The sequence below is a fragment of the Simochromis diagramma genome, unplaced genomic scaffold (assembly GCF_900408965.1).
Source record: "Simochromis diagramma unplaced genomic scaffold, fSimDia1.1 OVJJ01000321.1, whole genome shotgun sequence".
In the NCBI taxonomy this organism is placed as follows: Eukaryota; Metazoa; Chordata; class Actinopteri; order Cichliformes; family Cichlidae; genus Simochromis; species Simochromis diagramma.
This window is the reverse complement of record NW_024386772.1, coordinates 3,567,227-3,849,209: the sequence shown is the minus strand read 5'-3', so window position 1 is coordinate 3,849,209 and position 281,983 is coordinate 3,567,227. Positions and strand designations below refer to the sequence as shown.

General features: G+C 41.3%; 20 protein-coding genes and 2 non-coding genes across 45 annotated transcripts; 15 read left to right on the top strand and 7 right to left on the bottom strand.

The window, feature by feature from the left end:
* Nucleotides 1–4,713: 4,713 nt before the first annotated feature.
* Nucleotides 4,714–11,214, top strand: emc10 (ER membrane protein complex subunit 10). Of its 2 annotated transcripts, XM_040043484.1 has the most exons (8): nt 4,714–4,845; nt 4,981–5,047; nt 5,820–5,932; nt 6,610–6,723; nt 8,330–8,514; nt 8,754–8,847; nt 9,686–9,783; nt 10,905–11,019. In XM_040043484.1, exons 1-7 carry the CDS (start codon nt 4,756–4,758, stop codon nt 9,770–9,772), a joined length of 750 nt encoding a protein of 249 aa, XP_039899418.1. In that variant the 5' UTR covers nt 4,714–4,755; the 3' UTR covers nt 9,773–9,783; nt 10,905–11,019. The 2 variants fall into 2 exon arrangements, with proteins under 2 accessions (XP_039899418.1, XP_039899409.1); XM_040043475.1 differs by lacking the exon at nt 9,686–9,783 and having other exon boundaries at nt 10,905–11,214.
* A 6,445-nt stretch (nt 11,215–17,659) lies between these two features.
* Nucleotides 17,660–27,464, top strand: zgc:195001 (uncharacterized protein LOC567531 homolog). Its single transcript, XM_040043455.1, is given in 6 exon segments — nt 17,660–17,972; nt 22,889–22,915; nt 23,026–23,088; nt 26,155–26,294; nt 26,709–26,741; nt 26,743–27,464. Coding segments are annotated over 6 exon segments (921 nt in total). The 5' UTR covers nt 17,660–17,686; the 3' UTR covers nt 27,115–27,464.
* Nucleotides 27,465–27,570: 106 nt separating this feature from the next.
* On the bottom strand, nt 27,571–35,798 carry akt1s1 (AKT1 substrate 1 (proline-rich)). Its single transcript, XM_040043443.1, has 6 exons — nt 35,654–35,798; nt 33,351–34,092; nt 32,991–33,258; nt 31,604–31,687; nt 31,343–31,518; nt 27,571–29,724 (listed from the first exon to the last, which is right to left on the bottom strand). Exons 2-6 carry the CDS (start codon nt 33,741–33,743, stop codon nt 29,587–29,589), a joined length of 1,059 nt encoding a protein of 352 aa, XP_039899377.1. The 5' UTR covers nt 33,744–34,092; nt 35,654–35,798; the 3' UTR covers nt 27,571–29,586.
* Nucleotides 35,799–39,468: 3,670 nt separating this feature from the next.
* On the top strand, nt 39,469–49,190 carry tbc1d17 (TBC1 domain family, member 17). 2 transcript variants are annotated; one of them, XM_040043417.1, is made up of 17 exons: nt 39,469–39,600; nt 41,248–41,343; nt 41,434–41,511; nt 41,612–41,723; nt 41,802–41,985; nt 42,141–42,252; nt 43,167–43,337; nt 43,428–43,553; nt 44,366–44,469; nt 44,898–44,992; nt 45,079–45,195; nt 46,205–46,305; nt 46,935–47,034; nt 47,683–47,780; nt 47,941–48,057; nt 48,145–48,231; nt 48,429–49,190. In XM_040043417.1, exons 1-17 carry the CDS (start codon nt 39,574–39,576, stop codon nt 48,588–48,590), a joined length of 1,887 nt encoding a protein of 628 aa, XP_039899351.1. In that variant the 5' UTR covers nt 39,469–39,573; the 3' UTR covers nt 48,591–49,190. The 2 variants fall into 2 exon arrangements, with proteins under 2 accessions (XP_039899351.1, XP_039899341.1); XM_040043407.1 differs by lacking the exon at nt 39,469–39,600 and adding an exon at nt 40,456–41,061.
* Nucleotides 49,191–53,572: 4,382 nt separating this feature from the next.
* On the top strand, nt 53,573–55,732 carry ccndx (cyclin Dx). The gene is made up of 4 exons (XM_040043467.1): nt 53,573–54,262; nt 54,377–54,592; nt 54,767–55,087; nt 55,311–55,732. The coding sequence occupies exons 1-4, from the start codon at nt 53,996–53,998 to the stop codon at nt 55,458–55,460; spliced, it is 954 nt and encodes a 317-aa protein (XP_039899401.1). The 5' UTR covers nt 53,573–53,995; the 3' UTR covers nt 55,461–55,732.
* Nucleotides 55,733–56,082: 350 nt separating this feature from the next.
* Nucleotides 56,083–61,622, top strand: nucb1 (nucleobindin 1). Its single transcript, XM_040043429.1, has 13 exons — nt 56,083–56,211; nt 57,390–57,513; nt 57,612–57,719; nt 57,858–57,990; nt 58,301–58,404; nt 58,612–58,797; nt 58,893–58,983; nt 59,099–59,157; nt 59,377–59,469; nt 59,556–59,645; nt 60,740–60,910; nt 60,997–61,114; nt 61,203–61,622. The coding sequence occupies exons 2-13, from the start codon at nt 57,394–57,396 to the stop codon at nt 61,286–61,288; spliced, it is 1,359 nt and encodes a 452-aa protein (XP_039899363.1). The 5' UTR covers nt 56,083–56,211; nt 57,390–57,393; the 3' UTR covers nt 61,289–61,622.
* Nucleotides 61,623–61,742: 120 nt separating this feature from the next.
* On the top strand, nt 61,743–69,619 carry LOC120740878. Its single transcript, XM_040043400.1, has 9 exons — nt 61,743–62,523; nt 63,815–63,871; nt 64,916–64,969; nt 65,079–65,162; nt 65,255–65,299; nt 65,556–65,627; nt 65,719–65,757; nt 66,762–66,821; nt 66,934–69,619. Exons 1-9 carry the CDS (start codon nt 62,308–62,310, stop codon nt 69,172–69,174), a joined length of 2,868 nt encoding a protein of 955 aa, XP_039899334.1. The 5' UTR covers nt 61,743–62,307; the 3' UTR covers nt 69,175–69,619.
* A 1,094-nt stretch (nt 69,620–70,713) lies between these two features.
* On the top strand, nt 70,714–95,079 carry LOC120740849. Of its 6 annotated transcripts, XM_040043353.1 has the most exons (12): nt 70,714–70,984; nt 74,531–74,584; nt 74,660–74,755; nt 74,861–74,920; nt 76,802–76,852; nt 76,965–77,048; nt 77,122–77,166; nt 77,629–77,706; nt 77,799–77,858; nt 79,902–79,961; nt 90,078–92,319; nt 94,553–95,079. In XM_040043353.1, the coding sequence occupies exons 1-11, from the start codon at nt 70,769–70,771 to the stop codon at nt 92,316–92,318; spliced, it is 3,045 nt and encodes a 1,014-aa protein (XP_039899287.1). In that variant the 5' UTR covers nt 70,714–70,768; the 3' UTR covers nt 92,319; nt 94,553–95,079. The 6 variants fall into 6 exon arrangements, with proteins under 6 accessions (XP_039899287.1, XP_039899280.1, XP_039899323.1 ...); XM_040043346.1 differs by lacking the exons at nt 90,078–92,319; nt 94,553–95,079 and adding an exon at nt 80,068–82,696; XM_040043389.1 differs by lacking the exons at nt 70,714–70,984; nt 74,531–74,584; nt 74,660–74,755; ... (1 more) ...; nt 90,078–92,319; nt 94,553–95,079 and adding exons at nt 76,169–76,488; nt 80,068–82,696.
* Nucleotides 95,080–102,283: 7,204 nt separating this feature from the next.
* ppfia3 (PTPRF interacting protein alpha 3) lies at nt 102,284–138,993 on the top strand. Of its 3 annotated transcripts, XM_040043292.1 has the most exons (31): nt 102,286–102,450; nt 103,477–104,253; nt 115,071–115,172; nt 115,337–115,576; nt 115,679–115,738; nt 117,519–117,647; nt 117,777–117,869; nt 118,353–118,405; nt 119,013–119,106; nt 119,319–119,453; nt 120,261–120,344; nt 120,621–120,752; nt 122,023–122,085; nt 122,173–122,252; nt 122,508–122,673; nt 123,063–123,253; nt 125,200–125,437; nt 126,953–127,086; nt 127,172–127,326; nt 127,484–127,583; nt 127,674–127,755; nt 127,828–128,028; nt 129,898–129,963; nt 130,423–130,449; nt 130,607–130,782; nt 131,084–131,181; nt 133,446–133,621; nt 135,011–135,079; nt 135,192–135,354; nt 136,482–136,543; nt 136,816–138,993. In XM_040043292.1, the coding sequence occupies exons 2-30, from the start codon at nt 103,906–103,908 to the stop codon at nt 136,532–136,534; spliced, it is 3,708 nt and encodes a 1,235-aa protein (XP_039899226.1). In that variant the 5' UTR covers nt 102,286–102,450; nt 103,477–103,905; the 3' UTR covers nt 136,535–136,543; nt 136,816–138,993. The 3 variants fall into 3 exon arrangements, with proteins under 3 accessions (XP_039899241.1, XP_039899226.1, XP_039899232.1); XM_040043298.1 differs by lacking the exons at nt 102,286–102,450; nt 103,477–104,253 and adding an exon at nt 112,832–112,874; XM_040043307.1 differs by lacking the exons at nt 131,084–131,181; nt 133,446–133,621; nt 135,011–135,079; ... (1 more) ...; nt 136,482–136,543; nt 136,816–138,993 and having other exon boundaries at nt 102,284–102,450; nt 130,154–130,449; nt 130,607–130,704.
* A 3,597-nt stretch (nt 138,994–142,590) lies between these two features.
* LOC120740830 lies at nt 142,591–150,899 on the bottom strand. Of its 3 annotated transcripts, XM_040043325.1 has the most exons (3): nt 150,652–150,899; nt 150,417–150,491; nt 142,591–144,861 (listed from the first exon to the last, which is right to left on the bottom strand). In XM_040043325.1, exon 3 carries the CDS (start codon nt 144,840–144,842, stop codon nt 143,385–143,387), a length of 1,458 nt encoding a protein of 485 aa, XP_039899259.1. In that variant the 5' UTR covers nt 144,843–144,861; nt 150,417–150,491; nt 150,652–150,899; the 3' UTR covers nt 142,591–143,384. The 3 variants fall into 3 exon arrangements, with proteins under 3 accessions (XP_039899259.1, XP_039899251.1, XP_039899268.1); XM_040043317.1 differs by having other exon boundaries at nt 150,417–150,899; XM_040043334.1 differs by lacking the exon at nt 150,417–150,491.
* Nucleotides 150,900–158,050: 7,151 nt separating this feature from the next.
* On the top strand, nt 158,051–181,424 carry slc1a9 (solute carrier family 1 member 9). 3 transcript variants are annotated; one of them, XM_040043161.1, is made up of 11 exons: nt 158,051–159,210; nt 166,253–166,408; nt 167,246–167,398; nt 169,222–169,478; nt 171,269–171,374; nt 171,485–171,611; nt 173,472–173,705; nt 174,465–174,659; nt 177,859–177,993; nt 178,148–178,586; nt 179,197–179,403. In XM_040043161.1, exons 2-11 carry the CDS (start codon nt 166,258–166,260, stop codon nt 179,401–179,403), a joined length of 2,004 nt encoding a protein of 667 aa, XP_039899095.1. In that variant the 5' UTR covers nt 158,051–159,210; nt 166,253–166,257. The 3 variants fall into 3 exon arrangements, with proteins under 3 accessions (XP_039899095.1, XP_039899101.1, XP_039899086.1); XM_040043167.1 differs by lacking the exon at nt 158,051–159,210 and adding an exon at nt 159,221–164,103; XM_040043152.1 differs by lacking the exon at nt 158,051–159,210 and having other exon boundaries at nt 165,513–166,408; nt 179,197–181,424.
* A 9,596-nt stretch (nt 181,425–191,020) lies between these two features.
* On the bottom strand, nt 191,021–198,917 carry LOC120740697 (potassium voltage-gated channel subfamily A member 1). The gene is made up of 3 exons (XM_040043193.1): nt 197,920–198,917; nt 196,746–197,495; nt 191,021–193,185 (listed from the first exon to the last, which is right to left on the bottom strand). Exons 2-3 carry the CDS (start codon nt 197,427–197,429, stop codon nt 192,250–192,252), a joined length of 1,620 nt encoding a protein of 539 aa, XP_039899127.1. The 5' UTR covers nt 197,430–197,495; nt 197,920–198,917; the 3' UTR covers nt 191,021–192,249.
* A 1,456-nt stretch (nt 198,918–200,373) lies between these two features.
* hsd17b14 (hydroxysteroid (17-beta) dehydrogenase 14) lies at nt 200,374–204,864 on the top strand. 5 transcript variants are annotated; one of them, XM_040043280.1, is made up of 9 exons: nt 200,374–200,463; nt 200,722–200,760; nt 200,887–200,984; nt 201,138–201,204; nt 201,311–201,402; nt 201,824–201,928; nt 202,009–202,076; nt 202,797–202,893; nt 204,358–204,864. In XM_040043280.1, the coding sequence occupies exons 1-9, from the start codon at nt 200,394–200,396 to the stop codon at nt 204,502–204,504; spliced, it is 783 nt and encodes a 260-aa protein (XP_039899214.1). In that variant the 5' UTR covers nt 200,374–200,393; the 3' UTR covers nt 204,505–204,864. The 5 variants fall into 5 exon arrangements, with proteins under 5 accessions (XP_039899214.1, XP_039899191.1, XP_039899217.1 ...); XM_040043257.1 differs by having other exon boundaries at nt 200,378–200,624; nt 200,722–200,764; nt 200,855–200,984; XM_040043265.1 differs by having other exon boundaries at nt 200,379–200,463; nt 200,722–200,764; nt 200,855–200,984.
* On the top strand, nt 204,608–218,288 carry bcat2 (branched chain amino-acid transaminase 2, mitochondrial). Its single transcript, XM_040043216.1, has 11 exons — nt 204,608–205,161; nt 207,244–207,315; nt 207,766–207,966; nt 208,274–208,384; nt 211,632–211,751; nt 211,881–212,044; nt 214,850–214,992; nt 215,100–215,185; nt 215,581–215,721; nt 215,967–216,041; nt 217,002–218,288. The coding sequence occupies exons 1-11, from the start codon at nt 205,144–205,146 to the stop codon at nt 217,041–217,043; spliced, it is 1,173 nt and encodes a 390-aa protein (XP_039899150.1). The 5' UTR covers nt 204,608–205,143; the 3' UTR covers nt 217,044–218,288.
* A 1,360-nt stretch (nt 218,289–219,648) lies between these two features.
* On the bottom strand, nt 219,649–224,865 carry ifi35 (interferon-induced protein 35). Its single transcript, XM_040043226.1, has 10 exons — nt 224,758–224,865; nt 224,395–224,421; nt 224,120–224,194; nt 222,706–222,864; nt 222,096–222,212; nt 221,866–222,010; nt 221,110–221,219; nt 220,842–221,025; nt 220,555–220,661; nt 219,649–220,436 (listed from the first exon to the last, which is right to left on the bottom strand). Exons 2-10 carry the CDS (start codon nt 224,407–224,409, stop codon nt 220,224–220,226), a joined length of 1,125 nt encoding a protein of 374 aa, XP_039899160.1. The 5' UTR covers nt 224,410–224,421; nt 224,758–224,865; the 3' UTR covers nt 219,649–220,223.
* A 1,689-nt stretch (nt 224,866–226,554) lies between these two features.
* rpl27 (ribosomal protein L27) lies at nt 226,555–230,141 on the bottom strand. The gene is made up of 5 exons (XM_040043287.1): nt 230,090–230,141; nt 229,513–229,595; nt 228,469–228,638; nt 226,962–227,072; nt 226,555–226,644 (listed from the first exon to the last, which is right to left on the bottom strand). Exons 2-5 carry the CDS (start codon nt 229,591–229,593, stop codon nt 226,596–226,598), a joined length of 411 nt encoding a protein of 136 aa, XP_039899221.1. The 5' UTR covers nt 229,594–229,595; nt 230,090–230,141; the 3' UTR covers nt 226,555–226,595.
* Nucleotides 230,142–233,543: 3,402 nt separating this feature from the next.
* On the bottom strand, nt 233,544–238,290 carry rundc1 (RUN domain containing 1). Of its 2 annotated transcripts, XM_040043175.1 has the most exons (7): nt 238,275–238,290; nt 237,532–238,060; nt 236,819–236,827; nt 236,376–236,534; nt 234,965–235,163; nt 234,782–234,874; nt 233,544–234,623 (listed from the first exon to the last, which is right to left on the bottom strand). In XM_040043175.1, the coding sequence occupies exons 2-7, from the start codon at nt 237,931–237,933 to the stop codon at nt 233,761–233,763; spliced, it is 1,725 nt and encodes a 574-aa protein (XP_039899109.1). In that variant the 5' UTR covers nt 237,934–238,060; nt 238,275–238,290; the 3' UTR covers nt 233,544–233,760. The 2 variants fall into 2 exon arrangements, with proteins under 2 accessions (XP_039899109.1, XP_039899113.1); XM_040043179.1 differs by lacking the exon at nt 236,819–236,827.
* An 801-nt stretch (nt 238,291–239,091) lies between these two features.
* On the bottom strand, nt 239,092–257,816 carry grna (granulin a). Its single transcript, XM_040043140.1, is given in 22 exon segments — nt 239,092–239,839; nt 240,573–240,830; nt 240,934–241,170; nt 242,481–242,786; nt 243,576–243,812; nt 244,006–244,242; nt 244,495–244,731; nt 244,925–245,161; nt 246,778–246,868; nt 246,870–247,015; nt 247,269–247,505; nt 247,706–247,942; nt 248,196–248,432; nt 248,633–248,730; nt 252,890–252,973; nt 253,119–253,272; nt 253,404–253,510; nt 253,602–253,683; nt 255,713–255,841; nt 255,950–256,087; nt 256,930–257,070; nt 257,701–257,816. Coding segments are annotated over 21 exon segments (3,774 nt in total). The 5' UTR covers nt 257,701–257,816; the 3' UTR covers nt 239,092–239,695.
* On the top strand, nt 249,715–271,877 carry rpl3 (ribosomal protein L3). Of its 5 annotated transcripts, XM_040043202.1 has the most exons (11): nt 251,908–251,912; nt 265,777–265,783; nt 267,991–267,998; nt 268,526–268,718; nt 269,488–269,656; nt 270,012–270,147; nt 270,351–270,537; nt 270,624–270,886; nt 270,968–271,063; nt 271,198–271,317; nt 271,742–271,877. In XM_040043202.1, exons 3-11 carry the CDS (start codon nt 267,996–267,998, stop codon nt 271,784–271,786), a joined length of 1,212 nt encoding a protein of 403 aa, XP_039899136.1. In that variant the 5' UTR covers nt 251,908–251,912; nt 265,777–265,783; nt 267,991–267,995; the 3' UTR covers nt 271,787–271,877. The 5 variants fall into 5 exon arrangements, with proteins under 5 accessions (XP_039899134.1, XP_039899136.1, XP_039899144.1 ...); XM_040043200.1 differs by lacking the exons at nt 251,908–251,912; nt 265,777–265,783; nt 267,991–267,998 and adding exons at nt 249,715–249,747; nt 261,037–261,045; XM_040043204.1 differs by lacking the exons at nt 251,908–251,912; nt 265,777–265,783 and adding an exon at nt 263,787–263,791.
* Nucleotides 258,793–266,807, top strand: slc25a39 (solute carrier family 25 member 39). Of its 2 annotated transcripts, XM_040043238.1 has the most exons (12): nt 258,793–258,978; nt 260,653–260,758; nt 260,873–260,932; nt 261,063–261,113; nt 261,579–261,688; nt 261,785–261,852; nt 262,285–262,409; nt 262,506–262,679; nt 264,426–264,535; nt 265,256–265,337; nt 265,420–265,500; nt 265,581–266,807. In XM_040043238.1, the coding sequence occupies exons 2-12, from the start codon at nt 260,662–260,664 to the stop codon at nt 265,697–265,699; spliced, it is 1,077 nt and encodes a 358-aa protein (XP_039899172.1). In that variant the 5' UTR covers nt 258,793–258,978; nt 260,653–260,661; the 3' UTR covers nt 265,700–266,807. The 2 variants fall into 2 exon arrangements, with proteins under 2 accessions (XP_039899172.1, XP_039899180.1); XM_040043246.1 differs by lacking the exon at nt 261,063–261,113.
* Nucleotides 270,188–270,280, top strand: LOC120714220. The gene has a single exon (XR_005691371.1). It is a non-coding gene; the product is annotated as a small nucleolar RNA U83B (small nucleolar RNA).
* On the top strand, nt 271,538–271,670 carry LOC120714252. The gene has a single exon (XR_005691386.1). It is a non-coding gene; the product is annotated as a small nucleolar RNA SNORA54 (small nucleolar RNA).
* Nucleotides 271,878–281,983: the final 10,106 nt, after the last annotated feature.

Below are 281,983 nucleotides of genomic sequence, written 5' to 3'. Positions count from 1 at the left end.
AGGCTAGATTAAATTGTTCATATCATGTTCGAGTGAAGTAAGTCAATAATATAGCAATGTTAAATCCCGCGACACTGCACGGGGTTTCAGTCTTGCGCGCTTTGGATCGTGGTTTGAGGAAGGCATCCATCTCAGTCAAGTCGAGCAGCCGCCTCTGCTTTTTTTGGTATACCGAAAAAAGTAAATTGGGTGGTTGTTACATTAAAAAAGTCTAACTTATAATTTGAACACAATAATTTCATGTTTCTATGAACGTAATTAAATGAGGATCTGTACAAAATTCAACAACTTAATTTGTTCTTGTTGAGATGACATGATACAAGCTAGTAAGAGTGGTTAGTTGCTGGACTCATGAAATTCACAAGATCGCAGGAGATGTCAAAATCACTGGGGATATAAGAGGCAGACAACTACACACACACCACGTGTATGCTATTGCTATTTATTGTGGTTCAACCTGTCAAGGACAAAAACAAAAAAATTCTGCATCAAGCCTTGAAATCATAGCTTTCCTGGATTTCCTGGTATGGTGGTTAGTGCTGTTGCTTCACCGTAAGAAGGTCCTGGGTTCAAATCTGTAATCTGGCTAGTTTGTGGTGGTTTCTTTCTGGGTATTCCTCCCACAGTTAAAAGTCATGCAGTTATTAGAGTCAGGTTTATTGGTGATTCTAAATTACCCGAGAATGTGAGTGCAAATGGTTGTTTGTCTCTATGTGATAGACTGGTGAGCTGTCCAGGGTGTACCCTGCCTCATAACCTATCACTTCAGGGTTATGCCCCAGCCCCCCTGCAACCAGGATAAAGATAGGAGGATGGTAGTTGCTGTAGATCCATTCACTTTTTATGTTAGCCAGACTCTAGACTTTGTTGAACATTATGTAATATGAAGACAACATGTAGTATTTAAGTGACCAAGTAGTATTGGGGTAAAAGTTATTGAATAGTGTTGAAACAAAATGACAAAATTGTGAAGGATTCAAACATTCCAAGAGCTCAACTTACTTCATCTAAACATGTTTCAATCACGTTTATTGAACACAAATTGCACAGGTTTATTAAATATGAAAAAGTTGTGTTGATTTAACTCAGTTGTTTAAGTTTCTGCCAAAGCAAAACATTTGTGTGCAACCAATGTCCACTATTGAATTAAGTAAATCCAACATGGCCTTTTTTCAGTGTAGACAGAGCAGTGTTCATAAGTTTTAGACTGCTGTAGATTGCTGTAATATGTTTAATTTGCTATGTAGCCATGGGATGGATGGATGGTTGCATAAAATTCAGTTCTTTACCCTAGAATATTAGAATGAAAACCCCAACAATCAGTTGGCTCTCTATGAGAAACACTTGGCAACAGTGGGAACGAAAAACTTCCTCTTAGAACAAAGAGCCTCAGGCAGAACCAGCATAAAGGAAAATCTCACATGATCCTCGTGGTGTAACTCTACATGGAAGTCATACCTGCGCTGCACCACCCCGATGTAGGATCAGCTTGACAGCCTCTAAAAAATTGTCTAGCGCAGCCACACTCAGTAAACGGAGGAAAGAGGGATTCTTAGCACGGCGGTAAAAAACTGAAAACAATTCAATTTTAATTTCTATAATTATCTGATTTGTCTGATCAGTTGTAAACACTGCAGTATGAAAAATTTATTCACAAAGACTACACTGCTGAGGCTTGGGAGAAAATGTTTTCTTTAGTGAAACTGTGGTAACATATTTACAACTTTGGATGTTTTTTTCTTTTTCCTCACATCGTGTTCGCTTTCTCTCTCATTTGTCACCCTGCTCCATTTTTAACAGCCCGGAGGCAGACAGGACATGACAGGGTCTTCCTTCAAAGTGGAAGTCCTGTTGTCATTTCACATAAATATACATGCTTTCATATTTGACTAAGAATAGTAAGGTGACACCGTTGTTTAGGGCTGTGACAGAGAGTAATGGGCTCTCCCACTGGGGGGGAGATACTGTATAGGGCTGCATGGTTTCAAAGGCAAAGCCGGGGGCAGGGGGGGGGGAATCACATGCCACAGTCACCATATGTTCCATACTGAGCTCTGGCTCCTTTAAGCTGAAGACGAAGCCCAGAGAGACAGACCGTTTCCATCAACAGAAATGTAATAGCAGTATGTGCACATCTATAATTTATGATCAAATAACCCGTTTGAATACCTCATAAATACAGTTCATACAATATATTAATATATTAATGTTGGCATATAAGATGTGGAAGGAATTTGTGTGTAAACTAAAGCAGATTTCAAGCGAACTTCTAAGGAGATCCACACAACTGTTTTAGGACAGCAGGAAAATATCAATTTTGTAAATGTAGTAATTATTTAGCCATTTTTGCACATCATTTCCTCGTTTCAGCTTAATTGTAACTCTTATAAATGTCTGGAATAATAAAGGAATAGGCTTTTTTTAAACAAAAAAAAAGAGTTCTGTTTCAAAGAGTTATATGAATAAATAAATAAGTTAAGATAAGTTGGATGTCCAAAAGTAACCTTGACTTCTTGGTATTCCAAACTTTAATGGATTAACAATGAATTCAAAACTCCTTTTCAGCACTTTGATGCTGAAATGTGAAGTTTAAAATGATTGATGCCTTTCACTTGTATCCACAGAGGGTTTATTGCATGTCAGCAGAACTCTTCAGCCAAGAATAAGCATTGAGAAATAAATCGCATCAATCACATTTGGCAGAAACGTGCAGCTGTTTTCTCTTCTCTCTGGTTTGATACTTTTATATTTGGCGGGTACCTCTAATCAGTCAAGTCACAGTACCTGACCCTTGGATTGTCCAACAGCATTTCAGCACCTTCAAGCCTAGTTAAATTAGCAGCTGGAGCCAGGATCCAGTGCTCACAGGCACAGAAAAGAGCAGCAACGATCCATAAATTCTGACTTGGAGGTGCCACATTTTGCAGCCTTTACTCACTGAGCCTATTGAGCGGAAGGAACGCTGCTATGTGCTAACAAACTGAGGCAGGACCTCTGAGTTTATAGAGCACTCACAGAAAGCTGAGCCCTTCATAAAAGTCCCATTCAAAATTAAATCTAAATAAATGATTAAAATACTTCTAAATCTTATCATACGCAAGCAGCTCTAAATGTAGATGTCCAAACACCACCAAGAAAACCCTAGGATTGAATACTTCATTCTGGGGAAAGAAATGTGCATTCCTCCACCGAAAAAAAGAAAGTCAATATATGCATATTTTAAGTATTCATGTAGCCCCCTCTCTGTATTTGGTTTCTTTTAATTTAGCAGGAGCACAAGGGAAATAATTTGAAATGAGAGAAACACCCCTAAACAGAAACACTGTAACTGAATTGTCAGGCACTCAAACCCCTACATCAGAGGGCTACACTTAATCCATAAGCTTCCCTGGCACTGGGCAAAGTACATACTACCAACTTTAATATGATTGAGAAGGTACTGGAGCCAGACCTAAGTCTTCAAATAGCCACTGCAATCCTCATTTCCAGTTTTTTTTGGTGAGTTCTAATTGCAGTAGTCACAGTTTTGCAAAGATTAAAAAAAGAAAAAAAAAGTCTAGCAGGGAAAAGAAATCTGATGATAAGAGGTCACTTGAGACACATTCCAGTGCCAGATGTGAACTGCTGCCAGTTATGACTTGATGTAAAACCCTGATCTAGCTCTTTAGATTAGTGCAGGAGCGGATCTAAAGAGCTTTATTTGTTTCATCAAAGACTTACCCCTTAGCAGGGCATTTACCTAAATAAAACTCTGGCTGAGGTAGAGCATGAAATGCTGACTAAAAGATGTAACACATGAATTACCCCTTAAATATTTATTATTCAGCTGATAAAAATTGCACTTTTCGGGGCACTTCTGTGGAAGTAATGGGGGTGAGAGGAAGGTCGAGGCAGTGTTTTATGATCTGTTAGCAGCCTCTGCTGGCGTTGGATGTGTCAGTACATGTTAATCTCACTCACAAGAGATCTCTATCATGTTTGTTTCAGTATTTCTGTTTTGGAATGCAAAGGAGAGTAAATTGGCATGTTTGGCATATTGTGACAGATATTAAACGTATATAAAATTGTTATTCCAATACTAATTATACCCTAAATAATGTCAGACGTATACTCTGACATTAAATTAATATCTTAATTTAAATAGAAAAGATTTTTGGGGGTTGTTGGCTCATCTCTAAAGTAAATTTTCCATCTCTCATTGCACATGACAAAATATAAAGCAATACTAATTTAAAATGTTTACAGCACCAAATAGAAATTAAAACTCGTTTATGTGGTAAGAGGAATTCATTATTGCTGACACATTACAAGGCATCACCAGAAATACAGACAGATTATTAGAAGCATTCTGTCAACAGTTGTGTGTGTGTGTGTGTGTGTGTGTGTGTGTGTGTGTGTGTGTGTGTGTGTGTGTGTGTGCAAACTGTTAGTGTGCAAGCAATGACGTTACCTACATGTAGAGCACATGAAGGTCTCCAATCATTATTAGGAATGATGCAGACAATGTAGGATTACTTGTTAATGATTAATTGATGGTAAGTAATTAAGCTGTCTAACAGCTTAAAGAAAAAAGCGGAAAAAAAACACTTGCATGTGATTTAATTTTATGTTGTTTGTTAACCCTTCGTTTGAAATCGTAATTACTTTTTGAAAAAGAAAAGAAAAGAAAAGAAAAGGAGCCTTTGTTATGAAAATCGCCGGAAGTTAATGTGTTATGCCACTTGAGGCGTTCTTCCGGTGTCTGTTTCTGTCAAAATGGCTCGTGTGGTACAATCTAAGGTTGCTATTGTTTCCACTGTTTTCTTCGTATGTTTACATTTCGCATGTTGTAATAACGGAAGAAGGGTAAGTGTGAAGTGTTATAACATAGACGACATCAATTTAAATGCAGTGAAGTGGATGCTGTACCTGTTAGCTATTTAGCATTAGCTGTGTATGACCGACTGAAAGGCTAACAGTGGATTTCATGTTCATTCTCAGGTTGGTGATGCCTTGGAGACTGAGTTCAGTGGTTTCTCTGTGCCTCTTGAACACTCATTTGAAGTTGGTGAGAAACATATTTAATTCTTTTCTTACTGTAACGTTGTATGATACGACATTGATTATGTTGGTAAGCTAACTAAGCTTAACGCAACAAGAAAATGGTCATGGTAAACGCCAGACTCCATTTAAAAATGTCTGTATAATATGTTTTTGCATTTATTAATGAATGTACCTGATTTGCTACAAATGTACATATTTTTCAGAATTGTTTTTTTGCGTTTATAACAACCTATGAACGCCTACACTTCACACCTACAGGAGCTTTAATGACATCCTATTCTAAATCCATTGGCATTAATAAGGAGTTGGTTCCCCCGTTAGCAGCTATAACAGTTTCCATTCTTCTCGGAAGGCTTTCTACGACATTTCTGTCTGTTTAAAATTAAATTATTCTCAATAATGCGTGCAGCTGGGATAAAGTCAGCTGTAACAATACAAACAGTTAAAAGTCATTTCACAGCCCAGAATTAAACACCCTTTGAAATCATAGCATTTGGATGGGCAAATTCAGTATTTATTATACTCTCAAAATGCAAAATCAAAACATGCTGTCAATCAAATAAAAAAACAGGCAGTTACAGTTTATTCCTTCATTTAACAATAATAAAACACTCTGCTTTGATGACAGACTTCTACCTTCAGTTTATGGTTAACTATGAACTATGTAGAGGTACAATGTGTTGGCTTTTTTTTTTTTTTTACCCAGATTTTTAAAAGTCTCCAAGCAGGGAAGGTTTGTTATCATTTGTAATCTATTTTTTTTTTTTTTTTTTCAGATGATGTAGCAAAGTTTCAAGTGCGTGGAGCTCTGCTGTTAAAGCCTGGAAGAGAGCCGAGTGTCTCACTAAGTCAGAACCCGCTGTCAGATGAGGACAGGACCAAATTGAAGGTGAACCATGTTAACCATTGATTCAGTGATGTTTTCTACACATTTCCAAGATGGCCCAGTGATGGAGAGATTTCCCCTGTTTCAAATAAATATTTAATTGGGGGGTTTTTTTGTTTTTGTTTTTTGGGTGCCGGGGGGGGGGCATCCATGACCAGGACATAAAAACTGTATTTAAATAGCAAGGGCTGTTTCTACTCTTGCCGTGCACTGCAAGTACTTGTCGGTAAGTACTTGCAGTGCACACTGCAGTCACCTATTCTCACGCTCACTCATGCATTCTGTTAGCTTCAGACATTTTTTACCTGTCACTTGATCACATATGAATCGAGGCAATTTGGGGTTCAGCATTTTTCCTGAAGAGCTGTAAATCAAATAAGCAGTCTTCAGATAAGTAGACAACCTTCTTCTTGAGCCACCACCTCCTCATCTGTAGAATTACCGGTGACTGAAAGTCACCCAAAATGTTGGTACCAACGTGGGTAACATCACTCACTTGTTCCACTGGTGTAGGATGTGTTTGGATGTTTAGCCAAGTAAAACAATAGGTGAACTTTCCTAGATTTATACTACATTAACCATAGTATCAGTTCAGGATGTGTTAATGTATCCTCCTTATAATGTTTCTGTATGAACATGCGTTTCTAAATTACTTGTTTTTAACTTGGCTATCCCCACAGGAAGTGGCTGCAGTGGACGGTCTATACAGGATCAGAGTGCCTCGTGTTTTCCTGCAGGCTGACAGACAGACAGAGCGGCAGATGGAAGGCTACCTCACAGCATTCGTCAGAGCTGTATGTATTTCCCTCAAATTCTCCAGAAATTACAGATAAGATTAAAAAACAACACCACCTGTAAAATTGAGCACATGTTCATTGACGGCTTTTGAGGGTAGTTTTCACTGCATGGTTAAACTTAGCTTTTAGATGGAGACAGGAAAAAGGTAATGACTTGGAGAAAAGTGAGTAAAATCATAGGATGTAATGATTGGTTCTTAAAATATATTACTGTAACTTGATTCCAGCTCCTATTTCTCCTCGTTCTTTTGGCTGTTATTGGCAAATGTTCATGGGTGTTTAAAGCAAATTAATTCACATGATTATTGTGAGGCAAGATTTTGCTTTACTCACGAATCATGAAAATTACTCTAGAACGGCTCACCACAAAATATAGAAACTTTTTTGTTAATACAAAATTATATTAAACATTTTCTTCCAGCTATGAAAGAGCAGCTTTGAGCAAACATTTTGGCTCTGAATGAGGTTTTTTTATGATGTGGTTAATCTGATGTGTTTTCCCCAAATAATTTACAGTCTAGTTGTTGCTTTTTTTGCTCTTCTCTGCTGGAAAAAATACAGTTGGTTTAGAAATGTTATGTTTTTCCACAAAGGATAGAACAGAATATTTATACAGTTATATGTTATACATATTCTAATGTGAGTTCCTCGACCAATTTGACTTGATAAACTCGTCATAGTGGCCTTATCAAAGGCAGTAAAGTTAATGGAAGTTAACTTACTTGTGTTAAAGAACAAATTTCTCACAGCAGGAGGTCGGCCGTTGGAAGAAAAGAATTGAAATAAAATAAGATGAACCGACACAAGGAGTGGGCGAAGTAGCCTCAAAGTTATATCACCGTATTTCAAGGAATATGTGTAATGATATTTGACAATGACGTTTTATTGATGATTGCAGCGGGCAGCATTTATTAGTGCAAACAAAATAAATGGATTTTTCATGTTTGTGTACAATGAGCAATGATGATAGACTACCTAATTCCAAGTTTGAAGTTGTCAGCAGCAGCAATATAATACTACAGTAATGGCACAGCAAGCACAAAAGTCACCTGGTTAGTGTTTTAAGTATAACAAAACTACTTAAAACTTAGCCTTGTAAGTTTTCATTAAACAAGTTTATTGTTTCCATCTTTAGCTATTTTTTACATTTTGCAAAGTATTGCACATGTTGGAGGTCTGACTTCTTGTAGCCCAACTACTATTTGCATACCATTGAAGTAGCCTCTTTTATAATTGCCACATGTTCATCTGAGGCTGGCGCGCTGCTCTCACTCTTAGACAGGAAAGGCGTGGTTCTTTTTAACATGTAAACATTTATACACAGATTATGTGATGTATCATATATGAATGTATGAAGTAGAGTCCCTCTATCAGTGGAAAGGTATTATGATAGTATAATATCATGAGTTACTTTGTGATCCTGTCAATAGAAATTAAGAAACAAAAACACATTCACACTTTGGAATAATATTGAGAAGCAATATTTGATCAGTGCTAGTTTTGACCTAAAGCTTCTCAAACGGTGTGTAATTAGTGTAAATTGTAAATATTTCTAAGCAATAAGCTGTTATATATTGTTTTAACATTCGCCTGTGATCCTCAGTGTGCCATGGTTGAGTCCCATCTGAGCGATGTGATCGCGCTCCACACTGACGTCTCCGGGTACCTCATCGGTGTCTCCATAGTGACGTTACCTGGGGCCTGCAGGGGCACTGAGGTCGAGGATGAGGTCGACCTTGAGATTTTCAACACCACGCTCAGCATAATGGCTCCAGTCAATGCACCTGGGTCAGTCACACTGCTTTTACCTGTGATTTTGTCCTTTTCTCCTTTACAGCTTCTTTACAATCTGACATTGTTTCCATCTCTACTTGTGGTTGTCTCTGCATAAGTCAAGGCCTCCTGCAGGTTTTTTCCACATCCTTTGGTTTAGCTTTTGCCTTGGCTTAGCAGCTCTATGTCAGTTGTCCTGGGTGGCACAAGTCTTTCTATACCTTTCACAACACTAATTGTCACCTTTCTTCCAGACCTGAGACGGCTTTCTTCCTTGAACGGATGGAACAGGAATCTGAGAAGAAAGGGAAGAACCCACAAGAGCAGAAATCTTTCATCGCTAAATATGTAAGTACTTACACAGAAAACTGCTGATAGGCTAGAAGGGCCTAAAGATGTACAGGTAATACATAAATGAAAATGACTGTTAAGCTCGTATTTTCTGTTCTCAGACGCATCACATCTTTTCAAATACGTCTAGTATGTTTTAATATACACTGGAGACATCAGTGCTGTACTGCACTTTTGCTTCTATTTCATTTGCCAGTATTTATGGCAGAAAAGTGAAAATATCTCCCAAAAAGTCAAAATGATTCCTATTGTCCTGTTGAAAGGCTCTTTTCTACCTGCAGTTTGTGTCAAACTACTTTTCAGTTTGTTTCTCTTACTCCACTGAAAGCAGCGATGCGAGTCCTCCTCCTTTCCTTCTTCTTTGCAATGCAACTCTGTTAAAGACACTAGTAAAAAGAACTGGACTTGGTGGTCAAATGTAGATGGACAGTGTAATCAAACCCTTAATTCTGGAACAGATAGTGTTTATCTTTATGGGGCATATGAGTATGCAGACTTGTTTTTCGTCTGATTTGTTTTCTTACCAAAAACTGCTCCAGCCAGCTGGTCGCTTGCTAGAGGTCCCAGTTTCACGAATCCATGTGTTGCTAGTCGTCCAATATTAGTTTTCCCACAAAGTGCATAAGAACATAAAAAGTAATCCCTTAAACCCAGTGGTAAGGTTTTGTGTGTCTTCAGACTTTCTTAGCTTCGAGCTGTTTTTCCAGGCAGAATCCAGCCCTGTATCCTGTCTTAGTTTGCCTGAGCGCTGTTAAATCTGTCTTGTTTTGCTGTTCTGTGTGTTTCTTGCTGTGTTCACTGATCTGTGTTGACCTGATGCTGTACTGTGTTCCAGTGGTATTTGATTCTGGGTGGTGCAATCTTCCTCATGGTCACCAATTCAGCACAGCCCCCAGCAGGGGGAGGCAGAGAGCAGAGCTGAGTCCCACTGAAGTACAGTTTCCTTACTTGTCCCCTTCTTCAGTTTGTATTTAACCTTTAGTCAGCGTGACTAAATGAAACCCCGTCTCCTTTCTGTGTCCACTCATTCTGTCCTTCTGTCTTTTCATGGTCTCTTCAGGTCCAATGCCAAATACTTGCAATGGTGCTCCCTTTAGGGGTTGCCACAGTGGATCTTTAGCACCAACCCCCTGCATTTCCTCCTTGACTACATCCGTCAGCCTCCTCTGAGATCTTCCTATTTTCCTCTATCTTCAATATCCAGTGTTCCTCTTCTGCACATGCTCAAACCATCTCAGCCTTGCCTCTCTGACTTTGTCCCTCCTATACTCTTTTCTAATCTTGTTTGTGCTTGTCACTTCCAATGAAAATCTGAACACTTCCAGCTCCACCTTCTGTCTTTTTGTCAGTGTAATTGTCTCCAAACTGTACATCATAGCAGGTCTTAAAACCTTCTCTTTCACTCTTGCTGTTATCCATTCTGCATTTCTCTCGTGCACTGTCTGTCATTTGGGTTGGCCCAGGTATTTAAAGTAATTTTCTTTCCCTATCTCGACTACTTGCATTTTTAACATTCCACCTGCGTTTCTCTCATACATGTGTGATTGGGAGGAAAGGTGAAAATGCCAAAAACATGAATTACAGAGATCAAATTTGTTTTTACTCGTCAGCTGTAAAAGGCTGATTGTGTATTGTCGTCACTACGCTGGGCTGGCAGGCGACATCGACACCCAAGTTTGTGAATGTGATAACTCAGAACAAGGCGACATAGAATTTTGAAATTCATAGCATAGGGGTATCTACTAGGAGGCTTAGGGATACCACTGGCATCCACCAGTATGTATTATTGGGAGTCTACGGGATAAACCACCAGTATATCTGAAATTATTATTCTGATTATATTTAGCATGTGTTTGGTGTTTGACCCCTGAGATCGTCACTCTATGGCCCTGTCACCCACTTATGCCTTTTCTTCTCTTCTGTTGTGAAAATGAACTGAAGCTAATCTGGGATGACCAATCAGGAGCCACTGATGCTAGATGATCACAGTTGATTTGTATGTTGAAACCAAAAATATTGCAGTATTTAGTTGCCCTTTTCTTCTTCTCTTCCAGTGGATGTACATTGTGCCTCTCGTTCTCTTCTTGATGATGTCTGGCGCTCAGGATCAGTCGGGAGCAGGAGCTGGCGGTGGAGCAGGCAATGGCGGTGGCCGATGATCAACAACACAACAATTTTTGTTTTGTTTTTGTTTTTTGTGAACTAAACAATACTTCTTGGGCAGTTTTTCATTGCTGTACATAATGCTGTTAATGGAAGATACATGTCGGTCACACACAACTTACCTCTTGTAGAAGAGATATAGTGCCCTGCAGATGACGGCGTTTTTAATTCTAATGTGAAAATAAAGTATTTATTACTTGAGCTGTCTTTGTTTTTTTGAGGAAGAGTTACTCAAGCTTATATTATTGCTCCTCTATTATACTATACTATAGGTCCTCTTTACTCAGATTTGTATTTAGTTGCACTAGTAGTATGCTTCCAAAACTTCATAGTCAGTGGAGGTAAAAAAATAAAAAAAAAAACTACTGTAGTGAAAGAAAACACGGGGAGAACATGCAAACTCCACACAGAAAGACCCCAGCCTGATGGTGGAATTGAACTCAGGACCTTCTTGCTGTGCAGCAACAGCGCTAACCGCTGTGCCACCGTGCTGCCCTGTTTATCCATCTAAATAATAATGTTTTTTTATTTTAGTTGCCTCATTTTGGAGGGTATGTGTTTTCTTAATGGAACTGAATGGCAGTTCATGTAGGAACTGTTGCTAAAACTGGACAACCTGCATTCAAACAGTCCAAATGGAAACTTGCACTTCAGGCTAGGAAATAAATCAATCAGTTTGACTCAATGTGTGCAAAAGTCCTCTCTTCTTGACAAAAACAGCAAATGGAAGAAGTATAAATTAAAATAAACTGCAGACAAGAAGTATAATAAGATCTAGAAAATGGGGTAACCAAATCTAATGTATGAGTGACATATACTTATTTTAAGACCTGGCCTTATTTTTCAAAACTGTTACTTTAAATCTAGTTCTATCTGCTCTTGTATATTCTGGCTTTCTTCCTGTTTTCTTTCACTAATGGGTGAAGCAAGAATTGCCTCTGTGTCACTCCACCACATGTGAACTGGAAATCCTCCATTCAGCAGTTTAATCTTTTATAATACACCCAAGGGTTAACCCCGTGGGATTAGAGCAGCTGCTGCTTTCCCCCAGCAAGTGTCAACTGTTGTGACAGTTTATTCAGTAAGTGCTGCTTAAAAAAACTGCACACACAGAAGGATATTTAAGGATATCCCTTAAAAAATATTTCACTGCATTTTATGATTTCTTATGTATGCAAGAAAATGGATGTTTGGGGAAACACTAAAAGTGCAAGAGAAGAATGCAACACACTGAACATCAAAATGTAAAAAGCAAAAAGGCTCTGCAACCTGCTTGGTTGGGGCCTTTTTCTATAGAGTTTACATGTTCCTCCAACCTGGCCTGGATTATCCAGTTGGCATTCTCATTCTAGGCATTTGCTCAAGGATCCACACACCTGCCTGTCTGTTAGCCCTGTGATGAACTGGTGATCTGTCCAGCTTGTATCACATCTTTTTCTCCATCACAGCTGGATAGGCTCCAGAATAAATTACAGTCCTCATCAGAATCACATCACAGAGTCTCTTTAAATCAGTCAGATTCAGACTTGGCTCATCATAGAGGGTTTCAAGAAGCTAAGATAGCGACAGCAAAATGCTCAGGCTTAAGGCTTTACTAACCATGATTGAAAGCAAGGTGGCTATCACCATCCTTTATTTACAGTCTATGGTAGCCATACATTAATCAGCTGCAGCTGTGTGTGATCAATATAGATCACAGCTATGATAATTAATGAAAGGAAGAAAAAACTGTTATTCACTGAAGAGATTTTGTTAATGCTACTGATTTCAAAGGCATAATCCTAGAATAGCAAGCTATTACTTGCTTGGACAGCAGCCCAATCCAAATGAAAGCGGGACAACCCCTCTACCACGGATCCTCCAATCTGTGTATTTATAATTATGAGTCAAGGAGAGAGACCACAGCTTCGTGGCTTTAGTAACAGAATGTCCCAGAATCCCTGAGTCAACATTCATCAGCATATGTCAGTCACACTGGCTGTTTTGAGTCCGCATGTCCAACTGTGAGGGACATCCTCTTCTTTTGGGAGGTTAAATGTTGCGCCTCAAGACTTTGGTCCCCTTTGCCCTCTTCCACTCACCAACCAGGCCTTTCTCAGAATCACACACACACACACAGTCCTACTCTGTGACTGTTTTCAGCCACTGCCTGCGCTATCTTGATGAATAACATGAGGGATAAGGTGATAACAACAGCTGAGAGAAAGATGAGAGCTGGAATGAAATAAGCCATATGACAAAAGTCATCTATTTGTAAAGAGATCTGCTTCTGTCAGACAGCAGCAGAGCTTAGACAAGAGATGGTGATCAATCTGGGTTTTCGTGTAACATCAGCTAAATGAGCCGAGACTAAACTTGTTTTGAAATGTTTCCTGCCACACAGTTTAAAAACCAGAACTACAGCTACACACTTACGTAACTCACACACTAATAAATCCAGAGGGTCAGCAGGGGGTGTGATGTATGTCCCTGTACCAGGGAGCGGGGAGGGGGACCCTGACAGTGACACATTATTGTTGTGCTGATGTTTAGGAATGGAATCCAGTGTATTTGTGGTTACACTGAGAGTACAGTCTCAGAAAATGGGAACAGAGACATTACAAGAGAGTTCTGAAATTAAATCTAAAGAGAGTTCAGCAAAAGCAAGTCTGGGTTGGAAAAAAAACACTGTTTTTGGGGGGGAAATGAGCAAACCTTTTAAGTAGTTTTTAATCACATTTGGCTGGTGATCTAAGATATGATGGTTGTTATTTTTAAATGTTGCTATGATGACTGAAATTAAACTCAGCAGACACTGATTTAAAATAAGTATCCAAAGGCCACGAGTCTGCATCTTATTGAGAACAATTTAAACTGTGGTAAAGATTTTGAGTTTAAGTTAATGTAACATACAAAAATTACCCTTTTAGAAAAGTTGCAATTTTTTTTCATTTTATATAAATTCATTAACATTTTTAATGCAGTTTGTCTCTTTACCAACCACTCAGAAGAAACGTGCACATATTTATCCCAAAGTCCAGAAATTAGCACGTGTATGTTTCAATACCATGAGACGCTAAAAGATGAATGACAGAAGCATTACAGTAGATAATACGATGGGAGAAAGCAGCAGGGTGAGGAGAACAGAGGAGATCTCAAACAGGCTGCTTGTACTGCAGCATGTTGCTCACAAATGCCTCTGTGTTTGGAGAGCACCAATGTCAGCACGTCACTATGTGAGGAAGGACGCTCCAGCCTTCTTTCACCATGTGATTTATGAGCAGTTATGAGTTTCATGTTGTGCTCAAACTTTGACGACCCAGTTGATTTTGGCCTGTCATTTTCACACTGTAAATCTGGGCACTCTAAACATGCAAGCGTGGAAGCCCGGCAGAAGCTCTGTGCCATGCTGCCATGTTATTTTTAACCTCCTTTTCTCTTGTTTTGAAAACCGATGTCCAGCAGACGACTTGTCTTTCTTTTTATAGTTATATTATTGTATAGTTTTTAAAAAGGGGCTAAGTACGTGTGCACTTTTATTGAGCTGTTTTTAGTCTCATTATACTGTGTATAATGACAATAAAGGCTTTAATTCTCTCAGCTACAGCTACAGTGGTGTTTGATGATCTAAGAGTACAGATTAAATATAAAAACTTCTAAAAAATTCAAACATAGACTCATAAGCTGTGCTTCTTGTTTTGGCCTTGAAGACCCTGTCCACCCTATCTGTTCCCTCCTTTTGGTTGTTTGGCCTCTTTATTTATTTTTTGGTAATTATCACTCTCTAAATAAATGTTGAGTTCAGGAAGTTGTAATTTTTAATCCCCCCAAAAAAAATACTTTTGATATGATTTATTTGAATGAATATTTCATAAATTGATTGTATATGTGTCATGACCCTGAAGAAGGTTCCTGATCCCCTTGTTGGGTCTAAAATTACAGTATATGAAGTAAAATAGTCAAATCCTATAGACACATTAATGCTCTGCTGTCTTTGTTCTTTCTCGCATCTTTCACTTTTGCTATATTTAATTAAATATATTCAATAACAGATTTAGATTGTGTACCTTTTGCATAAAAATGCGACTATGTTATTTATTTCTTCTCATTAAGTAGATTTAAATTGTTGCTTTGATCGTTTTCATGAAATATTTCTTTTTGTCACTTCTGTCAGTCTGGGATAAACACTCTTCATAGCATACATACTTAGAGCCAAATACTGTAAATGTGGACAAAACACTGAGAGGCCAGCACCTGCCTTGTCAATCAGAGAAAAGCTAAGAAAACTACAAGGGGAAGTTTTCACAGTCCCGGAAAAGCATCCCAGCAGGCCTCCGCAGATTACGGTCTCACACTCAATGAATCCCCAGCGACCAATTCTGCTATACATTTCACCACAGCCCCATCATGTTAACATGCAATGAAGTAACATGATCAGACACTTAACAGCCAGGTCGGGACTGGAATATTACATAGTGATTGCTGAGTGTATAATGTAGTACCCCTAAACACACATAGACCAAAGGTCATGGTACAATACTGGTTAGACCGCTCACTGGCAGCAGTAAGCAGCAGGTGCTGAAATTTGCTTTCATGGCTTACAGTGTGTATGTAGTATTACAGGAACCATCACTAAGCTGCAACTTGCGCCTCATTAAAATTCCTCTTGTAATAACAGTGAGACGGAGTTATTTCCTCTTTGACTGTAATTATCAGGATGTGCCAATAAATTCAATACTAAAGTGTCGCTTACAATTATATGTAAAAGAAAAAAAAAAGGAAAAAAAAGTTCCTTTTACCAAACATTATTTCCCCAAAATTGTATATTTAAAAAAAAAAACAAAAAAAAACCTTTTGGATTGTTAACGTTGTTTTCCACATAAAGTGAAATATTTCATGCTTTTGTCATTTTAATTTGAGAAATTATAATAAAATCAGATCTCTTGAGTCGGTGAGATCAGGTCCAGCTTCTAAAACTCCGTCACCATGTGGTCGGGGCTCCGTCACCATGGATTGTTGCATTGCTTTGAATGTTTTCCGTCCACTGAATGTGTGTTATCGTTGGTAATCAGGCCCATAGACAGAAGTCCAGGTTGCTTTGATAGCAACCCTCAGCTCATGTGTATTTTTGGGTCGGGTGTTCCTCATCTTCCTGTTGACAGTAGCCCATAGATTCCATGTCAGGTCAGGCATGTGTGCTGGCCAGTCAAGCTACAGTAATAACATGGTCAGCAAGCCATTTGGTAGTAGCTGTGGCATTGTGTGCTAAGTCTTGCTAGAAAAAGAAATTGGCATCTCCATAAAGCTTGTCAGCACATGGAAAGCTGAAGGGCTCTAAAACTGGTTGCATTGATTTTGGACTTGATAAAACCACCAACCAACCACCACCAACACCAGCTGATGATATGGCTGCAGATGTTGCAGAGCCTTCACAGATGGTGGAAACTTCACCCTGGACTTCAGACATCATGGATTCAAGGCCTCCCTACTTTCAATCTGTTTCTTTGGACCGATGATTAAGGTCCAGTTCTTTTTCTCCTTCCCCCAGGTAAGATGCTTCTGGATCAGGAGTGGGTTGATATTAGGACAGAACCTTTAAAAGGATGCCTGTGTATGGTGTTTACAACAGTATTAACATATAACTCCACAACACTGTAAAAATGTATCTTATCTTCAAACACAAAACAGTACACTCACTATACTAACTATAAATGTATGCTAATGTTATATTTAATTATTTAATATAACTGACAGTAAATGTGAGTAAAATCTGGACAAACAGACTAATTAGAAATTAGAAATTGCTATTTACAAGCTTGAAGTGCAGCAGCATTTTTGATAAACTTTGCTCCAAGTTCTTTGCCACGTGCGCTCAAAGCAACTGCAGATAGATGAGATTTTTGGGTTGACGACAGCTCCCCGGTGGGTAGACATCTCCCACTCGCTGTACAGAAAATAACCCCCTATAGCTTGTGTCAGTCAGTTTAAGCTGCAGTTTAAAAAGTCAGTCAAAGTTCATCGGGTTGCTGAGGTGACAGGACGAGTCCTTATTTGCAAAGGGTCACCACAGTGTATGGATCTACACATGTGACTTGGCACAGATTTTTACACCAGATGCTTCCTGATGCAGCCTGATGCAGCCCTTACAGGGATTTGTGTCTCCTCCTGGTCTTTCATGTATTAAGCAGATATGCTAATGACTCCTCTATGATGCCACTACAAGGCTAAGCACTGATATGCCCTGTGGATGTGAGCATATGCCAATTAGCCAAAACATTAAAACCGCTGACAGGTTGCATGAATAGCACTGAGTTTCATGTTGAAATGCAATGTTCTGGCAGAAAATTTGCACGTTTCCAAATTCATCTTGATGTCATTTTGACATGTTGACCTCACCGCCGCCCTCCTACCATGGCAATGACACTCCCCAAAGGCAGTGGCTTCTACCAGAAAACAAACACAACAAAGTAGCAAAGATTTTGAGTTCCAGACCTGCCAAATCCAATAGATTGACAGAAGCCACATGAGGCAATCCACAGAACACAAAGTATCTGCTGCCAACGTCCCTGTTTGTCTACATCCATGACACAAAGAGGTTTGGGCACATTGCTATATTTTTTCCCCCGTTCTTTAAACTAGATACTTAAATTTCTCAGTGCTAAACGCTATGTAAGCTCTGGGGTTTACCTCGTGCATGTGCTCAGTCCATGTGTACGCAGATAAGTTTGCATACTTGGGATGTATTTGCTCATCTCCATCAAGCGATCCCAAGAAAGGATCAGGAGTTTCAAGTAACAGGACCATCCCTTTGGATGGCCGGTACATCCAACCCAAACTCGTGCACCTCCCCTCTCTACTGATTTGGAAGTTAATAAGAGTGACACTCCGGAGATGCACAGGCACTTTCACAGGACGTCCCCGATTGATGCCAAACTGCGCCGTGAGAAACACGAGAATCATGCCCGTACCCGGGAAAGCAGGTAAGAAATCAATCTCACCTGAGTCTTTATGAGCATCGTGTCTTCAATATGTCTTTCATGACATTTGAACTGTCGTAGTCAATATTCTAAAGCTCGAGTACATTATACTGTGATGCATTTAAGGACAAATACGGCAGTTCAAATGTTTGACTTTCAAATGTAATGTGACCCAAATGTTTTTGTTTGATTGTTTTTTTGTATGTTTTAAATTAAGGTGGCTCAGGAGGTAGAGCAGATCATCTGCTAATTGTAAAGTTGGCGGTCTGATCTTTGGCTGCAGCAGTCTGCATGCCAAATTATCCTTGATACTGAAGCCTGCGCTGCTCAGTGTGATTGTTATATAGAATGCACTTAGGCAAAGAAAAAAGTGCTTTTGTGAATGAGTAAAAATGCATTATCTAAGAGGCAGTTCATTTACCATTCCTTATGGACTTTAAAAATTTTAATTACAGTCTGTCACAGTGTGTTATTACTGATTTATTATGTGTTTTATATGTTGTTTATTTGACGTTGTTAAGTTACCTCACGCTGACCATCCCTGGACGTTAGCTGGGAGCCAGATATCCTTCCTCACCTTGGATTGTGCCAGTTTGTTGTGGTCCATTAATCATGTCAACAAAGAGCCTCTCGCCGGGTGGTGATCGTTTCGTCAATGTCACAGCCTCGCCTGCAGTTTCAGTGCTCATATTTCTGTCTGTCTTTCTTGTTTCTGTCCCTAAGCAACATGATACACCTGTCCAAACACGCCCACGTTGCTTCATTCTCTGTCTCCAGCTAGAGGAAGATATTTCATATATCCATATCCTACCTGCTTCTTATGGATTTTTTCAGTGTTTCCAATTCCATAATAGCTTACATAACCCAAGTCACCCGCTCTCCCTCCGTCTCCATCCTCAATTGTTGCTAATCCGTCCTCTGCTGCCACAGTAATGAAGTGTGAAATGCTGCACAGTAATTCAGGGACCAAAATGCAAACGCTCATCTTGGTGTTATTTATGGCTGTTTGATTTTGCCTTTATGTAACATATAGCACCCGCGGCTTCTGCAGCTTGTCGTCTCCTGGAGGAATAAGTGCCATTAAAAGTTTAATTTGTCACCATAATGTACATGAATGCAAGCGTAATGTGGCAAATCTAACTAACTAATGTGATTAGCTAATCTTTGATGCATAAAAATACTCTAAACATAATTAAATAATTCAAAATGGAAATTTGTTATGGGAGCCTACATACTTGTATTAGCCCTTCAAAAAGGCCTTTTCCTTCTGAGTGTACTTTATGTCCTTCCAATCTCCATCTCACATGTGCGCTCGTCACCCATAGGGCTTCCAGCCAGGAAGTTTTGACACTTGACAGGAACTAGAGGGATGATCCTGGATCTCCCTCCACCTCATCTCACTATCTTCTGATCTTGCTGTCTCAGTGGGATGCTCTGAACCCGATCTGTGCAGATAGCTCTGTCCCACTGAGAGAGGAATCTGGGGAGGGGGTGAAAAAAGAGGTTTACCTCGTGACACTCCAAAACAAACACTTCTTGTGAAACACTGTGAGAGTCGCCGTTGACCTTTCCAGCTGGACTGAGCTGAGTTCGAGCGCTCTTGGGGAGGGCACCAGAGTTTTAAGTAAAATCTTTCAGGGAATCTTTCTCGTTTTAAAACGGTCAACTTGCTGAAACTCCTCCTGAGAAATGGCTTCCTCCAGATATCCATCCATTACAACCTGCAGCTTAATCATTAGCCGTCCCTTTTATGGCCTCACTGCCCTTAAATATTTTTATGCCAGACACCTCACTCTGTTCCCTCCATGTCTCTATTGCTGTTGTGTCAAGTCATCAATCTTCTGGGGAATCTGTTTATCCCAGCGGGGCTTTCTTGTTTATCCTGCTGAGTGTAGACAGGAATCCAGAGATGTTTAACCTTCACGGTGCAGCCAGAGATCTGGAATATTTCCAGTAACCCAACTTACTTACTGATGGCTTGATATCTTGATATCCAAGATTATCGGAGATGTTCAATTTATTCCCTTCGGACAGTTGCCAGGGACATCATATTTGGAGATGAATTTAATGACTGTTGGTCCCTTTTTAATCTGTCCAATAGCAATTCCAGTAAAAATCAGAATGAAGGCTTTTCTTGTATTGTGTCCCCATCCCACCTGCTGTGTTCCTTTCTGAAAGAGCTCAAAGGACGAGGGAGAGAAAGACCGATGAAGTGATCTGTCACCAGCGACTTTCTGCTCCCACCGTTTCCAATGATGACTTCATGACCTTCACGATACCCTGCTTCATCCTGCCAAATCTCTGTCTGCCCCATCCATCAAGGGTGCAGCATTATGCGAACGCATCAGTCTATTAAAACGTTTGAGCTTGTGCATTGTAAACTGGCAAGCTTGCTGTTGAAGTCAATCATGACATGTGGACAATATCCAAACTCAAACCTCGTCTGTAACTGAATCCTACTACTCAGTAGGGTTTAATTAATATGTCTGCATGCCCAGCCAATTATCAAATTCTCTGGCCTTAGTGATGTTGATCAGGTAATTGTTCTTGGCGTAATGAGCTCCTGCAAAACAATACCTCAGCATATATTTAGGTTTTAATTGAAGCACCCAGTGACACACATTACTTTACCTATTGAGGAAAAGCCAACACATTTAAAGTTGGCCCACTCCTCTTCTGGAAACCCTACCTCGGTGCATTAGCCACAGTAAAGAGAATTGCAAGCCAACACATTTCAGAGAAAGCAATGCCACCCCTTCAATTATATCTGATGTTTGCAGATGTTATGCCAGGCCATCATTTGTCCTTCTGGTTGTCACGCTGCTGGCATCCTCCCCAGTGGAGGGTCACACAGGCCGTAGAGGTAAAGTTTCCCCAGGCTCAGATACGTGTCGGATTCTCCTCTTCAGACATAGGGAAACCCCTATGGGCTCAGAAGTCACCTTTCTAAAGACACGGGATCCAGTGCATTTGCATTCCTGTTAATAATCTAAACTACACACAGGATAACCATTATAATCAAAAACAGCTTTAAAGAGTTTGTAGTTCATCCCATTAAATAATCTATACAACAAAAGAGGGAAAAAAATAAAAACATAAGGACAATGATTAAAAAATAATAATAAATATAAAAATCAACTAAACCTGGAGATATATAAACTCAAAGTGAACATGTATCAAGCTGAAGCATGAATTTATCCGATTTATCCTGTCAAGTTTATGTCCTTCCTCTGTTTAGGCTTCCAAAATGAGCTAATGCTATTAAAGAAGAAATTACCACTACAAATTCATGTTCAAAACATCTTTGTATTGTGTTTAAGAGATAGTAACTGACTGAAGGTTAACTCAGCCAAGCTGTACTTTCATATGATAGCAGTTTGTACCACAAGATGATGCAGCAAGTCAGTATCACCTTTATTTAAACAGGCAAAAGAACAAATGGTGGTGTGGGAAAACGCTGCCCCCTGTTGGTAAAACCTTTAGTTAAAATTGGCAGACGGGAACTACAAACAGTACCTTTAACAAATAAAGTTTACAGGTATATGAGGATTTTTATAAAACAGGATGCACTGTCGCTGCGTAAAACACCCAACAAATATTTAAAGGAGTTAAAATCAACTAATCAAATTACGTCATAATACTGAAGTTAAAAATACTCCTGCACTGGATGCTTTTATTTTCTTACATTATTTTTAATTCAAGACTTTTTATGAAGCCTGCAACTGGGACTGAATAAGTATACAACAAAGTAAAAGTAATGTAATTCTGGCCATTCAACAGATATTATACAGCTTTAATAAAAGCACAACTTTCAAATTAAGTTTTTATGTACTGACCCATACAAAGCCTCCACTCTGCAGGAAGTACTAGATCACTAAAAGCAACGACTTATACAATTATAATTGAACAATCAACCCTTAATCTACATGTCCTCACCAAATGGCCAAGCCTTAAATCTTTACTATCATTTTTAGTGGAGATGAATGACAATCAGGGATTCGGTCATAATACTGCCATAAAACTATATTTCAGTCTGTTACAGCCTCTTATGGTATAAAAATGAGGGGAGGGAGAGCAGAGTTTAAGTAGGGTGAGGTTTAGTTTAATTAAATTGTCTTGATTTTTTCTTAAAAAGTGAAAGAAAGCATGTTTTATGACTTCTCATTAAATGTTCATAGCTTTGAACAAAGTTATACCCTCCATATAGGACGTCAGAAAAACGAGCCTGTTCTGTCTTATTTTGTTAGACAAATCAGATAAATACCGGGATGTAACAGTCTGTTAAATGAGCGTGAATCATAAAATAATCGAATCGTTTTCTGTGTGAAATCTGAGAGACTGTAACTTGACATACGCAGAGGCACGATTGATGACCGGACGGGTGAGGGATCACAGTTTTCTCCGAACGTCAGAAGACGCAGTGACTCACAAACTGGAGGAAGAACAAACGGAGAGCCTGTGACACGATAAACACGCCCACAGCGGTGGGAAGGAAAAGCATCCCACAGAAAGTCTATTCTTAGAATCAGCTTCCTGTCATCAGTGGCCATGAACGGTGTTCCCAGCAAATGTATGCGGAGTCCCATACGTTGAAACCAGAACCTCGAAAAGCATGAGGGAACTCCATGAATCAGTGCTGAGCCGACATTTCACGCATACCCCTATGTGATCTACAATGTGTTGAGAGCAGCAGGTGATTAACTGCAGCTGCAGTGCTGGCAGACACTATGAAGAAGGTGCAGCCTGTAGAGGAAGATGAAAAGGTTTAAAGTAACCGCCGCTGCCACCCTGGGCATCGAGCTTTCAGCTTTTTGTCATATAAGCTCATGTGAGGAATCATGTCTGAGGACAGGCTGTAATTCCATATACAGTGTCTGTAGTAGACAGCAGTGAAATGATGCTCTCGTTTTCTTTTCCAGGGAGAAAAAACAGTAGTGCTACAGAAGGTAAAAACCAGCATGGAGTCCCGCTGTTGTGAAGGCTTTGCATGTGGATATTAATGCATTAAATTAAATCAATGTGTCATTATTTATCCACTCTTTCCTCCTCTTTTCAGTAACACTGCCACCATATGAGCCCAATATCCCCGAACCAACCACCAGGGCCGACTTCATGAAATGTAAGGCTTTTTATTTTAATATGAAGCTCCTGAGTAAAGAAAAAAAGATGAATAATTAATAATTAAGTAATGTCACGCCATGCTATTTTTTTTTTTTTAATTCAAAAGAATTATGGAGCAAACTTATTAAGATGATCAAAGATTAAAATAATAATGGTCAAAGTTTGTTCCACATAAAATGGTTAATGAATAAAAATTTAGAAAGTAATCGTGGTGTAAGACTTAGATACCAGATCACTTAATACCAAATTCAATTAGTCTATTACACTTTTTAATATGTATTTAAAAGGTTATTACATGTGTCCCAGAACCAGTCACTAACCACATTATTAAATAAATATGTAACAGCATACTCACAAATGTTATATCCCACAGAAACAGCGCACCACTTAAACGTCAAATGATTCAAAGTTGCCTCGTCACTTGCCAATAGTTGCTTCTAATGTTTATTATTATGCCTGTTTTTTTTGGCTGTTGTTGTTTGGGGGGGGGGGGGGGGGTTTAGACCAGGCTGACTGTTAAAATAGGGTCAGTAAATATTATTTACCCTGCTATACTCACTGCTCACACAGTAAGCAGCTGATTCTGAGAAAGACTGTAGGGGAGCACTCTGCAGGGGGCTGACTCTCATATAGCCCAACTTTTTTTTTTAGGCTTTTCCAACCCTGAGATTCATTCACTCACATTGCTGAGTTAGATTACATCATCAGGTTACTGATGTTGTCAGCAAACATGTACTATAACATGATCCACATTGGAATAAATTATAAGTATAATACTGTATTTGCGCAGGTGTGTCCTCAAAGTGGGTGTCAGTCATACAGTGGGCCCACAGCATGCCTTAGTTTATCCTTTTTTCATTTTTCTTTTACTCAAATGGGACAATAATTTACAAAATAACTGCTGAATGAAATAAGACTTTAAAAAAAATAGCGACTGAGACATTAAACTTTTCCCAGACATTTCTACACAAACCTCTTTCTGCAACCTTAGACGATGCCCCCTGCTGTCTGTTAGACAGAATAAAGGTTTATAGCACTGACTTTCTTTTTCAGACCCAGGAGTTAATCTTTACCAAACAAAGCTAGTAATGAGAAGCAATAATGAACGAAGGAAGGATGTTAAGGGTCATGAGGAGTTCAGAGAATCTGACGGCACTGGCACTTCATGTTTGCTTGCTTGTTAAAGCATCAGCCTCAGCTTTAGCTGCTCTTCCTTGGGTCCGACCTACACACACAAACACGAACAAGCTGGTTCTACTGGTTCACCTCCACCTGTTTAACTTACCATATCATTGATCATCTAATGCACAGCTAATGTGGGTGATTTTACTCTGCAGGGTTGAAACTACAATGTCCCAAAAATGGATCCCAAAAACTGCCTCTTGAGTTCTTACCATGTTGTTTCATGCAGGCTGTATAAATGAGAACCACCCTCTGAAAAATATCACTTTAATACTAAGGAAATTAAAGGAATGCCTGTCACACTGTCCACACATACTTGGGATGATCCAGTGTATCCACCTTCTTTTTTTTTTTTAAAGGCATTTTGTGGATAAAGTTAAATTAATTATGCTAAAAGGGTAAGGTGGGGTGGGTGGATAGGCAAGTAGGTAAACCTAAGTTTGCAGTGTTCGTAGTTCACCTGCCAGTTTAACGTAGCCCGTCTTTGAAGGGTCACTTGTCACATTAATCAAGTCTTTCCTCAACTCTCACTCCGAGTATCCCCAAAGTGAGAGAATTTTCCACATTTACCCAGGTGCTATTCATTAATATAAACTACTAATACTCCCAATAACACACTGGATTTGACAGAGCTACATGGTAATTCACAATATTTTCCAAATCCTAATCACTCCAGGAGCACTAAAACGAAGATTTTTCTCTTATAAACAATCAAAAAACAGCTAAGTCAGCTATAAAAGCTTGTATGTAGAAACTCAACACAACAAAAACTTACACATGTTAGAAAATCTGTAATCACAGAAACAAAAAGAAAAGTGAAAAAGCAGTGGAGGAAGTAAACTGCGCAGCAGGGGTTGTGCTCCTAAATTGACATCATGGTCAATGCGCTGCTTGTACAGTTTAACTCTGAAAAATAGACTTACAAGTATTGCACAGGGGTGGTACTGGGCTTTTCACTGAAACTGGGATGGAAGATCTTATGTGGCAGTTCAGGGAGTGTAAGAGACACTGCAAAACATCAGTGACAGAAAACTCTCGCTGGCTGCTCGGTACAAAACAGCAGGAAGCACATTCTTCTGTCAGATGAAACCAAGATAAAGTTATTCGGCTCAGAAGGGGTCCGGCGTGTTTGGCAAGAACCTAGCCACGACTTTCACAATGAATGCATCACAGTGCTGACAGTGAAGCATCGAGGTGGTAGAGTGCCAAAGGTTCTGGGGACATAGCATTTCTAGATACCCTTGGATAAGATTCCAGGAGCCTGTCAGAAGAGGAACGGTCCAAAACAAAACAGTTTCTATGTCATAAAAATATGACATTTAACATCTTTGGGTTACTTAACAGAAAAGTAAAACAAAGAGAAGCTGAACACAGCTGTCTATGAATAATGACGAACACCTGTCCAGATGTTTGGTGAGAAGGCCTGAATCTGTTTTAATAAAGGCAAAAGTAGTATTCAAGTATTCATGCAAGTACATGCACAAGGATGTACTTACGATGACAAAATAATGTTTATGTAGTGGAGGAGGGAAAATTACAATAATGTGGAATAAATGCAAAAATAGTTAATTAATATTACTATTTTAGGTTCGTGCCCCCAATTAAATCCAAAGATATCAGTTAAACATAATTTAAGCCAAAAATCAAACAGAAAAGTTGCACATTAATACTCTGAAAACTGCAACAACAGAAATTTAAGATCAAGGTTTTCGTTTTCTTTCTCAAAAATCTAATTTCTGAGTTGGATTCAGTAGATCTCGAAACTTAGACGTGCAATTTTAAAGTTGAAAGTCTTTAATTTTGGGTTACTCTGAAAGACAGCCACCAGTCCATCACCAGCCTCCCGGTCTCAGTTTGTATTTTTGCCCTCCCCTTTCCTCAGATTGGATCCCCCTCTCTTTCGATGACAGAACTGCAGAGAAACTGTTGTGGATTTCAGAGGGCGGCTCTAAGGTGGCTCGTACATCAGATGCAGTGTGCCCTTATCCCCAGAGACCTGAGAGATACGACCACTCACCACAGGTAAGCTTGGAGTTAATCATCGTTCTGGGCATTATGGGAACAGGCTCGGGGGCCCATCAAAAGAGGCAGGAAGTAAAACTAACAGGAACCAGAACTTTATTTAAACTTTTGGTCTTGGAACCAGCATGTTGGTGTTTTTTTTCCTGTATGTTAAAATCAAAAATGACTAGAGTCTTCCAAGTTAATATCTTGATCTGACAACAACAATTAAGAATCCAGAGACAGTTTACCATAATTAAAGACAAGCAAATTTAAAGGTTCAGAAGTGCATCTACTGGGGAAAAAAATGTATTAGGAACATTACTTCATCAAATTGCCTGCAAATCAAATCAATAATTCTGCTCATCATTTAATTCTTGAAGCCATTTTTTTGTTGCTAGCTTAATTTCCTACTATGGCTCGTCTAACCTTTAGGTGCTGTGCAAGGAAGGGCTGCTGGGCCATCGAGGGCTACTGGGAGGTGGAATACGACGGCTGGGTGGTGATCGGGGTGGTCAGCGAGAGCTCACCCCGGAAGATGCAGGACGGACCCTGCGGCATCGGAGAGAACAAAACCTCCTGGGGTGCCGGCTGGTCTGGCTCCTGCTGTCAGATCTGGCACAATGCGGAGAACGTGGACATCCAGATGCCCCTGTCCTCCACCATGGGCGTCTACGTCGACCAGCCCGCAGGCATCATAAAGTTCCTCTTGGTGGAGGGAGAGGCTGAGAAGGAGGTGCGGCTGATTCACAAATTCAAAGAAAACCTCCAGGAGAAGGTCTTCCCTGGATTCTGGGTTGGCACCAATTCATTCTGCCTTATTCGGAAAAAGGATCAGTGATACAGTAGAATAAGCAAATCGGGGGAAAGGGAGGGAGGGTCGCGTATCAATTTAAAAAGCAGGGGGAGATGGGGATCTTGTGATGTTTGGGGAACACGTGCTGTAACCATTTCTGCTTTCTCTAGTGCATGAAGAAAGCTTATTGGTTTCAGACAGTCCCCAGAGATGCCCAAATGTTGTACTAACAGGCATTTATCTGTGTTATTTAAACTTAGAAGAATGGGCATTTAATGGTATATTTCAATCCAGCTGGGACTTTTCATGAGCTAGACTGCCTGTTTTATTCAGTCTGGATGTTTTGTATGTGCCAAATGTAGTCAATAAACTCTCATATTGTGTAATAACACTGAGCTCTTCTATTATATCTGTGTGACTGCTGCCTAGCAGACTTAAACACAGAGCGCTGGTACACTCTAGAGGCCTTTTATAAGAATACATCTATAATGATACAGGAAGTCTTTTCTCTTGGTGTTGCTCCTTTATTTGAAACATAAAAGTAGTTAACGGAACATTTGTTTGTTTTTCGAAATGTCACACGTGGACATTTATCTTTTCAGATCCACTCTACCTCTCTTTCACCCTCTCTCACACAGTCTTCTCATTCATTCAATCTTTTCAACAACATATCAGGAGCAGAAAAAAAAAAAGAAAAAAAAAGAAAAAACCCATCTCCTACAAATCAGTTTTGATTTACAATCATTCTATCAGTCAGTCATTCATTGGCAAAAGTAAAAGTAAAAGTAGGCATGTTACGACGAGGTGCTGGTGTCCTCTGCTCTCTGCTCACATTATCTAAAGCCACAAGCTTCATATCAAAGCAACCACTGGTTTCTACCCCTTAGAAGGAATAGACTGGTTTCTATTGGGGGCAACAGCAGGCCTCTTGGTCATCTTACCAGGTAAATGATGGGAGTATACAGAAAGGAAAAAAAAAAACAAATGTGGCAACTTTAGCATGTTGAGCTAAATGACGGCGAGGCCCTGCAGTTAAATCTGACCTCGTCAATGATTAATGACCAACAGATGCAAACGTTTTCTGTGTTTAAACCCACAGATCTGTGCGGATCTTATAGGATTTTTTTCAGGGGAATGTTGGATTTATTTTTTCTCCATAAAAGTTGAGACTCTCCCTGCTATTTTTAAACTTTAAAAAGGACCAATTTGCCTATTTACCTTCTTTGAAACACGAATGCCTTTGCAGGTGTGAACTGAGAACCAGAGGTTAAATAGCACAGGGGCTGGCTCGCTCTTAAAAGTCACTGATTAACATGCATCTAATTTGTTTACAGCAACGATTTAAAGACAGTTTTGTGTGCATAGTAAAGTTACTAAGCACCACTACCTATTGCAAATCATTTAGACCCATGTTAGTTTCCTCCTGTAATTCTGAGGTGGAGGTAGGAACCATTTTTAGCACCATACGCTGGCGAATTTGTGTAAAGAACTACAGAACCTCTTATAAAATTTACACAATATGTAAGGGTACAGTTTCACAGTACAACTTCAAACAGTTTCACTGTAATGCTGACAGTGAAAAGAAACACCCCTGAACACTCCTAAGCTGAAATTATGGCCAATGTATCCATTTTTCCTTGTTTGTTGACATTTGTAAAGCTAGAAATGCTGCACAGCCGGGTGCTGCTGTGAAGGGCTGGATAAACTAGTTACAGGCCTAGATCCCTCTGTTGGTAAAGACGCAGGTTATAACATGTTAATTTTTAGCTTTGGTGGGGCTGATAGGTTGAACTGAGTCCATCTAGTTTGCGGTTTGCTTTCAGCTTTTCTGGTGTGCAAAGCTTTGCCAAACTGAGACGAGCTAAGCTAACAGTCTCCGGATTATGCCTCAACATTTAACAGACTTGAGAGTGGCATCGATCAAAAAAAAAAAAAAAGTTTAACTGTTAACTACCACATATTGCCTCATCTTCATAATAAAGCTAATACAACTCAAAGTTGGAACTTAAGCACAAAGAAGCAGCATCTATGATGAAGCGGGTACAGGCAGCTCTTCCCCAAAGTCTCATCACTTCACAGGTAACCTGACCAAAAGGCAAACGTCCAAAAAACACCAGGTACATGTTTACACACCCTGTTTTAGTGACTTTTAGTTCAGTGCAGTGGGTCACTACACAAACATCTCGAGGTCCAATTGTAATGTAGTGTCGTGGAAGCTAGTATTGACGAAGTGGGAGGGGCAGGGGTAGTGTTGAAACGTTATTAGTGTTCATAACCACATTTCTTTAGGAAAGTTACTCCACAAAGCATGTGCCGTTAATTTTGGTTAGTGAGAAATAAATGGAGGTATTAGCTTTTACACTGTGTCACATACTGTACGTCACATTTGCCAGAAAATCCAGGGTTCCTCCTCTCACTCCTCTCCACATTTCCTCCTATCCCTTTACCACTCTCCCTCTTTGTACTTGCCTCACTCCCTTTCCTTCCCTCCCTACACCCTCTCCTTCCCCCCTTCACTCAATGCTTGAGAGAGAAGTCCCCTGTGTTGAGACGGGGTCGAGGCAGGGCCCCAAACATTTCCGTCCCATCAGTGGCTCCAGGGGCCAGCAGAGCCTTCATACTGGCAGCGATGTGCTCCAGGTCAGCACAGCCCGACTAAGAGACAAACACAGGGAAAACGAGGGGTTAACAAGGGATATGGACTGAAACTGACCAGTATCGAATATTGCCTTTTCATGTTCATTTCCTGTACATTTCTGGTGTTCGACATTCCCAGCTCGACCGTAAACACTCTTTCTGTCAGTTGTGTTCGACAGTGCCGTCATGGCCATTAATGGGTGCAAATGAATAGCGTCTTTGTTTTAGTCTTCAGACAGCATGAAATATGTCAGGATGGACTGACACCAACGGGCATGAACGCTAAAAACAAAAGCCTGCTTAATTATCAAAATGTCATGACCCATTTCTTTTCAGGAGGTCCGTTTATCTATGCCCATCAAGCTGTTGGATCAGAGCATCTGAATTCTGTTTGCACATTTTTTTCCAGAATTTATTTTCATGACTAAAAAAAAAATCCTTAAACTGCCTGTTCTTAAACAGATTATAACATCTGTGTTTAAACTACCAGCCAGGCATTATGTCTGCATTCATTCTGAATCAGAAAACCTCATAATGACATTCTAACATTTAATACCACTGAAATTTGTTAGCTACAGATAGTACCACCAGATAAACCTCAGCTCAGCACTGAGTTTAACTCATGGTAAGTTATCCAACAATTCATTAAAATAATTCATTAATTCTAATTTGTTCCCCCTCCTTTCATTTATGGCAATGAACAGGGGTTGTAAAACACGACGCTCTCCGTGCAGCTCCTATCCACCATTTTTCGATGCATTATGCATTTACTTATGCAAACTATGCCTGAGTTTGGCCCAGCAGAAACTCCACTTTTTCCTGGACTTGCTCTCCCAGTTGCCGTTCTGTACTACATAACTTAGATTATCTAGTAAGTTAAAGGTATCAGCCTCCAATGCATGATCCATCACACTAACTTTACATTACATGAGTGCAGGCCATAGAGCTACAGTAGCAGACACCATCTGGCAAATTAAATTGTGGGGTGGCCTAGCATGTTATCTGTGATCGACACAGACGCACTACAAATAAATTCATGAGAGCTGCTGAACGTTGTTGTGATGCGATTTGATAACATTAGCACACAGATTAGTTTGATAAGAGCAGATGTGAGGTCACTGACGGGCAATCAAAAGGAAATGCATTATTAGATTTAATAAAATTGAATTCTCTTTGGAGTCGAATGTTATTGGACTGTTATTCAGGATTATGTAAGTATATTAGTGGGTCTACTGCATATTTTTTAAACTGTATAATGCTGAAATGCTTAAAAAAAAAAAAAAACATTCAAAATGGTTGAAAATGAAACGCTGCAAAAGGCACCACTAATTCAACCTACAATCCAAAGTTTCTGCTGGTTTATACTCTGAACTATCACTTTGCATTTTATGTAATGTTTTGGTCCCAGTAAGGATTCTAACAATTTTTCCAGTTACCCGACTGCTCAGTAGTCAGTGCTGCTGGCCCCTTTTGACCTGAGTCTGTATGTAACCAACCATGGTGATCAACACTTAGGAGAAGTTAAGAGTTAAAACTAGTTAGTCTGAGCTGTAAACGACTGACTGGCTGCCCACAGATCTCCATGTGTGACACAGAAGGTCAGATCATTTGGCCTCAGTGTCCGAGATGCACTCACCCGTTCTCCACTGTTGCTGTCTCCCTGAGCAGCTCTGCCTCCTCTGCAGCCCCACACAGGCACAGATACAGGCAGGGAGCGGGCCAACGCCATGGGATGGGACTGACGGGATGAATACGCACCCTGACCCACAGCCATACCGCGCGATGGCGGAGGGGCATCCTCGCTCAAGGAGCCTGAAACAAATTTAAAAATAAAGAAATTCAGCTCATGCACATATGTGTATGTGTACATATGATGCTCGGCATATTGAACGCTCACCATCCGTGCTCTCTTCCTCTCCATCAGATTCAAAGAACGGCTCACAGTCCCGAGAAACAGAGTCCTCATCCATAGAGAACACACCTGAAGCAGAAGGCATACTTTGAATTGGAATAAACACAACACGTGCATTACAAATTGATTTCTCGCTTTCTTTTCCTAAATGTTTTTGCACCCATTTCAACACCATCGAAATGTTTTAAAACTCTTTGTTTTAACATTTCTGTTTCAGAAAGTGAAAACGGAACGAATGAAGCGTTTTAATGATCAAAACACTGAAACAACCTGAATAATGAGCAACCTCCTCATTATCTAAAGTGTGTGTGGCTGGAAAATATGGCCAGCTCATAAAAGCTCATAAAACTAACAATTAAATAGTCCGAGGATGGAGAGTAATGGTGCCAGAGAGCCTGCAGGACTAAATGAGCAAATCACTACCAAGTCCCATGAAGATATTTTGGGTTTTCCCAGAGATTTTCCTTTTTTGGATGACAATTAGAGACGGATTGTAAAAATTAAAAAATTAATAATAATAATTATTATTATTATTATTAGACAAATGTCAAAGACCTCTCACACTGAAAGATTATCATGCATTATATCTGAGCATGGTTATGAAACTTTGATAAATACTGGAAAGGATGCACTGAGTTTACCAAAACACAGGATATCAACAAAAACACCTCACACCAACTGAGCACGGTGGTGGAGGAATGATGAATGATGCTTGTTTTGCACCATCATTTGCGGGACATGGGCACCGTGCAATCATTGAATCAAGCATGAACTCCTCTGTCTACCCAAGTATTCTACAGTCAAATGTGGGTCCATCTGTCCAGCAGCTAAAAATAGCTGAAACTGGATCGTGCAACAGGACAGTGATCTTAAGCACAACAGAAAATCTCCAACAGAATAGCTTGAAAAAACAAACAAACAAAAAAACAAACAAAAAAAAGAACCAAGATTTCACAACGGCTCAGTCCAGCCCTCAACCTCACTGAAATGCTGTGGAGGGATCTTAAGAGAGCTGTGCATAAATGAATGGCCACAAACACCATCTTTAGGCCTACAAAACAGACTAGGTAAAGGCAACGTGTTGAATTTTTATTAAAATAATTCAGCAAACATAAAGTCAAACTACAACTGAATAAGTGTGGACGCTGACGTGGTTTTCATGTGTCCTTTTGTGAAACCGATTGTAGTTTAATAGAACTTATATGTGGGCATATGTATTATAATAATTAAGTTTTTTTTTCTTAAATTAAAAAAAAAAAAAAAAAAAAAAAAAAAAAACAGAATACTTCAAGTCATCACGTTTCCAGTGAGAACACAGTAAGAATCTGCATGGATCAGGGACACAGCAACAGATTACGGTGTCGTTCCTCACCTGCACTTTCATTCCCATAGGGTCTCCTCTCATCCATGTCCTCTTCCTCTTCTTCATCCTCACCCTCTTCTTCTAAATCCTCAATCCCAGACCTCTGTCGACCTCGCTCGGCCTCCAACGCGCTCTTCTCATGTTCCCTCTCTCCGGTACCGTTCTGCCCGCCGCCCTGCCCGGTCACGGCTCCTGAGCTGTAGATCGACGGGTAGTTTTGGGAGTACAGTCTTCCGCTAGGACTGACTCCTCCCACTACAACGTCACTTGTTAAGCTCTGCACCAACAACAGAGAATCAAACACATTACAGATGTGAACTTTCTGAATCAATACCGCAGTTTGCTATCTAAAGCAAACAGTTCACTCACCCCCCTGTTTCCAGGGTCAGAGGTCAAGTCAACCACTAGCTTGGTTCCTCCCTCTCCTCCAGCTTGGCGTGTGTGCTTTTGGGCTGTTAGCATGGTTGTGGAGTGCAGCACACCGATGTCATCCATGTAGCGACGCGCCGACTCAGCCAGAAATCCCTGACCCCATACATTATAAGAGAAATCGCACTCCCTGGAAAAGGCACTGCCGCTCTCCCGCTTCCTCCCCACTTCTCCTTCTCCAGTCACCGACCGGAACTTCTTACAGGCTGTGAGTATGGCCAGGTCGCAGCCAGACTTTTGGCAATACACTTCTGCTGCAGAAAGTAGTGCCAGCCAGCTCTCTTTGTGGTTGTCTGGGATTTCGAGCTCGGATGACTGCGTGATGGAGGCCATAATGGTGCTAAATGCTGTTTACAGATTTCTTTGATGAGCTGATTTGATGAGACAACTGAGTAATACTAAGAAGTGATGAAGAGCTTTGAGGACTTGGGGGCACCAAACTTAACAAAATACTGACTTTGGTAGCTGTGGCGTGTCTGACTTTGCTCAAATGGCTGAAAACTTACAGTTACTCACTTGCTGGTGTATGGATAGTTTTTGCACTGATGAAGATGAAGGGGAAGGGTAGGACCTATTAGGCAGAGAGGCACTGGGTGACTTTGAGATATGACATACAAGGTGGTGTCCTTACACACTGGAGAGCCAGGGGAGAGAAGAGGTGTTGTCAAGTTGCTGGTGATACCTAAAAAAAATAGAAATAAATAGAGTTCGGTTAAATCACTACTGTTTTTTTTTTTTTTCATGTGAACAATAAACACAAAAAGGTTGGAAGAACTTAAAAAAAATGCAGACAACTGATTGGCTCAATTTGTGAATTTGTGACTTCTCAAAGAACATTACAAAAAGACTTAAAAGTTCTTCAAGCACAATCCAAGACTGAGATCATAGTGGAATTGCCTCTAATTACATTGAACATCTGATGTTTAAAGACAATTAAAGGATTCCAATTATACTTTAACCCCTTTAACAGCCACCATCAAATAACGTAGGGGTTGAAAGAGTTGCATATTAGGCAACAGCCACCTAACACAGGACCCTGGAAAGATTACCTAAAATTCAACTTCCACTGGATTGTAAGAAAATACATAAATCATACAGAGTACCAGTGCTTGTTCCTGTTACTGCATGTCACAGACATTAAAAACAGACTGATTTTGCAGGGGTTAGATGGGAACATTTCTCACGATTCACTAATTTTATATGGGTTTAGCTCCATAGTGTAGTGATTAACACATTCACTTGGCAAGCAAACGGTCAGTGGTTTCACTCTAGCCCGAAATACAAATCCCTTTGAGATATCAGCAGGTAAGGAAAACTCCATTGCCATTTACAAGTACCTGTAAACTCCATAAAAAGGGAAAGATGACAACCTAACCCTACCCCAACTCACTAGGTGGACGTGAAGAGGTTAACTGGGGTTTAGTCAACCTAGAAAACACTCCCAAGTCAATCACAGAAAGTTGATTCTGGACGTAGTTTTTTCAGACTGAAAAACTGGGGGGGGGGGGGGGGGGGGGAGTCTGGTGTACACAAGTCAACATGTGAGTCTCACAAGGAATGTAGCAACAAAAAAACAACAAAAAAAAGTGTTGATCTATGGATGTACCCCTACTGGCACCCAAAGATACCTTAGCTTCCCTTTATGCTTACACGCAGTTGTAACAATTGCATTCAAATAAACTGTTGTATATTTATTCTTCGTGTGATCAACCCCAAACCTTCAACCTGCGTAGTTTATTTTATTAAGTTAAATATAATAAAATGCCATCCTAATGCCTTCCACACTGTTGCATGCAAACACGCTCTCTGACCCACATTTGGTTTTATGGGACCTGGTCTAATTTAGGTGTGTGCAGGTTAACGTGTAAACCTGCATGAATTAGTCTGACTGTCGCAGCCCCCACCAGTTCTGTGGGCTGCATGACACCTACCGATGCTAACTACTGTAGCTACTGCACCGCTTTCAAACCACTCTGCTCGCTCCTGCTTCCATTTGCTGCCACATCTGCACTGATCTATGTCTCATTTCTGAACTGCACGCTGTGGGCATTACTGCACGGTTGCCACCACTGCTGCTGTTGTTGTTGTTGCTGTTGTTGTTGTTGTCGCTGATCTTGTTGTTTAATCAGTGTTGTGTGCAACCTCCTCATGATGGAAGCACACTTCACCTCCATTTTCGGGCTTTAGTAGGAGTCAAGATTTGGAAAGATAAATTACAAAAACGAGGTGAGACCTTCACCTACCTTGTCAGTTTCTTTCTTCCACGCTGCCAGATGTTTATCGACCTTAAAGTTGTTTGAATCTTTCGTACTGTGCCTTCTACCACGGTTTCTCTCCCCTTGCTAGGCTCGACACCAGCGAGAGCAAGCTAGCAAGGATTAATAAGGCCTTTTCCGGTCAGGAATTTCGCAATAAAAGTCTGTTTCGTCAACATAACACGGCGTGCATTTTTTTTTTTAAATTAAGTAAAATACAATTATTTAAAGTAAAATAATCTTGAACTCAAAGCTGTTGGTAAAAAATATTACTTTCGGAGAAAAAGTATTTTTTAAACTCTTACTTTACAGGAGAAAAATCAGTATACAGTTACCCATTGTTTTTTAAGGGGTTTTTAATAAATAAATTTAATACCTGCAATTTTTTAATCTCTCAGTGTGCATTTAAAGTGAATTTAGATTAAGTTTCAACATAACTTATCAAATAAGCGTCCTAGTGTTTCAAAGGCCAGACTTGCTTTAAATGATTTTTGTGTAAACTTGGATAACTTGTTTATTTACTTCCTAATAACTTCCAAAACTTGAAATTAATTAATTATAGGTAGTTACATACATTACTTGAGTTTATTGCCAGAGAGTCGCGTGGACATGTGTGGTCCTCAAAAGGAAATGTAAATCAGTTAATAAAATGTTAAAAAAATAATAATAATAATAAAAATCCACTGGTCCTACTAAAGATTAAGTTGGGGTACTATTAAAATGACCTCACCCTGACTACATGATCACACTCCCATATCACTACACTCAACTTTTCTAGAAAGCTACAAAGCCATCGTAGTCCACTGGCCTAAGTGTGCGCACTAGCCGCCGGAAGTCCTAAAGAACACAGAAGAACTGAGGTCAATTAAAAATCCTAAACACAAACAGAACAAAGCAAGCCCTATACTGAAAGTACAACTCAATGAATGACAGAAATTCAACACTACGGAGCCCAGGTATATGGGTATATGACTCCTGAGGAAATACTTTAAAACGAGTCTCTCTGGAGGAAAACCGATCCCCAGTTATTACTCAATCAGCTACAGTAACTCATTAAGGGAACAGTAGCTCTACTGCACACATACAGATTAGAATACTGTGTTGAATCAGCTTCCTTCTCTGAGCAAGACAAAGCGGCCTATTACACCTGGTCCTGTGCTACCTTAGCATCTCCCACAAACACAGTTCTTACAACTGCTGAATCTCCTAAGCACCAAAGGAATCCCTACACTACATATGCACTACATATTTACTAACTAAATGACAAAAAGATAAGCACTTGGGTTTAAGTTAGGTTTAGGTTAATAGCAATAATTTATTTATTTAATTTAAAAAAAATTATAAACCATTTTATAATGCCAGGGTTTGTGTTATATATAGCATTTTACATTCACTTAATACGGCAAATGTCAAGGTGATGCTAATGTATTTAAATGAATCAGTAAAGCCAGCTTGGATTCTGACCCGGTTTTTTATTTTATTTTATTTGTTTATTTATTTATTTTGTCAAGAAAAGAAATTGAGACGTATATGTAAGAAAGCCGTCCTAGAAACAAGTCTTTCCACTTCATCTAAATTAGTTTAAATTTTAATTGGAGAAAAGAAAGAAAGAAAAATACATGTATAGAAACACAAGTCAAATCCCTGGGTAAAAAAAAAAGTTTTAATATTTTTAAAATATGCTTTCACACATTTTTTTTTTACCACTATCTCTGCTCTTTGAACTCAGGACTCTCTCTCTCTGGCTCTTATCCGTTTTTTAACTCTGCCTAACTTGACGCCTCTCTGACGTCACCTGTTTACTGCCTTCCATTCGAGAGCACGTTTCACACGTGACAGACGTTTGGGGCCGGGCTCGTGCTCGCTCTGTTCTCGTGCACATGGAGCTGTCCCCCCTAGCCTCATCAAAGCCCACCTGCCCTACCAGCTACTCGGAAGTTATGGGCCTGCGTTGTTTCTGCAGTAAAAGCTGGATAGCTCCAGCAGCTGCCGTCCCTCCCTTTAAAGTGTCGTTAATGACGCAGCCCTCGGTGAACCAGCAGCCTGAGTGATTTTGGAGTTGTGTGTTTTCTGCCACCTGGCGGTCACAATGAGAGCTTGCAACAGCACACTTGGGTGCCGAATAAACATCTATCCAATGATCAGTATGAGCCGCTCGTATTGCTGTGATTATTACACTGCTATTTGGAAACACCTGAGAGTAGTGTAATTATGTTAGCTGTAGTCTAGCAGTTATATTGAGAAAAAGTGCAACATCACTGTCTGAAATTGCACAATAGTAAAAAAAAAAAAAAAAATGTGGGTCAGCAGCTCTAAATGTGGCATTTCTTCCTTTCTTTCTTGCGAGGCCAGAAGAAACTAATTGTCAGCAGAGCCCTGATATCATTATCACGTTCAGTAGCTATAGATCAGCATGAATTTGGAGTCATGTTTCTCTCAGCTGGCGCTCGGCAGGGAGATGTGGTCCTTTTGTAGCTAGATGCTCTTTTGCACTCTCCTCAGGATCTTCCTTGAGCTTTATAAATCTGTGTTTATATATTTCCCAAATAGACATTAACGTTGACATTTATCCTTTTAATAAGTTGCAATCAAATAAATATTGATCATAGCAGCTCTTGGTCACAATACATTTTTTCTAAACACATAAAACGGTTGTAAATCGATGAATTATTTAAACCCCAATCAGCCACACTATTTTAGCAGCAGATATAGGGCTATCATACAAAAACTCTATTATTTCTCTGTGATGGATATCCTCTGTTCTAATGTAATTATCTTGCTGGTGTAGAGGGGATGTAGGGATGCCTGAAACTGCGACTGCATCTGAAAGGTACCATCTGTTCATCCCCACCGAGATCAGTGCCAGAAATATTGTTTTTGAAATATCCCTGAAAGCAGCGAGTTTGTCTAAGGCCTGCCGATCTGCTCTGGTTATTCAGCTGCAATTTGACAGCCGAGTAACCCATTATGTTCAGAATATCTAAATTTAAATATTTTCATCTTTCCAGTAACTGTAGAGTTTTAGTATTAGTATTAGTGTGTAGTATTGTATTGATCATTCTGGTCATGTCAAGGCAAGATGATCAGATCCCACAAAGTTTGAGGCAAAGAGTGTTATATTTTGATGTAACTGTGAACAATATTTTATTTAAATGAAACTTTCCTAAAGCATAAATGGAAGCTTGGGAATATTTTTATGGTCTTATGTGATATTCTTGAGCCACATTCACATTAAAATGCTGTGCATGCCCACATTTTTCTGTCTTTGAAACCAGTACATTTTGTAACATCCTTTCTTCTTCCTTTAAGTGAGCTGAGTCATTGGTTTGTTTAAAAAAGAAAGTGCTGAAACCTAATTTTGAGTAGTCTAGAGTAGCTCTCATGTAATCATTTCCTCATTATTTTAGCTAAAGTTTACATCAAGTACTTAACACATGCACTGTGTGTTGGGATGTGCACAGTCTTTTGATGTAGGTGTTCATCCTAACTGTGAGGCACTTTGTAACTGTGTTTGTTGTTGTCGTTGTTGTTGTTTTAGACTACAACTAAAGTTATTCTTTTTTCTTTTTCTAATCCATTGCTGTTTAGAGTCAGCGTTGTTTGCTGCCCTCTAGTGGTTGTCATGTGCATTACATAAAAATTTATATTAAGGTATTCAGACATAAATAGGTCACTGCTTGTAGCTGACATTAAAATCAAATCAAATCAAATAATACCATAAACTCTTACATAAATATCGGCCTCTGTAATAATATTAAAGCGTTTAAAATATAATTTAAAAACAAAGCAGTACAAATTACGTTCTGATTGGGTGTTTTCTGACATGACGTTGCCATGGGCGGGGTTTTGCATTAGCAGGAAGCTTGACGTCACGTTTGTTTTGGGAGAACGACGGAGACGACAGGAAAATGGAGCAAAGCGCTGAGGATTATAAGGTACTCCTGAATTAAATGTTTAACACGTTTTCACTGGCTGTTTCTGTGAATGTTCGTAACTGTGCTGTTGAATATTGGGCAGAACTTCTGATAGCTGACTAATGGTAGCATCTAAAGCTAGCTGTGGATCTCCAGTAACGTTCGTTAAGCTCGAGCTGGGCTACGTGGTGCTTTAGCTCGATATAAGAGCTGGATATATTTTTTTGTATAGTTGTGTGTATAACCACACAGACATGAAAGCTTAAAGTGTGTTCAGAAAGTCGCGAACTTAATTCAACTTTTCCTGTTTGGCTGTCTCGCTTTCACCCACTGACCTGAGCAGAGCAGTGACTTTATAGTCATGTGATGTGAATGTGTCATTTACCAGCTCTTTGTTATGATTTACCTGCCGGGGCAGCTGTTTGACTGGTCACGTGGTGCACGGGCTCGTTAATCACATTTGGGCACTGGGTGGGCTACATTTGCATTTATTTATTTTTTATTAGTAGCATTTAGTTTTTAATTTTAGTTTGCTGTCCAGTTTTCCAAAAAGTTTTAGCCATCGTCAATCATTTTTCAAATGAGGTTTAAAAATAACAGGAAAATACGTTAATCTTTTAAATAAGGTCTCGACGACCTCGTTTGCCATAACTATATGCTATTAAGGCGTTTGAGCTATTTCCTAGGAAATACCGAGCTGTCATTTAGCTTCCTGAGTTGAACCCACCATGGTTTTTGTGGGTTAATGCTTGTGGTGTTGACTGACAAAGACTGAAACTAAATGAGCTAATTTTATAGGTAGAGTGTTATCATGTAAGTATTTCAGTTAGTTCCCATGATTTCTAAAGTTTACGTTATTTTTACAATGATCACGTTTTGGTTTTCTCACTTGACCTCAGATAACTACGAGTTAGTTTGTATCAGCTGTGTTTGACGTTAATTCTTGTTTCCATCTGCCATGTGATGAGTTTATTCCACGTGGATGTTTGTTTGTTTTTTAACTGCAAGACAGTAAACTTTCTTTGTTTACAACCAACCTGCTGTCAGTGTGGTACCACCAATTAGCCCGAAGTCAGGAACACAGACCTGTTTGGCGACCACTGGTTCCTAAGGCAAAGTGGCTGCTGGAGGATTTTGGGTTGCCAGGAGGTCACTGACCAGTTTGTGTGTGTGACTGGGGCTGAAAAGACACGTTGGGCTATGGGAGGACGCCAGAGTACCTGGAGAGAACCCAATCAGGTGTATTGAGAACATGCAAATTCCACAATGATTGGGCAAAAACAGGGCTGGGCTAGCCTGAAATGCTGCTTAGATGTCACACAGAGTGCCTAGCCTTTGTGAAGAGGTGTGGACAACCTCTTTACCTTGAGAACACCAGTAGCGATAGGAATTCTGAGTATGCACAGGTCATTAAATCCCTGCTCTTTGTATATGGTTCAAGTTCAACTTCTGAGAGAAACAAGTGGTGTTCAACCACACAAGGTATCAGTTATACTGTAGTTATTGATGACTGATTAAAATAATCTTTAGGCTAATTCTTATTATCTGCCTGTTTGAGTGACTGAAATTTGACACCAATCAAAAAAAAACAAAACACCTTTAACTGCAAATACATTTTACACTTAATTTCTGCCACTTCATATTTATGTGGGGCTTTTTTCTCCTCAGCTGATATTTGAGAAGGAGGGGGTATACCTCCACACAAATGCCAAGAGGAGTAACCAGGACACTAGTATCCCAGGGTTCATCCGCATTGTGGAGCGGGTAAGAAAGTGTGTGTGAGCTAAGACTGTTTAGGTCAAAGGTATGATCAGGAAAGCACGGGGGTAACCTATCATGTCTTTATTTTTTCAGGCTGGGCTGCCAGCTCTAGAGTGGAGTCCACTGGAGGATGACGGTCGCAACGCTCCTGCTGTACTCTACAGCAAAAAGGTTGGGAACCATCTATTTGCTACATGCTGAAAAATAAAAAGTATTTGTATTTGTTATTAGCTCGACTAGGATTCTCATCCAATAATCTCCACCTGATCAGGATGGTGATGGAGGGGAAGAGGATACAAACTTTGACCCGGGCTATGAGCCAGACTGGGCAGTTATAAGCACCGTGAAGAAAGAACGAGAACACGTCCCAGTCAAAAGTTCAGGTGCAGTCTGCTTTTCTGGTGATCCTAGCAAAGGCTCGTGCTCAGAAAACTAAAAACTCCTCTTTTTTTTTTTCACAGGTCAGTGGGCGTTCTCGCTGCCTCTCTCAGAGCTGTACTCTCTTCGGAGGTCTCGGTTCTCCTTGGGTCGAAACTTTCTCGTGCTGACTAGTAGAGGTGGCCACCCACTGCCTCCTTTGCACTTCCACAGAGGAGGAACCCGGGAACTGCTGAGGGGACTTCAGCGCTACATTATTCTGGACCCGTAAGCATCACTGCAATCATTTTAGCAGCAGATTTCTAATTACAGTGGAATGCCAGCATTGTTTACATGCTGGAGAAACCCAGATTAGTACCTCAGTTTCAGATGCCCTTTGCTTCTTTGTCAGCGTGTCATGTGGTTTCTGTTCTTGTTATCAGGTCACCACTTGACGGGCGGCTCTTCCTTGCCTACCCCCAGGACTCAGGCACGCTCCCTCAGTCCTTTGATAGGCTGCAGTTTCTTGATGATGGAGGCAATGATCTTGTCTCAGTAAGTAGATTTTTTTTGTTGTTATTTTTTTAGAGGATAGTGCATGTTGCATTTCTAGTGAGTAATTTTTTTTAAGTAATCTCGCACTTAATCGTTTTAAAATCTATGAATTACTAGCTTGTCCATTAACACCAGTGACCCAGTGATGAGGTCATCTTCCACCGAAGCAGCATCAGAACTTGAAAACAAAAGCTAATGTGGAAGTGCCAAAATCTCAATTTCCTCTAAAAGCAGCTTGAGCTATATAGATCCCCGATGTTAACACCTCCAACTGCAGAGTAGTAATAAACATGTTCATAGCATTTTTGCAGTTCAGAGTTTTTGGCCTCCAGAGCCAGTCTCCCCTCGGATGACAACTAAATTCCGAAACCAATTTCAGATGTTTTTATGTTTAAAGTAGGTTGCATTATTTGGGCATGGTCACATTGACAGTTGGATGCCATCACAGGCAGATTTGTCCAGTAGCTGTTTACCAGCCTTCACCTCAATTACCTGCACTAAATGTGCAGGTAATTGTACTAATAGATCACACAAAACAGAAATTATTAGCAGGTTTCTGTATCTGTGCACTGCTCTCATACAGATTATGCATACAGAAAGCAAGATGGGATCGGCCAAAAACGAAACCATCAGAGCTTCAAACAGGTTCCACCAAGTCAAGTGGCATTTCATTTCAATCATATGCAGTGGTACAGTACACAGTGAAGCGAGACAATGGTCCTCCAAGACCTTGGTGCTACATATAACAGACAATCAACACAGGACTACATGCGGTGGCAGCGACACAGTGGTTTCATCTGTCTTTTTTTAATCATAGCCTTTGGTACCAGCTAACATTAGTGAAGGAAACATCATACTTAAAACGACAGGCCTTCATTTACATAAACATTCTTTTTTTTTTTCACCTATAACAGAGGTTTATCCATGACCCCTATGCCACTACATTTGGTGGATTCTCCAAAGTCACAAATTTCTTCAGGGCAGCACTTCGGCCTCCAGAGTCCCCCATCCACACACGTACTCCTCAGGATCCCAGTTTGCCTCCACAGCCTGATGAAGAGCCCGGATTCGAACTCATCACCTGCGTAAGAGAAAGATACAAAAAGATAATTTGAGCGCGGATAGATGGAATAAAAAATAAGTTATTAATGTTTGCTTTTATTTCTTTCATCAAGGGTGTGGAACTTGGTCCCAAACCAGATGTAACAAGGGGACAGCCTCTGGATAAGTGGGAGGAGTTTTTGGACTCTGAGGGGCGAGTGACTTGCAAAGAAAAAATCAAAGAACTTGTGTTCAGAGGGGTAGGACAGTAAATAGAGTTAGGTTACGTTCACACTGCAGGTCTTGATGCTCAATTCCAATTTTTCGATCAAATCCGATTTTTTTTGTCTGCTTGTTCACACTACAAATAAAATGCGACAGCAAACGCGCTCTAGTGTGAACCCTCAAAGCGGCCCGCATGCGCAAAAGAAGACGTCACACACAACGCGCTCTGTTTAGACCCAGAGCAAACAGTATTGTTTGACTGATGGCCCTTAATATAAAGACTTCGGACTTTACGTTTCCCAATTTTTGCTTTAAGTTATTTTGTTATTTACATAATAATGTAAATAACCTAATAATGATCCTTATTGCTGTTTTAGAGAGGAGCGGTGCTTCAAAGGATAGTTGCAGATTTCTGTCAGAATCTGCAGATTATACAGTACAAATAAAATGTTCACGTTTCTCCAACGTTGTCTTCCCAACAGTTTCACTGGATGGCCAGGAAGCGTTCGCGATGTCTTCTCAGGATAATTGGCATCTGTCTTGTGTCACTGACGTAAAAGATGGATTTCATGCGACTTGACCGTTCAAACAGCAGTCGCTTTCTAAAACATCGGATATGTATCGGATTCAGTACCACATACGAAAGTGACCCAGATCGGATTTGAAAATATCGGATTTGTGCCGTTCACACTGTCATACCATGATCGGATATGGGTCGCATAGGGTCAAAGAAATCGGATTTGATGCGCTTTCGCCTGCAGTGTGAACGTAGCCTTAGAGACAAACATGTGTTTCTCATGTTTAACCAGGTGTGCATTCTTTGATGGGGTTTTTGTGTATCTTGCAGGGCATCACACACTCACTGAGGAAGGAGATATGGAAATTCCTGCTGGGGTTTTATCCGTGGAACAGCACTGCCAAGGAAAGAGAGGACATTCTTCGGGTCAAAACGTTAGTAGAATTTTTTTTTCCTGTCATATCTTTATGATAATTTATTGAAGCTTTGGGAAACACTCTCATTGCCTTGCTTGGTAAATGGTAAATGGACTGGTTCTTATATAGCGCTTTTCTACTCCACCTGAGCGCTCAAAACACTTTATACAACTTGCCCTGTTCACACACATTTCCTACAAAAGTGCTTTCATAGCTAATATTCAAACACACATACACACACTCCGTTGGGTACATCAGAGAGTAACTTTGGGTTAGTAGCCAGGGTTCGAACCACCAACCTTCCAATTAGTAGATGACCTGCTCTCCCTCCCTCCTGAGCTAGCTGCAGACACTTTTTTTCTTTTTTAATGCTTAGCAGCGAGCCAGTGTATTTCCTAAAATCTTGAACTATTCACTTGCTTTAACAAGCCCTTCTGCGTGTGCAGGGATGAGTACTTCAGGATGAAGGTGCAGTGGAAGTCTGTCAGTGAAGAGCAGGAGATGAGAAACTCCCTCCTCAGAGGATACAGAAGCCTGATAGGTCAGTGCGTCTAATAACAGAAGATCTGTTCAGCGTTTAGTCAGCTGCCCGTCAGAAGTTAAACTGTCTTTGTTCTGTTGTGACAGAGAGAGACGTCAACAGGACAGACAGACACAACACTTTCTTCTCTGGGAATGACAATCCGGGACTGACCCTGCTTCACGACGTGCTGATGACTTACTGCATGTACAACTTCGATCTGGGTGTGTATTTATGAACCGCTGGTAAACAGATGTGCACTTCATAAATTGATCACCGGTACATGTGACTGCCAAAAAGACCACCTTTGGTAGTTTCCTGGTCTGGATCTTTCAGGTGTAATGCCACAATCTTCCCAGAAGTGGACGACCCAACAAATTCGCCCCAAGGTCACACCGTGCAAGGCGCATAGAAATAGCAGAAAACCCATGGGCTAAGTTCATGACAAGTATGGCTTGTTTGTAAAAGTTGCCAGGAGAAAGCCCGTTTTCTCTAAAAAGAACATGGCGCAGGTTTAGAAAGAGCAAACTACAAGACTTCAGGAACAATGAAACCAAAGTAGACGTGTTGGGCCATGAAGAACAGTGCCACGGCTTTGCAGTCACTGACTAGACCATGAACTCTTCTGTATACAAAAGTATTCCACAGTCAAATCTAAGGCTGCACAAGAGCTAAAGCTTGGCCCAAATTGGGTCATCTAACAGGACATCCTCTCCCAAGCACAACAGCAAATCTACAACAGAATGTTTTAAGAGAGTAATCCCTTCAAAGCCCAATTAACTGAAGCAATGCTGTAAAGAAGAGTGGACCAAAACTCCTCCAGATACTGATGAAGTCATATAGAAACCCATCACGTCAACCTATTGCTGCTAAAATTGGTTCTCTAAGTACACCACGTGATTCAGTAGCTTACTTTCACATGACTTCATATTGTTTGTATATGAAAATAAAAGTTGAACAAGCATTACGGTGCCAGTACAAGTGGCGTCTGGTGACCAGAAAGATTTGTAACAACAGGGAGGAAACGTATTCTACGACTTCCTGTTACTTAACTGGCTAATTTTCTCCACTTCATTGTGTTCAGCAAACAACAAAATAAACAGTGAAACAACAGAGATGTCCATGATGTTTTAAGACCAATCAACAAAGGGTTTGGCAGCGATTCAAAGCGGTTTGAGTAAAGTATGTATGTAAATATGTTTGTAACACAGGTCTCCTTTTTCATCGGTGCAGGTTATGTGCAGGGGATGAGTGATCTTCTTTCTCCTATCCTGTTCGTCACCCAGAATGAGGTGGAGTCATTCTGGTGTCTGACAGGATTCATGGAGCTGGTGGTTAGTAAAAATATCTGTTCTCTTTTTTGTTATCGTCTGTCACAAACCCGTGATCTTCTGTTGAGACACACAAGAGCTTTTAAAGCTGTTACTCTATATTTGAGTCGATTTCTGCTCCGAATGGAGAATTATTAACTCGGCAGCAGCACAAACATAACCTTTGAAAGTTTAAATGCACTTGGGCCAGTGAAGTGATTTTTGTGCAGTGACTTGAGACCTCATCAACATTTGATTTGAATGAATATAAAAAGCCCACACTTAAAACTGCTTTGGATGTCTCTCAGTGTACTCTTCTGCTAACTCGCCGCTGTCTCCAGTTGTGAAGCAACCACAAAAACACTCACTGGATTTTGGTTTGTAGCCTGAGGCTGTTTGCCAACAATCACAAGCATTACACCTTATTAAATGTTAAATAAATGCACATTCTCTCTCTTAAAAAAAAAAAAAGTCATCTGGTTCAATGTTGTGCTGAAATGTGATATTAATCATTGAGATCTGAGGAAGCAGTGAAAGAAAAACAATAATGAAATTAGCGGAGTGTCAAAGCAGAAACATCCTAAAGATTGATGTATTTGTAAGAAGCCGTAGACTCCAGCTGAAGAACAGGTCTTTGTTTTTCTGTCCTGCAGCACCAGAACTTTGAAGAGTCTCAGGAGGCCATGAAGCAGCAGCTTCTTCAGCTCAGTATCCTGCTGAAGGCGCTGGACCCAGAGCTCTGTGACTTCCTGGGTAAGTGAGCTCCTATTTAGCCAGGCACATTAACAGTAGAAGTGAGAGTGTAAAATGAAACGTGCAAAGTAAAGCTGGGCAAGATAAAGAAGTTTTAAAGCTACCTCCTTCATTCTTGTGTTGATTTGCACCTCAGCACTAATTTCAGTTCCTATCTAACTTGTATACATGTGCTTCTGTCTAAAAGGAGCAACTTGTCAATTTGCATGGCATTTGGGGAAGAAGATAAAGTCACAGGGAGGGAAAATCTGGCAGCTAGGGCAGGTAGTGACCAAAGATTGTCATGTCACCACAGTTCCACTCATCCCAACTGATTGTTCTTACTCAGATGTTATAGTAGAACTCGGTTTGGAGAGGTTGTTCCTGGCGGATGAATTTACGGTTTGAGGTTGGGTCAGTTTGACACCGAAGGCAAAGTCGAACCTTAAATATAGCAGCAATGCAGAAAGATGACCAGAGGTGCACAAAAGGAAGACATTACCGTGTTTTCTGTTGAATCTGACCTCTCACATATAAGTTTAGATATGCTGAAGGTGACATACATGCCACGCATATGTATGAAACTGAGAAAACTCTGGATGTGCAATAATAATTTCTTTTTTGTAAAGAGATAAAATTCCAGTTCTCCCTTCCTTGCATGTCCTTCAGACTCTCAGGACAGCGGCTCGCTTTGCTTCTGTTTCCGCTGGCTGCTCATCTGGTTCAAGAGAGAGTTTTCCTTTGAGGATATCCTCACACTGTGGGAGGTGAGTGCTTGACTGTACCAATTTAACATATTTGTGTCTTGAATTGATTTTTGTTATGAAACCGAATCCCACATTATTATTTTTTTTTACAGTCTACAGTAAGGATTGTTTGGGCTGCATCTTGACATCGCATTTTATGGCATCGTGTTTTCTTCCTCAGGTCCTCTGGACTCGTCTTCCATGTGAAAACTTCCACCTGCTGATCGCCTGTTCGATCCTCGAGTCCCAGCGAGAAGAGCTGATAGGCTCGAACCATGACTTCAACACTATTCTGAAGGTGTGTGTCTGGATTAAAGATGACAGTTTGTTTTTTTTTTCTGTAATCATACAGATTTTCATCTTCTATAATGTTTTTCATCTGCAGCACATTAACGAGTTGACAATGAAGTTGGACCTGCAGAGCGTTCTGCGTGGAGCCGAGGCCATCTACCTACAGCTGTTTCTGTGCAAGGTAAGACACAGGGCCACTTCATACCTCATGATTCGACATACAGCCAGTAAAATATCTGTTGGTCCAAATCTGAGATTATTTTTTTTTTATTAGTATTATCAGAATATAATAGGAAAACAATTTATCTTGTGCTATATTATGTTAACTGATAAATTAATAACTTGCTTCCCCTTTTTCCTCTTCCCTTTCCACCCCAGGAGCTTCCTGTTATGGTTAAGCAGGTCCTGGGCCTCTACGTCCCACCCAGCTCAGAGGAAGAGAGCCCAGACTCACAGGCCAGCGAGACACAGCGCCTCCTCAGCCAATCACAGCAAGGAGCTGCAGCTTCTAATTCAGCATGTGGCCCCAGCTGCTCTTAAATCTGATTATCAGCTGGTGGACTGACACTCACTAAGAGATGTGTGAAAGACATTTATATATGAAATATGTACTAAATATTATCCCATGGTATGGAGTGAAGACTGTTGTTACCGATGGTCAGAGGCAGGGGGCACTGTGGAGGCTCTTTTCTCTCACTGTGTGTTCATGAAAGTTACAATCCAATGTGTTTAAACACTATAGCCGTACTTGCAGTGCTGTTTTTGTGTGTATGCTGTCCTCCTCTGTTTCCTTGTCACTTGTTTACATCTCCTGTTTTCATGACACTTTTGCTTCTGCTTTTACTTATTATTCAACTATATTAATTCGTTTATCCCTTGCTTACGTTTCAGTTTATTTTGTGTTTTCTTACGGTCCTCTCACCACTCCTCCTGTAAAGGGAAATAGACGAAGCATAAACTCACTGGCAGTATTTTGCTAGTACTGTAAGATGCCATTCCAGCCCTATGCAAAGGTTGTGCATGCCTTATAGGTTCCACATGCCACTTTGGTAATATTAAGCCTTGTAACTATATGTATGATGTTCTAGCATTTTCATCTCATTATTACCAAATAAATGGTTGAATCATAACAAAACAGGGTATTTAAACTCTACTTTATCCATTTGTAAAAACTTAAGCAGAAGAAGTTCAAGATAACTGAACTTGATCCCCCTGTGGATAAGAATCAGGTGAGGAAGGAACAGACGATAACATCCTCCCCAAGACTTGAAAAGGATTCATTTATCAAATGGTGGAGGTGAGCCTCAGTGTGCAGGTCTGAGTTTACCTGCAGATCCACAGCAACAATAATACACGAGCCGACCGTGGGTCAGGGGGTTGGAAGCTCATCTTGTAAACCGGAAGGTTGCCGGTTCGATCCCCAGCTCTGTCTTGCTCGTTGTGTCCTTGGGCAAGACACTTCACCTAACGCCTACTGGTGATAGCCAGAGGGGCCGTTGGCGCAATATGTCAGTCTGCCCCAGGGCAGCTGTGGTTACAACTGTAGCTGCCTCCACCAGTGTGTGAATGTGAGAGTGAATGAATAGTGGAATTGTAAAGTGCTTTGAGGGTCTCGAAAAGCGCTATATAAATGCAATCCATTATTAATACACATATCAGTGAGGAGTAACTTCACACCGGTCCTTGTCCTATAAAGTTACTTCTCATGCATAAACTCACCATAACAGGCGAGGTGTGTGGGTGTTCCTCGCCCTGTGGTAGCTGGGATAGACTGGGATAGGCTCCAGTGTATATCAGTGTAAATATGTAAATATCTGTATATTTACATATTTAAAATATCTCTAGTTATATATCTTAAACTATCCAGATGCAAATGTTTTAGATGTAGTTTAAAAACTGAAAAAATGGGAAATAGTTGTTTGAATTTTACATGTAAATACATAAAGACAGAAATTGAAATGAAAAGCTGCAGAATGCAGGAATCTATAAGAAAGATTCCAGCTCAATCAATGAGCTGTTTTAACTCCTTCCTTTATTCTGATTGGTTGCCCCTTGCAAACAGCAGTTTTGAACAGCAGATGCATCTCAGGTCCAGCAGCCAACGCTGTGTACCTGAGATGACTACTTTAGGGATATCAGCTTTCACTGACATCATATAGAGCCAGAAGTAGAAAAGAAATACCTAAACTGAGTGTTTAGAGCACTCTGAGCTTTTTCCTCACAGGGATTAGCTGCACACCCTGTCATTTCATTATTTGAAACTTTGGCCATATTTAATACGACCATTAAACATCGTAACTGTTTATAACAGAGGTAATAGCTCCCCTTTAGTGTAACAGCCAAATGCTGTCAAAAACTCAACTGATAGTCTCAAAATTGTGATAAATACATTGATTTAGTGAAGATGTTTCGCTACTCTGCGTCTGTGTAAAAATGATTCCAACGACTCGTTTACATTCGTCCGATAAATCTGAGGTCAAAGACTGACAGACTGTTACAGTAAACTGCACTTGTTTATGTCTTAACTTGTGAACTGGTTAAACTTTGCCCTCCCTCCCCTCTCCTCCCCCACTGGCCAGCAGGTGTCTGTGTGAGGTGAATAGCTCAAGGGGAAAATAGGGCCTCTGTTCTCCACTGTCCTGGGAAATGAGCTGGAAAATGAGGGGCGGGCAGCCACACCCCCTTCTCAGGACCTGCTGCACTCCTCCTGTGGCTGGTGGCTGTCTTCGAGCCCCTCGATCCATGTTGTTTGAATACAGCTGCGGTGTATGAATTTAGCAGGGTGCTTAAACAGCCCAACGATCTGTCACTCTCGCCCTCTCGCCCTCCCACCGTCCCACCCCATCCTGACCTCACTTGACTGGCAGAGCCAAACTTACTCAGTCCTTCATTCAAACTCAATCTGCTTTCAGCCCTTTTCAAAGCCTGTTTTATAGGCGAAGGCCTTGTCGACCGCTTTAAACCTAATATTCTCTCACTAATGCTACAATCGACTAAGAATTGCAGGATCATGTCTCTTCGTGTTGTCATTATGCAGAGTGTCTAAGAATAACCATCTCAGTTAGATAATGTGGCTGCTGATCTACTCCCTGTGCCTGAGATTCTCATCTATGATTTGTTTATTATGAATTCAGTTACTCAGGAAAATTGAATGAATCTGGTCTAGGCTTGGAACACTGGACACAGGATGCATTGGCATTGTTTTGTACAGGTTTAAACTTTAACCTTGCATGAATATTTTAAAGGGAAAACATTGTGCTCTTGTGTTAATTAGTTGTAAACGTTGAGTAAGTTCATGTACAAGCCCTGAAATACCCTAAAAGAACTCAGAATTTCAGTATAGATTCAATGCCTGCGTGTAGTACATTCAAACATGTGTTATAATATGCTTTTAACCACTGATTCTGATTTGGAGGGGGGGGGTATTAATTTTAAGTTTCAGTCTTTTTAATCACTATTGTGTGGATGCCATATGTTAGACACAAGACTTGGGAAAATTACATCATGCATCACGTTAAAAACACAGAACTTTTGAAAGCCTTCTTGTAATCATCCAAAGTCTCAATAAATACGTCCATGTCAGAGTGTAGTTTCTATTTTTATTTTAGTTAATTAAAATGTTTTTAAACATCCAGTGTTAATTTTTTTTAGTTTAGCTTCAGTAACAACCATCATATGAAGAAGGAAAATGTTATGCATTTTCACAGAAAGTGGGACTGTTTAATCAGGTCTGCATTCTTGGGGATTTTAGCTTTAGCTTGTTATGATATGGGTTTCAGGTTTTGGAATATTTTATGAGATTATGTTAAGTGGTTGTGATTATTTTTTATTTTCATGACTTTCATCAAAGTAGCTCGTGCTTACGTTTACAATAGCGAAATTTAATCAAGTGCTTTATCGGAACATTACTCACAGTATAAGTACAGATTTCAGGTGCATGTTCTCCCATTGTGTATTTCCATCTTTTAAATCTTTCTTATGTTTGTTCAGTTTACCATTTTAGGACTATTGTTTTGTCATATTCTGTCTTACTGAGTTTTTTATTTATAGTCCTTTGGTTGCTGTAATACAGAACCTGCCCAACTTTGGAGATAAATGAAGTGTTCTTTTTTTTCCCTCCATAAAAATACTGTTTTGGGTTACATATGAAACTGAATCACTTCTTTGTCACAGCAGGTATGAATTATTGATGCTCAGCTGAAATCAAGTCGTGGTGATCCACAGCATGGTGTTCGTATCTCTGTCCATTTAACTCCCATTTGAAACCTTAGCTGCCATTGACGCCTTAAATGTGTGAAGAGCCACCTGTAATGAGTGTGTCAAATACAATCTGTATTCTCCACTGGGGAGTGCGACCCCATTGTGACCATCAGTGGGCTCCCCGGGGAGTGCGTGAAAAGTGTGTCTACCCCATGAATGTGTGAAGTGTGTGTGTGCGAAGAGCCAGCAGCAGGCAGAAGGCCAGGAGCTGTTGTCTGACACTGATTTGTAAAGGGAGACAATACGGCTCATTGACCTGCCCGGCTCCACTGTCTGTTGCACATACCTCGCCCGGCCCTCCCCGCTGGCCTCGCCGCTCTTTAAACAAGAGCAGCAGATTGCCACAGGGAGGGGAGACCGAAGGGGACGCAGGTTGCTTTGACAATGACAATCTGTGACGACAGAGAAGCTCAGAGCCAAAAGTTTGACGAACACATTTATAACTACTTTTGAAATCCCTTCCTCTCCCCCGATAAATGGTGAGAAACGCAAGATGTGTGCAGTATTCAAGGTATTTTAATGTTTCCATCTAAAGAGTGCAAAAGCTTCCAAAAAAGAAATCTGTTTGCAACCCCACTGTCAAATATTATTTTTCTTTATTGATTAATTTGTAATTGTTTCAAAAATTGTTTAGTATGTTTGCACGCAGCTGTTATATTGTTTCCTTACAAAAGAATATAGAATCTATCTAGAATTACCTCATCAAATATCTTTGTTAAAAAACATGTGTAAAAACAAAGAACCTTTGGGGTATTCTCGCTTGAATGAAATGTGAGATTTTACTCTCATTTTATCTATCTTTAATTTTTAATCACTTAATCACAGTTCTCCAAATGCATCCTGGGACATAAGCAACATTTTAGGATTGCAAACCTGCAAACCACCGACTCAAATCATTATACGACACAAAAATCCCTGAAACTGCACAGACAGAAATAATGGGACTGTATGTATGAATGTTTGGGAAGCTAAAAAAATATCAGAACTTCAGGATCTTTCTCTGACAGCAGGACAAGACTGAACATCAGCGTTTAACATCTCTCCTCCCGTGCTCACGTTGTAAACAAACACCCTCATCCTTTTGTCATCCATGCCCATTGTCACAGTCTGGAGGTGCTTCTCTCTCTCTCTCTCTCTCTCTCTCTCTCTCTCTGTCTCTCTCTCTGTCTCTCTCTCACCCCTCGTTGCCTTCTCTTTTCGTCCTTCTCTTTTTTCACTGTCGGTGACAAGCTGTTGCTCTGTCCCTGCGGGCCACACCCTCTCTTGTCTGTTCCTCTTTTCCCCTCCCCTGCCTCCCTCTCTCCCCTTGCTCTCCTTCTTTCTCCCTCTCCCCACCTGTTGAGGCAATTGTTGCACAGATCGCATTGTTTGTTAACTTATTATTTTATGTCGCTCATGAGGGTCTCTGCCCCTTCCTATGGCATTTCCCACCCCTCTGGACCACTCCCCCTCTCTCCCCGACTGCTGGGTATAAAACTTTGAGCATCTGGTGAGGGGGGATATTCAGCAGGGCCACCTCAGGAAGACTGATTTCAGCAAAAGCCAAGAAGGCTCTACAGTGATTTACCAACTTCCATTTACCTGCAAACTATTCAGCTTCCTCGTGTGGCAGAAGGACGTTGGTTTTTCTTTTAATTCCCTCCTGGACATAAACAAGTTCATATTTTAGCCAGCAGGCTGTGCAGATGGACAGAGACATGTCTGTGTCTCTGTGGTGTGAGGAAGTGGAGGATGACCAGACTCAGGATCAGAGCCAGAGGGAGGCACAAGCCCAGGGCCACAACAGTGGCTCGCCTCAGCTGCGAGCCGCCTGGGACCCAACAGTGTCGGGGCATCGAGTGATCCAGAGGCTGCTTCACGTGGAGGAGAGATACATGCCCTCCATGCTCTACATCACCCTCATCCACAGGGATCCGGAGCGCAGGGAGGAGCTTGCCAAATGGGCCCTGGAGGTATTCAGTTCTCTCATGCTCCAGTTTTTCGATTTGCCTCAAAGTGCTGGGTGAGTTATGTCATCGGGACAGCTGTGATCCTGACATCTTTCATCCTTTTTCCCTCCTCTCCAGGTGTGCTGTGAGTGTGGTTGTGATGAGACAGTCTTCCCCCTGTCTGTCTCTCTGATGGACAGGTTCCTGTCTGCGTCTCTGTCTGTACCGGTCTCATTGTACTGCCTGGCTGCTGGCTGCATGCTTATAGCCTCGAAGCTCACAGAGTGTGACAGCGTGACCGCTGACACCCTGTGTGCGGCAGCTGAATACAGCTTCCTGCCATCGAACCTGTTGGTGAGTTTATCTCATACTCCGAATAACCTAATCCCATTTGGGAGTCTTTCCCAGCTGTGGCCCTCTAATACCTAACAGTGATTTGTCTCCACTGGATGCCAAAGTCTTTCAAATGTAGCCCATAAAGTTGGGCTTCAGCTAAAATTTTCCTGTTTTCATGCTCCCTTCCATTAGGAAATGGAGCGTGTTATCCTCGCCACCCTCCGATGGGACACAGCAGCAGTGACTCCGCAGGATTTTCTCCCACATTTTCTCGCCTGTGTAGAGGAGAGAGGAGACAGTGGTGAATCTGCAGAGGAGCAGCTTTCCACCCTGCGGCGGCACAGCGACACGCTGGCCGCCATGTGTGTCTGCGACTCCCGGTTTCTGGGAGCCCCGCCATCGCTTGTTGCTGCAGCATCACTGAACTGTGCCCTACGAGGTCTGGGCAACAAGGGCCTCACTCAGCTGGCCCTTATGAGTGAAGCATTGGCTGAACTGTGCCAGACCGACCTGGTGAGAATGCCTGTCTTGTTTGCAAGTGGACTCAATTATTAGATTAGATTTGATTTAAATGAGGTTTTCAGTTGGAATTTTAATTTTGCAAAGGGACAGAATCAACAAGAAGCATTTTTTTGTTTTGTTTTGAAGGGCCTCCTTGTTTCAAAGCTTTGTCAAATGCAGTGAAATACACATATCTTACACAAAAGACTTCATTTTTCTCTTTCTTGCTTTCCAGGCTGTCCTGCAGTGCTACAGTGAGATGATTGAATATGCCCTCCACCAGCGTCTGAGGAGTGGGCTTCAGCAGGGCCCCACAGAAAAAGACGAGGAGGTGGAGAACGAAAGGCCTGGAACACCAACTGACATGAGAGAGATTGACTTGTGAACACTGAATGAAGTATTGCATTGAAAGTGTCAACCAATCAAAACCCTTTAAGCTCATCAGTCAAACTGATATAAATTCAATATGACCTCAGAATGCGCTGACATTTTTTCCTCATATAATTTAGCTATTTTTGTGTGTGGTTGTTAATTTATTTTTGTTAATTTATTTGTGGAAAGGCGTTTTTTCCACGTGCCATATTTAATACTTCTATCAATTTTATATTAGGCCTAGATTTTTTTAAAGAATCATATTTATACCTTTTATTTATTATTCATGCGCAATTGTTGATTCATTTTATGTTAATTTATTTCAATTTACCATAACTTTGTGTTTTTGTCCTGAGTTCAATACACAGAAAATCTATTTTTAAAGCTATTAAAAATGTTTGTACATATTTTGTGTCTATTTTTTTTAACCTAATATCCGTTGATGCCTTCATGTGCAAAGCCACGCGCCTCCAAAAGCAATCTTTTATATCTGATGTTATCTCACTAAAGGGGGATTTTGTTTCATTAATTATGTGGCACATTTATCACGGTGAGCTTGCATTATGTTCACTATAATACAAAATTGTGATCACAATTCCAAAGCTCCTTACCCGTAAAAAAAAAAAAGGATGCGTATGATATTTCCGACGTTACCTGAAGGGAGCACACAGGAGGAGATCCGCATTCCCATGACGTCAGTTTTATCCGACGCAAATACAGCTCGTGCTTGAAGCATTGGGTCAGATATCCAAAACAAACTTGCGGTAAGATACTGCCTATGTAAGGATGTTTTTCAGTGTTGTGACAAGTTTTATGTGTCAGTATAACGCCGACCAAAGAGTGTAAGAGAAATTAAGAGAAAACTGTGTCGTAGAAAGAAATGTGCTACGCGTTTCTTGCTTACATGTTCGGCGATGTGAAAACACGGAGCTCTAACATCATCTGTAAAATCAATTAATAACGAAAGAGGCCTGAAATAAGCCATAAGCGAATCATTAATTTAGGTTTGCGTTGGGTTTACAGTGACAGGGGTTCGCTGTTAACGAATAGATTATTTTTGGGGGGCTAAATCGTCATCACTCCGTATCCATTTTCCGCATCCGTAGTGTTCTTACTTAAGCTAGTTAGCTTCCTAGCAATAGCTAAACAATACCATTAATTAACAAATGCCTTATTAATAAATAATAATATAGATGGTATCATTACAAATGGCACATGAAACCTCATCTCAGAATGCCGGTATAGCTCCTATTTGTAACACTTCTTCCCTCTTGGATTACATCTATTGCGTTAATTCTTATCAAAATGTCATATTACTGTTTTTTATATATCCAAGGATACATCGAAATCTACGAAGAACTACAGTTTTAGACTTTGTATAGATCCTTGCAGTCGTCTGGTGAATTCGGCATTCATCGGTCATCAACCAATCACATTAAAAGCTAAAAATGATTAGCTCACTTTCCTGCTGTAACCGCTGCGTATAATTTGTTGACTGAGATTAAGGTTGTATAGGAGTTAAATTATATAGTATTGAAAAAAATAGAAAAAAGATGATAAACTATGTCCAGAGCACTACCTGAGGTTTGTTATTGGTGAAGATCATTCAGATTCTCACACTTCCTAAACTACAACTACAGATACCAGAAGACACACCACTCCTGGAAATCTACATAATGTATACACCAAGTATTATGAAGTAAATTTAATGTAATCAAAACAATAGGAAACATGACCTATTTGCACATGAGTATCCTTACAGGGTCTTTTGTTTGAAAATGTCATAATTGAGTTGTGTGTTGTGAGATTTTAGGGGAAGGAGGTTCTCTGTGAGTTAAATGCATCATACAGATGTTTTTAATGTACCAAGTTACATATAAATGTAGGTATGTAGGAGAACTGACACTGGAAGATATTTTTGTTATTGATATTCATATTAAAGGAGGATGAAGTGGATATCTGGCTGGCTCCTGCTGCTGTCCATCTCTGTCGAGGTCTGGTCAGTGCCTATAGATCGCAATGCAGCCCAGCAGGTCCCTAAAGAGGAAGTGCAGGAAGAGAACATGGTAATGGCTCATTATTCTGTCATTTGTTTTTTCTTCTACCTCGTGACCTGTTTTTATGACCAGAGACTTGTTGTGGATAACATTTCCTTACAAAATAGGACACTGGCCTGTACTACGACCGGTACCTCAGAGAGGTGATTGAGGTTTTAGAGACAGACCCGCACTTCAGAGAGAAACTGCAGACAGCAAACACAGAGGACATTAAGGTTGGTTTCCACCTCTGCCTCTGTTTCACGTTCTTCCTTCTCAGTCGGTAGGCTTCCCTGTGTACTGTTTACATTCTAGCAGCTGGCGTTGTGTCCAAACTGTTTAAACTCACCTGGATTTCTCATGTTTGCCGTCAGAACGGGCGTCTCAGTAAAGAGCTGGACCTGGTCAGTCATCATGTCAGAACTCGCTTGGATGAGCTGAAGCGTCAGGAGGTTTCTCGTCTCAGGATGCTGCTAAAGGCCAAACTGGACAGCACCAACACACAGAGTGAGTGGGATTCCTTTGATCCACATCACTGAAAAGTTTGCAGTTAACTGTATACTAAAGTTCTTATTAGATTTAATAATCTTTTTTTAAAAGATGAAAAAGATTTTTAACACCTTCACAGAAATTTGTGAACCATCGACTTTTTCTTATCTTAACTGATTATGGAAATTTTGTATGTCAGTCCATTTTTATCAGTCTGTTATTTACAAAAAAAAAATCTCTGTACAAATCTGTGTGTTTATTCAGTAATATATATAGAACCAAATGGTAGTCCAGTATGAGATTGGTTATTCACATATGATCCATACAGGTCTTCAGATGGACCATGCCTCCCTTCTGAAGCAGTTTGAACATCTGGATCCGCACAATCAAAACACCTTTGAGGCCAAAGATCTCGAGCTTCTAATCTCAACGGTAAGTTGCTGCATCGATAAATGAAGAAGAATTTTAGGAGTTTTTAAAGAAATTTTTGTCCATTTGAGTGTGACAGATCTCGAGAATCATAACAACACTGATCAGACTGTCTATTTTGTGCTATACCTCACCTACTTTTAAAAAAAATATTATTAACAGCAATAGTAGCAGCAATAATATCTTTTATCTCTCTGGCTTCTCATCTAGGCCACTAAGGACCTGGAGAACTACGACGCAGAGAGACACGAGGAGTTCAAGCGCTACGAGATGCTGAAGGAGCACGAGAGGCGGGAGTACCTGAAGAGCCTGGATCAGGAGAAGAGAGAAAAGGAGGAGAAGAGAATGCAGGAGCTGAAGGAGAAACACCGCCAGCATCCTAAAGTTAACGCTCCGGTGGGCGACTGATAGACCGTGTTCGTTTTTATCAGAAACCATTAGAAATGACTCAGGTTTTCAGTCTGTTTTTAAAAAATATTTTTCCCACTCAGGGTAGCGTTGATCAGCTGCGGGAAGTTTGGGAGGAGACAGATGGACTGGACCCTCAGGAGTTCAACCCCAAGACCTTTTTTAAACTGCATGGTGGGTGACAGCAACTCGCTTTTAGACATTCTCTTTTTTTCATGTTAATGGGTTATATGTTTTTTTTTTTAAAACAAAGAAAGAAGGGTTCTCATTTATTCTCTGTTTCATTTAGATACAAATGAAGACGGTGTTTTGGATGAGCAGGAACTGGAGGCTCTCTTTACAAAGGAGGTGTACAATCCTGCTTACATCCACATCATGACTGCTTCAATTAAACTTTGATTTAGTTTTATCCTGAGACTGCTTAAAATCCTGGTTTGATTTCTATTTCCTTCAAAATGCAGCTCCTCTCTGTGTTCCTAAGCTCCTGCAGGCTTTTTTACAAGCTGACAGCAGACATATGCACAGCATCAGAGTAGCGGCTAACATCTGTTTATTTCCCTCCTCCAGCTGGAGAAGGTCTACGACCCAAAGAATGAGGAAGATGATATGATGGAGATGGAGGAAGAAAGGCTGAGGATGAGGGAGCATGTCATGAAAAATGTAAATTGTTAATTATTTATCTCACCATTTCCCACCTTTACTGGGTTTTTCTTTAACTGACGCAGCCACCCTTCCTGTGTTAAAAGGTGGACGCAAACAAAGACCGGCTCGTCAGCCTGGAGGAATTCCTCAAGTCCACAGAGAAGAAAGAGTTCAGTAATCCCAAAGAGTGGGAGGTAAGGAGCTCAGAGGTGGCCTGAAGGTTGGGGAAGTGGGTGGATGCTTTGCACTGGGTGTGTGGTTCAAGTTCCCAGGATGAGCCTGGAAAGCGTGGGTGCTGAAGTTGAACAGTTAATAAGTCTCTCACAAGTTGACCCAATGAAAAGTCTTTGATGTACTTTTTATTTTTTAATTCCTGTTTACCAATGGACATTTGGAAAATCAGACTGGGTGTGACAGTGGTGTTCTTTTCAATAATGAGGTAATGCATGCATAATGCTTTAACTAATTTCATCGATTGGGGATCAGATCGCGAAGGTCTCTGCCTTACCCTAGGCAAGGTATTACATTCCTTTGGTGTGTTTTTTTTTGTTGGGGGGGTTCCCCATAGGAATCACACTTAATCTGACCCCTCACCTAGAACTAATTTATCTAGGGAGGCTTTGGGATCACTGTGGCCTTCCATGGCTAGGGTGAGAATTGATATTTCCAGCTCTGAGCCCATGTTTCTCTACCATAAGAGGGTGGAGTATCCACTGCAGGTTAGGGCAGAGTTTTTGGATGAATTGGAATTCTCAGAGTCTTTTTCACCAGTGTTTTCACAGTGCGGAGCAGGAGATTGAGATACAGATTGGTGCAGCGTTTGTTGTGATGCAGACGCTGTATTAGTCCGATATGGTAAAGAGAAAGCTGAGCATGAAAGCAAAACTGTTGGATCTCCAGTCGATCTACATTCCTATCCTCACCTATGGCTCCAAGGTAGTGACTAAAAAATAAGCTAAAGGTTAAAAGCATTACAAGTAAGCTTATGCATAGGGTGGGAATCTTGGCCATTTGGGAGGCAACTCCTTCGTGTCTAAAGGAGCCTGTTGAGGTGCTTGAGGCACCTAAACAGGATGCCTCCTGTGAGGCTCATAAGTGAGGTGCTGGTGTTGGACATGTGCTACCAGTAGGAGGCTCTGCGGCAGACACTGAACATGATGGAGAAGTTATAGGCCCCAGCTGGTTTGGAAACATCTCGATGTCCCTCCCCGGGAAGAGGGAGGGACATGTTTTCTTTTTTAAATGGATGGATGTGTGCGTTACCTGCATCCCGCTGTTGTCGCTGCAGACTCTGGAAAACAAGCCAGTGTATACAGAGGAAGAGCTCCAGCGATTTGAGGCTGAACTCAGGGACAAGGAGGAAGAGCTGAAGAGGAGGGCTGAGACTCTGCTTCAGGAGCAGGAGCTGCTGAGGGAGAGAGGCAAAGCCTTGGAGGCCCAGAGAAGAGAGTACCAGCAGGTAACGATCCTACCCTGGCGGTCACTTTCTTACATCATCTGAAACTTAAAAAATAGTTAATTGTTTTTTCTTTTTTTAAATGGCAGGCTGTATTAGAAATGTCTCAGCGACAGAAAGAACAGCAGGCAGTGGATGGGCAGCCTCCTGCGGGTCCTAATGGAGAACTACAGTTTCAGCCACAGACACAGAAACCTGAAGATAAAGGTAAACTGATTGTGACATATCCAGCATTGTTGTTACATTCTTTGACTTGTGTTTTAATTCATTAATTTTTTTCATATTTCTCCCACAGAGGCAAAAGCTCCAGCTGAGCCCGAAGCTGAAGCCCAAAATAATCTGCCTGCAGAACCCCCACAGAATCTGCCTTTGCACACCTAATGTGCTCAGGCAGCTTACACACACACACACACACACACACCTAAACATACGCACATTTGGTTTGATTTACCCTGACACAGATATCCAGATGGGTTCTGCAAAATGCATTATGTGATCTGTGTGCATAGGTTCAGACAGACCGGCTTGTTTCTTGTGACATACTGAGTGTACTGAGTGTTCATGTCTGTGGTCTACATTAGATTAAAGATATCAAAGCACACGGTATTAGTACACGTATTCTCAGAAATCTTCAGTTTCAGTGAAGCTGTCAATCCTGCAGAATCGCATGTGTAAAATCACAAACGTTGCCGAATAAAATCTTAATTTAAAAGTATTTTGGGGAGCACTGTGTGGGGTTTTTTTTTGCAACACTAAATCGCACAGCTTCAGACATGATCGATTGTCATTATTTTTATGTGGGTGCTGAAGTTGAACAGTTAATGAGTCTCTCACGAGACGGAAGAATTTCAAAGTTTGTTATTTATATAACAAAATTTGCAACTATACATGCCAAGGTCAAGAATTTCCAGAGAGTAATGCAACACTTGGCTTTGTGGATAAGGAGGAAAACAACAGAAATATTCGCTTGTTGCTGAAATTCAGTTTTTCTCAGAAAGATCTGAACAAGATCTTTTTGTGTGAGCTATTTATTAATGTCAAATATGCAAGGACAGTTTAACGAAGAAACAGTCAGCAGGTATTTTACACTCTTGAACTATTGTGGAAAGAGATTAACAGTAAGTAAAAAGAGCCCGTGCTTAGATAAACTGGTCCAGTTTTTTGGGAGGTGCTGCAGGAGCCACATTCTTTGGTAGAAGTTTAAATTAATTAAAAAAAAAAAAAAACTATAATAATCCGACTACTGAGGTTTTTTTCAACATTTCCAGGTTTTATATTTTGTTATTATAAAACCCCATAAAATAAAATATATATATATAAAAAAATAAATATCCATTCACACTTCCGGTGCAGGGGGAAGCGCTTCCTGGTAGCTGAAACCCGTAATGAATACGTGAATCATGCCTCGCAAAAACGAGCTTTCGGAAGCTTTACGATCGCAAATTGTTGATCTGCACAAAGCTGGAAAAGGTTATAAAATAATCTCACGCACTTTGGATATTCATCGCAACACAGTTAGGGACATTGTGCTTAAATGGAAGCGATTCAGTACTGTGGCTACTCTGCCGAGAAGTGGGCGCCCTAGAAAGACGTCTGCAAAGACAAAGATCAGCGAGGTAACCCTTAATTACTCTGCAAACAGCAAATCAAGCAGCCGTGTGTACAAAACTAGACGCCTGCAGCATCCAGACGAGCTTCTTAGCTCTGAACCCTGATGAAAACAAATGTGGAAGTTATTATTTAGCGGCCAGTGGCCACATTGGAGCTTCAGCGGTCATGCCAAAGCGCATCAGTTGGATTTCAGACTAGACTAGGCTTGTTTTTCTTTAGAAGGTGTTTTAAACCATTTGTGGATAATATCTCTCACTGTGGTTCGCTGATGTCCCAAAGCCTAAGAAATGGCTTTGTAATCCTTTCCAGGTCGGTGGATGTCAGACAGGTTCTATTCAAGTGATTTCTGTAATTAAATAATAGGAGTATGGCTACTGAAATTGAACTCGGCTTTCCAAAAAATGTCGATTAATCACAGTTAAGTCATCATTTAACAAGGGAGGAAATTACTTTTTCACATAGGGCCAGGTAGGTTTGGATAGATTATTCCCTTAATAAATTTTAAAACGTATTTAAAAAGTTGGATTTTTTATTTACGCAGGTTAAATTTGTCTAATATTAAAATTACTTTGATGATATGAAACATGTAAGTGTAATAAATCAGGAAGCAGAAAACGAATAACTTTTTCATGGTACCATATATTGGTCCAGCTCACAGTATGAGAGCATGTGATCATACATGAGACACAGATCAAGTGACCCCCCCCCCCCCCCCCCAACACACACACACACACACACACACACACACACACACACTTTGCATTACTAAACATTCTCCGTTAATAAAAGCATTTTTGTCATTTTTCATATTTACATTTTCTAACCGCTAAAATGTCTTTTTAGAGAGTGTGAATATATAATATACTAATCTGAATGTCATTTCAGTTTATTTCTTGAAATGTAGCAAATGAAATTTGCTACAAATTTTTAATTATTTAATTTTGGCAATTCATTTCCTGCAATTTACCCCAAAGATTCGCACAATATCGTTTGAGTAACTCTTGTGAAATGCACTCAAAGAAGTAATGAGATGAACAGGATATAACATGGGTGACATCCCACCAGTGAATACTTGCCCCACCTACCTATTCCAGTCCACACCAATAAGAGCATGTTGCTTTTCCACTCCCCAAAAATCCAGAATTTAATTTTTATTTGTATAAAATTATTTTGGTAATGGGTTCACTTAAAGAAATGTTAATCACTCTACTGAAATCCATGACAGTTTGATCTCTGAGGTGCAGCCGCACATTAATGTTTACCATATGACTTGATGCATCTTTTCCTGTCTCTTAGGTTGGTAACGGCTCTAGTGAGCCAAAAGACAGAGGAGAAGATTTGCATCACAAAAAGGTAAATTTTATTAATTCAAGAGTTGAATTGACCACTTGAGGAACTGCAGTTTTTGGCACTTCTGTGTTTGGTTTTGATTTTTAGCCCTGCAGATTGCCACTTGGTTCATCTCCATGGAACCCCATGCTCTCCATTGTTAGTTTTCTATTCACAACAACTGTACTGGTGATCTGTGGTTTACTGCTCTTTGTAATCTGAATTCAACCACTTAATTCAACCAGATGTGAGCAGATGTTTTATGAGTTGTCCAGGCTGATCTCCATCGTCTACACTGACAGTTAGACTTGTAGTCAAGACCGCCTAAATCAAGACCGAGACAATACCAAGACCAGAGGGTGTCGAAACCAAGACAGACCGAGTAAAGACCAAGAGAAAGTCGAGACGAGACTGGACTTTTCTTTGTAAGCTCCTTTGACTACGATGACCTGGATGACTGAGAACCTTCACAGAACATAGCTGAGCCACTGTGTGAGAGCTGAGGAGCGGGTCTCACTCAAGGGGAGTCGACTCTTCTGATTCACTACAAAGCACTCTCTAAGCACGGCTCTTAGAGCTGATGCTTTTGCACATGACACATTATCGAACGCTACGTTGTGTGTCATGGATACTGTTGACTCCAAATCTCCCGACCACTATGTCGATCTGAGACAGCAAGACCGAGACAGCAAGGCCAAGACGGGACCGAGACCAAGACAAGACCATGACCACGTAAAAGTGGTCTCGAGACCAAGACCGGTCTTGAGACATCCACCTCTACTGACAATATACTGTTTATGCTGTCTTTATACTAGACAGTAAATGTAAAATTTACAGTGACTTCTGATTTAAAATAATGAGGGCTTACATGTAAGCTTTAAATTTAAATGAACTTCTTTAAAGTTTATAATATAATGGTATTAATTTTAGTGCTTGACTGAGGTTTTAGTTATTTATTTTGGAGTCATGTATCTCTCGGCATATGTCGTGTAAAAGTGTGCTTGACTGTGAGGATGCTTGGGTCTTTTTCTTCTGGCTCACATCTATATTCTGTCTCTTTCTCTATAGCAGCGAGGAAAGGCTACTGCTGTTTCATCTAAAGATGAGACTACAGAACAAGACGTTAGTGCTTATGTATTTGTTAAAATTGTTTAAATGATTGTTTAAAATATCTGATTTTTAAAGTAATCTAATAAAACCTATCATTCTATATATTTCTCTTTAAATCCAGAGAGACTTTAGCACCACCCACAAGGATGGAAAGATCATACATTCCGACTCATCTCGTACTCAAGCAGCAGATGAAGAGAATATGGTGTGTTAGCTACTGTATATATATATTTATAAATGATATACAATAAATTATCACATGAAGATGTTTGTAGCTCATCACTTCCTGTCTCCTAGGCTGGACCGTCAGATATCAGAGGAGGAAGTTCAGCCCATAAAATGGTAAAGCATCTTCAGTTTGAGCATTGTTTGGAAAGACAAGAACCCCTCATTCTGTTTACCTTTTAAAATCCAGAGACGATTAGTCGACATAGAAAACTGAAAAATACCATCTCAATATTATTAACATGCCTGATCTAAATTTGGCCACATTTACATTCAAATTGACCTCTCCAGTCCTTTTAGGGAGGAACCAAAAATAGCAGATAGCATGGTTTCAAGTGCAGGTCCTCATTCTGTTTTCCTGTTAAATTTTTAGAGCGATAACACCATCTGCAGTGATGGAAACACAGATTCTTACTCATCTGATGAAGATGAAGAAGACCCTATTGTATGTGAAGTAACAATAAGTGAAAATGATTTTAAGGATATCAAAATGATGACATCAAGATGTTCATCAGCCATCCTTTTCTGACTTGCAGGCCAGTCATCTGTCAGCTGGAGATCCGGACCATGAAATGGTAAATATGCACATGCAGTAAGAAGTGCAATAATTACTTAGTTAAAACTAAAGCAAACCATCCAAATAATGAATTTAAAGAAGGAACCCACACCACAAACGCAATCAAGACGCCCAACTTAGGCTACGTTCACGCTGCAGACGAAAGCGCATCAAATCCGACTTTTTGACCCTATGCGACCCATATCCGATCATGGTATGACAGTGTGAACGGCACAAATCCGATATTTTCAAATCCGATCTGGGTCACTTTCGTATGTGGTACTGAATCCGATACATATCTGATGTTTTAGAAAACGACTGCTGTTTGAACGGTCATGTCGCATTAAATCCGTCTTTTACGTCAGTGACACAAGACAGACGCCAATTTTCAGCGCCGGAGAAGACATCGCAAACGCTTCCTGGCCATCCAGTGAAACTGTTGGGAAGACAACGTTGGAGAAACGTGAACATTTTATTTGTACTGTATAATCTGCAGATTCTGTCCGAAATCTGCAGCTATCGTTTAAAGCATCCCAAAAAACCAGTCTGTGATGAAGGAGTAAACATATCCAGGAAACCAAATTTGACCAAATTTGATTTAAGTTTGAAGTTGTGAATTATTAGGCGCACGGATACTTCAAGATACTAACACAGGCAGCTGTAACCACTAAGTTCCTACTAGACTTCACCTCTTGAACCTCAGCCATTTAGGATACATCCTAAGCAAACATTGGTAACTTCTCTGTTACAATATTATATAGTTTTAGTAGTGCTGTTTGGCGTTAATCTCATTAAAATGACGTTAATGTCATGTTAGTGAGTTAGTGCAGATCACCCTGTGTGTGGGGCTGCACAGTGCACAGATTTTGGATCAACTTTTAATCAATTATTTAATTAATGCTTGATACACTGAATTATTTTGGAGACTGTATGTGTAGGTGAAGAGGAGCTTAAATGTGAGCATGACAGCAGGGTTTTTCATATAATATACCTGCTTATATCTCTTTCTCTTTTATGTTATAGCACCAAGGAGCAACCAACTCTGCTTCATCTGATGATGAAACTACAGAAGAAGATCCAACAGTTAGTATTTTTCATTTGTTATTTTTTTTACATATGGAAATGATGACATTTTGGTTCATTTCAACTACATTTAGCTTTTAAAGCATATTTCTGGCCTGTCATGTGTTACTAGGAGCAGTTTTTCTGTGGAGAGAAGAAGATATATGCTGGTTCCTCAGTCACAATGGGAGCCCTCCTCCTGCTCCTCCTGGCGTTCATTGTGAAGCACGGCTTGTCAAAAGCAGCAGCCAGAGATCTCCTGCACCTCCTAAACTTGGTGGTACCCGGATGTGTTCCAAAGTCGCTTCGCTTTTTAAAAAAGCATTCGACTGATTACAATGGAAAGACTGAGATTCACTTTTATTGCCCCAGGTGTACAAGCTACCTTGGTGTGGATCCCGGTAATGAGTGTAGTGTGTGCCAGCAGAGCTTGAGCAGAAAATATCTGATCTTGAAGGCTTACTACTTCCTTGTAATGCCGCTAGAAATTCAGCTAAGAAACCTCCTTGCGCGCGTCCACTCAAAGCTTGGGAAGCATTTCACGAGGGATGATTCCTTTTCTGATGTCCACACTGGAAACGAATACAAGAGTGAAAGACAAGACGGCAGTATTACACTCACCTTCAACTGCGATGGCTCGCCCGTGTTCAGCTCCTCAAAATACTCCATCTGGCCCATCCTGTGTACCATCAATGAACTACCGTATGTGGAACGGTGCAAAAACGTTCTGTTGCACACTTTATGGTTTGGCAAAGGAAAACCACAAGTTCAGAGTTTTTTGACTCCGTTCATTAACGAGCTTCAGAAACTGTCTGCTGCAGGGTTCTGTTGGAAAGATGAGATCGGCTCGGAGCATCACACCACGGTAACAGTTAAAATATGCACATGTGATGCGATAGCAAGAGCAATGGTGCAGAACTTTGAGCCGTTCAACAAAGAATTTGGTTGTGGTTTTTGCTACCACAAAGGTGAGATGGTTATAAAGGGCAGAGGTTTTACCAGAGTTTACCCGATACAGATGGACGGCTGTGATCTGAGACACATGCCTGAAACGGTGCAACTTGCTGAGTTAGTGATGGGAAATAGTTACGACCAGAGTCAAATGGGGGTTAAAGGTCCAAGTCTCCTGTTTCTTTTGCCATCATTTGACATTATCAAAGGCTTTGTTCCAGATTACATGCACTGTTTTTGTCTGGGCGTTGTCCGTCAGTTCGTCAATCTATGGTTCGACCCGCTTTATGCCAGCAAGGACTTCCATTTGACAGATGAGCATTTAAACGACCTGGACAGAGCCTTGTGTGAGATCCAGCCACCAAATGAAATCAGCCGAAGTCCCAGGAGCCTCAGTGAGAGGATGCATTGGACAGCTTGTGAGTGGAGAGCATTTGCTCTCCTCTATTCTCCTGTAATACTGAGGAATGTTTTGCCAGCAGTGTACTACAAGCACTGGATGCTTCTTCCTTGTGCCCTTCACGTCCTCCTCTCCCACTTTGCCACTCAGGATGAGCTCAACTGTGCAGAGTTGTGTCTGGTTCAGTTTGTAGCACAGATACCGTCTCTCTATGGACTCGAGCATTGTTCGTACGACTGCCATGTGTTGACGCATCTTACAGAAGGTGTCCGGAACTGGGGGCTTTTGTGGGCCAATTCAGTCTTTGTTTTTCAAGACATGAACAGCAGACTGTTGCAGATGTACTCTGGTACGCAGTCAATTTCATTACAGATTTTCAAGAATATCTTTTCATATGAGAAAATAATAAGACAAGGAAGTGCTACCCTTCAGGACGCCAGCACAGAAATCAAAGACTTCTTCTGTTCCATGACAAGTTGTGATCGTTTTACAAAGTCATTAAATTACATTGGAGAAGAGTTAGTGACTCTGGGAAGTGGCTCTCAGAGAGTTTTGACACCAAGAGAAATTGCAGCGTTGCAGAAGAATGAAACACTTTCGTGGTGCCAGCCACATCGTGACAGTGTAACCGAATATAAGCGTTGTGTTTATAAGAACATGCTGGTTACTAGTTTGGAGTGCAGTGGCACATTAAAAAGAAACAATTCAGTAATAGAAACGAGCAGTTGCTTTGCTGTGGTGGAGTCCTTGGTCGTTGTACCGAAACCCTGCAGCTGTGAAGGAAAGCCCGACTGCTCCTGCAGAGAACTGGTCTTTTTCTGCAAGCAGCTGCAGCGACTAACCAGACAGCCAACTATCCAGGACACACAGATCAACACAAACATCGCCAAATTCCTTGTAAAAGTGAGGAACTCAAATGAACTGTGTGCAATAACATGCCAGGACATTGTTTCCAAATGCTTCATGATTGAGCATGTGGGTCAGTTATATGTCATGAGAATGCCTGTGTTTGAGACACATTAAAGTCTGTCATTTATGATTCATGTCAGACCTCTCTGAGCTTGGGTGGGAATGTTGGAAATGCTCCAACCAACCTTCGTCACTTTGACAACCCCTGATTAAATCAGATAACTCAAATAAGAAAACATGCTGTCTATTTTCCAACAGGTGATACATCCAACACAACCCTACCATGGGCAGTACCGAAACATGCAATAAGCACAACCTCTGTATTGCATTACTTTATGCTCTTATTGCACCAGCCGGACAAAGTGCATTAAAAATACTATTTTATTATTATCTTTTTCAGTTGTGCAATTTTCTTGTTGTACATTAAAGTGCACCTGTACATATGTTTGGTATGTAGCAGAAACTACCAGTGAAGGTCCTTCAATTTCATGTTTGTTTTATTCAACATCAAATTGTTAATATCAGCTTTGATTAAAAACTTGAATCTTTGAAAAATTGCCTTAAGTTTCAGAATATCTTCGTTTGTTTCTCTCATTTAGCTGTAATGACAGACACACACATAAGCCTTTAAAATCACCATCATTATCGTTGTCATTAGATGGATCTGCACTGGTCCATGGGGAGTTGGGGCTGTTTCCCCATGGACTAATGTAGAATGTGACTTCTTTCTACAATCACAGGAGTCACCCCCCTGGAACCCCTAAAGAAATCATATTTTGGAGAGTTCAGAATATCAGAGTACAACCCATGTAAAAAAGTTGTAGACTGATCTCAACAGAGCCATTCACTGAGAGAGTTTGAGAATCAAAGTGTACCAAAGCTGTTCGGGCAAATCTGTAGCTGAATTAAAACAATTCTGCGAAGAAAAGTGGGCCAGAATTACTACACAACAAAGTGACAGACTCATTGCCAGTTATCACAAACACTTTATTGCAGGTCTTTAAAGTTGGCAAAACCAGTTATTAGCTTTGGGGGGTAATTACTGTGTCACACAGGGCCAGGCAGGTTTGGATAGCTTTTTTACCTTGTCTGACATATTGTGTTTGTCTTGTGACTAAGATGAATGTCACATGTATGACCAGTTGAGTCATTCCACAGGCTGTTTTTTCACTGTGTAGCACGTTTGTATCCTGTGTATAACACACTGTGGTTTCTCCCTGTTTACATATGCTTTTCATGAACCCAGCCTCCCCCTCCTTAAAATGATCATTATCTGATAGAAGCAAAGTATTAAGGATTAAAACAAAGTCATATCCCACTGCTGTTTTCACTTTTCATCTCATTTATTATAGAAAAAAATGTATGGGGTTCCATGAAAAACCTGACTTTTTTTTTTCTTGATTCCTTTAAATGACATGAGCAGAGACTACAGGTCAATAATTAAATTACTGGCCTGTCTTGGTTAATCTTTGCCAGTCAAGAAGAAAGGTCAAAGAGACTATAATAATAGTGGCTACAGCTTTTACTTTGTTGTTTTTAACACATTATTACGTTATTATAAAGCCTTCCCCTCCAAAAAAGAAAAACATTTTTTGCCTTTTTTTTAGTTTTGTTTTTTTTTTTCAAGAAAAAAACTATATCCATTCACACTTCCGGTGCAGGGGGAAGCGCTTCCTGATAGCTGAAACCCGTAATGAATACGTGAATCATGCCTCGCAAAAACGAGCTTTCGGAAGCTTTACGATCGCAAATTGTTGATCTGCACAAAGCTGGAAAAGGTTATAAAATAATCGCACGCACTTTGGATATTCATCGCTCCACAGTTAGGAAAATTGTGTATAAATGGAAGCGATTCAGTACTGTGGCTACTCTGCCGAGAAGTGGGCGCCCTACAAAGACGTCTGCAAAGACAAAGATCAGCGAGGTAACCCTTAATTACTCTGCAAACAGCAAATCAAGCAGCCGTGTGTACAAAACTAGACGCCTGCAGCATCCAGACGAGCTTCTTAGCTCTGAACCCTGATGAAAATAACGCTGCTTCACAGCTTTCGGATAACTGGTGTCAACTGGAAAGAAAAAAAAATATGGAAGTTATTATTTAGCGGCCAGTGGTGCCAGCTGTGTATAAGTGGGAGGTACGTGTCAAAGTAAGATCCGATTAGCCGGGAGTCTTCCTGCATTACACTGTAACAAATGATCGGCGCTATTCACCTACTCTGATGTTTCAATGTGGTAACATTGTATCAAAAAACAAACCCGCAAAACCTTCTGTCATTAAATGATTTCTACCGAAAGAAGCTTTGTTTAACTATTTGCTAGATACACTGAAAAAAATGTCTTTTTTAGTCATTATTACTATTATTTGCATACTTGTCATACGTTTAAGAACAAAAAACAGATTTGAATATTAGGCAAAGATAAATTGAGTAAAAACAAAGTGCAGTTTTTAAATGATGATTTCATTTATTGAGGGAAAAAAGCTTTTAAGACCTACCCGGCCCTGTGTGGAAAAATAATTGCCCCCTAAACCAAAGGAGGTATATGATTGTGCCACCCTTGGCAGCGAGAACTGCATCCAAGCATTTGCAATAACTGGAAATGAGTCTTTCACTGTGGAGGAATTTTGGCCCACTCTTTGCAGAATTGTTTTCATTCAGCAACACTGGAGGGTTTTGGAGCATCAACGGCCTGTTAAAGGCCATGCCAAAGCATCTCAGTTGGAATTAAGTCCAGACTTAGACTAGGTTGTTTTTTCTTTCTTTTTTTTTGCCCATGTAGCCCCAGACCATCACATTATCACCATCACGTTTGACTGTTGGTATGAAATTCTTTGTTAGTTTTACGCCAGATGTAAAGGAAATCAAACTTGTCAAAAAGTTCATCTTTTGTCTCATTAGTCCACAGAATCTTTTTTTGGTCAGGAATGGTTTTCTCTTTGGAACTCTCCCATGGATGCCTTTTTTGCCCCATCTCTTTCTTATTGTTGAATCATGAATGCTAGCATTAAGTGAGACAAGTGAGGCCTGCAGTTCTTTAGAAGTTGTTGTTTTGTGTGTGTGTGTTTCTTTTTAGTCTTTTTGAGTCATTTTGGTAGGACAAGAGAACAGTGAGAAGGTTTACCACTGTTCAAAGTTTCTCCATTTGTGGATGATGTCTCTCACTGTGGTTCACTGATGTCGCAAAGCCTAATAAATGGCTTTGTAATCCTTTCTCATGGTTGTCAGAAATATTAAAATTACCTTGATATGTGAAACATATAAGTGTGACAAATCAGGAAGCCTTCTTTCTGATTTGTCACACTTACATGTTGGGAAGCATTTCACGAGGGATTTTTTATATTTACATTTTCTAAGAGCCGGAATATCTCTGAATGTTGTTTGCAAATGTGTTTTTAAAGAGTGTGAATATATAATTATACCCTAAAAAAGGCATAAACTATTCTGAAAGTCATTTCAGTTCATTTCTTTTAGATTAAAAAGGAATTTTAATTAGATTAGCTACAAAATTTGAGTTATTTATTTTTGTCAGTTCACCCCCTGTAATTAACCACAAAGACTTGCACAAGAGGTCGTGGGGTCTTGTTCCCGAGTGATGGGAGAAGGGAGCCGGAGATCGACAGACGGATTGGTGCTGCGGCCGCAGTGATGCGGACGCTGCACCGGTCCGTCGTGGTGAAGAGGGAGCTGAGTGTAAAAGCGAAGCTCTCAATTTACCGGTCGATCTACGTCCCTACCCTCACCTATGGCCACGAGCTGTGGGTAGTGACCGAAAGAACGAGATCACGGATACAAGCGACGGAAATGGCCTTCCTCCGATGGGTGGCTGGCCTCTCCCTTAGAGATAGGGTGAGAAGTTCAGCCATCCGGGAGGGGCTCAGAGTAGAGCCGCTGCTCCTCCACATTGAAAGGAGCCAGCTGAGGTGGTTCGGGCATCTGACAAGGATGCCTCCTGAGCGCCTCCTGAATGAGGTGTTCCGGGCATGCCCCACCGGGAGGAGGCCCCGGGGCAGACCCAGGACACGCTGGAGAGATTATATCTCTTGGCTGGCCTGGGAACGCCTTGGTGTTCCCCCAGATAAGCTTGAGGAGGTGGCTGGGGAGAGGGAGGTCTGGGCTTCTCTGCTTAGGCTGCTGCCCCCGCTGCAGCCTAAGAAGATGGATGGATGGACTTGCACTATATTGTTTCAGTAGTTATTGTGAAACACATGCACACAGAGAAACAACGATGTGAACAGGATATCCTCGAAGCTCAACTCTTCCACTCCAGCTTGTTAATCAACCAGGGACCCAGGCGGAGTTTGAATTCATTTGAAAGCCTGATGCTTCGCCTTGTCCTCCCTGGCTTAAAAACTCAAAAAACACTTTTATTTGCTGTTATCGATTGTCCACCTGGGCCTTACTCAGAGTTTCTGTCTGAATTCTCAGACAGTAGTGGGGAATAGATTTCATCACAGTAGATTTCTTTCTACAAGTGCTGCAACTAAGTATAAGGATCTAATTCACCCACTGTTATCTTCTTCAACGCCTTGTGCCAACACAGTGCAGAGCAGGTACCTGAATGCTCCTCCCACAAAGGTCGATTATCTTGTTAATAGTTGTACTTCTTAACTGCGTACAACTTTAGATACTGTAGCTCCACTGAAAAAGAAAGTACTTGCCTTCCTGGTATAACTCTCAAACGTGGACTTTAAAGCAGATAACTCATAAGCTGGAGAGGAAATGACGTCTCACTAATCTGGAAGATTTATTGTAGAAGACCTGAAAAAATAGTTTGCTGCTTTATGAAAAGCTAGAACACCTTATTATTCATCACCGATTGAAGAAAATAAGAACAACCCTTGGCTTCTCTTCAGCGCTGTAGCCAGGCTGACAAAAAGTCAGAGCGCTGTTGAGCCAACCGTCCCTTTAACGTCAACTAGTAATGACTTCATGAACTTCTTCATGAATTAAATTTTAACCATTAGAGAAAAAAAAATACTCAATCATCTCACAGATTTAACATGATCTACAGCTACAATTGATCTTTCTGAGCTAACTTCAGTAAATAATTCCTCCAAACCATCAACATGTCTTTTAAACCCTGTTGTTGGGGTTTTCTCTGTTTTCTTTGTATTATTTTTCTTATAGAGCACCTCGAGGCAACTGTTGTGGTGATTTGGCACTATATAAATAAAATTGAGTTGAATTAAATTAAATAACATGGGTGACATCATATTTCATGCAACAACAAAGAGGGCACGTTACTTTTCCAGTCTCTAAAAATGCAGTATTGCCCAGGATTTCATTTTTATTTGTATGAAATTATTTTTTAATGTTTGATGCCTCCAAAGGTCTGGCTGTTCACGTAATGGCTTCGTTTAATTAAAGAAATGTTAATCACGCTGCTGAAATCAATGACAGGTTGATATCTGAGGTGCAGCCAGACATTAATGTTTACCATATGTCTTGATGCATCTTTTTCTGTTTCTTAGGTTGGTCATGGCCCTAGTGAGCCAAAAGACAGAGGAGATTCACACACTAAAAAGGTAAAAATTCATTAATGCAAGGACTGATGAACTTTGGGAGGAAAAATAGAAAGACGATATCATTCTATTTTTCAGTTAAAAAGCGAGAGAGACTCTACCGCTGTCCGCAGTGATGCACAGATTATATATTCCTGCTCATCTGATACTGAAGCTACAGATGATGATCCTGTGGTGTGTGAGCTCAGAATAAATTAAGCGTTTTCTGCTTTGTTTTTTTTCACAATATTAATATGATCATATGAAGACATTTATAGGTCATCCATTCCTGTCATCTAGGCTGGACGTGCGTCTGCTGGACCATCAAATAATAGAGGACAAGGTGTAGGCCTTAAAACGGTAAAACATCTTCATTTTTAAAGTTTGAAAACAAAAGAACCCTCTAATTTTGTTTACTTGTTCAGAGAGATTATAACCCTTAATGGAGAGAATATGAGGTCTGGTTAAAATGTGCAAAGACTCTATTGGGGAAACTATGAAATAAAAACATATCTGATCTAAATTTGACTCCAGGCTTATTCAGGCTGGTATCTTTGTCCAGTCCACTTTGTCTGCCTGGAAATTTCAGGTTAATACTGCTAGGAGTAGAACTAACATTTCCAGCCAAATTTAAATGTTCAACTTTTTATATATGCACTCATTGCATGGGAAAAAAGAAGCCTTTCCAGAAAGCTGCAGTACCTCAAATGGCGACTGAGTTATACATATAGATTGTATATGAAGGATGGACTTAACCATGGTCATATCATCTGTGGGTATGTGGAGAACCATGAAGCCTTATCATTGGTATTTTGGCCACAGCCATGTTGGCCTTTCAGCGCAAGACCACATTTGGACGGGAGAATTGAATGAAGTTATCAGCAACCAGTATTCATACACGTTATGGCTGTAGTACACCCAAATACCTGCTAGAGTAAAAAGAAGATATCACTAATAAAACAGTTTTTTGTACCAGGATGTGAACATGTCTAGGGCTGTGCGATATGACCAAAATCTCATATCCCGATAAAAGACCTCTACCGTCCGATAACGATATAAATCATGAAAATTTTAAATTTTTTGTAAATTCTGTGAATCTCGGGCAGCTCGACTTGCGTGAAGTGTTTCTAGCTGGGCGTTGTGTACCTGGAGTCCAGTGTTTTAACCGATGCATGAAACTATATATTTTTAGACATAAGTTGTAACGGCCGCCGTTTTCTTTGTGAGTATTTATTACACGGCGTGCTGCGGGGAAAAGCCTGTTTTAACGTTTGAGTCTAAGGTCTATTTTTTAGCACCTTTTTTGTTCCTCATATGTAAACACTCTGCATACCCTTTCACATGATTCAGTTTATTTTGAAAAGTCTCAACAGGATCTTGAGCTTTATTCTGAAAAGTTTATGTGGAAAATAAACAAGCGGACACGTGATGGTTTTACCGTCGTTGTTGCTAACGACAACGCATAAAAACAGTCGCTTGTCCGTCAGTAGTGTGGTTATATTAAATATTAGAGAAAGAGAGAACTTTAAGAAATGAATATAGCCACTACAGTGACCATCAGAACGGTGAAAAAATATTGCCGTAAACAGTTTATTTTGCAACACCATGAAACAAACGATAGCGTAAAATGAAACGATAGACGTTTTTATATCGTCATCCGATATATATCGTTATATCGAACAGCCCTAAACATGTCTACTTCTAAAGTTGGACAGTTTAACATGACACTCTGTGGGTTTGACTCATTTTTGAAGCCAGTTTCAAGTGACCACTTGAGGAACTGCAGTTTTTGGCACTTCTGTGCTTGGTTTTGATTTTTAGCCCTGCAGATTGCCACTTGGATAATCTCCATGGAACTCCACGCTCTTCATTGTTAATTTCCCATTTACAACAAGTGTACTGGGGTAAAAGGTTTTTACAACTCACAGGTTTGGATTGTATTCAAGTTTTAAGCGATGTATTATTGGATGGATGCTTTGGATGACATGTGGGTATCGCTATAGCTGTGATAACCACTAACTCTACTGTGTTCACCTTTTGCTTAAGAAACATTCTAAATGAACATAATGTCTCATTCTAGGTTACTACATGGCTGTAGTTATTTTAGTGCTTGACTGAGGTTTTGGTTATTTATTTTGTCGTGTCTCTGGGCACATGAAGGCAAAAGTGTGCTTGAGTGACAGGATACTTGTGTTTTTTTTTCTTCTGGCTCACATCTATATTCTGTCTCTTTCTCTATAGCAGCGAAAGGCTACTGCTGTTTCATCTAATGACGAGACTACAGAACAAGACGTTAGTGTTTATGTATTTGTTAAAATTGTTTAAATGTTTGTATAAAATAAATATCTGATTTTTAAAAGTAATCCCATAAAACACGTCATTCTATATTTCTCTTTAAATCCAGAGAGACTTTAACACCACCCACAAGGATGTAGAGATTAAACATTCCTACTCATCTGATACTGAAGCAACAGATGAAGAGAATATGGTGTGTTAGCTACCATACAGTATTAAAATTATCACATGGAGACGTTTGTAGCTCATCATTTCCTGTCTTCTAGGCTGGACCGTCAGATATCAGAGGAGGAAGTTCAGACCATAAAATGGTAAAGTTCCTTCAGTTTAAGCATTGTTTGGAAAGAGAAGAACCCCTCATTCTGTTTACCTTTTAAAATCTAGAGAGACACTGAATGGACATAGTCCGCATAGGAAAAACAGAAAAATACCATCTCATTATTATTAACATGCCTGATCTAGATTTGACTGCAGTTACATTCAAGCTGACCTCTCTAGTCCTTTTGGGGAGGGATCAAAAAATAGCAGATAGTGTAGATTGCACCTTTACATAGGTGATGTTGCAGAACTTCATATATGATCACCAGCCACTTTGTGAACCACCCTAATTCATTATAGAATGTAATAACATCACACAGTTGCTGCAAATCTGTTGGCTGCACATCCACAATCCAAAACTCCTATCTCATCAGATTCCACCAAAGTGCTTTATTGAATTGAAATTTGGGGCAGTTAGCATCTTCATTCTGTTTTCTTGTTAAAATCCTCAATAGGTTATTGTGAAAGAAAACACCATCTGTAGTGATGGCAACACAGATTCCTACTCATCTGATGAAGATGAAGAGCCTATGGTATGTGAAGCAACAATAAGTAACGATAAGTATTAACGATATCAAAATGATGACATCAAGATGCTCCTCAGCCATCCTTTTCTGACTCTTAGGCCAGTCATCTGTCAGCTGGAATAGCAGAGAGCAGAGGAGGAGATCCGGACCATGAAATGGTAAATATGCACACCCATACGGGTGTAATATGATGTGATATGGGAAACAGTTTTTTGTACCAGACTGTAAATATGATAATTTCTGGACATTTTGCCAGAAATCTGTGGGGATTGACTCTATTCTGGTGTGTGTGTGTGTGTGTGGGGGGGGGGGGGGGGGGGGTTAAACCCAGTCTCAAGTGGCCACTGGAGGAAGGACAGTGTTTTTTCCACTTCTTCATTTGCTTTGGTTTTTGTTCCTGGAGCTTTCTCTTTTTGACACAAAGGACCAGAGGTTCTATTCCAAGCTCCTCATCCTATCTCTGAGGCTTAGGTCAGCCACCCTATGAAGGAAAATCATTTTGGCCACTTGTATTCGCAACCTTTCCTTACCTTTTCACCAGTCCAGCAGTCGAGTCCATTTTCTACCTTCTGATCAGTTGTGAATAAGATCCCAAGTTTCTTGAATACCCTCACCTTTAGTAATCTTTCCCCCAACCAGAAGGCAGAATTCTAACATTTTCCAGCAGAGAGTCGTGGCCTTAGATTTAGAGTCCTAAATTTCATCTTGGACATTTCAGACTCAGCTACAGGCTGCTGCAATGCATGTTGAAGGTCATGCTCCATGAAGCTAACAGAACCACCTCAACTGCAAGAAATGTGGATTATATTCTTAAGTTCTCAAAGGGGATACCTTCCTCATCCCAGGAAAGTATGAGAACCTTTCCATACTTGTCCCAAATATGATTGGATACAGGAGCAAACCTGATGGAGTCCAACACAGACTGAAAATGTACCTGAATTTGTGCCAAAGACTCTGACACAGCTTGGATTTAGAGGTTAGGAGTTTGCTCTTTACACTGCCCCAGTCCTGGTTATCAGTTCCTCTCTGAACATACAAGGCCTGAACCAAGGCCTGCTTTCCTTTTCAGAGAGGACTTCATTGAGCCCAGCCAAAAGTCCATCTCCATGGCTACCCTGAGCTCCTCACACACTCAAGTTTTTGCTTCTGCTATAGAAGCCTCAGCTCTTGTGATCCTTTGATACCCATCTGCTGCTTCAGGAGACCCCCGGGTAAAACCAACCCCAGAAAGCCTCCTCCTTCAGCCTCATGGCCTCACTGACCTCCATTGTCTGCCATTGGGTCTGTGGTGACTAACATGGCAGGAACCAATGTCCTTATGACCACAGCTCCAGCTCCCTCTATCATGCAGGTTCATGAACGTGGCCCACTGAAGCACCTATCTAGAGGAATTTGATGCAAGACCAATCCCTCTAGACATAAACATTAAAGATCCTATGGACAGGGGCATGCACCAGATATTCACAGTTCTTCTTCAATAAGTGTTTACATTTACTAGGTCTGTCAAACACCCTTCCACACTATCTGATCCAACCAGGTGGTGATATGGTGGCATCTCTGGTCCCTTAACCCAGATGTCCAAGGCATAGGACTTCTGATCAGATGATATTTCAGCACAGTCATTTATTGAAGATTGCCCTCAGGTGCTGGTACCAAGTGCACTAATGGCTAACACAGAAGTACAATAACAAAACACCACTCTTGGATTGTATTTAGGTTTAAAGTTATGAATTACTAGGCGCATGGGTGCATCAAAGTTACTGACACAGGCAGCTGTAACCACTAAGTGTCTACTAGGCTTCACCTCTTGAACCGTTGTTGGTGACCTCTGAGTTACAGTATTGTATAGAAGTGTTTGTAGTAGTACTGTTCATCTTACCGTGAAGTTTTAGGAGAGGTTTTTGTTCAACTTTTATTTAAATACCTTTCCTTAGTTTCCTACAATGTAGCTTGCCATTGCCAGTGTGTGAATGTGTGTGTGAATGGGTGAATGACTGAATGTAGTGTAAAGCGCTTTGGGGTCCTTAGGGACTGAGTAAAGCGCTTATACAAATGCAGGCCATTTACCATTTTACCATTTTAGTTCAGTCACTTATTTTGGAGACTGTATGTGTAGGTGAAGAGGAGCTTAAATGTGAGCATGACAGCAGGGTTTTTCGTATAATATACCTGCTTATATCTCTTTCTCTTTTATGTTATAGCACCAAGGAGCGACCAACTCTGCTTCATCTGATGATGAAACTACAGAAGAAGATCCAACAGTTAGTATTTTTCATTTGTTATTTTTTTACATATGGAAATGATGACATTTTGGTTTATTTCAACTACATTTAGCTTTTAAAGCATATTTCTGGCCTGTGTTACTAGGAGCAGTTTTTCTGTGAAGAGAAGAAGATATATGCTGGTTCCTCAGTCACAATGGGAGCCCTCCTCCTGCTCCTCCTGGCGTTCATTGTGAAGCATGGCTTGTCAAAAGCAGCATCCAGAGATCTCCTGCACCTCCTAAACTTGGTGGTACCCGGATGTGTTCCAAAGTCGCTTCGCTTTTTAAAAAAACATTCGACTGATTACAATGGAAAGACTGAGATTCACTTTTATTGCCCCAGGTGTACAAGCTACCTTGGTGTGGATCCCGGTAATGAGTGTAGTGTGTGCCAGCAGAGCTTGAGCAGAAAATATCTGATCTTGAAGGCTTACTACTTCCTTGTAATGCCGCTAGAAATTCAGCTAAGAAACCTCCTTGCGCGCGTCCACTCAAAGCTTGGGAAGCATTTCACGAGGGATGATTCCTTTTCTGATGTCCACACTGGAAACGAATACAAGAGTGAAAGACAAGATGGCAGTATTACACTCACCTTCAACTGCGATGGCTCGTCCGTGTTCAGCTCCTCAAAATACTCCATCTGGCCCATCCTGTGTACCATCAATGAACTACCGTATGTGGAACGGTGCAAAAACGTTCTGTTGCACACTTTATGGTTTGGCAAAGGAAAACCACAAGTTCAGAGTTTTTTGACTCCGTTCATTAACGAGCTTCAGAAACTGTCTGCTGCAGGGTTCTGTTGGAAAGATGAGATCGGCTCGGAGCATCACACCACGGTAACGGTTAAAATATGCACATGTGATGCGATAGCAAGAGCAATGGTGCAGAACTTTGAGCCGTTCAACAAAGAATTTGGTTGTGGTTTTTGCTACCACAAAGGTGAGATGGTTATAAAGGGCAGGGGTTTTACCAGAGTTTACCCGATACAGATGGATGGCTGTGATCTGAGACACATGCCTGAAACGGTGCAACTTGCTGAGTTAGTGATGGGAAATAGTTATGACCAGAGTCAAATGGGGGTTAAAGGTCCAAGTCTCCTGTTTCTTTTGCCGTCATTTGACATCATCAAAGGCTTTGTTCCAGATTACATGCACTGTTTTTGTCTGGGCGTTGTCCGTCAGTTCGTCAATCTGTGGTTCGACCCGCTTTATGCCAGCAAGGACTTCCATTTGACAGATGAGCATTTAAACGACCTGGACAGAGCCTTGTGTGAGATCCAGCCACCAAATGAAATCAGCCGAAGTCCCAGGAGCCTCAGTGAGAGGATGCATTGGAAAGCTTGTGAGTGGAGAGCATTTGCTCTCCTCTATTCTCCTGTAATACTGAGGAATGTTTTGCCAGCAGTGTACTACAAGCACTGGATGCTTCTTCCTTGTGCCCTTCACGTCCTCCTCTCCCACTTTGCCACTCAGGATGAGCTCAACTGTGCAGAGTTGTGTCTGGTTCAGTTTGTAGCACAGATACCGTCTCTCTATGGACTCGAGCATTGTTCGTACGACTGCCATGTGTTGACGCATCTTACAGAAGGTGTCCGGAACTGGGGGCTTTTGTGGGCCAATTCAGTCTTTGTTTTTCAAGACATGAACAGCAGACTGTTGCAGATGTACTCTGGTACGCAGTCAATTTCATTACAGATTTTCAAGAATTTCTTTTCATATGAGAAAATAATAAGACAAGGAAGTGCTACCCTTCAGGACGCCAGCACAGAAATCAAAGACTTCTTCTGTTCCATGACAAATTGTGATCGTTTTACAAAGTCATTAAATTACATTGGAGAAGAGTTAGTGACTCTGGGAAGTGGCTCTCAGAGAGTTTGTACACCAAGAGAAATTGCAGCGTTGCAGAAGAATGAAACACTTTCGTGGTGCCAGCCACATCGTGACAGTGTAACCGAATATAAGCGTTGTGTTTATAAGAACATGCTGGTTACTAGTTTGGAGTGTAGTGGCACATTAAAAAGAAACAATTCAGTAATAGAAACGAGCAGTTGCTTTGCTGTGGTGGAGTCCTTGGTCGTTGTACCAAAACCCTGCAGCTGTGAAGGAAGGCCCGACTGCTCCTGCAGAGAACTGGTCTTTTTCTGCAAGCAGCTGCAGCGACTAACCAGACAGCCAACTATCCAGGACACACAGATCAACACAAACATCGCCAAATTCCTTGTAAAAGTGAGGAACTCAAATGAACTTTGTGCAATAACATGCCAGGACATTGTTTCCAAATGCTTCATGATTGAGCATGTGGGTCAGTTATATGTCATGAGAATGCCTGTGTTTGAGACACATTAAAGTCTGTCATTTATGATTCATGTCAGACCTCTCTGAGCTTGGGTGGGAATGTTGGAAATGCTCCAACCAACCATAATCACTTTGACAACCCCTGATTAAATCAGATAACTCAAATAAGAAAACATGCTGTCTATTTTCCAACAGGTGATACATCCAACACAACCCTACCATGGGCAGTACCGAAACATGCAATAAGCACAACCTCTGTATTGCATTACTTTATGCTCTTATTGCACCAGCCGGACAAAGTGCATTAAAAATACTATTTTATTATTATCTTTTTCAGTTGTGCAATTTTCTTGTTGTACATTAAAGTGCACCTGTACATATGTTTGGTATGTAGCAGAAACTACCAGTGAAGGTCCTTCAATGTCATGTTTGTTTTATTCAACATCAAATTGTTAATATCAGCTTTGATTAAAAACTTGAATCTTTGAAAAATTGCCTTAAGTTTCAGAACATCTTTGTTTGTTTCTCTCATTTAGCTGTAATGACAGACACACACATGCTTTATGGATTCCATAAGTCTTTAAAATCACCATCATTATCGTTGTCATTAGATGGATCTGCACTGGTCCATGAGGAGTTGGGGCTGTTTCCCCATGGACTAATGTAGAATGTGACTTCTTTTTACAATTACAGGAGTCACCCCCCTGGAACCCCTAAAAAAAATCATATTTTGGAGAGTTCAGAATATCAGAGTACAACCCATGTAAAAAAGTTGTAGACTGATCTCAACAGAGCCATTCACTGAGAGAGTTTGAGAATCAAGGTGTACCAAAGCTGTTCGGGCAAATCTGTAGCTGAATTAAAACAATTCTGCAAAGAAAAGTGGGCCAGAATTACTACACAACAAAGTGACAGACTCATTGCCAGTTATCACAAACACGTCTTAAAAGTTTCAAAATCAGTTATTAGCTTTGGGGGGTAATTACTGTGTCACACAGGGCCAGGCAGGTTTGGATAGCTTTTTTACCTTAATAAATGAAAAACTATTTTGAACTATTCAGGTTATCTTGGCGTAATATTTAAATTTGTCTCATTATCTTTAACATCCAAGACAAATATGCAAAAAACTATGAAATCAGGAAGGAGTCAAATACCTTTTCACAGCACTGTACAAATAAGATTATCCTGACAAAAGGTTTGGCCGTCTACAAGATTCAATTCTTCCACCAACACTAGAAGTATCCAATACTAGAAAACATGAAAAATTATAATTTTGTCTCTGTTGTCAAACTATTGTGTTTGTCTTGTGACTAAGATTAATGTCAGATCGCATTAATGACCATTAAGTCAGTCCACAGGCTGTTTACTGTGTACTACGTTTGTGTCTTGTCTATCACACACTGTGGAATTCCTGTTTTGTGTTTTCCTGACCCCAGCCTCGCCTTCTTCCTTTCACTGTGAGTCTGCAGACACTCCGGGTTGTCTCCTGTCATTGTTCCCAGGGGAACTGCTGATGCTTCTTCTTCTTGTCCTCATGATGAGTTGTTCACTGAGCCACTCAGGGCACTCCTATCAGTAAGATGTTAATCTCATTGTCTACTGTGGATCTAATACCAACAAAGGGGAAGAAAAGAAAAGGAAAGAAGATGGACACAGGTTTGGGGAAAATCTTAGTTTGAGGTATTCGTGTTTAGAACAACATTTGTATGACAAAGGTAAAAATGCTGGAGTTTTCTTGACATTATTTTTAAAAGCATTGTTACGGAAATATGGTGATGGTGGTGTTATTAAAGTGGGAGATTTTTACAGGATACACTTCATTTAACAACACAATGCTCTGCCCAGTGGGTGCTGCTTGAGTTTAAGTCACCTTTCTCCTTCAATATGAAACCCAACCATACACCATCATAGTAAGATATGGTGGCAACAAAATTAACACAAGTTAGAAGTGTGCATCAAACCAATAAATGTTCTGGGATGTTCTTAGGACTTATGAAAAAGAAATTTCTCCAGAAACTGACTTCTGGAAGACCAGACATCATCCTTCCAACCCTGCAGAAATCTTGACAAGATTTCCTATTCACTTTGCAGCTCATTTGTTGGAAGAAGTTTGAAATTTCATGATTTTCTTTTTTTTTCTTTTTTTTTCTTTTTTTTTTACATATTTTGATTCCTTAGAGTGAACCTCAAACAGAGACTACATTAAATCACTGACCTGCTCTGGTTAATTTATAGCAGTCAAGAAGAAAAGGCTGGAATTTAAAAGAGTGCAAGTTTCTTATCTCTGGTTATCATAACCTTTGCAGTTCATACTGTGTTGTTTTAACAAATTATTAGGTTGTCAGAATCCCAAAGAAAGTTGTTGCTTTTTGTCCTGTTTTTTGTTTGTTTGTTTTTTTTTAATAATGAGGAAAAAGTCCACACTTCCGGTGCAGAGGGAGCGCTTCCTGGTGGCTGAATCCCTCAACAAATATATTCAAATGTTTTTATTGATGGATATTCCTGTTCATGTGAATCATGCCTCGTAAAAAGGAGCTCTCGGAAGATTTACGAGCCAAAATTGTTGATTTGCACAAAACTGGAAAAGGGTATAAAATAATAGCACGCACTTTGGGTATTCATCTCTCCACAGTCAGGGAGATTGTGCATAAATGGAGACGATTCAATACTGTGGCTACTCTGCCGAGAAGTGGACGCCCTACAAAGACGTCTGCAAAGACAAAGATCATCAACGAGGTAACCTTAATAATCAGTCTGCAAAGAGTAAATCGTGCAGCCATGCGTGCATAAAGGCACCTCTGCGGGGCTGCAGCGAGTCATGAAGTTGATTAAAATAACTGGATCACAAAAATAATACATAAAACATCTTCGACGCATCTTATTTATTTAATTATTTATTATTTTATTCATTTTTTTATTTTTTTGCTTCGTTGCTTCATTAAAATTAATGCACGACTGCGTAGATCTCAACTTATAAAGGCGAGGGTTTCTCCCACGTTTGCAGCTAAAATCAGACCTGCAGGAGAAGATGCATCTGGGAGCATACGTGTGAATAAAAAGCTTTACAACATTAATGCAGGCAGTCCCCATGTTTTCAACGAAAAAAGACTGGTAACACACCGGCAGCAGTGAAGATGATGCTGTCATAGTTTTTTATGGGATCTGCACACCCGGCAGAGAGCAGAGAGATGGAGCCATTAGCTCAGGTGGAGCGCTGTTCACCTCAACCTTTACTAGAAAACGAGCTCCAACGTGAAGAAAAGAGAATCTTTCAGAACCTCCCACCCAGCGCTGTTTGTTTTAAACAGTGACAAAATCTACAGCAAATCCACAGAGGTCAAAATAAAAGCATATGTACACTCTTAACTCAGTGTGACATGATGGTTAAATTAGTCCCACTTTCTGCCAGAGTGATTCCTAATGTAGGTTAATATAAATATAAATTATATTACATAAATTAAAATGCTGATATGCTGCGTTAAATGCTCAAACACACACACAAACACGTTAAGACACACCAAATCTGCCTCATCCAGGAGACAACACTGTCAGAGCTCTTTATTAATATAAGAAAGTCTTCCAGTAAGACCGAAACTAAAGACTATTCCCTGCCACCTGATCCAACTCGCCACCAGGGGGTGATCAGTTGACAGCTCAGCCCCTCTCTTTACCCGAGTGTCCAGAACATTTGGTCGCAGGTCTGGTGATACGATTACAAAATTGATCATCGACCTGCGGCCTAGAGCGTCCTGGTGCCACGTGCACTTATGGACACTCTTGTGTTTGAACAAGGTGTTCGTTATGGCCAAACTGTGATTCGCACAGAAGTCCAATAACAAAACACCGCTCAGAATCACAGAATCATAAAGACATTGGAAACCTGAAATGACGGGGAGAAGGAAAGCAGACAACCTGACAAAAACTAAATGAAAACACAGACTAAATACACACAGGAGGTGATCAAGGGAAGTGGAAACACATGGGGAAACAACTGACTGGAATAAACATAATGACACCACAGGGAACGTACAACTATACACATTAAACATGGAAACACCAGATTTTTCTAAATAAAACCGGAAACATGGAGAGACGTAGACATGACAACACCAGCTAGACAATTAGGACATAGAACAAGCAGAGAGACAAACGCACAGGCATAACTGAAAGTAAAACACTGAGGACAAGACAGACCACATAGAGGACAGGAAAAGATTCATGATCGCAAATAGTGATGCATGAGGCTTGTCAACCACAACAATGATAATACTCCTGTTAAAAATCACTGGCAGCTACAAATTGATGTTTCACATCTTTAAATTACCAAATATAATGTGTAGATTCCTTAATTTATCTTTTTGTGTCTCTCAGGCTGGTCATGGCTCTACTGAGCCAAAAGGTAAAAGAAGAGGAGATTCAAACCATAAAAAGGTAAAATACCTTAATACTGATACTATATAATAAGAATTATTAAACCTTAGAAAAAAAATTAAATGTTATTTTACAGTTAATGATCAGAAAGACTGTAACGTCACATTCATGTCGAGATTATATATTTCCGCTCATCTGATACTGAAGTAGCACCCGTATATGTGAGCCGTACAGTAAATGAATTGCTTTTTCTTTCACAATATTAAAATGATCATATGAAGATGTTTATAACAAAGTCCTGTCTTCTAGGCTCATCATGGGTCTGCTGGGCCAGCAGATGATAGAACAGATTCAGACCATCAAACGGTAAATTATCGTTTTGAGAATTTTTAAGGTTTAGAAAGAGAAGAATCCAAAGTTACTTAAAATTCAGAGAGGCTATAACATTGGCCAAGGATAGAGTAAAAATGTGCAAAAAGGGAGTAAACTTACCTGATTTAAATTTTGTGCACAAACCAAACAAGCTTCTTTGTCCAGTGTCACACTTCTAGGGAGAAAATAAAATAAGCAACCAGATTTAAACCAAGTGCATTTTTCATCTTTTTATAGGAGCAGTCATGGAAGTTTTTGAAGAAGCTTATTTATCCTCCCTGGCCACTCTAGATACATGTGAAATACACAGAGTGGTCCATGTATATTTGGACACTGACACAAGTTTGTTTTTTTGTTTTTTTTACCCGTTTACTGAAACATATTCCATCTATAGTTATATAATGAACATGGACATAATGTGTAGACTCTCAGGTTTCATTTGAGGGTATCCACATTTAAATTGGATGAAGGGTTTAGGAGTTTCAGCTCCTAATATGTCCCAACTCTTTTTAAAAGAACCAAAAGTAATTTGACAATTGACTCAAAGGCTATTTCATATGCAGGTGTGAGCAATTCTTTCATTATGTCATTAATGTCAATTAAGCAGATGAAAGACCTGGAGTCTATTTGTGGTGTGATGTTTGCATTTGGAAGATTTTTCTGTGAGCAGACAACATGCGGTCAAAGGATCTCTCCATGCAATTGAAACAAGCCATCTGTAAGCTGCAAAAACAGAAACAACCCATTCGAGCAATGGCTAAAATAGTCGGAGTGGCAAAATCTACAGTGTCGTAATCTTAAGAAAGAAAGAAAGCACTGATGAACTCAGCAACGCAAAAAAAAACCCTATACGGCTACAGAAGACAACATTGGTAGATGATCACAGAATCATTTCCGTGGTGATGAGAAACTCCTTCACAACAGCCAACCAAGTGAACAACACTCTCCAGGAGGTAGGCATATCCATATCAACGTCTACCATAAAGACAAGACTGCATGAAAGTAAATAAAGGCGCCACTCATAAGCCTCAAGAATAGAAAGGCTAGACTGGAATTTGCTAAACAAAAAAACAAAAAAAAACATCAAAAAAAGGCATCACAGTTCTGGGGAAATATTTTTTGGGCACATGAAACCAAGATCAACATCTACCAGAATGATGGCAAGAAAAAAGTATGGAGAAGGTGTGGAACAGCTCATGATCCAAAGCACACCACATCATCTGTAAAGCACGGCGGAGTAATTGTGATGGCTCGGGCATGCATGGCTGCCAGTGGCACAGGGACACGAGTGTTTATTGATGATGTGACACAGGACAGAAGCAACCGAATTAATTTGGAGGTGTTCAGAGACATACTGTCTGCTCAAATCCAGCTAGATGCAGTCAAATTGATTGGGCGCTGTTTCATAATACAGATGGAAAACGACCTAAAACATGCAGCCAAAGGGAGTTTTTTTTTTAAGCAAAGAAGTGGAATATTCTTGAATGGCCAGGTCAGTCACCTGATCTTCACCTAACCCTAACTAAACTTCAGACAGAAAAGCCAAAAACAAACAGCAACTGAAAGCCACTGCAGTAAAGGCCTGGCAGAGGATTAAAAAGGGGGAAAAAAAACGTAACATTATATTTTAGGTTATTTAATTACAATTACTTTCGAACCCCGGATATGAAGGGATTGTGTTAAAAAATGCTTTAGTTCCTGACATTTTTTTTTTTTTTGTAATCATATTGTTCAACCCATTGAATTAAAGCTGAAAGTCTCAGTTGTTTCATTTAAAGTTCATTGTGGTAATATATAGAGCCAAAATTAGAAAAAAAAAAGTTATCTCTATCCAAGTATTTATGGACCTAACTGTAGTACAGCTGTTGTCAAAAGGTGGTGAATGAAGTTTCTTATTGAGGCCATTAGTTAGTTGGAGTACTTGGAGACAATAGTATCTAATACTGAAGATGCAAAACATCCTATGGTGATTATATATAAACGTTGAATGTGATCATATCATGCTTAGAAATCATAATTTTCTTTATCTCAGGCCACTCATGTGTCTGCTGGGCCTACAGATGACAGAAGAGGAGATTCAGAGCATGTAATGGTAAAGTAGGGGTGTCAAACATTACATGGGATTATTATTGGGATTAAATCATGGATCCGGCATATGTAGTTTATTGATATGTTTAGAAGTTTTTATACTTCTAAAATGAAAAAGGTTCCTCATTCTGTTTTTGTGCTACAATCCATGACAGCATATTGCGAGAGATAACACAGTCTACAATGATGGGGACACAGATTGTTACTCATCTGATTCTGACGAAGATGAAGATCCTACGGTATGTGAAGCTGCCTTGAGTGAAAAGTATTTTAAGGATATTAAAATTATGCCATTGAGATGGTCATCATCCATCTTTTTTTGACTCGTAGGCCAGTCATCTGTTAGCTGGGAAAGCAGAAACCAAAGAGGTAGATCCAGACCATGAAATGGTAGCGTATATGCATACAGGAAGTTTTAAAATGGGAGTCTGAGGAGACTGAGTCTGTTTTTTTTCTTCTTCTTTTTTCATAGACTGAAGGCTGCCACTTAAATAACATCCATAGATCGTCACGTTTAAATGTCCTATGCCTAGTAGAAAGAGGCAGGATTACAGCTTGCAAAATGTGTTGCTCACAAAAGCTAATTTATTTAAATTCATTTCAATTTTTTTTACATAGTGCCAAATCACAGCCACAGTCACCTACAGGTGCTTTATATTATGGTAAGATAGTCTCTACAATAAAATTTCCCACTCATAATTGTGCAGGAGCTATAAGAAGGTTCCAGGCACCTATATCCTCTAGATTTCTGCCAGCCTTCACCTCGTCTACTCTGTTTAAGAAACATCATTTGCCTCAATACACATTTTGTATCTCGTTCTCTTTTATGTTATAGCACCAAGAACCGACGAGCTGTGCTTCATCCGATGATGAAACTACAGAAGAAGATCCGACAGTTAGTATTTTTCATTTGTTTTTTGTTTTTTTTAATTTTGGTTCATTTCTACTGCATTTAGCTTTTAAAGCATATTTCTGGCCTGTGTTACTAGGAGCAGTTTTTCTGTGGAGAGAAGAAGATATATGCTGGTTCCTCAGTCACAATGGGAGCCCTCCTCCTGCTCCTCCTGGCGTTCATTGTGAAGCATGGCTTGTCAAAAGCAGCATCCAGAGATCTCCTGCACCTCCTAAACTTGGTGGTACCCGGATGTGTTCCAAAGTCGCTTCGCTTTTTAAAAAAACATTCGACTGATTACAATGGAAAGACTGAGATTCACTTTTATTGCCCCAGGTGTACAAACTACCTTGGTGTGGATCCTGGTAATGAGTGTAGTGTGTGCCAGCAGAGCTTGAGCAGAAAATATCTGATCTTGAAGGCTTACTACTTCCTTGTAATGCCGCTCGAAATTCAGCTAAGAAACCTCCTTGCACGCGTCCACTCAAAGCTTGGGAAGCATTTCACGAGGGATGATTCCTTTTCTGATGTCCACACTGGAAATGAATACAAGAGTGAAAGACAAGATGGCAGTATTACACTCACCTTCAACTGCGATGGCTCGCCCGTGTTCAGCTCCTCAAAATACTCCATCTGGCCCATCCTGTGTACCATCAATGAACTACCGTATGTGGAACGGTGCAAAAACGTTCTGTTGCACACTTTATGGTTTGGCAAAGGAAAACCACAAGTTCAGAGTTTTTTGACTCCGTTCATTAACGAGCTTCAGAAACTGTCTGCTGCAGGGTTCTGTTGGAAAGATGAGATCGGCTCGGAGCATCACACCACGGTAACAGTTAAAATATGCACATGTGATGCGATAGCAAGAGCAATGGTGCAGAACTTTGAGCCGTTTAACAAAGAATTTGGTTGTGGTTTTTGCTACCACAAAGGTGAGATGGTTATAAAGGGCAGGGGTTTTACCAGAGTTTACCCGATACAGATGGACGGCTGTGATCTGAGACACATGCCTGAAACGGTGCAACTTGCTGAGTTAGTGATGGGAAATAGTTACGACCAGAGTCAAATGGGGGTTAAAGGTCCAAGTCTCCTGTTTCTTTTGCCGTCATTTGACATCATCAAAGGCTTTGTTCCAGATTACATGCACTGTTTTTGTCTGGGCGTTGTCCGTCAGTTCGTCAATCTGTGGTTCGACCCGCTTTATGCCAGCAAGGACTTCCATTTGACAGATGAGCATTTAAACGACCTGGACAGAGCCTTGTGTGAGATCCAGCCACCAAATGAAATCAGCCAAAGTCCCAGGAGCCTCAGTGAGAGGATGCATTGGAAAGCTTGTGAGTGGAGAGCATTTGCTCTCCTCTATTCTCCTGTAATACTGAGGAATGTTTTGCCAGCAGTGTACTACAAGCACTGGATGCTTCTTCCTTGTGCCCTTCACATCCTCCTCTCCCAGTTTGCCACTCAGGATGAGCTCAACTGTGCAGAGTTGTGTCTGGTTCAGTTTGTAGCACAGATACCGTCTCTCTATGGACTCGAGCATTGTTCGTACGACTGCCATGTGTTGACGCATCTTACAGAAGGTGTCCGGAACTGGGGGCTTTTGTGGGCCAATTCAGTCTTTGTTTTTCAAGACATGAACAGCAGACTGTTGCAGATGTACTCTGGTACGCAGTCAATTTCATTACAGATTTTCAAGAATTTCTTTTCATATGAGAAAATAATAAGACAAGGAAGTGCTACCCTTCAGGACGCCAGCACAGAAATCAAAGACTTCTTCTGTTCCATGACAAGTTGTGATCGTTTTACAAAGTCATTAAATTACATTGGAGAAGAGTTAGTGACTCTGGGAAGTGGCTCTCAGAGAGTTTTGACACCAAGAGAAATTGCAGCGTTGCAGAAGAATGAAACACTTTCGTGGTGCCAGCCACATCGTGACAGTGTAACCGAATATAAGCGTTGTGTTTATAAGAACATGCTGGTTACAAGTTTGGAGTGCAGTGGTACATTAAAAAGAAACAATTCAGTAATAGAAACGAGCAGTTGCTTTGCCGTGGTGGAGTCCTTGGTCGTTGTACCGAAACCCTGCAGCTGTGAAGGAAAGCCCGACTGCTCCTGCAGAGAACTGGTCTTTTTCTGCAAGCAGCTGCAGCGACTAACCAGACAGCCAACTATCCAGGACACACAGATCAACACAAACATCGCCAAATTCCTTGTAAAAGTGAGGAACTCAAATGAACTTTGTGCAATAACATGCCAGGACATTGTTTCCAAATGCTTCATGATTGAACACGTGGGTCAGTTATATGTCATGAGAATGCCTGTGTTTGAGACACATTAAAGTCAACCCCTGATTAAATCAAGGAAATCAAGTAAAAAATAAGTAAATATGTTTTCCATGTTCCAACAACTGATTTCCAACTGATGTATCATCATAAACCCACTGTGGGCAGTACTGAAACATGCAACAAGCACAACTTGTGTACTGCATTGATTAGGTTATTATTGCACCAGCGGAATAAAGTGATTTACATTAGTATTTTATCATTACTTTTTTATTTTGTGCAATGCTTTACATCTTGCTGTTAAAGAGTACCAGTTCCATATTTTGTGTGTAAATTAGACACCACCAGTGAAGGTCCTTCAATTTTGCATTTGTTTTGTATATATCAGCTTTGATTAAAAAGTGGAAACTTTTGAAAATGTGCATGCGTTTCAGAACATCTTTGTGCTTCTTTGCTCTGATTTGGCTTTAATACCAGCAGCACCCATGCTTTATGGACCGGTTTGTTTTTTTTAATCACCATCATTATCCCAGCATTATCTAACAGTTGACAAAAGAGCTTCCTATGAGGAATACTTCACGTAGCTTCATATTAATTTTGGCTGAGGTCAATAGACTGATTACATCATCTGATACCAATAAAAGTAAAGATAATGTTGGGCACAGGTTTGAGCTTTTTGTGTCTAGAACAACTTTTGTGTGACACAATTGAAGATGCTGGAGGATTTCTCAGTGTAACTTTTCAAAGCAAATACGATTGTGGTGTTATTAAAGTGGGAGATTTCTACAGGTTACACTTCATTTAACAACACTATGGCCGGCCCTGTGGGTGCTGCTTGAGTTTAAACCATTTTTCTCCTTCAACAGGTCAAAGCCAAAGCACGGAACCCAACCACGCAAAAACTGTTTAAACAAGAACCAGTCAGCTAGAAGTCTTTCACCAGATTTCCACCAGCTATCCAGCCATTGTGAGAACAAAATAAACACAATTTAGAAATGTGCATCACACGAGTAAGTGTTCGGAGAGGTTCCTTGCGCAGGGGTACTGGTACTCTTGGACTGACAACTCTACAGGGGGCAACAGGCAGATTCAGGCAACTAAAATCCCAAGATTGCTCCTAGCTTTAATGCTTGACTTGGACTGCAGCTGTTGATTATTTTATATCCATTGATTATTCCATTAACATGGGTATGTGTGTATTTCTATGTGTCTAAATGCACTTGTGAATGAGTAAGCGTGTGTCTGCACTCAAAAAAAAGAAATTCAGCAACTTAATTTGTTCTTGTTGAGACGACATGATAAAATCTAGGAAGAGTGGTTAGTTGTATTTAAGGTTATTAAGGTATATTTAATTACCGTTACATGTTTAATTGCAAACACGTTGCATACTAAGATGAACGGTGGAACAACAAATGGAACCGATGATGAGCAGGAGTTATTGGACTTTCTCATTACCACAGGTTTTGCTCATAACAGTAGCATCGCGTCGACCCCGCCCATCGAACACCTCAGTGGCGTCAGAGTAGGTTTAGCCTCTACAAGGCTCTTTGTGGAGAAAAGTGGGAGCGGCATGGGCATGTTCAAATACTTTTAATTGACGTGCACCCCTAAATACCTTTTTATTGCAAGTCTATTTTTAGTCGCAAACTTCGCTCGACTTAAATGGATTAAACCAAACATCAAAGAAAAGAATTTGCCTAGAGGATGTTGTAATCAGGTTACTCGAGTTCTGCGATGAATCATTGCAGCCCTACTCTTGACCTTGACTGTTTAAGAAACATGCTAAACTTACACCTACCTAAATACACCTGCTTATATCTCTTTCTCTTTTATGTTATAGCACCAAGGAGCAACTAGCTCTGCTTCATCTGATGATAAAACTACAAAAGACGACCTGACAGTGTTTTTCATTTGTTTCCTCTCTTTTAAAATATAGAAACGATGAGGTTTTGCTTTGTTTTGTGGTGGTGTAAACGAATATAAGTGTTGTGTTTATAAGAACATGCTGGTTACTAGTTTGGAGTGCAGTGCCACATTAAAAAGAAATAATTCAGTAATAGAAACGAGCAGTTGCTTTGCTGTGGTGGAGTCCTTGGTCGTTGTACCGAAACCCTGCAGCTGTGAAGGAAAGCCCGACTGCTCCTGCAGAGAACTGGTCTTTTTCTGCAAGCAGCTGCAGCGACTAACCAGACAGCCAACTATCCAGGACACACAGATCAACACAAACATCGCCAAATTCCTTGTAAAAGTGAGGAACTCAAAGAATGCCTGTGTTTGAGACACATTAAAAGTCTGTCATTTATGATTTAAGTCAGACCTCTGTGGGCTTGAGTTGGAAAACATGTGCTAATCTTTAAACCAGCTCTTCTCATTAAACCTGGTTAAATCCATCCATCCATTTTCCCAGTAATCTAAACCGAAATGCCCAGATCACCCTGTCTTACCCACATGTTTCTGGGAGATGGGAAGGCAAGCCAGCTGAGAGACATAATCTCTCCAGTGTTTCCTTGGTTTTTCTCAGGGCCTCCTCCCAGTTAGACATGCCTAAAATACCACATTGAAAGGAACTCAGCTGGTTCCTTTCAATGTGGATGAGTAGTAGCTCTACTACTAGGCCCCTTCCAAGTGACCAAGCTTCATCCTCATCTCTAAGGAAGAGCCCAGACATCTTTCAGAAAAAGCTAACTTCTGCCATATGTATCTATAATCTCACTGTTTTACTTACTACCCACAGCTTGTGGCTATAGGGTCAGGGACCGAGCATAAGGTGACAGTGGCCTATAGAAAGCCTCCTGCAATATCAGGATTTCACTGTCTCGGTTTACAGGTGTCTCCATGTTTTATTTGGTTGACATCAGACGATGAATAAATTAATAATAAATAAAGAAATGAAATTTACTGAGATATAGAATAAGGACCGGCCTTTCACTTCAGTTCTTCGTAGGTTATAGCTTCACTCTTCTCTGTAGTTGGCTGATCGACCGGCAACAGCACAACCAAGAGTGACCCACAGACTAGTTGAATCATGCTTTTGACACTGCCCCCTTCTGACAGCAAACACTCTCTGCAAGTAGACGGGCCATCCATGATTGCCTGCAGACTGTCTTCACACTATCCTGCTTAGGCATAAAACAAGCATCCAGACTCCTCAGAGAGTCTGAGAATAACGCTGAGCTGAAGCAGTTCTGTGAAGACAACGAGTGACTTAAAAAGGTCTAATTTTCAGCTATAAGCAAGGTAGAAATATTCACCAGTTTTTCCACCAGAACCTGAGTTGTTTATCTGTCTCCAGATAGGTGAAAAACTAGTGAGTGTGTGTTTTATAGCAGATTGTGTTTGCACATTTTATGATCAATTAAAGCTGAAAACCAAGTCTTTCCACATGCTTTTTCCCCACTGCGTAATAATCTGTGTTTATTGTGTATCACACATTGTATCTCCTTGTTTAGATGAGTTTTTGTGAACCCAGCTTCCCCCTCCTCTCCTCTGAATCACTGTGAGTGTGCAGACACACTGGGCCTGTTGTCCACTGTCATGCCTCCCAGGGGACCTGCTGATCCTTCTTGTTGTTGTCCTCATGATGAGTTGCACCCCTGATTGTCGCTCAGGGCATTCCTATCAGCATTCCTCTAACCCGCTGACCTGTCATGACCCCACAGGGCCCCTCCCCTCCTGGTGACCATGCATCTGCCACATGTCAGTCACTGCTGTCACATCAGCCAAATATAGATGTCGGAACAAACCTTCCAAATTATCCAGTCTGTGTTTATCATGAAGCAATTTCTGTGACTCATCAGATTTATATTTGCATTTTTCTCTCTATGTCCTGTTGAATTCACTTGGGATTTCAGGTGAGGTTATTATCCTCTCTCCACCATTTTCAGGCAGTATAAACATCAAAATGCATTTTTGCTGCAGGGTAAGCACAAGTTATTGTTTTTTGTTTTTGTTTTTATTTCAGCAGCTAACTGAAATGATGCTGACCAAAACTTGACTGTAGCTATTAAGCAGTTAGCAAAGAAAAATGGTAAAATAATTATAGCTGATGTTTGTGCTAATATAAGAGCATCATAGTAAATTTTAGATTGGTTAATAAACATTCCTTTAGTTAAACTGTTAAGGGAATTATTATTACAGGAAAATATTTTAACAATTCAAGTCAAATCTACTTGTTGAAAAAACATCTAGAAACTATAGTAGAAGTAAGCGTTTTACACAAGTGTTTACATTAAAAATATTTTTAACTTTTAAATATGATAATGTGCAGCTGTATTCGGCATGGACGTAAAGAGGTGAGTTTATTTATGAGGTTTTGTTTGATTTTTAGTGTTATGCTTCCCCCATTTCTACGGGGTTTGGACTCAGTGGAGACCTTCAAAAAACAGCTAAAGACATTTTTATTTCAAAAAGCTTTTAATTAGACCAGGGTTTTTATGATGTATTTTATGACTGTATTATGTTTTTACCTTGTAAAGCACTTTGTGACATATGTCTGTGAAAGGTGCTATATAAATAAACTTTACTTACTTACTAATGTGATTTCTGGTGTCTGTGGACAGATGTTCATTCCATTCTGTTCCATTCAAACTTCTCCACCACCATGAGAAAGACCAAAGAGCTGTCAAAGGATGTCAGGAGCAAGACTGTAGACCTGCACAATGCTGGAATGAGCTATAAGACCATCAGGATGAAGTTTGGTGAGAAGATGACAGCTGTTGGTGCAGTTATGCAGAAGTTATTGAAGACATTTAAAATGACATTCAGTCGACCTTACCTCATGGGGTGAGGATCATCATGAGCAAGGTGGGGGATCAGCTCAAAACTATAGGGGCTGAGCAGTCATCAAGGACAAAACTGGTAACACACTACGCTGTAATAGATTGAAATCTTGCAGCGCCGGAAAGGTCCCCCTGCTCAAGCAGGCATTTGTACATGCCTGTCTTAAGTTTGGCGGTGAACATTTAAATGATTCAGAGAAAGTTCTGCGGTTCGAAACCAAAACCAAGCTATATGGCACCAACTCAACCCACCGTGTTTGGAGGACCTGAAGAATATCATCCCCACAGTCTAGCACGGATGTGGCAACATGTTTTTGTGCTAAGGGTACAGGACGACTTCACTGCATTGAGGCGCCCATCAAGGGGACCAGGTACCATAAAGTTTTGGAAGAGAACCTCCTTTCCTCTGCCAGAACACTGAAGATGGATTGAGAACAAGCCTTCCAGCATGGCAATAATCCAAAACATACCAATAAGGCAACAACGGAGTGACTAAAGGAGGAACACATTGAGGTCATGGAGTGGCCGAGCCTGTCTCCAGACCTCAGTCCTATAGAAAATCTGTGCAAGACGCTGAAGCTTTGAGCAGCCAAAAAACCTAAAGGAAAACAAGTGCCTGAATGCTTCCTGAGACATGTGCAAACCTGGCAACCGAGTACAAGAAACGTCTCACCACTGTGCTCGCCAAAAGGGTTGCAAATCAATGTATAACTTTTATGTAGTGTGGGGGGTTTTTCTAGATTAAAATGAAACTAACAGAAAAATTAGAGACTGTTCATTTTTGCTCTGGATCAAATAATTATTTCCTCCACTGTATTATTTATCCCTTTACACTTATTTGACAGCTCCAGTTATTCTACTTTTCTACTCTAAATTTCAGATTTTTTTCCATACAAAACAAGATAAATCAAAATAGACAGTACATTTGCTAATTAGAATATAAAAGCAGAGGTGAATCGATTAAACTGTCCCGTGGTCAACTGATAAAATATATTTGGCAAATACATAGAGTCATTTTATGTCCATTTTAATTGGTTGTTATTAATTTGGGGGAGGGATTATATCTTATTATATGCTCTTATAAAATAAATAATTTCCTGCAGGGCTTTTATTTGTAATGAAGAAAGGATCTGAACACATCCTCCACTACCGCCTTTAATCAAATTTAATATCGAGATTTACTTTTAATGAACTATGATTCCCAATAGGTGTATTGATAGTTGTAGTTATATAAAAGATTTGAGTACTACTGCTCACATCCATCACGACTACTCTGACTTGTTCAATCCCTTAAAGAGGAGCAGACATTGTAATTCTGTAAATGGTGCCTCCTCCTCCTCCTCCAGCTGCTGTTCTGAGCTTTTTAGTAATAAACCTTTTTCATGTAGTGTTGCCAAATCACAATGCCAAGCTGCTTGTCCCTTCCTCTCTTGTCTCTTTGTATGAAAATCCCAAATGAGTCACACAGAGTTGTCATTCCAGGCAACATCTCATGTATTTGCAGCTCATATTTAATCAACTCTGTTATTCCGTAAACTAGGAAGCTTATTATTTAGCTTTTGTCTCTCTGTCGATTTGAAATGGACAAATTACTTTTTGCAGACCTTAACTCATGAGTGCATTTCATCATTATTCGCAAAGACTGTCAAATTTTAATGTGAATAAATAGATTAACTGAATATTTTGCAAGAATCATTTCTGATTTTTGAAGTGATGTATAGTAATCTGTTAACTCAGCTGCAGATGTGAAAAAAAGGGAACAAAACACATTATATATTTATTTTCCATCGTTTTTGGACATTTTGTGGCTGTACAACATTCTCAACCTGGCTTATATTCATTAAAATACACTCACAGTCCACTCACATGGCAGCAGCTCAGTGCATTCAGGCGTGCCGACATGGTCAAGATGACCTGCTGAGGTTCAAACTGAAAGGTGGATTGGTGCCTTTGGATATGGCATGGTAGTTGGTACCAGACGAGCTGGTCTGAGTGTGTCACTCCTCTACTGGAATTTACCCACACAACCACCTCCAGGGTTTACAGAGAATGGTCTGAAAGAGAGCCAATCTAGTGTAGCATACTGGATGAAAATGTTTTATTAATGGCAGAGGAGATTAGCCAGTTTGTGTCAAGCTGATGGGAAGGCAACAGTAAGTCAAATAACTGCTCTTTACACCCATGCAGCATCTCTGAACACACAAAACAGTAAATCTTGAAGCAGAAGAGCACACTGTGTGCCACTCCTGACAGCTAACAATAAACTGAGGCTACAATTCACACTTCCTGGTCTGAGTTTTGATGCTGTGACAGAATTTAACAACATCAAAGCATGAATCCCTCCTGCCTTGTTTCAACAGTTCATGCTGTTGGTGGAGATGAAATGGTGTGGGCCCTTTAGTACCAACTTGGCATCCTTCAAAAAACATGACACTGAGTTCACTGTACTCAGATGACCTCCAAGGTCACAAGCTCTGAGTCCAATAGAGCACCTCTGGCATGTGGTGGAATGAGAGCTTGGGATTAAATCAACAACTGTGCGATGTGATCATGTCACTATGGACCAGAATCTCAGAGGAATGTTTCCAGCAGCTGTTTTGATTTGTGTCATGTAGAATTAAGGCAATAATATCCAACTACAACTAGCAAGGTGTGTCTAGTAAAAGGTATTATCTGGTATACTATACAACCTTGGGCCATTAAATTGTACCAACACCAAAATCTTTAAGAAAGTAGATCACATAACATTTCTTTTCAGTATTACAAAGACTTCTTCTGGCTTTTCTTTTTCTTTCTTTTCATTTTTTCTATTATTTTCCATCATTTCTTTATTCCCCCCCTCCGCATCTCAAAACTATTTAATTTAGAGCACTGGTGGCTCTCTGGAGAGGACATTACGTCACCCCGGCAACCCCCCCACCCCAATACCCAGGGGCTTAAAACCCGCCTCCCCAGAGCTCCTATTGGTGAAGTAACTGAGAAATTTTCATAGATACATCTTCACATTTTCCGACCAATCACATAAAAGAAGAAATGTATACATTTTTTTTTCTATTTAATTAGACTGAAGAAGAAAAAAAGTTCCCCCACAATAAGCCCCAGATTCCTTTCTAATGTCTGACTTCGCAAAAGTTCAACTTTGTTCATTCATGAAGTTGTTCATTGCTGACTGCGACCTTTTAAAAACCTCCAGTTAAACAGATATGATGATGTTTGCCTAAATTCCAGACATTTAGCCTGAAACCTTATGCTACTAGTGTACTGAATTTCTCCATTTCAGACACTAGAGGGTGCAATTGTACCATTGTGCCGGCAAGTTTTATCTATTACACAAAGAGGATAAATTGGAAAGTATTCACCCACATAACAGCTCAGATTGGTCTGCCTTTGTTCTGCGGATAAGCACGGAGAAAAGGCGAGGAGAGGTAGCTGGAAAGAAATGTGGGGATGTGAGGATGGGAGGTTTAAAAACGTGAAAGCCGGTAAGAGCGTGTTTCTTTAAGAGACAGCGTCTTCACGAGGAGAGAAAACGATTGGAGGTCGTCAAGCTTCACAGAAACAGCAGGAAGGGAGGCGGAAAAGCTCGAGTTTGTCTTTAATATAAACCTCTTTGAAGCGTTCATTTTGTTCAGTCACGGCTCATTTTTCCCCACAGAGCAACTTTATAATAACATATTTATTATTTCCGAGGGGCAAAAAAAGGTAAATATGTTCACGGTCCCTCTCTGATGTTTTTTTCTGAATCAGGCTACTCATTCTGTCCTGAAAATTCAGTGTTTTCACGTGTTTAACAGCTTTACTACTCAGTTAAAAGAGAAAGATTGGGTAAATCCAAAAACATATTTAAAAAAAAAATAAACTAGAAATACAGCAGATATAGATTACATTTGTTTTCTATCCTAGTTTACAATCTCCTGATTTGTCCTTTGACCTTTATGTTTTGGTTAGAATTACTTTAAATAAAAAATCACTGTAATGAAATGTGGAAAGTGGGCACCATGGATAAAACGGTACGGTACTTGTACATTTATATACTCATCTTTTGGCTTGTGGGAAACAATTAGTCTCCTCGTGTTTAATGGATAAATCTTTAAACTCTTGAACTCTGACCTCAAAACTGCATTTATACTGAATCTGATTTTAAAATGGAAATAAGAAATAAGATTTGAAAATTCTTTCTTTTTCTCCTGGAAATGTGCTTCTAAGCACCATTTCTGCTAAATTCTTTCATAATTTAAATTCTTTTCTTTTTTTAGGCTGCTTACTTAAAGAGTCAACACATCAGATCATTTGCCTTCACCTCACCCTGTCTCGAGCATCCTCCTGTGTCACACTAACCCTCTGCATGTCCTCAGCCACTACATCCATGAAACTTCTCTGTGGTCTTCCTCTTTTCCTCCTGCCTGGTAGCTCCATTTTTAACATCCTTTCTCCAGTATATCCACATGTCCTCCTCTGCACAGGTCCAAACCCTCTCAGCCTGGCCTCTCTAACTTTGTCTCCAAACCGCTCAACCTGAGCTGTTCCTCACTGTTATTTCTATTTCTGTCCATTCTGAACATCTGAACATCTTCAGCTGCACTTCCTGTCTTTTTGTCAGTACCACCGTCCCCAAACCATACATCAGAGCGGCTCTCACTAACATCTTGTACACCTTCCCTTTCACTCTTGCTGCTATCCTTCTGCCACATATCACCCCTGACACTCGTCTCCATCCGCTCCACCGCGCCTACCTAGTTGATCCCAGGTTTCCACCATCCACCTTCAGTGCCTCTACTCCCTGCAGCTTCACTGTTACACCTGTCTCCCTTCCATGCACAGACCTGTACTCTGTCTTGCTTCTACTGACTGATTCCTCTTCTCTTCAGAGTGTACCTCCACCTCTCCAGGCTCTCATCCATCTGCTCCCTACTCTTACTACAAATCATAATGCAATCTGCAAACACAGTAGTCCAGGCAGACTTCTGCCTGACCTCATCTGTCAACCAGCATGCCACCCCTCCATTGAAACTATGTTACTCCTCACTCACAGTTTAGCTTGCACCAGTCTCGCTGTTCTCATGCACTGTATGTCCTGCACCACCCTCACATTCTTCCCTTAAGAGACGTACACGTCTCTTACAATGTCATAAATAAATATTTTAAAGAAGAACCACATCCCTGGACTGCCAGTTTCACACTTTTATTCTGAAAGTCTTGACCGGATACCCCCCCGTGTTCGCTACCTGCGCTTTGACGCAGCGGCTGAGCCGTGCTGTCTCTTCCACAGCAGAGAGAGGGAGGGGATGGGGCAAGCTGGTAACCGGGCTGTAACGGGGATAACCTGCAGCCTCCGTCTCTCAGCTGCTCCGATGGAGTGAACCGGGCCACGATGCGCGTTTATTTCCTTTCTCTGTCGCTCATGGAAAGGGTAAGGCACACGGATTGATCGGGGTGGCATGGCGATGTGCGGCACGCAGATGTAGCCGTGCGTTAGACGGTCCAGCTGTTTTTATGGGTGGGTGGGGGGGAGCAGGGTGGCGCGTGTGTGCGGGGTGGGGGGCAGTGGGGTGTTGATAGGAAATAGACGCCTTGCAGTCGGAATAAAGCCAAGCGCGGCGCGACGCTTTGGCGACATTTAGGTTCGTCTTAGTGGCAAAAAAGGGAAATAATCCACTGATGTGTAATATCTCCGGCTTCAATCTCGTTAATTAGGCCTCCATCATTTACTGGATGATTGGCACCTCCCACCATGACGTGATAGCGGTGTGAGGCTATCCTGTGCAGCCTTTAAGCGCATGAATATACGCTGGTTTCCACATATTTGGATCATTTATTTTTCCGGAACAGTAATTAATTCCCTATCTGAGCACTCTGTTGTTAATAAGCCTTCGGGTTCGGGAGCCGTATTTCCTCCTGGATACAGCCCGCAATTACAATTCATGATGACACCCTTTTGCCCCCCCTCCAAATAAATGTAAGAAACAGCGCCGCGTCTTTCTCCTGATGCTTGCTCCGTATTTGCGTGACGGCGTTTTGTGGACTCATTTCCGTACATCATGCGCATTCGTTATTACCATTATGGCTGTGGACGCGCGGATACATAAAGCCGAGACATACCCAGATGGATGAATTACTCCAAGAGTATCGCGATGCTGCTGTCAGTGTTAAGAGACAGCACTGCTGCTTTTTGTGGTTTAAAAAAAAAAGTGTCCCGTTATTGTGTGTGTGTGTGTGTGTGTGTGTGTGTGTGTGTGTGTGTGTGTGTGTGTGTGTGTGTGTGTGTGAAATGGATCCATATGAGTGTTGAGGACGGATCACAACCTGGCTCGCGTTGGATGCCTTCATCATTTTATTCTCCTCCAGCTCCTCTCAGCACCACATCCATCGCATATGTGCCTGAAAATGACCTCTCACTTTCTTCTTCTTAATCCTCTTCTTCCTTCTCCTCTTCTAGGTTCACCTGGCACCTCAGTGAAGCCTGGGCCAGGGGGTCAGAGGTCGCCCACCAAACCTGCACTTCTCCCTCTTACCCCTACACCCCATCTCACCCCTTTCCTCCCCTTATACACCAGCCCCCTTTAGCTGCTGTCACCCTACACTGTCTTCTGTTCCAACAACTGGGACTGCCACCTTATAGCCTCACTCACAAATTCACAAAGCTGCCACGTCCATCCTCCCCCAGCACTTGTTTCTCGCCTGTGAGCCTCATCCAGTCAGCTTGAGAGGAAAGACACCCCCCCCCCCCCCCGCACCCCCCAGAAAAAGATAAACAAACTAACTGTTGTGCATTTCATGACGAGGGCTGACCGGCCGCTCACCAGACACTCTGCCTAAGTGTCCTAGTCATCTTCTCAGATAACACCTCTCACACCCAGGCCTCAAGATGATGTGCGAGGTGATGCCCACCATCTCGGAGGACGGGCGCGGTGGAGGTGGAGGTGGCTCGTCTTCCCCGGCAGGGGGCGGAGGAGGAGGGATGGGTGGCGGAATGGGAAGCATGGGGGGCTACAGCAGCCGGGACCCGCGCGGTGGCGGCAGCGGTGGAGGCGATGAAGGAGGAAGCACAGGAAACCTGGAGTCGCTGATGGTGAACATGTTGACGGAGAGGGAGAGGCTGCTGGAGAGCCTGAGGGAGACGCAGGACAGTCTGGGGACGGCGCATCTACGCCTACGAGAGCTCGGCCACGAGAAGGAGTCCCTCCAGAGGCAGCTTTCCATCGCGCTGCCACAGGTACAGAGGGCGAGGCGAGGGGTCAGGGGGTTCAGGAGGATTTGCAGGAGCCAAACATACCAAGCTGAAAAAGACACATCACTATCTTAACACACACACACATATGTCTCATTTCTCTTCTTTAGCTGTCTTCTCTCTGAACATAAGAGGGCTTAAAGTGAAGTAGTTCACATTTCTGCTTCTCAAGGTCAGGTTGAAGGTGTGAGTGAAGGAGGGTCATGTAAGGTAACAATATTCTGTGCAACAGGCCCAATCGTGGCCCTGTGCACACTCTAAGCCACAGGCAGAAGTGTACACGTGTCCCAAATGATAGTTTTTACTCTGCAAACAGCAGCTCATGTGAAAATGTGAGTAGAATCTGCAGCCTGGTTGTTTCACAGTGTGGGTTTGGTAGCTAAATGCAATGCATCATCACCACAAATGCAATATTTACATCATTCTCTCCCACATTTTTGTTGCTCACAGTGCTGTGGACACTGAAGGCCATCCTGCAGTAACATACTGGGATACACCGTACAACGGGGAGGAAAAGGATACAGTTAGTAGGATAATGACTGGATTAATTGCAGTTGTCTATTTACGGGAACTTCATATTTTGTAGATTTATCAGAGCAGGAAAAAAAAACGTTATGTGGTTCTTTATTATTATAACATAATTTACAAGCGTGCTGATTGACACGTGGCTGTGAATTGAAGGTGAAGTGTTCCTTTAATGTGGTGGGGATCAAGCTGTGGGGCAGGGTCCACTGTTGGGTATCAGAGTCACTGCATGTAACAGGGAAAATATGGAGCGAAACTAAGCTGAAAATAATTGGACTCTAAACCAACCGAGAGTCTGCGGAGCTTCATTTCAACCTGAATTATTTTTGTAATGTTTATTATTGAGAAAAAGTACAAAAACTGCAGCTTTAATTTAGATGTTTGTTACAAAAGAACAGGAATACTTGGCTTTTTTGGGCAAATAGTTATTAACGGTGATATAATGATTCGCATAATAGTCGATCATAATAATATTATAGTCTTAACAATAATATCTTAATAATATATATAGAAAATATTAAATAGGATATAATACCAATCAGTCAAATTCATCTTTAATTATATCTATAATTATAACAGCTGTGGGCCCTATTTTACTAAGTAATTAAGCTCAAAATGCAAGTGCACAAAGCTGGGTCTGTTACCATAACTATATGAATGCATACAAAAAGAACAAATACACACATATTTATGATATTATATATACGCATTACTGACACTGTATTGATGAATATTCTTTAAAAAACACATCACATGTATCTCCAGAGTTAAATGCACACAGGTTGTAACAAAAAAAATGTATAATAAGCACTTAAGTAAACAAAGACGAGACATTTATGCCTTATACACCCAAGATATTGATGTATTGTGAATATGCATTTAAATACTTAGTAAACATCGTAGTACAGGAGATCTGAAAAAGTCACAAAGCTACTTACATGTATAAAACATCAATGGCATGATGAAAAGCTGTAGGTGGAATTACAAGTAGAAGTGCTGTTTTTGAAGTGCTGTAAAAGTAAAAATATTGTGAGTAGAGCATTTCCTTCATCAGATGTTCTCATAGTGAAAATGGTTCCTTGTTGAATTATTGATACGTGAACCTATAAGCAGGATTTCAATGTGGGAGATGGTCCAGGTGGTGCTGAGTTGGGCTCCTTTGGGGGCGTTTAAACTACAGCAACGTGGATAAAGATCGGTTTGGGTGTATGTGAATCAGCTGGAAAAAAAAAAAACACTTCTCAGGCTGAAAATGAATCAGCAGAAAATCTGAGGATTTTTTTTAATGAAAAATCGCTGATAGAGTAAAAAAGTCTAGTTACAAATTCAAACATATGTTTTCTTAATCTCCCATGATAGAAAACTGAATAGTGTGGAATTTGTGATGGTAAATTTGATATAATAGGATATTTTTAATAATATATACTGATAACATTCAAAGTAAGTCACAAGTTGATTATTAAAGTAGACACATGTTTATTTATAATGCTGAAATCAGACTGTAATGTTTTCAGCGTGAGACTCTATTTTCTATGCATCATCACAATCTTATAGACTATAACATTTTTTTTCTGGATAGTAATCAAGTACCAAATTAGAAATAGTCGAGTAAAGTACCTAAAACTTAAATATCAACAATTCAAATTTTAATAAAAACAGGTAAATAAATAAATACTACTGTAATACTAAACAATATTTTCTTACACCCGGACGTCAGGAACAACAGGTGTAACTGACGGAGCAATTAAGGGCTCGCTGCCACATCCTAACACATACACTGCTTTATCATCTTTTTTTTTACTTTGAATGGACCTTCAGGAAAAACAAAACAGACATTACATTGGACTCTAAGACTTTAATCTTATAATTGTGACTTTAAACTCACCACAAAGTCATTACTGAGGGCATTAATCAAGTGAGAAGTGGAGTCATTTTCCCTTAGGCTTTCATACACTCCGGCTCTTTTTGCAGCCAGTGATGTTGCCCTCTGCTGGCCATTAGGAAGAAAGCATTTAAGGCGCTTGAGCACCACTTTTCAGACACTGAGGCTACATCTATCTTAGATGGAGAGATGTTTTTCCATCTCACTTCTGTTTAGATTAGGTTAAATTTTGGTTGCTATATGAGTAAATTAAGTCTTTAAGGATCTTAAAAATACCTCAAAAACAGCACAAAGTCTTAAACGACCTTCTGGGCTTTTCAAATGTGATGCTAATATGTCTGTGGCACAGACTGGTTCTACCTGAAGCCCGGGGATGATGGCGCAGTGTTTCATTTGCCCCTGTAGCTCAGAAGCCAATATTATCCCACATCCCATGCCCGAGAGCTAATCATGTTGTAATTCCACTCAACATAGAAGAGCTCCGTCTCTATTTTCAGGCAGCAGTCATTGTTGGATGCCTCGGGCTGCAGTGTTGTCTCCCTCATTGTTAGTACCTATTTCTCTCTCTCTTGCCATGTCTGAAATATCAAAAATGGAATAACAGACGTAGCGGTGCTGCACGTTCTACCAGAGAATGAGTGGACATTAAAGGGCCGTGTTCCCTCACTGAGAGGAGATCAATATGGTGCACACATCTGCAGAAGCACACAGATAGAGGAACACATGGACGGCTGTGGCACATTCTACTGTAGATGAGTTCACCGAGTTTATCTATGTGTGTGTGTAGACGTTGCCAGGAGAGGAAAAACAGGAGAGAGGGATGGAGTGAGCGACAGCACGGCTTGGAAAGAGAGAGGAAGAGAAAAAAAACCTGGTGATATGAAACTCACAGAGACTAACAAATCAAGTCCATTTGCATATTGCTGCATGCTAATGAGGTCTGGAGTGTGTTTTAGATGGTGTGTATCATGACGGGGGAAGACTGACATGGATGAAGGTGGGATTTAGTGGTAAAAACATCATGTCAGTCATGACGCTAAGAGATTTCCATCATCTACCTGACCGAAGTGATGCAAAGTGTCTTGTTACGGGGGTCTGTTTCACACCATCCTTTACACCAATTAATCCCAAAATTATAAAATCCTTTGGGCCCAGAACGTGCCATCTGTACACAGTAATTTCCTCCCTCGTCCTTCCTCTTCCATCTTTTCAAATAAGCCTCTTTCTTTTACTTGTTCCTCTGATCCTCCTCTATTTCAGCCCAGTGAGCACATCAGCTCAGAGGCTTGTTACAGACTGTACACGCTGTACTTCATAAATGCGTTTTTGGCTGATAGAGAGTGTGAGGTAAGGCGCCTATTTGCTGCCGTGTGGGTAAACTGATCACTCTTAGCACGGAGCAAAGATAACAGCAGCCAGCGCGCATGCATCAGTACGCTTTACTGGCTCGTTTGCATAAGCATTTTCTTTCCAAAACACACATGCTTTGGTGCACACGTGCTCAGGGATGGTCATGTGCTCTGCATCATGTGTGCATCACGCCACGGTCACACACGAGAGGACAATCAGAGCATGGGCGGGCGCTTATGGTACACATTGTGTGCATGGTCGCGGGTGTGAGATTGCAGAAGCAAAAACACAACCTCAGCTGCTGAGAGCTGAAGTCGGCCTGAGCGAGCTGAGAATGTCACCCTCTCTGTTGATTTGTTGCCATAGATTTTGATTGTAACTATTATGTGGCTGACCTCACAAAATATACATAATTGGAGTAAATTACACAAAATCACAACATTTCAGTTGGACCGTTGTCAGTTGGAAAAAGAAAGACTGGGCTGGCCTAATTTACTCTCATGCTTGTTTAACCTCCAGGTTTTAATGATGGGAGATAGCGGTCCATGCTTATTGTGCAATTAAACCAATTTCAGGTGCAACGCCTGCAATAAACCCAGTGGTTAGATTTTATATCAAGGTCTGGACTCCATGAGCGCTGCGGTAGACATGGCAAAGAGCGTACTGTAAGTGAGTCGTTTCCTTTTTCGGCCGCAGTGTAGCCACTTTTCTGTGCAAGTATGCGTTGATTTAATGTGCTGGAATTCTTTGAGGCCAATGAGCTTTGAGCTTGTTAATGAAATCAAGATCTGTCAAACGGTTTGCTGTGGTTAATTGCACTGTAGGTTAACGGAAAAGATTGGCCGTAAAAGCCTCCTGTTGGCTTTTACTGCTGCGCGTTTCGCTTTCTCTGGGATAGACGGCCAAAGCTGGAGAAGGTAACATACTCCTGTAACGATGAAATAAAGAAGTTTGGTCGGAAAAAATTTGCGGTCATTGAAATTATTTGCTTGTTTTGCCTCCACTTTGTTGACATTTATACTTATCATAAGAGGGTAAAATCCACTGAAAGGCACCATTAGAAATGAAATGCAGCATAAACATACCAACTTACAACCTTCCCTCCTCTTCTGAGGTTTAAGTGTGAAAGTCTGAAGCACATTTAGTTAAAGAATGAACGTACTTGGCATCGTGTCTGTGAGCTTACCTGGTATCGACTTATAATGAGTAAATCTATTTAGTGGGTTTGACCTGATTGACATGACATGTCACGATCATATCAGTTTTTCTACTGGCCCAAAGATAACATGGGAGGGAGTAATGGACACATATATGCTGGTTTGCTGATGTAAAAGGTGCCTTTTGTCCTAAACATACACTTTGATGATTCAGAATATTGTGACTGCTTGGTTATGAGCCACAGATGCCACTTTGAAGACTGGTTAGCTTCAATTTTTCCTTGGAAAAAAATGGCACTAAACTTCACAGCATGGAGTCTTTTTATAGCTTTCATGTTTGTTTTTTAATTATTATTAATTTGGAAAACTGGCCAAAGTTAGAGGAGGTAACCCCATGCTGAGATCGTTCCAATCTAGTTAATCCAAAGTCTGGCAAGTTATTTGGTGGTTTCACATGCTCTCAGCCAATACTGAGTCAGCAGACAATAAAAAAAATCAATCAAAGGAGAATTTTTGGTCTGCACCTTCTGTGCCAAGAAGTCATGAAAAAAGCTTTGATGATAGCATGCATTGACCATAGCGTTCTTTCAATGTGCTTTTAAACATCGGAGCATTTATTTCTGCCCAGAGTTGCATTAATTTTTCACCAAGGTCTTGTATTGATGCTGGATGAGTCGGACTGCTGTGGAAAATCTTCTCCAGCGTATCCCAAAGATTCTCAGTGGGTTTAAGGCCAATCCATGTGTGAACATGATGCCTGACGCTTCCAGAACCTCTCTTTCACAGTCTGAGTCTGATGAATCCTGCCATTGTTATCTTGGAATATCTCTGTGCCATCAGGGAAGAGAAAATGCATTGATGGAATAACCTGCTCGATTGCTATATTCACGTAGTCAGCTGATCTCATTTTTTGGCCAGATAACTTTGCTAAATAATAATGCATACTTTATTGATCACCGTGGGGAAATTACTCTCTCTGCATTTCACCCTTTCACTCAGTGAAGCAGTGGGCAGCTGCAAATCAGGTGCCCAGGGAGCAGTGTGTAGGGACAGCCCCTTGCTCAGGGGTATTGCAGGGTAGCCATTCAGTGGATTCGAACCCCCAACCTTCCAATCATGGGGTGACCACGCTACCTACTGAGCTATCCCTGCCCTGCATGGAGACCTGACTAAGCAACCCTAGATTATAACAGAGCCCCCCACAGGCTTGTACAGTAGGCACTAAGTAGGATTGGTGCATTACTTTATATGATGCATCAATCAGGAAAATCTGGACTCTGTCTGATATTTATGCACCTGAGCAAACTGAAGCATTTTTTAAAGCCTCACTGATGAGTGGTTTTCTGAAAGTAACTAGAAAAACATTTTTCCATTAATATGAGGTATGCTGTCAAATATATACACCAAATATACAATCAGGAATACAGAAATTAATGTGAAAATAACTGAAATAAAACAAATGTACCATACCATACCAGCTTCATACATAAAGCACTTTAACATAAAACCAGGGTTCACAAAGTGCTGTGCATATACAAATAGCATAAGCAAAGTAAAATAAAATTATTACTAAATAAATAAGAAAAAATAAAACATGTTAAAACAAATTGAGTCTAAAATAAATATGTTTTAGAACAAGTTTTAAGAGATTTCAAAACAAATAAAAGGACTTTAAAAACTATCCTAAAATGTACAGGTAGCTTGATGGCAATAAAAACAAACTAATGAAAACAAAAATGATCCATTTACATCACACTTTCTAAATGAATTTGTGACTATCATCAATTTTTCAGTTTTGCTGCATTCATGATTTATTTATTTTTATATCTATCTATCTATCTATATATATATATATATATATATATATATATTAGGGGTGCAACGATACACAAAATTCACGGTTCGGTTCGGTTCGATACTTTGGTGTCACGGTTCGATATTTTTTCGATACAAAAAAAATGTTCATGCCTTTTTAATTTGTCATTTATTAAAATTATAAATATATATTTTAACTCAAAAGTACAGTTTTTAAATTTAATGTTGCTGAAACAAAAGTAATTAAAAAAATAAATATATCTCAGGGCTCTCAAAATTTCAAAATCCCTGGTAGCCCTTCGGGCAGGGACTCTTCAGTTTTTGGTAGCCCAAAATAAATGTAAGTAGCCCGAATAAAAAAGAGAGCAATTTTTTGATTGATGTTTTGTTTCCTGTTTTGTTTCCTTTACAATATTATACATTAAAGTATAATATTGTAAAGGAAACAAAACATTAATCAAAAAATTGTTGAAAAACAAATTACAACATTGTATAAAAATTACAATCATCAACTCAAATACTTGGTTCTAATTGAACAGAAATTTCTATGAACTTGTAAGAACTGTGTAGGACATGAATCAGTCTGTGTCAGATCCTGAATTTAAAATTTCCACTGAAGTCACGGGTAAGAGACAAGTGGAACCAAGATCTAGGCCATTTGCTTTTTGAAGTTTGCAAAGACTGCTAAATTTTGCCAGTGGTAGTTCACTCTTTGCAACATAGTACGCTGTTCTAAACAGATTTTTCAGGTTTATTTTTAGTATGTTATTTGCAATTGGTGTTTGTTCTGGGAAAGATATTGCAGACTGAGCAATAATGCATTTCTTGCATTTCTCATGGGTTCTAATGGGGGCCTTTCTTAAAATGACTGGTCCCAGTAACAAAGGCGCTTGTCGACTCAGAAATCGAGAGAAAACCAACAACACACCCGGCAGAACATTATGTTATTTACACGGGTGCACATAAGTGGTCCGCATGTGCGCATTCGCTGTCAAAATAAAAGACGCGCACCAGATAAGAAGTTGCAACGCGCGTTTGACCGCGGGTCAGGGCTGTTCGGGGTTCTGTTTGTACAGTTATGTTTTGTTTATGTTGCCATAGTGACGGGTGACGCCCTCTCGCTGCGACGGTGTGTCCTTCCGGGGTCAGAGGGCGCCCTGTGTGTTGTTGTCGTTGTTGCTGTGCGGTTGCTGCGCTGAGCAGTTAGCTAGCGGCAGTGTTCTTCTGCAGATGTCAATAAACGGCTGTGCTCCCTGGCTAGCTCACGGGAAGCAAGACCAAACGACACCTCCGTCTCCTCGTTGTCTGAGCTCGCCACATTGGTGTCAGAAGTGGGATGATGGTGGCACCCCATGTTCTGACCCGAGTGACTTTTCCCCCGCCGGTCGTGACCGGCCGGTGCGCCAAAAGAAGGCACCTGGACATTTGCAAAGTGAAAGCAAAAAACAAGCGCAAATTCAAACGCGATTTCAATATGTCACATATTGACAGTGGCTCACCGATGCCAATGACATAATTACCCAGCTACATTTCCGAAAGAATGCAAAAGCATTGACATATATTTTTCCTTCCTACAATAGCACGACGGGCAGGGCAGAGATAGATTTTGGCAGCCCGACTGGAAAAATCGCTAGCCCCGGGACGTCGGGCTAGCGATTTTGCAAGCCCTGTGTTACAGGCATGGCCCTTTAAGGATGAAGCCTGATGGGAAATGTATTCGGGATGTGTGTAGCGGGACTGCCTGGTGTGTGTGTGTGAAGAGAGAGAGCGGAGAAGGGGAAAAAGTAACGGTTAGCCACAGAAGAGACGAAAAGAAAATAAATAAAAGGAATATAATAACTCCCTCGACAGCCAGAGTTGTGTCGGCAATGCTCGCTGTGAGTAAACTGTTTCAGCCCACTGTACGCGGTGTTCGTGCCTTAGAGAAGAAATAAAGTTCGGTGAAGCAGTTTCCTACGCCTCCTTCGATCTTTTTGCTAGCGGAGTTGACCTGTATAGTAAGCTGTTGCCGGCTACGATTCAGTTACGGAACCTTCAAGTAACTGCCAGAGGTTTCCTTACTACGGTTCGGGGCCGCGGATCTGGCGCGGTAACACCTGTATCTGATTGAGGAATCACTCATCTTTGGAAAAGAGTTTATTACAGAGAAATGGCTCTTTCCAAAATAAAAGCTATACTATACGCTTCTTCTGGGCTATATTCTCAGCAGCATATTGTAGCGGGTCAGGGCTGTTCGGGGTTCTGTTTGTACAGTTATGTTTTGTTTATGTTGCCATAGTGACGGGTGACGCCCTCTCGCTGCGACGGTGTGTCCTTCCGGGGTCAGAGGGCGCCCTGTGTGTTGTTGTCGTTGTTGCTGTGCGGTTGCCGCGCTGAGCAGTTAGCTAGCGGCAGTGTTCTTCTGCAGATGTCAATAAACGGCTGTGCTTCCTGGCTAGCTCACGGGAAGCAAGACCAAACGACACCTCCGTCTCCTCGTTGTCTGAGCTCGCCACATTGGTGTCAGAAGTGGGATGATGGTGGCACCCCATGTTCTGACCCGAGTGACTTTTCCCCCGCCGGTTGTGACCGGCCGGTGCGCCAAAAGAAGGCACCTGGACATTTGCAGGACTTTGTGTGGGGCAATGGGGTCGTCTGGGACGACTGACCCCTTAGGTGGGGGCTATGTAGCGGGTCAGGGCTGTTCGGGGTTCTGTTTGTACAGTTATGTTTTGTTTATGTTGCCATAGTGACGGGTGACGCCTTCTCGCTGCGACGGTGTGTCCTTCCGGGGTCAGAGGGCGCTCTGTGTGTTGTTGTTGCTGTGCGGTTGCCGTGCTGAGCAGTTAGCTAGCGGCAGTGTTCTTCTGCAGATGTCAATAAACGGCTGTGCTCCCTGGCTAGCTCACGGGAAGCAAGACCAAACGACTACCTCCGTCTCCTCCGTCTCCTCCTTGTCTGAGCTCGCCACAATATTAAACATATCAGGTCCCCATAAGGAGAATCATGTGCTAACGGCTGTCTAAATGACTTGGGTAAAGTTTGTAGCATGCATGCTTGTTGTTTTTGTCTGCTTCCACTTGTCTTTGCACTAGGATGATGTCAGCATAAATGTGCAGTCATATTCGTTGTGTTCCCACTAGTGCTGTCAGCGTTAATCTCGTTGAAATGACGTTAACGCCACAACATGGCAAATCTCCGTTGAGGAGCTACCCCTGCGTGGGGCTAGACGGCTAACACGTTAACGAGCTAACTGCGCTAACACACTAGTTCCCACCCATGTAATTGAGCATTGCGTGGCACATCCAACATACTGTTTTACTTTAGTCCATGACGCGCTTACCTTCAGGGTCATATGTCACATGAAAACCAAAATAATTCCAAACGCCAGATCTGAATGAGGGTGGGGGAGGTTCAATTTGCCATGTTGCAAGGAGAGCTTAACTTCTGTCTGGCTAGCTTGCCCTGCGCTCTTCCTTCTGACTATGCTGTCTGTGTTGAACGCTCAGTGGATCTGTGCTCGACAGTGCAGCCTAGGCGGAGTAGTCGAACGCAGATTCACTGAGCGCTCAACACAGACAGCATCGTCAGAAGGAAAGTTGATAAAATAAATTACAAATTTTGTATTGTTCGATACATATGCGTACCGAACCGAAAGCACTGTATCGAACGGTTCAATATCGATACGAGTATCGTTGCACCCCTAATATATATATATATATATATATATATATAATTGGCTAAAGCTAGAAGACTTATCCAGCCTCATTAACGTGGAGTTACATTTTCTCCTCACTACATTTTTTGGTGTCTGATGGAGAAGCAGAAGCAGATTCATGTCTTATTTGCAAAGCATCTTTAAAATAAAAGAAAACCTTGCAGCTTCAATGTAAATCAGCTGTCACACATTTCCTGACTGAATTTGAACTTCCACCCGTACGTCCCACCTGCTTGACCTTTCTGTAATCATTCTTGGATGAATGAGAGGTAAAGCAGTGTGTGTGTGTGTGATCAGTATGTCTAACCCGCACTCATGACCTCATGCAGCAGCAGCACTGTTCAGTCAATAACAGCACCCTCTTGTGACCTTGCAGGAGTTTGCAGTGCTGACCAAAGAGCTGAACCTCTGCCGGGAACAGCTGCTGGAGAGAGAGGAGGAGATCGCGGAGCTGAAGGCAGAGAGGAACAACACACGAGTCAGTACACTTCCATGTCTGTTTTACGTTATGCTCTCCTCTGATCCTGGCATGCAACCTCGCCTTTTCTGAAAGACTTCACACGAGAAAACGTAATCCTCTGAGACATATCAGAGGCGCACTGTGGTGAGCTTTTACTGCATGTGAACCACATGTGTTTCCAGCTGCTGCTCGAACATCTGGAGTGCCTGGTGTCCCGCCACGAGCGCAGCCTGAGGATGACCGTGGTGAAGAGGCAGGCCCAGTCTCCGGCCGGGGTCTCTAGTGAGGTGGAGGTCCTAAAGGCCCTCAAGTCCTTGTTCGAGCATCACAAAGCTCTGGATGAGAAAGTGCGCGAAAGGCTACGGGTAGCTCTGGAGCGCGTGTCGGTCCTGGAGGAGGAGCTACAGTCTTCCTCCCAAGAGGTGAGTCCCTGTTTCCCTCCCACTTAGTTTTCTTTTCAAATTAGAAATAGAAGATAATTACAGATGGGGCCTCTTTGATGATTCTCTTTGCCTTGTTTTTAGGTTCTCTCTTTAAGGGAGCAAATCAAACGACGCCAGCAAGGACTAGACAACGGCAAAGAGGTAATCGAGCGCATTTCATAGGCAATAATTGTACATACAGATCATAAAGCACAGTTAGTTTATTGTAGAGGGCAGAAAACAGGTTGGTTTTAGAGTTGTGTTCATACTGACCTGTGATATTGTCACAGCAACACATATATACTCTCTGCATGCAGCAGAGCAAAGCTGAAAAAACATGGCTGACATTACAAACCGCTGTGTTGTTAGCGTATAGAGGGTTTCCCATGCTGACCATCTGTAGCTAGGCTCATAGACCCACATTGTGTCTGTTCACATGGTCTTTGAGTACACAGTGTGAAGGATTATAGGAATGTTAACTAACACAAGAAAGGGAGTGACAGTGGAGTTCACCACAAAGAGAAAGAAGCACAAAAGAGCAGAAACAAAGACAGCTGAGAATTTTCATTGTCTTTAACATTCTGTTCACAGCAACCAGGCTGTTTGACTGTTGTGGCTTCCTTACTTTCCGAGGCGCAGCACAAACACGAGCAGGAGTGGTCTATAGTGTGCACGTGGGTCTGCAAAGCAAAGCTCTGACTTCAACACTTGTAGTTTAATATCAGAGAAACACTCATTGTTATACAAGTAACTTTTTAACATTAACAATAAAGCGTTTAATCATGTTTTGCTATCTTTTGCTATTTTTCCTCAGACTGCATACGTAGATCTTAAAGTGGGGGTACAGGAAATAAAAGCGGCTGCTGTTTAAAGCTGCATAAATCTTTCCTCACTCTGCAGCTGGAGCGTTGATCAGGTGCCACTGATTGCCAGAAGCTGCTGCAGTTATTGCAGTAACTGTATACAGTTTATTCTTAGATCAGTAGAACTGTCATATAGCTTACAGCCATCAGTGTCAGTTTATTCCCGTTAAGCAGCATTTCAGTCATTCTTCAAGGAGGAAGTTATGCACTGGTGGTTAGCACCGATGCCTCAAGACAAGAAGGTCCTGAGTTTGAATCCCATCCATCTCTGCATGTCAAACCAGTGAGCTAATTCATTAAATTGATGGTGGCTTGAGATGTTTTTATTAAAATGTTATGTTCCTTGGTTACATAGATATCACAATATGATGTGTGTATTGTGTTGAAGTGTACTGATTATCAAATATTGTGAAATGGTCACAATTGGATGAATTCTCATATAACCCACCCTCTATCTGCAACAGGATTTCTTAATTGCTTAAAAACTGTGCATTTCACAGTGTTAACGAGGAAAACTTACTCAAAATACTAACTGTTGTTTCTTTTTTTATGTACAAAAGCTTAACGAAAGAGAAAAACTGTGTAAAATCCCTGCTCCCACTTTGAAAGATGAACACATTGTAAAACCTGCACATTTACATGCACCTCTCATTCAATAACCAGAGCAGACCGACAATATATATACATTTTTTTTAAACATGGGCGATTTAATAGAATTTAAAAAAATAGAGCATTTCACACGTTTTTAAACCACTGTGTCACAAGATAGTCCTCTGAGTGGAAGATTAGGTTTCAGATGTTACAATAATGTTACTTTAACATATAGAAATGAAACATATTGTATTATAATTTTTATCTTACATTTCTGCAGATACAACTTTTTGCTCCACTACAATTAAATGTTGCAGAGTTCAAATTTAAGTTCTTAAATTTTGCTTCCTGGAGCGGAAATTTTTGCTTTAAAGGGGAAAAAAACACGACAGCAAAATCCCCGGAAAACCCATAAATTCTGGAAGTTTTATTCTTAATAATCATAATTTATCCTTTTTATATTAAATACAGTAAATCTTTTCTTTCAGAGGCTTCCCAACGGACCGTCCTCCATCCTGGACGACGGCGAAATTGACAGGCAGAGAGAGGGCGAGATAGAGAGACAGAGGTCAGAGCTGGGACAACTGAAAGAGCGACTGGCCCTCATGTGCAGACAGGTATTCGGTTCAGGAGCTCCTAAGGTCAAATGCTCTTAGCAAAACAAGCAAAATATCGCAAATCTGGAATGCTAACAGACAGAAAACGATGTGTGCCCGTTTAGCCTTGTATCCTTCATTTCCTGTCAGGTTGGCGAGATCGAGGAGCAGCTGACATCTGCCAGGAGGGAGCTGGCCCGATCAGAGGAGACCAACCAGAAACTACAGAGGGATCTAAAGGAGGTGTGACACTCCGAGCTATGTTGTTCATACTTTTTTGTTGTGGTTACTATGCTGTTTGTTTACGTGGCTGCAGCAACTGCTGCTGCATGCAAATCACCGTGTAGCCGTGATGTCACTGGTAGAGCTGCAGGCGATTTTTTGCATGGATGTGGGCCGGTTAATCAGTCAGTGCGCTGGCAGCTGAGTGAAAGGCGTGTGGAGCGTTTTGGAATTAGAGGTAGTCGAGCGAGTTTAATCAGCAAACTTTTATTTCTTGCCACGGCCTGTATCCTCCCACCCAACCCCCACTCTCACTTCTGTTGGACATAACAGGGTGCTTCTGACATCTGTCAGCGATAACTATCAACCGGTCATTATCATTCCTTAACTAATAGCAGTTCACACTGAGTGAATTATCTTTTTGAGAACGCCTCCTTGTAAATTTACCATTTGCTCTCTTATGCCTTTCTGTTTGTTTCTCACAGTGGTTACATATTTTCACAGGCGCTCTGTCAAAGGGAAGACATGGAAGAGAGGATCACCACATTAGAGCGCAGGTTTGTGTTTTCTCTCCACGTCCATCAACACGGAGAAAGTGCAGGATGGAAAGCGCAATAAAGAAAATCTACAAAGACAGAAACAGTAGAATGGAAAAAGAACATTCAGAGCTATTGAATGTGCTAAACTATATTAGGTATAAATGTAGGGATCCATTCATGAATTTAATTATCTGCATATTCATTCCCCCTATTTGTTCCCATTTATTTTTTGTTTTGTTAATTTTTGAATTCATCTATTTGTTTCATAAAATGTCCTTGCATTTTGTCCCTAATTCATCTTTTTTCCCATTTAAAATTGGCATTTTTTATAAAAATCATGCAAATCTCATATGAAGTATGTCATATAAACTTTCCCTCCCAGAAACAAAATACATGAATAAAAACACAGATGAAACAAATAATTTTATTAATAAAATGAGCTTTATTTTTTTAAGGAATACAGAGCAAATTTAAACATTGAGTCTCATATTTTATAAATGGATTGTGTGCATTTACCCTGGATATTTATTATTTTTGGTAGATTTATTTCTTTATAGTTGACATGAAGATGACCTTTCTTCCAAAATCCCGTCCACTCACGTCCCTGTTGGGGTCTGGTTTGCAGGTACCTGAGTGCCCAGAGGGAGGCGACTTCTCTCCATGACATAAAAGATAAGCTGGAAAACGAGCTGGCCAGCAAGGAGTCACTCCACAGACAGGTTAGGTTAACAGTCCCTTTCATCTCCATGCGTGTTCATGTCTCTGCTGCTGATTGGCAGCTTGGCTGTGTTTCGCATTGGCACAGAAAGAGCATCATTAGTGCCTTTTCTACTTCCCCCCCGACGGCTTTAAACATGTCTTTTTGCCCTCGGCAATCTTCTATTGCGGTCCGCGTTCCACCTGCACTCCCTGACATCCCGCTTTCCTGCAGAGTGAAGAGAAGAACCGGCAGCTTCAGGAGCGTCTTGATGATGCCAAACAGAAGCTGCAGCAAACCCTGCAGAGAGCTGAGACGCTGCCTGAGATCGAAGCCCAGCTCGCCCAGAGAGTGGCTGCACTCAACAAGGTGTGTACGTCCTAATCGGCCTCAGTAAACCCTTGTTGGTGTATTTTGGAGTGATCCGACAGGTTTGCCAAAGTCTTGCGAGCCTTTTTATCCCCAATCGTGTTTTTTTAAACAGCAAAATTTTCTAGAGACAAAATTTAGTACGTGGATGTGTGTGCACAAATTTGGTGCGAGCTGGAATGTGCAGCAATGCAGAGACTCAGTTGCATGCGTGAGTACATGCAGGCAGGTGCAAGCAGGAGCATTTGTAAGTGCATGTTTGTGTGCATTCACGCCCACATAAAGTGTAGGGGGGAAAAAAAACACAAGATGTCAAAAGATAGAAGAATAGCAAATATTTTATCAAGCCGGGGCAGCAATACATAATCAGACAAGCTGAGATGAAAGCCCGCTCAGGGCACAGAGTGAGCACAGCTATTACATCCTTGGGTGCTCAGCACGTCAAGGACTGTACACCGCAAAAATTCTTCCTGACTGACTGATTTAATTGCATGCATGTTAACCTCTTGCATTCCCGTAAAAAAATGGTTTCCTCACACCAAAAAATTTGCATAGAAGTCGCTCTGCTCTTATTAGTCAAACCTCTTCAACGACTACTGCTTCTACATGTTCGGGCAGGAAGGCTGGCGTGGAAGGATAAGATTAATGTCCTGTAAGAAACAAGAAAACAAACTTTCCTGTTACACTGTGATCTGTACAGGCATGTAACTAATTGAAGGAATAAGTCAACAAGCTGTTCCTTTTGTGTTAATTTGTATTAGTGTTGCAACATGATTCAGGCTCTAACCTTGCTCTCCAATCGCTCAGGCGGAGGAGCGTCATGGTAACTTTGAGGAGCGACTGCGACAGATGGAGGCGCAACTGGAGGAGAAGAACCAGGAGCTACAGCGAGTGAGTCACGCTTGCTTTTCCATCTTTCTGTTTTCATCCTCCCCCTCTTTTCCTTTTGTCAGGATTTACTCTGCACAAAGGCGCACTAATTTTCTAAACCCTGTATTTGACCGTGCACATTCAGATTGAAGTCGTTGTCTCTCTCTCTCTCTCTCTCTCCCTCTGTCAAGCAGATTCCCTGTTATTAACTCTCCTCCCCCCCTCCCTTCTCTCAGCCTCTGCACTGATTTTTAAAAATCTTTCCCTCTCGCTCATCTCGCTTACCCTGCCCCTCAGGCGAGGCAGAGGGAGAGGATGAATGACGAACACAACAAGCGCCTCTCTGACACGGTGGACAAGCTGCTGTCCGAGTCCAACGAGAGGCTGCAGCTCCATCTGAAGGAGAGGATGGCTGCCCTGGAAGAAAAGGTGACCGCCTCCGACCACAGAAAGAGTTTCCAGCCAAAGATTTTTTAAATCAGAAATGCATTAACTGCAGTAAATATTATCTTAACCCACAAATTAACTCCTGGCCTCGGGTACCTTCACTCAATTCTCTGCCCTCCAGGAAGTGACCAGTTTAAACTTGAGTACATTCCCAAGCCGTGCCTCAAACATCCATTAGCTCTTTTTGTGTCTTACTTTTCATTATTCCTGGAACTCATTAATTTATAAATACAGAGATTTACTACATGTAATAGACATAAACATCCAGATTAGAAATGCCTGGTGGTTGATTTTTTGTTAATCTCTTATCTACAATCTGTGCTTTATTTGCACTATCAGCAAACAAAAAGGTTTCTTTTCTAAATGTAAACTGCTGTGATTTTACAGCAGGTATAAAGTCCTGTTGATGATAAATTCCGGGTGGGATTAGGTTTAAAGGAATGTGCTTAAAAGTGGAGCTTTTCGTTTGCAGGGTAGCACAGTGAGTTGGTAAGATGCTTGCTGAGCTGTTACTTGTAGCATTGATAGTTTGCTGTAAATGTAGACTTTAAATTATACTCCTGGATTTTGAGATACGTAACATTTATAGGTGACAAATAATACTTTATTGTGAACAGGTAACACGGACAAAGTTAGCCAGTGACACAGTTTAACCCGAAAACTGCATGTCTTTTCCCCACATGCGGTTGTGTGATGCAGGTCATTGAGTTCTTGCTAAAAAAGCAAATCAGTAAAATGTCTGGGGTTCAAATTCGACAGCCAGCTGGAGACTTCTCTCCAAGCACTCTGGCTTCCTCCCGCAATTAAAAAAAAATGCACATTAGGTTAACTGGTGATTCTAAATCGACTGTAGGTATGAGTGGTCGTTTTTTTCCTTTTTGTTAGCCCTTTAAAATTAGCGGCCTGTCTAGGGTGTACCCCATGTCTCACCTCATAAGTGCTCAGATAGGCTGCAGTGCAGCTGCAGCCCTGAATTGGCTAAGCAGAAGAAACCGAATGGGTAGATGGTTATGAAGAAGTTGCATGCATCTGTGCTTTAATGCATACATTTCTATATATGCACTGCTGTTATTGTAGATGCAATCTGCATATGTAGATCATCTGTAATTCTAATGAAACACTGGCAAGAAATTGAGTCCCTGTAAAAAAACACACTGGTGGCAGACAGTAGACTAATTTTCTCAGATAGAACAAATAAGGTTTTCCTGAAATTCCCCTCATACTCTTATTACTTCTTATCATTTTTCTCCAGAATGCACTATCAGAGGAATTGTCCAACATGAAGAAACTCCAGGATGATCTGCTGGCAAACAAGGTGACCATACATCCAGGTTTTATTCTCAGGTTAAGCTAGCAGACATGATTTTCCTCTTTTCTCTACCATTTTTTTTTTCATTTGCAGGATCAGCTGATCGCTGAGCTGGAAAGGCTTCAGCTGGAGTTGGATCAGCTGAGAGCGAGGCCTGGGGGCTCTTATTCCAGGTTGGTACCATCATTTGGACAGCTTGTAGCTGTACGTCGACTGGCTACTGTTGGGCTGTATCTTCATTTTCCGTGCTCTTTTAATTTAATCCTCTATTATTAGACAATTTTAATTTTTCACATTGATATGTTCGTTTTGCAGTATCTCAGCTTTGGAGTTGGCACATGTTATGCTTTAGTACCCCACTTTGTTTGCTGTGTGTAGGGTTAATCGTTTCATCTTATCGTGTCTCATTTCTTCTTTTATTTTTCCAGTCGCTCTCTGCCAGGCAGCGCTCTGGAGTTGAGGTATTCCCACGGAGGCGGGTCCCTCCCAACAGGTTCCACCGCTCACCTGGATCCCTTCGGTAATGCCTCTGCCGGAGGCGCAGGCAATCGTCACTGGCCCCGCTGGAGCTCTGCTCATGAGGACACTACCAAGGTGAGATATTTTAAAAGGTGCTTCAGAAATCACTCTTCAAAGGTTTAAAAGTGAAAGTTGGGATCCTTTTTTTTTTTTTTTTTTTTTTTTTTTTTTTTTTTTACAAAAAAAAAAGGTGTAGCTCAGTGATACACTGTAGTAATTTTCAACAGCACTGACTCACTGGAGCTCAAGAAATAAGCTAAATGGGATTTGAGATACACAAAATTAGATGTTCCTAGCATAGACTGTATACAAAAGATGAACCTTTTTTTTTTGGATGCTGCACTCTGCACATGAGTTATTTCATATACCTACAAACTCAATTTGATGTTGAATGATTGGTATTTGCAAATGGGATCAGATGTCCGCTGTGTAGTGAATCATCCTGTCTTGCTTTGTGTGTGCAGTACTCAGATTGGGATCACACTCTGATTGGGACTGGGTTCCAGCCAGGGATGGATGTGGGATGCTCAGACGATGAGGACGACGGGGAGGCTCGGTTTGGCTCCGAGCTTCTGTCACCCAGCGGACAGACGGATGTGCAGACCCTGGCCATCATGCTGCAGGAACAGCTGGAGGCCATCAATAAGGAGATCAAGTAAGGAACGCCAAGAGCGCTTAGAGATTCAGAGAAGTAAGAATGTGAGAAACACCTCCCTACATGCTGCAGACTGACTCACACCAACACCTGCTACAACCTCAAAAATAAACATAACAGCACCTCTCAGACATGTCCTGAAGAGAAAATGCAGTTGTGGAAGAATTAATCAGCTCCTGCTAGTGATGAATTAATACATTATTAGATTGTTTATGGATGCACTGACGCATAAGCAGCAGTTGCTGCTACTCAAGGTGGAACTAGTCTTAACAACTGTGGACCCCCTTTTTCATTCAGAACTGCTTGAATTCTTCATGGCCAGTGTTGGTCAAGTTACTTGAAAAAAGTAATCAGTAACTAATTACTGATTACTTCCCCCAAAAAAGTAATCCCGTTACTTTACTGATTACTTATTTCAAAAGTAATTAATTACTTAGTTACTTAGTTACTTTTTAAAAACACGATTTACAACCTGAATAGGTAATAAAGTAATAGATCTTTCAGCCCAATTCTACTTTTTCTGCATAATCCATCATACAAAATGTAATCAAATGGGAAAAGTCTCTTTTTAAAACTTGTTTTATCAGTTTTAATCTTTTAACTTTATGCATCAAGCAAAAATTTAATTATATGCAACATTCACTGACTGGAAGAAATTTGTTTAACATTTAAACCTATTTTCTGCACATTCCAGCACATAAAATAAAATATTTTTGTGTGTTTACACTCACTCTTTCAAATAAATGCAAGTGAAGCACAGCAGAAAATAAATAAAGTCAAAGACTAGCGGTCCTGTTGCTCTATTTTCACCTGTATAGCAGGAGTGGCATAGGCGGAGGTTTGCCCTGGTGCAGGTGTGCCGCAGCGGTCAGTTGAAGAATCCGCAAGTTTCTCTGTGAATTTCACATTACGTGGTAGCGCACTCGGTACTTGCTCGGAAGTTAAGGGGTTTTCTTCCCACGCAGTGAACAGCGGACGCTAATGTTTTTGTCACTTTTTATGGTATCAAACTCAAAGTAAGGTCAGTACTTCCACGCTTTAAACGCTGCACGCTCATACTCTCTCCCGCACTCGATATATTATCCGTTGTTGATCTGCACACAGCTGTTGCCACAAACGTCGCACTTGCTTACGTCATTGTCATGAGACACTCTCGCAAGAAAATCACGGTTTTAGTAACGCAGTAACGCAGAGTGCTTACGGGAAAGTAACAGTAATCTAATTACCGTTTTAGCAATAGTAATCTCTTACTTTACTCGTTACTCGAAAAAAGTAATCGGATTACAGTAACGCTTTACTGCCCATCTCTGTTCATGGCACAGATTCAACAAGGCGCTGGAAACATTCATCAGAGATTCTGGTCCAATTGACACGATAGCATCACACAGTCGCCTGTCGGTTGCACATCCATGATGCAAATCTCCAGTTTCACCACATCCCAAAGGTGTTCTGTTTGGTTCACAGCTGAATTTGACTTATCAGCAATTAACATTTTGGGAAAACGCACTGATTAGCTTTCCTGTAGAGGTCTGAGTGAGGAGAATTTGCCTATTTGTCTAGATTAAATAATTAGCTAGAGCCATCAACTGCTAAGCTAGCATGGTGAATACTAGACAAAGCCATTTTTTACAGAATAAACACACAAAGTAGAAAAGTAAATTTGCCAACTTAAGTGACGCAGCTTATATGTGCAGTAGATATATTATTAGATAGAGCCAGGAGAGTTGATTCTTCTTGTCTCCAGTAATTCTGCTCTGCTGGCTCTAGCTACATTCATGACTATGGTATCAATTTTCACAGCAAGAAAGCTACCAAGCTTTTTTTTTCTCCAAACCGTCAAACTACTTCTTTAAGACTGTCCTGATTTGTTTAGAGCTCCAGGACACTTCTGGAGCCCTTTTCTGAGTTCTAATATTATCCACATGTTTGTTGCCCTGAAAACCCAGATTGATCCAGGAGGAGAAGGAGAACACAGAGCTGCGTGCCGAGGAGATCGAGAGCCGGGTCAGCGTGGCTTTGGACAGTCCGCCCATCCCTCCCTCTTCCCTGGGGAGAGACAGCACAGGACGGGGCTTCATCCCCACTTCCATCACATCCTCCACCCTGGCCTCCCCCTCTCCCCCCAGCTCCGGGCACTCCACCCCTCGTCTGCCTCACTCCCCTGCCCGTGAGACCGATAGACAGGTACGACTGGAATGTAGAGAAGAACTCCTATTTCAGTTCGTGTTAACCTTTTTACCTCACCTTGGTGTCAGCCTCCCTGTTTATGCAGACAGCTCCTCCAGACAGTGAGTCATTTAAATAAAGCATAAGTAATCACGCAGATGGGGTCAAGAAGTTTAGTTATTCTTCAGCGGCAACAATGTCAGATTGGGAAAGTTTGATTTAAGTGACTCGTGGTGCGGTATGAAGGTTCCAGCAACGGGCAGATAGATTACAAGTAATGGTGCAATAAACAAAAAGCAAGCTGTCAGTGGTGATTTTGAAAATTGATCATGTTTATGTAGGCGTTCAGTGAGAATGGCAAGATTGGTTACAGTTAGGAAGCTGGATGTAAGCCAAGGAAAATAACTCTTTTAAGGCTGTAGCAGGAAACCTAGTCGGCTTCGGCTCCTCTTCACGTCATAAAGGTGAGCTGTGCAACTAAACTTGTAAAATCAAAGAACTCCTCTTGCATTAATCTCAATTTTTAACTATTTGGTAAAAAAAAAAAAACAGGAAAAGGATTACATTTCTAAACAAATAGGATATATTAATATAACAGTTGTTGATTAGTAGATTTTGCTCATGTTTTTCAAAGCAGGGCTTGCTGTTGTCCCCTTTTTCCATTTTTTAGTTGTTTACATGCATCATTGTTGGACAGAGTTGAGACAATCAGGTCTGGACAGCGTCTGAAGTTGACTTTCTCGAGTATAACACACAGAAAGACACTGACAGCTTCAGACAAGTTGTTAGAAATGGATATATTTTGTGCCGTTACGTCGCAGTCAGAAATCATTCGAAGGCAAAACTTCAAACGTTTTATTCAGTCTAAATCGAGCAATTTGTGGCTAAGATGAATCTTATTGTTGGGACCTACAGTCACGTAAATAACAAGGTTTTCACAGTGCTGCGTGCAGTCCTGTGAAAAAATACACTCCATGATTCAGCAGCTTGTAGAACCACTTCTAGCAGCAATAACCTGAAGTATTCATGAAGTGATCAGTTTCTGTGTGCCTTTATTAGTCTCTCACATTGTTGTGCATTAATGTTGCTTATTCTCAATATTGGTTTGCATTCATTTAAGCACAGCGCTCTTAGGATACCACCACAGCATTTCATTCTGAGCTCCGACTCGGTCTTTTCTGTTTTGGTGTAGATTATTTTTGTGGATTTGCTGCTGTGCTTGGCGTCGTTGTTCTGTCGTGTGACTTAATTTGGGCCAAGCTTTAGCTGTCAAACAAATGGAGTCACATTTGACTTTAGAATCCAGCAAAAATGTAAGAAATCTGTTTCGGCCAGTCTCAGTCACAGTTGTGGCTTGGCAATATTAATAATGATGCTACAACAGGTAAAAAACATACTTAGAATATAGTAGCTAATATTTTTTTAATTTACAGACAAAACATTTAAGCAGAGCAGAGCTCACATCATCCATAAAATTATGATTTTTGTGTTTGCATCTACTGCAAATTATACAGTTTACATTTTATATTCCAGAACAGCAAAGATGATGACCGATCCCTCGCTCTTCTTGACTCTACACCTCCTCCCACTCCTCGTGCGCTGCGATTGGACAGGATGGCCCTCACCCATCCGGGAGCGATGCTCGATGACCCCAGAGAGTTTCGCAGGTAAGACGGCTGCGCATTCAAGCGTGATGCTTTCAATGTGTATTTGTTTTTCCAACTTTAGTTACTTTCTTTGTCTCTCCTTCAGTCTCTCGGCAGATGGCAGCAGCACCAACAGCAGCCAAGATTCACTCCACAAGGCCAGCAAGAAGAAAAGCATCAAGTCTTCCATCGGCCGGCTTTTTGGGAAGAAGGAAAAAGGAAGGATGGGCCAACCTGGACGGGATGGATCTGTTTCTCTTGGTAAACTGATAAAAGATAAGGGAGGGACTGACTGAGCATGAGTAATCCATGCTGTCAGCATTTACATCTAAACACTTTATTGGCTCGGTGAATTCGGAGCCAGAAAAGTGTTCATATCTAGTTCTTGCAATCTTTGACATCACTGTATGTTTCCCAGCATCTACACCCTCTGAAGACCTGGCATCTGGAGACCCAATGGGAATGAATAAGACGGGAACTCTTGGTCCAGCAGATAAAGACCGCCGCAGCAAGAAGAAGTCAGTGAATTATATGCTGTGCGTTTCATATTTTGAGCTTTTAATCGGACAGCACCAAATAAGAAATCTCTCTGTTAAATCTCTTATCAGGCATGAGCTGCTGGAAGAAGCATGTCGCCAAGGACTTCCTTTTGCATCTTGGGATGGACCTACTGTTGTGTCGTGGTTAGAGGTAGGTGATCATAGAACTGAGATCTAAATGAAACTTTCATCTTGATTTAATCCACTCCTTACCTCCTTCTAGCTGTGGGTGGGAATGCCAGCTTGGTACGTCGCCGCATGCCGTGCCAACGTGAAGAGCGGCGCGATCATGGCCAACCTGTCCGACACGGAGATCCAGAGGGAGATCGGCATCAGCAACCCGCTGCACCGCCTCAAACTGCGGCTGGCCATCCAGGAGATGGTGTCCCTCACCAGCCCGTCTGCCCCAGCCAGCACTCGCTCTGTGAGACTCTGAAACTGCACATACATTTAACAAGTCCATAGCCAAGGGGAGCACAAAATTATTAGCTATAAATTATAAAATGCTCTGGTACATAAAAAATGCATATCTACCTCATGGCATTATATGAAATAGTCACAAAAACCCAAGCCCTTTTTTCCATGCCGTCAGCACAGCTTTGAAACGGACGTATTTCATTTCAAAATATGTTTCATGTCTGCACCACATATGTTTACAGAGTAAGTACATCACCATGGTAACCAAGAAAACAGAGCTTCACGAAGCCGCAACTTTGCGCTTTAACCCAAACGGTGATCAAACATATTCGAGTGATGTTGGTCACCTAAATGTAACCAAACAATGAATGAACGTGTAAATGAAAAGCAAAAGAAATATACAGCAGGAACATGAACGGTAGTGTGAGAGGTGAAATTACTTATGCCTCCTGCTTCCTCCAAGAATTAGACTTTTTCGCCCAGCATGACGGATAAATAGATTGGATTTTGTTCATTTTTGCAGAACTTCCATAAAACTTGGTAATATCTACAGATGGGAGTCGTTTAGGCTGTGGGTTTTCGAATCTAGTTAGGTCCAATGGCTTATGAAACTGCAGATGTATGTGCCTAATATCTAGGATTATGAGTGAGTCATTGGAAAATGTTCGATCTTGTAGGGGGTCCCTGCTCCTAGAGGCTAAAGGGGGGGACCTCCAAAATTATAAGCCCTATTTTAAAACTCTCATTTACCTTAAAGAATGAATATTTTCTCATGATAAAAAGATCCCAGTCTAGACAGCTTCCCCCTAGAATTAAAGGTAAAGAAGCCTTTAATTGGAGCACACTAAGACCTTAAACGCCTTCATATGTCGATTTATGTATTCATTTGGGACGGATATCTATCTTTCTGCTGAGTATAGACTTTTTGCTCGGAGTAGCGCCTTGCCGCATCCATATTTAAAGTCTGAGGTAAATGTTGAGCCAGATGTTTGTTGTTTAGAGACTGGCACAAATGATCAGATTATAGTCTCTGTGAAGGCCACATAATTAGCGCCAAATGTCACAGTCGCTAGTCATAAAATTAAAATGTGACCTGGAATATATGATATTAATAAGGAATGATGTAATAGAAATAGCCTGTTGGGGCACATGACATGTAGGATGTAGGATTAGAAAGAGAAAGAAAGATGCAGATAAAAATGAATGCTAACAAACATGAAGCCTATTCTACACGTGATAAATGTCCAAAATGATAAAGATATGAATGGAAATAGGCTCTGCTGGGAGTGACGGGGTTCACCTTTGTCATCTGGAAAACATTGGCAACAAAAACTTTGCCCTCTCCCTCGGCAACAAAGACAAACCAGATGTTGAAAAATGTAGTAAAAGTGCTGCACGCACATGCATTTGTGGCACTGTTTTTTCCTCCGCTTCCTCAAGCAAGATAAAGTGAAAAATAGCTGAAAGCCATCTTCTTTAAGGCGTCTGCTTTGGAGCTTTTAACAAATGGCAGATTTTGGTTTTTCTTGGCTTTCCCTTTTCTGCATTTGGCTTCCTCTCTATTTACAGTAGAAATCATATTAATGATACGGTGAAATGCGGAAGATGATCGATCGTGCAATTTTGCCCAACAGGCTGAGCAGATTCATTAGTTATCGGTTCACATAAGCCCGTCGAACCTCTTGTTCGTGGAAATCACCATGGCAATGAGTCTTCTGTTGTGGTTGGCTGACATCTTTTGATGTGGCTGTTTTGGCATCGCGAAAATGTTCGAGTGTTGACTCATTGCTGTAGACAGGCAGTGAAGTGTGGTGTGTGTGCATTTTTTGTAATCTTTTATCTCACTGCTTCGCTTCTTTTGTTCACATAACTGCAGTCTACCAGTAACGTGTGGATGACCCACGCAGAGATGGAGTCTCTGAACGCCGCCACCAAGCCCCCGGTTAGTGCCCCAGCCGTCCTGTCTCTGTCTGACAAACTGCCCTTTTATGGTCATGGTTATTTTATTTTATTTATTTTGAATAATGTTGAGCGTCTCGTCCGGTCTGAATCACGTTGATGAGTCTCTCCCCTCCCTTCTCCTCTCTCTCCTTGTACTTCTTTTTTGTACTTCTGTCTCTCTGTGGGCCCAGGCCATAGTGTTGAGCATCTTCTTCTCTCCCTGTTGTTGCCGTTTCAGTGTGAACTGCTTCCAACTAATTACCCGTTCACTAACACACTGTTCCTCCCTTTTGTCCTCTTTTCCCGCTGCTGCTGTTGCTGCTTCCTCCTCTGCTGCTCCTTCACTATCTATCCATTCGTCCACCTTGCTCTTCACCTCCGCACCCCTCTCCCTCACCACCTCCACATCACTCTCTCTGGCTCTGTCTCTCTTCGTCTTCCTCTTCTCTTCTCTCTGCAGGAGCTGAAAGAGTTCAGCTGGGATCAGGTAAGGGATCAGCAGCGCCTTTTTGAAAAAAAGTTCGCACAACATGCTGCGTATTTGTCACTCATTTCATCTCTAACAGCAGTGAGTCATTTGCAGCGCCATCAGATACGAGGCCGAGCGTGAATCAGTGTTGCTCATCTGTGGTTGTCCCCTCCAGATACTGGCCTATGGCGATATGAATCACGAGTGGGTGGGCAACGAGTGGCTGCCCAGCCTGGGCTTGCCGCAGTATCGGAGCTATTTCATGGAGTCCCTGGTGGATGCTCGCATGCTGGACCACCTGACCAAGAAAGAGCTGCGAGGACAGCTCAAGATGGTGGACAGCTTCCACAGGTAGAGCTCGGCTTCATAACTCATGCTCTTTTGTCACGTCTCGTGTTTACAAAACTCTTACTCTCCTACCTTTGTGTGCATGTGACAAGGGAATTTTGAAGGTGTTAAAAGACAATGGTTATGGCACTCTGACAGCTCAGTTGTGTGTCTCCAGGCCTTCTCTGAGTTCTCTTTTGAAGGAGTGAAAGGGTCAGAGGTGCTGGGTTGTTAATGCTTTCTGAGCACATGTGAGAGTGGAAACACGCCCTCCTCGGTTAACCTGCTTGAACCCCTGACCCTCTGGCTCTTTGCCCTCTCCCAGGGTCAGCTTGCATTACGGCATCATGTGCCTGAAGCGTCTAAATTACGATCGCAAGGAGCTGGAGAGGAGGAGAGAGGAGAGCGCCCACCAGAACAAAGGTGACCCCTTGTTTCTCTGCCATTATCTCACCTTTCACGCCCCAGTGGAGGGATGGTATTGTACAGTTCTCCGAGCCAGTAGAAGCAGCTAATTCGTTTATTCATGTGGTGCTTTTGTGCTGTGTAAAGCATACCTTAGTGACTACTAACAGCAGGTTATTTGTTTTATTTGACTATTAATTTTATTGCATTTTTACCATCACCTTGTTGATCTGTTAGACCGCGGTTTTTATTGCCTGTGCTATTTCATGTGCCGTGCACAGCTCAAGTTTAAGAAGCAAAGCATTTTTTCTTGTGGAAAGGCAGAAATCCTGTGTGTTTCTGGAGCTCATCGTAACCAAACTGGACCAAGCACAAACTAATAACTAGCAGTCTTGGTTAAATACAGCTTCGAATAGAAACTCGCACTAATCTGGTGGTATCGTAAACATTTAAACTTCTACCAAACATCAATAGAAGATCAATCTTATCACAGCAGTAACAAGCTGATGTGAATACCATGAATACATCTTTTCACAGCCTCCTACATGCTGTCCCTGAGCAGAGAACAAGTCTGACTGGTACCATCTCCTGTTTGGTTTACGTGTCAGAAAAGGCCGCTTCCCACCTGGATTATCAAAGTGTAATTCGGAGTTTATGTGTGAACTTGAATCTTAGCTCCTTATACAGTTTTAAATAAACACGAGCCGCATGGCTCTACAAAGGCTGAAAATCACCTGCATCCGCTAATCGAATCTCTGGATTCAGATAAGTTTGTGATATTTTATTGAGACTAACGAGACCATACATGAAGCTCAATTTGATGTATTTGTAAAGTTATGATGCAAAATGCAATTGTGCCATGTCTTGCATGGGTAAAGAAGCTTTTCAAGAATTCTTTGGTTCCCATCTTGATAACTTCGAAGCAGGGTCAAACCACACCTCTGCTAAAAACTGTTATGCATATCTGTGCAAAATCTTTTGAGTTGTTCTGATAAAGAACAAACCAACAACATAAAATAAAGTGGCAGAGGTAAAGATTCATACCTTATATTTATATTGATACTGATCAGTATATGTTTTTAATTGTTGTTGTTTTTTTAATTCTAGTATTTGTTAACCCAGCAAAGAGCAAATCCCCACACAATTTACTGTCTAAAACAGAGAAATAGCAACAAGCACTGGTACCCTGGATATTTTATCTGTCATTTTATCTATTTTATCTGTTTTAAATGTCATATCACCATGTTGTATAGGTGGCTGATCAGTTCAAGTTATAGCTTTCTTCTGTCTGAATTATTTTCTCAGATTTGGCTGCTTCACCCTGTTTCAGTGTGAAATTATGTTTGTTTCTGACCTGCCATCAGTCTACACTGCCAGCACCTTTTTACCAAACTGCCTAACATCTCTGCGGACGGTTTCCATACTAATAAGAATTTATCATCTGCATAAAGGAGTAATAAGATTATGTAATCTCCGTAAAATGATGCACTATTTGAGAAGCTAAAACATTTAGAAAACAGTTTTTAATGACTAAACCTTTCCATTCTTCACAAGTTTGGGGGTTTTAGAATTTTAGCAGGGAAAGTTGCTGTACTGCTTTTAACCTTCGTCAAATCTCTTTAAAGTAAGCAGATGTAAAAAAGGAAAGTCTTTACAAGTAAACTATAAAAATACTTTCTTGCATCAGCGCTGGCATGTAAAAAAAAAAGTGAAACAAAAAAACCCTTAATAATGGCTATTTTCTTTGATTTCTCATGTTCCTGGGAATTCCTGTGTTTAGACCACCCATTGTTTCCCCCCCCTCGTCATACCTAGAAGAGATTATAAGCCACAACCTTCTAGCTTGGCTGGATAATGATTACATAAATGTCAACACGTTCGGTCATTAAACAAACCCAAATCTCTCGCTCTCCCACTGCTGTGCCTTGAAAAACACATGTTGTGCATTTACAGTCAGTTCATCTTGGCTTCTCCCCAGAGGAATCATGCAGATGAGGAAATTAGCGAATCTGGGTTTGTCTGATGATAGGCCTGACCTGTGTTGTCCATGTGCAGAAAATAAATCAGTTAGTCAAATGTTTCATTATTTCCTCTGATCGCTGACCCTTACAGAAGTCGGTTAATAAATCTGAGCAGCCCTGCATGTGTTTATGTATCCAAATTAAACTAAAGGAGGTGACTTCAGTTTTAATAAAGATTTAAAAATAGTGTGCAGACAGCTTTCTGTTTGCAGATGAATGCCTCTCCTCCCTTCCTTTCACCTCCTCCCTTTCTCTTCCTAGATGTGATGGTATGGTCCAATGAGCGTGTGATGTGCTGGGTGCAGAGCATCGGTCTGAAGGAGTACGCCGACAACCTCCGGGAGAGCGGCGTCCACGGGGCTCTGCTGGCTTTAGACGACACATTTGACTACACTGACCTGGCCCTGCTGCTGCAGATCCCCAATCAGAACACACAGGTAGTGAATTCATTGTCGATGCACATCAAGAGAAATGTCTTTGCATCAAAGTCTGTTCCTACGTCCAAGACAATTTATCAGATATTTTGCACTTTAAGATCCCTATAAACTTTTTTAGATTTTGATAATTTGCCATTTTTAGACAGAACAAGTTTAGCCAGTTCTGTGGTATTTACCCTAACCCTAATCTGAGTTATACAACAGGCAGCACAGTGGCAGAATTGTTAACACTGTTGCATCACAGAAGGAAGATTCTGGGTCCAGCTGGGACTGTGTGGAATTTGTATATTCGCTCTGTGCCTGTGTGCTTTCCTTTCGGGTGTTTCAGGCTCTTCCTGCAGTCTAAAGGCATGTAATTTAGGCTAATTAGCCAAAAAGTTGGCCACTGTTAGAAATGGTTCACCGTATCTCTATGATGGGCAGGCGACCTGTCCAGTGCGTACCCCACCTCTCACCCTATGACACCCAGTGTAGGCTCCAGGCCTGCTGTGACCCTGAAGTGTTTGTGATAATGGATGAATTTCTATTTATATGGCAACAAATTCCTAAAAACCAAGCAAAAATGCCTTTCCCCAGCTGTAATAGTGGGAACTACTGCAAAGGCAGTTTTGAGTACTTTGACTGGTGTTTATCTTTCTATCTGGAAGTCAGTGGACAGACGTAGTCAACACAATGATGTCACACATCTCCAAGATACAGTCCCAAAACATTTACAAGTTTGGAGTTGAGATCAAAATGAAAAAAAAGCTCAAGTTTGGGTGTGGTACGACCCATGTGGACCGAGTGTTCATTGAAAAAGTAGTGTTGACTGCTGAAGATGAGCCTGAATGCCAGCATGTTTATATATGTGTGTGAGTTGTGTGATCCCATCGCAAAACACAAGCCAAAGTACTCTAAACTGCGATTGTACGAGTCAATAGGGCCACATTTTGCCATGATGACACACATTCAAAGCAATCCCAGTTATGCTATCGTACCTGTAGCAAAGGTTTTGGGTGTAGCTGTATCCAAAATTCCTCTTGCTATTGCAGAAATGTATGCAAAAAGGGCGTATGTAATTAGGTGCACCATTGCACACTTAGTTAAACATATATAAGAAAATTAGTAATATAATAACTGTCTTTAAAAAGATCTTCTCAGCCTCTCCGTCTCAAATAGAATTACGTCTGTTATGTCTAAAAATGTCTAAAATGACACGTCAGGAGTTAAGTGCAGAGGTTGTTCCTGTTGCACTGAAAATCGAATGAGAATCCACAGTATTGTTATAAAACAGGTATCATGTTCAAAGAATTAATGTATGCCAGCATAGCAGAGCAGCCCTGATGTGAAAATGCATCATCTGCAGAGTCCAAGCTAATCTCCGAGCTCTCCATCACCTCTATCCTGCAGGCCAGACAGCTCCTGGAGCAAGAGTACAACTCCCTCATCTCCATGGGAACTGAGAGACGGCCCGATGAGGTGAGCATGCTAATATGTCTTTAAAAAAAGAAAACAAAATACCCATGAAGAATACAAAGGTTGTTTGCATGAGGATCCATCTTAAGGCTCACGACATGTGTCTCGCTGACAGGATGGGACTAAGACATTCACCCGCTCTCCCTCCTGGAGGAAGATGTTTAGGGAGAAAGACCTGCGGGGCGTGACCTCTGACTCTGCCGAGACCCTGCCTGCTAACTTCCGTGCCTCAGCCATCTCTACACCCTCCGTTACCCTGAGGAAGGTTCAGAGTGAAGGTGAGTATGACCCCGTGACCTCTGAAACATTTGCTCTCACCTCCGGATTCGTTCAGCTCTTTTGAGCCCTCGAGTCGCGTCACCATTTAGAGGACGAAACACTTAATGTTCTCATTTCCTGGCAGCCAATTACTGCAGTTTAGTCAAAGCTCCTGGAATCTCAGAGATTCGCATAAGGTGATTTCTATTTGGAGGTTTATAGGAAGACGAAAGGGAGACCAATCTCACTCCAGACTCAAATGTTTTACTCAAAATGCAATTTTCTTTTCAAAAACCTCACCAAACAGCTGGTAAATATGAAGATAAAAGTCAAAACAAAGCAGTGAGTGAAACAAACCACAGTTTAAAATAAGTATTATGAACATCAGTTAAAGGTTTACCGTAACAACTTCCAGGCAGTTGTTTACAAACCCAATTAGTAAGCATTATTAATTATCCATCATTGTTAACGATGTTAAACCAAAGCTCAATTTACTTTTATTAATGATGGTTATTATAAAGCACCAGATTCTTGCATTTGTAATCTCAGGGAACCACACATAGCAAGGTCATATCCTTACATTTAAACCTAATAAGTCCTCCTTGAGGTCTGGAGACCCTCCTTAAAACTTCCTTTTAACGGGAAGAAACATGAAGGGAGGGTGTCTGCCTTAAAAGGTCAGTGTGAGGGAAGAGCAGAGTGAGGACCTTATGAAGAGCGTTTGAAAAACTGGGGCAAAACTTTGGTTGTAGTGGGGTAACAGTGCAAGGTCGGCCCAGGTGAAACGGTACCGTGGACCTCTTAATAAATGAGCCGTGTGTTTACATTTGTAATTCTTGGAAATGAGCCTTGAGCTGAAAGATTTTTCTGCAGCCAGAATACACCGGATGTTATATAAGATGCTGCTAATGCACAGGCGGCAGTTGGTTGTTTTCATGCTACTCTGCTATTAATTTGCCAGTGGAATTTTGTGTTGCCTTCAGTGGAGGAACTGGCAATAACAAGGAGCAGACGCTTCAAAGTACAGAGAAAGACTATTTTCCCTCATTCCTCCTCTTAATAGGAATGCCTCTGGAAGGTCAGTGCTGTTTAAAAGACTTTGCAGTTATAATAATAACCCCCCTCTGTGTCTCGGTTTCCAACACAGCCAGCTCTGGTGCCCGGGGTGAATCTGCCTCAGTGAGGACGTACTCCTGTTGAGTGGCTGAGGTGAGAACCCTCCGACTTATTAATTAAACAGTCTGGTTTCATTCGTGTGGGGTTTCATGACACAAACATTTCCTCTAAGCTTCAGAGATAGCTTGCACATGTGTCCAAACTCTCCCTTTTTTTTTTTTTGAAGTCTTTGTTTTATGTATTTGTTTGTTGCAGTTTGGGATTTTTAAAGTGCTTGGTTTGGTTGGTTGGTGGGGCTTTGAGCTGAGTTGAATTGAGGCCACAGAAGCAGTGACGTGGCAGTAATGTTGTTTCTCTCCCCCCAGGGCGCTGACAGGATTGTGACTAGAGGACCCTCTCGCTCATCCACGGAGAAAGAAGCAATGAATATAACCATTTAACTTTAAATAAATCTTTCAGTCTGACCATTCTGCAATAACAGAAGAAAAGAAATAAGGGGGAAATCAAGAATGTATGAATGTATTTTACGACCAGACTGCGAAGGTTGAAACGGATACGCTGTTTTCTCCCTCTGTCTCTCACTACCTTCTCAGCTCTTCCTCTCTCAGTGCGAAGGGTGCGAAAAGGACAACACCGGTGTCGGTTAGAGTCGGTGCCGTTGCGCTGCGTAGGTCTCTCCTTTCTTCATTCCTGTCCACGTAAAGTTAGCAGAGTTGGCAATATCAGGGCTCATTTTCCTACCTACAGAAAAAAATAACACTTGCTGCCATTTATTGTCTTACAGTTTGAAAACAAGTAAATGTGTCGCCTTACAACTTCTGCTCAACAACAGGTGTTTTATAACGAGGGCCGGGACAGAAAGTAACCTCACCGTAAAGTCTGGAGAGGACCGAGAGGGTGTTAAAACTGAGTGACGACTTGGAGGGGAAATGGCCAGGTGGACATAAACGTGTCATAAACTTCACCGGTGTTCTCCTTTGTACTAAAGGGCTGGCTGGTGTCCAGTGTCAGCCATTGTGGCTCTTTGTTGGCTTCTATGGTCCTGTCAGGGGTTGGTTGCAGTGGTGTAGTAAAATCCGTCTGAATTCAGACCACCATTTAGCTCCGACCACATCAGAGGGACCCTCCTCACGGCTTGTCTATTGGGGCCTTGAAAGCCGATAAGATGAGTAATCTCTTTTGAAGGGAGTCCATTATAGAGATCAAAGGCACAGAGTTGCATGGGACAGTGTGTAGCAAGGCCATAGAAGCATTGTGTTCATGATCTCATGATGTCAATGGCAGGAAGTCAATTAAGTTACCGCTGGTACCACTTTCTAAAAAAGATGTTAATAGGTTTTTATAAGTTTTGGCTTTATTGATGTTAAAAGGACACTCCAGTGATATTTGTTTTTTACTTTCAGTGGGGTTCCACTCAGACTGTGGAAACAGATCCACAACAGCATTGTGGTTTTGGTAGGAACCTTTTTAAAGTTTGGAAAAGAAGTGATACAATCTCTGCTTCGGTATGAGATTTACTTATTTTTAATATAATCTATAAGTGTGGAACAAAAGAAAGGAGCAAATGCAATCTGGGCACTTACCGGTCGGTCTGCTAATTTAGCATTTTGGGGCAACAGCAAGTTTTTATGTAGCCTACAGATATCTGGGCCAAGACTGTTTATCTGCATGCAGGCAAACCTGCTCAAATGTGATTAACAATGTAACTCTGAATGCAAATGGAAACCAGAAAGCTTCTTGTAGCAAAAATCTGGTCTCTACTTACTTACATACAGACATCTGCTTATAGAGACTGGTGTAGAATCATTTTATACCTCGACCTACAGTAGAGCCTCTGCTAGTGACAGCGTGTCAGAATATATAACAAACATTAGCGTCTCGTCTCAACAGAGCTGTAACGTTCGATAGCTACACGTTCCTCTGATTGGTGGATGTAGACTGGGCAAATAAAATAGTTTCTACATAGCACGCCACTCGATCTTTGTTGAGTTTTATCAATTTCAGCTATATTCAAGAGAAGCCACACATAACGACAGGCAATATCTCCAAAACTGAGCAACTCACACCCAAACATTCTGGACGGTGGAAAGCTTGATTTTTAGGTGAACGGTTCCTCTAACCAAATATAATCTTTCTAGTGACTGTAAGACTGAATTAAAAAGGAAAGGAGGGTTATTCTAGAGGCGAATATGCACCGGAAAAATCTATTTTTCAGGAACTTGCACCAAAAAGTTCACCTTTCACTTAATAATTCAGTATCTCATTAGTGTCCTGTACATTGTTATAAATATTAATGTTTTACATGGAAATAATGCCATTTATTAAAACCTCTAAGCCATTTCGAAACTATGTCTATCTAGAAAGTGGTACCTAAGTTTAGAATATAAAGCCAGACTCCAACGCGAAATCCTCAGTCAGCGTCCACGGTGTCTTTACGAGGTTTGTGACTTGTAATCATCAGCTCAGGGTCTTGGGTAATCCTGATGATGGCAGAGGCAACAGAGAGACAAAACAGCAACTCAAAGGGAGAAAAGAAAAAGAAGGATGGACAGAAGCCGGTCATTTTATTGCACACAGAAGCCATAACCGAAATTTAGAGCGCTTTCTGGGGGCGTGGGGGTGAGATCAGAGAGAGGCCGGATGAGGTCGAGCCCGAGGAAGCCCAGGAAACAAAACCTTTAGCCTCTGTGTTTACGATGCATGTCAAACAAATGACAATGACCTAAAAACATTTTTTTGGTAGTGAAGATGATATGAGGTGTCGTTAAAAAATATATATCTGTATGATAAACCTACAGGGGGTGGGAGCCTGGGGATCAATTTGTAAAATGTGTGTATTTTTTTCAGTTGTATTTTTTATTTTTTACAATAACTATTTATTTTCTTTAGGTATGTATTGGATAAATGTATGTACATGTTCTGTTCCTTCTTGACTTCATTTGAACTAGTTTTAAAAGTAAATATGAAACATTGAAAATGGTCATTCAAATACGCTACTGTATGTGTACATTTTGAGAACAAATTGTGCAATGATTTAACAGATTTCCATGATTAAAGTGATAGTAATACAAATTGAAAAAAAAAATCATCTGGAAAATAAAGAAAAATAATGATGATGATGATGAAAATGGTGATGTAAAAGAAAAAAATAAATAAAGCGATCCAGGTGGATCTGCTGATCATCGCAAAGTTTTCCTGATTTTCTTTTATTCAGTGACTTCTATAGATAAAAATTTAAGATTTAAGAAGTTGTTTTGCTTCTTCTTTTAGAGTACAAGGAAAAGACATATTTAGTTTGTTTCACTTCACTTTGTAAATATCTTTTGCATACTTTGCAAACACCCAAGTACTAATAAGTAGTAGTAGTAGAAAATTTGCCAAACAAACTAGCAAAATAATTTAAACCAGCTGGACTTAACTGGGAGGTTTCAAAATGATTTTTTTTTTTTTTTTTACCAACAAATGCAGTAAAACCTGAAGAATTTAAAGCTGGGCTACATTTAAAGTGCGTTCTCTCAGTTTTTTGCTTGTACTCTCCACTTTAATTGCACGTACATCCACCAAACTTTTCACCGGTTTGCTGGTCGATAAAGTTTTTTTTTTTTTTTAATTTTTTCAAATATTCTTCAAAGTCTTATTGAAAACTTTTAGTCCTTAAAATGTGATCAAATGAACTTTTTCTGACTGTCAACAGCATTTTCTGGTGTACACCCAGCGGATACTTTGTTAGGTATACTGCTCAATAACACATGTATCTGCTAGCAACTCCATGCATTCAGTTATGTGGACATGGTCAAGACAACTAACTAGCTGAATTAAAAGCGTTCTCTCACCCCTATTCACTCAATATATATTCATACACCATGCATTTAATTATGGGTTATTATTCATCTCTGGTTTTCTTCCACAGCATGTCTTTTGTCTCCCTCCCCTCCCTGAGCTTGGTTCTCCTGGAGGATTTTTCCTGTTAAAGTCGCCAAAGTACTCCCTCTTAGGTGTCGTCTGATTGTTGAGGTTTTTCTGTCACACTGCAGGGTCTTTATCTTACAGCATTTAGGCAACTGTTGTTGTGGTTTGGTGGTATATGAATAAAAGTGAATGGAATTGAAATGGGGAGTATCAGAATGGGGAAGAAGGGTGACTCTACTAGTTTGAGTATTTCAGAAACTGCTGATCTACTTGGATTTTCCAAGAGAGAAGATTTTTAAGGGAGTGGGAGTTCTCTGTGTGAAAACACCTTGTTGGAGTCAGAGGTCAGAGAACAATTGCAAGACTGCTTTGAGCTGATAGGAAGACAACAGTAAATCAAATAACCACTCATTACAATGAAGGTATGCAGAGAGGCATTTCTGAACGCCCAACACGTCAAACAGATGACCTACAGCAGCAGAAGACCACACAGGGTGCCACTCTGTCAGCGCAGAATAGTAAACAGGCTCACCAAAACTGCACATCAGAGGACCAGAAAAACATTTGCAGGATCAGAATTTGGAGGCAACACTGTGAAAGAATGGATATATCCTACCTTGCATCACTGGTTCAGGCTGGAGGTTGGGCTCTAATGTTACGGGGGATATTTTCTTGGCAAGCTTTAGTCCACTAAGTACCAACTGAATGCCATTTAAACAGCACAGTCTGAGTATTATTACTGACCATGTCCATCCCTGTTCTGATGGCTGTTTCCAGCAGGAAAAAGCACCACGTCACAAAACTCAAATCATCATCTCAAACTGGCCACTTAAACATGATAAGCTCACTGTACTCAGATGGCCTCCACAGCCTCCACATCTCTTCCAATAGAGCCCATCTGACATGTGATAGAAGAAGAGTTTTGCATCATGGATGTGCAGCTAACAAATATACAGCAAGTGTGTGATGCTATCAACACAGACCGAAATCTTTGATGAATGTTTCCAGCATCTTGTTGAATCTATGCCACATGGAGTTCAGGTAATCCTGAAGTCAAGCCGGGATCCAACCCAGTACTACCTAATAAAGTGAGTGATGAGTGTACAACCGGCGTTATCTGATGTTCAAATTTATTCTAGAAAAAAATGCAAATTCAGGCATATTTCTATAGAAAATACCTCACCTGCATTAGAACCATAAAATAGCAACAAAAAAAGGCTCCACCTCAATGTACGTAACTTTTTGGTGATATCACTTTCTTTCAATTTTAACAATCGCTGCTGTTTCCAAAAGAAACATTTTACAACACATATCTCTAAAAGGCGTGCTCACACTCTGAGCCAGGAATCTACCCGAGTAGCACTTACATCCACCCAACATCACAGCTTTATATCTGTTTATATCTTAAAGGGCTTTTTAATAGAGCAGTTCATTAATGTGTCATTCAGAGCTTGATTTATAGAACGTCATTTGTTATAAAACAAAAACAAAAACGTGGTGAGGCTGACGTTTTCCTGGCTGTTTACTGCATTATCTGAATGATGTAGTGATAAATAGATTTTTTTTTAAACCCTCTCTAAAGACCTTTAACTGCAATGTGACAAGAAAATTAAACTTTATCCAGTATTTGGACTTCCATGAAAGCATGGATTATACAATTTGTGGATAGAAAATACATGTTTATTATCTTTAAATAGTGCCAGTAAGTTTATTTGATTGGTTTGTGTTTTGTTGTTAGTGCCGACCCAAAAAGTAAATCCACTAATGTTTTTCGACACATTCTTCACCTTCATGGGGCATAAAAATGGACATTTTCTTGTCATATCTTCACAAATACATATGCAAATAAAATCAGAAAAAATGGGAGACACAGTTTAGATGTTCTCAAGAAACATAAACGTTATCCAGGTGTAGATATCCTAGTGTGTGTAGGGACTCGTGCATGTTGTGCACCTCAGCCTTGGAGGTATGTAGTCTTGGCTTGCTCTTTTTCCTGAAGCAATTATTTTTAATCAACTACATGTATCTGGATTTATAGACAACTGAACACAGAATAGCCACAATTTTTGCTTGTAATGGATGATTTTTAAAATTAGGACTTTACAACTTTTAAGCATGTTTGGCACGTTTCCTCTTACCAGCAGATTTCAGCAGCAAAAAATACAATAAAAATGAAAGTAATAGTAATGAAAGCTGTACTTTGTATGTACATTAGTTAAGTTCAGAGCATACTGAGTACAAAGTTCCTTTATTACCATGTTTGGCAGGACAACTGAACAAACGCAAAGATGGTAAATCAGCTTGTTTAAGTGTCACATAATTTACAAACCACATGCTTTTACAATCATGAGCCACATGTGAGGCCCACATGCACAGATACATCCTGCCACAAAAAAATCCTCTGCCTGGCTGAAATCACGCTAGCATGTGCCCGCGCTGCAGTCTTAGTTAAACCATAACTGTAACGTTTCATGGTAAAATATACGGTGAGAGTTTGGAGCAGTAAAATGGAACCTCAGTAGGGGGCGCTCCTTCCTCTTACAACCCGAGCGGACCAGAGGCTGGAATTATCATCAGACACTGGAGAGACCTACAAGCCCGTGAAGGCTTCTTCTATAAATACACACAAATATACATAGCTTCATACATAAAGGTATACTGGTGTCATATTGTACACTTATATATATATATATAGGAATATATTAATATCAAAGACATACACATGCTTACATACTAATCAAAAATAACTTAGATTATGAAAGAAATCATACAAAAACAGTACTTCTTAAAGTAAAATTTCTATAGGACAATTTTCCCTAAGATCTAGTGTTGAGGTCTTCTTGTTTTTTTTAAATGCAAAAGTCACATAAAGTTGTAGTGGAAGGAAAAGAGATATCTGAAAAGGTCTGGATTTAAGAAGAGATAGCTTCCCTCATGTTCTAGGAAAGACCACGAGGAAGAGAAAGTGCACACAGAAGGATGTCAGAGCTGCTCTGCTCTGTGTCACTTCACTTTGTGCTGTCTCTTAAGCCCTCCCCCTTCTTGTCAAAACCTCCCTCCCCGTTGCCGGATTTGCTCTGGACAGCAGCACACAGACGCAGGACGAGTTGATTCGAATCCACCTCCATGCGATTCTGTTTCTATTATCTTTGGTGAGTGCTCGCACGTACGACTGCTTGACTCTACACTCACTGTTCCACTGTTTTTTATCCACTCCCAAGCAGCTGCCCCCAGCCACACCTATCCCTCGAGGTTTGAGAGATTTCGCTGATGCAACAGCACCCTTTGACTGGATCCGGTTGTTGGGATGGTGGCAGTTCGTTTCATAGAAGTACTGTTGTAGAGGTCCTCTCTGAGTCTGGATTTCCTGTAAGACACTGACATTCTCTCCTTTGAAGTCAGTGGCTTCTGTCTTGTTAACCCACACACTTATTGCCTCGCACACCGACTGTTCCCTTGACCTAATACCCTCCTTTGATCTGTCAGTCAAATGTGAGCGTTTATCCCTTTTAACAGGATGGACACCCTCGCGGGTTAATCTAGCAGAGTCTGCCCAAGACAAAGTCGTACTCCTGTCGAGTGCGCGGTCGCCGTGACCCTCGATGCGCTCGTCCATGGCCTCCTGCTCCTCCCAATCCCTGTCCTCCTCCAGCATGCCAGTCTCTAACATGAGCAAAAGAGGTGGGTCCTCCGGAGGTGATGGAGAGGATGAGAACAGGACCCGAGGATGAGCATCGAGAAACAACTCGTCTCCCTTTAAGATGTTATCCAGCCCTCCCAGACCCAGACCATCCTCCATTGTCAGACTTTCTTTAGGAAAACCTCTTCCAGTTCCCACGGTCCTCTGGCTCGCTGTCCCGATTTTTTGTGTATCTCTGAACTGATCTGAAGTTGTAGTCAGTTTTGGTCCTGTTTGACCCTTATGTGTTGTAGCAGGACTCACATGGTTTTCCAATGCAGAAACCTGCAATGGCCTATCAGTAGCGTCCTGAAGATTGTCTTTCTTGGAAAAGTCCACAAAGCCTGCGTATTCATACCTGCTGGTGCTGCCAGGTTTGTAATCCTTGGGAACAGAACTATCCCGGGAAACATCCTCGGCCCTGAGCGTAGCTCGTTCTGTGGGAACATCTAAGCTGCTTCTGTCATTGCTGCCTGAGTTGCTGTTTGATTGGTGGGTTCCTCGACTCTCCACCTTGAATGTCTCTTCGCGTATAGGTTTTACATAATCCTTACGGCTCTGGAGGTTTTGTCTGTTGCTGTGTTGACTGAGCGCAGCAGTCATGTTGTAGTCCGTCTGCGAGGCACTTCCATTGAAGCTGTAGTCCGCGGGGGCAGCTGCGAGGCGAGCGGCTGGGTCATGCCGGTGCTCTCTGCGTTTGTCGAAGCCAGGTTCGGCGGTCGCAGTAGCAATCTTGGACACGGGGTTGTGAGGGAAGGGCAGGGCCGAGGCAATCACCATGGCAACCAGGGGAAGCCAGTGCATCACTCCCAAGACGTATCAGCTGGTGGTTAAAATAGAGCAGACACAAGAGGAGAGAGAGCCAACGTTACTTTATACAATGCAAATTGTGGCTTATACAGTTAAACCAAGCACCACAATTAAAGTGTAAATTGAGAGGTTTTACTGGTGGCCTACAGCTTTATGAGACTGGTGCTTTAACTGCTGAGGTATGGCTCTAAAATCTTGGCAGAACTCGTGGAAAAATAGGTACAGCGAGGTCGATCTTTGTTTCTGCAAGAGGAGTTCAGCTATGAATGGTGCACACTTTGAAGAGCTCACCTCCGACAGACTGGCACGTATGTGTGTCAGAAACTTTACAGCCGAAGCTTTTAAAGGCATGATTTGTTTCTCTTCTGCTGTTGCTACTTTTCTTCAGAATTCAAGAATCTGGGACTTTCTTCTACGTGTTGTAACTTAGAATATACCTTCTTGTCAAAACACACACACATAATAAGAAAGCATACCAATACAGCTGAGATAAACCGCAAGTATTCTACCTGTTTACACCTGGGCTGTGAGTGAACTGGTGATGGAAATTTAATGACGGATACAGTACTGCATTCAGCTGCACCAGCCTGGAAGAGTTTCAATTATAGAGTGATCGCTATTGTAAACGTCCTGCCTGCCATAACCTGTATTATCTAAACTTTGTGCAGCTTGTAGTTACAAAAGGCTTTAGTGCTGCTTTTTGTGTGGCAAAAATAAGAAGCTGAAATTCTTCTGTATAACTCCTTTAGGTCATATACACAATATTATGTTATAAAAAGTACATACTAAGCATTTCATAAAACACATAGTTAACTGTTGACTAGTTAGTTCACTGTTATTGTTTTTGCCCATTTTACTTGGTCACAGAATCTTAGAAGAGCTCAATATTATTACAATATGACACCCACAATAACAATTCAGGGATTTCTATGCACAGAGAGATTTTTGGAGAATAAGTGGCACTTATAAGGTTAATAGGTTTGATATATGTAGACCAATAAAACGAATCATAATACAATACTTGCTGCATTACATGACTATTATTTAGGGTAGGGTACCATGTTGGTGTAACTGAACTGTGGTGTCAGTGGGAGTAGCATTGTATCAACACTATCCAATTTGTTAGCTCTGTCATTTCCTTCTCCCCTTGTCTGTAAACACACACACACACACACACATTACAGACGCGTAAATATCCTGTTATGACAGGCCTGATCCCTTCATTACGCTGATAAATTTCCAATTTCCACTCATGATCTGAATCATATTTAGACATTACAGTTTTCACAATTATGCTGTGGGACCTGAGATACAGTTAAACACCAGTTAAACTCCTGGTTTCAATAGTTTGTCCGACCACTAATTTGAAGGCAAAAATCTTTATTGCCAACCTATCAGATGTGCACAGTTTACAGCTTTTTTTTTTATCTAAAAAATTATGAGCAAATTTCCTGAAAATCAAAACTAACTGTTAGTATAAATTTCATTCATTAAAACAAATAAATATAGTCAACCAAACCGCACACTCCCTCGTGTAAGCCAAATGTAAACAATTCCTGACACGCAAAGGACGTTTAGGGTGAATTGCTTTGTCAACTCTGACATTATGTGAATGAAATAAAAAGTGAGATGACTCACATGTGACTCAATGTGAGGTTGCCCTCTGACTAACAGTAAAAATATTCCAGCCACCAATCTATACCGCAGGTCCAGCGAGATGGTATTCAAGCAGTACTCACGAGCCTACACGGGGGAGGTAAGTGAGGATTTAGTTATTTGTTTAAAAGCAGGGAAAAGGTCAATTGGAAAGAGTAAAAACGGGCGGAATGATGGGAATGTCAGTGATGTAACGTTGCTGGCGAGGCTCCTTCGTGGCAAAGGATGCAGACTTCTAAAAAACCACAGCAACATAAAATACGTGTCAAAAACCGAATGTTATGACTTCGTTTGTTTGCTGATATTATAATTGTTTGTTTTAACGGGTGTGTAAGAGCGACTGGGTGGGTGGATCATCGGTGGCTATCAGTGAGTGTGTGAATGAGTGAATGAGTGGTGACAAAACTAAATCCTTCCTGTGACAGGACCTGTAACTCAATAGAGCCACACCCGGGACACAATGCTGGCAGTGAGACGCAGCAAGGTTTGGTTGAGACATCATTCATGCTGTCACCCAAGGTGCTGCCGCTCAAAGTGCCTGCTGACGCCGAATCACACCTCAGCGTGTAGAGCTACATGTTTGCTTAGTTTACTGATCAGTGTACCAGGCCTGCCAAATGTTTTGTGTGATGGAAACCAATTAAAGTGATAAATCTGACCGTTAACACGAAGGGGAAGTACAGGATCAAATATCCCGGACAGCTGTGGAATACGTGATCAGTTGGAGTTACAGGTTTCCTAAAGGCCTTTGTGGAGCACTCAGACATCACACCGAGGGCAGGCAGGCCGACCGTCTAAGTGGTTTCTTTGTAAAACAGCAGCAGCAGGAGCCGCACTTCATCACCATGCTCCATTTGCCACAATGACATGCATCATTTGCTCTCCCTGCAAGGCTAGACACAAAGTTCTTCCACCGTCTGGACCAAACTCAAGCCCTCGCAACCTACACCCCCTCTCCACAAATGAGTATGCACAAATACCCCAGGCCGCGTCTAATTCAAAAACCTCACCTAGTAAGTAAAACCCTACTCGAGGCTGCACTCTTATGTTAATCCTAATCACCGTAGCCTGAAAGCCTTCGAAATGAGCAGCACAGGAAGAATACCACAGGATATACAGCCTAAACAAACAGATGGAACCACCTCATCGAGCAAAAATCCATGAATAAACAGACTAAACTGTGAGGACACTAACGGAGAGACCTCCAAGAACTCCATTTCTTAGCACTGATTAATATAAGTCCTTGATAGCTCACATGCTGGCTTTCTTTTCTCTGCAATCACATTGGCTGTGCATTTATTTAAGCTTCAGAAAAGCAGTCAAAACAAGGCGGAAGATACAACTTGTTCCCAACCTCTGCAATACAACATTCCCAGCAGATATGAGCATACGTCAGGGAGCATTTTTAAGTGACAGGTTGAAACTGTCCTATTTCACTTTGTTTTTAACCACTCTTAAAATGCAATGTTTCTCCTCGCTCTGACAGTTCAGCATTTTACTTTATATCTCTTTCTATGTATTTATTTTTTTTAACTCATTTTTATCAGATTAATATGCTGCTTTTTCTGGTTCTTACATTAAACAGCGCTTTTAGCTGAACACAGATTCGGTCTTTTTTATGGACACTTTTAAATACACATAATTGACATTTATTATTTTGTAAAGACATTTAAGAAGCTGATAAAGTTTTTTATAAGTCACTTGAAAAATTACAATACAGTAGAGACTAACTTCCTGTTAATGGATGATAACTTGTCGTACATTTTTCTGTATTATCAAGCCACTTTAAGTTAGCGTGAAACACATGCATCAATCCACATTCTTCACATGCCGTCACTCAAAACTCTTGCTCAACATTAACAATAGAAAAACTTTAAACACCGAATATAAACATAAGTGTTTTTCTGAGTAAATCTGACACCTGGAAAATTGTTCAGACTCCTGCCAGTGTTAAAGGGAAGAAGGAATCAGGGGGAATTATGGTACAGTGTGCCTCTGGCTCTCTCTTGAGACCCACCCCAGGAAACACATGCCATAAAGCAGATCCACACCTGGCAATGGCTACTGTGCTATTTAGCCTGTTTACAAGTTCCACATGTGTGGCTAATGTCAGGCACATCCATCTGACAGCGGGAAAATGCATTCAGTGTTAGGACTGCATTCTCTCCTGAACTAATCCTGCCTCTTTGAAGTTCTGTAACTCCCCCTCGATGGGGGTGGAAGATCTCGGAGGGAAGCTTCCCCTTGAAAACAGTTTACACGTCAGATTGCATCTTTCACCACATTTTAATCACAGGTTGGGTCTGACTAAACGTCTCAAAAGCATCTATTACAAACACTGACAGCAGGAGTGGCTGTGACACTATGTGAGATGGAAAAAACATGCAGGTAAATGTTTGTCCTCCCTCTGCTTCGTCCCCTCTTTCGAGGTTAAAAACAAAAGCCTTTACACCCATTTACAGTGCCTTGCGGTCCCGCTGTGCAAACAGCCCATTAATTCCAGCTCTGTGATTGTTTCGTACCATGCTCACCCTGCAGGATTGAGCCCCCTCCTCTCTAACCTTGGCTCTGTCAGTGACACCTCTCTCAAATGACTTGTAGATCTCTCTGGTTCACACTGGGAAACACTTCTAATGAGGTGCAAGCAAGCCATGCGTCTTCTTCTGTTTAAAAGCGTAAAAAAAACCCTTAAAAACTGTAATGAAATAATTTATATTACACTCAAACTTGCACTTTCACCTGCAAAAACCACCCACGAAGCCTATTCAGCCCCTTATCTGTTGACAGCGCGGAGTTAAGAGATCAGCTGCAGGTATGTTAAAATGGCAACTTGTGTGATCTACCAGCAGGTTTGTGTTGTGACTCGGTAGCATTCACCTCACCTGAGTGACTGCCAAGGAAAACAACATGTGAAAAACCCTACAAGTGTCGGGCTGCCAAGGAAAACACGTAGAGCGTCTTGATCTTCTCAATCAAGTGAGAAATGCTGAGCTTTAAAAAAGAAAGCATGAATCAAATAAAAAATAAAATTATAATTATCAATTCGTGCCTGTTTATGCATGAATGTAATTAAAAAGAGAGCTCGGGAAAATAAATAAATATAAAATTATTAAACTTATAGTAGCCTGACTTATATAACTTTCTGGTTGTTATCCTCAAAGTGATAGGACCTCACCAGTGCCTTTGAACCAGGGCACTGATAAGCTTCCATCTTCTAATCTAACTTAGCAAGTCTACTTACTCAAGTACGTTACTAAATAAGTATTAATAGAAACTTTCTGATTCTACTCCACTATAATTTGTATGCAAAATAATGTGCTTTATACTCCATAACAATAATTTTAAAGCTTACATTTTTTTGTTATATATTGCAAAATATAATCATATTAATAAATATTAACTATTATAGCTATATAGATTCAGTTATGATGCATGATCTAGTATAATGTATTGTATAATGCATATATTTTGATTCTGCATAATTCTGCACGTTCTTTTACTGTAAGTACTTTCAGCATATGTTGAACCTACAAGGTTTTTTTTACTAATATTTAAGCAGGGTTATGACTTTTTAGCTTGTTTCTTCAATTTGCAAAAATGTTATTCACATTCACACTTGTCTACTACATCTGTATGAGGGCACTTGAGCTTGGAAATCCGTGTTTTCTGCACCAGTTTTCTACTTTGTATTTATTTCTCATTAAACATTATAATATAATATGTTTTCCAGCTGGGCCCCACTGCCTTGGTCCCCACTATGCCACTCAATTTACAAAATCATGGAACCGCCCCTGTATCTGTAACTGACTGATTGCATAAATAAATGAAGAAACGTGTCTGTGTTTCGATTGAGCTGCGCTGCAGAATATTTAAACATTATTTTGAGTGTACGTGTGTGATTTAAAGGCATACCGTTTAGGTGAGATCCGGACCCCGCGTCCTTCCAGCTGACACCACATTGATTATAGTCCTGTCGCTGTTGCTCAACTGGTTTAAAAAATAAACCCCAAATCACTTTTACACGTTAACCACAAACGCTATTCACAAACATGTCTTTCTCCTTTTTTAATAGTCCGTGACATCGCACGAGTGCACCCAAAATCCAATGAGGGGAGAGAGAAAAAAGGAAAGGAAAGTAGTTACACACCAGAAAACTCTCCTGTCCCGGGAGCGCTTCCACTCAAGAGAAATACTGTATGCAATAAACCCACAAAACTATTACAAATGTTGACCCGCCTGAAAATGTGGATATTCCATAACTTGTTACTGCTCCAAGGAGCCCCAGAGAAAAATTATGTCAGTTCAAATAAGTGAGCGACGAAGTGGAGCGCTGAAGAAGCTACCCAAACGTTTTAAGAACTCCGAACTCCGCCTGAAACGCGTTCAACAAAGCTAGCATTAACTACAATCAAAACTTCCGGTTAACATTTTCAAAATAAAACATCAATTGAAGAATTTGAATTTCCATCGAATGCTGACGGAAAGACTGGGCTTTTATTTTAAAGAAGCGCGCAGTCTCTTCAGAATGGCCCTGTTATTGGCTTACTGCTAGCTCGACTCAGTTGAGATTAATTTCTTGGTGGAAGCGCAAAGACTGGGCGAACTCCCCCCCCCCAGGATCCTTTAGTAGAATATGGATAAGAGTTCTGGGGCATTCAGCGACTAACATCTGTCAAAGCAGATGTATGAAACAACCGCTCCTAAACAGACACCTAAAAGAGAAAACAATAATTAGCCCAAAAACAAAGTAACATATCTTTGCTAGCTTGGAATTAACATGGCCATGAGATGATCTTAACCGTCACCCCTCCTGTTTTTGATCCCCGCCTCACACTTCACAGGGAAACAGCCAGTAATGCCAGTAATACGGGCACAGATCCAAGTTCGGTGAGTTCATTATGGGGCATCAACTGTAAATTATTACAAACCAGCCGTAGCTGCACGGTTGTCGTTTGCAAGTGTGTGAGGCTGCAACATAACCCCGTTTGGCACAATCAAACCTGAAGATGTAACTCTGTGTTTTAATGCCAAATCCAAGTCTGCTCTCAGATTGCTTCCTCTTTGCTTGTGCCAGATTTCTAGGCATGTTTGCAAGACACGTAGAGATGTGAGTGCTTACAGGTTAATTTCGATGTTGGCATGCACATCAAATCCTAGGAAAGAGTAAATAGGCCTAAATTACAACAGGAAGATACTGTATACTCTGACAAGATGATTAAGAAAATACTGTGCACTGAGGCTATAATTCATCATGTTCGTGTTTAGATTGTTGGGCCTCCTTATCTGAGGACTTTAGGTGGTGATTAGTATGGGGACCCTTGAATTACTCTGGCAAACTAGCCTTGTGTCTAGGAAGGCCATGGCTTCTGTCTGAAAGGTTTAAGGCACCGAAGTGACTTAAACTTGGCTTCAATTTTTCATGGGAAACTTATGAGGTGCAAAAAGGTTATCTATTTTTTTGCAGTCACGTGACCTCTAACCAGATTTTGGAGGTGTGACATTGTATGGGGAAGGTCTCCGTGGACGTGGAACCCACTAGGCAAAAATGTGTACTCCCCAACCAGTTTGCGCAGTTGCATTTGCAATAAGGTTTTCACCAACTGAGGGTTGCGGGGTGCTGCACCGAAAACCTCCTTGTTGTTGCTAGCAAATTGATGCAGCTTTGAAGCAGTACATCATCCATTTCCATTTTTTTTTCAAGTTTTACTGCCATTCAGCTAATAGTTAGCGAGTGTTTGCAGAGAAGATGGTGCGTTCCATGCAAACTTCCTCCCTTCAGAGGAGCAATTGAATTTGACTCCACACGTGATCCACCTTTTGGATCCCAACATCTTCAACTGGTTCTCATTTTGAAGTGCAAACTTCGGGCGATTGAGACAATCTGCTAGTGACCAAAGCAGTTCCAATGAGGTTTCTGGTGTAATCCACTTCACCTAGTGATGTTCAGAAGGCCTATATATTTTTCGCTCACCAATAGTGGTTGTATCACATCCAAGCAATGTGTGCATGATGTCATATGTTCCAAATTCCTGATAGTCTTAAGGGCTCCATCATTAGTTCCAGGTAATACTAAAGCTGTTTTTGTGAATTATAGTCATTATTAGAAGGGGTGATAATCCATCATATTGTCATTAGCTAATGACCTGTCAATCACAAATGATCAGCCAATGAGCATGCAGTGTACTACTACTACTTTTACAGTCAGTCCATCACTTGCTTTTCAAGTCTTGTTTCAAAACACCAGCATGGGGACTGCTAAATCACTCAGCTTGAGCCTTCATAACAAGAATTCAGTGACGATTGCATGACATCACAATCAAGGCATCGCACTTTTTTACACTTTTTTTCTTAGGTTGAAGTGATTTATGGAGCTGCCTTCCAGCTGCACAACATAGAGACTAAAACCATTAATGCACACATAGTGGACAAGTCCATGTGCCACAACCCATTAAAAACATTGCTGCATTTCCTGCATGTGCTTCACTTCTTCAGAACATCAAATAAATTGATCAGTTGTGTGTAACTGCTTGCACCTTGTCTATATTTCTTGTTTGTTTTCCCTCCTCTTATTACCATGCACGAAAGGAGAAATAATTCTCATTTAAATTTCATCAGCTTATCTTCACAAGGTATTCACCGGCCTTATCTTTGTGAAGGTTGCATCAAAACCCCCCAAAATCTTTCAAATTCTTTTCCCTCAATTTATCCCCACTTGTTTGCACAAATGAAAAAGAACAAGCAGCTAATCTCCATTTATTTGATAAGAAATGTTACACTGGCTGAAAACAAGTTTTTTGCAGGATGTTCTTCTGTACGGTTGCAGGTTTTCAACAGTGATACCTTTATTACTAACCGTAAAGTGCATTTGAAAGATACTTGCTTAGAAATAGTGAAAATATTTATTGACGCTACAGGCAAAGTAGCAGGTGTCTGTTTTTTGGAGCGCATCCAAAGGATGTAATTTATATTTCAATGTGACGTAGTTTTGGCATACTCTGTATTAATTTCCATATTTCTCATTAAGTGTGTTATTATGTGTTATTTGATCCAGATCTAGTTCATGTTTTCACATGGTTTTGACTTCCATTCAGTCGTGCAGATATTTGCTGCTTTGATCTTCGCTAATGCTGCAATGCAGGTAGTTTGGATGTACTGTTAAAGCTGGAAAGATGAAAATAAGAGTTGTTGACTGGCCACTCTGTCCGCTCACAGGTCTTCGGGGGGAAAGTCAGCCAAGGCCTGTAGGAGTCACAATGGAGGTCTATAGAGGACGCACAGGCTGACAGACAGTTCAGCGGGTCCTCGGCGCAGATAAGTCACCCCTATACAGACCAGACGAGGGTTCATTGCTATTGACCTGCGAGAACAGCGCGTCCACTGAGCCTCCCCACCTTGAATGGCCTTGTTGAAAAGGAGAGCCATAAATTGGCGGATGAGCAGTGAGAGGAATGGGGGGGGGGGTCTACTCTGCCTCCCCTCTTCATCCCACCTCCCACTCTCTCTTGCTCTCTCACATGCTATCTCTTTCTTTCCTTTACCAAGTAGTGGTTTCCATCTCACCAAACCCCTTTTCCCCTGAATGTTTAAAAAGATGAAAGGATAAGGAAAAGAATGGAGACAAAAGAGCGCAGGCTTGTGTTACAACCCTGCCCCTGAGAGACTGCTCATGAAAGAGTTCGGGGATGGGAGAGATAGGGACCTGGAGAGGAGACACAGAAAGAGAAGGGGGGATCGTGAAAAGAGGGTTTTCAGGCCGCTAAAACGGGTCACTCTTGTATAGAGAGGCAGACTAAAGTGCAGTCTTCACTCTGAGTCGGAGACATTTAACACAGGACCATCAGATGGAAGGCGGCGTTGATATACTTGTACTCACTGAGTGATTGCACAAGCGCACATGACTTCACGCGCACACGCTTTGTTTGTCTTATCCACATCCAGCGTACAGTAGAAGCAGAGAACCTTCTGAGAGAATTTTCGGGATCGTCTTTGCCAATCAAACACAAACACTTGCGCGCACATACATACACACTCCCTGGTGTCTCCTTTGCGGCATTCCTACCCCTTTGGCATTTACTGTCAGTCGCTCGAAATCCGTTCAACCCTCCCACCATTCTCTCTATCTCCTTCCCTGTCTGAACTTGCCCTGCGTGCACTTAGATATTTCCACCTCGGGGTGCATCAATGAGAGTTTGAGTGGTTGAGAGAAACAGAGCAAGAGAAAGTTGTTAGCTCGGTGTGGATGGGAATCACCTTCAGACAAAGGCGATGACTGAAAAGGCAGGGATGCGTTTTTCTCGGGCTTTCGCGTGCATATGTAACTGTGACCGTTTCACAGCCGAGGAGACCCAGAGGTTTATCTCAGGCATTCATTCACAGAACAAGTTTTGCTTCATACTACCGCTCTAACACGTCACATTAAAAGCTTTCCTTAATCCTTAAGTCATCAAAACCCTTTAAAGTTAAGCTGCACTATTTAGCAGGCAAATTCAATGCTGTACAGTGGTTTTCTATTTTCAGCAAACAACATTATCATGACTGAAACAGGTTTCCGGTCTTTTATTAAAGCCCTGTAAAAAACAAAAAACAAACAGATTTCTTTTATAGCACAGCGCTGCCTTGTACAGAGTCTCTCCCTTCAGAGGAGCGATTGAATTTGACTCCACACGTGATCCACCTTTTGGATCCCAACATCTTCAACTGGTTCTAATTTTGAAGTTTCCAGATGTCGCTCTTATTCCCATCGGCCCCTGTGATGAATCTTTCCCACAGGCAGCGCCATCAGGCATCAGCTTGTTGCCTCTGCACTGGACATCTTCCTGCATTTGAAACTCGGATCCGAGCGAAATTGGAAGGTAGCTATTATAGCAATTATTGCAAATAGCTGAGCCGAGCTGTCAGGGCGAGGCTCTCAGTCTGTCTGTCCATAACAGAGCCACCAAGTCAGGCCTCAATTACACATCCTCAGCCTCCCCAAGGTACCTGGTGTCAGTCCTCCATCATCTCCTCTTCCATCTTCACTCACTTTGAACGTTATTTTAGTGTCTTCACCTGATTACCTGACATTTTCAATCCTTTTCCGTGTTTCTTCCATCACTCGCCTCACACCCGCCGCATTCCACCTCCTGCTCACCCCTAAAAAAACCTTCTCTAATGAAAACTGCACTGCCATTGCTACCACACACGTACACACTGAGGTATAGCTGCATGTGTTTCTAATTTCAGGCGTAATGCTCCGTTCTCCGCAATCTGACCCAATTAGCCAGAGCCTCCTGGAAATGCCCCAGTCGCCAGACATGGTGGCAAAGAGGTAAAGGTCAAAGGTGAGGTCATTCATGGGGGAGTTCGAATTGATGAATGCATCACTTCTGCCTGCCTGTCTGTCTTTGACATCCCTGTGTGCGCCACTTCAGCTGCTGTCCAGTTTCCCCATGAACATATTTAGCACAGGTGGAGGTTTGAGCGCAAAAAGCAAGCCAAGCCTGAAATTGAATTTCACAGCTTACTAAAGGTCAAAGAGGATGAATGACAGGGTCTGGAGCCAGACCACACATAAACATGCAAACAGCGCACATGTACACCGAAGCAAAGAATGCACGCACACACGCACACGCCCATACCGATACACTGCCGCTCTGACAAACAAACAGCACATGCGGCTACAAGTCTTTCCTGCATGAAACTGAAATTAGCGTATGGAATGTTCACCTTCGGGAAAACAGTTTGGGAGGGAGAGGGAATATGAGCATCAAAGCTCCAAAGCCCTCATTAGGAGAACGGGGTTTGGTAATTCAGTTTAATGCCTAATTAGAAACAGGTTCAAATGGGTGCAAAATGCAGACTGGCGCTGTGTTGCATTGCCTAGCAGTCTGCCTCGTTCCACGTCTCTCTCAGTTTGGATTTTGTGTGATGTGCGATGTAGCTGGGTCGTTGTCAGTTTACGAAACGGCTTCACGCAACGCATGCACACACTCTGCACGTCTTGTTTACATCATCTGCATCGCTGTCACCTCTCCCCTTACAGCACCCCCCTCTCTCCCGCGGATCACCTCTCAGTCACTCCTCCTCGTCTCCTTATCGGTGCCTCCTCAGTGTCCCGTTACAGGACCCAGTCCACCTACAGCGGCTACACTTTCATTCAGTCTGGATCCCCTAGATTAGACATGCAGCCTAAATAGTGAGTGATCTATTTACAGTTACATCCTCCGTGTCGCCGACGCCGGCACAGTCCACATCTTCCTTGGTTTCCCCCCTTCTTTGCCCTCGCCGTTCCTCTCCATCCCCTCACCTCCTCTTCCATGTGCCCTATTTTTTGCCAACGGGGGAAAAATGTTACACATTGTAAACTTTACTCACTGTACAACACCCGTAGGATTGGATTTCAGTGGCAGACTTTGTGTTTGAACTGGTCTGGCAATTAGTAGAGGATAGACTTACGGCTCACCTACTGCACAATGGAAACACCGGCCCAGTTGTACAAGCCCCTGTTCCCATTCTGCCCCTCTCCATCTGTCCTCCTGTGGGACTGTGTGTGAGTGGTGGGTGTGCATGGAAGGGTATGTTTGAAATTCTTGTCGGTTGCACAGTTTCATGTGTGGGAGTGTAAATTTGTTGTTGCTGGCACCGGATAAAAAAAATCAAACTCAGTAGATGCCAAGACTTTAAGAATACAGTATACAATGCACTAAGATCTGGCTTATAACTGTGGTGTTGTTATGAGTAGAAACTAGTGTTTGTTAATGTATAATTTGTGTAATAATCAAAGTTATGCCCTTATAAAGGAAAGATAACAAATACTCTACATGAAAAGTGGAAACCTGTGAGGCAGAAAAATGAAGCCAATGCAATTTGTCTAAAAAGCAATTGAGGTTGACTCCATTAGCGAGCCAGTTCTCACAGATGTCCACATTAAGATGTTCAGCTTTGAAGCATTAAAACAGTGTTTGCAACAGTGTGTTGCAAACACTGTTTGATCTCTGGTTATAGTTTCTCTCGTAAGGTGTAGATGTATGGATGTGGCTGCTTTGATTAACATTGATTAACCTTACCTGCACTAATTCAGTTCCCTAAATCCAACCAGTCAAATGTCTCTCTTTGGCTTTTAGACATTTGTTAACAGAATTATACTACAAATGCTGTGCAGTGTAGCCTGTCTGAGAATCTTGTGCTCCAATTGTGGTGAGTGAAATTCGAATATGTTATTAGTCTGTCACTAATTAGCAGATTGCACCTGTGCAGCTCATGCATGCTGCTTGCTAGCCAAAGCTTTTTAGTGTTAACTGATAACTTTGCACTCCACCCTCTGTTCTGCTCTCTGGGTCGCTTCTCACTAAAACGCTAATGCTGAGGTTTCAAATACATAGTCGGGAAACCATGACGTCACGGTGGTTGCATCCATCGTTTTCGTGCAATTTGTGGAATAAAAACAAATGTTATGTTTGTTTAGCTTTTGGATAAAGTGACATTGTAATATAAAGCATCTGTACAGTCTTGTTCTTATATTAATATTCTTCTCGTATTTGCTTAAATTGACACTTAAAGTTCAACTCTAAAGAATATCTTACTGACCTAAATATTTGCTGAATGTGTTTTTGTGTATCCTTAAGCTAAAATTAGAATGGACTCAGCAACAAGTGACATCTGCTCGGCAGTCCAGATTCCAGATCAGAATTTCTGTTTTTTTATTTTGGTAGTTTTTGTTTGTTTGTTTGTAATGAGCGACTCTTTTAGAGATACCACAGAAGGTAACTGAATGTGCATCAATTTATAAAATCACCTTTATATTAGTGCTATAGTTTTGAGGTAATTTTATTTTACTCTAGTTTTCGTCTGTCTGCCAAGCCAGCAAGGAAACGGCTGTGCGGGTTTCGTACTATACCGAAGAATGCTTCCTTTTTAAAGTCTGTTATACAACATCATGTATGACAGTTGAGATGCTACACTCATAAATCACCCCCCCCTTCCACCCCTCCCCATAAAGCCTCGGGCCTCCAGTCTTTACGACGCGGCGCTCTGGAATGACAAACCTGAAACTTCTCATCGTCTTTATCACTTTATTTCTAACTCCGTGTATTGATAAAGTGTCACGGTTCATGGAAAAAGCCTGACCCTTGTATGTGCAGTATGTAGCAGCTCCACCCTTGAGCCCCCATGCACTTTGAGGCCTCACCGACTGACACTGATATCTGTCAATGTATGCCTCAGGGGGAAGCTGCTGAGCAGGTTTCTTCCATTCAGTGAAGAGTCATAGCACCCTCCTGTGGAAGGGAGGATAATGATGCCCCCCCCAAACTCCCCAAACTCCTACCTTGCAGAATTTCCATAATCATTTTAAAGTTGCTTCCCGCATCTATCTTCCACCTTCCGTGTGATCGTTGTCACTGGTAATTCTCGCCTGTCCCGTGCATTCCCCAAAAGTGTAACCAAAGTGATATAAAAGAGGCTTGTGATAGATACAGTCATGAAGGCTGAGAGAAAGGAGGGAGGGGAGGAGATGGGAGTGAGGGTGAGATGCAGTGGGGTGAGGTGGGGGAGGAGAGGGGCTCAGAGCATCAAGCTGTTGTATTAATCTGCAAATTTCCTCAGATGACGCAAAGACTGTGACTTCGCCTCCCATCCCCTCTTCGTCTTCATCATCTCCACGTCCCTGCTCTGCGTGTCTCTCCCGATGCCTCGCTCTTGTCGGAAGGGAGACAGCGACAGACAGCAGGTAAGCTCGTCCGTCTCCTTGTTGTCATTTTTTTATATTCTCCTCTCCAATCATTCACGCCTCGCGCACATGCGCTAAATTTGCATCATTTGTGACTGTTCAGTGTTTAATTCCAGACACATTAATGGTTTGTTTCATCTTTTTTTGTGCAAAGATTGTGAATGTTTTGGGTTTTTATTTCATTAAAGACATTGGTTTGGGTGATTTTTCAGTTTTTCAACATGTGGGCCCCGTCATGTTTTATCAGATGTGAGTAAGAGGAAGAAAGATCAGAGAGGGATCAGAGAGGGATCAAAGCTGGAATAAGAAGTTTCCAAAAAGGTCTGGTGGCCAAATGAGAAGATGGATTTACTGTATGAAGGGAATGAGCTGTGTTAAATGTAGTCCTGCTGGAGGCGATAGAGAAATTGCGGCGACAGATCAAAAAAGGAAAAGACAGGAGAAGGAAGGAGAGCGAGAGGAGAAAAAGGGAGTTTATAAACTGCAGAGCTTTACTGGGGTGAAGAGAGCAGATGTGATAGACAGTCTGTGCTTAAGGAGTTCAAACAACAGATTAATGCACTCAGATTATCGTCCGTGAGAGAGGAGGGGAGGGGGTGCGTGTCTGTGTGTTGACATGTGTTCGCACACGCACATGCAGACAACACCACACACACAAGAACTCAAGTCTTTTCTCTCATTTTCACTCTACCTATTCTCACATCTTAGCAAAATAACGCTGCCACATTTATTGTTTGTATCTTCTGAGACGTTGGGATTTTCTTCTTGTTATTGTATATGTAACGCTGTCCAACAGATAGGCCTGAGGCATAAAGTGTTAGTTGTTGATGTCAGCTCGTCACATCCTTGACTTCCTTTGAATTAACCTCAGGACACTTCTGAAATATTATCCAGAGCCTGCTCCTGACATGCCTAATTTCATTCTACTGGTGATCTTCAACTTGTGTGAACTGACAGGAAATGCAAGTGAGATATCTTTGTGCACTAGAAGCCATTGGATTAGACAGCATTCATCAAATCCAAATTCGGTGCTGAATCTGATTATCTAGTATCAAAAGTTTCCTGTTATTCAGTCAAACAGTCAAGAGGCAGCATCTAGACTCATGTGCGCTCACGTGTGTGTGTGTGTACAGACCTGATGTGGTCGACACTGACCTTCACTGACTGTAACCCCGCTGCTTTTGCGATCTGGTAAACTCATACACCAGGCATGTGTTTGAAGGCAGTTGTGCATATGTTGAAGGAGTTTGGCAGCGCTCTGCTTTGAAGTGCACGGACACTCGTGCTGTGTATCTGTCATCGCTGATATCTAGAATATGGGTGCCTGTAGGGAGAGAAGGCCGTTACGGCGTTTTTGCGGTGCAGCATGTGCGCGTTATCTCTTGTCTTTGAGTGTAACTGTTATTGTGCAGCTTTACAATTATGTGTTAGCAGCAGAAGCAGGCAATCTTATCCCACCAGGGTTAATGTTTGAAAGCAGCAATCAAATGTGAATTACAGCTCAGTTCATGTTTTGCAAGGTAAAATGAGATCTTTGCAATACAAATGACCACCTGATGTTTTGTTAAACGACTTTCAAGGTTTTTAAGGCTCAAAATTGGCCTTTTGCAGATGGCCGAATCTGGTTCTGCCTCAAGTTTCTTACTATTAAGAGGGCAGCCTTCCTCGACAGCATTGCCAAGTGTTGTTCAAGGGAGTGTGTCTCATCTTTGAACCTTTCAACATAAAAGACTACAGTTGTTATAAACTGGTGCTATAACAAATTAAATTGTAGTCAATTGAAACAGTCTCAAAGTTTATATAGTTAAGACATTACTCAGATATTTCTGTGCATTTTCCTATTTTTTCCGTCTGTTTAATGAACAAAAATGTATTTTATGCTCAAATAAATGTGACCCAACTTAAAAGAAAAATGCTGAGTGTATTTTTAATACAGCTCTGGTGATTTTCTGTCGTGGAACGCCATCATGGTCGTAAACTCAAAGGAGAAAGAAGATTTGAAAAGGTCTTTGAAACTTTGAGCTAAAATGTATGTTTAGGAATGTTGAAAAGTAATCAGCAGTTTCCATTTGTCCTGATGACTAATTAGACCCAGAGGATAAATGATGAGTTAATTATTTATGAGCTTAAAACAAATTTGAACCTTTATAGTCATTTTAAGTGAGAGACAGATTGTAAGATGATGTCATCTTCTCAAATCTGTGACTTTGCTGTTTTTTTCCATTTATGTAGCAGGAAGACTTCATGTTATTTGGTTGATTTTCTGTCATGTAACTGACCAGACGATCACTGATTAATGCAAAAAACCCCAAAAACATTCGCCAGCTACAACAGTACAACACATTCATTTTTGTGATATTGCATAATGGTGCTAACAGGATAACACACCCAGATCTTTTCATTTATTAGATATGCGATGGCAGTTGTGTGTTGTGTAGTTTATTGTGTTTGCTGCTGTGGCCATCCTCATCTCCCTCTGCTGAACAAGGGTGGTGGAGGGGCGGGATGGGGATTATATCTCGATCCGTTTGCAAGGCTCACACCAAACAATCAACCATTGGACATAATCCTCTGACACACCCGTACACACCCGGAGTTACACACACATACACACACATGCACGCACAGATGGTTCCTTAAAATAAAATACAGCGTATATTTGTAACATCCACACACGGAAAATCTTTACGTGGATACACTATTTGAATGCGAATGTTTGTCAATTTGAATGCGAACCTTGATTGAAAGAACAAAATAATTATTGATGGGAATTTAGTCTGTGTAGAAAGCACCAGTGAATCAGGTGATTTAGCGGGAGACGCGTACCTTTGATCGGTTTACATGCCGTCACACAGTGATCCCATCTGGATGCAGAAGTTCTCTTATAGTTCATGTTCGTTGCATTAAAAAGTTGAGCCTCTCCTACAGTTTATATATCAAAGTTGCGTAGAAGCGAAGGTGACATTCTCACATTTACTCACTTAAAAACCAAGAGAAGTTCACTTTACAACAATAGTTTGCGTGACTACAACAACTTTATCATGTCAAATGGCCAAATCGATTATTCACGGTCCTTTGTTGCTCACTTCAGATTTTAAAATGTACATTTTTGTTGTGTATATCTAGTGGCAGCCATGTTTGTATGCTGATTTTTAGAAGAAATCAAAAAACTTGTGCGCGGTGAACGTTAAGCTCGGGGAGTTAGAGCTGCATCTGTTTGATCTCTTGGATCAACGTCTGTGATCGAACGGTCGGATTATTTATGTGGAAGACTATGGGTGGAAATGAGGAGGGGGGTTGACGAGCCTGCGACAGAAACTGAGGTAGTTCTCTCGAGCTGTACGCGCACCTTTTTATCTACAGCTGCTTGGGCTCATTTACAGTAATCAGAGCTCGCTCTTTGGGGAGATTAACTCATTCTGGCGTGGTGACCCGTCGCCCTGGAAGCCATGACGATTAAGAAGATGTGTCGTAAGTGCATGACCGCATGTGAAGACCGATTGTGATGGTTGTCACGCGCTGCACAGGTCATCATCACACATCAGATGGATGACCGCAGTGTTTACGTTGAGGGAACTCATGTTTATCCAGTCGCCATTACTCTGAAAGTCACTGTGGGAGGCTTTCTGTCTGGTGTCTGTATTTCGCAAAGAGGGCATGTAAACAGCAATGCTATCACTACTGTACCAGCAGGGTTTAGTGCTTCTTTTATTTTTTTATTTCTGCTCTGGCTTCACTCGCTTTGAAGTTCCTCTTCCGCTGTGTTTCAGCACTTATCACTAACATGTGTTTCCAGAGCTCTTGCAAAGATTTAAAGTTGTTCTCTCTTCAAAGGAATATGCGCCCGTGTCTGCAGCCTACCTGGCAGACTGGTAATACCTGTGTCATGTTGCTCTGAAATCCTGGATTTACTGTAAGCTGGCTGACCAAACTGAATTCACTGACTTGAATTCTTGCATTTTATTCGTGATGTAACAGAAATTCCATGTGGTGCATGGCCTTTGCTCTGTATTCTGTTTAGGGCTTTTCAGGCAAGACTTTAGAAAGTTAAGGAGTCAAATTTAATCTTCCCAAACTGTAAATGATCTCAGTTTTCCTCTGTTGAAAAGCAGCAGGTCAGCCCAACAAGAGTTGCTTCCTAGAGGCCAGATACATTTTGTCTTGAGGCAGCGCTGACATTTCCTGGAGCAGGAAATCTCTCTGTTGGGGAAGGAAGACAGATTTGCAGCACCGCATCAGGTCCTTGAGGATGTCTTTGCAGCTTACACTCATCACTGCCGCTCTCATCTCAGGATACATGCTGTTGATTAGTTTTTTCAAGGTCTCTTATCAGGAAAGGAGAGGATGAGAGATATTGTTATTCTCATAGTATTAGTCTTTTTCACATTCAGCAGGGTTTTTGGTTTTTCTTGTTGTCTGTTTAAAAAGTAAACTTTACTCATTCATTTTCTTCGCAGTAGCCCCTTTTGTAGGCTGGTCACATCTCAGTTTGAAACGTTCACTTTTTTGGGCTCAATTTTTTCCGCCTACTGTGGTCATTTAAATCCACACAAGGAGCGGACAGTTGTCGTAAACACTGATGAAAAGGTGAGAGACGTCTTTCTCTTATTCTCATTCGCATACGCAAGCAAATTGCATGTGGTCAGCTGACATTACCAAACAATGTTCATGCTACACCCTCCCCCTCCTCTCCTCGGTACTCCATTCACCGAGGATTATATCTCTGCAATTGAAACTTGGCTGGGCGTTCTCCGGCCCTGGTACGCACCAATTTGGGATAACTCTGGAAATCCAAATTGGTGCTTGGATTGGACACAGTCACAGACTAGAAAGGGGCAGAGATATGGCCAGAGGGAGCAGGAGGTGAGAGCGTGGAAGTGCACACATAAAGCAGTAGGTATCTTTTTACACATCCTCCCTTGTGTATTGTTCTTTTGGTTAATGTATACGACTGTATGCCATCTGCTCAAATTGATGGATTATAATGATGTGTGATTGCAGCTATCTCATTGAGTCAGACTCTCATTGAGTCAGACTGTTTGTAAATGTGACGCTCATACTTGTGACAGGGATTTGGCACGACCGCGCTGCTCTCCAGATGTGTTTATGTACAATTAATGTTGAGAGATGGTAGCGGTGGGGTCTCTGAAATTTTCTTGGTAGACTGGAAACGCGTCGTGTTATTTGACAGCAAACACATTCTTCCTCCATGACTCATTGTATATATATATATATATAGTCTGTATATATATATAGATATAGATAGATATATACCTATATCTATATCTATATCTATATATATCTATATATAGATATAGATATCTATATATAGATAGATAGATAGATAGATAGATAGATAGATAGATTTGAATTATTGTAGGTGTGATTTGGATTTATAGAGACAGCACACTTGGATTTCATTATTATCAAATTACTCTTTTCAGTAATGCTGTCCATGTGGTAATGCTGACATCATTCCTGCACTTCGGTCCAGGTTAAATATCTATTGGATGGATGCAGACATTCACAGTCTTTGAAGGACTCTGTTAATCCCTAGACTTTTCATTTAGCAGGCTCCTGACCGTGGCAGCTTTCTATGAAGTAACTCAACAAGTATTTGATGTATTGCCATTAATTTTCACTCAGATATCAAATGGTGCCCAGAGCATTAATATTGACCCTCTGAGTTGTGAGTCATCATCTTTGACAACCCCTAACCCTTAATCAAGAAGAAAAAGCAAGTAATCATTTTAACTGACACACAGCTAAAAGTATTGAGACTTTTTCCCAAAAGATCTGTGTTATCTTTCTCTAAAATATAGGGTTAGGAGAGTTGTATCACTTATGAAGACAGGCCTCAGAACATTAATGATCCTCCTGCTATCTTTGTAGCAACATCAGCAGGTAAACTTTCATTTATCCAGAAAAATATTTGATCAGTCTGGAAATGTATTGGTTAGTCAGCTATCTTAACTTCTTGGGCAACAGACAGCACTTCGGGACTTCGGTGTTACTAGGAAGTCCAGATAACTGATACGATTCAACTTTCTTGTTTTATTTGCTGGTCTCAAAGCACCAGTGTTCCAAGTGTCACGTGATAATATTCTATATAACTGAATAACCCCTAACCGGTCACGGCAGATGGCTGCCCATCCTTCAGCCTGGTTCTGCCGGGGGTTTCTTCCTGTTAAAAAGGAGTTTTTGCTTGCTTAAGGGGTGGGATATGATTATTAGAGTTTTCTCTGTTTTCCCTGTATTATTGTTGAGTTACAATATAAAGCACCTTGAGGCGACTGTTGTTGTGATTTGGTGTTATATAAATAAAACTGAATTGAATTAAATTGAATTATTAGTTGTGTATTATTTTGTACAGAATTTTTTCAGTTTAATAAATCCATCAGAAAAGATGGTGCACATTAAGCAAAGTTATAGATGAATTTGACTTATCTTTCTGTTTTAAGAGAAATGTAGGTGATAAACATCAAAAACACCTGAACAAATGCTTTCACTGTACACAGGGCTTCATTCAGAGCGTGTAACACATCCAGGGTTCACATCCTATTGCTTCTAGGGGGTCATTCTTTACCTCACTTTACCTCACTAATCAGCTAAATCTGTTCCTCTATCTTCTATCACCTCCATATTGTGCTGTATTTGGAGTCTGGCAGTTTCATCATTTTCCATTTAAAGGATGATGAACAGATTACATCTCTTGAGTTGTTTCTTCATGTCCTGTTTAGGCCTTGCCTGCTGTGTTTGGATTGCCTTCAGTTATGCGCATTTACCTCCATTTGGAACCTAAACCAAATCCTCACAGGACATTCCTGTTGTGTGAGCCTTAGGTGCTTCTGGTTTTCACTAATCCCCTTTGAAAAATAGGCCCGACCACCCCCAGCGGTAAAGTGTGAAGCCTTGCTAGTCCCTTGCTATGTTAAACATTTATAGTCTAAGCTAATCAGCACTGCTATGAGATGCTGCAGTTTGCTTTCCAAAGCACGTCGTCATTCAGCACTAAAACCCACCTTTTCCACTGTCCTCACAGACAGGATGACAAACCAGCCGACAGCCAACCAGTCCAACGCAAACAACGAGAAGGAGAAAGAAAACCAGCGAGATGACAACACAGAGATTGCGTATAAAGATGCTGGCCATTGTAGCCGCAACACACACAGCCTGCTGCTGGGACTCACGGTTATGGGTACATATGAAAAGAAGCACTCGGGCGATGCCATGATGAGGGCACAAGTTGAAGAAATACTGGAGCAAAACAAGCCTTTGTTTTGCTTTTATGCACATAGTTTAACACTCCAAATTCCCACATGTTTTACTGAATGACTAGAATTACAACTGAGGTTAGTTTTATTGTTAAAAAAAAGAAAAGGACCAATTTATGCTGCAGCAAAAATTACCACACGCAAACCTTGATGTAAATACTCCGAGATCATTTTCCCATGAGATGTCTTAGGCTTGTTGTTGTCTTTGCTCTGCCACTGTAAACACTTTGGTATGTTTCTCCACAGCTGTGTGTTTTGTCAAAAAAAGCCTGCAGAGTCAAGGAGTGTGTTATTTTTGTCTGCAATTTGTCACATAGATTTAAACCTTGATATGAACTTGTTTACATTTCAGTAGATGGCTCTCATCAGTCAGCGATCTCTTGCATCTCCAACGTTAAACACAGTGTTAGGGGCCCTCACAAAAAAGGCTAATGAGTCCGCCGAAAGGTTATAAACTGAGGGTGATTTCTGACACGGTTAATATTACTACTGAGTTTTACATATTTGTGACATTTGGAACTCATTTTTTAAAACAATATTCATTAGATTTTTAAATGTGCACATAAGGTAGTGTTTAGGCATGCGTTTCGACTTGTCTGGAAACTAAAACAATAGCCTGTGCTATTATGGGACTTTTTGAGGCATGGAAACATAGTATGCCTTTTTAATGGTTTGGGAAATGAATGCAGACATGATTGGCTAAACAACTGCTGCACAAAAACAAAACTCTGTAATTAGCTTATTTTTTTTCCGCTCCTCAGGCGTCGTCATGGGAGCCGTTTTTGGGATGATGCTGCGGTACATGCAGGTGACAGACAGCGCCGCCCTCACAATGGTTTCCTTTCCTGGAGAAATCCTTATGAGGATGCTGAAGATGCTCATCCTGCCTCTTATCATCTCCAGCCTTATCACAGGTGTGGCTGCTAAAGACAGCATCATGCTGGTGTTAATAAGTTAAAAAGTAACCAATACTGTGTTAACACTGTATCGGATGATTGTCCAGTGTGTGCATAATTTAGGGCACACTCATTGTCCCCAGTGATTACTAACCAACTACAACCTCATACTCCTGAACTTTAACCATAATAAACTAAACTAAACATGTTAATATGTTAACTGTAGAAAAATTTAAATTCTGACATTAGTAGAACTAATGGACTATTGCATGTACATGTAGTCTACAGGACTACGTGTACTTATTAGTCAGAAGTTACCATATTTGGACAAAAGGGTGGATTTCTGTTATAAGCTAACTCAAGCAAATTAACTCTACCAAGTTTGGTTAGGAAGGTGCATCTAAGACTGTATGGGAGCGTCACACAAACATACACAATGTAGGTAAAAGTATTGAGCCACTCCTCTTATGGTGTGTTCCATCTGAAGCTGGAAATTGGAATTTCCTAGTTGGATTTTTCAACTGGAACATTCCCCTCAAGTCGGACTTCCAAATCAGAAAACAACCCCACCAACCTTGACTTGGTGGCAGCCCATGTAAATATTAATGAAACTGTAAAACTCGTACTCTGCCACTGCACTGCCACTGTTGTGTTGATAAATAGGTCACAGTTAATAAAAATCTGCAATCTACAATAAGAAGTGCCCAGTTCTGCTTAAAATCTGCCGTAAAATCTCTCCTTAAAAGAGTCCCAGTTTTGAAGGTGGACCCTTTGGAAATTAATTGCAATCTCTTCAGCTAGACTCTATTTGTGAATATGCTGCATGTTTATAAGCACAAAAAAATAAAGAACCATTCCACTGCATTGCTAGTGATATATGAATGACTCTACCTTGCTAAGAAGCAAAAAGAAATCCAGTATTTCATAGCTTTTCTGACTTTGCTACTGGAACACAGTGAATTCAGGACTGATAGCTCCAGCATCCAGCCTCCAAGGCAAAAGCAATGCTGCATTAATTTTTGAATTCAAGTGTTTTCAGTCCCATCGTCACAGGTGTATAAAATCAAGGAGCTACCCATGCAGTCTGCCTTTGCAAACACTTGTGAAAATATAGTTTTTTCTAAAAAGCTCCCTGAATCTGCTTGTTCTCCTTAAACAGGATTCCACCTTTGCAACAAGTTGGTTTGTGAAATTTCTTGCATCGTAGATATTCCACAAGCATCTATAAGTGGTATTATTGCAAGTGAAAACATTCAGTAATCACAGCAGCTCAGTCATGACGCCGCAGACCTATAAAGTAACAGAAACAGGGTCAACAAGTGCAAAAGTCTTAATATCTGCAGCGTTCCAAACCTCGTCCAGCATTAACATCAGCACAAAATCTGTATGCTGGGAGCTTCACGGTATGGGTTTCCATGGCTGAACAGCTCCTGCACGAGTTAAGGATTTAAGTAAGTAACATGCAATTTAAATGCTCGAATTAAGGAGGAAAACAGACGTATAATATCAGTTATGTATGCTCTAATATTTCTCATGTAATTGGATAAAAATACTCCAGAAATCATCAAACTCACAACCAGTTTAGTGACTGAAATTAGAAAACCTAGCAGGTAGCTAGCCAGCTAGAGCCACCTGAGTTGATTCATGAATTAGCATGTGAAAAGCTAAAAACTAAAAAGCCAGCGGTTTATCCAAAAAACATGTATCAAACTTTAAACACTCTACAGGAAGTGTTTGCAGTTTAAAGTACTGGGAAACTCGAGCTTCGAGGTATAGACGCTGTTATTGACTCTGTGGACTTGGACACACGTTGTTTTAAATCTGTTGTCTGTCTCTTGTAGGGCTTGCTGGTCTAGACGCGCGCTCCAGTGGAAGGATGGGTAGCCGAGCCATGGTGTACTACATGTCCACCACTGTAATCGCTGCCGTCCTCGGGGTCATCCTGGTGTTGGGGATCCACCCAGGGAACCCTAAACTGAGGGGAGGCAACTCATCATCCACATCCACGAAAAACCAGGAAGTCAGCAGTCTGGACGCTTTCCTTGACCTGATTCGAAACCTCTTCCCAGAAAACCTGGTGCAAGCCTGCTTCCAGCAGGTACCCTCCACATTAACCATCTACTGCTTCATTATCTTGGCTCATCTTGAACCATAAGCTTTCACGCAAACTGAAAATGTTAATATAAACATAGCAAAGAAAGATTCTTGACTAATACGTTTCCTTTTAATAAAACGCGAGTGTTCCCCAGTATTGCTTTGCTGGGACTTTCAGCATCAAAGCTTTTGGTAAGGCTCTACTTTCCTTATATGAAATTTTCATCATTCAGCTTTAAGGTGATGATAATCAAACTACACTGAATAGAGAAAAAAATTGGTAAATAAATAATATCTGAAGTTTATTAAAATTGTATTTTTGTTTTTCAAGATAAATTTCCTCTTTAATTTGAATGAATGTTCACAGACATTGTTTCATGTGCTTCATGTGCTTCATGTGCTTCATGTTAATAGTTTACTAGAAAAACCATTGCAAACTACAGATTTAAGTTTCCAAAACAGCTACCACTTGGATCCTGAATTGTGATTGTTTTGTCAGCGATTGTCAACAATTATTATTGCTAATAATTATTATCCAAAGTGTATCATATTGGAAAGTCTTGCTTGTGCCCCAGGCCACATTTGAGGAGGTGAGCTTTTCTGGAAAAGGGATTACTGAGCAGTTTGAGAGAATGAAGGACTCGGACAGAGTTCTTAAAAACTTATGGTTCTCCAGAGAGGTCAGCTGTTCTCCAAACTTCATACGTAACAATTTTTACATATGTTGTCTGGACTGATTCAAAGGCTTCATTTGGCTAGAAAGAGGCTAAGAGGCCACGCAACTCTTTGGACTGTTGGAGGAAGCCAGGGTACTCACGGGAGACCTCACGCAGGTGTGGGGAGAGTATGCAAACTCCACACAGAAAGATCACAGGAGTCAAAGCCAAACCCAACCCCAGCAGGGGTGGGCAACTCATTTTCTAAAGGGGCAACATGAAAAACTGGGACTGGTGTGGATTGCTGCAGTAATAAACTTATAAAATTAAATTAATATTAAACAGAAATGAGTTCAGATCATTGGTGCAGATCTCCACAACAGTTCTGGGACAGTTTGTTGCCCACCCAGGGCCCAGAGTGTAATAATCTAGTTTAAAACAAATACTAATATAGAGCTTATCAACTGAACCACTGAAAACACGTCTTACATACTAAAAGAAGATAAATCAGTGCCATTGCAATTCATCAAGTCATTTATAAAATAGATCTAGGGTTGCTTTTTTCCATTCTTTGTAATGTATTGTGAGTTAGTGCTAATGGTGCCGTCGAAGAGGGACAATTCAGGAAGCGGCTTGTGTTTTCATGATGCTGCAGTTGCCTTCTTCTGTCCAATCCTGTTTTTTCTGTCATGCGTGTTCGTCTGAATGATTAGAAGTAGTTATCTGTGTTTGACTGGGCGATGGTCAGCCGTCCTGCAGCTACCGCTAATCTCTTTACAGCTGCAAAGCCACATACTTATTTAGTGCAGTAAGGCATCTGCTGGTGAACCGAGAGCTTTATTTCTGTCTGCATCTTTATTTTAAACTGCGTCTTTGTTCATATTCATCAGGAATCCAGTAAATTCAAGTCACCGCTTTAGCAGCAGGGAATTGTCCTCCCCCTTTCAGCCTTTTCGTCTCCTTTTTCTTTCCCTTTGTTGTATTTATGTTTCTCTTTTGCCTTTTCTTTAAACAGAAATCAGAGCACGTCGTGCCGCTGCCAAAACTTTGTTTGTTCACACACAATGGGAGTTACAAAATCTAAGCACCCCAGCACAAACCACAGAATAATCTGAATGTCGCCCCGTGTTTCCTTCAGGTTCAGACGGTGCTGAAAAAGGTGCCGGTCGCAGCACCAAACCAAACTGAGCCCATATTAGTGAACAGAAAAAAACTGGAATACAAATGGGGCATGAACGTCCTCGGTGAGTTGATAACAGAGTTCGTATTGCGAGACGCTTGCGTTTTCCAGGTCTCTTTTTGGTTATTTGTTCTCATTTTTCCACTTACTCGCTTGCTTTGTGTTTTCGTCAAGGTTTAATTGGCTTCTTCATCACCTTTGGGATCTGCATGGGCCGGATGGGCGAGCGTGGGAAGGTCATGTGTGACTTCTTCAACATCCTCAATGAAATTATCATGACGATGGTGTCCATGATCATGTGGTCGGTGTCTTGTATTCCTTCATTCGTATTTGTGTCTGTGTTTAAAAAGTGCGTGCCTCTGTTTTTCCTCTTGGTGGCCAACGTTTGACATTTTGGCGGTACCGCATACAACGGTCGGAGACAGTGATGGATAAGGCGAAGACTGTGTGCTTGAGGCAAATTGTGGGAACAAGCAGCAAGGTCAGATAGAAAAAAAAACAAAGAGGAAGAGGGAGAAAGTGTGTCAGTGAAGGACACAGACAGATGGAAAGAGGGAGAGGGTTTCCCTGGGACATGCTGGAGTCTGTGGTATGCTGGGGAGTAGCAGGAGCCGGGGCCCGGAACAGCGTTGTGGGCTCCCAGGGGAGCCGCGGTGGAAGATCTCCAGAATGTAATGGATCCATCGATGACAGAGGAGCTACTTGGTGGCAGAGCAGAAAGCAGATGCGGGCAGGAGGGACGTAAAAAGATGCGTGTGAGAGCATTCCTTCAGAGAGCAGTGCACGTCTTGAGGCTTCACAGAGCCCAGGCAAGTGGCGCAGAGAAAGTGTAGCGGTACTCGGAGCGGGGATGGGAAAGGAAAGGAGGAGTAGAGTAGGCGGTTGGACGAGAAACAGCAGGATGCTTGTCTCGCAGCTCCTCTAAGCCTCCTCTACATGTGCAGCTGGACACCAAAGGAACTGTATCATTGTCTGTATCACTCACTCAGTGTAAACAGATTACTCACGGGCTTATGGTGCGAGCCAAACACAGAATCCAGTGTATACAAAAAGCACGCATCATACAAGGGGCATATCTATCAAATCATATACATGGCATACCGCACCAAACAACTGTCACTGGATGCCAGCTGACCTGGGAGAATGCACCGTCTCATGATGGGACAAGGAGTCGCTTTAATTCAAGTGTCCCAATAACTGCAGTCTGTATTCATGAACGGGGACAACTGCTCTCCAGAGCTGGAAACCAGAGATCCAAGCATGTGTCCTGTCCCCTTGCAGAGAAACGTGCTTCTTTGACAGTGACTAAAGATTTATGAGGTGGCGAAAACGTTGGCCTGACATTAAAAAAAAGTAACAGGGTGGCTACAGCTCCTTAAATATTCTTAAAATATCTTAAATTCACATCAATTTATAAAAGGCTTTGTAAAATTTATAGTCATGTCACCACATGGATTACTAGAACACAGTGCCACCATTTCTGCGGCATTGTTTATTGTTCTGCTATCCCTTTTAAATGTGTTTTATATGTGTAAATATAGTTAATGGCAACAGGACGCTTATAGGCTAATTATTGACTTATTTAATGGTTGTTGTGTCAGAAAACATCTTAAAATACTGAAATGTGATCCTGGCAGTAACATGCAGACATGGTGAGTTCACTGACAAACAGCTATGGTGGTAACCACCAATAACTCTTAGTGGTTGAAGCCAGTTCATAGAAATATTTAATAGGACAATAACACTGCATGTGAAACATTTTTTTTAATGTTTGGGACTTGTGTTCCTAAACAAAGCCATTTTTTGTCTTTTTATTTTTGTGTGAACTTTTGTGCTTGACTATATATATAAAGTTTGTATTTTCCATTACATCTTAAATATTATTCTAAAGAATAGTAAAGTAGAAAGAGTAGCCTTCAAAAGACCTGTGGACACCTTGTCCTTTGTTGTAATTCATCCATAATTAATAGATTAAATTCAGTCAATCAGATCAAACAATTTCTGCCTTCAAATGGCTTTGTTGCTTATTGGACAGTTTAAAAAAGCAGAAAGAAATATTCATGTACATACACATATATAGTGTATACTAAATGGAATTTAATGGAACATAAACCACAATCAGTCCCAATCAAATAATTTCTGCTGTGATGTCTTCGTCCAGGTACTCCCCTGTCGGCATCGCCTCTCTGATTGCGGGAAAGATCGCAGCTATCGGGGACCTGGAGGTGGTAGCCAGGCAGCTGGGCATGTACATGGTGACTGTCATTGTGGGTCTGATGATCCACGGGGGCTTGATCCTACCCGCTATATTCTTTGCAATCACCAGAAAAAGCCCCTTTGCTTTCTACTCTGGGATCTTCCAGGCATGGATCACAGCCTTGGGCACTGCTAGCAGGTATGACAGCTTGCAGGAAGTGCATATGTATGTTTGGAAGTCGTCTGTTTGGGCATGTGTTCACACATGTGTGTCACATATTTCTTTTACAACACGTATTGCTTGGACAGCTGTTGTAGTTACCGTGATTGATCGGCGTAGCCTGCTACTCGCTTTCAGCTATTTGGGTTAAATCTGAAAGGCCTGAAGGCAAAAATCTGTATTTATGCAGCTACACTGACAAATCAGGACAGCAGAGCCAAAGCGCAGGCTATCATAGACGAGTCCATGTCGGACAGATTCTGTGTTGTAAGTATCTAAGCCTTCGGATTAGTTGCCACCAGCCAAACTGGCCCCGCTGTATCCTGCCCGGCTTGGCTTGGCCCAGCCTGCCTGGGATTCAGCATTGCTGCTGAAACCAACTGTTATTTTGGCACATTACTGAGGCTTTAGTGAATATGGGTAATCCTATCAACGTTTTCTCTAATTATATTATGACCCGACCTCAGCGGGGCCGGGAATCAAATTCCTTTAATTCACATGTTGGAGGATTGAAACAGTGGCCTACCCCAGCTGTTAGGACGAGGCTGTCGGCCGACTCAAATTTCTCCTGCCTTTTTTAATTGTTGTCTCTTCCCTTCGCCCTCACCTCTGCACTTATGCCTTTCACCACCTGTCTGCCTATTTTATATCCCTCAGCAGACACTTTGCGCCTGCTCCGGGTACATCTGCACCTTTTTTCCCTCTAACTCGCCTTCTTGTGTGGCCTTCTTCTTTCAGCGCCGGGACATTGCCGGTCACCTTTCGCTGCCTTGAGGAAAATCTGAAGATTGATAAGCGTGTGACTCGCTTCGTGCTTCCCATAGGTGCCACCATTAACATGGACGGCACTGCCTTGTACGAAGCCGTGGCCGCCATCTTTATTGCCCAAATGAATGACATCACCCTGGACTCTGGGCAGATCGTTACTGTCAGGTAAACCACACGGTGACTTGACTCTCATGACTCAGGTTTCATTATCAGAAAGCGGCACCGTTGAGGCGCCGCTGCTCTTTCTCCCACATCAACTATAAGCCTTTAATAGTTTCCTTACTTGGCTGCTTCTGAAGATGCCTTACAGCATCTTTGCCAGCCAGCTATTCGTTTCCAAAACCAAGAGCAAAAAACATTTATCTTCTACTTAACCTACTCAGATTCCAAGCACTGCTTTTTCTTCTATTTACATTTTTCATAAAAGAAACAAAACAAACCAAAGTGGTTTTAATATCTATACACTGGACCTTAACCAGTCCACACAGCGGTACAGTGGTTAGCAATGGAGTTGCACACAAGAAAGTTCTGGATCTGCACCTCGAGGTCAGCTGGGGCCTTCCCGTGTGGAGTTTGCATGTTTTCCCTGTGCCTGCGTGGGTTTTCTCCGAGTGCTCCAACTTCCTTCCACTGTGCAAAGGCTTGCATTTTAGGTTGATTGGTCTCTCAGAATGGGCTCAGGGTGTGGATATGAGCAAGAATGGTTGTCTTGTCTATCTGGTTTGCAGCGCTGTGATGAACCGATGACCTTTGCAGGAACCAACATCCCTCGCTCAGTGTCATCTGGGAGAAGCTTGAGCTACCCTGCAACGCTAGCTAGGCGTGCAGTTTATAAAGAGGATGGACTGACTTTTGTAGAAAGTGTCCAGTATACAAACATTTGCATTGATTATTTCAACACACAGAATGTTTTAGTTACCAACAAAATCAGAACTGACGCAACATGAGATGCAAATAAATAATAAAACTTTATGCATATATTCTGATTCTACATATACATTTAAATTTGTGCTGATATTGACGTGAAACGCTTCATAATGCTTAAGCATGGATGTTGGAGCACCTTTGAGGCCCTTGTGACAAGCTGTTTGTTGTCTTTTTGTTGTTGTTTACGCCATCAGCTGAGTAAACTAGGTGGTAGAAGGTCATGTGTTTAGCCAGAGGAAAAAGCACCTGGCACAATTTACTCACATGCTGTGGCCAAAAGCAGGATGGGACAGGAAATTGTGGGGGTGTGAATGTAAACATAAACCGCTGTGCACATTAGTGTAAGTAGCCTCCATCACGGTCTCTGTCACCTGATTGCACCAGAACAGGTTCCTTTTTTGTCCTGCTCTCTGTTATTTTTCCTAAGAAGGATATTAACAAACAATATTCCCTGAATGCCGTGTCAGCCCGTCCTGCTGTAAGGTTTTTGTGTCAAAGTTCATTCTGATTCAAATATTAGTAAAAAGGGAAAAATATCAATTATGTTCTGACTCATCCTGAAGTCTCTCGTCCTGCGTCAAACATAGATGAATGGAAAGTGACGTTTGACTTGACTGTATATAAAAGATGGACATGTTTTGGAACCAGAAGTGACTGCAGCTGGACAAGAGGAGCGCTAAGTTTCCAGCTAACACCTAAAGCTTGTTTAGCAATCTGCATCTGTAGCTTTTACGGCTGCACAAATACCAGCTGATTAGTGTTAGGCAACATTCAGATAAATTACAAATAATTTCACTCATCAAATGTCTCGGTGCATCTTTATCGAGAAACCAGCAACACAAACACATTTGAACTCGTTCATTCATTTTCTTTTCTGCATTTACAGAAGTGTACAGTCTGCATGCTTTAGTTCATTTTCAAACAACTTGCGTCAAGTATGTTACGAGGTATAGAAATAAATATGGAAGGAAGTAAAGAAATATTCATCTCCCATTTCTGAGGTTTGAGCAGGGGATTGGATCCAGTCTGCTTGGATCAGATTCTGCTTGTTGTGGCCGCGGGTTACAAATAACGCTCAGCACTTTGAAGTTGTTTATTGTGTGTCTTTCATCAACGGCTGTTTACCACGAAATCGAATTTTAAGAAAATGCTGTATGGTTTTTGTGTGATGAAACTGAAATAAAATCCATATGTACTACATAAATCTGCCCCACTTAATCTCCCAGTCACAGCGTGGTGATAATTGGCACTGCAGTTTGTCAGACACAATTGAGATGTAACTAATAACAGATGAATAGCTTCATGCAGTAAATATCACAGTTTAGAGCTGTATCCAAACTGGCTGGCCTGCAGGCCCATGTGGTTACTGATAATTCTCTAATTGCAGACATGCCATGACAAGCAGCATTTTTCAGAGTCTTTAAAGTTTTACTTTAGGAAACATCTTTTGTTGTGGACAGAGGAATTGAGTCCTTTCTATCCTCATGTACTTTATACAAGCATTGCATTGATGAAATACACGTAAATGAGCTCACATAAATCCGAGACTCGTTGGTGTGTGATGTTGAGAAACAGAATACTGGACCACTCCATGTGTAAATCTTTGTGGGTGGAGACAGATTAGGGTTTTTGATTTTTTTTATATGGTGATATTATAAACACGTAAAACTAAAACTCACCTCTCGCTACAATTTAAAGTCTTTAACTTTAAGCTAATTGTGCTTTTGGCTGCCACATGACTGACTAAACATGCTGAATCAGCAGTGAAAGCATGAATTGGTGAGTTCCAATATTAAATGTGGTTTCGGTTAAGCCTTTTCTGGTGTTTCAGTGGTTTTTGAGCACAATGGTCTGGTTTTACAGTTGGGTTTAATTATTTTTTCATATATTTTTTCCATCACACATCTCCTTTTGCATGTGGAATTAGTTCACTTTTGCATTTTTCAGTCTACCATTTTTGGCGAGTGTTCAGAAAACTATGAAAAAAGTCATGTCTGTTGCCAGCCCACATCACTCAGCGGATACAACCGCTATGTAATCAAAGAAAGGATATCTATTGGAAAAACTGATGGAGGCCATGCTATTTAATTTGCTTTAGCTTAGACCTGCATTACTAGGTAGTACTAGACACAGAATTTAAAGACACCCAGTGTGTCCTTTGATTTATGCAGATAGGAAAAAAAGGCAAAAAGAGGCCTAGGGCAGCACAGTAGTTACAGGGATGTCTGACACTTGACTCAAGCTGAACTATTAGGGAGTGATGAAAGGGTTGCACTTGATTGATTGACTGATTGGAAAAGGCCATATGAGCATAACTGTGAAAATGGGAAAAAGCCAGAATCGTCACTAAAATCACGATTTGATTATTTCTGCCTGCCTACAGCACATTACTGCAAGCATGATTGAAATATACCTTTTTCCCATCTCTTCTCTCCAGTATGACCGCCACACTGGCCAGTGTTGGAGCCGCCAGTATTCCTAGCGCTGGACTGGTAACCATGCTACTGATCCTGACAGCTGTCGGCCTGCCTACCCAGGACATCAGTCTGCTGATCGCTGTCGACTGGCTGCTGTGAGTCAGGTGTCTGATGAGCAGGCAATAACAAATCACTGCTCTGCAATCCATGTTAGGGTGCTATAATTAACGTATGCAAGAGGTTGTGAAAATGTTGGTATCACTAAGACGTCGTTTCGCTCACTGACACTGATGCCATTTGTCCACTCAGTGACCGAATGCGTACCTCCATCAATGTCGTTGGCGACTCATTTGGTGCCGGGATTGTGGATCACTTGTCAAAGACGGAGCTCACCGAACTTGATGCAGCCGAAATGCAAACGCTCCCGCAAGAGGGGGAGCTCGATTTCGTCCCTCCGCCGCCAATCCTCACGGAGATGGACATGGTCGACCCTCTCAAACCGCCCGAGCTGCCTCCTCGTTCCCCTCGCCCACCCAAACAAAACCACCACAGTCACATACTCTCCCAATCCCACTCCATCACTTACTCGCCATCCCGTTCTGTCCGGTCTCCGTCACCACGCTCCATCAGTTCTCCCTCTCCGCGTTCCGTCTGTTCCCACTCTCCCAGGCCTTTCCGTACTCATTCCCCACGCCTCCTGCGCAGGACAGAGCCGGGATATTGTGTCCTGCCCAGCCATGACAATCAGGTACGTACTTTCTACCTTATACTTTAAAGACAGATGGCAGTTAGTACATACATTAGAAATCTAAATCTTCTTGTTATCCTTGTTATTTAGCATAGAGTTTGTTGAATATTACGAATATGTGTCTATAGTTTTGTAACTTGTAATTGACCAAATGTTTGATGTTTTAATGTTTTAATAGGGTCATTTTACCAGTTCAGTATAAATATACCAAAAGCTTAGCCTTGACACTACTCTAAAGGCTTTTTTTTCCAATTCTTAGCTCTGTATGACATCACAGAAACCCCACTCACCTGCTGTTAAAACCCTCGGATGCATTAAGATAACTAAGGAGTATTTTGAACTGCAAATCATGTAAAGCTACTCTAATAGAGTATAAAAAACCAAAAATAAAACTACAGAGAAATTAATATAATATGCCCACTTTATCATGTATATTGAAAATGCATCAAAGATTTCTGGATGCAGATAAACACAAAGCCTTGAACCTAATAATATGACTATGATGACATCATCCTGGGAAAGACCTTTAACATTTAGCATGTTAAATTTAAGTATGTTGGTCAGTCAGTGCAGGCTGCATGATCTCATTTCGGTCTCTTCACACTCTCAGATTCCCACGCTGCCGCGCTCCTACAGAGAGAGAGAGAGAGACCGAGAGAGAGAAAGAGACAGGGAGCGGGAGCGACTGAGGCGAGAGAGTGAAACTGAGGAGGAAGAGGAGAGGGAGAGGGTTCTGGGCGAAGTAAGCGACGGTGAGGAGAGCGATGACACTGCTTACGATCGAAGGCACACCATCCCGCCGTGCGACCTGCCGTGATCAGATTTCACCACCAGCGTGTTTCACAGTCGATTTGTTTCCACTTTTACGACAGGTTTTAACCACTTTCAGCTTCACTCTTCAGTGGAGGTACAGAGTGGGCTGCATTGCTAATTTTTCAATGCACGGATCTTAAAATGTCATGATGGCAATGCAGTGTAATATTCCCAAGAAGGCCCTTAAAAACCAGGCCTGAGACTTTTGCCCTGTGGTTGGATGCTGAAAGAGTTTCTTTTCCTCCTTATCTTATCTACTCCAGTCTTGATTTATAATTTTTCTTCTGAAATCCACCCAAACCTAAAATGTTCCCAAACGCATACACGTCCAAGAATTCAACTGATGCCAGAGAATGTGAGTCTGCTCTTGATGAAAAAAGTCTGCTGGTGCTCTCACCAGCCTTGTAACGCACAAACAGGAATTCATTTTGCTCAGATTCCCTTTGCTTCCCTTTAAGGAAGTTTTAAAAAATTTACTTTTAATAGAAAAGTTTGACATTTTGAGGACATTTGCAGTGAGGAAAAATGTATTCACAGTTAAAGACTAATATCATTAACTGTAAATATATGTAGAACTTCAGGTAGCTTTCAGTGGAAAACGGCTGGCCTGGTTCTCTTTCAAGGTCATAAAACATTTACTAGCACCTTTAAATCTCATTAATTAACAGGTGATGTCTTTTTCTAACAAGTTTAAAAGCTGAATTTAAAATGTGCACTTTTGCTGGATGTTAAATTTTTCACTAGAGTGACAGTTTGATCCTTTCAAAGCCCTGCATTGCAGGTGGTCACCAGTACTGGTGGATTTACTTCACTTTGGAGATAGCCAGGATAGCTGATTCCTACTAGTGTTTTGGCTGAGAAAACTAGCAGGTAAACTGTAGCTTTATATTTAGTATACTGATAGAAAGTACTCGTTTTAATTCTGCTTTATCGATATAGTTCCAAATCAGAACAGTAGTCAACTCAAGGTGCTTTGAGTTGACTACGTTTGAGACCCTATCGTATTTTGGAGCGAAAAACTCCAGAATCAGATGATCCCCTTTGAACAAGCAGCAGGTGACAGTGGGAAGGAAAAACTCTCTTCTGACAGGAAGAAATCTCCAGCAGTGCCAGACTCAGGGAGGAAAGCCATCTGCCGTGACTGGCTGGGAGGTTGGGGAAAAGGAAACAAAGGAGTAAAACGAGATGCTCATTGCAGTCTGAGCCTATTGCAACTTAACTAACGGATGCTCCAGGGTCACCTTGTCGGAAATGAAAGTAGAGTTTTTCACACGTGAACTGACTGCAGCTATGAAGCTTTTCTAGCTGTTACCAAATGTAAATGTGGAAATATAAAAATGCATCTCAGTCGTTTCATTTATTAGTCTATAACTTGCCAGCATGAGAATACAGAAGGTATGTGGTTTCCTCCTGTATGCCCAGGCGCCACTCGAATTCAAACCAAAGTGAGAACCAGACTAAAGCAGATTTTTTTTCTTGTTTTGTGCTACACGTGAAAACTCATCATGCGCGATGAGTTTGTGCGTGAAAGCCGCGAGACAAATAGATCTTCCTATTTAAGACAGCAAATATCTTTCAAAATGTTGAACTAGTCCTTTAAAAATACCAACTGATACTTTACATCTGGCAGGCAGTATTTTTATACAGTTCTCTTTACGTGTTTATCCTCAGTGCTCTTTTACCTCATTCCCTCTGACATCAGTCACCGTTGATGTTAATATTGTCTATATTATCTAGGGTTTGTATTTTCTTTGTTGTGGTCTGGTGTGTGAAATGATGAATTTTAGGCCAGAAGCTGTTTCAATTTTGTTGTTTGTTTAAATTTACTTGTTATTTTACTCTTACTTATTATTTAAATTTGTTAATTGCTGTAAAATATCATCTTCTGTCCCACTGAACTGCCTTTCATTTCAAATTGAGCTTCATGAACTGCCTCCCTACATCCTTGAGTCTCAATGCAGAGTCACAGGTCCAGATTGTGTGTATACTGTATGTAATAAAATCTTAGAGATTTATTTAAAGTAACTGCACTTCTCTTGTGTTTCCTCTGCTGCTAAAGGAACTTGTGCAATCTGTGGGAGGATTTGCAGTCAAAGGGGGACACGCGTCAGTGTTTGGTGACTAAAGACGGTGGAAAAATCCTGCAGACAAAGATATTACTGAGTGGAAAGATTGCAACACACACATAAGCAGAATGCACACATTACACACGAGGCTGTAATGAGACAAAGACAGAGATACCAACACACTTAATCCTCTCAGTGAAGAGTTAGAGATGGGCGAGGCAGGGGAGAGTGATGGATGGGAGAGGAATCGGTAGGCGGCAGATGGCCAGAAAGACGTCAATCCTTTTCATTCTTCCCAGACAGCATAAGGGCTTTGTGGGTGATTGCAAGCAAGGCTGACGTTAGCTCAGGGACACGTCAGAGAGGAAAGCTGAGCAGAAAGGTGAACCCCCCCCCCCCAAAGAGCTTCTGCAAAAACTGAAAATCGAAAACTCTCGTTTAGGTTCGTTAAAATTCGAGTTTGCCTCGATCGACATTTGCGGCTGATGGAGTCCAAAGAAGAAAGCGCTAATCTGCCCTGTGGCATGAGAGAGCTGCCCCTTCAGCGCATGATGACGTGGGAATATCATGTCGCACCATCTGAAGGGAAACGAGGGTCAGGAATTTAATCACTGCAGCTATCACTGTTCAGAGCAGTTTGTGTGTGAGTGTTGGGGGTTTGGAGGGTCACAAGGAGCATCATCTGCTCCTTTCTATTATCTTCACTCCAGCTCTGTTTCAACATAACATCAGGACAAAAATTTAAGACACAGAAGCCATTTTCACAAACTAGACGAGAAAAACTCTTTTTGCAAAGGAATATATTTAAAGCAGTCAGTATTTAAAATTACAGGTGCTAAGATGTATTACATTAATCAAAGTATGAATCTCGCAACTATTTTCATGGCTGAGTGCTCTGAGAAATAATGATCTGATATATCATCATGTGGCCTGAAAGTTTTCCAGAGCTCAAGTTGAAGCCCACAGCTTCAAAGCCAATTTCTAAAAAGCTGCGTGTGAAAAAATTACAACATTTCTTTTAAATAAATACATAACAGAGACAGATTTTGTCTTGAACTCTAAACTAATTCCATCTTTCCCTCTTCACATTCTAAATTGTGTTTTTTTTTTGGTAGCGTAGTATAAAAATAAAAGATAATTTATGCTCTGAGTTCGAGATGGTTTACAAACGTGATGATTTCAAGGTGGAACACATTAGTCTGAAGTCTTTCTGGCATATTCTAAATCAGACCCACAAGAAGCAGGAGTGAGCCTGGCAGCCTGGTTTGGTTTTAAAACTCAGTCTGACATCTAGAGGCTGGATCGCTCGGCACATCAGCCTGCAGCTCTGACTCAGAACATTTCTGAGATTTCACAATTTTGTCAAAGAACCTGACTCAGTACCATCGCCTCCTGTACACGTGCCTCGTGATGCTTCTGTAAACATGTTTAGACTTGAGCACTCGTCATTACATTTTCCCACAGTCGCTGCACACGGAGTCACGCAGAAGGAATTCGAAAATGCGTGAGTGATAAAATGCGACCTTTGTTGAGTAAGGAAAGATGTATACATGATCATCTGCACTCAGAATACAAACAGGTAACACTATGCCCACATGCTCAAGATAACTTACAAAACCAGCTTTTAAAGTCTGAAATGATTCATGTTCCTTACTTGTTCTATTCAGCTAATACTCGTTACAAAATCAAGGACCCGTATCTCTCTTCTCTCACTGTAATCTTGGCATCTTGATACTTAAGATTGATTGAAGATCGAAAAAATATTTCTGAATATATGTTTCCCACATCATTTGGCCAGAAGACAGTCTGAAATCTGTACGACTGTATATCATCACACGAGCACATGCCACAATAGATTACACGAAAAATACTTCTGAAGGAATTTTCTTTTTCTTACGCAGGATCGCAGGGAGTCATTCTGAAGAGGGCACACTCAGAGGTCGCTCACTGGTGCCTTACTGTAAGAATGTAATGACTTGGCGTCTGGAGACTCCTCCAGAGCTCCTCTTTACTAATTTTAGAGGAAAGACCTTGCATAGTTCACATGCCCTGTCTGTTGTTTGAGATCTTCCACTTACGTAATGTCTTCTGAGACTGACGTATAGAAAGGAATACATGGCTTCAATGCCTTTTTCTGTGTAAATACTGCCTGTTATCACAAAGGTTTTCTTATTCGACGCTGGCCTTAAGTGTGTAGCAGCTGAAACTACCTTTTATGTCCTCTTTAAACTCATACGGGAGTACCTTTTTAAATTTGCTACATCTAAAATGTTCTAATCAGATCTTTATACCATACTTGGTTTAGGGAGGAAGCATTTCCTGCAACTGCACCTGCCTCTGAAAGTTGCCAACTCTTCATCCACTCAGTACTAAGAGGACAATACATTGTACAGATGTGGACAACCAGCCTGTCTGGTGTGGTTACTCAGTTGTGAAACCACATATACTTCAATATTTAGGTGATTCCTGGTTTAGGTGTGTTGACCATGGTTCACTGCACATCATTGCAATGCACCGATTTGATTTGTAAAATTACAATAAAAGTCTATAAATATAAAGTCTATAATTTAAAAAAAAACAGACATTTTCATGACTTTCGCATTGTATTATCCATCTTCTTCTGCTTATCTGGGGCCGGGTCGCGGGGGCAGCAGCCTCAGCAGAAAAGCCCAGACCTCCCTCTCCCCAGACACCTCCTCCAGCTTGTCCTGCAGGCCAGCCGAGAGATATAATCCCTCCAGCGTGTCCTGGGTCTGTCCTGGGGCCTCCTCCCGGTGGGACATGCCCGAACCCCCTCAACTGGCTCCTTTCAATGTGGAGGAGCAGTGGCTCTACTCTGAGCCCCTCCCAGATGCCGAACTTCTCACCCTATCTCTAAAGCTGGGCATAACCTGTGCGATTTTTGGGCCATTTTGGGCGATTTTTCAGTTGTGCGACTGTTTTGGGGATCGGCCCGAGTTTCGCCTTAATCATGTGTCGTGCATGGTGTAGTGTACATGGGGTAACGAGAAGCGATTAACACCTCACGACCAGCTCCCGATCAGCAATCGTATGGTCGCAAGAAAATCAAACCTGTTTGAAATCCTGTCGCCCCTCGTCAGGATATCAATGCAACCTCTCACACTGCGCATGCGCAAACACAGAAATGGAAGTAAAAAAGATGGAGTAGCATGGCAGCGCAGTGTTAGAACTTTGGCAAGCTCATCCGAGCCTTTTCGATGTGGTCTAACAAAATCATCTCGACCGCAACAACCGTGAAAAGAGTTGGATGGACACTGCTGCTCAACTGCAGCTGCCTGGTCAATGTTTTTCATTAGCAATTTAGCAAAGTTGATGGTGGTGTGTGTGTGTCTGTGTGTCTGTGTGAGTGAAAGAGAGAGAGGGTGAGCAAGATGCAGATTTTGTGTTAAGCTTCATGTTATGGACGCACAGTGTGAGCACTCAGGTCGCATCAGAGCATCAGGCCCTGCATCGTGACTCATGAACTTCTAACCCCTGCGATTCAGTCGTACAGTTTGAGCAGGGGCTGAATAATGCAGCTGAAAAAATCCTAGTGTTTGCCCAGCTTAAGAGAATGGCCAGGCAGCCTTCGGAGGAAGCTCATTTCTGCTGCTTGTATCCATGATCTTGCTCTTTCAGTCACTACCCACAGCTTGTGACCATAGGTGAGGGTAGGACTGGCGGATTGGCGGTGGTAGGATCGACCGGTAAATTGAGAGCTTCGCTTTTACACTCAGCTCTCTCTTCACCCATACCTCATTGTATTATTTTTATTTTTAGTTACTTTCTATTATTGCGATCCTAAGGTTATGTTAAAAGAATAGACTGAAAAATACAGACAAGGAAAATAATCTAAAACCTAAAAATACCATATAAATTATCTGACTGAGAGGGATCTCTTGTGACCCGAGCCCATGTGTCACAAGTGCTATACAATTAGTTTGTCCTTAATAATGAGCTGCAGCCGAGCAGCTATGGAAGACATAACCGGCCAAAATCATAAATAAAACATTATCCAGATGACTTGCTTCTGTATTCATAGGAAAAGTAGTAAAAGTTTGGGGAAAATAAAAAGATGGAACAATGCAAAACATAAATAAATAATTAATCAATAACATTTTGATAAATAAAGATAATTCTGTGAATTAATAAGAAAGGAAAAATGCTTGAGAGGCAAGTTGAGGCAGAAATATAAACTTTGTAACATTTTATGACCTGATTCATGTTTCCATTATATTTTTATGTTATTTTGATCTTCTTTTGGTTGCAGTTAACATCACAATCATTGAATTAGATTCTCTGTAAACAGTCTATGACTGATCCACTGATTATTAAACAGCTGCCTCTTTGTTGCTTTCTGCTGTGACTAAATTTATTCTGTACCCACGTCATGCTTTTAGCTTTATTACAGCCACCCTTCAGTCCCGAAGAGTGTTTGAGACAAAGAACAGATTTTTAGATTTACTATAAAGACAAACTGACGTTGCGCAGCGCAGTGTATCAAAGAAAATCAGTGACACAAGGATTATGTTGTGGTAACTACTTCATCCAGAACACCCCGTGACAGAAAGCTGTTCTGCCCCCAGCAAATACCATTTCTGCCACCCACCCCCTCTGCCCTGTATCGGTTACACATAACACATAAACTGGCTCCGGACCAACTACATGAACTCTGTCTGCACCACTGCCAGCCGATGAGCAAGCTCTTTGTTATCCTCATAAGCATAAGATTGCAGCGCCACATTTCTGCCATAACTCTCGCATAACAAATGCAGGGCATCAACACCTTAAACACTCCCGCCACTTTTAGCTGCTCTATAATAGTTTTATCTTCATGGGATATCCAATTTACTCAGACAAATGTGCAGCAAATGGACATGCATTAAAAAGACAAAGTAGTCTAACCTATAAGCAATTTAGAATCGCCAACTGACCCACAGTAACCCCACTAACTGCATGTTAGTGGGAGTTTAGGAGTTTAGATTGTGGGAGGATGTCAGAGTACCTGGAGAGATCCCATCCTGATACAGGGAGAACATGCAACTCCACGTATAAAGGCTGTGCAAGCAAAATATGTGAAAAGATTTTAAAATGATTTGGTGAAAAATAAATATTGTTATAGCTAACTTCATTATCTGCACATTTACTCAGCTGGTTCTTCCTGCTCTTGTGCAATCACTCTGTCCTTGCCTCCTTTGCACTGACAATCATACACAAACACTTTACATTCAGCTAGACATAACAATATAATGTGGTGATAATTATTGTAAGAGCAGGCTGGGAATCCATATTTGATATGAGTATAGCACACAGCTTGGTTATGTGAAATCATCGTCATGAATTTCTCGCCCACATTGTCATCCTCTCTCAGTCTTTGTGCTGTAACCCAAAAGTTAAATGTAACAGGGAAACACAACTTACAAATGAATAAAAGGCATAAACTGCTCCATTTCAATTTATAACAATATTCAGACTGAAAGCAGGGTGCTACTGAACATGAACTGACCAGGATCAGGATCGGTACTGTAAACAAGCAACAGAACAGGAATAGAAATGTTTTAACAAACTAAAATAACAAAGTACATCAGCTCATTTGCTGGTAATATGTTACAAATAACCCTGTCACTCTTTCCCTAGGACCATGGAGCAAACTCCCGGAAGCAGGGTATGACGGGGGCGCGTTTTATCTAGTCATAGGGGTAGATAAAGTAGGGACAGATCCAGCAGGGGTAATTCGGGTGAATTTATTCAATCCCAGATCTAAACTGATAGGGAACGACGCTGCAGTGGATCTCACAGAGCAAATGGATCCCCTAGAGATAGTCACCTACAAGGACGCACCAGAGAAATGGCTTGTTGCCGCAGATTACACTAGATTAAAACCTCAAGAGTTAATAGAGCGTGCCACAGGTTTCGGTGATAGGAATCTTTGGTTAGATTGGGTGGCTCAAAATGCTAAAGAGCAGCAAGTGGTTGATTGTGTTGCTTGTGCTACAGCTCAACCTCGTCTGTTTACTGAACCCGCTCCTCTGTATCCAGAGGATGAGTGGGGTTATAATTGTATGCTGAGATTAACTAGAGAGGCGGTGAACACAGGTAACTGCACCACTTTGTCAGGCTTATATCCGCCAATTGATAAACGTACACAACCAGGTTCATTCACACCTAAACGAGATAATTATACATGTTTTGAGTTCTCTACAGACAGCGTGAAATATACGGTAGGAAGAGATGTACTTATGTACGTCAGCATCAGACTGAATCCATTAGAGACAAGGCACCCGAGATGCACACAGCATGCCATTGGGGTGTCAAAAATTATACAAAAGACAGCACATATAGTGAGGGACCATCCGTTGAAGGTGCTGACCACCCACAGTGTGGGGTGTCAGAAACCTTAAGGCTGAACTGCCATGGACATCGGCCACTGAGTCGGCGTTTATCGCATTGAAACAGGACTTGTCAAGATCGGCTGATCTTGCCATCCCTAATTATGAACAACCCTTCTATCTTGATGTTTCAGAAACACACGGGATAGCTAATGGGGTGTTGTTTCAGAAAAAAGGGGGAGGAAGAGATGTACTTATGTACGTCAGCATCAGACTGAATCCATTAGAGACAAGGCACCCGAGATGCACACAGCATGCCATTGGGGTGTCAAAAATTATACAAAAGACAGCACATATAGATACCAGCAGACTAGTGGCTCAGAAAGCTAGAATTAGCTAATAATCTCTAATGATTTAGGCTACAACACCTCTGAGTGAGCGCACTGTAACATCATGACATCAGCAAGACTGCACAGTTTTCATTCTCTCCTGACTCCAAGTTGGCAAAATATAACATTAGAAGAATGTCAATGTCAGAAAATAATACTAACATACATTATCATTACTACTATTACTATAATATTATACTAATATATATAGTAAAGGGGAAGGTCTATACTAGACCTCAGACCCGCCCCTTTCCTGATGAGTGCCCCAAGTGCCCTTTTCTTGAGGCATTTTTAATTTATTTATTTTTTTGTAATTTGTGTGTGCATGTGGAGTCCTGCCTTTGCCCCTCAACAGTATCATTTAACTGTTAATCATAATTTTGCTAAATAAAAGGACCTGGCTTGCATCAGTCACATGACCACCATTTACCAATGCTCACCCTCGACAGCAGAGTGCGCTGGTTACGAGCGGGACCAAACTCAGAAAGAGCACGTGCATTTTTTGCCACCTGGGCGGTGGCGACTGTACGACATAGGAGTAGTAGGTTATTATGTACACGTTGGTAAGATGTCTGTGAAGGTTCTCAGTCATCCAGGTCATTGTAGTCAAAGGAGCTTGCAAAGAAAAGCGTCTGGACTTCTTTAAGTTTCTTAAAGACGTTTCACCTCTCATCCGAGAAGCTTCTTCAGTTCTAAGGTCAAATGGTGGGGAGTCCCAGATTTAAACTAAATGAGAGGTGAGATGAGAGGTGAAACGTATTCAAGCAACTTAAAGAAGTCCAGACGCTTTTTTTTTTTTTTTTTGCCTGTCCCATTTGGTTCTTTTGCCGTCAGAATTGTTGTCTGAAGACCAACAAGGATACCCAATGGATTTACTTTGCCAAATGGATCATCGTGGCATTGCCGTATTGGTCCATTTGATCGACCTTTGTTTTTATTATTTATTATATTTTATTTTCAGATGTTACAGACGGGACAGACATGAGTGAGGGATAGGAAAGGGAGAAAGAAAGAGGAAGGAAAAGAAAAACAGAAGGGGAGAGGGACAGTGAGAAAGGGGGGGAGAAAAAAAAGAAAAAGAAAAAAATCTCCTGGATCACCTGTTGAGAGAAGAAGAATAGAAAACAAGCAAAAAAAAAAAACAAAAAACCAAAGCAACATACTAAACACAACACCATCGCATTAATCTAGCTAAGTGTAAACAGCAGTAAATACTAAAAATTCAATGTTGTTGTGCAGCACGCAGGACAGACAGCGCACAATGTGCTTTGAAGTAGCAGCCAAGAAAGGTGTAATTTAAGTCTACGAGCAGTGAACATCCGTGTGCATACCTGTGTGGATCAGCGCACTTGTATTCAAATGGTTTCCACATGTAATGGTCTGCAAGAGGATGTAGCGAGCCATAGCCCCGTCCCCCAGGGCATGAAGCAGGCATGGAGGAGATCCAGGCCCCAGACATCCAGAGGCCTCAGAGTGCGAGAGCCCAAGGAGGACCACCGGAGGGGCATCCGTGCCACCCTCATGGGAAGGGCTGAGGATCCCCAGACGAGGCGTCACCCAGTAGCCACCGAGCAGAAGCTAGAGGGGGCTGCACCAGCGTGCCCGCCGGCTCTGCCGGCAGCCAGCTGTGCCAGAGTGAACCGAGCTGCAGGCCCAGAGGCCGGAGGCCCGAGGGCCCCCCGCACCCCGGAGGAGGCCTGACCGAGCAACAGGCGCCAGGCCCCGCCAGGTAGCCACCGGGAGTGAGCTGGTACATACCTGAGTGCCCAGCCCCGGACACCAAGAACCACCAATGCACCGACCCCTGAGGGCATCAGTCACCGGCAGGGAGTGTGGTGAGGGGAGATAGGCCTTGGAGGGCCTGGGAGTTCCCAGAGAGGTGGAGTCTAAGACCCGACTTGACATATAGACACAGACAAACAGGCACACACAGACACAAACATGCGTTCCCACCCTCATGCACACATATACAAACACTCAGCACTCACCCAACGTAAGGATTGACATAAATGGACATGTACACACAATCACACTCCCCAAACATACTCTATACCCCGGGTCCAGGTACCCTCGCCCCCAGAGGGGGAAACAGAACCCAGACCCAAGAGATGTTACCCTTCCCCCCGGGGTGGAGGCAAGCAGACCGTCCCAGGCTCCGCGGCAGCAGGGAGGCCAATCGGACAGCCAACATCTCCTCCCAGCCCCCCCACCCCGATGGCTAGCAGAGAAGCTAGACGCTTTTCTTTGCAAGCTCCTTTGACTACACGTTGGTAAGTTGTGTTGTGGCAACTGACGAATTGAAACAAATGAGCGTGCTGTGTGTGCAACAATCATTACCTGTCCTAGTCTGGTCATTAGCTGCCAGCTAACTGGGTAAGGGTGTCATGGGTCTGTAGCTCTGTCCACCGTTTTAGTGAACATATTTACCTTTAAAGTAAGTTACAGGGCTTTCCCTGCATTTCTGGAGGGCTTACATTTCACTAAAACCGATCTAACATGCATATCCACATAATTATGGATTTATATTTTATATTTATATATGTATTTTTTATTCTCATTACTTTATTATTATAGACTAGGAATAAATAATAAGAGAAGGATTCTGAATCAGCACCATGATGAAAACTTGTGGCCATAGTACTGTAAACACAGTATTCTGGAGAAGGTATAAAATGTCACTGCATGTGTCTGTCCCTCACCAGATGGATTAAAAAGGGCACAGGTAACAATGACACATGTACCAGTTGTTACATTGCAGAGGTGTTCAAGTACAAAAACTATAATAAACACAATTGCAATCTTTTGGTTCTATAACATTTTTCTATCATTACTTTGTCATGGACTAGGTGCAAGACTTGTTAAGTGTAGACAATTAAATAATAGATTAATGCAATAGCAAATTATGCCTAGTTCTCAGATGGACAGCAAGTAGAGAGTGATAGATGAGATGAGGAGATGGAAGGAGGAAGAGAGGCGAAGAGTGAGTCACAGGCAGAGCCTAGTTTATTTCCCACAGTTTTTTTTATTCTTGCCTTATGATTTCAAGCACTGTCACCAATCTTTGCATTTTAATATTATCTCATAGCACTTGTTTAATAAGCTACCATCTCTCCTATGGACTTTTTAACATCTACAGTCTCAAAGCAATAGAGCCCTGTCTTCTAGCATTATCAGCAGCAGGAGCAGCAGCAACCCCTCAACAGCAACATTGTACCCCATCAGGTAAAACATAGACTAAAATAGTCATCGTTTTTTTTATATGGTGCATCCTTTCAGTTCATCCTCTGTACAGAATGCTTTATTCTGATTGGCTGGTTGCTTAATATGTAACGTGTATATAGACTATATAGACAAAAGTACTGGGCCGCCCATGAAAACCCATTCCACGAAACTCCCAGCACACAGGTTTTGTGCTGATGTTAATGCCAGTACCATGGCTAGTTGCTTGATTTTATACACCTGTGTCAATGGGATTGAATTCAGACAGCTGTAGTCGAATACTGTTTCCATATAATTTAAGACAAGATATTGTAATATTATACACATGACAGCGTACATGTTGACTGGAAAGCTGTACAAATAAAAGTGATTTGGCAGAAAATGAGGAGAAGCAGAATTTAGTGCTAAAGTTTTTTTTCCGGAAATTATCTGGTTAAAGGAAATTCTAGGTCCATTCATTACAGTCATTCTACATTCATTCTTCCTGTGACCAAAACATGTAAGTAACTGTCATCTGTGTTTGGTTAAAGAACCAGAGGGGGTGGTTGTAATTTAAATCATTTTGCAGCTGGTGGAATATTTGTCATGTGAGATGCACAGAAAATGCTTTGAGGCATCTGGAAACATTTTACTTTTTTCTGTTTATTTACTGAGGAAAACGGATGCTTCGTGAGTAGCTGTGAGTCGAGTATAATCATGCAAAAGCTTCACATATAAAACTATGTTCACATGTCACTGCACTTCTTGGTTTTCATGTCTCCCTCTGCGTGTCCTTTCAGCAGTATCTTTTTATATCTTGGCTCTGTTTTCTTGATGTGTTGCCATGAGTTTAGCACTCTGCAGTCTGTCAGACCTGAGTGACACGAGATTCCCTAAAGAGGAACCCCATGCCTCTCTGATCCTCATCTACCTGTCCTGCACAAAGGCCTGTCAAAAGAGGCCCATTGATCGGAGGGCAAATAGCCCTGTTCTGCCCATACAGTGGTGCGTAATCCCTCATATATTCAGGCCACTCATCCATTCCATCCTCGTCCTCCTCATCTTCATCATCATCTCCTTCCTTTTCCCAGAGCGATGTGGAGACATGCTGGTACACCCTGGTGTCCTCGCACTCCATCTCTCTGTGGTAAAAGTAGCTGAAGTTGGACACAATGACAGGCACAGGCAAAGAGATGGTGAGCACGCCAGCAATGGCACACATGGAGCCCACCAGCTTTCCCCCAACTGTCCCTGGGCACATATCGCCATACCCGACTGTAGTCATGGTCACGACTGCCCACCAGAAAGCCTCGGGGATGCTTTTGAAGTTTGTTCCAGAACTGTCCACCTCAGCGAAGTAGACGGCGCTAGAAAAGATTATGACGCCGATGAAGAGGAAGAAGATGAGCAGCGCAAGCTCTCTCAGGCTGGCCTTCAGCGTCTGGCCCAGGATCTGGAGGCCCTTGGAGTGACGAGAGAGCTTGAAGATCCTGAAGACTCTCACTAACCTGATGACTCTGATGAGAGCCAGAGACACGGAGGGCTGCGTACCTTTGTCCTTTGCTAGCTCCGTGCCCACTGTGACAAAATAAGGCATGATGGCGAAGAAGTCTATGATGTTCATGATGTCTTTAAAAAAGTGCATCTTGTTGGGAGCGCTAATGAAGCGCATGATGAGTTCAAATGAGAACCAGCAGATGCAGATTGTCTCTACTATGAAGAATGGGTCCTGGAAGGCAGTGAATCCAGGTGAGACCAAGATGGTGTTGTTTGATATGTTGGGGTGAGGAACGATGGAGTATTGCTGCAAGATAAATAAGGAAGTAGAAGAGATTAAACTCAAACATTAGATTAAAAGAAAAATCAAAGCATATAACCTGCACTGCCCAAAAGATTCAACTTATTTTCACACACTCGTTGGTTTGGAAGAAGAAATAGGAGAATAGAGAGAGAGGAAAGTGTGGAGATACAGAAATTCTTTTATTGCTGCCATATAATCTGCATCATTATACCTGCATTAATAACCTTCTTTACAGCATTATTCCATTTAATAATATTTCTTACAGTATTGAGATTGCATTAAAGTTGTTTATTGAAGATCTTCATTTAAGGATCCTTTTATTATGTTTACTTTTATTACAGGTACAGCCAGAAGTATTTTACACACATTGCATAAATATTTGTGCTCATTTAGAGTTGTTGCCTTAGTCTACAGAGGGTCTCAAGCTCTGTCTGGCGTGAGTCCAGACAGTCTATTGTGAAAGGACTAGTGCATAGAAGGTTATTACCTTCTATGCACTAGTTTATTACCTTGTATGGAAGGTGTTATAGAAAAGAGAAGTTCTATGTCTGCTTATAGCTATTAAAGATGTACGATTAATTGTGACTAATGTCTGGAACCTATTTTAATCTGTCATTGATGCCATGGGGGGGCGTGTACCCCACTGCTTTATAAGTGTCCACAACATGTATTTTGGTCAGAAGACATATGTTGATGTTTTCTCCGGGCTGTTAATAAACTCAACGTTTGATTGCACTTTTCTGGGGCCTCCGTGGTTTGTGACACTGCTCTACATTGATCGATTTCGTGACAAAAGGTAGGGCAGTAGTAAACAGCTCCATGGAGATGATGTTTGCATGAATGTAAACAGAGAGAAATCAAGAAGGACAGAGTAAACATAAGGAGGAAAGTGAGAAGTAGTGATTATTATCAAAGTTTGTCCTCAGCACATTTGAAGTATGACATCTGTCACCAGGATCTTGTGAGATCTCTGATACGGTGCTAAAGTCTCTCTCCTCTCCATTTTCGCTCTCTTAGTTTTAATGCTTTTTTTTTCTCTCACAGACTTTTATAAACCAGTTTCTCTATATTTAAACATAAAACATTCACCTCATGTGACTCAGGATTGTATTACAGCCACCTGACACTTTATTTAACCCAGCTGCTTTTTTTTTCTGGGAACAAGGTGCAAGTTTGGAATAACTGTCTTTTAACAACTTATTTAAAGTTACTCTAAGCATTTGATGGCCTTGCAGTACATACTGTGCTCAACTCTATTTCCTATTTCCTCTTAATTAGATACACCTGGCTGAAAATGTCTGGTATAAAAAGCCTGCAGTAAATCCTGCTTCCGTCAAGGTCACAATGTTCAGGCTTGGTTTTGATATAGCTCTTTGTGGTGGGTTTGAACTGTATTCTGATAGATGTTTGGTTATCCACTAAAATAACCATTCAGCTCAACCAGCATCTCCCTAATTCCACATCAACCCAAACCAAACACTGTAACCTTGGCGACGGGAGGGTTTACTGCAGTCTGTTCGTCTTAAATTACATTATCTTTAGCTAGGTTGACCTAATAAACTGGAAACAGCATATGTTTCTTGTGTCCTCGTGTGTGCTGCTTTATATATACTTTGAACTGCCTGTGACATTTGCAAAGCAAATTTTAAACAGACACTGCTCAGATTAAGGTGAAATATACTAATGGCAGGTTGAATGATGTTAGTGTCCATCACTTAGATCCAGGCTGTCACATAAAACCAACAACATGCATGGTTCGAGATATTTTTGTTTGTAAGATTTTCCATCTCGTGAGTGACTGATAACGTGGAGATGGCTGTGCATGTATGTTTATGTTGGCTTGCATTGTATCCGAGAGTATTGCAGGCTCTGATCACTTTAGTATGGAAGACAAATCTGCTGGTCAGTTAAGTGGCAGAGGAGGTTCTTAATCAGTTTCGGCTGCTTTGGTGGTAATGGGATGAACAACAGGTGCGCTAGAGGGGCAACAATGAGAGAACCCCCAAAACAAGAATGGTTTGGGAGTTGTGATGGAGGCTACTGACAACTTTTCCACCTCTAATCTTTTCTGTTTCTTTTCATTAGTTTTGCATTTGGCTGTCTCCCAGAACAGTCTCAAGATCATGGAGGAGATTCCAGGAGACATGCAGTTACTTTTGGAGAGCTGGACAGGGCAAAAGAAGGTTCATAACCCATCAGTGGGACCAGTGTCTGCTCCTTTGTGCAAGGAGGAACAGGAGGAATGCTGCCAGACCCCTACAAAGTAATCTCCAACAGGCCACTGCTATAAATGTCTCTGACCAAACAATCAGTAACAGACTTTGTGAGGATGGCCTAGGGCCTGACATCTTCAAATGGGCCCTGTGCTACTTCTCCACCAGTGGAGCCTGATTAGCATTTGCCATAGAATACCAGACATAACAGATCCACCACTGGAGTCTGGACATAATCTGAGTCTGCAAACAGAATGGCTGAAAATATAAGAAACAAAATGTTACAATGGACCAGTCAAAGTCCAGATGTCAACCTAATTAAAAATCTTGTGGCGAGCCCTTCAAAGAGCTGTGCATAAATGAATTCTTACGACCCGCAATGAAGTGAAGCAACTCTGTAAAGAAAGGGGGCCCAAATTCTTCAGAACTTTCATGGAATATTCATTTATTTTTCTATTTGTTAATTGTTTTGGCAGTTTTTGTCCTCCATACATCAACATATCTATCTCTGTTTACTGGAGTAACGAGGGAGTGGTGGTGGTGCTTTGGAAGCATGCACGTCTGCTACCTGAACCTCCACAATCCATCTCGTCTCCAGGCTGCCGGAGCACATGCGAGACAAATTTAATTTTGCTGTAATCATCAGAAAAACCAATCCGTCTCCATCTTTTCCATGCCGTTTTCAGTGTGTAGCCTATGAGTCACTGTGTTTATTAATACGGGCTTTGGTTTATGTGTTGATGGGCTCTTTGGGGTGTCCTTCCTCTATATATAGCATATCTCCGAGGGGTAACCTGAGACAAGCTCATCTCCTTTCATGCTTTTCATGCTGGCTTCTCTTCGTCTAAGTCCTTCCACTCTCTAGTGCTTCTTCCTACTTTTAAAGCATCCACTTCATCTGAATTAGTCAACTAATAATTAAAACTCTCAAGCCGCTTTACCTGCTCTCTTTTATCCCTCATATTTTTCCACTGGTGGTTTAACTGCTCTCCTCATCTCGTACTTCTTTCCTCTCAGTCTAACTGGATCAGATTAAGTGGCAACTCCAAAATAATTTCAGCAGATAGTCTCCTTTACTTTCTCTCTTTCCTCAGCCTTTGCTTTCCTCTCCATTTTTCACTCACTGTTGCTTCAGGAGATAAAAACATTTTCATCTTGTGCTGCAAAGTGACATCTGTCTGCACTTCTTGTGCTTATTTGTTCACCTCATCACTTTCCTGCAGTGTTACGCTGTGTTCTCTAAGCACCCTGTCGTCAGCCTACTCCCTCACTCATGCGGTTATTGCAACTGACATAACTTTCCTTGTGCAGCCCTGTGAATACCGGTTTTGTAGATATGAGCATCCTCACCTCCCTACGCTCCTTTTCATTTCTGAACTCAGGCAGGGTCTCCAGGCAGAAGATGAGAATGGAGACCACAATGACCATGACACTGATGATGGCGATGATCCGGGCTCCGCTGGAAGATTCCGGATACTCAAACAGCATCCAGATTTGCTGCTGCCACTTTTTTTCAGGTAGAGGTCTTTCCTCCTCTTTGGCGAAGCCTTCATCCTCTTTGAAGTGGTCGATGATCTCCTCTCCGAGCTCGTAGAACCGCAGCTCCTCCAAGAACATGTCCAGGGGGATGTTGGCGGGCCTCCGCAGCCTCCCACCTGACTGATAGAAGTAGAGGATGGCGTCAAAGCAGATGCGGTTTCTGTCCAAGAAGACTTCATTCCGCAGAGGGTCGAAGTAGCGAATTCGACGCTGGGGGTCACCCAACAGGGAGTCTGGGAACTGAGCGAGGGTGCGCAGCTGGGTCTCATAACGCATCCCTGACACGTTGATGGCCAGACGCTCCGTCAGAGCCCACTGACACCGCCGGCGGTTCTCCCTTCTGGGATGCGCTCTCGGCTCCTTGCTGCTCTCTTTCTCCAACTTGTTCTGCTTGTTTTTGGCCTGCTTATCTTCATCACTGACCTCCTCAGCTTTTTGTTTATCTTTCATCTCGCCTCCACCTCTATCTCTACCTCCCCCCTTATGATTGTCCATGTCTCAGCCTGGAATAGTTCCTTTTTAAAAAAAAAAAAAAAATGTACTTTTTGCTGCTTCTTTGTTCTGCAAGAAGAAAAATGTAAGTTACCCTGACAAGTTCACTTCAACAACCTTTACAGTTAGTTACAACATCTTAATAACTGTGTATAAAAGGTGTATAAAAAATCAATTGTACATTGTAAGTATACATGAGTAAAATTTTATGAGTTGATTCTTTTACCAAATGTCTTCATTTTTTACACATTTTTCTACTGTTAGACTTTAATGTAACACCAGAAAATGTTACACCTGTACAACCTTCCCTGAACTGACTTCTAGGTTAAATCAAAATGGATTTTAAGATGATTTCATCTGTCTATATTCCATAGACGTCAGAGAAACTGCTGTCAGCTCCACTTTTCTTAAAACATGCTATACAGTGTGTTTGTTTAGATTGATTTCATACTGCATGCACAAATTCCAAGACATGCTGTTAGCGTAAACCCACCTTAGTTGAACTCCTCCTTTCACCTGCCCTACTGGCAGCTAATGCTTCAGGCTAATGCTTCAAACCCCAGGCGAGTGAGCGAGTGACCATGACTCTCCTGCTGTTCCTTCACCTCCATGTGCCTTCTGGGCCGACCCATCATCACACCATCCAGGCAACCCCTCCTTATTCTCCCTTGAGTCACATTTAGGAGGGGAGGGGAGGAGATAGAGGGAGCTTCTTCAGGGGCTGCTGTGGTGTTAATCTGCCACCCTGGGTAAAGTTAAAATTCTTAAGCTTGTTTGTAGGTCACTCACTGTCTGCGCTTGCACCCTTACGCTGTCTCTCGCTCTCAGCATGGGAAATGCTGTTAGGCGGAAATTCAATCTTGGACTTGCTCCTTGTCCAAGAGCACGCTGCCTATTCGCCCACTTTTTCTGACCCCAACAAGCCTCCTCGCTCAAAAATGTCAACCTCTTACAACCCTCAGTCTGTCTTAAACATGCTGTGCATTCTTACATACACTTGTAGCCTGATCTGTACCTGAACTAAGAAGTTTAAAAAGGAGAATAAAAAATAAAATAAGGGAGCAGTGTTTGCACTGATGAACATGATTTACACTCTAGAATCATACACAAACATTTGGTTGGTATTTATTTTTTGCCCTCTTTTGCTGTTACAGCTTAGCTATAAATTAAAACTTGCAGGTTACTGTGGTTTGTGCAGAATTATCCACAAATTGGATCAGAGCAGTGATAAATCTGTCATGAAATGTGCCCACACCATTACTCACTTTATGTTAAATATAACATATAATATATTTCTGTGGTTATTTTAGACATCGCCCTGCGACAGACTGGCGACCTGTCCAGGGTGTATCCCGCCTCTCGCCCTATGACAGCTGGGATAGGCTCCAGCACCCCCCGCGACCCTGAAAAGGATAAACGGAAGCGAATGGATGGATGGATGGATTTTAGACATCTTAAATTATACACCAAAACATCTTTGAGTCTCTGGGTCTGTGTGCAGGGAGACTTTTCTGATATGTACTGTTGCCTTCAAATACTTCAAGTAATTTACAGCTTTTAAGTGTTTATTTTCACAGAGGGTTTGTAAAGTTTGCTCTTTGCATTAAAAATCTCCAAATCAAATTTTGATACTTTGAATAAGAGTAGCTGGTGCAGAGGATTGTAGGTCTGAAGGTGTGGGAAAACCTGCTGGCTTGTTTACTGCAAGCTGCAGCTGAAGGCGCTTGGAGATCCTGGTATTTTTGGCTCACTTTATTAAACTGTGTGAGATGTGCTGAATCCTTTACTGGCATAGTGAGTGGTATGGTAGCATGCAAGCTATGCTCTGTATAAAAAAAACATAGATGTAGCTTCCAGGTCTGAAAAGTGAAGCAAATGTGAAGCAGTGTGCCTTAAACTGTATTCTTTGTAATGGCCAGCAGGGGGCTGACGCCACAGGTTGCAGAAGGAAGCCGAATTTAAAAATAATTTGTGAGTTGATGAGTTTATGGCCTCAAATGTTAGCTTACATTTTAAGTTAATAAAGCACTTTCTTCCTTAAAATTGTTATTATTATTATTATTATTATTATTATTATTATTATTATTAAGAAGAAGAAGAAGAAGAAGAATCTGAATCCCTGAAAAAATCAGGAAGTTTAATGATTTCCAAATGGGTTTTTTTTTTAAAACACAAAATGTTTTGCCATGTAAAATGAGGAAATTAGATTAAAGTTCATTTCAGCTTCTACCTTATCCACATGTTTTAAGTCACATGCCCTTCCTGAGCCAACTTCAAAGGTTTAGTGTCTCTGATTTTTTTTTTTTTTTTTTACCTCCAATCGACCCAGCACCCTTTCACATGAATACGTTGACCAGTGAGGCGTGAAAATGAAGAAATGAAATAATTACGTTTAATATTAAGTATACAAAAATGAATACTTTTAACAAAAGGCCAGGTCTGCTTGATCTTTAAGTTGAAGCAGCATTGAGATATTTAATGGCATCTGAGCATTGCAGAGTAAATCAGCTTCCTGCAATGATTCAAAGTGTTATAAAGATGGGAGATCTGCTTTATAACCGTTAGAATAATAGCATCAGCAAGTTTAGTGGAAAGCAGGTTCATTATACTGTTAGGTAAAGACACTACAGTATTGGAGAGAGATCCCAAACAATCAGACGATCCCATTCCTGCAAGTGCTTGATAACGGGGAGTAGGAAGAGCTTCCTTTCACTGAACGAAAGTAATCATGTCCAGACTGATGGTTTCTAAGGAAGATGACATCAGCTTAGGGCGGCTAAGTTAGTGGCACCCAAGCACAGATGTCCAGACACAGTTGAAGTAAAAAGGAAATTATTATAAAAGTTCAAGAACCCTCTCTAGAGCTAGTTTTCTTGTGAATGTATAGATTTCCTACTATCCCTGTCCTCCTGAACGCAGCAAAGCAAACCGCATGATTTTGTGGCACTTTGAACTTTACAAACAAACATGCTGACAGCGGCTGATCGTTTCTGCTGGCGGCAGAGGAGTCCTGCTGTGATGACTCCGAGCAGACAAAGTAAGAAGTAACCGTTATTAGCCCGCTGTTTGACAGCAGCGCCGCTTTGCGTCACATTATCATCGTAACCGCAGACAAAATGTCCCTCCGCTACTACAACAAAGTGGCTGTTGTCACAGGAGGATCCAAAGGGATTGGCAGAGGGATTGTCAGAGTGTTTGGTATGAAAATGTCTTTATTTATGCTGGCAGTTTGCGCATGCAGCGAGGAGTGGCGCACTGAACATTTTTGCGTCTTTTTTTTGTTGTTCTTTTATAGTGGAAAACGGAGCCAAAGTGGCGTTTTGTGGAAGAGAAAGTTAGTAAGGCTGTTTTTATTCTGCTACTTTGTAAAACAGTTACACGATTTCACTTTTAGCAGCATATATGAAAAGAAAAATAATGGGGTGCAGTGTTTTGCGGCATGATCAGACGTGTCTCGTAGGTGCAGCAGGTGAAGCTTTAGAGGCGGAGCTTAACAAGACCGGGCCAGGCTCGTGCAAGTTTGTCAGAAGTGACATCTCCAAGGAAGAAGACATAAAGGTGAAGTGCAGCTTTGTGGGTGTATGGTCTGAAATGGAAAGAGTCACATGATCACATGATGATCACATGATGATCTCACTGAACTCAGAGAGTGACTCCTGCATTCACTGCGGATGTGTATTTGTCATTTGTTGGTTCCTCTTGTCTCTGCAGAGGCTGATTGCAGTCACAGTGGAGCAGTTTGGTCACATCGACTGCCTGGTCAACAACGCAGGCTGGCGTGAGTCTTTTGTGTGTGTGTTGTTGTTTTTTTACTAACAAGGAGACATGACAACAAGGCTGTGTTGCTTACTGTCTGTTTTTGTGTTTGAAATCTTCCTCTTCAGACCCTCCTCATAAACCCACTGACGACACCACAGCAGAGGAGTTCAGAGACTTGTTGAATCTGAACCTCGTCAGCTACTTTTTGGCGTCTAAAGTACGTTTTCACAGCTTTGGGTGCAAATAATTTCTGTCTTCGGTGGTAACAAAGACAGTCCTTAAGGATTAAAGTGATACATTTAAACACTGATGAATGAAATAAATAAAAAATAACTTTATTTGAAAACGACAGGCGGGAAAACAATATAGGAAAAAATGTTTTCAGTGGTCTTAAAAGTACACAAGAATACCCCTAACATGGAATCTACCCTTTCCTTGTGTCTACAGACCACCTGTAATATCACTTTTGAGTTTCCAGGATTTTTGCATTGACTGATTGATTTTAGCCAAAGCCAGTCTGACTAACTAATAACACATAAACCCTTCACACTTTTCATTTCTGTTTGAGCTCTTGGAGTAATCGAAACATTATGTATAGAGGATCTTTGCACCACCTGAAAGTCTCGCTCTCTCTGCAGTATGTGTTACCTTACCTACGAGAGCGCCAAGGAAACATCATCAATATTTCCAGTCTTGTGGGAACTATTGGTCAGAAAGATGCTGCACCGTATGTTGCCACAAAGGTGAGCTTCTTTCCTCGTTTCCTAAATTTCAGCCCTCTGCCCAAAAGAATAGTATTGTAATGTGATGTTTTCTCCACAAGGGGGCGATCATTTCCATGACAAAGGCAATGGCAGTGGATGAGAGTCGCTACAATGTGAGAGTCAACTGGTGAGGCAAACTGGCATCTGCAAAAAATCCCCCCCCCCCAAAAAAAAAAAAAAAATGTTTCTAGGGAGAAGATATATTTTCAATCTCCAGATTAAATTAATTGGATTTCAATTTAATCACAAGGATAAGATATAAAAATGTGTTATGCTATTAATGAATCGCAGGGGACAGCTTGTGACTAATATATTCAAATACAGTTACCTTTGTGTGCTTTATATAGAGTTAACTAGGCTCATCCAATGGTTCCCAAACTAAGGGTTGGCCTCTTTAAATGGTCCCAGTATCAGTCTGAGGGGTTGTGAGATGGTTGATAGGAGCAGAAGTCAGAAAAACGTAATCTGTATTTCTTATTTGGACTTCTCTTCAGTCACTGCTGTCTGTGATAACTGCCACAAACCATAAAGCCCAACTTTCTGATATCAGCCCACCCCCCCCCCTTTTTTTTAAACTTAATTTCGTAGCCATTGATAAGCTCTGATTCACTATTTGGGCTTTTCTACAGTAGACAGTTCAAAATTACACATTCTGTTCTCATAAATCCACAAGACAAAGATACCAAACAACTATAATTACACAGTGAAATAAAAAATGTGATTCTGATAAATAAAAAGAAGAATTCCGATGTGATATAAAAACTGTAGAGATTCTACAAGTATTTCATTTCCTTTAATCTAATAATGCCTTTCTTTTTCTAATCGGAGTGTCTGGCTTTTGTTGCAGCATTTCACCAGGTAACGTGATGACACCTCTGTGGGAGCAACTAGCAGCACAGACACCAGACGCAGCTGCCGCCATTAAAATGGGGGAAAATGCTCAGGTACGTTCAGGAAGGTGTTCAGAAGCCGTGCAGATTATGGGGGCTGGTTAGTAGTGAAGAGTTGAGTTATGCAAAGTCATTAATGAAAAGTTATTAAAATGTAATAAAAATGATCCGTGCCATCATCAAATCACAAAGAATCTCCACATTGGATCAGGGCAGCGAACGCCTCTGGTGCTGTTGGTCAGCAGGCTGCTGATGGAAACTGTGCTACTGTTGCCTGAAAACAATGGAAGAGGAGAGGAGGAAGGTGTGTTAGGAGGCAACGTGAGTGAGGGAAAGGCAGGAGTGTGGAGGTCAGAGATAGGGGCTTAATGTGAGGAGCTAGCTGATATGAAGGAGAGAAGGAAGGCGGATATTTTTCAGAGCAAGTGTCTGACAGAGATGAGAGTCTGCAAGGTGGTGTCATGGGAGATTGTAGCTAGGCAGCATGAGATAGAGACGAGGATCAAATGGTGGAAGTTGAAAAAGGAAAAATGTAAAGAATTCAGAGAGGAATGTCGACAGCTCTGGCTGGTAGGGAGGAGTTACCAGATGATGGGGAAGGCTGAAGTGATGAGGGAATGAAAACAAGGACACTTGGGAGAGGAATGAGAAAGTATTGGAAAGTGTTCAAAGAGTTTGGCAGAGAAAAAGCGGGATAGTCAAGAAGATGCAGGCAGCTGATAGGAGTACTTGGAGGCTAGGTGTACAGCAAACACAGGTGGCAAAGGAGGAAAAGGCTTTTAGTGAGTTGTATGTGAGGCAGGACACTAAGGAAGGAAACTTTTATTGGTTCGCTAGGCAGAAAGATTGAGCTTGAAAGCCAAAAGTGCAACAGGACAGAGAGTGGAAGTTGCTAAGATTTTTCACCGGGAATTACCAGGATGGACATTATTAGAAATGAATACATCAGAGGGACAACTCAAAGTCTGAGAGGCAAGGCTGAGATGGTTTGGACATGCCCATAAGAGGAACACTGGATATACTGGAAAAAGCTAAACTAAACTGCCACACACTGGAATCTCTCTGTCAGGCAGTCAGCATCGACGCCTTCAGTCTTGGATCGCAGCTGAACGAGTTTGTGTAACAGGCTGCATTTTTTCCATTAGAGGTTTCCTTTGATTCAGGCAAGAAAACCTGTTTGAAGCTGACGCAATACAAGAGGAGAAACTAGACAGCCACCTCCTTTTAGTTTCGCATTTATAGAAAAAGAGTGAAAGACAAGTTTGTTTCAGTTCTTTAAGTGTTGTTGTTGTCTACATGTTTTGTTAAATTAGGATCTGTCATTTTCACACTTTTATTACGCCTGTTATCTAAATAATGGAGGATAGGAGACCCTCTGTTAAGCCTCTGTCGCATTAGGAGGTTTGTAGTTTTCCCTGTTCATGAGTTGAGAAAGCTGAAATTCAAAAGGAATTTACCCAGTGCACCCAGAAATATGCAGTCTAGGACTGAGAAGTGACACACTTTCTTCTCCAACAGCTCATGGGTCGAATGGGGACTGAGGCTGAGTGTGGACTGGCTGCTTTATATCTCGCTGCCGAGGCCACTTTCTGCACCGGGATTGACCTGCTGCTCAGTGGAGGAGCTGAACTGAACTACGGCTTCAAGAGTCAGATCCAGTCCTAACAATCCTGAGTGTCCTTGTGGTGGAGATATGTGCAAATGTGCTGGTTACATGACTAAAATGAATATTAAATAATTTTGGATATAAGGAAAGCAATTATATTAATTGATTTCAACTAGTTTGGTGCTTGAAGTTGAAAATTTAAAGCTTAGAATTTTGGCATCCTAACCTTGAAACTGGACCTGAACCACTCCCCTATGATTAGCCAATCAGCACTAGCCTCTCTGACCTATAATAACCTGCTTTCGCCTACCCCAATCAGAGGTTTGTTTGTTTTTTTGTTTTTTTTTCCTCTTCCCTCATGCTTCCAAGGACTTCCTGAATGAGACTGCTGACCAATAAAACCGGTCATTACAACTGCAGAGCTAATTATTACATTGATTTGGGTTTTTTTTAATACACTAACATCGTTGTGTCGTTATTCTGAGACGTGTAATTTTTTCTGAATTATTAAACTGGTAGAAAAGGTGAATAGAAGATCCTGAATATTTCAAAGTCGACACACGCTGCTCGTATCCTGACGCTTCTGGGTTCAGGGAGAGCAAGAAGGTCTCGTATTTCAAAGCGGAACGCAAGCTGACTTGGAGCGTTTGTTTCCACACGGACTAACAAAGTTGTTTATCATCACTGGCGTAGCGGAGATGGCAGCCCTCCGGACGGTGAGTCGATTGTCTGTGTGCTGTTTATTACCAGGTTGCTGTGATGTTGTGGGTAAATGATTAACCTGAATGGGCGGTAAGGTGGCCGGTAATCATTAAAGAAGATAAGAGGCCAGTAAAACATCCTGGCCCACTGCTACTGGAGAATTCGGCGCGAGCGCGGAGCGTGGCAAAATTGTACAGCATGGAAAAGACCAAACTTAATGCAGAAATGTGGAGATTTTATGTCTTCTGCTTATGGTCAAAATAAAAACACTCCAAAAAATACTAAGAAGATGCAATTGTTAATCTTAAAGGCGGTTAACAAATTCGGCTCACTTAGAAACGAAAAAATTGTATGTTTTTTGGGATCATTTGTTTCTGCTTAGGAACTTTGAGGTTTTCATGCGTGACGTCTTGTTTTTGGTCCGTCTGTCTTGTGCGTCGACTTAAATATTAAAGGGCTTTTAGTTGATGCACATTTACAGAAAATGCAAAGTGTCTGTGTACATTGCTACCACGTTATTACTCTTGTGTTTTACATGTAGAATGAATAGAATAAGTTACTTTCCTGCTGTATTAAATGCCACAATTGAATGCAAGAAACTAAATGTTGCTTTGGGAAATGGGGATATATTTCATTCATCAGGTTTGTGTGTGGCAAAAATCAACTCGGGGAAAAAATATAGCTAAGCTCTCATTGTGCAATAAAGACAAAATCTTGCATCATCTTTACGCCAAAATGCTTGCCTGGGCTCCATTGTGCAGAAATTATGGACACGAGGTGATAATTATATTGTCTGTCTGTAATGTCAGTGGTTTAGCTCTTTGACCTTCAAACATGCCAGAACTGGCCTGTCAGGTGAGCTGCCCTGTGGCCCTTTATCAATGCCAGCTGTCATCTACCAAATATTGGAATTAGATTTTAAACTTCTTTAAATGTTGTTTCAATTGTATGCATACAATTAACAACCCAGTACTTATTAGTTTGGTAAAGTTAAAACCATTTAGAAGCACAACCTGGATGTTTTAGCCCTGTATCCATTCTGCTTTTTTAAATATTTAACTATTTTTCCAAATGTTTCTACTGTTTAACATTGTTTTTATTGTTAGAAAGAATCTAGTTGTGTATATTAATTATTTACCCAATATTTAACTGATATTTAATCATTTATTTCAACACACTTGTTAACTTTAAACGCAATCATTTACTAACTGGTTAACTTTTTCCTAGTCATGATTTAGCAGTCAAATTGTAATTTCTGTTTTCTTTCTTCCCTGAACTTGTCAGGCTAATTATTTCCATTTAGTCTATGGAAGCTGTCGATGTGCTCCCAGTGGTTCAATTACTCAGGGCTCCAAATTGCTGCTTCATACCACAGAGGGGCATTTGTGTGATGACTATATATGAAAGACTCCGTGCTGTTCAGTTGGCAAAATTAAAATCAGTTAAAATATGGGAAACCCAGCACCATATTAAGAAAGGTAAACTAAAATGTGAAATTTCAAGAGTTTAATTAGAAGATTGCTTCCATAAGTATTAAACTGCCAGGACAGTTGATCTTAATACGGGTTAAATAAGTAAAAGTATAATATCCCATCCTGTCTTACCCCAGGGCTGAATTACCTTTGGATTTCTCATGTTACCTTGCGTGAACTCCAAGTATGAATGCCAAGATCTACAAAGCCAGTTAAGGAGTGGCACTGATAATTTATGTACCTAAACTAATGATAGGTTTTTATGAAATAAGCTTTTATGGTTGGCTGTTGCTGTCTTCTTATTTTGAAGCCCTTTGTTGCCCACATAATATCATTCTGCAGAGAGCACCCTGCACATGTGATCTGATTCTGGTTACAGCTCTTACGACTGTCTCCTTCTGGAATGTGCAGACAACATGATTGGTGCTGAGTCACACACACCCCTCAGAAAAAAAACAATATTGCACATAGTCTTCCTGTGTGTTCCCAAACGTGGATCAATGATTGTCACCTGGAAATCAGAGCTTAAACTGTTATCTGTTAACTTTTTGAAACTTTTTGATGGGTATTTAAAGAAAGCTGCCACATCATCTCGCAAAGAGTTTCATCATGCATTCCTTGCAGGCACTCCATGGACGACGACTTCAGACTTTCCCCTTTTCCTTCGGCTCGCTGCGGTTCGCCAGCTCCTTTAAGGTAATGAGGAAACCGTTAACATTTTCTTTTTTCACCAGGTGAGACCTTGAATTACAGTCTGGCGAGCCTGTGAATGGCTGGTTTGGTATGGAGAACATGATGGTAACAGAAAGAAGAAAGTAACGTTCATTAGAGGGATTTGTCTCTTTAGCTTGGTCGAGTTGCTTTTTATTTACAGTTTCTTTCCATTTCTGTGTCCCCCTCACTATGTGCCTGTTGTAATTATTTAATTCAGTTTAATTTAACCTGTTTAATTGTGTCCAAGTAATCTGTTAACCCTTACCTGACTATGTTTAACCACCACCAATTGTCCTTTTGCTTATACTGTGTCAATAACAGCAATTTCAAAAAACACAATCACTGTTGTCGTCGCTTGCTCTGCTCTTGTCCGTCTCCTTCCTTCTTTTTTTCTCCACCCGTGTCCGGCTCGCCTGTCCGTCTCCATCTCAGGCAGCAGGTCTCACCATTGAACGCAACACAGAATGCAAGCCGAAGCCCGAGCCCTCCACGCTGCTCTTCGGCAAACAATTCTCTGACCACATGTTGACTATCAACTGGTCGGAGAAGGGTGGCTGGGAATCTCCTCAGATCAGACCTTTCCAGAATCTGTCGCTGCATCCAGCTAGCTCTGCCCTGCACTACTCCATAGAGGTAAAGAGCACTCTGCCAACGTGCAGTACATAAACATGCATGATATTTTCACTGGGTGCAGCACCCTCTGCTGTAGTGTAACATATAAGTGAGCCAGTAGACCAGGAACTTGTAATAACAGCCAATGGCTGACACATATTGGCCAATGAAATGGTTAGGTATTGTCCTCTCACCTGATAATTTGATGAATATCAGTGCCAGAATGGGCTTAAAGTCGCCATAACCATTCAGTAAAAGGGAAACACTGCCACATTCATCTATACCTACATAGTAACTAACAAAAGTTATTTGTTTCTACCTTCTCCAGCTGTTTGAAGGCATGAAGGCGTACCGTGGCGTCGACAACCACATCCGCCTGTTCAGACCCATGCTGAACATGGAGAGGATGCATCGCAGTGCAGACAGGAGCAGCCTTCCTGTGAGTTTGCACACCATCAGAAACCTTGACCCTAATATATCATAGACTGTATATAAAAGATGGATACCATCCATTGATTTTCAGGATACTCTTTCCAGATCAATAGGTTATGAACATGCTAACCTTTGCTGTAAATGTGGGTATTTAAGGTGTCTGGTTGTTTTCTTGGTGGTTCTATTTTTTTTATCCCTGGAGGCTGCTCTTTGCAATATATATTGATATCAGTATTTTGTTTGTCCTTCACACAGTATATCATTTTAATCAGAGTGGAAACGCCTCAGAAAAGCGATTTTAGACCATCATGAGACACTGAGGCCTTATTCAGAGAGACTGTGGCACAGCATGACAAAGCGCTGCTCATTCTTTGAAGCCAGTCAGCGCAGCGAGGCTGCTGAGCACACGGACGGCTCTGGCAAAAACACACAGCGTGGTCTGGTAGAAAAGTTGATCCAGGCTTTTTTAATCCTTCATCTGGCAGCAAGTCAAGTGTCACGTTTTCTCAAAGCGAAGCCACATTTCTGCCCAAGATAAAATAGATAGGAGATAAAAGATCAGGTTGATGAGCATTTTCTCTTCATTCCCAAAATGTCAGTTACACTTGAGGAAGTGAAACAGGTAAAATACATATTACAACACTGCAACCAGATTTGTGGGAGGGGTTGGATTAAACCTTATTAGGGAAGTGCCAAAAATTCCTCTTGCAGGAAGAATGCTGGTCATTCATTCTTTGGAGTGGAAAAACTCCATGATTCAAACTGGGTCTCAAACTTGGGTCTCATCGCCTTTATGAGCTTTAACCTCACCCTGTGTTGCTTTATCTCAGTGCTGCTGTTGGTCTAAATGTGCTGTCAAGGATCTAAAAAGCTCAAACTTGAGTATACTTGTAGAGAAAACTACATTTGGCTGCTCCCTTGCCTTAGACTCACTACACTCGGGAGATGTGCATGTTTGATTTGGCAGGGTTTTAACCCGCCTGATGCAACGCCAAAGGGGATTTGCGTCTATGCTGGAAACGAACTAAAGCTTTCCACCACCACACAGGAATAGGTTATCTTTACAGTTTCACAAACGTGTTTTTTACACACCCTCCTGATGTCCTGGTACCAGAGTTCACACTTCATTATTGTGAAACTGTTTCACAGGGGAAACAAACTTTGAGTATAACTAAGATACTGTGAGTATGCAATATATATGTATTTGGAAGAGTCTTGAAAGTGTCACGCTAGAGGTGGGCGATATAAACGATATACGATAGAAACGATATAAATTTGGCCAACGATAGAGAGTTTGACTATATCGCTCTATCGATGATGTCATCAAGCTGCGCCTGTTTTGGTCGAAAGCGTCGCAGCGGCTGCAAAGAGATGAAGCACTTTTGAAATATGGGGAAAGCCAAAAACTGCGCTTCCTCCACTTCCGTAACATTGATTCATTAATGTTGAATTCTCTCGCAGCTGCTCTATTCCCATGTTGTTGCAGTATATTAATAACTAACCTCGTATTGTGGATGAATAATCTTAGTTGTTCTCCTGACTGAAGTTTGGCCCGTGTATAGCATCCTGCTATGCGATTGCATTTGTCCCTGACCACCAGAATCCGTCACGTTAACTTTTATCGAGTGGAAAAACGTTGGCGTTCATCCTCCAGCTTCACTGTGCTAATGTTATGCTAGCATAGCTGTGTCGCTAGCAATCACGTAGCACAACATTATATACCAGGTAGTCCAACTTCAGTAACCCTGCAAACGCCGCTGCTGTTTAGTTTCCTGTCTTCATTTATGTTGGAAGTGGTAGCAGAGCTGTACGTTTGAATTAGTTTCAAAAATCTCTCAGTCAGAACAAGGTATGAAATGTTTAGGTGTAAACTAGCGAGCTAACTTCCTGTTAACTTCTAACTCCGTTAAATTTAATAAATTCTGTTTTCATGGATGCATGGATGTTAAACTTAATCGTTACACCCGATAAAGCAGCAACGCTGATGATTTAATTAAAGATGAAAGAATTTAGACCGTTTTTAACTCTTAGTGTTCGTTTGGGACCTGAAGGGGACGGAGTTTTGGACCCAGATTACTCCGCGAAGCTCCTCACTACGGCAGCCGTAATGCTCTGACAATCCATCAAAACATTTTTTTAACAGATTTCTGCACGCCAAAATCGGTTCGAGGTCAGTAAGCACAACCAGAATTCATACATAAGGCACACTCTCAATTTTTGAGAAAATTAAAGGATTTTAAGTGTGCCTTATAGTGTGGAAAATACGTTATACAGAAGAAAAGAATATATCGCGATATATATCGTTACTGCACATGCTTCAGATTATATCGCGATATGAATTTTAGGCCATATCGCCCAGCCCTATGTCATGCTATCTAAAGCCTTCTGGAGAACAAGACTTCTGTTTGTCTTTCTGTTCTGCCTCCAAAGGAGAGCCTGGCTGCTGTTGGAAGTAAAGACAAACGGGGAGGATCGTAGATACTGAACATGTGGGCTCAGCTGTTTTCCTATTTATGCTTTATTCTTTTACAATAAATGTTTATGCCCTCTAGAATCCATCACTGACACGTCATGAATAAATTAAGCGAGAGAATTATAATGTTAATTTGTGACACTCGTTTAATTTTTGTGTTTTTGTGTTGAAAAGATTTTACCCCATGTATATTTCTCCAAAGATAGGATATTCTTGTGTTACTGCAGCCAAAAAATTAAGTACAGCTTATAATAAAGTAGAATACAGAAATAAAATATAAGAAAATTTGGGTAAAAAAATATGCAAAAGAAGAAAGACTCTCAGTAAATAAAAATCTAAATAAAATGCAGTCACATGCTTTGTAAAATGTTGACTACATAAAGGATAAATAATAAAGGATCATTACATTTAATCTAATCTACATTTAAATTTGGTCATTCCAGCACCAGCAAATGTCAGCATTAAAGAAGCTCAGTGTGATAGAGTGCAGGGTGAAAATACACTGAATGATGATATGAGAGAACAGGTAATTCTCTACTATACAGATAAGATGGCTTATAAAGTGAGTGCGTGAGGTAATGACAGCGATCAGTATCTGTCCTCGTGGCTGCCAAGATGAAACCGTCTGCCGGAGAAAGTAAGTAGTGCAGAGAGCGCGGGAGTAGATGGATAAGAGTTTGTAAGCAACCTCCTCTCCACCACAGCCAGAGTCATTTGGATGATATTATATTAGCCAGATTAATGGTGAAAGCTTACTGTTGAATGTCTTTTCCCTGTGCAGCTGTTTGATAAAGGAGAACTGCTGGAGTGCATCAAGAAGCTGGTGGAGATCGACAAGGAGTGGGTCCCCTACTCCCAGGATGCCAGCCTCTATATCAGACCCACTTACATTGGAACCGAGGTGAGCTTTAGTTTCACTAAAAGGCCTGTGCAGGTTCCACGTCAGCCAGGTTAATTAAATCAGGATGTGCTTGAAATGTCCTTCTCCTCATTAACAGTCTCCTCTTGTCTTTTCTTACCTCACATCCAGCCGTCTCTTGGCGTGTCTCGTCCAGGAAAAGCTATGATCTTCGTCATCATCGGCCCAGTCGGGCCGTACTTTTCAACGGGGTCCTTCAACCCAGTGTCCCTGCTGGCAGACCCTGCGTTTGTGAGAGCTTGGAAAGGAGGTGTTGGGGCCTACAAGATGGGAGGGTAAGTTTTTACCCTTAAGTGTGCATTTGGTGTCTGTCTTGCTGTGGTTATGAGTCGATTTTGTGCATAAAAAGAACAATTCAACACAATTGAGTTTGAAGGACTTCTGAGAGAAACCGGTAAACAAAGTTGAAACTAATTTACTGACGATATGGAACCCAAACAAGCAGAAAGAAGTATTAAAAAAAAACAGTATAAAATACATTTTTAAAAAGTATTTTAAAAAATCGGAGGCAGTTTACCAGCTTCACGGCTCTGTAATGTTCAGGTGGACTTTCTGCAGTGCTCCACACCACAGCGGTGTTTTCATTCAGCAGTGGATCTGGATGGAGCCCAGCTGTGCAGATTATTCACTTTCCTGGTGGAGATGAGAAAGCCGGCCTGAGTGTCAAAAAGGAAAGAGCTTGTGTGATATTTTAGGAGGTGTATTTGCATTAAAATCAGCCTTAAAATATTCAGCATTAACCGTACAATGGCTTCAGCTGGTACATTAATGGTCTGGACCATCACCTGTGCTTTTGAAAACATCTGCAGTTAGGTCAAAAATAATCACGAGACTGAGGAGACAAATCGGCGTTCCTATAATCTCCCCTGATTCCATGCAGCCTCTAATCACGGCCCTGCTTCCACATGACCCTGCTGTCCTACATCAGCACCTGCTCGGCTCCGGCGTGATTACGTAACACCGCTGAACACCCACTCGATTCGCTAAGCCAACAAATCTGCTCTCCTCCATCAAAGTGGAGTAAACACTTCAGCTGTCGGGCCTGATTTAGCAGCAGTAGTCACATGACTCCAGTGGAGCTGAGAGTAATTCGGTGGGCTTACGTTGTTTGTTACCTCTGCTAAGGAGTTTATTTTATTGGTTACTTTTTAGTACAAGATATGGCAAAATTTAACTTATATCTTCACATATTCATATCAAACTGAAATAAGAAACACTGTGAAATATCATCTCAGTGCTCTGAAGAAAATATCAGAAACTAATCCAGATCCAGGTTTCCTTTTAGATCCCAGGACTCACTTCATGCATGGTCTGAAGGGAATTTTCAGCCTAGCTGGAGGTTTCTAGTCTGTGTAGATTAAGAGCTTTGCAGTGTTGTTTAGCTGATTGTTTAAATGTTATTGTGCATTTACTGGTACAGAAAGTAGAGCCTGATTGATGCTGACGTTTTAGATATGATCACTAAAGCCAGAGCACATCAGTCGAGCAGTGTAGTTGGAACTGGACTGTGATTTTTATACTAGACAAGCAGATAAAATCCTTTATTAAAGCTATTTGTTTTTATCATTTGAGGCTTTTATCCAGAATCAAATCCATTTTATCTTTGAAGATTTGTGAATGTCTCATTCGTGCTTTCATCACAACGTGTCTGCACTGCTGCTTGAAGGCGTTTCACCTCTCGTTCGAGACGTTTCCTCAGTTCTAAGACGAAAGGTGAAGAATTCAGGTATTTAAGCCCTTGAGGGAGTTTTCACTTAAAAGGGTTTTTGACCCACTATTGATTGTTTGCATCACCACATGAGGTGTGAAAAAAGCTGTGGGTCATTATCAGCTGAGGTTACAGGTGAAACCGTTGTGAGACCTTGCCTCACCTTATCATGTGTGTTCGAAGAAGGTCGTTCGCAGTGGGCATAGATGGCTTCTTTCACTCTCCTTTCAAACCATCTGTGTTCTTGGTCCAAAATGTGAACGTTTGCATCCTCGAAAGAGTGACCTTTGACCTTTAGATGCATATGTACACCTGAGTCTTGTCCCATCGAGGTGGCTCTTCTATGTTGTGCCATGCGTTCATGGAGTGGCTGTTTAGTTTCTCCAGTGTAGATGTCTGAGGGACTCCTCGCTGCACTGCACACCATACACTGTGTTGAACTCATGGAGACATATTTCAAAGCACAGAGCTACAGCTCTGCTACGTCAGTCGAGCCGGTTTGCATTTCTGCATTCCTGACATTAAAGCAGAATATCACAGAGGGCTGTACGTCAGGGTGTCTGTATCCTTCACTCGAAGCTAATGCAGCTTGAACTTAGTGACGCTCAGAAAGAGCTGGCAGCCGAGCACAACTCAAGGCTGGGTTCTTAACACCATTGTTCATTGTTTATTGTTGTCAATCCAGAAACGATTGCGGTTCTGTGGTTCTCACGATGTTCCTTCTAACAGTCGTGACATTAACAGGATGCTTCCTCGTCAGCACAAACACCTTTTCTTTGGGTGCTGGTGCCTGTGCACAACAACGGTTGCTCTGTCATCATTCTTTGGACTGAAAACCTGACATGTCACCGTGTCTTCCTCACTTCTTGAAATTAATTATTATTGGATTGTGTGACTTTACTTTGGTTACAGGTTGTGATCTTGGCGGTGTAAGGCTTGTAATTGATGACTAAATATGTTATTTAAATGAAAAACGAGGAGAGAAAATCTGCTAATACTCTTGTGTTCATTTCAGTCTCTGTGGAGGATGTTGTGGAGTTTTATTTGTAAATCACCGGTGCTGCATGTTGGCACTGATGTCTGACCCGTCTTGTCGACATCAGCAGTTTTCATTTATTATTTGCATGTTGTATCTTGCTTCTTACCTGCGTGCTTCCTGCCATGCAACACACCTACACGAGTCACCCTCAGAATAGCCCCATTCATAGATGTATGGCCCCACTACCACTGACTGCCACCTGGTGTGCAAAACATGCATTACACCAAAACAAATGCAAACAAGAAATGTGTTTTTATATTATGTTTTTCAGTCCAAGCCGCTCTGTTCATATGTAATAAATCAGGCTGTCTGTCTTATTTAACTTCTTTCCAGTAACTACGGCCCCACAATAGCGGTGCAGAACGAGGCAGTGAAGCGAGGCTGTCAGCAGGTCCTCTGGCTGTATGGACAAGATGAGGAGATCACCGAGGTCGGCACCATGAACCTCTTTATCTACTGGACCAATGAGAAAGGAGGTCAGATTCTTTTAGTTCATATTTGGTTGTTTTTTTTCCCCCTGTCATCTTTTTATTGTTCACACAGTTTAAAACTGCTCTTGTGAATTTTTCCTCTGTGGATGCAGAGAAAGAGCTGGTGACCCCGCCGCTGGATGGCATTATTCTCCCAGGAGTGACCAGACAGTCGCTGCTGGACCTGGGAAGATCCTGGGTAAGAGACCGCTGTTAGGTCAACAAGACAGCTGCCTGAGCCCCGCCCACACTGAAAGTCCAGCACAGACGCAGGACAAGCAGAAATAGAACAAAAGGAGTCTCATTTTTAGTCTGAGTCTTAGTTATTTTGTAGCATCCCAGTGCTTGCTAGCATTTCCCAGCATGATGTTCAGTGGTGTCATTTTTTTGCAGACGAGCGTTTCCTAGTTTCAGAAATTGTCTTGAACAAATTATTTTGGTTGGTCGGGCTTCTCCGGGTTGCCAGGTGGGAATTTAATGAGGCATTCCAGCTGAAAGATTACGATTGGGATTTCCAACTTCTACCTTTGAATGTAGTGCAGCAATAAAAAAAATAAAATTAAAATAAATTCTTTCTTTGTGTGTTTCTGTCAGGGAGAGTTTAAAGTCACGGAGCGGACTATGGGCATGAAGGAGCTGCTTGGAGCTCTGGATGCCGGGCGAGTCCTGGAGGTGTTTGGTGCAGGGACGGCCTGCGTCGTCTGCCCCGTCGGCAGCCTCCTCTACAAAGGAAAGGTGGGAGTTCATCTCCTGGTTCTGATGCTGCTTATTTTTCATGAGTAATAGTGACATTGCGGGGTTTCCTGTGGCCCATTATCAAACATGAATATTTAATTTTTCTGCTTTGCTGAGTCATCAGGCAACATTTGTGGACAAATAATCATGTGGAAAGTGTTCATTTTTAAATATTCATGTTTGACGGTGTGAGGAATCCATGGAAATCACCAATAACGTCAATATTTCCTTCTGTTTTCTCTCAGATGTACCAGATCCCCACCATGCAGAACGGTCCAGATCTGGCCAAAAGGTTCTACAAAGAGCTTACTGATATTCAGGTAAGAGCGTCACAACATTTATATCCCAAATCTAAGTATTAGGCACTTGGAGCATCTTTAAAGTGATCAAGGGAACTTGAATGCTGCTGCTTCCAAGTGGCAGCAAGAGGGAACTGAAAAATACAGGGTCCAGATTCCTAAAGTGTATCCACACGAAGGCAGAAATGTGTAGTATTTTCATTAGACCTCTTCTGCACACTGTTCTCTTTCAGCAAGGCATGCGCACAGATGTGCAGAATTATTAGGCTTCAGATTAAATTTAGTGTATGTAAACAGAACCAAAACTCCAAACGTGTGCATGCTGAGTCACAAGAAGCTATTGTCTATGCATACTCTCTCACCCACAGAATAGAAGATGGACGTAGCCACTGTGGCATGTGAGCAGTGAGCATATTATAGACAACTCTCCTTTTAGTCGTAGAAGGACCAATGTTTACAAAAGACTTCAGGTTCTATTAAATATTTAACTAGAACCCGAGCCTATGAAGTCACTGAGATCACTGAGCACGGACGATCAAATTCCCATAAACATCAACTCTTTGCAGCCAGAGAAGTCGCCCCCTGCTGGCCATTAAAAAGAACTCTGGCTTAAAGCTCTTCTGCACTGGCTACACTCTTTAGGCCTCAGGGCTGTGCCCGTTTAGTTTATGTGAGGGGAAAAGACACAAAACACACCCATGCATGTTTTGTTTTTCTTTAACACACCCGACCTTGATGTCGATCAGTGCGACAGATATTCTTCGTTCTCAGATCAATAATCAGTCAAACATGATATTGAAAGAGTATTTATTTATGATTTGTTTTATGACAGTCTGCTATTGGAATAACAGCACTTGTTGCAGGCCTAGCTTATCCTGTGACTTTCTATATGTGAATTCATTTTCTTTTTCACGCCCACATTTCCTTCCTCTGTATTTATTCGTTTCCCTCTCCTCTTTTGCTTCCTTGTGTTTCCTGCAGTACGGACGCACACCAAGTGAATGGGCTCCACTGGTTGTTTAAACAGCTACTTTGCACATGCCGGTTGTATCAACATTTAATCCGCTGATTTCAGTTTGGGACAACCAACAGCGACCCATCCCCTCCCCCCGCACCCACCGCACTCCTTTCATCCAATGAATGCACTCCTGCTTCGTCACTCGGGGACACAGACGCCTCTCTCTTCCTGTCTTTTTGGACACCTTTCACGGATGTTACTGTCTCAGAAAACCAGTTGGTGGTTTGAATGCAGTACTACTAACGGCGACGTTTGCCGATATCAAATCCGAAGGAAATTTTAATTGTTGGAGGAGAAAAAAGAGATTTTAAATATTAACATGATTCACAGCATTAATACAGACTAAACTTCACTCAGATGCTCGTACTTTCATTTTAATCAGCCCAGCATTAACAAACAGGCACAAAGTTTGACACGTTTCAGGTGTCGTAGTCACAAGCTACAGGTTTGTATTTGGTGTTTAAGACTTTGGTAGTCACTGTTACTCATCAACAAATGAATTAAGGTGAATGTCACAACAGCAGTTGATATTAGCTCGTGGTATTTAACCTAAAACCTTTAACTGTTACATGTGAGTAGCCAAAACTGGAATAGCCAACCTTGTAAGGATGTGTTATTTCTTATTGTCGTGTACTTGGCGAACTGATCTGTAATTTTTCATGGGGCCACGTCGCTTGGACACCAGAGTTTGCACTGAGCTTAGTTGTAACATCTGTGTGTGACTCGGCCTTTTAGAAAATAATCATGAGTGGGTTTTAATGTTTGTTGGTTTTATTTGTAAAGACTTTGACAGCACAAAAAAAGATTTGAGCAAGCAGCAGCACGCACAAACAGAAGGACTGCTGAACGCCGACACGCTGCAGACGAGAGAGACTGTTAGATGCTGCACTCCTGAGAAATACTGTACGGTAGCAAATAGACTTGTTATTTTAGAGAGTTTTAAATTGTAATTTTCCCTCCTCGTTGTGATGTGAAATTCGGATGACTGTCTTCCAGAGTACTTGACTGTGTCACCATGTGTTTAGCTGTGACTTTCTCTGCTATATTTGTACACGCTGTAAGTCTCCTCTGTCCAAGTGCCTGATCTGTCTGTCAGCTTCTTCTTCATCTGTCCATTTAAAGCTGCTGATTTTGTCTTTAGGGGATGTAGCTGGATATGTAAAGCAATATCTGTTTTGTTTTTTAAATGTGCTGTTAGCTTTATTTGGCTGTTTTTGTTTTTACAATAAAGCCAGGTTGAGTTCAGTGGGTCCTTTTGTTTGTTTGTTTTTTTTTTTAATCATCTGTATTTAAATTTAGCATTTGATTAAAAGTTCTTCTAGATGATATTAATAATAATCATTTAATCAGTGTTTTGGTGATGAATTCATGATTTAAGCTTTGTGGTGTGACTGAAGGAACCATTAGAAGATGGGTACACTGTGGTGAGCAGCAATACTCAGGCTGTGGCGATCAAACAGAGATGCAATCCCTCACACTTACAGCACCATCAGCAGCATTAACAAGCAGTTGAATGTGTGCACCTGATAAAGTGGCTGGTGAATGTCTGTCGTGTTATTGTGCAAAGCTTTTGCGTTCTGTAAGACAAAAACAGAGTTGGAACAATTCTAACAAGCTTGAAAGTCAATGTTTGCTGTGACCGTCTTTATTCCTCAACACATCCTGAACTGTCGTAGGTGCGCGTTCTTGTGATTTCTTTAAGTAGTCTTCAGAATGAATTCTTCAGGCTTGTGGCCGGACATTCAGACCTCTGCAAGTTGTTCCATCCTGTCAAGATGATCTCATACGTCCAGACTCCGAGGAGGTCAAACCCTGATGCTTTCCAGATGGATCAGAACGTGGTACTTTTCTGTGTTTGTAATTCCATCAATTTTGACAAAATCTCCAAGACCACAGGCTGAAACCACGACAGAGGCTCCATTGTGTTTACAGATGGCTGTAGACGCTTGCTGTCGTACGTCTATTGTGCCTCGTCTGTAAATACTGACAAAGATTAAACCAAATATTTAAAATTTGGATTCTTCACTCCATCAGATCTTTTGCCACATATTTTCAGTCCAGTTCTTGTGTAATTTGGAATATCTCTGACTTTTCCCCCACTTTCCTTAAGAATAGCCTCTTCACAGCTGCTCATCTACAAGAGCGTTTGTGTCGAGGCTTCAGTGAGCAGTAGATGGACCGGCTGAAGGTCCAGATCTCTCAGGTCTTCTGCCAAGTCTTTGCTGGATTGTCTTTTTCCCTTAAAACATGGCATCTGCTGTCAGGGTTTTTTTTTTAATTTTGTTTTTCCCCTCCACTTTTTTTAGTTTGTAATTTTAAGGACAGACTGCATGCACAGCATGTTTTCAGCTAAAAACTCTGGGAAATCCTTGTTGGTGCAAAATTACAATTTCGTGCTTGTCAGAGTTATCTTTGGCATCTTTTGTGGTTGATCTGAAAAAATGGGAACAAATTACTGTTTATGTGACAGGCTGCTAGTAACAAAGTGCCTAAAGACACGGTGTGAAATTGGCTTTATAAGTTGCCTTTTTATCTTTGGATAATTTAATTGGTCAGGGTTATCTGTCCACTATCAAATACAAGCGTGTCAAAAAGCACCAAATGTCCAAAGAGGATTTTCTCACAATTAACTTTTATTCTTTTATGAATACAATAAAATGGAGCCCACGACATCCAACAAGGCAATCTTCTTAAAAATAAGTAATTCAGTTGCTTTACATACAGAAATCCAGACGCTTCTCCAGTAACTAAAGATGGACGCCGCCATCTTTTTCACAGAAAGAAAAAAATGAGATATGGCACAACTACTAAACTTTTCTTTTTCTATTTTAGCAGGAAAAAAACTTCATTTCATACAGTTTAATATTTTACATTTGTCTGCACTAAGACTGGAAATTGTTTCATAAGCAGTTTATGTAAATGCAATATAATCAAGATGTATTGCATGACTATAATACCACAGTATTTACCCAGGTTAAATACTTTATAGATACACTTTCACTTGAGTCTCTGCAATCATAGAAAAATTACCACCCACTTTTTCTGACGCCAAAAATCCCCTTTGAATAATAACTTTTATAAATTTATGCTGACTTCCCTCATGCAAGGGACAAAAACAAGTTCCGGTCCTCATTTCTGGTAGATGATATTAACCCTGAAGCTTTGTCGAAGCAGCAGTGGTGGATCTACTGTTCCTCATCCTCAGAGTCTGGTGTGACGCCTCCAAACACAGCAGAGGTGTGCTCTCCCAGCGGGTTGTAGAGGAAAGCTTCGATTTCTCCCCCGCCGTTGGTGTTTTTCTGGAAGTGGATTTCTAGCAGGTCCTGCAGAGTTTCCCGCTCCATGATGTCGGGTATTCCTGTCAGCATTACCGCCCGAGGACACTGCGTCATCTTGGTCTGATGGACGATCCACCACACACACACGCAAAACACACAAAACCCTCAAATTTATTAAAATATATTTTATTAGAATTTCAGTAAGAGCAGATACAGATAATCTGATAAATGCGCTTACCTTCAGGTTTGAAATTTTCCCGTTGAGGAAAGGCGTCACTCTCACTGTGTGCTTCTTCTTTTGGACACTGAAGTCATGGAACTCATTTTGTACCACACGTTTGGCAACTAATACAAAAGAAACAGTCCATCAGCTGGTGGTCAACAACAACAATCCTGATTACTCTTTATATGCACAGCTCAGAACATCATAATCCACCAAACACAGAGTTATTCTTGTCTCTACGATGAAGTTTCATTTAAACAAACTGTGCCCTGTGACATGAGGGTAAAATATTCGATGCTCACTGTTGTTCTCCGCAAACGTGAGGACCACCGTCTCAGAGTCAGACAGGTATTCACAGTCCACCACCTCACCGCCTCCATTTTTAGTTTTGGAGAAATGGATCTCCAGCTTGTCCAGCAGAGTGCCGGTCTCCATTCTGGGCAGGTTGGAGATTAAAATACGCTGAGAAGAAACCTCAGAGTCGATCTGCGGGAACAGACGGGACACGTGAGCAGATCAGCTAAACCTGGGCCGACGCCATCTTTGATTCGCTGTGGTCGTTTGTTTTACCTCCACCAGCTTGGGCAGCATCAGATGAACCGGCCTGGCCTCCACTGTGATGCTGCACTCTCCTCCCAGATCCACCTGATGCTTCTTCAGTTCCAGAATCTTCCTTGCCACTGGAAAATGAAACAGAGAGAGCCGGAATTTTAAATTTTAAATTTAATTTATATTATTGTAAATAGCCGAAAGTGATGATGAGAGCCTGAAGATTCATCTTGCAGATTATTTATTTCATTTTGGAGCCCTAATAATCTAATAATAAAGAACTAATAATTTTATTTGGCTCCAGTTTAAAGCCAAATAAGATGCAAAAAGCATCTTCCTGCTTGCAGCTTAGTAGCTGGTTTTGAAAAGTGACATTAGGCCCCCTAGTGGCTCAGTTTTGCCCTGCAGCTGAAGGTAGATACATTTATCAACATACTTTTTGAATTTTTCTGTTGAATGTGGCACAAAAACGTGAGTGCGAGCCATCTACCTGCTGTTTAAGCCACCTACAGAAGGTTAAAGGGGGAGGAGCTAAAGCAGCTTGTTTAATTTAGAAGTCCTGCACCAAGCCCCAAAGTAAGAAAAATAAAGATTATTTTGAACAGCAAATCACGCAAAGCTCCTCCGGTACAGTGCACGAATAAAAATATGGAAATTAGCATTTTAATACTTTATGCACACTTTTTAATGTTTCTGTTAAAAATAAGATATAATCACCTGCTTCCTTTTAACAAACGCAGATAAATCTAAACCACGCCAGTGCTGGCAAAAACTCACCGACTTCCTCCTCGAAGGTAATCAGCGCCGTCCCGCCATCCATCGGGTAAACGATATGTGGCTTCATCTCAAACTCTTGCTTGTTGTTTGCATTTCCAGTCGCTCCCTTGAAGACCACGTCCCTCTCTGGTACAGAGGTGAACACCTGAAATCAGCAGGTACAGGTTAACGGGGTGAGGTCACGGCGTGTCGGGCTGCAGAGGGGGGTGTGTCCCGTCAGGTTAACGTACGTCGGCCTGTTGCATCAGGTGCTTCTTATTGGCCTCTTCATCCTTAATAGCAGCATTAGTTTCCTTGAGCTCCGCCACCAGTTTGAGCTCCTCCTGCTTTAGCAGATCCAGCTTCGACTAGAAGACGCAGAAATCAAAAAGCATTTGAAGTTTTGTGGGATTCTAATGTGCTGTTTTCTAGTGATTCAGTTTTTTAATTTACACTGTTAGGAAAGCAATTACAAGTATTTACATTCACTCAATATTAACAATAACATGTACTATTTTGTTAATTGTTGTTTAATGCCATTGCGTTGCTTGTCCTATTGTTAATATATATTTTTATGAGTTATTGTCACTTAAAAATTTCCATTTCATATTTAACTCCCACCTTGTTTTCAAAGGCGCTACCTTAAAATTCATGGAATAACTATCATCTGTCCCCTTCACTCCTTGTTTCCTTCCTGTTATTGAACCTCTGCCATCTGACCAACATTTTTCCCTTGAGGGGAAGTGCAGTGAGGAAATTCCTTGGGTTTTACTCTATACTTATTCGCAGTGCTTTAAATGGTGGTGGAAAAACTCAGAGTAACACTGAGAAATAAGCATGTTTATGTCACACATGCTTTACCTTTTCATTGGCTAGCTGGTCTCTGTAGGAGCGTTTGTCAGCTTCCAGATCCTGGGTCAGTTTGTCAGTGCGGTGTTTGAACTGCTGCTTCAGATCTCGCCGGTCTTGTATAGTTTTAGTCAGCTCCTTTGTCTCCTCCACCAGCTGGTCATGCTTTTTCTGTGGACACAGAGGGAGAGCTGAGTCCAGGCTGTTGTTATTATTGATGTCTAATCAGCATGACATGTAACATCTCTTTAAACACGAACTTTTGTGGTTGTATTTTGTGCAGAACAACAGAACAACTCTTCTCGGAGTTTAATAAATGTTAAAACAGTTATTTTAATAACACATAATCTCTTCTGAGTTCTGTTCTTCTGCTCCTAATAAATACAGCATGCTTATGCTGTGTATATGTATTTCAGCCTTTATTTAACCAAAACTGAATCTGTGTGTGAGCATTCAGCTAAGATAGACAGCAGCTCAATCTGCAGTGTTTACAGAACAACACACACACACACACCTTTAGTGGGAGTGTTTCTGATTTTAAAGCTGAACCTATGGTCAAAGGCAGGACCTGGACAGAGACATGCAGTGGACCTCACACACCTGCACATTCAGTTTTCTTTTCACCCGAGCGCCTGCTGGTTATTGTAAACATTTCTCCTGTTTTGTGTTAAAACACCAGAAACAGAATTGCTGCTCATCTCATGCAACATACGTTAAAGTCTCCTTTACATTATGTCTACATTATTATACTCTTCCATTTTTGACCCATTAAGCCATGAAGGTTTAATTAAATTGTATGATTTCGTGATAAAAGCGTGTTCCCTCCACAGCGTGGATGAACGAGAACTTGGATTCAGAATGCTAACTTGCAGTTTTTTGAGAAGTTTGATATACGTTTGTGATCATATGATGCAAAATGTGCACTCTTGATCTTTCTCGTAACAGTAAATAATATTCCCAAAATGTCCAGGATGCAGATCGGGACTGACTCCAGAACTTTAACCACTTCTATGTTTGGCGACACCACCCCTGTGGTAAAATGTTCATGCAACCTCTTGGGTAATAGTGCTCCATACTAAACAGGACTAATCACACAGCCTCTTTAGTGGAGGTAGAAATCACAAGTTGGAGAACTGGACCTGACAGAAAACATGAAACTTGTGTATGTTTGGAATGCCTGTCTCAAAATAAAAAAGGTTTTGAGTCTGTTTTTTGAATATACACACATATGTAACTGATCTCAGGTCAGCAGGTAGCTTGTTCCACAAGAAAGGACCACAGTAACCGAAGCACCCGCAGCATACTTGGATCTCATTTTAGGACTGGGTTGTATTCAGAGACATATGAATAGTTTAGGAGCCCTGCGTGTAACTGGAGGTAAACTGCCCAAGTGTAATGAAGCCGCACTCATAAATTCTCAATGCACCTCGTAGTTTTTGATTGAAGCCTTAATCCCCTCCAAGGTGTCCTCGGATTGTGAATCCGGAACCAGAGAGAAGTCCTGAAACACAACATGGAGACACGGAATGCCGGAAGGTAAGTAAACGCCTTACACTCAGGCTGTGTAACACAGTGGGTTAATAGATATCTTTAACACACTTAATAAATGTTGGCAGGGAGAGCAGCATTACGCGTGTGGTTTAAAACGCTTTGATAATAACGACAACAACAACAACAGGAAGAAGCAAAACGAGCTCTCACCTCGTCTGACGACATAGTGAAAGTAACCTGGAAAAAAAGTTTACAAAACATTACAGATGTGACACACTGTCACTCACTTGAACAGCCAAATGAGGTTTTTAACAGAGGATCGACACAGACTGAGAGTCAAACAGCTAAAACACAGCTCAAGTAAACTTCACAACAACAAAATGTACCGCAGGCCTGCTTTAAACCACACACAGATGACATCTCAGTAAGTTGAATTACTCTGAACCTGGAAATAAATCACCTAAATCAAGCCTCTGATGAAAACTCCCACATTTCACCCACATTAGATATGAATTTGCGTGTTTTTATCAAGGTTTATTTCTTATTTAAAAAAAGCAGCCGCAGTGAACCTACCTCCTCCCGACGATCACTGCTCCGAACTCACACTCGTTCTTTCAGTTTCTCTTTCCCCGCAGGAGGATCCCCTGCGTCTTTACGTATAATTAATGCCGCGTCCCACCAGCAGGGGGAGCTGCATTCAAAATTAACAAAATGCTGCATTTAATTCCTGTGGGAAATACGGAACCTTACATCAGCTGCGAAGCACTTCATGAGAGGAAAAAATAATTCAGATATTGGAACATCTTCAAGTTTCAGATTCATTTAACTTCTGATATAAATACATATAAAAATTACGTCATATTTCCTTTTCTTTTATGTTTTAGCGGTGATGATCAGTCCGCACATGTACCGTATGCCAGCGTGTTTTTTAAAATTAATTATTAAATTAAATTTTTTTTTTTTAATTTTACAAACCAAAGAGACAAATATATTTTTAAATATAATAATGTGGATGGTATTCGTTAGGGGCAAATCTAGGAACTTGAGAACAGGTATTGCAGTGCAGACACATTATGTCAGGATCAAAGCACACACCAGTCTGATCTGATGATTGCTGACAAATCCAGATATTTCCTGTATATTTTTATTTTATCTTTGTAAAAATATTGTTTCAGCCATTTTCATGTTTTTCAAAAACTTAAAATATTGTTTTTCACTTGTTTAAAGTTCATCCCCACATCAATCATGTTTACACCTGTAACCAGTGATCAATTATATATTTTATTTATCGTTTACTCTATTTAATTTATAAAATATGTGTACACACACACACGTAGAAAAATATTTAGTATACACATCCAGAAATGCATATACTATTATATATTGTACATATATTTATTAGTTTCAGATGTAGCCATTCTTGTATTTTGCTTGTTTACATTATTGTATTTTGCACAACTCTGTTGCTTGTGAAGCTCGCACACAAGAATTTCACTCACATGTGCTGTACCAATGTACCTGCACATGTGATGTGACAATAAAAGTGATTTTGATTTGATTTGATTACTTCAATATTAAAATGTTGAACAAATATTCAATATTTAAGATTTCTCATGTGCAGTTAAGTTTCTTAAAATCAAAATTAGATTTTCCTGAAACTGCTAAACACTAAACAAATTGTCTGATGAGCTCTGATCACAATACAACGTACCAACAGCTAAGTGAAGATTTTCTATCATTAGTCTGCCTTTAATTCAGATGCTTAAAAAAAAATTAAAAATGAAAAAGCAACCACATCTCACTGCCACATTCATAACACCCTCATTGAATGTTCAAGTATTTGAGTCATACTCCTCTGAAAGTTCCCGAGAATCTCTCATGCTAAAAATGTTCATTGAATAATTAGTCAGGCTTACATTTTGTTCAACCTTTAAATTTGTATTTAGCTGTTCCAGCTGATCAAATTCACACAGAAGCAGCAGTGAATGATTTCTTTCAGCAGAAAATGTGAACTCATGTCTGATTCCAGTATCAGTCTTGTAAATGTTCACATTATTGGTGCCGTTTAGTTCCAACCACTGTTAAAAGCAGGCAGCAGGCAGCAAGATATCATACAACCTATTTCAAAGATTAACAAAAGGTGAGTGATGATTTTGTGCCAAGGTCAGACATCTGCACTACGTTACAGGGTAATTTGGTGCGACTACATCCTCGTAACCAAGAATAACTCAGATTACTTTTTCAGCAGCTGGTGAATATTACAAGTCTATTTCCACAGTTTTCCCAGATGGAATCCTTAAGAATATTTCATGAATTTTCAGTATGAGAAAACACACCCCACCCCACACAAACACGATGAGTCAAGAGTGAAAAATCAGTTTTTAAACATTTATTTGTGAAACCGAGTGAATTTAGAATCTGAGCTTCTGGAAGAACCACTTGTTCTTGCCCGTCTTGTACCTGAAACAACAAACAGGAGGTGAAGTCATTTTCTCTGATCAAACAGAACAAACATCACTGATTACAATCTGGACGTGCACACACCAACTGCTTGCTAAGAGGAAATTACAAAAATGTATCAAAGAACGGGTTTATTTTGATCATAACGGGATCTTTTTTCCCATGATTGTGCTGCCGCCGGACTTTTTGTCCACTTAACTCTACTTTAGAAAACATACTCATTTTGAAATCACGAAAGATGTAACCCTGATGTACTTTATTAAAATCGAAACATAAATCCTCTGATGTTAAATCAAGAGGAAATCAGGGAGACTCACCTCTCCTCAAACTTGACCTTGGCCTCCCGCCTGGCTTTGCGTTTGAGAGCTGGATCCCTGAAGACGTCCTTGTTCACAACAGTTTTGTCCAGAGGAATATCCACAGAGTATCTGAAGGAGTAAAAACATGTTAAAGACTTTTTTTTAATTGACACCAATGGCTGACGGCAGCTCGCTCTGCTGAGCACCTTCATACCTGTACGATATGAACAATCAGTATCGCTTTACTAGCTTCCAGATTCATAAATTACAAATGGATCATAAACCTGCTCAATGTTCAAGTCGACGTTCTCCCTCAGCGTCGCATCAACTTTGTTCAACGTTACACTGAATCAGACACATCAAGCACTTAAAGCAGCCTGTGTGGGTGAAAAGCCACTGATGTCAACCAGCAACTAACTGCTGTTTGATAAAAATGACTCCTCTTGTTCAACATTGTTCTGCAAATTACAATTTGATCACATCTTCGATCAACAGCTGAACATCACATATTCCTGCATCAGAGCATCAGCAGGATGACTGTCAGACCTTTTTATACCTCATTCTAAAAATGAAAATCACTGGACCAAAACTATAACTGGCCCACGTTCTGAAAACCAGGCGCCAGTTAAGAAATAAATAAAAAATTAAGCAAAATCTCTTTTCGTCATCAAGATAAAGTTCTATAGTTTTTATAGGTTTCGAGCACCAAAGATGTCTGAAGAGCATCTGTTCAGATAAAGTGACAGCAGCGTTTAACAGACCTATTTATGTACTTAAAGGGATCAGTCATTTTACGGAGCAAAACAGCCGTCCTAAAAAAACAGACTGCTTTTTGCTTAAGTGGCTCGTTCACCCTGAAGTAGTAACAATTATTCAGATCAAACGCATAAGGCAAGTCAAGCATGTTGGTCGTTTAAAACAAGTGGATCCAAAAGAACAAGCCGCAAAGAACAGCTGTTAACAGCTGGAAAGGACAAAAAGCAACAAAAACATCTCCAGTAATAAAACTTTGATCTGAAGACGCCACACATTCCAGCTCTCTGCTTAAATAACTGCAAGCAATATAATATTTAAACTTCTAATGAATGCACAGTTCAGATTCAGACACGCACTGTATTTATTTGCACCTCACCGAGTTTGATGGGTGGATTTATGAATATGAGACTCACAGAAACTGTCATTACACAAGTTTCACAATATTGGTTATCATTGATTATCTGTAAATGTCTTCACAGACACATAAATAATAATGGGAAGAACACCGTGTCAGATTTCAGCCCATAGATTTGATTGGATTTTTGAAAGAAGAATAACCAGCCTCCTCAATTAAACTCAAAACATTTAATCAACCAGATGTTTTTAAAAATGACAGCCTTTCTTGATTTAGCATTAATAATATGGTATCCAATCATGTTACAGCTGTTGGACACTTTTTATAAGACATTCCAAAAGACTTCATCTGTCACCACCACTTTATTTTCTTTACAGGAAAACCTAATTATGTCAATGCAGATTAGACACTGACCTGGTGGGCATGAGGTGGTTGTAGTTGAACACCTTAACGAAGGCCTTGATCTTGGACCTTTTGGCGATCTTCTTCTTGCCCATGGATGTGGTCACCTTACGGGGATAGCGGTCGATGCCGGCGACCAGAGCGTGGCTGTAGGGGCGGTCAGCGGTGCCATCATCAATGTTCTGCAGGCAGACATTAGCAGGAGGATGTGACATCAGAGACACGAAACACTTACAAGACGAAAAGCTGAATTACCACTGCAGTATGTATTTGAAGGCAAAGAAATGTATCAGTGTTTCCCCACGTATCAGTTTTCCTTTAATGTGCTGCCCACCCAAGTAAAGCCAGTTAGAGCAGTTCTGGTGAGTTACCCAGCCTTTTATTTTATTTTTCTTTCCACCTGAGGGAATGACACCATCTGGTATTGTTATCAGAGTCACTATACTTTTTTTAATCCCAAAGGAAATTATGTAAACTCAGTTTCTTCCCATCTCATGTTTTCCCTTCCAGCTGGTCAGGTATGTCGTAGCATTCCAATTATCATTCAGCTACCTTAACTATGGACTTACGCCAACTTGACCATCTTAGAATATCTTCTGAAAAAGAGATGCCTCCTTCCACACAGCACACACATGTGTGTACAATTCCAAACACTACTAAAGCAAAGTCAGTTTAAGCAAGGAGCTTGAGCTGTGCTCCACAGGCAACATGCTCCCCAGCATCCACAGAGATATTTACTCACCACTTTCTAGTTTTACATCCAATATATATACATGAAGTGATGAGCTCTGAGCACAAAGCCCAACTGTAGTTATAACAAAACGTTTGTAGGCTGTCTTACTGAAACACATGGGAAACACTGAATACACGGACTGTAATAGGACTTATTTTCCATCCCTCATCACATGGCCTGAAAACTGTATTCTTGGAAATTCAACATGCAGACAAATGGCAATTTGGCTTTCAGATGGACAACTCTGGTAAGAGCTTGGTGTGTACATATTCAGACACATGTGCCATACAATCAGCAAACTCCCAGAAGCTCTTCGGTCTTACCTTGACGATGACAGCTTTGCGCCCAGCGTAGCGTCCAGCTAGGACCATCACCACCTTCCCAGGCTTCATGAACTTGCCCATTTCTGCCAGAAAGAGAGGGCACATTTGAACTCAGTGTCAATATCAAATCAAACCCGTCAATCCGCCAACACGTCTCCAAGTCGGCCTCTCGTTTATGCTACATTAGCATTAGCTTTCAGCTAGGCTAACAGCTTTCAAGCTGTTTTCATTTTAATTATTTTGCTCGGACACATTATTAAGTGCACCGCATGAGCCCCTTTTACTTATAGCAAAACTAATACAGCTCAATAAGATGCCTACACACATAAACAGTCGGTTCAATGGGACTCTGAGCGTCTACACATCAAGGAAGCTGCCATGTTGAAAAGAGCACAGCTGGGGACGAAGCGCTGCGATAAATCTGCTCATTTTCTTTCTTTAGCAAACAGAATCTACAAACTAACGGCCACATCTGAACTAACAGAGTCGGTGCCGTCTATGTATCATGAGAAAAATGATAAAATTAGGCGCATTTGGAGCGATGGATGAAGATTGTTTGAAGGGAAATCGCACTCACTGATGCTGTTCTACGGCCACCGCTAACAGGAAAGGAAGTCCACAAGGTTTAGCTGAACTTTGACCCATCGGTCTGCCTACGTCACATCCGTAAGTATCAGCAAGCGACTGTTTTTTTTGTTTATTAATTTTTATTAAACAAAAAATTCACCAGAACTCGATCATTAAATAAAAGTTATTATTTTAGCACTTCTTTTTAAAAATAGAAACCTAAAGAAAAAAGACACCAGAGGCGGATTATTAGCTTTCTTTAGATTTTCACCGTATTGAACAATTTTCAAGTTATTTCAGAGTAAAAAAAAAAGACGTGGGACACAGAAATGTTTCAGTCGGTGGCATAGAGACTCAGTTATGAAATCTAAATAAGAAAAATTAGTGTAATTAGGGTAACAAGAAAAATCAGGTAGATTTATTATTATTTTATTATTTGCACCATCTGCAGCAGCATTCAGTCCCCCGACAGTCATCCACATGCTTTGCTCCATTAAACCTTGTGTGGTGTTCAAATGTTTGTTACTCAGATATTGTTGGCGGGTCTGGTGGACCCAAGACATTGCTGAGCTAAGTCACTGAAGCTCTCGGGGCAGACAATCTTAGGTTGTGCATCACCCTTGATTTGCAGCTGGGACTGAGTATGAGAAACTATAGATCCTTCCCATAAGACAGAGGGGTAAAATGTGCATTACAATTATTGTTGTTATCCATGAATTTTGAAATTTACTGCTTTACAAAAAAGAAGGAAATAGCAAGAATTTTGACTTTTTTCTCAGAATTCTGGAAAAGAAAAAAAAAAAGACGTGCCCACTTTTTTCCCCACTGGCCCTAATCCTCTTCCATTCATACTTGGTTCAAATTTGTGTATAAAAACATAAAATTAGTCTATTTTCCTCATAAACAAGAACATCAGTTTTAAAGTTTTTGATAGTTTTCTAAAATATTTGTGTTTTCTTTTTCCCGTGACAGGTGCTTGAAATGTCACATTGTTTGAACATTGTGTGGCAAAAAAAAAAAACAGGAGCAGAGAGGCAAAGCACGCACACACTGAAACAGGAAGCCACATATGAGGAGGACAGGGGGAAGGGGCACAATACCTCCACACTCACTGTATATGATCCCCAAGTCGAGTGGATGCAAAGTTTGGATGCAGTTTCACTTACTGGTGAAGAAATCATCAATCAGTAGACAGAACTGAATGCATCCATGGTGGTTTATTGTAGGAGTTTGAAGGGAAACTGTACCATTAACTGCACAGACACATGAAGCTGTAGATCTGATTTAATTTATCTCGAAATTCCTAAAGAAATTTCAGTAAAATCAGTTAATTCAGTGAATCAGAAACCTAACCCAACTGTTCAACCAATCCACTGCTCTGCATTGCTGATGGGTACCTGTGCAAGTGCAGTCATTTGGCTTAAAGTTATCCTGCTATCACAGTGTCCACTAGAGTGACTGCTCCCTCCTGTCTTTGAATACCTTTCATTCATATTAATGCATTCACGATCACATTTTACCAAGTCTTAAATGTACGCACTCTGGTGGCTTGAAACTGAAACTGTTTTTATTCAGCTTACTTTTTCCTCTTCTTCAGTCACTCTCATTTGGATGAGCTGTTTTCAGACAGCTGCAACCCACAGTCTGCTCAATCTGTTGTGCACAGCAGGACATAAAGATTGGATGCATTCTCATAGCCAGTCTCTCTTCAAAACATTGGCATCAGAGTCTAATCTATAGACTGTAGCTATAAATAAATAACCCAGATTAAGCCATCTCCCAACAGGCATTACCATTAGGCTTTTAGTAACAGAAGAGATAAAGCCTTGTGAGAAGCTCAGCAGTTCATTTATTACATTTAATTCATTTACAGACAAGGTTCCATTAAATAAGATTAAAAACTAAAAGATAAACATCGTTCATATCCCAATATATAATAAAACATAAACAGATGACCCAGTGTTTCTACTGTTACCAGACTGAACTGCTACAGTTACAGTACAGCTGCTACTTTAACCCTTAAACTGTTGAGCTAAGCTATTGAATAAATAAATGTGTGTCAATACATAAATAACACAACAGCTGAACAAAAAGCAAAAACAGGGGAAAGAATGAGAAAACCATAACAAACCTATCCCAAACACACTTTGCTATTCACGTAACACATGGTGCACACATGGTCTCGTGCAGGAAACAAACTCAGAGGTTTGATACATACTTGTGGTCACAGGAACACTGAAGCTTTAGTCCCAGAAACAAGACTTAAACTACACTCAGTTTGCAGGTGCAGTTCACCCCAAAATCAAATTTACACAACAGTCCTCTGGTGTTTAGTGCGATTTGTCCTTCTAAATGGTTTTGGTTTGCAGCGGTTTAAGAGAGATCCCTGCTCAGCTGTAGAAATATCTGCTTATGTTGAATAGAAACTAAATGACACAGTTGGTCCCATAAATGGATTTTGCTACTATATATGAATTACTATTCAAATGTTTGAAGATCATGACCTTCCCTACTAGTTATCCTTTGTGTAGGAACCTTTTACCTTCCACTAAACTAGTTCTTACCAAAAATTCTTGGTAAAATACCAGGCAGGAGGTGGGTGCAGCAACTGTGCAGTCTGGCCCTCGTCCTGAAGTTAGCATGTCACAGGGTCACAGGGTGGGGGAATTCCCAATGAATCTCACGATGTTTTGGCTTCAAATCATAACAAGCAGCACTAACAGCCAAACGATAGCATATAGAAACTCAATTTTGGGGTGAACTCTGACTTAATAGCATCTACGGTTTATACATTCAGTTATATAGGACGCGCAACTGAGCTGGTCTCAGGATGATGGAAAAAAACAAAACAAAAGTTTACATCCTACAATTATGTCAGTTTTGGGATATTCTCATCCATATGAGCTGGATTCAACTACACCTGAAAGGAGGAGGAAAGCAGCAGTTTATACAGGGTCAAAATGCTTTTTCAAACCTGAAACACCAGAAGTGACACCAGCTTCATCTGCTACAGCTGCATATTTCTTACATAACACCACCCACATCTGGGTTTTCCTCAGCGGAGGAAACCATATCGCACGTTTTCCTTTACGGGCTGACCTAAGTGCTGCCGTTTAGCCAGTTTGCTACACATGATTTACCAGCTGAATTATTCATTCGCAAACAGAAGCCACTGCACTTTTCACTGAGAACAAGCACCCGTGACAGCTCTTGTTTACCATGGAGAGGCCACGGTAGAGCAAACTTCCCGCTCGTTCATTTGCTTCCTGGATTGTCAGACTGGAAATTACAGTAGTGATTACTGTAAAACTCTCACACAATGTTTGCTGCATAGCTCAGGCCACTAACAGGTACGACAGGGGAATGATACAGTATGATGAGCAGCACAGGTCGCTAAGGTCAGGAAGGCTAAAGATGAGGTAATCTCCATCTCCACAATAAGGCATTTTTACAGTACAAGCAGCTGAGTCTTCGATATTTTAATATAGCAGGAATGCAGACTAACACGACATTATCACCCATGCATGTAGTGTAGACATCACATACTTGCACTTAACTTTAGAAGGGTTGCTGCTTAGATAACCTTTAAAAGGCTACATACTTAAAGCAAAGTCATGCTTTTGGTCCTGAATGTTTGGTAAGAGCAGTTTAGTTCAGCTGATAAAACAAACACTCTCATCCTCAGAAAGCATCTTTAATGTTCTTCAGCTGCCGAACAGCCAGATCCACAGGGAGGTTGAACCTGAGGTGGCTGATGCGACCCAGGATGCGCAGGGCTCCTTCGAAGCCGGTCTGCGCCATGTAACTCCACGAGTGATAGTGCGGGTGTATCAGAGTGCCCGACTTGCACAGCAGGTTGAGCCACGATACGAGCCGCTGCTCATTCAGAGCCATGCACACCAGAGCTTTGAACTCCGAGTCCGGTCCTCGCTTGTAACGTCCATGCTCCTTCAGCACAGTGTGAATGGCCCACAGCAGAGACTGCTTAGGCGTGACGGTTACCGGGCCGCTACCAACGTGCAGGCCGAAGGACTGAGAGAGCTGGCGGGCCGGTGACTCTACGAAGGCCTTCCCGTTTTTGGAGTGGTAGTACTTCACAAAGAGTTCCCATGGGTGCATGGTTTGTGAGACCGGTCTGTAAGGCAGAAGGCAGGAGATGGGTGCCAGCACTACGCTCATGGTCTGAGAGGGTGAAAAGAGGCCGTGAGCCAATAAGTCTTTCAGAGCAATGGCCAGCTCCTTCCTCACAGACGTCGTCAGCTCGTCTCGGGCCCCCAGTGTGGAGCTGCTGGTGTAATTGACCACGTGTTCGACAGATGGGTGCCTATGCGATCCCAGAACTCGCACCTTCTCCACAGCTGCCTCCAGACGCTGCAGCAGGGGTCCGTAGTCCTGCCCGCACAGATCCTGAGGCCACATGCTCTGGGGGACGTGTCCGGTCGCGCAGCCAAATTGGCTGGCAGCGAAGATTTGCAGCACGGCCAGGGCCTTCTGGATCAGCTGCAGGCCGGTCTCTCGCATCTTCTGGGCCTGCTCTGGGTCCACTGCAGCAGGAAGAACCACAAGAAAAACGCATATTAGGAACGCACACATTTTAAAGACTTTATTTTACAAACGCTACAAAGCAAAAAAAAAGTACCCTGTGTTATCAAAGCTACAGTTAAGAAATCTCTGTATACAACAAACACACAGAGTGTCCGACCTTTCTTCTTTGCTCCTGGAGATCTGGTATTGGTCCCTGCTGCGCGTGGCTGCTGGCTGCGTCCATCTGACAAAAGAGGGTTCCCCACCTCATCTTGTGGAAGAAAATGTCAAAGTTATCATGTGAATGAAATTAAAAATGAATCTCATTGCTAGTAAAACCACGGCTCAGAAGGCTGTGTACCCTGGATGAAGTTGATGAACATCTCCAGATCCCTGATTTGCGTTTTGAGCTGCTCCACCAGCTGCTCTTTGACTCTGGCTGGGTTCACTATCTGAGCGATGGCAGCGTCCACTCTCTGCCTCAGCTCCTCAGGTGACAAGTTCCCGATGTCCTCGTTCAGGTTTACATCCAACTTTTTGATCAACTCGTCAATGATGACCTGGAAAGCACAAGACAGGCTGAAGCTTAAACGCCTTTTACGTATTGTCACTGCCTCCAAGAGGGAGTAGAAGCTTTTGAATGTTAAGGGCATTCTTAAATTTAAACTTGATGGCTGTTTAAATATGTTGCTGTTGAAAGTTGCTTATTTGCACACTCAACAGATAAATGACCTGTATTTGTATAGCGCATTACTACTCCCTAAGGACCCCAAAGCGCTTTACACATCCAGTCATCCACCCATCCACACACTGGTGATGGCAGCTACATTGTAGCCACAGCCACCCTGGGGCGCACTGACAGAGGCGAGGCTGCCGGACACTGGCGCCACCGGACCCTCTGACCACCACCAGTAGGCAACAGGTGAAGTGTCTTGCCCAAGGACACAACGACTGAGACTGTCTAAGCCAGGGCTCGAACCGGCAACCTTCCAGCGAACTCCCAACTCTTGAGCCACAATCGCTCCAAATTTGGCCGATGACATCATGGAGATCACTTCGACTTTCTCATGTTTGCATGGCTTCATTCAGTGGCATCACTAACACACAGTTCAAAAGTCTAATGAATAATGGATTGGCTCAGCTGAGAAACTCTTTTGCTCTTAGAGCTTATAGTCGCAAATGAATCTGTGGAAATGTTGTACTTTAAAAAAAACCCCTCATTTTAAAAAAAAACAAACCTTCTGAACATAATGTGATCTCGAGCAGGTTATCTAAAAGTGATCTCCCCTAGATAAAACAGCCATCTTCCTGACAGCGAAATCTTTCGCTTTAGTCTCAAGTTCCTCACCCTTCCAGATCAAACCAACTTTGATTTCCTGTTATAACCTTCAGATATGCTAACAAAGAAATGGCACAAAAATAACTCAAATATAAATATAACTACTTGTACAGCTTTGTGATTACAGGATAACCTCTGTACTTTTTAATAAGTATTAATAGGTATGAGAGAAACAGCTTATCCTTACAAAACCTGGGGCACGCTGAGGTCAGATATTTGACTTGTTCCACCTGAGCTGAAACACGCAAACATCACATTATATTGCTCAGTATAATGTAATGTTTATGAAAGTACTCGAAGACACTTCAGACGGTGGAAGAGCCTGAAGTTTTTATTTGCACTTTGGTGGTTGTAAAGATTAAAAGAGAAACAGGGATTGAAAACCTGTAAACAGCATTTAAGTGCTGTGATGTTTGCATTGACACAAACCCACCTTCTGTCTCTCCATGACGACGGACTGCGGCAGCGAGTCGTAGCTTCCCTCCTGGTAGGCAAAGCGCTCAAGATCATCCAGCTGCGTCTTCAGCTGGAAAATGAGATCCTTCTGTTTTTCCCTCTGTGCTTCCAGACGTTCCCTCTTCTCCCTCTCACTCTGACAGGAGAAAAACACAAACAGTCACTCTAGATTTTACAGACAGGAGGAGCTGACAGTGTGAGCATCACAACACTGAAACAGCATGTAACAAACAGACACCAGTGTGGACGCTTTGCCAGCATCAACAAACGGAAATTTTGTTCCCAGCATTTTCCAGTTAAGATGAAAACACACAAAAAAAAACAGAATATTTGGGCCACTTCAAGGTCTGACAAACACTGAACAGGACTTTTACACAAACCAAACTCTCAACGAGACATCAGGTATCGCTTCATACTCACCAGATCGCCCTGCAAGCAAAGCATGCAACAGGGGAGACAAAGAAAAAGGGCTTTTAGGTCAAACACATGAGGAAAATCTATAGTCACACACACAGCAGCTAACGAGGACACAAGGCTGTTGCCGAAGAGGGGTTAAAAAGAAGAAGAAGAAAAGGAACAAAGCAGGTGGTTTCAATTTCCCTGTGCAAACACAAGCCTTTATTAAACAGATTGAGATCTGCTCGAGGCATTTTTATTGAGCCTGCGCTGCTGTGACTCACACGCCTGTGACAAAAGACAAAAGGAGACATTGTTTTTCCATGAGAGATGAGAGTTCTGCAGGAACACACAGGTGGGCGCAGCAGCCAATCCTGTGATGCAATAAAGACACTTTAATCAGAATAACTGGCTGCTAGAGAGTAAATGTGCGCATGTTGGGCAGTTTAATAGCGCTATGAGCATTTACCCATCAGAAAAGACAGAAAAGGAGGAGGCTGGAAAACGAAACCAATTAGTACAGGTATGCAATGTTTATCCAATTTTAATGCTGACACAGAAACAGCTTTTCAACCTTTTGGTACAAAATACCAATAATATACAGCAATCCTAATATATGGAGTGAATGTGAGTAATAGGAATCAATTACAGAGCAACACAAGGAAATATTTATTTTAAAATTATGACACTTCTCGTCTGCGCACTGTCTGGAGGAAGTATAAAATCAGAGTCCTCACCGAGTTCTCCAGCTGCTTGGTGTCCTGAGCCCTGCAGCCCACCACATGCGGGCATCCCCTGAAGGCGAACTCCTCCAGGTCTGCCAGCATCCTCTCCTTCTCCTCGCTCTGTGCGTGAACGATCTGCTTCAGTCTGAACTGGACCTGAGCGAAGTGAGAGGTGAGTGCGAGGAGAGAGGAGTTTAGTAAGTCCTGCTCCTCCTCGAGCCTCCTCAGCCGGGAGGTCATTTCCTCCTCGCTGGCCGACGTCGAGCATCTCTGCCTCGAATGAGCGCCGCTGCCGCTGCCGCAGCTCCCGCTCTCATCCTCGGGGCTAGCCACAGCGCCCACCGGAGCCCACCGCTCCCCTGCTCCGGCTAGCACAGCCTCGCTATCCGAGGCTGACAGCTCGTCTGTGGACATCTTTGAACAGCCGACCTCGCTTCGGAACCGTGTCCGCTTTAATGTCGACGCTTGGAAGATCGTTTATTTTCTAATGCCGAGCCGAAAACAAGTAGAATCAACACAGACGGAACAGGTGCAACGCCATCTTAGGAGGAAGGATGATTCATACGTCAAAACGCAGGCAAGTCAAGTAAACGGAGTCAATTGCCGGAAACTGGGCTCGCATGTCTTCAAAATAAAGGCTTAAATAAACGTTTAACTTAATATCGGAAATACATAAATGCATAAAAGGATGAGCTAAATGAGCTAAAGGGACCCCGTTGGAAATGAAACTTTTAATTATATCTTGCACTGAGAACCGGAGGAGCAGATCAGCTGATCACATTCTGCACTCAAAGGAAAATCTACTGGACCTCACAAACGAAATAATTCTGTGACTTACTTTTCATTAATTACCCCACCTGCCAAATCCCATTTTAACGTCCTTCTATATATTTATACAATGTATAAAACACACCATTACTGCCAACATGTAACTTTAAGCTTTCGATTAATGTAATAAATAATTTCACAGTTCATTTGAAGTGTCGTATTTTATCATTTGTTTTTAAATATTTTATTTTTATTTGTTGTTTTAGCTCTTTAAAAAATCAGTTTTGATATTTAATCAAGAAACGTACTTCTCCGGGTTAGACTATTATTTTGAAACGTAGGAGCGGATGTTTGGATTTCCACTTAAGCTGTAATTTTTACTGCAGGTAGACAGGAGGCAGCACGAGCCCACATAAAAGCTGAAATCACGGTTTCAAAAATAAAAAAAAATAAAAGTAAACTCTCCAGCAGTACGACGTCAGCCTAAAAAGTGAAATTCTGTGCCGGAAGTAAGGATAAGGGAAAACAGGCCAGGTAATCTTTTACGTGAAATTGTAGTGGACTTCCTTATTGTAACACCTGTTTTCTTTTTATCATTTGCATGGCCTTTTTGAAATGTGACAAAGGAGAACAATTATTTCTACTTATACCAAAGAACAAAAATATATATTATAATGTTATTTATTTCAGACATTGGCACTGTAAAATAAATATAAAACTAAATATAACAGCATTCATAAACTGCATTTTCTTTTTTCACAGCCCTTTCTAATGAACCACAATAAGTGACTGGACAACTTTTAATAATGTCACTTCTTTTTTATTGATTTAATGGATAATGTGACACTTTGACAGGGTAAGATCACCCAAGCATGAATTTCTTCACCTTTGCCTCATTAACACAGATTACTAATCCAATGCACAAAATTATGAACCCAAGATTTAATGAGTAATTACACCACAAAATCATTAAATGATCAGACTGAATGTTCAGAATGATGAAAGATATTGAATCAGGTTTTGACTGATTGACTATTATTGATAAAGAAATAACCTTTTCAACAGAAGGCAGCTGCAGCAAGTCTTAAAGAAACAGATGACTGACAAGTGGAGTGTTTCGATTGTCTTCTATTGTGGATGGAGTAGAGTTTCAAGTGACAAACTGAGTGTGCTTGGAATAACAAAGATAACTCCTTAAATACATTAGTCACACGGTCATCTATATAATTAGGTGCATTCAGACCAAAATGTTCAACTTCAAGATTGCAAACATCTTAGCAACTGAGGTGCAAATCGTTTTCAAAGTGTCATTTAAAAACAAAGCATTTTGAAATTAACGTAGAATTCTTTCTCCATTAGTGCGTTATATGCAAAAACTAAAACTAGTAACAGTTTAGAGGTGGTGTTTTCACACAATTAGGGCTCTTTTTTTGTTGGCGAGGAACACGTGCCAGTTGGGCCAGTAAAGCTTGGAGTTCTGGATGCAGGAGTTTTCTTCCGTACAGGTGTACCCGGTCGGGCAGCAGTGCTTCATGTTGCTGCAGCACACCGCCTAGAGGGAGGACAGAGGGAGGAAAGTCTGTAAAAAAACTGAATGGTTTACTTAACTCATACACGCTCGCTTTTTATTGGCACAAAACCTCACAATTCAGACGTTGTGATGCTTTATAAGGCATTTTTTTAAAAAGATGCTGCAATGTAAGTACAGATTTGCCTTTTAGTATTACATGAAAACACAACAGTAATACCACTAATTTTTTTTAAGTAGCAAAGTTCTCCTTATGGCTCTGTTTAGAGGCCTACATATTTATACAACATATTAGTTTAAAACCTATTCATGTTAACAGTGGTTTAACCTACTAATCTGTTTACAATGGAGCTCATGTTGAATCTCAAGCAGTGAATATATGTTTACAAACTAATTAGAGGGTAAAATGGTTGAGTTTGCAGTCTGGTAAAAGTTAACCTAACTGTGTAAAGGGTTATAATTTCACTGAAGGATGGAACTGAAATCTAGGGAATTACTGTATATAGTACAAAATGAGGAAATACTACTTTGGCTGTAAAATAAAATTACTTTCATCTGCTGACCTAAAACTGGACTTTCCAGGAGTGATCTCAAAATAGCAGTGAGCCTGAAGGCAGTCAAGAGGTGCAGCCTCCCTTTTCTGAGGTAAGCATATGAAAAATTTTGGAGCCCTTGGCTTACTGACAGTTCTCAGCTCTCCCTGACAGTTAACATAAAGCAGGAGGAAGGAAGCAGGACTAGTTTCTGTAAATCATACGTTAGAAGATGGACAGCAGCCCCAGGAAGTGGCAGAAGTCCTGCAGCAAGTTTCATCATGCCCGCAATTGGTCTGTTCATCGCACGTGATGTCTTTGTGCTTTGTTGGGCTGAGCTGGGGTTGAGGCTCAAGTAGATACACCGGTGTCAGTGGGACTCTCTCCAGCTGCATCATGATGAGCTTCTGGCAGGATCTGGATAAGATGTCACAGGTGTAACCCTGCGGGCAACAGTGCTCCTTATCCGGACAGCAAACAGCCTGCAGACACATAGTTGGTGCAAATTATAGTCCCCAGTTTGCATAGGCAAAGCCTGACCTGATGAGACGGCTACCAGAGTATATGATATTTTCATGCACTCACATTTTTGAGTGGACAGCAGCCCCACTCGCCTGTGAACAGCTTGCAGCAGCTGGTTTGTTCAGGACACTGGCTTGCACCTTCGCACTGGACAGAGTAGAGCTCGGCCTCGTCGCTGGTAATGGCTGGAATCTTGGTGTACCATGGAATCACCACTTCCCCTTTTATGCACGATGTGCGGCTATTGTCACATTTATACTGGTGAGGACAGCAGTGACTCCCATCCTCACAGCACACCGCCTGGGGAGAAGTGAAAACATGAGCAGTGGCTTTCACTTCATCAATTCTGCTGTTTCACTTCTTTTTTCATTGGTGTATATATAAAGGTTATAGAGAGTCTGAAGAAGATGCTGAAATTCTATTCTAGAAACTTAAAGACACATCAGTTTATAAATGACTATTATAAATTCAGAGTGGCAACCAAAATAAAGTTCATTCGAGTTCATTTGAGTGACTGTGGCCTGTAAGCTGCTAAAGTCGCCAGTTCTCAACAGGAATATGAGAAAAGATGTGAAACAGAAAAACAGGATATCACCATGCAAATTAGGGCTAAAGATGATGTCTAGTTGTGCTTTTTTGGGGCTTGATGAACAGGTGACATTCAGTTAACATCTCCCGTGACTGCAGTGTGGGCGGCAGGTTTTTCTTTCATAAGCTTCAAAGGAAGTTTTAGGAATGAAAAAACTCAGCCGGCCTAAAAACTGCTTGGTGATCTGTGTGGTTCCCCCGCCCTCCACACACACACTCACACACATACCTCACACCACATGGTCTAAAATAAACCATCTAATCCTCTTTTAAGATCTCTTGCAACTTCTTCAGGATGTTTTGAATCTTGCCAGGTCCTAAAAGAGGTTGGCTTTTAAAATGATCTAAACTATCTTATTTTCTTGTACTGGATTTTTCTCTTTCTTGTATTGTAGAAGGACAAATAATCTTCAGCTACACAAAAGACATCAACAAAACCACTGTGGTGTAAAAATAAGCTTTTTTTCAAAACCTGGGAAATGTTACTGACGGCCCAAGGTGTGTAATAACTGACAGTGTGTTAGTGTAGAGTTAGTGAAGCATTTCTTTACATATTGGAGGATTAAATGACAACAGCTTTGCAAATGAAACTGTGCTGTACTGCACAACTTATTCAAGCAATATGTTTGATTGGTGTTTGTGGACTGGCTGGTAATCATAATAAACATCAACTACCTCAATTGTGTTGTGTGAAAAAAATTACAAATTTGCATTCTCTCCCAAAACCGCCGTTTATATCAGGAGTGGAAGTATGACTCATAGATGTGACACATACGTGTAAGCATTGTTAGGATGCAAAGTAATAGTGACGTTAATGTTGACTCTTCCAATGACTGCCAATAGAAGCAACCATTTTAGAAAAGATGGACGAGAACAAGACCTTATTGACACTTTCTGTATGTCCTCCTGTCATTATAAAATTAAACTGCGACAAATATGCGCTGGGCTGCTGCATATTGATGTTTAATAACAGATGGAGGAGACACTGGAGGTCAGTGATGCTGTGAAAAAGCAGAGCTCACCTCAGGCAGCGGACAGCAGCCCCACTTTTTAAAATTCTTCATGTAGCAGCAGGTGGTCGACTGAGGGCAGCTGGTGTGGGCATCACAGTTAATCATGCCTTCTTCTTCTTTGTCCTCCTCCTCCGATTTAGCGCTTGTTGTTGGACTCTCGGTTGTAGGCTGCACAGTAGTAGGTGCTTCAGTAGTGAACGCAGGTACCTTCTGTAGCATGGGAGTTGAGCCTGATGGGCCATTGCAAGACACGGCGGTCGGGTCACAGGTGGTGCCGTTCGGGCAGCAGTGTTTGTGATCGTCACAGCAGACCGCCTTTTATGCAAAAAGACAAAAGTGCAGTCAGTCACAGATAGTCAAGTTCAAATACAAACAGAAGCCTGACAATGCTTGGCAGAGCAATGTTGACAAAAATAAAACGGGTTAAATGCAATGTAGATTAAAGATATTATTTGATATTTCTAGAAATACAACAACCTGCTTTTATTTTTTGTCACGCACTACACAAACAAACTGTGTCTGTGCAGAGGCTAGCAAAGACAAGGGTTAGTGCAGTCACAGAACTTTCTTTTGTTTTTAAGTAAAGTGGGTGCAGCAGTAAATCATGTAACACACTCACCGTTACAACGCACTTGTCCAGTCTTACTGACCTCAGAGTAATTTTACACTCTTAACAAGTCACATTTTTAACCACAGACTCTTTATTTTCTGTACACTTTATCTACATCACTCCATCATCAACCACGAAACCACTGCGTCACCGTGGTGGTGTAAAGAATACTCGCTTTACTAGCTGTAACTTAGCCAGCAACATGCTTAGGCATGTATTGGTAGCTTTGTCACTGTAAGTCAACTTTTACCTCATCAATATGATACTCAAGTGGTCTCCAGTTTTTGTAAAAGATGCAGGACATACAGCACGTACAGCAGTTTAAGCTCCTTTAACTAACAGGTTCCTGTTGATAGCTGCATGCAGCCATCCAGAGTGACGGAACTTTAGGTTACCAACAGTTTTCTGTTTGGTGTAAATTTGACATTCTGTGTGTGTTAATAAAGTACTTTTGAGAAATGTGGTCTAAAAACCGATTTCAGTCCAATGCTAACCTCTGGCAATGGACAGCAGGCCCAGCGACCTTCTTGGGTTTTACAGCAGGTGGTGCCATCAGGACAGGCTGCTGTGTGATCACAAGGAACTTTCTTCTCCTCTGCCTTCTGCTTTATGATTGCAGGAAGCTTCTTGGCCCAGGGCACAGACATCAGGCCGCCTTCACAGGTTTGAGCCTCCAAGTTACATTTCTTCCCTTTGGGACAACAGTGTATGAAGTCTTCACAACAAACAGCCTGGAATTAGGGCAAACAGAACACCATCAATATATTTAAAACACCTTAAACTGCAAGTAATTATACATTTAAGCAGAAATGTCTAAATAAATGGCAGACGAGACTCAGTAGTGTGTGTTCGCACTGCACTCCCCTCTCTCCTCCAAATTGAAAAGCATTTAAAAAAATGGATGGATAAATGGTAATACTGTACCTCTGGCAATGGACAGCAGGCCCAGCCACCTTCCTGGGTTTTACAGCAGGTGGTGCCATCAGGACAGGCTGATGTATCGTCACATGGAACATCCTTCACCTCTACCTTCTGCTTTATGATTGCAGGGACCTTCTTGGCCCAGGGCACAGAGATCAGGCCGCCTTCACAGGTTTGAGCCTTCAAGTTACATTTCTTCCCTTTGGGACAACAGTGTATGAAGTCGTCACAACAAACAGCCTGGAAATGAAATTACAGGATAAAAAAACACCTTAAACTACAAGTAGTTACATATATAAATAGGAACTTGGAAACACATGTGAGACGAGGCTGTGTGGTATGTGTTAGCCCTGCAATAGACAGGAGACCTATCCAAGGTGTAATCTGCCCCTTATCCCACCTCATGAGAGCCAGGATAGGTTCAAGCCATTCCCTCATCCATGAAGTGGACAAGTGTTTAAGAATATGGATGTATAGATGGTAATACTGTACCTCTGGCATTGGACAGCAGGCCCAGCCACCTTCTTGGGTTTTACAGCAGGTGGTGCCATCAGGACAGGCTGATGTATCGTCACATGGAACATCCTTCACCTCTACCTTCTGCTTTATGATTGCAGGAACCTTCTTGGCCCAGGGCACAGAGATCAGGCCGCCTTCACAGGTTTGAGCCTCCAAGTTACATTTCTTCCCTTTGGGACAACAGTGTATGAAGTCTTCACAACAAACAGCCTGGAATTAGGGCAAACAGAACACCATCGATATACCAAAATGACCTTAAACTGCAAGTAATTATACATTTAAGCAGAAATGTCTAAATAAATGGCAGACGAGACTCAGTAGTGTGTGTTCGCACTGCACTCCCCTCTCTCCTCCAAATTGAAAAGCATTTAAAAAAATGGATGGATAAATGATAATACTGTACCTCTGGCATTGGACAGCAGGCCCAGCCACCTTCCTGGGTTTTACAGCAGGTGGTGCCATCAGGACAGGCTGATGTATCGTCACATGGAACATCCTTCACCTCTACCTTCTGCTTTATGATTGCAGGAACCTTCTTGGCCCAGGGCACAGAGATCACGCCGTCTTCACAGGTTTGAGCCTCCAAGTTACATTTCTTCCCCTTTGGACAACAGTGTATGAAGTCTTCACAACAAACAGCCTGGAAATGAAATCACAGCACAGACAGAAAGGTGTCAATATACTAAAAACACCTGAAATGCTAAAGAGAAACTGTTAAAAAAATATCAGACGAGGCTGTGGTGTATGCTTATGCCCTGTCCTCGCCTCCTCTGCCTTTTACCCTTCAAGCCTGACAAAGTAAAGCAGTTAGGGAAATGAATTAATAGATGCCCCAGAAGTTTGATTCTGCTCATCTGGACGTAGCGTTTTCAGTGGGAGAAACATTTCATCACTCATCCAAGTGACTTCTTCGGTCTCAGCTGACTGCAGGTTTCCCCAACCTTATAAACAGTACATTTGCACAATGTCTGAAACTAGCCCACTGAATGAACAATGGGCTGTGAGGTCAGTTCCTTGATCGTTACTATGCAAATTGTCATGACTATTGATTAACAACCACTCCAGTCACAGAGAGTTGGGGAAGGCTGTAATCACAGCATTGTACGATGGTGAAAGATGTACCCTTAGACCTCCCCCTCGATTCAGAGATGGTCTTTCCCTTTTCACCCAAATAGCCTCCTTGAATCCCCGCTTAAACGAGTGTTCCTCACTGTCCAGGATGTGTACATCCTCATCACTGAAAGAGTGCCCATTGACCTGTAGTTTTAAATAGACTGCGGAGTCCTGGCCTGACGAGTTAGCTCTTCTGTGTTGTGCCATCGGTTTCGCCATAGGTTGTTTGGGTTCCCCCATGGTATAAATCATGACAATCCTCCTGTCACCTAACAGTGTACACTAAATTATTCTGTTTGTGTCGGGGGACCTGATCCTTGGGGTGGGCCAATTTTTGGTCCACCGTGTTTTGGGGTTTTAAAGCCACAGAGACGCGGCGTTTAGAAAAAATTTGTTTCAACTGTTACGATCCTCCTGACACATAATGGATCACTAAGGATTTTCGCTTAGGCAACCAGTTGTCCTTCTCTCCTGGATTGGCTGGAGCTTTCCTTAGCCCCCTTCCCATTACGAGGGTGATAGATTGTCTGAAGCAGTTACAACAAGGCAATACTGTTGACCGGACTTCATGCCACAGGCTATGCCCGGGGAATCTACACCAAGTCTGTATAGTGTACCGAAGATACATCAACAGGGTGTACATTTAAGACCACTTGACGGTACCTGCATGATTAGGCATGCATCAAGACAAATTAATAGATGGTAACACTGTACCTCTGGCAATGGACAGCAGGCCCAGCCACCTTCTTGGGTTTTACAGCAGGTGGTGCCATCAGGACAGGCTGATGTATCGTCACATGGAACATCCTTCACCTCTACCTTCTGCTTTATGATTGCAGGAAGCTTCTTGGCCCAGGGCACAGACATCAGGCCGTCTTCACAGGTTTGAGCCTCCAAGTTACATTTCTTCCCTTTGGGACAACAGTGTATGAAGTCGTCACAACAAACAGCCTGGAAACAAAATGACAGCACAGACAGAAAGGTGTCAATATACTAAAAACACCTGAAATGTTAAACAGAAACTGTTAAATAAATATCAGGCAAGGCTTTGATGTTTACTTGTGCCCTGCCCTGTCCTCGCCCCTCCAAGCCTGACAAAGAAAGCCAGTTAAGAAAATGGATGGATAAATGGTAACACTGTACCTCTGGCATTGGACAGCAGGCCCAGCCACCTTCCTGGGTTTTACAGCAGGTGGTGCCATCAGGACAGGCTGATGTATCGTCACATGGAACATCCTTCACCTCTACCTTCTGCTTTATGATTGCAGGGAACCTTCTTGGCCCAGGGCACAGAGATCAGGCCGTCTTCACAGGTTTGAGCCTCCAAGTTACATTTCTTCCCTTTGGGACAACAGTGTATGAAGTCTTCACAACAAACAGCCTGGAAATGAAATTACAGGATAAAAAAAACACCTTAAACTACAAGTAGTTACATATATAAATAGGAACTTGGAAACACATGTGAGACGAGGCTGTGTGGTATGTGTTAGCCCTGCAATAGACAGGAGACCTATCCAAGGTGTAATCTGCCCCTTATCCCACCCCATGAGAGCCAGGATAGGTTCAGGCCATTCCCTCATCCATGAAGTGGACAAGTGTTTAAGAAAATGGATGGATAAATGGTAATACTGTACCTCTGGCATTGGACAGCAGGCCCAGCCACCTTCTTGGGTTTTACAGCAGGTGGTGCCATCAGGACAGGCTGATGTATCGTCACATGGAACATCCTTCACCTCTACCTTCTGCTTTATGATTGCAGGGACCTTCTTGGCCCAGGGTACAGAGATTAGGCCGCCTTCACAGGTTTGAGCCTCCAAGTTACATTTCTTCCCTTTGGGACAACAGTGTATGAAGTCTTCACAACAAACAGCCTGGAATTAGGGCGAACAGAATACCATCAATATACTAAAATGACCTTAAACTGCAAGTAATTATACATTTAAACAGAAATGTCTAAATAAATGGCAGACAGAGCTGTGTAATATGTGTTCATCCTGCCCTCCCCTCTCCCCGCCAACCCTGAAATTGACAAGCATTTAAGAAAATGGATGTATAGATGGTAATACTGTACCTCTGGCATTGGACAGCAGGCCCAGCCACCTTCCTGGGTTTTACAGCAGGTGGTGCCATCAGGACAGGCTGATGTATCGTCACATGGAACATCCTTCACCTCTACCTTCTGCTTTATGATTGCAGGAACCTTCTTGGCCCAGGGCACAGAGATCAGGCCGCCTTCACAGGTTTGAGCCTCCAAGTTACATTTCTTCCCTTTGGGACAACAGTGTATGAAGTCTTCACAACAAACAGCCTGGAAATGAAATTACAGGATAAAAAAAACACCTTAAACTACAAGTAGTTACATATATAAATAGGAACTTGGAAACACATGTGAGACGAGGCTGTGTGGTATGTGTTAGCCCTGCAATAGACAGGAGACCTATCCAAGGTGTAATCTGCCCCTTATCCCACCCCATGAGACCCAGGATAGGTTCAGGCCATTCCCTCATCCATGAAGTGGACAAGTGTTTAAGAAAATGGATGTATAGATGGTAACACTGTACCTCTGGCATTGGACAGCAGGCCCAGCCACCTTCCTGGGTTTTACAGCAGGTGGTGCCATCAGGACAGGCTGATGTATCGTCACATGGAACATCCTTCACCTCTACCTTCTGCTTTATGATTGCAGGAACCTTCTTGGCCCAGGGCACAGAGATCACGCCGTCTTCACAGGTTTGAGCCTCCAAGTTACATTTCTTCCCCTTTGGACAACAGTGTATGAAGTCTTCACAACAAACAGCCTGGAATTAGGGCAAACAGAACACCATCGATATACCAAAATGACCTTAAACTGCAAGTAATTATACATTTAAACAGAAATGTCTCAATAAATGGCAGACAGAGCTGTGTAATATATGTTCATCCTGCCCTCCCCTCTCCTCGCCAACCCTGAAATTGACAAGCATTTAAGAAAATGGATGTGTAGATGGTAATACTGTACCTCTGGCATTGGACAGCAGGCCCAGCCACCTTCTTGGGTTTTACAGCAGGTGGTGCCATCAGGACAGGCTGATGTATCGTCACATGGAACATCGTTTGCTGGAGAAAAGACATTGAGAAAAAAATAAATCCACTAATGTTTCATGACTGCCATCGTTGTGAGCCCTCATTTCCACTGACTGAATGTAATAATCATCCTCATGAACCATTTGATAAGTGATAAGAACAACCAGCGAGATAATCATGAGATTTTGTCAAATTTGGAATTGACGACAATAACAGTTCCATGTTATAATTACTAAAATTACCCGGTGCACTCTTTGACCACTCGCAGTGTTATGGAGCAATGTCAGTTGTCAGTGAGTTTGAACACGAACAAAATTAAAGAAAATGAAGACGCCCCAATCAATTAAATATTATTTCTGAGTTATGACAGTAAAAAATGCATATAACATAAAAACTAGTATAATTTACCACAGACCAGGGACACATCTTTAAATATTTTTGTTTTACTTAAATACCTGTCAGTAAAGACATCCATTCTGTGACTAAGAATTCATAAACTCAAAACTGCAAACATTTTAATTGTATTTAAATAAAAGACTAAAACAATTACACGACTGCAAATTAAATATAAAATGTTTCTCCTGAAATACAAAGTCCTGAATGATCAGGGCCTGTCATATGTTATCCACACCTCATAACACCATATTATCCCAATAGTGCATTTCACTTTCGGACTGCAGGTTTACTTGTGGTACGTAGGGTTTTTCAAAGTAGACTGGGAGCCAGCAAATTCCGGCTCCCAGTTTGGATTGAGGGGGCAGACACCGTGTTTACTGTTAAAACATTTATTTTAATAAAGCTTATAGTTCGAGCTGGTTCAGGTGGATCTTCTGCTCCTCACAGGGGATTGTCTGATAACTGGAGTTTGGACTTATGTTTTGAATCGGTGCTATATAAATAAAACTGTACTAAAACTTTAACTGAATTGAATAACTGCCTTGGTCTAAAGAAGCCTGCTTTAAGTCACAAGGGGCAACTGTCCAAATGACTCCAATACGGTCATTTGTGTTGTACCATGATAGAGATGTAATGATGACATTGAATTCAGACCAAATGTTGGAAATATGAGAATGAAGAGGATGCACCATAGTTAAAGCTAATCAGAGATGTGTGTCCTGCTGTGCTCGCTGCACAAAACACATTTGATTGGCTCATGGAGGAAAGATAACTAATTCCTGTCTAAATAAAGATATAACTCATTTATAGTTGGCAGGAACTGAGGAGGAACAGAGCTGTTTTGGGCAGAAGTAATGCAGGCAAAAGCACTGTTATATTAAGACAGCTGCATTCACCACTATTCCTTTCTCTTGTAGCCAAATCAGAGTCAGTTTGGAGCAGTCTGTGTTATATGAGGAAGTATTTACCAATACAGTCACACATACTGGAACAATTTAGATGTCACGCTACAAAAGCCATTCTTTAAAAACAAAACGTCTTCTTTTTCCAAGTACTTTAAAAGGTTGACTGTCAAGTTTGATCTGTCAAACAAACCGTGTGGTGCTTCAGGTTTCTGCCCCTCAGCCTCAGTGTTTTTTTGTTCCATGACATTGCAACAAAAATCATCACATTAAAAATATATATTTGAATTGAAAATGCATATTGGACTAACAGCAGAACCAATGATGTATATTGCCAAAAGTATTCACTCATCTCTCTTCACACGCATATGAACTTCAGTGACATCCTGTTCTTAACCCAAAGGGTTTAATATGATGTCGGCCCACCATTTGCAGCTATAACAGCTTCAGCTCTTCTGGTAAGAGTTTAGATTATTTATTGTTTATTGAAACTTAAAGTTAGGCTGTGGCTGATTTGAGTGACTGGTGAATGCAGACAGGACTGCTAAACTGTTGATTCACAGAACTGGACCTCTTGACCATACTTGCCATACAAAGTTGTTTTTGTTTTTTTAATACACACAAGAATTGACACATAAAAATAAAAAATGTGGCTTTCTGTGTGGTTATTTTGTAGTAACAGCACATCCAAAAAGTGTAAAGTTCTATTCGGATGTTACTTAGCAGGTATCTGTATCTGTGCGTTATTTGTTCTTAGCATTCCGGCTTGTCCCACCAAAATGCTTCCACTGATTTCAGAGTGGGTCTGAAGTCCAATGGGCTATCTCCCACCCACACACTTCCCTACAGTGCGGATCCTCAGGTATCGTGCGTGGGGTCTTTGCTGGGATGGGCCGGGTACACACGGCTCACTCCTTGGCGGCGTTACGGGGCTGAGGGGGCTCGCTCGGCCATTCGGAGTGGGGTGCCCGGTTGCCTGGGTCGGTCACTCAGCACAGGCTGTGGCGGGTACGGGCGCGTCACTGCAACCCCCCTGTTTGCTCGGTGGCTCTGATGAGCCTCATCTGGGACTTCCTCGCTCTACGGGACAGCCGGCTGCCCCTCTGTTGGTCTTCCTTGGTCTCTTGTGTTCTGGGGGCCTCTGGATGTCTGGAGTTTTGATCTCCTCCATACCTGCTTCATACCCTGGAGGACGGGGCTGTGGCCCCCCCACACCCTCTAGCAGATCGTTACATGGAGAAACCTTTGGAATGCAAGCATGCTGATCCACACAGGTATGCACACAGGTGTACACACGGGTATTCACAGACACGGACTACAGCTTTCTTGGCTGCTGCCTCAAAGCACATTGTGCGCTGTCTATCTTGCGTGCGGCACAATATCGTTTATTATTTAGTATCTACTGATATCTACTGCTAGCTAGTTTATTGTGATGGTGCTGTTTTTTTTATTATGTTGCTCTTTGTTGTTTGCTTTCTCTTCTGTTTTTTTTCTCCATACAGGTGACCCAGGAGTTTTTTTTTTTTTTTTTTTGTTTTCTTTCTTCCCCCCCTTCTCACCGTCTCTTCTCCCCTTTGGTTTTCTTTCTCTCCCTCTCTTTCTTTCATTCTTTCTCCCTGTCCTATCCCCCAGTCATGTCTGTCCCGTTTGTAGCAACTGAAAATAAAATAAATTCATAATTATAATAAAGGTCAATCAAATGGACCAATATGGCAAGGCCATGATGATCCACTTGGTAAAATAAATCCGCTTGGCATCTTTCTTGGCCTTAAGACAACAATTCTGATGGCTAAAGATCCAAACGGGACACAAAAAGAAAAAAAAAAAAAAGAGTGGGTCTGAAGTTCCAGCGGCTCCCCCTTTTACCTTCAATATCATATTAAAATCAAGACTAGAGGTGATCGATCGTTTGCTCTTGTCGCACCTGTGCTGTGGAACAATCTCCCGATTGGCATCCGGGCATCTGATTCTACTCATTCTTTTAAATCACAGCTTAAAACATATCTTTTTAAACTTGCCTTTTCCACCTTTTAATTGCTGGTTTGTTTGTTTGTTTGTTTGTTTGCTGTGACCTATTGACCTCTTGTATTAATTCCCTCCTATCTTTCTATTGGTGTCTTTTATTATGGTGGTACAGCTTTTATCTTGCTTTTACCCATGTGCTGTAGTCATTCTTATTGGTAGCTTTTATCTATGAACATAACTCATTACTTTTATTTTATCCGTTATCAATGTTTGAACCTTTTATTTTTTTTTATGTAAAGCACTTTGGTATGCCCAAGGCTTTTAAATGTGCTCTATAAATAAAGATTGTTGTTGTTGTTGTTGTAAAAGTTCAAACTGGGCTGCCTGCACTGTAATATTTTGACATGTTTTTCATGAGTTACAGTGATGTTTCTGAACAAGCATTATAAATATGTTGTAATAGTTAGCAGGCTTGGTAAGGGAAAAACTACCACCAATCAAAAACATTCATTGAAGACGGGGTGTTGCAACATTTAATTATAGCTGAATAGACCTGCCTATCAGTGCCAGATTTGTCTTGTCATTACCAGGAAATAATGAAACTGGTAAGAGAAAAAAAGATTTACCTGAACCATTAATCATGCACGCACTGGCACACCTAAAAACCGACAATGCCAAAAAAATGGCCCAAAAGTGAGTCAGTGGACCAACTTTTAAAAAATAATATCTTGGAAAGCATTTGACATACGAAGCTAAAAATTCTCAGCAGTCATTTTAAGATGTTGAAACTTGAGATGGAATCACCTTTATGTGTCTTGTGATAAATCATGTGCATTTTTTTCCAGTCTCATTGTTCTACATTATTTGTTTCATGGGGATAGTCTCACCTGCAGCTGCCTTAGCAACTGATGACACATTTACTGTCTTACCAGATGGAGGAAGCAGATTGGCTGTGGTGACTTTGGGGGCGTTTTCTGTTCCTGTGTTATTCACTGCTTCAACTGGCACTTCTTCTGGGAACAGAAAAACACAAAGATCAAGATAAACACACACACACACACACACACACACACACACACACACACTTTCAAATACTTAGTGAGAACAAGGAACTAAGCTTAACGTTCACAGAAAAACAGTCAATGAAAAATTTCTGACCTTTCTGGTTTTCCCAAGCTGCTCTCACTCTGGCAGGGAGCTTTGCCCACATTGGCATCTCTTTCTTGGTAGAAGAGTCAATGCATTTGGAATGCTCGACATCACATGTGGTCCCTTCAGAGCAGCAGTGTATCTTGTCAGCGCAGCACACGGCCTGTTCACATGGAAAATAATAAAACACCATTAAGTCACGATAACTGGACGTCAATGCAGGACATGCAAATCCATAATTTGACTTTTTTGTCGTTCATGATCTCACTCATGGTATGGAGTAGCATTTTGTACCTTTGATAGTGGACAGCATGCCCATTTCCCTTCATTTGTTTCACAGCAGGTGGTACCATCTGGGCACTCTGAAATGCCATCGCTGCATAGAACTGTAACCACGAGCTCTGCAACAATATCACATGAACATCAAAACTCAAAACAGGAAAAGGAATAGTGATACGACTGAATTATGATACTTTGGCGGGGAAGTTGAACCTTTTTTGATGCAGCCTCGGCTGTCTGAGCTGCAGTCGTGGCCCTCAGGGCAGCAGTGTTTGCCATCGGGGCAGGAGATTCCCTGATAGCAGTGAGGAAATCAAGAATTATGAATTAAACAAAAGCATTGGAACCGTTTATCTATTCATGCAGTAAATGAAAGATTTCAAAGAGGAAAAAAGGTTCAGTGTTAAATAAAGAGCAACAAACGACCAGCTGCTGTTTTAGTGCAAGCAGAGACCGCTTTTACAATCTCCAGCCAGTTTATTATGGACACTTTTTCAGCTGCCATCCTACTAATATATTAATGGTTCAAGGTGGTGGTGGTGTGATGTTTGGAGGATGTTTTGGTGGTGCATTTAGTACTAACTGAATATCTTTTAAATGCCACAGCCTGTGTGCTGCTGACCGTGTCCATCCTCGTATGGCTGCAGTATACCTAACTCCTGATGGCTGCCTCTAGCCGGTTAATGCACCACACCACAAAGCTCAGACCAGCTCAACGTAGTTTCTTGACATGACAATGAGGTCAATGCACTCAAAAGATCTCCACAGTCATAAATCTGGGTCCAACAGAACACTTTTTGAATATGGTGGAAGAGGAGGTTCACATCATGGATCTGAATCTGATGTTATCATGTCAATGTACCAGAATCTCTGAGAAACATCTCTTTGCAAAGTTCAAGATGCAAAAAGATATTTAGTTAGTAACTAAAGGTGCTTGTTATATGAGGAGACTGCAATTATACAACAAGCACGTTATGCGCCATGGAGGTTTGGCTTTTTGAAATGAGGGGCTTGACCAAGCTAGAAGGTGTAGCTAATTAAGTGGCAGGTAAGTTTACATTAAACTTGTAACAAGAGCAAAAATCTATTCCAAGACACTGAATGTCCTCGGTAAAGTGTAGAAGCTTAGTGGGTCAACCAACTATGCAAACAAAGCATCAAAGAAAGATCCTCTTTTGAGAGGAAGTAAGCTCTATCCTGTGGAAGTGTCTTTTTCATGGCGTCGATTAAATGGTTAGGGACTTTGCTGTTTATCAGTTGAAAGACCGTTAGCTATAAATCTGGAAATTAAAAAAGATAAAGCCCTAAACTGAAATTAAAATAAAATACAAGCAGAAAAAAAACAATGAGACGAGACATAAATAATTGTTGCGTTGGTGCTGGTGAAAGATACTGAAGTATTGGTCATACATAACAAAAGGATTTGTAGATCTGAGCCAATTTCTGTTAGAGCTTTCCCTTTAAACAGAAGACTCAAGATGATAAACAAAAGTCTTCTAAAGTGCATGTTGTTTAAATAGATTCGACTTCCTACTGTAACCCAGTGACATAAAGACATCTTTTTACTTTTTCCCACGAGAGCCTGTGGGGTGGGTAAGGGAAATATCCATAGCTTTCCTAATGGATGTTCTGTAACAGCAGGTGGAGTTGTTAACAGCTTAAATGCAGTTTGCAAAAAAAAAGTTAAGATTTATTTAGAGTGACTCTTTTGAAAAGCAAAGAGAAAGGAGGTGTAGTTTTACCAAACTGTACTATGTTGTTCAGCACCGACCTTTGTTATAGTGGTGTGATTCAAGATGCAAAACAGAAGTGAAACATGCCGTACCCAACGTACAGTAACAACCAGGGAGCTTTAAAGGAAGTGAGATGATGCTGGAAATGAATATGACAATAACTAAATATGACAAGGGGACAAAATACGTGAACCTGTTATCCAAAACATCAAAGCTACTGACAGGTGAAGTGAATAGACAACCATCTTGTTGCCATGTACTTAGTAATCATATGCAAGTTAATCTGATATGTACCAGTCACCCAAAAATTTGCAGACTAACTCTGCCACCAATTTCCTGGTAGTGAAAACTTTCAGAGACCCTGAGTGAGTACCCCTTCTGATCAGAGCTCTTTTGGCTGCACAATATTAGAATAACGAGTTTTAATCATGTGGTTGATCGGTGTGTATGTATGGAAATCCCCTCCTAGATTCAAGATTCCTTCACAGGAATGAACCACAAATAAAAGATTAGTGTCATCACTCACTTTGTTTTTCCACTCAGTGCTACTTAAGTATGTGAAGCACGTCTTATTTGTGGTGGTTAGCTTACCTGAGTTAGAGGACAGCAGCCAAACTTCGTCAAACCCTTCAGACAGGAATACTCAGCAGGGCATCGTGACAGGTCGGGGCAGATGTTGTCGTCTTCCTGACTCTCGTATGTCTTGATCATCCTGAAGGACTGAGTGGTCAGAAGGTGGGAAAGAGGACAGTATTACTTCTTTTAATCCACCACGATTATTTAATCTGACTTTGTGACAGAAAACAACTAACATGTGACGACGCTTACTTTAGAGACTTTGGGCTGATCAGCAGGGGTTCTTTTCACCCAGGGGATGGTCAGGGTGGTATTAATACAGCCAGATAAGGCTTTATTACAGACTGTGCCCTCTGGACAGCAGTGGATGTGATCATCACAGCACTCAGCCTGAGGAGACAGCAGTAGTAGAAACACTTTGACTACCAAAGTTTGAAACAGCTATCACATTGAGGGAAAGCGGCACGTTCTTCTATCTGGATTTCAAAGTAGTAAAACACAGCTGAGGGTGAATAGTATCGCTGCATAATTATATTTACTTTAAAGTATAAGTGAAGGGTTATCTCACATGTACATTTAACTATAGACAAAGGGACAATTTACCTACACTGAAGGTGACGTACTGCAGCTTTGCTCAGTAGGTTAGGATGGAATTCCTCCCTTTTGCACTTTTGGAGTTATTTTAAAACAGAAATCTATAGAAGATTTTGTCCAGTTACCATGAAGACGTGAACACTACACATTTTACTCTATAATATTTACATACTTGATGGCTAATAAGCTGGGCTGTTTTTAGTCTATAGGAATGCATTTAGTTGGTGTGAATGAAACTGTTCATACTAATACATAAAGCTAATAGATTTTTATTGATTTAAACAAATGTCGTATAGCAAAATAATTTACAACAGGTCTGATTCTGGTTTTAAGTAAACCAACTCATCAATAACAGCAATCATTTCTTCTGATTATAATTGTAGATGTCTGGCGTCTCTCAGAAACGTTTCTATACATTTGTTTTTTGTTTTGTTTTTAGAGATTGTGAGATTTTCATAGATCAAAACTTGGTTTAAATGAGTTACTAGCAGAACATAAACCCAAATGGATATCTGTTGGGTTCCCCCCCCCCCCACTCTTACTGCAAAAAGGAAGCCAATTAAAACAAGTACAATAAATGTAATTACATTGTTGTGAACACTCAAGTTGCATGATGGTATAATAACACCTGGCCTTACGTTTTCATATCGGCAACACCCGTAACCGTTTGCTGGGCTGTTGCAGCAGGTTTCCCCTTCTTTACACAGCCCTCCATCTGGACACACATCAGCACCAACCACAGCCAGGACGGCCCAGCAGATCACAACCCACTTCTGCATCTGGAGGGGGAAAAGCAAAAGGCACACAAATGGAAAGTGAAACTGGCGGAAGGGGGGCTTTCTCTTTCACTGACCACCACGATAAATTATATTTGTACATTAAAATTCTGCACACATTCTTGATCTTATCAGGTCACAAAGAGTTTGATAACCATGCTCGGGCAGTCATGCCAGTGGTGTCTCGTTATATTCCTTATGTCTGTCTCCAAAAAAAACGAATCTCGACTATCTGGTCAGCTCGGTTCGAGTTTTAAAGGGAAAATGTCAAATAAAAGTGATGAACCGGGTCTAAACACTGAGCTCAAATGCTGTCTCTGACAAAATAGTGGTTTTCTTCTTTCTCCAGATGTTCAACTTTATTGAAGATGTTTCTTTTATCGTCATATGAATAAGCAAAACAAATGCACAGTCTAAAATGAAATAAATCCACTTTCACTTTCGTCTGGTTTATATTCCTTAATTATCCTAAAAATCGAGCCTCTCAGGGAAAATTCCGAGCGACACAGTTGAACTCTTTATATTGCAAGATAAATACACAGACTGTGAAACTTAAAACAGCTTTTTATAAGGTCCGCACCGATACATGCATAAATGCAATGATAGACGAAATAAAGTTTTTGATGCTCTTACCTTTATTGAAAAAAAATTAACAGAAGGGCTGTTGTGAGCAGGTGTTTCACAAGAGTCTCGCCACAAAATGACACAAGTGATAGCCTGCAGTCTTGAACACACCCCGAAAGGGGAGGGAGAGGAGGTGCCTTAATGCTGCTGTACACCTTTTAACGCCAGCCCTGTCTCTTCAATGAATCCGTTTTTTAATATTCATAAAACAACGTAGTACAGGCATAGTTGAGAATTTCAAAGAAGCATATTTATTTACTAAGGATTTGCAGCCATTAAAAATGCAATAGGAGCCTGTGACTAATAAGAAAATACGGATTGCTAACGATATCACGCTGTTTGTGTGGTACAGTGTTTGGCTGCCAAAATGTTTCGGGTATTTGCCCGAAAATGATCGCCCATATTCAGAGTGTTGTGCAAGAGTTTTTTGTCTATAATCTGTCAAAATAATAATAACAATAATACTATTTGCAATTTCGGTTTTTGCAAAAGTGACTCTTAATCTATCTATCTATCTATCTATCTATCTATCTATCTATCTATCTATCTATCTATCTATCTATCTATCTATCTATCTATCTATCTATCTACTTTTCAAGAGACATTTGGCCAAGAGGGCAGCAGACACACAACATAACTTATAACATAACACTTCTATCAAGATATTGTAACTGAAGAAAAAGTAGCGGGTTAATTAGAATGGAGACACAATAAACAAAGTCATACTAAATAGATCATGTCTTTATTTTGTAACCCTTTCATAAATCATGTTGACTACAGTTTATTTATCAATGTAAACGTCTGGGAGGATTTAAACGCGGCACTTTAATTACAGTGTAATGAATGGATGTCCCTTTTTTTCTTGTGTAAAGTGTGATGCTTCGTTGTTCAGGATACGGATACGCCTGACTAACGGAAAAACTGGTTTTCATGTGTCAGCGAAGTGCAATGGATCCTCCAGGTGGCGCCAAAGCAACGGTAGCGACAGCGGGGGGGCGGAGCCAAGCGAGTCCATTCCTGATCAGTCCGGATCTACAAATCATGCGCACAGGCCTCCTGCGGTTATGATACGCCCATGACTGCGCGTTCATGATTATGAAGTCGACGTGCACAGCTTGTAACCTGCACTCTGAGGCGAGCTAAGCTGCCTCCAACAAGATGTTTACGGGTTATCCACGGTGGAGCACCCGAATAATCAGACGAAGCACGGCAGAATGGTGTAGCTCTTAACTGATATGGGTGAAGACACCTGTGTGTTTCTCGGCAACGCTCATAGCTAAAGCAGAGGTGAGAAACGTCGCTTGTAAACAGCTAGCTAGCTAGCGACTCAGATAATGTGCAGTGAAACGCAGGTGGCTGACAGCACATTTCAGAAAGGTTTGCTTCAGTGAATGTGATCACTGCATTCACAGCTGCCTTGAAAGGCAGCTGTTCCTCCTCTTATCTATCTGGACTTCAGATGTTTTAATTCTATTACAACCAAAGTCAGCTAAATTAAGTGAGGAAAAGAACACAATGTCCTAGCACGCGATGTCTTCGTGCATCCGCTGTGTTGTGCAGCAGTTTTTTTGTTTTGTTTTGTTTGCAGAGAAGCATGTAATCTGCAGTTTCTCGTGTTCTGTCAGCACATGTGAAATGTTTATCTGGCGTCAGACGTGACAATTATCCATGCAGCATTGTGTAAGAGAGATTAAAAAGGGAGAAGGAGCTGTTGAGCTGCATGTGTATTGTGGGCACTTGGTGGAAGGAGACTTGGCCAGACAAAGAAGCTTATTGGGAAGACCAAGGCTGAGGGCTATTCTTGTCACTCTAAACTATAATAAAGTTAGCCAAGGAAGCAGAGGTCAACTACACAGTAAGGAAGTTTTCACAATGCAGTGCATGTTTTCTTTAACTTTATTTTGTTTAAACAAAGTTGTCTGGGGTTTTTTTTTCTGAAACATGCTCCATCATTTAGGAGTGGGCAAGAAGACAAGGCATGCGTGTTATAGATAAGTTATCATAATGCTTTAACAACTCCACCTACTGTAGACTCACCCTTCCTACTCACATAGTTCTTCTTTTTGCACTTAAATTTGTGTCAAATAGAAATGATGAACTGTGTCTTAACAATGAACTGAAATACTGTCAAGTAACAGTGCTTTTCCTCCTCCAGATGTTCCACTTCCTTTAAGTTGTTTCTTTTTATCATCATATAAATAAGTCAAAAAAAAGAAACCTGGCTTCCAGTTTTGTCTGGTTTATATTTCTTAATTTCCTTAAATTCAAGCTTCTCAGAGTGAATTCTGAGCATTATATGACAGTTTAACTCTTCGTAATGCATGGAGACGAATACAAAGTCTGTGAAACTTGAAAAGACTTTTAAAAAGGGTTTTAGTGACAGTAATTTGAAGGCTCTCAGGAGCAGGAGTCACACACTAGGAATTGTGATCTAACCGGATACTGATCCAGCTGCAAACTCAGTGTTTGGTTACTGATCCTTTGAGTCACTGACACTCCTTCCTCACAGTTTTACATAACAGGGAGATAGTGTTGTGTAAAATGGTAAGGCAGCTCTGTCAAGTTTAGTTAATATACACCTCGTGTTATCTCGGTTTACATTCTCACACATGTGTAATTATACTTTTAAATTTCACATTTAGATTTGCTTTTTTAGCTTTTTGACCCAAGTTTTTATTGTCTGAAAACTTTTAATTGTAGTTTATTTTTCAAGATGGGTATTACAACATAACTACACTATTCTTGACTCCAGAACTGCAAGGATTAGACAGGTTATTGAATAACAACTATTAAATTAATCTCAAACTGCTGCTGATAATTGATCAGTTAGTTTGAGTGCAAGACCATGTTTGAACCACTACAAATTTTTTAAGGGTGGAGAGCATTTTTTAAAGCTATGGTTTTAAATATTAATGTGATTGAAACCTTGGTGTGACATGCTGTTTCTCTTGGTCTTGACAGGTTGGCAGGATGGGCGAGCGAGGCGTCAGTGGTCCCGTGGCTGCGATCTCTCCAGTGCAGCAGATGCTGGCCTCTGGCACTGGAGCCCTCATCACATCTCTGTTTGGTGAGAAAGAAACAAAGGCTGGAGTTGTTCTCTGTGTCCTAGCATTGGCACTCAGTTAATTGTTTATCAGCTCTTGTGTGGTTGTGATAACTAAATTCATTCTTGTGTTTGCAGTCACGCCACTAGACGTTGTGAAGATCAGGCTGCAGGCTCAGCAGACACCGTTCCACCAAGGTAGGACCTCTTGTTCTTTTGTGGTTTACTGAGTTTGCTTTTAACATGTTTTACTGTGATGCTTTGCTCTTAACATTAACCCCACTAAACCTGTCCTCCTGTGTGTGTGCTCTGTCCTTCGTTTTCATAGCTTCAGCGTCTTTTTCTGCTCCGTGGGATGGTGTCTCACGTCATTCCAAGTGTAAGTATTTGCCCCGCCGTTGCTAACACTTGATCGGATGTATATTAGCATACCTGGTTTTCTGCTTTAAAAACAAATGTCTTCTGGTAGTGAAAACAGAAAGTTCCCCTTGTAAATACATTCATGTGAATTCTGCCTTTTTTTTTGTTTTTCTTTTAGACTTTATTTGAAAGGTTTCTCGGTAATCGGCACTAAATAAACAGGCAGAGGCAAGGACAGGACTGTGTTATCTACAGAGCAGCTGTGCGGTCATTGCTTTTGCCTGTATTATTAATGACATTTCTCTCCTGTGTGAAAGCTTGTGTGACTCAGTTTAGGAAACACTTGTAGCTTCACATTGCTATTGTGAGATGTGCTAATTTTGTTTTTTAATCATAGTTGTTTTTTGTTTGTTTGTCTTTTTAATAGCTAATAATCTGAGTGTGGTTTTCTCTTCCTCTGACCACCTCATGTTCCTCCTCACAGGGAAGTGTTTCCTGTATTGTAATGGGCTGATGGATCACATCTATGTTTGTCAGAATAGAACCAGTTGCACCAGCTGGTACAAAAAGCCAACTCAGTTCAGCGGGACTCTTGTGAGTAGTCATGCATTAGTGGCTTTGTTTTTCCTACAATTGGTTTACAATTAACATCATATAAGCTCTCTTTTTTGTTTTTTGTTTGTGCGACAGGATGCATTTGTGAAAATCACTCGCCATGAAGGTCTTCGGTCTCTGTGGAGCGGGCTACCACCAACTTTGTGAGTAACATCTAGTAAAGTTTCAGTACTCGTAGAATAGACACAGAACTGAAGTGTAAGAAGACCTAAATTCAGAATTAAATTTCTTAAACTTTAAGTAAGTACAGTTTTATTTTGAAAGAGTGTAGTATTTGGAGCATTGCACTCAATGTGCATAGCTTCAAATGAATTAAATATCACTGAGTTTTAGAGAAAAGGAAACCGGGAGTGTCTTGGAGAAAAGAGAAGAAATTAAAAAAACAAAAAATAAATAGCAGAACTTGGTTTAATAAAGTACTTCCTTGCGCTAAAGCTGCATTTTAGTACCTGACACGTCAGTCTCATTCTAGTAAAAAATTTGCATATTATTATAATTTTATGAGAACTTTCCATTGATATGTTGCAAAGTGTACAGTTCCTCTGTTCGAAACCTTTGTTTGTTTATGTTAACAGGGTGATGGCAGTACCTGCCACTGTCATTTACTTCACCTGCTACGACCAGTTGAGGGACTTCCTGAGATTCGGTGTGGGTCTTCAGGGCAGTCATGTCCCTCTTGTTGCTGGGGGTCTTGCCAGATGTAAGTGCATGGAATAAAACAAAAGCTCCCCACACAGAAATCACAGCAAAGTACTGACAGTGCTCTTCAAGTGAAACCTTTGTGTCTGTTTTGCAGTGGGAGCCGTGACGGTGATTAGCCCACTGGAACTGGTCAGGACCAAGATGCAGTCCCGTCAGCTGTCCTACAGCGAGCTGCGGACATGTATCCGCTCTGCTGTGGCCCAGAATGGACTTCTGTCCCTGTGGAGGGGCTGGGGTCCCACCGTTCTCAGAGATGTACCCTTTTCAGGTGAGACACATCATGTTGATTACACTTATCATGCTAGTGCGTAGGGATGGGTATTGATAAGATTTTCACGATTCCGATTCCATTTTCGATTCTGTTTAACGATTCGATTCTTTATCGATTCTTTTTAAAAAAGGAGAACACTAAGTTCGATTAGCTTAGAACTTTGTTTTATATCTTCTCTTTGAACAAGATAGAAATTTAGGAGTAACATGGCCTTACAAACCCAACAGTCAGATCAATGGGGTGTCACAGGGTCCCCAGGAAAAAAAATTGTAAATGTAAAATAAATATTCTTCTGTAGCAATAACAAAGTATAACATAAATTATTCAGTAGCAATTACACAAGAATATCCAGTAATGTCCCTGCCTACAATTAAACACATTCACTTAATGAAAATCGGGGCATCTGCTGTGGCAAATGGGTGCAAGCCTTTTACCACAAACTTAGTCACTGCTCGGTGACATTCGTCTATCCTGGCCTGAAAGGAGACGCTAACGGTAGACTGCAGCGAGAACTGCCAGCATCTGAGCCAGACTCTGTCTCATCATGGTCACCTAAATGCACAGTAATGACAGGTTTTGTAATAAGGCAGATCTCACTAACATAATATGCACTGTTAGTTGATTATTTACCTGCCGCATTAACGGGAGAGGACGTGCAAACGTTACCGCTGCTGCTGGGTTGAGATTCACGAGTCCGGAGCGGAATTAAAAACACGACATTCATCTAAGGTTATCGTGTGTTTTGTGAGCAAATGCTTTTGCATATTCGTAATGTTTCCTCCCTTAAATGAAATATCTACTTTGCAAGTATTGCAAGTTGCCCTGTTGTCATCCGTTTTCGTAAAGTATAACCAAACTTTTGAGCGTTTGAGCTGCTTAGGTGCCGTGTTTCCTGCCAGGTAAATGACGCTCCGCAACGTGGTAACGTAATTCGGGGCGACTGGAATCGATAAGGGAATCGTTTGCAAAAATGGCAAACAATTCCAAGGAATTGAAACGGTGGGAACCGGTTCTCAATAAGAACCGGTTTTCGATACCCATCCCTACCAGTGCGCCACAGAAACTTGTCTAACCACTCCTGCAGCATTGTTATTTGATCCCTTCCGTCTGTTCTAAACAGACGTCTTTTTGTTAAAATAGGACTCTTTCCTTGTTGTCATCGATGAAACTCTTCCAGAAGCCTCATAACCATAAGCTTATGAAGCTCACTGCCATAAATCATAAATTAGCTCCACGGATTTGACAAGGAGAACATTTATCCTAGACCTTCGATTTAGTTAGTCTCCCATAATAACCTCTAACCCTTTTCGCCTTGAAAATCTTATAGAGGCCCCCTGGTAAAAAAATAGGTGTAGCATTGTGTTTAATTTTTACTGCACCGCATTTGAGCTGCAGAATAGATTTTATCTTTACCAGTATTTATTGACTGTAAGGCTTCCATTTCCACTTCATTTAACTATTTTGATAAGGAGGAAGTAAAAACGTCAATTTATGCTGCTCTTTGTCCTGGTAATTGGGACACGGAGAGCGATTGGCTTCCATAAATTCTCTAGCGTGCTGCTGATGTTTGGAGTTCTTTCTTTTGAGTTTGCAGCCAAGAGGAGCTCGTACTGGTCAAAGTTAAGTGTTGGTTAATTTCAGAGAATTTCTAAATGTAGAAATCCACAGAAGAGCAGCTGAAAAGACAGTAGTTTGACTCTAATGTGGACCAAAGTAACAAATTACCAATCTCTGTGTTTGCAGCTTTGTACTGGTTTAACTATGAAATGGTGAAGGCCCGACTTTGTGAACAGTCTGAAGTTCCTCAGGCCAACTTCTCTATCAGCTTTACTGCAGGAGCTGTTTCTGGAGCAGTGAGTACTCTGCACACCTGCCCTTTGTTACAGTTGTTAAGCATGTTAAATGTTAGGATATCTGACACCTGTACTGATATCACTGAAGCAGAGTTAGTTTCTGCTTGAACCCAAATGATAATAAACTTTAAAAGATGTGCCGCTATGGAAAACAGTGCTTTCTTTTGCTCACCTACTGCGATTACCATGCTCATAAATTTATGTGAATGACTTTATAACACTAAAGCACCTGATACCAAAGTCTGAGAGACTGCATTGGATAACTTGGGGGAATCAGGCCAGTGTCGGTCACACATTCACACCGTGATGTTACTCGAGCAATAATTACCCAACTGGTGATATAAATAGTTTCCTTTCAAGTGCAGCTAACATCTACTGCAATTCATGAAAGAAGAACTTTTAATCATGGTGGAAATCCACGTAACATGCACCAATGTCTGCAATACTGCACTGTTTGTTTTCTTTATGGACTGATCTTTGTGCAGAAACATTAAGAGTCTGAAACTCTACAGATCCATTGTTTAAGGGAATAAAAGTCTAACTTTGCTGCCTGTAAAACATTCATGCAGATGTGTATCTAACTCCTTTTGTGATGGCTCTTACTGCCCAGTAAACCAATCATTGCTGAGTAAATGTTTCCTGTGTTGCCCTGAACTAAACTGGCACTTAGTCATATTGCATGTAGCACAGTTTATGACTCTTTCCGTCTGCTGTGTTTAGATCGCTGCAATCCTGACGCTGCCCTTCGATGTTGTGAAGACTCGCAGACAGATCGAGCTGGGAGAGATGGACACTTTGGGAGGTCTGCGCATGACATGCGTTCATGATGTAGGCACTTACGTTGTGTGAAATTTACATACTGATGTTCTTCTTATGCCCTCTAGTTTCTGTGAAGAGAACGTCATCCACCTGGCACATCATGAAGGAAATACGGGCCGAGTTGGGCTACAGGGGCCTTTTTGCAGGTACACATTTATCCGATTGTATGCCAATTGAAACTTATAATGTGTGCTTTGCATAAAAATAACATGTTTATTTTCCCCAGGTTTCATGCCCAGGGTGATCAAAGTGGCCCCAGCCTGCGCTGTTATGATAAGCAGCTATGAGTTTGGAAAGGCCTTCTTCCAAAAGATGAACCTTGATCGAGAGCAGCTGGCATTGTGAAGGCTGTCACTGTGCCGCTGGTTGTTTGTCACAGCAAAACATGCAGAGAATAATTCAGGACAGGTCTGAAGAGTCAGCCCATTTGTGGAGATTTCTTTTTTTTGCAGATCCACGCACCTCACCACTTACCCCGCATCCCTGGACACAATAAGGAGCCTGAATCCCAGGCAGAGATTTTCTGGGACCACAAACTTTGTGTGCTTAATGGAGTAAAGTTTAAAGATAGAAACTTTGTTTAGTGGTTATGTAAAGGAACATGTACCAAATCATTGTAGTCTTATTGTGCTCTCATTTTTCTAATGAAACGGAGGAAATGAGGAGTGAGTCTCAGTGAAGACCCTGAACCTGCTCACCTGCTATCCAGGACAGTGGGGGAGGGAAACCACCTTAAAGACTGCATCCTTATCGGGTGAAAGGAAAATGTTTCTTTTCCTGCACTTTGGATTGTGCAACAGACTGCATGGTGTGTGCAGGCCTGAAGACTTCCTGTCAATGTAAAGCATGACAATTTTGACATTTATCTGCTGTGTAGATGAGTAAACGATATGGTTCGTATGCTGGATAGATTCGGAGCACTCTTACGTTTGCAAAACAAGTGCTGTGAAATGAAATCATAAAAAGCGACTTAAGCTTCTTTTTAAAAAAATGTTTGTAAATGAGGAAAGCCATACTGTGGGTTTTCAAGGATAACCTTACATTAGTTTGGCTAAATTAAAGCAGGCCTTATTGGAATAAATAATACACTTATTCCAATTACGTGACATAATCTTCTGTGAAAACCACTGCAGCAAACTTCTCAAAAGTCACAGATGTCACCAAGAAATGTTGGGAGGCTTGTTACAAAAAGCAATAACAAAAAGGAGAAAATCTCCTCTGCTCATAAAAGTTTTGGACTTCTTATCTGCAATGAACAAAAACACTGGGTCATGAAACAAAATATTTCTGCCTTAAATTGCAAGCTAAATGTGATTGTGTGTCCTTTGTGTGTTTTCTTTTTTGTATGTGTGAAATCTGAAGGTGGCTTCATCTTTATGCAATGAGTGACTTATTTCCTATGATGTGGTATTGTAAATGACCACTATTTAATAAAATTTCACTTATGCGTTAAGTTATGTTGGCTCACTATTTATTAGATTACCCAATGGGCACACACATTGATTTGGGATAAAAGTAATTTTCCTTTTAAATCACCAAACAGAAAGTTTGAAATCTTTGGCTGATTGTCTGGATGCTCTCGTCCTGTCCCTAGCATCTGTTACACCAGTCCTCTGCATGTCCTCATATTTCCATGAACCTCCAAGGTTTTGCTGGCAGCTCCATTTTCAGGATCCTTTGTCCAGTATCTACTATCCCTCCTCTGTAAATGTCCAAAGCACCTCAAACCATTTGACCTGAGCTCTCCCTCTGATGTACTCATTTCTAATCTCCATTCTGGTCACTGCTGATGAAAATCATAAAGTCTTCTGCTCTGCTGCCTGACATTTTATTAGTGCCACCATCTCCAAACCATCACAGCAGCTCTCACAACCATCTAGTAAACCTTCGCTTACACTTTTGTTTGACCGCTCCACCCACTCCAGCAATGGTACACTTCACCTCCATTCCTCAGGCACCTCCGTCTGTCTTCTTTCTCTCATTTTCTTCATTCATCAGCTCCTCCAAAATACTCTTTCCATCTTTTCAAGACACTCCTCACTTTTTAGTGCATTTCCATCTCCTTAGCCTATCCTGCCGTGCAGCTTTTCCAACGTGAGCTTTCCTGTCAGTCTTCCTGTTTCCTCTTAGCCAGTCAGTAGAAGTCCTTTTAATTTTCCTTAGTTTCCTAGTTTCCACCCTCACATCCAACTAGCCTTTTCCTCTGCCGCCTCTCTCTATTTGTATGCAACTAGCCTCCCAGTACTCCTGTTTACATTCTGCATTTTACTATCCGCCTTAGAATATTTTCTTGTACTTCCTCATTAAACCACAAATTTTACCTCACCACATTAGCAGCAAACATAAGGACTAAATGCTTATTTCTACTTGTATAAATATTAATAAGTCCTAATGCTGGTAAATAGCGGAATAATGACCAGTATAACATAAAAGATTGTTCATACTGTGTATGAGCGTAACGCAAAATTTGTGAAAGCAAACAGCGGCATCTAGTGGTTTGTTTATTTTACTACAGATACTCGTTACCAATCAGGGGTGGAGCTTCTTGGAGGATTTTCACGCTGACTCCCGCGATATTTGCTCTGGTATATACAGGCAGTTTGCCCGTCACCGGGCCTCTTTCAATCGGATCGGAGACGAAATGGTGAGCAATCCTTTTTTGCTGCTTGTACTCTGAGCACCAATCCATTTTCTATCTGATGCATCCCATCTATTTGACACGTATAAGAAACGCAGTTTGATTTTAGTGTATATTTTATGACAGTCTTGTGTAGATTTCACTGCTATTTTCATCCCAAATATAAGATTTCGGTGTGCGTGTTGAGCGACTCTGGGGCCAAAATGGCTGCTTTAATTAGGCCGCTCTCCACGTTTTAAAGTACTTATTTTGCCTATTACCGCCTCAGTCTCCAGTAACTTATTTTATTAAAGTTGTGGATAAAATGGATTGTCTTAAAGCTAGGGTTCCTATTGTGTGGACTCAGTTTTGACAGCCGCACGGTGCGAAATGCTAAAGGCGGTTAGCTAAGCTAGCACGTCGAATCTAGCGTGGTAAATGAGTCCACGTTGGTTTAGGTGGAAAATTTACCTTACAGGTGCTAGGAACCGTGTGTATAACGGACACTTCTTGGATACACAAGATTAAAATTTTTTCTTCTTCACTCTTGGCAGTCCCACCGTAAGTTTTCGGCTCCGCGACACGGATCCCTGGGCTTTCTGCCCCGCAAGAGGAGCCGTCGTCACCGCGGTAAGGTCAAGAGCTTCCCCAAGGATGACCCCAGCAAGCCCGTTCACCTGACTGCCTTCCTGGGCTACAAGGCCGGCATGACTCACATCGTCCGGGAGGTGGACAGACCTGGCTCAAGTAAGTGCAACTGGACTGTAAATTTAATACAGCAAACCCTCGAATTTAAAAAGAGAAGTCATAGTTGGTAATCGGACCTTTTTCACAGCAGCAACTTTAGCTTCTGTCTGCAAGAGAAGCAAGTGTAATAAATGCATGACGATGCATCTTAATTTGATCATTGTTGCTGATGGTGGTAAAGTTAATGAAAGCTACCAATCGCCTCCTTTTTCAGCATTAGTGTTAAAGTTTGGAATTAAAAAGAAAAACGTAGTTTTAAATTATTTCCTGAAAGTTTGACAGCCAGAGAAAAAATAAGTGACCGCCATTAATGGCAGATTAAGCACTATTTGGCAGGTTCTGTTGAAATGTCACTGTAATAATACTTATAACAAAGAAAATGTAATTAACGATAGTAATTGCGTAGATGGTCATTTATATCTATGGGGAAGTGAGTATTTAATACCTTCCTAGGGGATCTTACAATATACAGATACTTTAAAACTAAAAACCTGAATAAGTTTATTCTGCTGTCATTCTCATTTTAATTTAAAAATTTTTTTTTTTTTTGTAAAACAAGCCTCGTCTGCAGTGAAAAAGGTCTAGGGTTAGTTATGGTGTTCTGCCTGTGATGATTCCCTCGACGGGCGGACAGAATGGGTCTATAACCCCTTGCTGAATGTCGAGCACTGAGCGCAGTTTCTACCATGAGTAAACAAATCTAATGAGTTGAAGAAGTTACTGATTATATCAACTATTATTCAAAATTAATCAACGCTTTCTCTTACAGAGGTGAACAAGAAGGAAGTGGTTGAGGCAGTGACCATTGTGGAGACTCCTCCCATGATCGTGGTTGGTGTTGTGGGTTACGTCAACACACCCCGTGGTCTGCGCTCCTTCAAGACAGTCTTCGCTGAGCACATGAGTGATGAGTGCAAGCGTCGCTTCTACAAGAACTGGTGAGTCTTGGGGACAAAATGAAGCTCATCCCGTTGCAATGAAAGTGCTTGAAGCAGATGTTAGTTGCTGGTGGAAATGTTAGGAACTGCATTTTCACTGAGCGAGTCTAACATCACGGTGGCCCTCTGTGGCAGCTCCGCTCAGGTGCCCCGTGCCCTGATGAGCTCCGGGCTCCTCTGGCCAGTGGAAAGTGCTTCTTAGAAACTGTGCCATGAGCCAAAACCCTCACTAGCTGATACAGCCCTTCTGTCCACACGGAGGGAGGGCAAGCAGCTATGCACTGCGTTCTTCCGCTGCCCCTCATGGGGGTTATGAAGGACCTGTGCCAACCTATGTGTTGCTTCATGCTCTCAGGTACAAGTCCAAGAAGAAGGCTTTCACTAAATACTGCAAGAAATGGCAGGATGAGGAGGGCAAGAAGCAGCTGGAGAAAGACTTTGCTGCCATGAAGAAATACTGCCAGGTCATCCGTGTCATTTGCCACACACAGGTTTGTTTGTTCCCTCGATTTTCTGTTGATTTTCTTGAATGTCTGTCAGTGAAGAGACCACGGAACTCGCGTCAGGCATGGCGCCCGAAACTTATGAGGATATCTTCCATGCTGCCTTCCTTCTGAGACTGCATAGCTAAAATTATGCAGTGCTCAAAAGCACACCGATATTTTCTGTCCTAACCAGGCTTTGTTCTTTGCAGATGCGTATGCTGCCCCTGAGGCAGAAGAAAGCTCATCTCATGGAGGTGCAGGTGAACGGAGGTACCATCTCTGATAAGGTGGACTGGGCCCGTGAGAAGCTGGAGCAGGCTGTGGTTGTCAACAAAGTTTTCACCCAGGACGAGATGATCGACATCATTGGTGTCACCAAGGGTCACGGATACAAGGGTAAGATACTTGAGCCTCTTTCACAGCATCAGCTGCTGGTTGAACCTGAATTTATCGCGACGCTGACCGAATGTCTCAACTCTTAGGTGTCACCAGCCGTTGGCACACAAAGAAGCTGCCTCGCAAAACCCATCGTGGTCTACGTAAGGTGGCCTGTATCGGTGCCTGGCATCCTGCCCGTGTGGCCTTCTCTGTGGCCCGTGCTGGTCAGAAGGGTTACCACCACCGCACAGAGATCAACAAGAAGATCTACAAGATTGGTCAGGGCTACCACCAGAAGGACGGAAAGGTGGTGAAGAACAACGCCTCCACTGAGTACGATCTGTCCAACAAGAGCATCAACCCCATGGTAGGATCTTTGACACATCTGTACTTTGTGTGTCAGCACTCCAGCCTGGAAGCTGTGATTGACCTTGTGTTTTAATTACAGGGTGGATTTGTCCATTACGGAGAAGTGAGGAATGACTTTGTCATGTTGAAGGGCTGTGTTGTGGGGACCAAGAAGAGGGTGCTGACTCTGCGCAAGGTGAGACTAAAGTGAAGCAATTAGTTGTGGTAGTTGACCAGTTTCATACTGGGATGATTTTTCTTTTCTTAGACAAAGTTGGTTAAGCAAGCTCTGGGATATAAAGACTTGATTCTTGTTCTCTCTCCCTCCAGTCTCTGCTGGTGCAGACAAGCCGTCGTGCCCAGGAGAAGATCGACCTCAAGTTTATCGACACCACCTCCAAGTTCGGTCATGGTCGCTTCCAGACCGTGGAGGAAAAGAAAGTTTTCATGGTAAGACTTTGTTCTAAAATGGCTAGTTTCAGACGGGTTAAGCAGACGACAGGCCCAGGATAAGACGTGTGAGGATGATTTTGATCTGAGCCATGCAAAGCTACTCTAGAATTAATGAATAAAGTGGTGAAGCTGGAAATGAGCCCAATAAGTTCCCCTTTAAAGATTGACCCCCTGAAAGTAAAAGCTTTGTAATACAGCAGTTAGTTTTTGAGTTGTCCTGCACTGTTCGTAACCTGGTTCAGTCTTCAGTATGAACTCTGGGTTCCATTCCAGTGCCACAGTGAGCTCCAGTGAGGCAGGGGAGCAGTGCCTCTCTGTGCTGGCTCCCTGTTCACTCTCTGGGAACACGTCTGCTTCGAGCCAACAGGAAGACCATTAAGTATTGTCACATGATTGATGGTTCTGTTTCTCTCTTCCACAGGGACCCCTCAAGAAAGACCGCATTGCCAAGGAAGAGACTGCTTAAAGTCCCGGACTACAATGTCTCTGCTACTTTGACTGTCACCATCTTCACTGTTCTGCAGAGTTGTTCAATAAAAACAAAAGATCAAATAACAGCCTTTTTTTTTTTTTTTTTAATTAACATACATTAAGCTACAAAAAGAGCTTGTATTACAAGTAAGAACTTTCTTCAACTATTATGTTGCTACCTTGATATCAACAGGTGCTGAAATTCTATATCGAGGCCTGAAATTTGCACTTTATCAGCTGCCATGTTTGCAGCCAGACCTGGCCATTTTGGACATGAAGAGCTGATGGGGTTCAGCTAACAGGTGTTATGTCAAAGGCTCAAGGTAAACTAAACAGACTGCATCTCGCAGCAAGTCGCCTCAAATAATTTAAATTCAAATGATGGTTGCGATGTGCAGTTAAGTGAATGAAGTTGACCTTGCACATTTACTAACTGGTCATTTCGAGTATACTTGTACTGAGTTGTGCTTGCATTTTCTATCAGAAATGCTTTAAAATAATTGGAACAAAGAAATGAGATGGTCCTGATAGGATACCACTTACTGCAGATCCAGGATGCAAATCTCATGTTGCACCACATCCCATTGGATTGAGATGTGACTGGAGGCCATAACAGTGCAGTGAACTCATTTTCAGGTCCAAGAAATCATTTTGGAAACTACTGGAACATTATGTACACTGTGATCTAAAAGCAGGCTGTGATACTCAGTTGCTACTAAGGGCTGAAAATGCACCCAACATCATTCCACCAGAAGCAGCAGCCTGAACTGCTTGTACAAGGTGTATGAGATGTCGTCTTTGAGCGCTGACATTAACGAAGTATATTCACCCAGATATGTTCTGGTTTTCAGACCATTCTCTGTAAACCCTGGAGATGGTTGTGCAAGAAAATCCCAGAAGATTTGCAGTTTCTAAATCAGAGCAGGCAGTCTGGCACCAACAACTGTGCCACATTCAAAGACCTTTAAATCACCTTTCTTCCCCACACTTGATTTGAACTTGAGCAGGTGATCTTGACCATGTGTTCACGTCTAAATGCACCAAGTTACTGCCATGTGATTGGTCAATAAAATACATTAATTGCATTAATGAGCAGTTGAACCTAATAAAGTGGCCAGTGAGTGAAGGATTAAAGCAGCCCGACACAGTGATGAACAGGAAAAAGAACACAATGCAAGTAGTTGTATTGTGAACCTGACATCCCCACTAATAATGACGTGTACAAATATTCACCAAACTCAGTAGTTTGGTGGGTACAGAGAGAGTACTGCAAGGCCAACGCAGCCCTGGTTCCATCACTACAGAAGCTGATCACAAAAATAAGCAGTGAGGAAAAAAGATGTTATGATACTTATTCAACAAGATAATCTGATAATATGATTTTTTTGACACATAAATGCAATGGCAAGAAGAAAAATGATAAACTAGGGTTAGAAATAAACTACACAATGATCGCTGACTTCAAGGTCACCATCTCCATGGTGTGATGACGCTGAATGTCCCTGAAAACTTTTTTAGTGTCATTGTCTTGTTATGAAACTCCTTCTCTGGCACAGCTTTGGAATAGCTTCACAATTCACAGGTGAAGTATTTACTTCCACACCTCATGTTGTAGAACAAAATGTGAACATTTCTAAAGCTTGTGTTAGGAATAGACCTTATTCGAAGCAAAGCAAACAAAAAACCTCTTAACTTCAAGGTGAAGAAGCCTGAAAGTGCAAAAAATCTCATAAAGCAGAATGAAAATGAACAGAGTGTACGTCATTACACTGCAGGGAATGAGTGAATACACATACAGTGAGTTACGTACAGTTTAATGTGCCCACTGAGCTTGTTAAGTGCGTCCCGTCTCTGCAGCTGAAAAGGTCGGCGTCAGCTGTGATGAGAGCAGCCACCTATGCAGAACTGATGGACGGAAAGACACAGAGTTTCGCTAACATGGCATGTTTTAACAGGCTATATGTGTCCTTGAGCTGTAATGCTTGCATTCAGCTGACATCAGAACTCGAGCAGTTGCTGTACGGTAATTAAGCCCCAGCATCATCCAGTCCGACTCATCACTGCTAAAAAACTGAAAAAACCTCTTCCGCAGGTAATGAGGAAGACCCTGAGAGGGTTCTACAGGCCATTTAGACGCCCCCAAAACGCCTCTCTGAGACATCCCTGCATAATATTAAGCACTTTTAGCAAAAATGTGGATCTACTGTGAAGACTTTCAAGGTCCCTCCCACGTCCTATTAACCTGAAAGCCCAAAGAGTTGACGTACGATCGTTCTCTGTTCAGCCGCATTTCAAGAATTTGACATTTTCTCTACCAAAGCAGTTCCACATCCTCCAAAGGACACTTGTGGTGAAGTGTTTCTGATGTACATGTAGAAGCAGCAGGAGGAGGAAGCATGCTGAAGCCCCGTGTCACTGTGGCCAGAGGACAGTCATGGAGATGGGCCCGCTCTTACATAATCACCTCCAGGGGCTCTGACCTCTGCCCTGCTGCAGCACAAGCAGCGCTGCAGATCAAAGCAGTGGCAGAGCTCGGCTTTACGTAACCCCGCCCCCCCACAGCCTCCCCGCTAAATGTGACGCTGAAAGGGCAAGAATTATAATGCCGTTAATTGCTCCCTGTATCCCATTCAGATGAGTCCAGGTGTCCCAGCAGGCACTAACTTTATGACCCCGTGCATCAGCATCTCTGTGCACTTTTCATAAAGCCCTCCCTGCACCATTTCACTCTATTAGTCCAGTCCTACATCATCTCAAATGAGCTCTCTTTAGAGCTGAGGATGAAGAAAGCAGGTAGGAAAGGATTTAAGAAAGCAGACACGGCTGCACTGTGGCATGGAAAAGGCCTCGACCCTCCTACAGACGAGCAACACACCAGACTGAAAGAAATAAACACATATTTGTCGTACTTGCAGTTGTTTGTGGTCAGGTCACATTATGGACGTTGCTTTTGGGCCGTGTTTGTTAGTTTGTGCTTGTTCTTCTTCTCTCTTACTTTATGTCTCAGTTGTCTTGCAAAATTTTATGGTTATGATTAGGTCCTTTGCAAAAAAAGGTATATTTTTCCTTATAATTTGGGATCAGTTTTTGGTTACTTTGCACCACTTTCTCATTTTGTTTCCACGTTCTATCATATTGTTATTCTGTTTCACTTTTTACTCACTATTGGAATCAGTTGGCCTCTGTTTTGCATCTCTGTGGTGATTTTTGCCTATTTGTTATAACTGTTTGTGTTTTGTGGTAATTTTTGTATCTCTTCTTAGTCATTTTGCATCAAGCTGGGTTTATTTTCTATCTGTGCGGTCTTTGATTGCTTTGCATCCTTTAATGGTAATTATACATCTGTGCCTGTTTGTGTCTCAGTAATTTTATATTATTTCATTGTCATTTTATTGCCTATGTGGACACTCTGTATCAATGTTTTAGCAATTGTGTATATTTTGTGTCTTTTACATTAATTCTGCATACATTATTATCATAACAAATTTGGTTATTTTGTATCAATTTCTGTCTCTTTTTCCTCTGTTTGTTGTTGTTCCTTTTTTTTGTTGTTGTTGTTGTTGGTTTTTTGTATCTTTATAATCATCTTTTTGTGCTTATGTCTGTTTGTTGTGGCAGTTTTTGTTGATTATCTTCCCATAAAAAGTTATTACCTTCTGGTTTAGTCTTCCATCACCTGAAATGAGCTTGCATCAGAGCTGGGAATGAATGAAGCCAGTACTGTTTGTGGCTCTTTTATGTGATTCTTTGTGTGTATGCATGTGTGTGTGAGCTACCATGCAGTGGAACCTCCAGTCCAGTCCTGTGGTAGCAGCTGTTCTTAGTGGGACAGCAGCCAGGTAACCAGGGTGCATGCTGGGACAGCGGAGAGGAGGGCCAAGCATTTGATTTATGTGAGTGTGTGAGAGTGTGCGCAGTTGCTTGCACATATAAGTAGGTGTGTGCAACTGTGTGTTGGTGTGCCTGCTGGCATCGTCAACGTCCGGCTGGCAGAGAGTCAGAGGCACGCCGTCCTGCAGCGTCGGGGAAGTGGCTGGGTGGCGCCGTGGCGTGGCGTCTGACAGGAGGACAGACTGTCGGAGGGGACGACCACACGCTCAGGACCATTATTACACACGGAGGAGGCCACAGGCAACAACTGGTCAAACAGTGACTCTCACACTGCTTTATCCCTCTAAGACCCTTTTTCAACAGATACATGATCAACAGTTTTTTGTATTTATTAATCTCGTGAAAGCCTTTAAAACCTGTTACGTTCGTCCTTTTCTTACTTTCAGCTCCTACACAAATTTTTTTTGCCAACTTTGGAAAATCTTAATCATCTTAATCAGGGCTTTCTGCATTTGTTTTTCTGTATCTGCATACAGATGAAAGGTAGCAGGGCTCTTCAAGGAAAAGGCGATGCGTCTCTCTTCAGTGATCAGGATTTTGTAATGTGTGAAAGCTAACCTGATGGATGCCATGTAGACTGTTTCATCAGTAATGATCAAATCTAAATAAAGCCATGAAGCACTTTTACAAAACAAATTCTCTCTACCAAACTCTACTTTTGACTATTAATGTTTAAACTTCTAAAGAATTATCACCAAAATGACCAAACATTTTAAATTTCCAGTTTTTGCTTTTATACTTTTATGTTTTTTATCTCTCCATTATAAAGTTATGGAGAGCCTTTTCCAATGGTTTTTAACCTCCAATCAAAAATACAACACAAATAAAAAGAGTATTTTGTAGCAGCATGTTCTTTGGCTGTGTAGCTTTCACAGGGCCTAAGGATGTGTTTTTGTGGCTCCTCTCCTGGCTAAATTTCCAACATGAAGGTTAGAAAATGTATTTGGCATGTGACAAACAGCAGTAATGTCACAGTGTGTGGAGAGAAAGGATGAGGACCAAGCTGTCGGATGCAGGAGGACATCCTGAACTCCAAAGCCCATATATACTGTATATTCACTAAGAACCCCCAAACCCCAACTCCTAATTATTTCTGACACAGACACAGAATCAGTCAGGACCTCATCTTTTCCATTTCTTGTGTGGTAAAACTTACATTAAAATGCACATGCATGGATGTAGCACAGTTGTGAAAAAGCAGTTATTTCCAATATTATAAGTTCAATTTTGACACAGTATCGATAAATCATTCTGTATTATCGTCAGTATGCGATTATCCTGATGCTCTCAAACACATTTTACACTTCATTGTGTTATGAACATCTGAACCATCACACAGCAACAGGCAGGACATGAGTCACACTACAAAATTCATCTGCCATCAGAAACCAAAAAAGAGTTAAGAAATGGATCACATCATTATGCAAACAGGTCCGCAGTTCATTTGTGCTCGTTGTTTTTTTTTATACTCAAAAGGTCCTCATGAGTCACATATGTGGGACGGCCTCTCCAGAAAGTGGAGCAACTTGATATTCATTCATAACCAAAGACCCAGTTCCTCAAAAGCATAAGAAGGTAATGGTTGACACAACAAACAGGCAAAACTTTCAAATTATTTATTTCACAGTCTGGTAGAATTTCCATTTTTCCCAGTGCGTTCCAAACCTTGCAGTCTCAAGTTTCAGGGAGAAGGTCAGTTGCTCCATTTCACAGATTAACTAGTAATTAACTAATATTAACTAGAGTGTTTTTATGTATCTGAAGCCTTCTTAGTTGAAGGCTATAAGTGGCTGTCTTGTTTTTTTTTTTTTTTTTTAAATTCAGTCAGTTCATGCTCCAAATAAATAAGACTAAAATCAAAATAAACCTGTAACTGATTATTGATGATCTTCAGTACCCCATCCAACCAGCTAGAAGAAACCACAGGACAATCCCAATGACATCAAAGACATCCCCACACATTGTTCATCAGTGACAATGTTCAGTTACTTTATTATTTGAGTTATGAAAAACCTTAAAGTATTTTTTTCAGTATCATTCCCTCCTTGACGTGGCCGAATGTATCTTAGCATCTTTCTCCTACCTTAACATACAATGTTGAGGGACCTCTATTTTGTAAGGTTATAGGATATTAGACAATATGAGGTGATGTCTTTACTTTTCCAGTATTTATTCCTCCAGTCAGTTGAACTGGTATGCAGACGTCAGGCAAGTGTGCTGCTACAGTGTTACAGTTGAACTGTGAGCTTCATCACAGCTGTTGGGACTTTTATTTTACTGTTATGAAGTTTATTTTACAGTATTTTTGGGGGGTCCTTCAGCTTAAATTCAAAGTGTGGAAAAAGGCATAAACAAGCAGAGAGCATTATCTCTTCTTCCTCCGAGGCATCAAATGATGTAGACATTTTTGGCTTTTTTGAGGCTTAAAACTCTTCAACCATATCGCGTTCAGCATTGATTAGGACTATAAGGCCTCACAGACAAGTCAGTGGTCTTCTTTTGTCTGTGTCTCTGTAGAGGACAATGAATCTGAGTGCTTCTCTGGGGCCTGCCAGACTGCAGCTCCTGCACCCCTGCACTGTGGCATCAGTATTCCAGGCCCGTTCATGGACACGGCGTTCCCTGAGCTGATGGAGCAGGCAGCAGCTCTGCACTCCTTCTCCCATTGTACCACCAGAGGGCAGAGCACAACACTGCATTTTCTTCACGCGTCCCAGAGCACTTTGTGTGCTGTAGCCTACTTAGGTTCTTCCTCTTTATATCCCCCTCTTTAAAAAAAAAAGTCCTCTATTCAGAGTTGGATTTAAAAGTGTTAGATGGTTGGTGAAACAGCAGTGACACGGCCTAGACTGCTCTTTGGTCCATATGATGAAGCTTCTTGCTGCTTGTACGTATCAGCAGTGGGGGTGATGTGAATGTGTCATTTCAGACTATGTTTGCTCCACTGATTTTTTTTTTCTTTTCAGCTGGTTGCTTAAAGCTCTCCATTGCTATTCAACTCTACATGACCCAAAAATAACCCGAGGTGAGCGCTGTCAGCAACTCCTCCATGGTCAGCACAAACAACACACACATGTACCCGCACACATGCTTGCTCATGCAGATCCACTGTTTGCATGAAATGGGAAAAAAATACAAACATTCCCATGCATGGATATCTGCACACACATTTAATTCTCAGAGAGTAAATGTGGGACTTCTACTGTGAGCTTCTCAGCAGTTATAATGTTGGTGGCATCTTGGGAGGAACAGCTCCAGTGGGAGCTTGCTCCTCAGTTCCAGAATATTGTCCAGTAAAGTCACACAAAGGTCACCAGTGGGTTTGATGGTTAGGTAACCTTGCAACGTGCCAGAGACATAGAGCCAAGCTCTGGCAAAAAGACAAAACCAGTGTGTTCCATGTTAATATTGCCAACCCAGGCAGGGTGAGGCCTCTTCACCTCCTCCGGAGTCCCTCCCTCCACGTCTTTGATCGTGCAGCTCTGCAGAGACACTTTGATTGCCACAGCAGGAACAAAAGAAAGAGAGGGAGGGGAGAAGAGGAAGCTTAGGGGAAAATGAAGGAGAGCAGAGGGTTAAATGCAGGGGAGCCTGGCGATGTCGACTAATTTGCACTCCAGTTTACCTGGATGTCAAATCTGAGGACTTTTCACTGACTTTCAGGATTATTTATTTGCTTTCTTAGACTCAGACTGTACTCTCTGTCTTAATTGTTAAAGCATGGACAAACTTTAGTGATGATTTAGTGCATCTGCAGGGTGAAGCTGTCATTAGTTTTGGTGCAAGAGCGCTCAATACAGGCCCTCTGCACAACTCCTGCTATACAAAGAAAACAAAACTGTGTACTCATCTAGTTACTCTCTGTATGAAACTGAAGAAAAGAGGAGGATGTTTTAACAAATATGTAAACATTGAAAGTCTTCCCACTTGTTCTACTTTACAGTTGTCATTCAGCAAATGGAAAACTGCACTTCCTCTAATAGTCAACTGTCTTCCAGGGGCCAGAACAGGCGACACTGAGGGAAATTTAAAACTGCTGGCTAAGGGTAAACATAAATTTCATAAAATTATAATTCACTTTGGCAGTAATGACAGCCGGTTACGTCAATTGAAGGTCACTAAAATTAATACTGAGTCGTTGTGTAACTTTACCAAAACAATGTCAGACTCTTTTCTCTGGTTCCCTCCCCAGTTGTACCAGCAGTGACTTGTTTAGCTTGTTAATCAACTAAAGATCCAGACAGAGTTTTAATTCATTTGAAAGCCCAATGCTTAGCTTTGACCACCCTAGCCAGAAACCCCCCCCCCAAAAAAGTTTTATTTGTTGTTGTTCTATTGTCCACCTGGGTCTTACTCAGAGCTTCTGCCTGAATCTCAGGATTGTTTTTTTTAAATAAAATAATTATTAGACTCAAGTGGCTTCTTTCAAGATGTAAAAGAACCCGCCCACCACTTTAATCACAGTCTACAGCTTGTTCTGACCAATAGCGTAGAAACTGAACATTTAACAGTATTTGCTGAAAACCCTCTTTCGTCTGATCATTTCCTAATAAAATTTAAATTTACAATAATGGATTACACAGCATTGAAATGGATTTCCTCACAGTAGATGTCTTTCTGAAAGTGATGTAATTAAGTTTAACAATATAATTCACCCGCTGTTATCATCTTCACCTCCAACACAGAGCAGAACTGCTACTCCTGCAGATGTGAATATCTTGTTAAGATCTTTACTTCTTCACTGCGTACAACTTTAGATACTGTAGCATTCGATACTAATAACACATTTTATTGCAGCATTTAGAGTATGCGGTAGGTATTAAAGGTATTCCGCTGCAGTGGTTTGAATCATATCTATGTAACAGACTCCAGTTTGTTCATCTAAATGGAGAGTCCTCTTCAAACACAAAGGTTAATTATGGAGTTCCACAGGGTTCAGTGCTAGGACCAATTCTGTTTACATTATACATGCTTCCCTTAGGCACTATAATTAGAAGGCATAGCTTACATTTCCACTGCTATGCAGATGACACCCAACTCTATCTATCCATGGAGCCAGATAACACACACCAATTAGTTAAACTGCAGGAATGCTTTAAAGACATAAAGACCTGAATGACATCTAATGTTCTGCTTCTAAATTCAGATAAAACTGAGGTTATTGTACTTGGTCCTAAAAATCTTAGAAATGCAGGGTCTAGCCAGATGTTTCCTCTTTACACTGGCCTCTAGTAACACTGTGAGGAATCTTGAAGTCATTTTTGATCAGGATATGTCCTCCAATGCGTATTTATTAAATATGTAGAACTACACAATATGTCCAAAGAAACCTTCAGTTAATCCAAAATGCTGCAGCAAGAGTACTTACAGGGACTAGAAATAGAGAGCAGATTTCTCCTATATTCATTTCTTTTCGTTGGCCCTGTAAAATCCAGAATTGAGCCTGGTTCTACTGGAGGTTTCTTCCTGTTAAAAGCGAGTTTTTCCTTTCCACTGTCACCAAAGCACTTGCACATAAGGAGTCATATGATTGTTGGGATTTTCTTTGTATCATTGTATGGTCTTAACCTTACAATATACAGCGCCTTGAGGCTGGGTTGTTGTTGTTGAGATTTGGCGCTATATGAATAAAATTGCCTCTGTGGGCCCACAGCGTGTAGCTGAACTGTGGAGCTATGTGGATGGGGCAAAGTTATGTTTATCCTACATGGACTCTGGGAATTCTTGCTTCTATATGGGTTTTCTATGGGCAAGGGCACTGTTGTCCATGTTGACATGATAGCATCACACAGCTGCTGCAGATCTGTGAGCTACAGAGGATGTGAATCTCCTGTTGCACCACATCCTGACGGTGCTCTGTTGGACCGAGATCTGGTGAATGTGGACTTTTCCACTTGGCGTAGTCTTCTGCTGCTTCAAGACCGTTTTATGCATTCAGAAATGCTCTTCTGCATACTTTAGTTGTAACAAGTGGTTATTTGAGTTCCTGTCAGCTTAAAGCAGTCGGACCATTTTTCTCTGACAAAACTCCTCCAGCGTGTCTACTAACCATGCCATGAACATCATCCTGTTATCTTGCTCACTTGTGATTGATTATTATTTGCTTTAACAAGTAGCTGAAGAAGTTTACCTAATAACGTGGCCAATGAGTGTTAACAGTCTTTGGTTTCCAACCACAATTTATGTATTAGAACTAGCAGGCACTGCCAGCATTTGTGTAAAATAAGACTGAAACCAAGAGCGAAGCCTGAGGACACCTTTCCTGAATAACAATGATTTAAAAGGTGACAACTTAAACTCT

Coding starts and splice junctions, on each gene's coding strand:
- LOC120740697 (XM_040043193.1), bottom strand. CDS start 197,429: ATGGACAATCATAAGGGGGGAGGTAGAGATAGAGGTGGAGGCGAGATG. Junction 193,186..196,745: donor ATGAAAAGGAGCGTAGGGAG/GTGAGGATGCTC, acceptor TTTATCTTGCAG/CAATACTCCATCGTTCCTCA.
- slc25a39 (XM_040043238.1), top strand. CDS start 260,662: ATGGGCGAGCGAGGCGTCAGTGGTCCCGTGGCTGCGATCTCTCCAGTG. Junction 260,933..261,062: donor GCAGACACCGTTCCACCAAG/GTAGGACCTCTT, acceptor TCGTTTTCATAG/CTTCAGCGTCTTTTTCTGCT. Junction 265,338..265,419: donor AGAGATGGACACTTTGGGAG/GTCTGCGCATGA, acceptor TATGCCCTCTAG/TTTCTGTGAAGAGAACGTCA.
- bcat2 (XM_040043216.1), top strand. Junction 207,967..208,273: donor CCCTGCACTACTCCATAGAG/GTAAAGAGCACT, acceptor TACCTTCTCCAG/CTGTTTGAAGGCATGAAGGC. Junction 208,385..211,631: donor CAGACAGGAGCAGCCTTCCT/GTGAGTTTGCAC, acceptor TTCCCTGTGCAG/CTGTTTGATAAAGGAGAACT.
- ifi35 (XM_040043226.1), bottom strand. Junction 222,011..222,095: donor ACCTGATGCAACAGGCCGAC/GTACGTTAACCT, acceptor TGCTGATTTCAG/GTGTTCACCTCTGTACCAGA. Junction 221,026..221,109: donor TGCTGCCCAAGCTGGTGGAG/GTAAAACAAACG, acceptor CTGTTCCCGCAG/ATCGACTCTGAGGTTTCTTC.
- LOC120740849 (XM_040043353.1), top strand. CDS start 70,769: ATGCCTCGCAAAAACGAGCTTTCGGAAGCTTTACGATCGCAAATTGTT. Junction 74,756..74,860: donor CTACAGATGATGATCCTGTG/GTGTGTGAGCTC, acceptor CCTGTCATCTAG/GCTGGACGTGCGTCTGCTGG. Junction 79,962..90,077: donor CTACAGAAGAAGATCCAACA/GTTAGTATTTTT, acceptor CTGTGTTACTAG/GAGCAGTTTTTCTGTGGAGA.
- akt1s1 (XM_040043443.1), bottom strand. CDS start 33,743: ATGGCCTCCATCACGCAGTCATCCGAGCTCGAAATCCCAGACAACCAC. Junction 33,259..33,350: donor CTGACCCTGGAAACAGGGGG/GTGAGTGAACTG, acceptor TTGTTGGTGCAG/AGCTTAACAAGTGACGTTGT. Junction 31,688..32,990: donor CTATGGGAATGAAAGTGCAG/GTGAGGAACGAC, acceptor CTTCTGCTTCAG/GTGTGTTCTCTATGGATGAG.
- tbc1d17 (XM_040043407.1), top strand. CDS start 40,978: ATGCACAGGTCATTAAATCCCTGCTCTTTGTATATGGTTCAAGTTCAA. Junction 44,470..44,897: donor GACATTCTTCGGGTCAAAAC/GTTAGTAGAATT, acceptor CTGCGTGTGCAG/GGATGAGTACTTCAGGATGA. Junction 45,196..46,204: donor CATGTACAACTTCGATCTGG/GTGTGTATTTAT, acceptor TCATCGGTGCAG/GTTATGTGCAGGGGATGAGT.
- rpl27 (XM_040043287.1), bottom strand. CDS start 229,593: ATGGGCAAGTTCATGAAGCCTGGGAAGGTGGTGATGGTCCTAGCTGGA. Junction 228,639..229,512: donor GCAAAGCTGTCATCGTCAAG/GTAAGACCGAAG, acceptor GTCTGCCTGCAG/AACATTGATGATGGCACCGC. Junction 226,645..226,961: donor AAGGTCAAGTTTGAGGAGAG/GTGAGTCTCCCT, acceptor TTGTTGTTTCAG/GTACAAGACGGGCAAGAACA.
- rundc1 (XM_040043175.1), bottom strand. CDS start 237,933: ATGTCCACAGACGAGCTGTCAGCCTCGGATAGCGAGGCTGTGCTAGCC. Junction 235,164..236,375: donor TCGTCATGGAGAGACAGAAG/GTGGGTTTGTGT, acceptor TGTGCTTTCCAG/GTCATCATTGACGAGTTGAT. Junction 234,624..234,781: donor TCCAGGAGCAAAGAAGAAAG/GTCGGACACTCT, acceptor TTCCTGCTGCAG/TGGACCCAGAGCAGGCCCAG.
- LOC120740878 (XM_040043400.1), top strand. CDS start 62,308: ATGCCTCGCAAAAACGAGCTTTCGGAAGCTTTACGATCGCAAATTGTT. Junction 65,300..65,555: donor GAAGTTCAGCCCATAAAATG/GTAAAGCATCTT, acceptor TTAAATTTTTAG/AGCGATAACACCATCTGCAG. Junction 65,758..66,761: donor GAGATCCGGACCATGAAATG/GTAAATATGCAC, acceptor TTTATGTTATAG/CACCAAGGAGCAACCAACTC.
- LOC120740830 (XM_040043317.1), bottom strand. CDS start 144,842: ATGCACTGGCTTCCCCTGGTTGCCATGGTGATTGCCTCGGCCCTGCCC.
- emc10 (XM_040043475.1), top strand. CDS start 4,756: ATGGCTCGTGTGGTACAATCTAAGGTTGCTATTGTTTCCACTGTTTTC. Junction 5,048..5,819: donor TGAACACTCATTTGAAGTTG/GTGAGAAACATA, acceptor TTTTTTTTTCAG/ATGATGTAGCAAAGTTTCAA. Junction 6,724..8,329: donor TCACAGCATTCGTCAGAGCT/GTATGTATTTCC, acceptor TGTGATCCTCAG/TGTGCCATGGTTGAGTCCCA.
- ccndx (XM_040043467.1), top strand. CDS start 53,996: ATGGACAGAGACATGTCTGTGTCTCTGTGGTGTGAGGAAGTGGAGGAT. Junction 54,263..54,376: donor TTGCCAAATGGGCCCTGGAG/GTATTCAGTTCT, acceptor CCTCCTCTCCAG/GTGTGCTGTGAGTGTGGTTG. Junction 55,088..55,310: donor AACTGTGCCAGACCGACCTG/GTGAGAATGCCT, acceptor CTTGCTTTCCAG/GCTGTCCTGCAGTGCTACAG.
- nucb1 (XM_040043429.1), top strand. CDS start 57,394: ATGAAGTGGATATCTGGCTGGCTCCTGCTGCTGTCCATCTCTGTCGAG. Junction 59,158..59,376: donor AGGCTCTCTTTACAAAGGAG/GTGTACAATCCT, acceptor TCCCTCCTCCAG/CTGGAGAAGGTCTACGACCC. Junction 59,646..60,739: donor GTAATCCCAAAGAGTGGGAG/GTAAGGAGCTCA, acceptor TTGTCGCTGCAG/ACTCTGGAAAACAAGCCAGT.
- rpl3 (XM_040043200.1), top strand. CDS start 249,727: ATGATGACATTGAATTCAGAC. Junction 269,657..270,011: donor CGTCGCTTCTACAAGAACTG/GTGAGTCTTGGG, acceptor TCATGCTCTCAG/GTACAAGTCCAAGAAGAAGG. Junction 270,538..270,623: donor CAAGGGTCACGGATACAAGG/GTAAGATACTTG, acceptor CTCAACTCTTAG/GTGTCACCAGCCGTTGGCAC.
- hsd17b14 (XM_040043257.1), top strand. CDS start 200,543: ATGTCCCTCCGCTACTACAACAAAGTGGCTGTTGTCACAGGAGGATCC. Junction 201,929..202,008: donor CACCGTATGTTGCCACAAAG/GTGAGCTTCTTT, acceptor TTTCTCCACAAG/GGGGCGATCATTTCCATGAC. Junction 202,894..204,357: donor AAATGGGGGAAAATGCTCAG/GTACGTTCAGGA, acceptor CTTCTCCAACAG/CTCATGGGTCGAATGGGGAC.
- slc1a9 (XM_040043152.1), top strand. CDS start 166,177: ATGAGATGCTGCAGTTTGCTTTCCAAAGCACGTCGTCATTCAGCACTA. Junction 174,660..177,858: donor GGGCAGATCGTTACTGTCAG/GTAAACCACACG, acceptor TCTTCTCTCCAG/TATGACCGCCACACTGGCCA. Junction 177,994..178,147: donor ATCGCTGTCGACTGGCTGCT/GTGAGTCAGGTG, acceptor TTGTCCACTCAG/TGACCGAATGCGTACCTCCA.
- ppfia3 (XM_040043292.1), top strand. CDS start 103,906: ATGATGTGCGAGGTGATGCCCACCATCTCGGAGGACGGGCGCGGTGGA. Junction 104,254..115,070: donor TTTCCATCGCGCTGCCACAG/GTACAGAGGGCG, acceptor GTGACCTTGCAG/GAGTTTGCAGTGCTGACCAA. Junction 122,086..122,172: donor ATGATCTGCTGGCAAACAAG/GTGACCATACAT, acceptor TTTCATTTGCAG/GATCAGCTGATCGCTGAGCT.